Source organism: Tympanuchus pallidicinctus, unplaced genomic scaffold, assembly GCF_026119805.1.
Source record: "Tympanuchus pallidicinctus isolate F22 unplaced genomic scaffold, pur_lepc_1.0 scaffold8, whole genome shotgun sequence".
In the NCBI taxonomy this organism is placed as follows: Eukaryota; Metazoa; Chordata; class Aves; order Galliformes; family Phasianidae; genus Tympanuchus; species Tympanuchus pallidicinctus.
Window position 1 is genome coordinate 30,584,227 of NW_026294802.1, and position 249,744 is coordinate 30,833,970.

Here is a 249,744-nt window from a genome sequence, read left to right on the forward strand (position 1 = left end):
CATTTGCTTTACAAGAAGCTCTGAAATAATGGGAAAATGCTGCTCTGTCAAAATAAAGATCTTGCAGGTGTGACACATCTGCTTTTGCCATCTCATCCTCCTGCCGTTCATTGGTTTTCATAGAAAATATTCCTTGCATGCTTTCAAGTGCTGGAGTTAGATGAGAACCTGCTTGGACTGCCTTGCCAACATAAGATGGGACACTGCAGTGCTCATCTTGTTCTTCAGGTGTAAGTTGACCATTGGATTAGATGTTTTTGAAAGTCTTTTCCAAGCTCAATATTTATATGATTCTGAGACACCCCCAAGCTCTCTGCTAGATGTGACCAAACAAATGTTTTGTAAAAAGCCAGAATATTTTGGAGGACAAACCAGCGCCCTGCATTTCCGTACAGGTTACCTTTCTCAGACTGGATACAGGATTTCCTAGAATCATAGATTGGCTTGTGTTGGAAAAGACTTTAAAGATGACCCATTCCACCTCCCTGCCATGGGCAGGGTCATCTCCCTCCAGCTCAGGCTGCCCATGAGTTCCAACCTGGCCATGACTGCCCTCAGTGATGGGGCACCCACAGTTTCTCTGCGCAGCCTGTGCCAGCACCTCACCATGCTGAGCATGAAAAAATTCTTCCTAATGTTTAATATAAATCTGCCCTCTTTCACTTCAAACCCATTACCCTTTGTCCTGTCACTACACGCCCTAGCAAAAAGTATCTTCATCTTTCTTATGCTTACGTATTCATAGGCTGCAAGGAGGTCTCCCTGGAGTTTTTCTGCTCTCTCCTCTCCAGGCTAAACAACAGATTTTGGTGCTGGAGCCCCAGAAGAGAAACAAAACCCCAAAAGTGCTCTCATGCCACGGGTTCACCCTCCTCCTCTGCCCTGCATAGGAAGTGAATTCCAGCAGTTCAGAGGCTGCAGTTCAGCTGCAAAAGTAGTGGAGGAGCAGCACTATGGCTGGTCCAGCAGCATCCACACCGATGGGGCCACAGGTGGGAATGAGAATGGAAAAGAGTTTAGAATTAACTACGTATGATTTGCCAGTCCCTGATCAGCTGTGTTTTGGTTCTTTACTTTTGTCTTGTGTATAAATTGATTTTGTTCAGGATAAATGGGATTTAACCACAAAATTAGCCCTTGAGGTAAGTGAAATTTAGAAGAGAGGTTCCGATGATAGATTTGAAATTAATTTTGGACATGCTCTTATAGTAGCACTGAGGAAAAAAAACATCTGAAGATATGAGAAAATTGTGCTGAAATTCTACTGGATGTGAGAGTAGTGGTGGCAGCTGCAAGGTGCACTTTGCTGGCTGCCAGCCATGGAGCTGATGTGTGATCACAACAGGCTGCTCTGCAAACACTGCAGTCAGAACGAAAAACAATTAAGAACCAATCTGATGTGTTGAACTGGTTGGTGAACGGCCCCACAGTTCTCAGCATTCCTTGGTCAAGGAATCCTTGTGAAGGATTTTAGATTCCACCTGTAGCACACTTGAAACATACACTCCGTGACTGACAACAACTTCTTTAGTAATATTCTTCCATTGCAATCAAAAAGCCATTGTTAGAAAAATGACTGCTTCAATGACCATTTTATTTCCCTTCAGGGCAGCGCTTGTCTCTGTGATCTGGCTGACCTGAAAAGTAATGCATTTAAATAAATGCATAGCACTTTTTAACGTTGTTTGGTCAGTGTTTACAGATGCCAGTGTGCACTACAGAACACACACACAGCAGGTATGAAGTGGGGCACCAGGCATGGGATGCTGCAGGGCATGGGTCCATGTCAGCTCTGGGTGCAGCAGCTGCCTGCCTGCTGTGATCTGTGCACGTGTACTCCTGCTCTGGTAACCTGGGCAAAATGAAAGTTGCTTTAATTTCATAGAAAAAGTGTCATTCTTAACATAAGAACAGTACTTTCCTGCATCAATTACTGATTGATGCTTGGTCTTGGTTTCAGTTGATCCCCACTGATCAACACCATGTGGACCAAAGAAAGGCTCATTCCTCTGAGCAGTGGCTCTCCCACACAGGGTCTCAAGGCAACAAGCTCCACACCGTGCCAAGGACACCAGGAACACTGCAACAAGTTTGCAGCAGCTCCTGAGCCCCCGGGGCTGAGCAGAGGTTTATGTCCTCAGGACAGCTGTGCCTGGAGCTCCCTGCAACTCCAAACTGCTGTTTTCAGAGGTGCCCAGAGAGCTGAAAGTACCACCTCCACCACTGCTCATTTTCTGCCCTGCTAACTGGCTTTTCTCAGATCAGCAACCCCCACTGCTTTGCAAAGTGCTGTAGGGTCAGCAGACCCCTTCCTCCTCCAAACCTCTGGGCTGCGCAGTGAAGGCAAGGGCTGCTCTCGCCGCATGGCCTGTGAGCAAAGAGCAACGCGGCACCGGGGCTTCAGTATCAAGTTAAAGAAGAAAAGGGTTCTCCTCAATTCGTCATTTCCCTTTTGTTTTAAAATAGGTTGAAAGCTGCCACAGAAGCCTCTCTGTGCGGCAGCTGACTGCAGGAATTAGGTTACACTTCCTCTGGGCTACGCAGGGCCCCGAGTGAGGGATGACCTGTGCCAGCCCTTCCTGCAGCCCTGAGCCGGCTTTTGTGCGGCAGAGGACAAGAAGAAATACCTGAAGTAAGTCACTGGGTGCTGGAACGCAGAGCCTGGCACTGCAGGCTGACGGATGGGCCCACCAAGAATGCTGCTGTGGGTTTGCAGGACCTGAATGGAAAGTGGCGCCGAGGGCAGCGGCACAAGTCCAAGAAGCCCACAGCCCAGGATGGCTCCCACAGCTCTGGATGGCTCCCCTCACTCACTTGGGTTTAAGCAAGCATTCAAAACGCTTGTTTCGAAATGGCTTTTCTCCTCCTTCAAACCACTGTAAGTTGGAGGGACTTTGGTGAGCGTATGGGGATGGTGCTCGTGAATTAGGAAGCAACCTGTCTGGGAACAAGCACTGCTTCAGGCCAGGATGGCGACCTGATGCAGGGTGGGGGTGGGTGGCGAGGGAATGCTGGTTATTCTCTCATGGGGAAGCTAAGGAGAAGTGAGAAATCCACACCAGACAGCACGGAGGTTGACCCGTCAAAACTACACACACAGACAGAACTATCTTCTTTATTATAAAGATACACTATGAGGAACAAACCTGAATGTATACTGAAGCTTGTAATGGTACATGCCAAAATGTACAGTACTATACATAAAAGTGCATTGTCACAACAGATTAACAGTGCATTTCTCTTCCAGAACCGTGAAGTGTCCATGTTTTTGTTTGTTCTTCGAGAATGGAAGGAATGTAATGGGAATGCAGCCATACACGAACAGGAAGGATGCAATGGAAATGCAACAGTACAAGAGCAAGGCTAAAGCTCCTCTAAAATTTAAAGGCACTTTCACATGTACATACTACAGATGTACATTGACACAAGTAGGTAACAGTCAACAAGCAGGAAGCTACCAGTACTGCAATTCATCAAACTTGACAGTAAAGGACAATACTGACTCGATTAGGTGTGCAGGAGTTACCCTTTAGTACGTCTGTAGTTGTAGCAGTCTTTCCTGTTACATATCCACTTACTATACTTTTAAGTATCTATAATTACCATCGAACTACACATTTAACTGTGTGAATGCACTAAGTGGATGCATTCACTAAATGCACTGTTTCTAATATTTTCTTTTGCTAAACAATTTCTAATATAAGCATTATGGAGTTCAGTACAGTTATTTAAACATACAAAATTCCCTATGCAATTTAAAGATACAGGAATCCATCTCAATTATGCCAGGTAGGTTATTTTAAGAACGCTAGACTACAACTGCATGTCAATGACAGCTGGAATTCCAGTTTGTTTCACTGTTTCTAGTAAACTGAGGAACCACTGGCACTTATCTCCTGGTCCCAAACGAGTGTGCAGACCCCAGAGAGCAGCACTAACTGGGCAGGGGAGCCACTGCCAGCGCTGTGCTCTGGGAATCCAGACTTTGCTTCTCAATGGGACAGAGGACAGCCTGCAGTGGGGCTGATGATGGGTTTGCACATAGTGGGAGAGGTGGAGGAGCCCCATGGGTGGGCTATCCAACGCATTTAATGGGATGCTTTTCTTTGGAGCTTGGTGTTATCTCTCTACAAAGTGTAAATCACAGCAGAAGTAAGTTGCTCCTAAATTCCACCACCTCAGTAACTGTCTGTATCAAAAGCTGTCACCACTCTTTCTCTCCCAGACTGAATTATGTGTAGTGAATGGGGCAACTTACAGCTCTCCACTGGTGAGGTCCTAAACAACGTATGGAAAGAGAGATCTCAAAGCCTGTTCTACTCCCATAGCTGGACTACTATGGATTTTTTTCCCCCCATCCTCTTCACTAAAACTTACTGTATGGGTTGGATGTTGGAAATCTTGCAGAAAGCATCTGATGGCTTACTGCTGCAATGTGCTGAGCAGCCGTACATTTAGTTCACGTGGAGCAGAGCTCAACAACAGAGTGCTAAGCAAAGCCGACAGTCTTCACTCACACATAGGCGTAAGAAAGGTACTGATTTCTGCCGTAAAGAAAAAAAAACAAGAGGGGAAAAAGTGGTTATGGAAAACCTGAGTCAGGTTGAATCCAGGTGTAGAACAGCTGCCTGTTCTGTGGGTGAGCCCAGCCCTGTGTGGGGCAGCCCGCCTGCAGAGCGCCCGTGGGGCTGCAGTCAGCACAGTGCTGAGAGACAAGCAGCAGCACTGGGGCAGCTCAAACTCTGACTGCTGCAGCTCAGATCACATTTTCAGTCTGCCACTGAGCAATAAAGTCAATGGGATACTTTGCTGAATGACTGCGTAGCTGATCCTTTCAACTGCCTACCAGCCTGCCAAACAGACTGACAGCCTCACGCTTCCCAGCGCCTGGCTTGCCCAGCTAGCAACTTTAAATGAAGTTAGCTTCTGTGAAAAATGCAGTGTCAGGGAATCAAGGTCTAGGTGGGTGGCGAGAGGAGTTTCTTGATACTATCCTGGAGATGCGTTAGCTGTGACCTGGGATGCTGCTTTTTATCAGTGAGAGCAGAGCAGTGTGATCTCCAGGTCTATTTAGCACCTGTTCCAAAGTGAGACCGACAACAAGCAAGCTAAAAACTGGTGCCAATTGTGAGAGCTGTGGTGGCTTTTTTTCTTTCTATGTGTCTTAAATAGGAACTGTGGCCTGAGATGACTTAGACATTCCACACTGACACTTAACCCTCACATGCTGTATTTCAGCTCTTCCTAACTTGCTTCAGAATTGTTTTGGTGACCCAGAGATGAGAGGTTCCACCTCTCTGACACCCCCCTCCCTGCCCCTTACTTTTGTGCAGGATCTGTTATTACACAGTTACAGTAAGACTGTGAAATACGGTACAACGTGGCAAGCTGTTTGTGATCCGTGTTGATTTTATTACAAACGGTGCAGCATCAAGTTTTCAAGTAAGTGTATGTTTGTTTTCTTTTAAAATGATGCACAATCGTCCAGTTCTTCTTTTAATTGAAACCATACAAAATACAAATGCCCATGTTAATGTAGCTACTTTCAGACAATACATTCAAAAACACTGAAAAACAAAGCCTCTCCAGTTATAAACATGAACAAATGATGTCATGGAGCCCTGACTTCTATCGTTAATCCATCTCTTTCCCTAGCATACTCCAGCCGGGCACCGTGGGTGGCTGAGCTTCTACATTGTGCAAGATTTGTCTGCCGGACCCTGGGAAGGAGGGGAAGGCCCTATGCTAGGGTTTGTTTTTGGAAGAACAATAGGTTTTGGCCTAAGAGCGGGAGGTTTCAGCTGCACTCCCATTCTAGGGGCCACCATGGGCTTGAAAGTACTCATGGTGTCACTGGAAGAACTGGTGCTATGGCGAATCTGAGGCTCGGAGCTCCGTAAAACCACGCTGTGGAGAGGGCTCAGCGACTCCGTGGAGGTGGCGGGAGTGGGGCTGTTCTTCATCTGCTCCAAGGTGTCCAGCACGACGTCGGGCGCGTGCTTGGCGGAGCTCTGCCGCTCCAGCTCCCGGAGCTCGTTCAGCGCCGTGTTCATCGTCTCCTCAATGTCCTGGGTCAGAGCACAGAGACAGCGGCACGTCACTGGAGCTGCTGCTGAACGCACAGAGCAGCAGGAGCAGGGAGGGGTGCAAAATGCAAGGATTAACTTGCCGGCGCTCCTCTCTTTGATGAATATCAGAGTGCTAAAGCCAGCCTGCGCCAGATTTATGTGAAAGACGTTACAACTGACAAGCCTGCGGTCTGGCTGAACGCTGCAAAATTTAACCTGCTTACGTGACATTCATCAAAATCCATCTCAACTGTTAAAAAAATCCATTAAGCCCAAACCTGGAAATAATTTTATTAGGCGACAGGGCAATGAATATTTGCTTCATGGCATTTTTATTTAACTGAGAAGATTTCCTGTATCTTTGGGGTAATGCCAGCTCTTTAGATTTTGTCCCATTTGCTGGCTCTTAGTTGGCTGCAACCCTCACCACTCAGGTGTTCAGCATGGGTACTGCCTACAGGGGTTACGAACCGCGTTTTCTAAGGAAGTCGGGCCTGCATGTCTGCCAGCTCTTCTCTCCTGTTTCTCTAAGTTAAATTTTAAGCAGAAAAACTGCAAGATATCGTTGTTCCATGAGCTTATCTTAGAAACTGATTGTTTTCTATTAGGCTTTCCAGCACAAAAATATTGAAAGAAAGCCCCAGCACTGGTTTATTTATTCTTAGTGGTATTGAGATAGATCTGAGGTTAAGTATCTAATGTTCTTTGCTTACTCACAAGAACCTTCACATAGGTTAAGCAAAGTTCAGGTTCTTTCACAGCCAAATTATCACCAGCTTAGGCATGAAGAATGACAGCTTGAGCCAAACAGCACTACGTGTGGCTCAAGAAAAGTAAATAAACAACTTAGAGTAAAACAAAACAGTAACAACATTTAGATTTTCTAACTCTCTAGTATTGGTTCAGCTTTCTGAGCCAACCATGACAGTCCCCTGTGTCCCTTGTTGGAAGCTGAGTTCGAAAGCAAGCGTTGTCAGTACATGAAATTTTAAAACATGAATGCCAGTGTTATTGGAAAATACTTCTGCAATCATATTGTACCCTCAGGGTGCCCCCAGTAATCATGTTATACTATCCAGACAAAACCTGAGTTTTGAAGACAGAAGTATTAATTTGTTCAAGAGCTCCCTATTACCAGTTTTGCACAGTCATAGAATCATGCAATGGTTTGTGTTGGAAGGGACCTTTGAGATCACATAGTTCCAACCCCCTGCTATAGGCAGGGGCATCTCCCTCTATACCAGGTTGTTCAAAGCCCCATCCAGCCTAGCCCTGAATGCTTCCGAGGGGAGGCATCCACAATCTTGCTGGGCTACCAGTCTCTCAGCATCCTCACCACAAAGCATTTCTTCCTGCTTCCACAATGACCGATGTGATGATCAGGTGCTCCCTTCCACCCTTCTTATCATTTCACTGATAGGAATGACACTGTTGAAGGGCTCTCATGGGGACCATATGGATTTACAACAGGGCAACTTCTTGCTTTTTACGTTCTAAGGAACAACTACAAGCACCAAATAATTGTACTGCAGAACCACGTATGATCTATATGAAAGCTAAACATGATCTACACTTCACACGACTCCAGAACGTAAATCTGTGCTTTGAATGGCAAAGGCAGCTACTAGTCAGTCAAAGCACTTTGCTGCGTACCATAACACTCAGAAATAATTGAACACTAATTACATGCATGTTAGATTAGGCTTGCCTTCTTCAGAGCACAGAGACTTACGTAACCATTGCAGTCATTTATTATCCTAGCAGAGTGTGTGGCAGAGGCAATTTTGTTATGGTGTAACAGGAAATTATCTCTTTTTATTGCTTGTGCAACATCTATTCCCCTTGTGCTTCTCCATCAGGATCTCTTAATGCGTTTTCCTTCACATGCACTGTTTAGAAAGCTAAGTAGGATATTCTCCTGCACACTCATATTAGTGTACACCCCCCCCCCTCCACCCACGCTATGCTGTTCACTGAGATTTGCCCCTATTAAAAGTAGAGTGAGTGGGGAAAAAAAGGTACAAACCTGAGCTATTGACTCTGGGTCCAGTGGCTTATGATCATTGAAACCTGTATACTGACCAGACGACGTAGATCTTCTGATTGGAGGGCTATCAATCTTCTTCAGGGAATCATGCCTACTGATGTTGGTGAGACTGCCATGCCCAGGCCTACGTCTCCGCTCAGGGCTGTCTGCACTGAGGTTGCGGTTCTGAAGGAGGGCTCTGGGACTGCAGTGAGTGGCCAGGTTGGGGGATCCCAGCTCCACGGATGAATTGGAGAGAGGGTGGGGGGGGTGTACTGGGCAGTGACCATCACTGCTTCTGCCGGGGCGCCTTAGAGGAGGTGGAGGTTCTGATCTCTTTCTTTGCCTGTGTGAATGAATAAGCAGTCACAGTACGAGTTGTAGTGATCCACCACAAACACGTCCAGAATTGGTGTATTATCTGGGCTGCGAGCAGTGCCAGTAAAAACCCGTTATGCTCAAACTTACCTTCCTAAATATACGTCAGAATGACGATCTGTGGGAGAATTCATGTCCTTTGATGATGACTTGTCCTCAGTTATAGGTCCACTGCTGGCCTCACTGTCTGCTTTCTGGCTCAGTGTATCAGAAAAAGTATCATCCCTGAGCAGAACACACATAGTGAGATTAGAGGTCAGAGAATCAGGTGTGACAGAGAGCATCTTGGCACTCCCAGGTGTTAATCCCCTTTAAGAAATTCCAAGCATGTTATAATGCACTGCAGCCTCTCTGAGTCTCCAAAAATCACTTATAATCCTTCTGATTACTGAGCTCTTTCTGTCTGCATGCAACCTTTCCATAAACAACAACCTTGTCATCCTTGGCGATGCACGTGCTTAATACTGTAAAACAAGAGCTCAGGGCTGCTCTTCTCCACCCCCTGCTATCCTGAAGTTAACTATTAGCAACTGCTAGAAAGAGATAGGCAGATTAAAACAGGTGCAGCAGCACCTATCTCTTAATGAACTGTGAATTGAGGTAATAGAGACAGAGGAATGCTGCTTAGAAGGCAAATGTTTAACCTATCCGAGCCTTCAAAGCACTATCTCATTTGGAAATGACTTGTTAATTGCTTCAGTATGCCTTTACACCCCACCAAGAGTCCTGTTGTAGGAGACACTGCTTACATATCTTGCACCACTATGTACTGGTGAGGGACAAGGCCATCGATCCCATTGTGCCTTCCTTCCCACCAGTCTTCAGATGCTCGATGATAAAGGAGAAGGGAAGCTCCTTTTTTGAAAGAGAGTTCTCGTGCAGATCTTCCAATGTAGTCAAACTTGGCTATAGCTTCTATGGGCTCGCACTCTGGGTAGGGAGGGAAAAAGAGTGGTTATCAGATTCCACAGAGTGCACTTCGGCTTCATCAAACCCACTTACTGCATTTTCTTCGTGCTCACTCTTACTGAGCAGAGCTGACAAGAGCTCAGTTGAGCTAAGGCAGACTTCAAGCAGTCACTGTAACGTGTCCTTTACGATGAAACACCATCTGTGCCCAAAGCATGAAACATTTGGGTACATAACAGCAGACTCCAGTGGCACAACAGCTGTTGGTGGCAGAGAGGGCTCAACCTACAGAGCAAGGGCTCTTTCATGGCTGGGTGTGGGATGGAGGCAAGGCAATGAGGACCTCTGAATGTAAGATGAACAAACTGAATAACTGGAGATCTGAGGAAGCAGTGTGATAAAGACAATGAGAATGCCTGAAGACAATTCTGCCAAATACCATCTTAAAAATTAATACGCTGTTGGTTTGAATAACTCAAAGTAGGACCTCTGAAATAACCATTTTTTTTAATACAACCAGAATGAAATTTAGGTAGAAATTAACATCTGGGCTAATGACTAGCATAGCAACTTTCTGTCTGGTGAAAATTGAAATCGCTGAGGCAGTAATTCCCCAAAGGGCCGGGGTGTAATAAAAGCCACTGTCTCTTTATGACAACATTTTGTACATTTTAAAATTAACTTCATCCTGCAGTAAGCAGACAAAATGACTGTACCTTTATTGAGGCCACAGTTTGCAGCTATTTGTTTTAATGACTTGCCCAGCCCACAGAAGGCTGTCTGGTGCCCTGCTGTTTGCGTGGCCGCACTGTAGCAAACTGCAGGGTGCACAGAGTGGACATAGGAAAGTGGACATAGTGTGGTCAGAGCTGTAACACCAGGAGCTTTCCTGAGGTAGCACACAGGGGCACGGGGAAATAACTTCTACAACACAAAAGTAATGCGCGCTAGAAGAAATCAATTACATAAATGCAACTAAGAACTTGGCAATAACAGGGTTAATTCTTCAAAACACCCCACTGCTGGATGGCTCACTGGCAGGCATTCCCCAGGGGTGGTGAGAGGTTTCTTTTTTTTTTCTGTCTTTAAGCAAAGTGAGAGTAAAGGGGGCATAAATGGAAACAATCTGGGAAATCTGGAAAAATTTAATGCTGGTGTGTACATTAGTAATGCATTCTAACATAAAATCTTGTTTGTGTTTCTAGATATTCTACCTATTCTATCTTTAACATGAAGTACAGCTGTGACAGAGCTGGTACAGGCATAGAAAGACACTACTACCATGGGAAGAGAAAGCAAATTAAATGTTCCTGTTTATTTTGCATCGTGTTCTAAGAAAGCAATATTAAACTGAATTGCAATAACCTAACACTGATAGAAGGAAACACTGTTTTTACATGTCATGCATATTTCTTGTACAACTCATTACACAAAGGTATTACTGAACTGAGGTAGAACTCAAAAGGACAAGACTGTATGGATACGACTAAGCCAACAAGCAAGCTAATGGGCTATGGAATAACGATGGGTCAAGAACTCAGAAGCAGAAGCGCCCAGGTTTCAGAGAGTGACTTGCTTACTAATGGTTAATAATTGGAAATGCTAAAAAAACAACAAAAAAATTACAAAAAAGAAACCCAACACCCCATCAAAACAAACAAACAAAACAAACCAAAAAAACCCACCAATTTTTCCAGCGAATAAGAAGATCCCAAGTTGCCCAGACATAATTTTCTCTGACATTCTGTGAACTGATAAGGGTCACAGATACTGGACTGACTGATAAACTCCTAAGTTGACTCATGATGGGATTTCCTGCTTCTCTGCTAATTTCAACAGATATCATATAGTATCCCACACTAGAGTGTGCAGGTCTAAATGTCTTCTTATTTACAATTAATGGACTGAACCAGAATTAAGTATATCTCCCTCAGTGGAATTACGCTAATGCAAGCATAGCACACAATGGAAATCCGTATCTCTATTGCCTGCACCTCACTACAGATTGACATACTTTCATACAATCTTTTGAGTTGGAAAAAAAAACCTCATCGCAACTCCCTGCAATGAACAGGGACAGCTACAGCTCCATCAGGCTGCTCAGAGCCTCCCCAGCCTGACCTTGAATGTCTGCAAGGATGGGGCAGCCACCAACTCTATGGGCAACCTGTGCCAGTGCCTTAGCAGAATCATGTCAGAGGTGCATGAACTGGTAATGTACAGATAACAGATGTGACTTTTGAGATGTCTGACAGACTTCAGAAACAAATCCTGCTTCTTCATGGAGGAAATGCCAGTAAATCTCACAGTTTTATTAATGGAACTGAAAATACATTCAGACAGGTGTGAATGTTTTGAAAGGGGAGTTTTCCTTGCTTGAATATTCCTGTTATAAGAATAGAACTTTCCTGTAGCAAACCGCACTCAGGTTTTATTTTTTAAACAGCAATTAATGTTAGCAATTCATATAGGTCAAACTCTGATCTTCAAAACCAAAGTACCATCACAGTTAGTCTTAGAAATAAATGCATGTTGAGAAGCTAAGCCATTTAATACCAAGGTTACCGACTGGCAGACAAATATTTTTCAAAGAAAGCAAAGGCAATGAAAGCTGAATTTGGGATCTGTATTTCAAACTCTGCGTGGTACAGAACTGCAGTGTCTAACAGCAAAATTGACAGCTTGGAGGGAAATGTAATTGCACTGCTCTGTCAATACCTGGGGGCATCTGCCTACAGCAGCAAGGAGCATTTGGTGACACATATGATCTCACCAGCAATCATCTCCAGTGATTCAGTCAAAGATAAGGCAGTGAAAAATTAGGACAAACCTAAGTACTGTGGGAGAAGCTTTAGGGATTTGATTACAGTCAGCTTTGTTCTCATTTCTTTATGATCCCGAGTTCTGTTGTGACTACTACCATTACGTTGTGGTGTGCTCAGAAGTGAAGGTCAGATGGACACTAAGCAGAGCTGTCCAAACCCAGAAGTTCTCCAGGGGAAAGCAGAATGGGCACAGGAAACATAAGTGCTAATTTTAACTCTGCAATCTCAGTTCCAGATGTACCTCCCTGCAGTGGTGACAGCGTTAGGGTGGCATCAGACTGCTCTCTGCACCTCGGGCCATGAGGAGCTAAGGCTGAGAGGGACAATGACTCCCTGCACTTTTCAGGAGGGTCGCCGTTGCTGTACACATCCTCAGTTACCCCGGGGGTACCTGCCTGTGGGGAATACACTGTGTCCTGACATCCTCTGGGAAGAAGCTATCTCCTATCTCCTGATCTCTTCTGCCTCTTCTTCACCTCACCACAGAAAAGTAGCTTTGCTATTGCAAAGTCTTGTCCTCAGGACAGCAGTGCTCTGACTGGGGAGCAATAAAAGCAAAGAAATGTTGGTAGGACAGGTTTTAGCAGAATGAACTACTGAAAAATAATACAAACATTACATGGTGGGGACACAGCAATAACTCAGAGCCTTCCACGTCCCTTTAATTTTTGTCTCCTGCAGAACTACTGTCTCAATTCTTATCCTATGTTTATGAGATATCTATGAACAGCATGACATTAATTGTATGCATGTTTTCCCAGGAGAAATGACCCATCTGTTTGATTTCCTCAGGAAATTCTCATTTACTTCCTTTGAAAACAAACCTAGTTATGCCTTTACATACATCCCAACAGGAACTAAAAAATCCAGCAGGTAAAAAATGTATTCTAAAGACTGCTTGAGCAAAACATAAACAACATCCTTCATTGTTTGAATCTTCACTGTAGAGGCACTTCCAGGAAAATGTTCTGTTGCAAAATTACAGATAGATTTTTCAGTGTTTACGTGTGAGTACAAGTGTTCCAAACTTCACAAATTAGACTTCATTTCCAGATTTAGGAGGAAAAAGAAAGGTATGTGTTTTCCTTAATAGGGTTACTTTACCCATATTCACAAAAACCCAGAAACACCACAGTAAAATGCAGCACAGAATCATACAATCATAGAATGGTTTGGGTTGGAAGGGACCCCAAGGATCATCTGGTTCCATTTCCCCTGCCACAAGCAGGACCACCAACCTCCAGATCTGGTTTAGTATCATGCACTGTAATGCATCATGAAATGTAATGCATAATTTTCTCCTTTTCTTTTCCCTTTCCAGTGATCAACAGAAATAAACAAACATGAACGGCCTCAGAAAAATGACTACTTATATGCTTAAAACTGAGCAGTTATGAAGTATTTATATGCTCAATTACAAGTTGCAGCCATCTTTTCTCCAAGCCTCCAGATGTTACCTCTGTAGACATATTAAATCTTTTAATTTTTAAAGTCTGGTTGTTCTGTAAATTGTAATTAAATACTCCTAGTGCTGCTGAACTAGCAAATACAGATGGGTTTGTTCTCCTAAGAGCAGAGACATTCACATGCAGTTCAAGTTTATATAGCAAGCAATTCTTAAAGCAACAATAACAGAAAAATAAATCCTTTAGCTTTTGATCACAGCCTCTGGATTATGTTTCAATAACCCTGTAATTCCTATGAGGTTAGCTCCTTGGTCTTGGGTACACACAGAACATTTCAGCACAAACCTCATCAGATTTTCAGCGTTAATTGAAATTTACAGAATTTGCTTCTTTCATCTCCCAGCAGGGTGTGTGCCACGTGTCTGATCAATACAACAACCCCATATCTCCCCTTGTCCATATACCAGTGGCAGAGACAAATCCAGTCTATGATCAATGAATCAGTCACCCTCGATTCGCCCAAATACTCCAGGCTTTTTAGGTCCTCCACAGGTTGATCAGTGGCCCTCATGAGATTCGACATGCAAACTGCACAATTCTCATCTATTCTCACATTTGGTACGAAGAACATTTAATAAAAAGATCAGTCTAAAGAAATATGTAAATATGCACGTTGGAATAAATGTGAGATGGTAAATGCACTTAATTTAGTGCTTGTAGCCTACATTAGAAAAAGGAGCTATTATAACTGAAAGCTCCCATCTATGGAAATGAAAAAAGTTCAAGCTTGCAGGCTGAGTGAGAACTGAAGGCCAACAGGGCTTTGTGTGCAACCCAGAGGCTTGCTAATCTTTGTCTTTGCAACAGTATTTTGCTAGATTAGAAATATATTTGTGCTAACAATTATTTTGCTGTAAGCACAAATGTCTGCTTCCTTTCAATACTGAATGGATTAAAAAGGTGTGATGGGACAACTAATTGCTGGCCCATCTGGTGAACAAAAAACCACACACATCCAGCAGCTCGATTTCTCTGTTCTGTTGACAGCTCTTTTCTTCAGGGTTTGTTTCCATCAAGGACACAGTTGTAATACAAATAGCAACAGAACAGTAATGTAAAACTGCTTCTATGACAAATGGTGGGGTAGAGCCCACAATTACTGAGCCCCAGCTGACACACTACATATTTTCATAGCCTGAATAGGGACGTTCTTACTCCTCTGATGTTTTCATCTTTCCTAAGCTTGGTTTTGAGGTAACCACTTCCATCTGCAGATGAAAAACTGCACTTTTCTTCCCTGCCCATTTAATACTATCTGTCATTTTGGCCGTGGGCCCCCACAGTTGGCCCTTACATACTGCTGCATTTCACTGCTTACTTCATTTATGCTCTAAATGAGAGGCAGATGGAATTCTTCAGCTTCTGATCTGGCTTGAACTTCCAATAGAAGGAAGTATCCCAAAGTACAGCTATGCGGCCTTGGAAAGATAAGGTGTATTTATGAGTTTGTTCACATCATTTAATGGTGCTGTACTGTATAAAGAAAGTGCTTTTAGCTCTACATAGGTTAAGATGATCACATGCACAGGCTCACTCATAAACAGTATGTGTAGGCATGGGCATAAACCCAGGCAGAAAAATAACACGAGACTTTTATTCTCCTTTCATTTTTTTTATCCCTATATGATGCTTATCCACTCACCTGTGCTTCCTCTCCAAACAGGTGCATTGGTAAGACTCTGCCTGCTTCTCCTCACCCCAGCAAAGGGGAAGAGACAGGCAGTCTGTCACACGCAGCCTGTCTCCATGACAAAGCAGACAGACACAGCTACACTTAAACAACTGCCTGCATGTTTCGTGTGCATTAGCACCAATGTAGTTAAGTTTCCTACAGGAAACTCTTACTGTTTCCCTCCTCTATGGCAGTTTTCCCAGCTCCTATCTAATGTCCCTCATATACTACTTTATAAAAAAAGAAATAATTTCCTTTCTTGCTGTAGCTTCCTTCCTCCTCTCCCTCTCCCCTCTCTACCCCTTCCCTCCTTCCATGCATCCTCTAATATGGTGAAGAGGTACCTTTTGTTTGCACTGGCTATAAGTGCAGGTGTCCTTGTTGCTCTCTGAGTTGCCCGCTGGACACATCTGCAGTGAATTCACACTGCAGCTCTTCTCTACAGTAAGCAATATTTTATTCCTTCTCCTCCAACTGGCTACTTAACAATTTTGACACCTCCTTTCATCCATTACAATTGCTTGTAAACCAGGCAGAAGTTTATGAGAGGGATGGTTCAACTGAAGTATGTCACAGTCAAACAGATCTTTATTATTTATGGAATCTAGTTAAAAAGAATTCATACAACAAAGATGCATCAAATTTTTCATGGATATCAGTGATATCTGAAACTTTCATAGTGCCTATGATCAGTATTGTGAATAACTTGTTCAGAAGTTTTACTTGGAGTGAATATATGTTTTTCAGTAGTTAAAAGTCTCCTAGATGGCAGCAGCTTTTACACCTATATCAAAATAGAGCATTTTGAATGACAAAAAGGTAAAATATAGATAAAATTATTAGTTTATCTAATAATTATATTATCTAATATAAAAATATTAGATAAAATATTTGAAGACGTACTTTTGCTAAGTTTGACTTTTGCAGACAAAAGACAATCACAAAAAATGTTACATTATATCAGAAATGGTATAATAGTATTTGCTGACTGAAATAGTTTCTCTCTTGCCCTTCCTGTGACTGCAGGGCAAACCAGAAGAGAACAAGGAAACAGCTGGCCAAACACAGATCAGAGTGAAAAATAACACAAAGACTAAAAATGCTGGCTTTGCTACAGCACACCAGGACTGAAAATCTCTTCTTTCAAATGAGACACAATTAGGAAGGGAAGAAGGCTGCCTGCATGAAACACCTGTAAAACTTATTTTTATCAAAGAAACAATAACAAAATGGGCATACCGTCTTCACTGGTATGGGGCTCTGTGCTAGCATCCTGGTCCACTTCCTCTAATGTACCATGTTCACTGTATGGGCTGTCACTGAAAGGAAACAAAAGGTCAAGCAGAGAGAGAAACCAGACCATGAAAAGGATGCTTCAGTGAGCATTCAACTCCAGCCCCTCTCCCCTGTAGTCCACCAGAGGTAACTGACATCTTCCACACATATCAGCGATATGCCACTCCCATGCAATTACTGAAAAGTGTTCTTACAATGTTATAAAGTAATGTGCAACACAAACTGCATGACATGCTATGAATATACAATTACAGAAGAAGTCTACGTACCTCTCATTCAGACAACATCTTCAGTTATTGAGAATCTGTTAATCCTTTCATTTATGAAAAGTGTGTGACAGGAGGGGCAATGCATCATAAAAGAAAATTCGTTGGAAGTGTTTCACCTCCCTTCTGAACTAGTGGTTCTCAGCCAGTCAGCTATTATCCTATCTGGCAGTGAACTCTGATCAGTACACTGTGAATTCTGGTATCATCTGGCTGAGTACAGGGCTAGCATCTTCCATAAAATGTAGTGAGCCTCATCATAACTGTCTTTGCTTCACGTGTTTTACAGCTAAAACTTTCCCATATGAACCTAAATTACATTCTCATTAATCTCCATACCTCTTTGAAAGTGATTCTTTATCACAGGAGTTACCCAGACAACCAGAATAATGATTTTATTAAGGAGATAGAAGGATAGTGTTCTGACTTACCAGTAGTCATCTCCAGCCATGCATTTTTCATACACTGGGCCATCAAGTTCCTTAGCATCTGGAAAAATAGCCTCATGATGGATGATGATCGTTTTGATTATCTCATTCACATGTGCCTGACAGGACACCTGATCTTGTATGTCTGGAACAGGCATCAGGGTTGGCCCAAAACAAATGGCCAGATTGTACGGATCCATCATGTTTTCATCACTATACTGTGAAAGGCTGTAATAAAAGAAAAATCAAGAAAAAATGACCTTTGCACTGCAACTAACCTTATTTAGGAAACTGGAGAAACTTAATTTTCTGTCTCCATGCAGAGATTTCCTGCTCTCTGACACAGTTCTATTTAACACAACAGAACAGAAGAGTGAATTTCTTCACCAGTTTACATACATTACAGAATGAGCACGTAGCACATACACGTACATTTATGCACATGCTCATCAACTGTTATATACAGTACACACTGACCTAATGGGCTAATGTAAAATGCACTGACTGCTGCTGCATCCATCTCATCGGTGTTTATCCCTGGAAGCCCAAGTGGACTGCATCCTAAATGGGTATTACAGGCATATCATTTCTCATCTGACCTCAGTGCACATCTCCCATCCACCTGCTATGTAACTTAAGCATACTGAATTGTCTTCTTAAGGTAACTGAGTCCTGTGATCTTGCAAAGACTCTTCTGACTTCTAGTTTCTGTTTTTACTATGCAACACTTGTGTTGTGCACAGAAGCTCTCACAGAAGTTTCATTTTGGAAGCAACTAAAGGAAAGGTTTTGATTAATCTTATTAATCAATTTTTGCTAGCTCTTCTTTTCTATAGAAAATTAAACATGACTAGTTTTCAATATAATTTTTTTGAATGACAAGTTGCTCTTTATCCATGTATTCAAAAGCACCAAAATTTCTAGTGGACATTCTAGCTTTTGAGTGGTTTGGTGCAGGATCAGTTGAAAAGAATTGGAAGTGCTGAGACGTTCATTACCTTAGTGCTGTTCTGTACTCTGAAGCAGCATATGCATTAGTATGTCTGGTCGTATTTAAATACAGGAGTATATTCCCTTTAGAAAAGGAATTTTATGACTGTTTGCCATGTACAAACAATACAAACTGATGAGGCTTAAAATGACTGCCTTCATAACTACTTTGTAAAATTAACCATGGTCTCCATATTTATGCCATGATGTTTTCATATCTTGTGAACTGAATGAAGTAGAATGTTCTACTGACATGTAAGCTGATTAAGACTTCGTGAGTGTACAAGATGCTTGCGTAAAAAACACATAAAACAAATATGGCAAGTTCTACTGGTGACTGGTATCACCCCATACTCTTCTGGATTCATTACTGGGGCTGATACTGTTCAACGTCTCCATGAATGACGCGGGCAATGGGATGGAGTGCACACTCCACCAACTTGCAGATGATGCCACTCTGTGGGGAGCAGGAGATACACTGAAGGGTACGGTTGCTATTTAGAAGGACCTTGACAAAACGGAGAGATGCATTAACATGGACTTTATCAAGTTAAAGCAAGGATGAATGCAAGGTCCTGCTTCTGTCTTGGAATGCACTATTATAGTCTGGAGCTAATTGCTGTGTAGCAGCTCTCTGTGGAAAACACCACGGTCTTGCTGGACAAGAAGTTGGTTGTGATTCAGCAGTGTGTTCTCTGGTGATGATGATTGTAGCTGCACACACAGCTGTATTAGGACACGCAAAATCAGCAGGTCAAGGGAATTCATTATTCTACTCCATTTAGCACTCATGATGCTACACTGGGCATGAGGTATTAAGTCTAGTTTTGAGAGACTGATGCAAGTCCAATGAGATGGTTAGAGAGCTTGAGCATAAGGGGTTCAAAGCAACATTGGGAGAACTGGATTTGTTTAGCATTAAGAAGAGAAGACTAAAAGGAAACACAGCTGCATTCTTGTACCTTCAAAATCACAAGCATGAGAGAGAGAAACTCTTTTTGGAAGTACACATCAAAGGGATAAGAGGCAACAGATACAAGACACAGCAAGAGACGCCCCAGCTGAGAGCAGGAAGAAAACTGTTCACTGTGAGACTGACCAAACACTGGGTCAGATTACCCAGAGAGGCTGTGTGTTCCCTGTCCTTTGAAATACCTGGCTGGTTACCTTGGGCAACTTGATCTACCTTTAGAAGCTTTGAGCAGGATGCGAGACCAGGTGACCTCTAGTCATGAAATCTGAGGAGTTCTTGGCCATATGAACATATGCAAAAAGCAGAACTGGACTGCAGAAAGTCAAACTATGGGAATGTTTTTTTCTGTAGCTGCAACAAGAGCAGTTTGGAGCAGTAAGAGATTTAGCCTTCCTTCTGAATTGCATTGCTGTGTAGGGAGCATAGATTTAGGTAACATGACCACGTACCAAAAACCTTGTATAACTCTGGTCAGTCTATATGTCTATTCAGAGGAGAAGCTGCAACATAAGCATTTGAGATATTTACACCATGTCACTACTGAGTGATGAATTCATGTCTTCAATGAATAGCTGCTTTCACAAAACTTTGGATCTCTGCCCCTCTTTTAAATATTACCTGAAAGAGGTTCATGAATTACTAGAAGAAAGGAAACATGAACAGCTGTTAATACAAGCAGGCATACAACCTGTCTGAAAAGAGCCTGCTTCTATAAGAACAAACAGAAAGGATTAAATGGGGAAGGCAGCAAAGACAGAATGAATCAGCAGAGGGCAAATGTAGAAGAAAAAGAGGAAAAAGGTAATACAAAAACAGATATAACAGGAAATAGATAATATGACAGCAGAAGGAAGAAAGAATCAGGTCAAAGTGCTCAACAAGAAAAGTTTGCAGTGAAAATATTGGACTCACCAAAACTAGAGAGGGCTATGAAGAACTGGAGGGAGACCAATTGCCCAAACTATCTTTATTTTTCCTTCAAGAATGAAGTAGCTTTTCAAATATAATAAAGAACTTTCCCCCTTTCTCATGCAACCTTCCTTCCAGCAGCTGCCTGTGTTTTGTTAGGTTTCAAACAGTTTATATCAAAGCGTACATGGATGATACATGTTTTATGTACTGGTAGCCCCATTAACAGAAAACAGAAGAGGCAATACACATCTCATTCTGGTACTGCCTAGCATTACATAGGTAGCTTGCAATGCCTGCGTTGTTTGAATACACTGTTTACTTTTTCCATCAGGAGATCAAAATCAGATTGAGGGGAAAAAAATTCTATATTATGTAAATTATTTTAAATGTAACTAAAGTTTGCATTAGTTATTTTTCTTGCATTACTGCTGTAGACTGCACTCTCCATTTTGGACATTACTTTAATCTGTCTTATTACAACGTTGCTCACTGTAGGACAAATGCAATATTAATTGAAACAGAAACTGGCGCTTTCCTCCTATTTTTGTTGTCAATTAGAAGATCATCTTTTGCATTAAATGCAACTTAAATGTAAACTGTACATTGAATATGAGTAAAGAATACTGATACCAGTAGAGCAAAGCAGATAAAGACATGGTATCCCCAAGAAGTATAAAACACTTACTGATTGAGGAAGGCAAAGAGGTATCTCATCACTATAAGGACCGACCTGGGCAAAGTGAGGAGGAGTTTGCGGATGTGAAGAGCCCTCTCATAGAGATTGTCTATTCCTGTAAACAGAAGAAAGTACTCCAAATCACATTTCTTATCAGTCTACTTAATTTGACCCTTTCCTACCACATGCCCGTGGATAATATCTTCTTATATTACGCTATTAGAAAAGTAAGACCTGAAAGCCTTCTTTTCTCTCATTAAAATCACACAGTTTAAAAATAGCATCTTTAAATATAGAACCTGATAAATCTGCCCAAGTCAAACCTTGGGTCATTTGCTCAGCTAGGCAGTCCATGAAACCAAAGTAACAGAACATAAATAACGTGAGGGAATCAAGGAGACATGTTTGCCACCAGTTTCAAAAACAGACTCATTCTCTCTATGTAAGTATACATACCAGCAATAACTTTCCAACCAGTGGGCTTGTCTAATCAGTTTTCTTAATGAACACCTATAATTCTATTAAAGCCAAAGTAGAACAAAGGTCTTAAGTTGTTTGATATGTAAACAGCAAACACAAAGATCCCATGTACTTTCCTGGTTGATTTTATAGCAGTTCACCACCAGCAACAGTAGAAATTTAAAATAATTGCTTTCATAACAATGTTAACTGTAAGCAGATTTCCATGTGTTTATTTGTTCTTTGGTATGGCCAATTCTATCAATAAGAATTTATTTGCTGAAGCAAAATGTGCAGTGACTTCTGTTTCTGAGAAGAATAAGTGCTGTTTAATAATCAGTATTTTGGTACCAAAATCTAAGCGTAAGAAGAGAATCGGCAGAGAGACATCCGCTGCATATCATTAGAATTACCCAGTGTAGTGAACTGAAAGGCAAAAACTGTTCCTACATCTGCACTCATGGGAGATCCCACTGGCTCCACACCACTAATGTGCTTGGAAACAGAAGATTCTGGGATGTGTCACTGGTTAAGAACAGGGGTCCTCTGCAGGGGCCTTGGAGATGTTTGCACACCTGAGATCTGCAGAACAATTGCAGTTCTCTCCCTTTCCAGCACATACTGTATCTTGGACATGCTAATGCTACGCACCTTCACTTCTGCACCGGAGTGCCACGCTGCTCTTCTGCTACTGCTCATGTACACTGCTTTTAGCCCAAGGCCTTTCTCCACCTGTCTAAACTTGGTGGAAGGAGGCTGACTACTCTTTCCAACAAATGCTGCTGCTATTACTGCTAGTGGTGCCTTGTAATCTCTACCTCACCTTACCTCCCTGCCAAACCTATCTGTGAGTCTTCTAAGGAATGAGGTTTGGGGAGGAAGGTCCTGAAGTGCTTCAGTTAGTTCCTAGAATACTCCTGTCTCAGCAGCATGTCTGCATGGTGCTGTGACACAGCTTCTACAGAGCTTTCCCACCCTGCGTACTGGATATGGGAAGCTACAGGGAAGCTGTAACATAGCCAGGATCTCTTTTCTGCATCAAAGACTTTACTTGGTAAGGCTTTGTGCTGCGGTTCTGCCTCTTCCAAACAGTTCTGGAAACTCGCCCTGAAATAGATTCAATTATCACTGAATTCAAATCAGCACTGAACTGAGAAATGCACTGGCCTGACTCACAGGTGGGTCCAGTGGCTCCTTCCAGCTGTGTGCTGCCAACGTGGATGCAATAGCTTTGTTAAATCTAGGAAACTAAAACCAAGATGGAGCACGGTCCTGAATGTTGGCATGCAGGTACTGCATAGAAACCTCCTGGTCTCTGTCAACTGCAACTCTTCCGAGCTCTTTCCAGACATAGTTTAGAGGATGTATGGGCCAGGAACTAGTCTCTACAGTCAGCACAGACAAGGCAGAGAAGGCACAGAGAATTTGGATGTGTGGTCATGTGCTGAGCTACCTCAGTTGCCCTGGTAGGGGCATTACTGGTACCAGGAGGTCTCCTTTGCAATGAAGCTGTTAAAAACTATCCACACAAGGCTGAAATGTGAGTATTTCTAATTCCTTCCTGGTAACCCAGCCCCAGCTTCCATGAAAGCCTCTTTATTGAAAATCCAAACCTCTGCCAAGTGGTAAGTTTGCTTGCTTTCCATGTGATTTCAAAGGGTTGGTTTGTCCTTCTGAGCACTGATTTGGTATAAATGAGGTATCAAGTAACATCATGTATTTGCGTGCTGCTTTAGAGTGAGGAACCGAATTTTAGAGCTGCCCCTGTATCAAAGTGCATGAGTGTTTGGACATGTCAGAAAGAAGGACTGAATACAGAGCTCCTTCTGCATCTAGGAAAAAAGAATTTGCAGCTCTGCTGCAGAGGAAAAAGGAAGCATTGCCTTATCACCTCTGGCCGCACTGCTAAAGAGAACCTGAGGACCAAATGGTCATCCAGGCCACAAGCTGGCAGCTGCAAGGAACCACTGGCAGTGCCAATACCAAAGCATATTAACACCATTTTTCCAATACCAAAGCGTATATGCCACCGTGCTTTCTCTCCCATGGTGCTTCTGTTGGAGGCCTTCTTCATTGGTCTGATTTTGAAGATCTGTAATTATCCTTATTTCAGCACTCAGTGACCGACTGCCCATTTTTTAACTAAGAAAACTGAAATACTGATACTACACAACTTGTTCAAATACTGCAATTAGTTGCATTAATGGAAAATGGAATCAGAATGTGAAAACTGATTTGTTACTCTAATTACATGGTAAGACTCTAATTTCCAAAGACAGAGAATGGAATAAGCTTCTGGCAAGGACAAACATACTGAGAACCAACAAGATTTGTCTAACTATGGCAGGAAAGAAATCTGTGTGAAGAACACACAAATATCAACATCATATCAAGATTACCACTAGGTAAAAACAAAAAAATACAGATGGTTACTTATTTACTAGTTCCTGTGCTTCAGAGCAGAACAAAACTTGTGGAGCTCTTGACTGACTGACACGCCTGCCTCCTAGACCTGTCTAAGCTATGAGGATCAAACCCACAGCCAGGAGAACAAATCCAGCATACCAACGTCACTGCAGAAATGAAAGAGATTATCAGCCAGCTGCCTCTTTGTCAGCCACAAGCAAAGGAGCACTTCTCGATAGCATTAGATAGGCAAAAATCCTAGCAATCCCAGACTTACATAAAAGGTGTGATTTTTGACCTCCACGACAGATAAAACACTGGTGTCTGTTTTGGAGAGGTGGTGCCACTTTTGCTTATTGCAGAGACAGTGAAGGCACACTTTTCTCTTTTTTAAGAAATAACACATTTTAACCATCTGGCATCTCACAATGAATTTTTCGCAAAGGCAGACATCAAAGTGAAACAGGCCAGAAGTGAATTATCAGCCTCAGAAGAGAGTAAGAAGCATAAGAGAGGAGAAAACACAATTACTAACAGAAGCCCCCCAAATGCAAGCAAAATAATAATAACTTAAAAATGAAGACAAGGATACATTCATCTTAAGTAACATTAAGAAAATGTAAGGCAAACTGAAGTTTAATTAAGCAATAATCCTGAAGTAGAGGAACATGTAAAAGGCAATAAGTATTTGAATATATAAATTCAGTGCTTTGGTGACAGAAAATGAAAGGCTTTTGCAAGACAGCAACTGCTGGTGTTTCCCAAATCCTCTGGGCCATTTGGCCACATGCCTTTATTGTCCCAGTTTAGTTAAAGATGCTACAAAAGCACCACTCATTTCCTGGTCATGATCTTAATATAACCTCTCCTTCACTAGTGGTGAAATGCTCTATGGAGAGAACTTCAAGCCTTGGGAACAGTCAGAGCTCAGAAACCAAAACTATGATTCTGATTTGTGCTATTCTATCACCCCCTGTTGATATACTTCTTGGACTAACCTCAGTAGTAACAAAAGAAATGCAAACATTTTGCAAAAGGAAGATATTGATTAGAACATATGGGAGGCAAATACTAGTGTTAGCAATGAATGAATTGTGCTAACCTAATTGCCACTGCTGTGCAAGCTAAGCATATTTCACAGGCAAGGTCACCACAAAGGGAGAAGAAAGCCATAAGTGGTAACATAAGACATCTCTCACCTTTAGGACCGCTGGTTTGAAGGACAAAATTCACTGCAGTAGCTCTGTGAGGGGGTCTCCCACCACTTAGAGTGGCACCTACTATTAACAGAATGAATGCTGATGCTTATTTTACACTTCCACTGAACATCAAATGGGACTGAGTTACACTTGCAGATGTAGTTTTTATGGTCAATTTGCAGCTGACAAGTAGTCTACATGAATATGCATTAGTGCTGAACTTCACAATTTGTGTGCCTTTCCACTTCAGTAGATGAGTCCAATCCAACTCAAAGATATGTATTTGACATTAACTCAGCAATGCCATTTACAGCTCTTTCAAATCTCTTTCAGAAGTCATTATAGGAAAACAAACACAATGGCATCCACTGTCACTTGGTTAAGAAAACAGCTATTGTCATTTGGTTGAATATTTTTCAGGAAAAGCTGACAATTCATAGTTTTTTATTTTTTAAGTGATACTCTGGAAAAGCAGTGAATAATATGCATACATAACGATCACATCTGGAGCTAAATGCACCTTGCTGGCTGCAAAGGATCAAAATGATACACACTAGAAGGAAAAAGTTTTCACCATCCTGGCATGGTAGTGTATCAAATTTAGGACACAGGAGATGAAATCCATAACTATAACGAGCTGAGCAGAAGCTGCACTGTCTGGACAGCTGAGATGAGCCTGCCGCCACATTGCACAGTTATGTATGTAGATGTCAACCATAATTCACATGTATAAAGATTCACTCCAGCAGAGGAACTGTAGTCCTTAAGTAGTGAACTATGGCCAGCCTTCCGCACAGCTTCAAACACCCTCTGCCTATGCATGACTCCTCTTACAAATCCTTTGTTTGTTTGGCCCAATCTATTTTCAGAAAAGGGCAGAAGAGAAGGACAGCACAACTCTTCTCTTTCCCCCACCACTGTATTTTACCTGCTGGATTGTTGAGTGCTGCTCTGAGTAACAGCAGTCACTCCATTTGCTAAGAATGCAGCATTACGGCCCATCATGAAAAGGAATCATTATGTTCTATCCTACCTTTCCTGCTTGCTTTGGAGAAGTTAGAGTTTGGATGCAATTTTACTTAAATGATCCATAAGCCCAAACAGAAAAACACCACTCTCATGAGCCTAATTAATACAAATTGCCCTAAAAGTCAGTCATTTTGCTCCACTTTCAACGTATTTCCAAAAGGGAAAGCATTAAATCACAATGCTCTATTTCATTTGAACATGTATGCATAGATGCAACGGAATTCCTCAGTGGCTGTACTGAGGAAAGGTTCATTTTGCAGCTGTAACCTCAATTATGCTTGACATCCATAAGTAAGTACCTCAGATTCAAGGGTTTTTTCACTGGCAACATCACATTTCCATATAGAATGCGTGACATTCTGCCCTTCTAAAATTTTACACGAACATTAACTTCATTGATTTGTTTTTCTCCCTCCCAACTCTTACAACAAATTCTGCCACTAATTAACAAAAACACATTGGCATTTGCTTCGAAAAATTATTTGAAAACAAGTTAATGTTTAATCCTTTTCTCACTGTTCATCAGAAAGCAAATGCAATAAGTACTAAGAGCACCTACTTCTTAAATAAAAACGTGAAAGCTTTCTGGACTTCACATACAGAACTGTGATTTAAAGAAGTTACATAAACGTCTGCTCTCATGGAAGAAACAGAGTCTGGCCCTGCTCCCACCAACATGAAGGACAAGACACTGAGTATGTTATAGAACTGTCGGGTTTACTGGGCTACAAGGGTACAGAAAAAGAAACTAATGCAACTATGACAGGTTCCAAGTCTGAAGTGGGAGAAAAATCTTGCCTAGACTGTCTTCCTTATTGCAAGACATATGAAGTATCAGTGCTGAAAGACAGCAATAGAAAGAGTCTTAGAGACAGACAGTTTCTAATATGATGTGCTACATAGGTTCCATGTAAGCTAAATAGTGACAGGTTAACGTATCCTGAAATGTTTTTTTTTTTTCCCAAATAAAAAGCATCTCACTCCCTCAAAGTAGTGCACCACCTAACAAGGCACTAGGTACACAGCTGTAAAAACTCTCCACCCTGGGCTTCTCTCAGATAATCAGAAGATGCAGACACACAGCTCGCTATTCCCAGTGTGTGACCCTGCGCTGGCTGTGGATACAAGGCACAAGAGCTGTTTTTTTTCTCTCATCACATTCAAGACTCCCACTGTGACAACACAAATAAAACCACCCCACCATGTTCAAAAACAAAATCCCTTTCTTTCAGCCAAATTCCAAACTTAAGTCTTTTCCCTTCACTGAAGGGAGGCAATGGCGTGTTATTTCAGAGTGCCCCTAAAGATAACCCTGAGGAAACAACAACAAAATCAAACAACAAAATTTTGCTTTTGTAGATATCTGTCTTCCTTCAAAAGCTGCCAAGAACACTTGGCAAACATTATCATAAAGAAAATTCCTATTTTCTGCAAGAGCAATAGTACAAGTCAAATCCAGCAGAACTATTCAGTCAGTGTCCTGGTTTCAGCTGATACAGTTTTTTGGTTTTTTTTTTTTCTTCATGGGATCCAATAGAATATTGCATTTTAGCTTTGGGAGAAAAACAGTGTCGGTAACACAGCAACATTTTAGTTTTTGCTGAATAGAACCAAGGACTTTTCAACTTCATGTACTTCTTGTACTACTCTGCCAGCGAGGGGGGCTGAACAGGCACAGGGAGCTGGAAAGAGACAGCAGCAGGACAGCTGAGCCAACTGGCTACAGGGATGTTCCATACCACGCAACTTTTGTGAAAAAAAAAAACTTCAAGAACTGTAGGGAGTTGGCTGGGGTCAGACACTGCTCAGGGACTGGCTGGGTTAAACCACAACATCACTATACCTTGTTTTGATAAGATGCCGTGGAGGTGATAATCCAGATTTAGGACAGCCTCAGAGAACAGGCTAAGCCAGGATCAGATGGTAACATCTCATCTCCAGTAATGATCCCACTAATGGGAAAAGCAGTGAGTTTGTTCAAAATTAACCAAAACTAAGGTCTGCTGGATGATTATTACTAGTTAAATAAAAAAGTTGTTAACTCTTGGTTGAAAACAATCCAATTCTTAAACACGCAATAGTTTGACCTCCTTCAAGGAAACCAAGGCCTAACGCTAAAGTCTGTATTCACTGCTACTTTTCTCAAAATTCTTGATAACAGAAGATCCCTTTAAGATAACTGAACTTGATCACTCTCAGAATTGGCTAAGAGGTCGGTGAATCACCTCCAACTGCAAAGATGCCATGTACACATGCTCAGTCTGCTGAACTTCTGATCTCCTTCTACATATCCTATCTTGTCTTCAGAAACATCAATGGTGAATGGAATTTCTCTGAAGCCATCTAGGTTTCTCTTCTTATAATTAATTTAAACAACTGATTCTGGCAGATATGTTTTCCATCTTCTAAATACTTCCCTTCTGTAATCTTTGCAAGCTGAACAATACTTGGAATTTTAAGTTTCTATTAAAAGCTCTTCAACACAGTGGAGTGCAATTCCACTTACTTTACTCCATATAATAATGCATACAGTATCTCCACATATAAGAACTGCCATCCCTATTTTTCTTACTGTTTAGTAAAAATGATGAAGCCATAAGGAGATCCAATGGACAGAATCTGAAAGCAGAAATTTTGAAAAGGAGATCTTGTGCAAATGTTAGACGATGAAAGTGATTAACAATCTGAACAGCTTATCCACTAATGTGGTACATTTTCAGTCAACTGAAGCTATTAAACCAATACATTTTTTCCAGCAGACATGCTTTAATTCATCCAGAAGTTATGGAAATCTGCACAGAATTAGTAGGTGAAGTTCCATCATCCCTCTCATGCAGAAAATCACTCAGTCAAAATGATCCCACTTTAAATTTCAATCTCTATGACTTGTGAACATTTTCTGGCCTGTAACACTGCAGTCAGATAAAGCTAAGCTCAGGCAGGACAAAGATTATGCTTTCTAAAGAGATGGTGGCTCTCTCAGCATCCTCCTTAGGGGGGAATCAGACTGTTAAACTGCTGAAAATTGTGCAGGTCTGTTGGACAAGAAACAAAACATTGCACACAGACCTGATCCCAGCAATCTATATATTTCATAACCTCCAGGCTGAATAACTGCAATCCTCTCTAAGTGGGAAGGAAACTGCACATGTAGGGTTCCCTCTGGCACAGAGCAGAACAGCCCATCTGCTGGCCAGTCCAAGACACTGTGCACACATCAGTGCTGTCCTTACTGCTGACTGTCTCTTTTGCCAAAATAACACAGTTCAGAGAGCCTGTCCTAATTAATATCCTCAAAGAACTAGCCCTCATTACCTGTGAAAGTGTCCATTGGCTCCATTTGGCTGAAGCATGCAGTTTACAAAGGAAGGGTTCAGAGAAGGAAGTTCCCCACACAGTGTGGACTGCTCTGACTACTTCTAATGGACCCACAGGGAACAGTAAGCCTACTAATGGTTGGCTGGGCCTCACACCTCCTGAATATCTGCAGGGATCTGTGAACTGGAAAAGGCTCTGTGCATGCCAAAGCAAATCAGCCATCCACTAATTCCTAAATTACTACAAGCTCTCAGCATCCAGCTATGAACACCAGCAGCACGCAGGCTAACACGCTCCTCTTCTTGGGCATCCCATTACAGCTTGACAACTCTGCGAGTTGGAAGGCAGACTGGGCTCTTCTGCAGACAACATTCAGCTGCTTCCTCCTGTTCTTGCATTGAATGGTTTTCCAGATAGTTGGATCTGGGCTTGTAAGCTGAGCACAACAAAGGTCCAGAACCACACAATGCTGAGCAGTTTGTTACTTATTCACCAGCACCGACCCCAGGCTGCAGGGCATAAAAACCTCTGTGAAAAGTAACTGTTTGCACAGTCATGACTTCACCCCCTTCCATCTGCCTCAGTGCACAGAAGAAAATAATAATGCTTATAAATTTAACTATCTCCTGTACACCAGAAGATTTTCTTCCCTCCCTATTAAACAAAGAGTTGTACTGTACATGAATCCCCCTGGAAATATGGAACAACCACAGCTGCAAGTATGACTAATAGCTGACCCAGACTGCTACAGACGGCAAACAAACTGAGAAAAAAACTGTGAAGTTAGGTCTTCTTTCATTGTATGTATGAAAACAAAATTATATTGAGAAATAAATAGATTTCTACTTACTGATACAAGAAATAAGATCATTAAATCTTTCCTTAGGAAAGACAGGATTTTCCAGCCCTCGGAAATAGAGCTTCAGTACTCCAGCAACTGAGTTAATGTCATGGTTACTTTGGTCATCTGCCAAAGGATTTTCACCTTAAAAAGTAAATAAAGTGAATTAAAACATGCATAAAAAGGAGCATTTTTTCATGAAGCATTTTAATAAATGAATGACATTTTTTCTTGTTGTTTTTACTACGTAGGAAGTGGCAATGCAAGCATGCAAGATAATAAACACTGGCTATCCAATAAAAACTAGGCTATGATTAAACTGAAAATGTCAGCTTAAATAAAACTTCATTTACAGTACAGAACCCAGCAATCTCTTAGGTCCTGAGCTTCCTAACAGGCATTTGTGGACATGTTATTATTTACAATTAGTAAATTAAAAACGCTGTATGTACTTAATTGAATAAGGTTTCTCAGACTATTTTTTGAGAGCTTACATTAAAAAATGGAATTAGATAATTCTCTGAATTGCAAATTTGTCTTAATTCTGAAAAATTAAAATGTTCAGAAATTTATGGAACCATTTGGTGAAAGCACTGCATGGAAACTGAAACTCTAAGGCCCATGACTGAACTATGTTTAATTCTGAAAATTTGGACTTCATTTTGAAACGCTGCAGAACGTTTGCACCTTCCAGAATAACACTACCTAGGAGAAGCAGTGAAAAATAGGGCATATGCAGGAGTTGGCAAACAGGAGAATGTGCCTCTACTTCACAGATAAAAACAGCTCATTTGTGTATTTTTTCAAGGATCAGATCAAGTGTAACAAGATATGCAACTAACAACAGGGAGAAAAATATTGTATTCTTTCATGCTTCCAATCTAAAGATTGACTGCCCCAAGGGCTTTCTTAGTAGCACATGATCTGTAAAAGGTTCTTCTGGAAAATGAAAAAAAAAATAAGCAGCTTCCAAAACCCAAGAAAAGAGAATATAAGACTAAAAAGAGATGAAATTGTAACTAGTGTTAACACAATTAGGGGATTGTTGGACTCTATCTCCTATGAATCCTAAGCTTGCTGCTGCAAGCCATCCATGTGCAAAAACCTACTTTTCCTTCCTGTTGTATTTTCCATAATTCTTCCTCTGGGGCTGAAGATTCCTTCAGGAACAAAAACTGAAAATGGAATGACTCATTCACAGCCTGCATTTGCACTGACCTGTATGTCCCTTGATAGTGATACCACTTTGGCACAGGGGGTAGAAAGTTAAGCACTTATATTCCAGAAAATCAAGTAGCATCATTCTCAAATTGCTTTAAGCAGTCTCTTGAATCTAATTAAAAACATAATATTTCCTTTTTAAGAACCTTTAAAATAAAGACTAAGTATTCCTTGCTTTTTAGCCTAACAAAACCTACCTCAAGCTCCTGGGACAGCTGGGGGAAAATCACGTTCATGTCATCATTACACTTCACCTTTAAGCACGTGATGGTGCAAAGTTTTAGGTGTAGTACACAAAGTGCATACGAACTGCTTAAGTAGTCAGGAAAGTAATTAGAATTTAAAAGGCCTTTATATATCAGACATTAGAGTGCTTGAATAAACAAAAATGCAATTACCTCTCTCAAATGAATTTTTAATATCATTCACCTCCACCTGGGAACCAGACACTCTAAAAATTCCCTGATGCTGAAGACCTGCAGCAAAGACAGGAGACAGCGCTGAGAAATGAATCTACTTTCTAAACAGTTTTCATCCCTATTTTTAAAACAAATTAAATGCTTTATGGGAAAGATACAAAGGCTCAATAAGTCAAGTACATAACGCGTTTCAGTGCTTACCATATAAGTTGATAAATCTGATACAGCTTTCCACGATGAGAGGAATGACTTGTCCTGAATCCTGGTAAAAATAAGAGCAGAAAAAGTACACTGCACATTTGAAAAAGGAAAATTCCCTTCTCTGGACTAAATACAAGAAAAAGATTTCTTTTTTTCCCTCAATCCAGATGGACATACAGTGCTGCCAAAAAAACACATAAAAAATATCATTCAGGGTGGGACGGAAAGGAGCAGGTGAAAAGAAAGGATTATGGTTCTTAATGAAAATCACTGAATCAGGAAAATCATAGACTTCATTCTCTGCCTCTGCCATTTTATCTGGCTAACACTATAGTGACATCTAAGCTCACGCATCTGGTTTAGATTTTTGAAGCAAAATGAGCTAAAGCAGTGAATTTGCCTTTTTAGATGTTTGTTATTAACAAGAATACTTCATGATGAAGATTATGCACTCATTTAACCTATCTTTTTTTTATCTGATGGAGAAAGTCTTACATGGGTCTAATGACACAGGGCCTAATTCCTGGAGGTGCTTTCTCTTTGGCTAAAAGTTACGACTGAGAACAGTTGACAAAGCCTTTTCTGGACCTGTTAAGACTATTAGAAAAGTTCTCAAAGAGTCACCAAATGACTCTGCATGGGGTAGTGGCTGTCTCCCTCCTGACTCACTCCCGATCCATGTACCCTAAAACACAGTGGATGATCTGCACGTTATTTCAGGCTACACAAAGCACAGGGTGGTGAACTGAGGCCACTTCCAGCCAAGCACAGTGCCCAGCTGCCTCTTCAGCACGACTGGGGAATGGGGAAGGGAGGTCATGGCCTACATCTCACCACCTTCAGCTGGCAGAGCTCATGGATCAGAGCTCTTTGGTCTCAGAAATCACAGAACAGCCAGTTTATATGCACATTTTCAATTTAACAGAGGTGATTTAAAAAAATGCTTGTGGTGGTAGGGGGAGAAGACCACCACTATACACCAGCTTTCAGTGAACTGTATTTTTCCTTTAAACTGCCTGTTTTCCAAAAGAACTGTCATAGTCCTTTAGTTGTGTATTTTGGCACCTTAAAACATGGATGTCTTACCCAATGCACTTTAATGACTACAAGTCACCAGATATCTATTAGAGTCATGAATCATATGATTAAAAATTATTTAGAAAAGTTAGTGCTTATGCTGGAAAAATTATTATTTCATAAATAATAAGTACCTTCAAAATTCTTGTCTTAAAAGCTATAATTTTTCTTTCCAAATGAACTTCAAATATGCAAGCACTCAGGGAATTGACTAATTCATTTATAAGTCTAGCATAAATGCAGTTTGTATTATAAAACCATGAATTCAAAACCTGAAACTCAGAATACACATTTCCTCTTACAAACTAGTTCTTCACATTTTCATACTAAATTACACTAAAGGGAAATTTATGAATTGAGCTCATGTAGACAAAAAGTCAAGTGCTAGAAAAAAATGACTGAAAAATAACACACTGAAGCAACAAAATAAGTACTTCCTGAGACAACCTAACTCTTGGTTTTCTGTGTCCTACATATTGTTTTAGTGGGCCTCAACAAAGAGAGTAACAGTAATTTCACTATTTCAGTTGTGGCTTGTTTGTCTTTTAAATCAAAGCCTAGCAAAACTGGCTAGCCAAGAACCAATAATGTCTGGATGATCATTTTCTTTTTGAGAGGTCTCATGACTCAGTAAGAGTTGAATAAAAAGACATGGAACAAGTCAATTGCTAAACCAGAAATACTGTAATCTTCACAAACATCGAGCACTCTAGTCCTCCAAAAAAGCAGAGTATTAGAAAACATGCACAACATGCACCTGTATCTCCTGTTAGTACACTGGTTCATGCAATGAATGTAAAGCCTCTGAAAAGATAATGTTTGCAGTAAGAAATTACAAACAAAAAATTACTTTCATACTCGTTTGTGGAGAATCTGGTAGAGAACCACACACAACTTTGTAGTGAAGGAATTCCTTTAAGCATCAAACCAAAAGCTTACGGTTTTGGATCCAATGACAGCGAAAAGATATGTAGTAGCAATCTGAGTTGGTGAAAAGTCAAGAACAGTGTGACCCTCCTGCTGCAGCCAGTTTGATCTGATGTGTGCAGTCAGCGAATGTAAGTTTGAGAGTAATTATCCTATCTTATGATACAAAAAATAATAAAAAACAACTGGGCTAACTCCCACACTGTCAAATGAGGCTACGTACTTTTTGAAAGACTGCAGAACTCTCTCCACTTGCAAGTAAGCCCTGTCACCCACACTGCACGTAGCGTAACCCTCTGCAGCACGAGGGAAAATGACAGGACAGCATCTCTCCTAACTTCCTCTGTTCTTCTCTAATCCAGTTGCTTTCTGCTGTGGGAGTTTCTGTTTCTTTGCTTACTTTCTTGAGCAAAAAACAGTTCTGTTGCACCATGTGATGATTTCCTGAAAGTCTCTGCCACCACTCATATAACAATAACAGTTTTTCCACATAGTTGCACTGGGACTGGCTGCTAAACAGTTACAACGCTACCAGCACAGAATTAGTTCTGCAAAATACTCTGCTAACTGCGTTGCAGAGGAAGAAAAAAAAAATAATCATGTAACATTCTAACTCAGTTCACAGGGCTTGCAGTCAGGAATTCTTTTCACTGTGTATCAATGTATTGCTACATTTTTTTTTTTTAAGCTGGCTTTCTTTTTGCTATGTCAGCTATTGTCCAAAACCACAAACTAACTGGGAGGGGTAGCAGCTTGTTAATGAAGAGGGAATATCCTCATCTAAGGCTACAATCATTCCGTTAAGCCATGGTTCAGTTTTGCCTGCTGTACTTTAATAACATTTCTTAATGCAAACTTTTCCCTTCAGTTTAGTGAAAGAACTAATTTTGAGCCAAGGGTGAATGAAGCCCAACAGTGAGGCAGGGATGGTTCTCTTTTCACCAGAACTATACCTGATGTCTTGCGTGAGAGTTCCTTCGGCCTCGGCTAGAAGCATTATTAGAAATAAAAGTATGAAAAAGAAGAAGATAGTAATTACAGCAAAGGTACAAGATCCAGAATAGTGGTGATCATAATTTCACACAATATAATAAATTCCTAAAGTCACAGGAAATCAAAAGCTGGATATGAAACCCAGGCTAATACTGCTTCTTCGCAGACTTTAAATACTGAATCTAACTAAAATGGCAAGCTAGAAACTGTGCTAAGTGTGAGTTACACCACTATACTCTATCTTCTACATGATGCTATGTTTCCTCATAAAACCAAGCTATCAGTACTATCCCTACTTGATTAACAAAATCGTAGGAAGACTAAGGTTGAGTAATGAATCCTCCTCTTTCCCTCTGACTTCAGGAAGTATTATATTGATCAACTGGGAAAGACAAGAACCCCAGGACAGACTTACACATAATGATCTGCCTCAGCTCACATGAGGCTGTGACCATTATAGTAAGAAGTGTTGAGATCAGCCACTCCAGTGGCTGGTGCCAGTACCTTAATGAATGACTCCAAATCACCATTAAACAACTTAGCACTATACTGTGATCGGGGTCTGGACCTCCTGTGTTTCTGGGGCTTAGGGGGAAGATTTGGAGGCCTAAGGGAAGGGAATATGATTACTGTGAAAGGTAGAATTAAGTCAAACAATAAAACGAAATGTCTGTAAACTCAGCAAAACAACAGAGTATTTTGAAGGGAAAAATAAACAAAGTAATTATCAGGTACAGATTTTCCAACAAATTTAACTGTAACATGTGAAGAACACATCCATTAACAATGCATTGCTTATGCATAAATAATGCCATTCTTTATCAATCCCCACTTTGAAGTTGCACCACATACATTTATTCCAAACACTGTGCAAGTGGAACAGCCATTTCTTGTTGCTGTCATCTAAGACATCTACAGCACATCTAAGACATCTACTGGAATTCATCCTGCCAGCCACGGCAGAACAGAAGGTACTCTAAGCACCTCAAGCTGGAAAGTTGCTTCATTGCTGGAGAAGCTTCACATTCAAGCTGCTGAGCACAATCCTATGACTCTTCAAGACCAAACTGTCTGCATCTTCAGCTACAGTCAGTAAGATTAAACAGTTTTAGCCTTTGACATTCAACCACCAATATCTTTGGAGAGTGCTCCAATTTGTCACTGCTTTTCAACTGGAGCCATCTATAGAAGAAAGGTGAATCCAGCTGATGGAGCTGTAACGGCCACAGATCAGTGGGAAGAAAGGAGCTCTGAAGTCTGCTGAGATGTCTCCAGGAATACTGGGGACCAGGCAGAAGAAATTATATAAAACCAAATGGTCTAGGCAAATACAGAGCTAGAGCTGCATCCAAACTTTTTAGCATAGAGGACAAAACTTTTGTTGTTGGTGGTGTTTTTTTTTTTTAAATTCAAGATAAGGGGCAGTGGCAATGCCTCTCCTATTTGGGAAGCAAAAACAGAAAGAGGAGGCACTGACCAGGGATGGAATAACTGAGAAAGGTGAGGAAGAATAAGATCAGATAGGCTGGGCTGGAAGTTCCTGCTCTCACAGGGTTGGGAAAGGTGGTGCCTGCAGCAGTGATACAGGCAAGTGGCAGCTGCAAACCCTAACAGTTGCCATTGCCCCCCACAGCCTGGTAGCCCTGGGGGCTGTAACGTGCCTGTCTGTGTTTATGTCTGGAGGCAGCCTCACAGGTGTGGCATTACACAATGGAAAAAGTATGTGCTGCACAAAGAAGGGAGACCTAACATGGCCTCTCTTCTCTTCTGGGAATAAACAGGCCCTCTTAAGCATCACATACATGGATACTGAGGTAATCAGGTACTCCTGTGCAGAGGTAAGTTACCAAAGATGTGGCCTATCCCCTAAATTCATGTCTGTATTAGTTTCTTCTGAGATGAGCATCTTAATCAACAGTTTTTCCTAGCACCAAATATTCCCCTCCAACTCACAAATTTAACGTGTTTCCCAATACACGATTATTTTCAGTGATTTCCCTGCCTCTTCCACCCTTGACAATGGCCTCAGCAGCTCACAAGAATAGGGAAGATGAACAGGCAGTCCTTAATCCATCAGCATGTGGGAACAGAAAACGCTGCATGCTTAAACACACAGTTTAGGTAACATACAGTTTAGGTAACAATAACAATAATGCTATACAGCAGTAGGAAATTGCTCTAAAATTTGTCATTTCTTTTTTGTTTTACATTTGTAGCTCTGTAAATCCAGTTAAATAAAAATGTCTTACCTTGTTGTCATATATTCAGCCCTGTGACCTACAGAAGTTCAATAAGCAGGAAACAATTATTTGCATGTTTTAGGTAGGTTTTTAGCTTTTTGCACCTAAATTATGCTTGACAAATAGCTTTCAACCCCAACTTTCATATTAACAGCTAAAGATAAACAATTATACAATTAACAGACAATGCAATTATCTACCATCTCCAGAGTTACATTTAGAATACAAACACAACCCACGTTACCAACAACTAAGAAGCCTGCCCACAGATTAAAGGATCATTTCATACTGTAAATAATTTGAAGCAAAACTCCAAACAACACATGTTGCTTATGCTCATGTGCTTTTGTGACTAAATCAGAATGGAGATAGAGCCGTGCCAATATTAGATTATACCTCCTGCTGTGCTTTGTGTCTAAACCTGTTCGGTGTTGAAAATAGAGAGCTCTGTTTATCAGTGGCTTGCTGCTGAAAGCCTTTACTCTCTTTCATTTGTACACTCCAGGAAAAAAATACAGTGCTATCACCAGGACATGCAATATAGACATAAGAACTGTGACAATTGCACAGAATAGTACAAAAACAAATACTGTACTCCAGAAAGGTTTAACCTTTGTAGAACAACAGATCAGTAAGTTAGGAATGTGCTCCATGCAAATGTAAGATAATAGCAAGCAAAATAATCAAACAGAAGGAAGGTCATGATAAGGTATGTTCCACCAGTCTAGTGTTCTAGAGACTGTGCTCTATTAATTTACTAGAATTCTTTACACATCAGTTTAATACCAGACAAAGGAGAATCACTGGAATTAATTTATTTATAAGTTCTCTAATCAATTTCTTCAGGAGAAACTACTGAAGTAACTATGCAACCATGGATTGAAAGCCAAAATAAAATGGCTCATCAAGAAAGTAGTGAATAAAAAGGAAATGGGATTGAATTAAACGGTCTGTTTTTATCATGTCAGAAGACTAACTTCTGAGTCATTCACTCAAGCCTTCCCATCACGGCCACTTATGGAACACACTTACTAATGTCTCAGAGAAATCACAGCAGCTAAGGAGGCAAAAGATTGTGCAGGTAACTAAAATACTTTTCTATCACGTCCTGACCAAACTGTGAAGTTCTTTAGAGGGGTTTAATCATGAAGAAGACATACAATGGCAGATTAAAGTCAGTACTGACAAGTTCAAATAACAGATACCAGAGAAGAAAGAATTAAACACTTATGGAGCCAGTACAACTACATATAACTATGCTGACTCAGAAAATCACTCTGAGAATCTCTTGGACTATAGGTCCAAGGTCACTGCTCAGTTTGAAAGTGACACCAAAAAAACTCCCTAGACTGCACAAACAATGAAAATTGGCGATACACAAAAATAATATTGCTATGTGGCAACGTCCTGTGCAACTCACTTATTGTGTGGTACAATTTTCTAGCACATTCTGCAATAACAGAAGGTTGGGGATCCACTGGAAGTGCCACAAAGAATAAGCTCTGGGGAAAAAAATCTCCAGCATTAACAGGATGTGTAAAGATTACTGGCCATTATTTTACAGAGGTGTAGAAGAGGCATAAAGAAGAGTATGGTTGATAATAGATGATGTGGAAAAGGTAAGCCAGGAACTACTCCTTTCCATGTCACGTAACCACAGGAAATTAATCTCAATATCTAAATTATTAGTAAAACAAAAGATGTTAAAAATCCTACGATTGGAGGATTTAAAAAATATCTCTAATGTTTAACAAACTATGACAAAAACTATGGGACACAGAGTCAATTTCTTTTACAATTGCTTATTCCCTTTCTTGCCTTTTTCTTTGCTTTGCTCAACAGACAAGCTTGAAGTATGAATGAATGTGGGTAAGAATGCTTCCTATGTTTAGTACTAACATTGCTTGAATATTTCTCATTTATTCTTCCAAATTTGCAGTTGCACACTTGGCACAGAGTACTTCACCTATCTTCCTTGTGCAGATCATGAATATGCACCTAGGAAGCCCATGAAGAGCAATGGATGTAACAGCTATGTGACTGGTTGGAATAGAATCCAAATGCTGTCAGTGCTGTGGATCACATGCTTACCTGGATTTATTCTGCCTACGTCATTACATTGTACAGGTTTGAACAAAAGCTAGAAAAACTTCCAGTTCAGACCATCCACTTCCCCTCCTCTTTTATCCTTCTTCCCTCCTCTTCCTCTCCCTCTTATTTTTTCCTGCACTGTGTAGTTTGGCACTGTGTTATCTGTCAGCTGTCTTGCTGACATGGAAGTTTCCAGAAAAGGCAGAAAGGCAGTTTAAGTAGAGAAGGAGAGCTCACTTCCTAAAAAAAACATTTCTATAGTAGCTACACTAATCATGTTCTTAACTTCACAGTAATTCTACTTTTTCAATCTCCTCACTCCAGGCACACGCAGAATACAGGTTTTCCTTCCCAGACACGTACACTGACATGTCTCAAAAAACAGGGAAATGAAGTTTTTTTACCTACAAGAACAAGGGCTTTTGCTCCAAATACCAGCTTTGAATGAGCGTGTCCACATTTCAGATACTACTTGTATGTGCTACAGCATGATGACAGAAAAATAACTAAGTGGAAAAACACTGTGGGCAACAAAGATAAACAATTTGGGGTTACAGCTGTTGGGTCAAAGGGAACTCTTCAAACCGAATGGTCCAAGCACGTCTGAGAGAGGCTAAACATCCCGGAGTCTGACGGCAATGTATCACTTAAGTCATGTTGCCAAGCAACTTTCCTTTGATACAGTTCTGCCCTCATACCTCTCCAGCACGCATTAGGCAAGAGGTTCTACCGTCTTTTATCATTCTCCCTTCTTCATGTATTCTGCTGGGCTTCTAAATAACAAATATTCACTTCATTTTTCCAAATACATTTTCTGTGAGCATTTGAAGGTAAATATTTCTAATTTTTGATCAACATAGATGCATAGTGTTTTGTGGGAATAAACTGCTTAACACATGCAACTAAAGCCTACTAAGTGAAAACTTTCATGAAAAAATATAGTTAGTTGCCTGAAAACAACTACTATCTTCTACAGTCCAGGCTTACAAGAAAATGTTACCTATTTCATGCTCAGTCACCCCTGAACCTGGGCTTAAATTTGAGTCACAGCCATAGAAATGCTAAAAGCTCTTTAGGAACCTTCAGAACTGGATTTGTGGAGCTGGAGTTTTATATTATAGGCACAACGAGATCTGATTAACAACACATTTTTGGCAGTAAAAAGAAAATAAATTGACACATCCTGTTGCTCTTCAGAGAACAAGCTTCCTTTCTTGTGCCTGGTCTTTGAATTATATAGTCTTTAACCTTCAGGAGAAGGTTTTTATTCTTTCTGGTGTAATAGACTTCTTCCCAAGTATGTAAAGCCCTGTGTGGCTAGTCCTCAAGGCATGTGGGACAATTCTCCTTTTCCCTTTTGGTCCATGAGACAGTGCCTGCTGGGAGGGCTGGTAACAGGTGGGCTCAAACTACGCACAGTGCCCAGTTCACTACTGTCCTAATTCAGCTCGTTTGATCATGAGCATCTGCTGATTTGGTTTATATTTTAAGAGGATGTATTTTTAATAATTGTGGAGTAAGTTTAGGAGAATGGATAATTCTCTGCCATCACAATTTGTAAAAATTCAAATAATTTTATGTGCAATACTGACAATTATAGGTATTTCTAAATGCATTGCTATGTCTATAGGTATAGTGCTATTCATTAAGTTTTCGCTCACTTCACTTCACAATGAGAAAATATTATGTAGAATCCTACACTAATTATGTCTACAGGAGTATGTCTAGTGGCAGTAGATGAGGAGCTACAGCATAGCAGGAATGACAGCGAGGTCTGGATGTCACCTACTGCCTTTCATAAATGCTCCACTGAGTTATAAGGCTGCAAGAAGGACATTCGTGCCCATGTGTCAGACATGTTGCACTACTGAATCCACTGTAAATTATGCATGCTGGGTAATTTTGCATGCTAATTTTTCACTTTCCTCTGACTCTTAAAATAACCAAAAACTTGACACAAATCACTGAGACACAGAAACAGTGCATTTGTTACAGCTCTTAAATCACCCTGCATTGATTGTATCAGCTCTCCTTTCAAACATGAGATTTTTCATTCAACTGTTCCATCTTCACATATAGTCACTTGTCTAAATATTTGTGCAGTGGAAATAAATACCTGTTGAAGAAATAAAATTGATTTATTCTCTGTATTCTTACCACTGTATCAAAACTATGACTGGTTAAAAATCTATGCTTAGTTGACAATTAATCTTTAAGTTTCTTCATTTTCTCCTAAATATCTCCTGCGTTTCAGTGGGTTCACAGTCTAGAAACACATGTACATAAATTATATAATATTTACCTTCTCCAAGTGCCCTTTGCAGCAAGTCATGTTTTGCTTGAAGTTTTGTGATTAGATTACTACCTTCCAGATATTCTCTGAATTTCTGTAAAGGTGAAGATCAATCTATTACTATGCAAGTGACACAAATTCCATGAATTTCTGCACAACGTTTACTTTAGGTGTTTGATCTGTTATCACACGAATGAGGAAGCACCCAACATACCATGAAATAGAATTGCTCAGTTTCCTGCTGGTTAGCCCTTCTTTTTGCAATGCTAGGCTTACTTAAGTATGTCTCAGAGACTGTTGACTTCACAGATTCTGTTGAACGACTATGCTGAAAACATTCGGACACATCATAATCTTCAATGGTGACCATATCTTGTATTGTCTGCAAAGTAGCCTCTGTTGTTTTCTTAACCTGGTATTAAAAAGCACAACTTACCGAATGGGAAGATAAATGCATACCAGAACAGCTTATAATGGAAGTTCATTATTCATACTAATTCTCTGGCACACTCCTCTGGCACACTCTCCCAAACAAACTGTGTCATGTGAATGTGAAAAATAAGATGTTCTATAACAGATATCTACCTAACAGAAGAATGACATAATTAGATTTCACATCTAGCTCCCTGCTTTACCACAGTATAATCCACAAACATTGATGTACTCTTCTGATGACTGCACAGCATTCTCAAACATTTGTTTCCTGAAATTAGAAATGTGGAGTGATTTGATTATGATCCCTAATTTGGGACAACAAATAAACAATGTGATAGGCTGTTCTGAAGGGTCAACTCTCCAGCATACGGCTAATCTGCTAGGCTGAATATGTACATTATCTGGTTGGCAGAACATGTTCCTCTATGACAAAAATCTGTGGCACTGTTATGTAGAGTGCTGTGGTGTGAAGCATAATGATGTTTGCACTGCATAAATACAAAACACAGCTGGAAAGAAGGCTGGAGAAAAAAAAAAACAAAACTTAGAACTGGCAAGATTGACAAGGATGTCATTTACCTCTCAGTTCTGCTTCACTCTCTAGCAGAGATAAAAGAATCATGCACACTTATTATGTAGGAAAATATCTTTGTACCTGACAACATGATTTCTCCCTCTATGCCCTTGCACTCACTGGTGAAAAAAATTATTTCCTTTTGTCTTTACTGCCTTGAGACACTTGGTGAATTCTAGTTTATTTTTTAAGACCACCGCACAGGTCTCACAGACCTCAATATTTTGTTCTAGGCATTCAAGATGTAACATAGAATGAGAAAAACCTGAATCTCGAAAGTTTATCAAAAAATTACACCAAAAAATTAAATAGCCTCTATGATTTAATTCAGGTGCAGATATCCATTTAAACTGAAGGCCTTTAACAGTGCCTTAAATTGGATAAAAATTCAATTTCTACTCACAGTGGGGCCTCTTTCTACTGCTAGACCAGACGAAAGAGAACAGTACCGTTTTTTTGCACTTGACCAAAACAGCTTTTTATTTTACTAGGTGAGCTATTCCCATGACAATCATTCAGTATTCCTGTTTATAAATAGCTGCAGCTGAAAGCATAGCAGACTTTGACTAAGCTACCACAAATGACAGTCTAAATTCCTTTGACCTTCAGAAGTAGCAATCTGGGGAATGGACAGAGGGTGGTCACAGACGACAGACACCAGGTGTGATCAGTAGCTTTCTGCCACAAAGATGCAAAAATAAAATATGTCCTACAAGTTTTCACTGACGCATAAAACTCACTACTGTGACTGCATGGACAGGAAAAAGGCGAAGTTCACAAATACCTGTAAAGCAGGCAAGGATCTAGCTATCCTTAAATGATACAAAAAAAAATTCTGTAGCACTCTGAGTAAATGAAGTGCTCACACACATACCTTTACATAGTTAGATACATCAGGAGTCTTGTTAGAGTTTTAAATGTATCATACAGGTACCAAATGAACAAGAAAGACTTCCAGAAATGCAGACCTTGGTGACATTTAATGACACTTCCTATATAGTGCTCTCTTAATACCTCTGGAAATGCCCCCAAATTCAACACATTCGAACATTTTGTAGCAGACATGAAAAGTGGTAGTTTTGTATCTGAATGCATATTTAATCTCCAAAGAGTTGAACAACTGAAAAAGCTTAGTGCAGATTTTGTGGTTTTCCATGCCTATCACATCCACAAGAGTGGCTACAAAAGGAGGTTCTACACAGCATTCTGCCAGTGATCTTCAAAATTAAGTTCTATACTAGGATATCTGGGTTTCAGGAAGTAAACCAGAATGAAAGGCATGTAAATGTAGGAAAAAATCAGCATGTTTTAACTCTTTCCAGTTCAGCAGTTCCCTAAAATTGGACAGAGAAGTTATCAGGGAAACAGTGATATCAGTAATTCAAAAGCGTGCTAACAGAGTAACAGTAAGTAAGAGTAACAGTAATACAAAAGAGTGTGTACAACCAAATATTTGGTAAAAATAAAAACAAAAAAAGCCCAAAACGCACCAGGTAGAATACAAGAGTTTCCTTAAGGAGTAGAATTATGTAGAATTACTCTCTGAAATATCAGGGTGAAGTAAATACAAGTGTTAGAAAAAAACAACTACTTATTTCTGCTGAAAGACATTACACAGTTTATGAAGTTCATTCTCATATTTTCATACAATTCTTCACATTTATGAATTGCTAAATATAAACATGAAAGCAGAATAAAATTACAAAATTATGGAATGGTGCCTGATGCACAGCCCATGCACACACAGACCTTACCTCCTCATTTTCAATTTTGAGAGTGGCCAATCGTGACTGCAGTTGCTGATATCTAAGCATAAGCTCTGCTTGCACAGGCTGCTGGGCAGTGACTTGACAAACCTAACAAGCAATCAGAAAGAGCTGTGAGATGTAAGCAAGAAAAATGAAATCAATTCTTCAGTTGCTCTCCTCATAGCTATGGAATTCCCACCAAAGCCACTAAAATGTAATAAAGCAGACAATGAAGTATATTCATCTAAATTTAAAGTATTCATGTGCTACAGAGTATGGAACTATATACGTCTTAGGAATACCAAACATTTGCATGACTGCCTTGTGCTGTTGACTCTCTGTCACATAGAAATGCAAACCCTGGAGCTGCCTTCCCCTAAAGATGTATGTTCTGCATCCTGCTTTTCTACCAGCCTTTGAAACAACAGGACAGAGTGCAGCTGGGGAGCACTGTGTTCTTGAAATAATCAGATGACAAAATGAGAGAGGAAGAAGGGGAAAGCACTACATTTCAGTGAGCACAACTTGGAGATCTGCAGTTGCCCTCGAACTCGAGCAATCACAAGTGCCATTATAGGAAAAGTAGGTAGTGAAGTAAAAGTCACTTTGTACGTCAGTGTTGGGCTGAGCACAGGCTGTCCAGAAAATGTCCTGGTATGTCATAATGGGTAATACTGAATATTGTAACACACAACAGCGTTTCCTTTAGAACTCTGAAGAACTCCAGAACAGTGCTGCAAGTTTTGCAAAAGCTTACTGCTGACCATTTGCTTCTGGATAGTAACAGCAGCTCTTACCGAGCTGTGACTTTGTAAAAGGTGATAAAATCTCTGTCTTTTTCTACAGGAACAAAAATAATCTCTGGGGGGATATTTGTCACTATACAGACCTCATCACCCATATGAGACTGGAACTCAAATTTCATTGGTGGACAAAAAGCAGTGGGGAACATTTCCATGAATCTCTGCTTGTCACTTCGAGGCTCCAAGCTGTCAACTGCATTTTCTATGATGTCAAGGCCCTCATGCCTGGAAGTTTCAAGGTTATACTCTGCAGAAAGATACGTTCTTAGGGCTCTGTTCAGACTTGCGTGGTATCCAAGATCACAACACTAATAACATAGTAAAGGGAGAAGAAAACAAATTAAAAAGCAGGAACACTATAGTCAGGACTGCAATATCAGAAACACAATAAAGAGAGAGAAAAACCAGTTAAAAAGCAGGAACACTGTTCCAGTACCCCAGATCACAAATTATCACTAAAATTTTCTGTCTGGGAGCTTTTCTGTCTTCAAAATACTTTATGAAATACCTTGTAATTTTAGTATTAGGGTTAAGACAGTAAGTATTTTGCATTCTCATCCTACTGCAAAGACTAAAGGACTGTTTTAGAAAAGAGATCAAGTGTACAAGTATGACAATTTGTCTTCTGGATTCAGATAAGCTATGATCACATTCACAGAGAAAAAGTTTGGGACTTCACAAAGAAGTGGGCTTTTCAGTATAACTGTCAGGTCATCTATTCAAACAGATTTAATATTCTCTACCATCTAAGTCAAAGATAGCACCTAACTGAACATTAACCATTTCCTGCTCATAATGGCTATGCCCAACCAAAAAGCCCCATATCTGTCTCCCACATTAGTGACCCATTTAAGATGTTTTTTGATGCAGTGACAATGACTTAACATCCCTTCCCTTGGCAGTACAGGCATATTTACCTTATGCTCAGACAGAGGCAGCAGTGCACATCATTACTAAATACAGAAAGTTATAATTTATGCCTTTTTTTTCTAGGAGTGAGAATAACACTGGAATGTAATTGAAATCTAATTGGTAAAGTTCTGTTTGTTCGTTAAATTTAAGTATGCTAGGTTTGCATTATTCATGATTGCTTAATATTTTAGAGGAACAGCTCAATATATTTTTAAAATGTCACAGCAGGGGTATATCAAGTAGCTGTTTTCTTAACTCCCCCACACATTACACAGTAAACAATATCTTTAGCTTCTACTCAGTGAGCTTCCAGGTAATGGCACAAGTAATGCAAACCTTCGTGTCACATCTATACTCGAACATCAATCTGCTAACAGTTGCATACAAAGCAGTGTTAATCTGAAATGTGTCTTTAGGCTTGGCTCAGTACAGAGTGAAACTGACCAAACATCTGTTGGTACACAGTCAGCAGCAGACAAAAATATCCAACATTTCCCATCTCATAGAGTGTATGCAGGAAATCACTGCAGTTTTAAGAGAGATCTGTCCCAGTCAGAGGACAATGCCTCCCTGGTGCAGACAAACAGCATGCTGCCTCCACTCCCCTCTTCTTTCCCAGGTGATCCCCCACAGCTTAAAATCATCCTTCCCTGCAAGTTGCATTTGGGTAAAGAAGCAATTTGAATTCGGTCCACTGTCTACATGCAGCCCCCCTTCCCAGCTATTACAAACTCCTAGGCCTCATTGAATCCTTTCCCTTTTCCTTTTACAAAATAAACAAACCACTCACACCTTGCCTCACATACACTCATTATGAGTGATTAAACTGCTCTGAAATCTGTCAAGGCTGTCTGTTGAACTCAATATGAATGCCAAAACTTCCAGACAAACTTTTGGGCTTAGCAAGTATTCTGGGTAGTTAGTGGCAATGAGACACTGTTCTACCCATAAACTAGCTCTTGAACTATTTACAGAAAAAAAAGAACATGTCATGTTCAATCAAATGCACGCAGCTTATCCTCTTTCTTTTGCACTTATACAACAGAAGAGCCACTCAGCTTTCATACTAAAGGCCATCCATATTTCAAAGACATCCATTCTATAAAATACTGTTTCTAAAAGGAAAAAAATCTCCTGGTGTTTTTCTCTTGTTCTGCGTCAACTCAGATCTCATATTTAATTCACTACCTTGGATGAAAAAGACAGACTAAAAGTGATGATAAGAAAGTGGATGAGGGCAGCTGTTTTATTTCATGTGCATTAGTTTCAGAGAGACCTCATGGAAGATTTAACTGAGAGGAAATAAGGGCAATGCTAGCTTTAGTATGGCCAACTACCCATGTGTTATAAAACTACAGCCATCTCGAGCCTGAATTTTGGAGGATTAACAGAAAGCTCACTGATTTACAATCATAGATGTGTGGGTTTCTGAAGCAGCTGTTTCACAAGTTGAAATATAAGCTTGCAGCCTTGCAGCTTTATGCAAAACCTTCTCCATTTAACCCTTAATCTACTCAGTAACTATCGCCTCCTCATGAATGAAAGCCACAGTTATTTTTGAAAGCAATGACAGCTGTACAGAGTAACAAATACGGCTTCTCAGCCAAGAACATGGATTCTTCAAGTGAAGCAATCTAAGGTATTATAGCAGACTAAGGTATTTTCCTGCAAAACTAATGCCAGTGGAGCAAACAGTAACAAAATCTAGAACCTGAACTAATGCCTCATCACCAACGGCTCTTTGAATCAAACTTAAAATGCTGAGATTTGGATTCTGACTTCAAAAAATTAAGTGAAAGTTGAATTTGTCTGAGTAGCATTATATTTTTAAAAGCAAAATGAACACTCATAAAACATGGCAAGTCTTACTTCTGCCAGAACGTAGTTCATTTTCTCTAAATTAGGGAGATATTCTTAACCTGAGAACAGCTCTGTAACAGTATCAACTCACAGCTATTGAGAGACAAGAGGTTTAACCAGCTAGTACTAGCGATGGTTTAGAAATAGAGGAGGCTACAATGGAGAAAGAGCTTGATACATATGCTCATTATTGAGAATAATGATGTAAGTCACTGCTAATAAACTGTTATCCCCACAGCACTGGAAAAAAAAGCCAACAACAAAATCCCAGTCCTTCAGGTGCTGCAAAAAAAGTATGCATGCACACATATGTATGCAAATATACACACACTCATGCATTAATACATGATTTTCAGGAAAAAAACATAGATCCAAAAGACTTTTAAAGCTTAAAGAAGCAACCACACTGTTAATCAAAAGATCAGCACAGCAAGCTGACAGCCTGGATGGCTAATAAGACCTGCTATCAATCTACAGCCTAGAGAGAGATGGTGTCTGCTGATGCAGTAAGAAATGAAGATGAGAAATGAGAGAATGAAGTCACAGACTATGAATTTTATTGCATTTCAGGATTCATAAAGACTTTTGGTGAGGCAAAGTTGGGGGAGATGAGTGATGCATTTGGGATATGTGTGAAAAATTAATTTTGTTATTTGCATTTTACACTTATTTGGAATTAAATCTGAAGCAGTCTCAAGAGCATTTACTGTCTTTATTGCACCCCAGAGTATGTTTAGGCTTGAACAAAACAGACTGCAGTGCTTAGCACAGAGCTGCAACCAAGTATCCAAGATGATCTTCATTTCATTTCAGTAACAATAATAGAATACTAATGCCATGGGTAGAGAAATTCATAAAAATGTCTTAACCTCTGAGTAAGTCACATTCTAATCATTTGTCTTACATAGACATCAACGCTCAAATCAAACAGATCTGACTGCACATGTCCTATTTATGAGAATTTTTAATACAGACTGAGCTGCACAAACTCTAGCCTAGTTTTAAAATTGCTTCCATCGATGATTAACAAAGAATCTTTACCCAGTAAAGTTTGTGACAGCGAAATATTCTCTAGCTTCCTAACATCATAATCAGGCATCAACAGTCAGTATGGTGTGTACACTATTGCTCATCAAAAATCCAGAATTTAAAAAAAATTCTATGTGTTAAATAAAGCTTATTCGAGGTAAAAAGCACTGTGCTGTTTTCCGCATGATTCACATGAAGAATAAAATTAATCCTATTCCTCACTTGAACTAGAATCGACTAGATATCCAACAGAGAAGAAATATTCAACAGAAAAAACAAATTCCTCTAAAACAATATGGACAGGGCAGAAATGTACTGTGCACATCAAATCCTTCTCATCCTTCCATTTCTCTGCAAATAATGGTCACAACCCTCAGCTTACTAACATTAAAACACCTGGCTAAGACTCCAGCAATATATATATATATATTTTTAAATCACAAGGGCTGAAGATGAAAGCATCATTTTAAATCAGAAGCCTCGAGTTTTGTTAATGAAGTGAATGAGTTGAACAGTTCACACCGAGCTCAGCCATGGAGCTGCAATTTAGGATTTTCCACGAGCCTCAGAAATCAAGCTATAGAGGAACACCAATGAAAGAAAATTAAAGAAAAAATAAACCCCACAATCCTCCCCAGTCTTGTTGCAAACAGTGTATTGAATACTTCACTGAGTTTCTCCATGTCTTTATCTAATTTTCATCAGATGTACTTATCAGTAAAGTTGGAAAGCATTCAATATCATTTATGGGCAATGCCAACAGCTCAGAGTGATCTGTATCCTTTCCACGTTAGCAGGAATTCAGACACAGAGGGTATGTAATCCCCTCCTACACAGACAAAGTTCATGGAAGCACAGAAGAAAGGCAGATAGACAAAGTAGAAAAGGTAAAAAAAAACACAACAACCCACCACTGCTCTGAAAACTCAGAACTGTTCAATTACACTAATAGATTTACAGAACGAGATAGTTTGGACTGTTGCAACATATGGTGAGTGGGAAGCATGTCTCACATTCCAATGATATAACACAAAAATCCTGCCAAGACTCTTTCATTTACAGAAAGTGTTTCCTTTGTGAAGTAGTAAACATTCTGTCTAGATACCAGTGCTTTCACAGAATATTCTGATGAAATACAAATGCCTGCAAGACACTTCATTTAAACAATATCACAATCAGATTAAGTTGGCTCAGAATGAAATTCTAGTTACACATTTATTAGCCAAGTATTACAAAACAGTAATGGAAAGGGCAGTGTGGGCTTACAGCCCAGAAAGCCAACTGTATCCTGGGCTGCAAAAAGCAGCGTGACCAGCAGGTCAAGGGAACTGACTGTCCTCCTCTACTCTGCTCTTGTAAGAACCCATCTGGAGCTCCAGGGCCTCCAGCACAAGAGAGACATGGACCTGTTAGAGCACGTCCAGAAGAAGGCCGCGTAAATGCCCAGAGCGTTGGAGTACTTCTGCTACAAAGAAAAGCTGAGAGCCTAAACAAGAGAAAACTCCACAGAGACCTTATTACACCCTTTCAGTGCTTAAAGGGGCCTAAAAGAAAGATGAAGAGAGAATTTACTTGTGTGTGTAGTGACAGGACAAGGCGTAGTGGCTTTAAATGGAAAGATGGTAGATTGAGATTAGTTACAAGAAAGAAATTCTTCACTACAACAGTGGTGAATCACTGGAACTGGCTGCCCAGAGATGCTGTGGATGCCCCATCCCTGGAGGTGTTGAAGGCCAGCTTGGACAGGACTTTGAGCACCCTGACCTACTGAAAGATGCCTCTAACCATGGTAGGGGATTGAACTAGATAACCTTTAAAGGTATTTTACAATCCAGATCACTTTATGATTCTATGAAGAGTTTTCCTTCCTTCCAGCAACCTGAAAGCAGCAATAAAGTTCACAGTTATCAGACATGCTGTAACTTCAAGCTAAAAATTCATCATTCTTTAAGCAATTATCAGGAAAATTATCCATTATGTAAGGATAACTTCTCACTTGGGTGGCACCCTAGCAGGTATGCCATTCGCCCTTAGTTTTCTGCCTTCATTAACTATTTGTTGGCATCTTGTTAAATATTTTCATTTCCTGGGCAGGACAGGTGGGTTGAGCAAGATGTACAGATGTAAGGCTGTAGATTATAGAAAGACATGTGGCAAAATAAAATAGAAGAAATCAGAGGAGGCAAAACAGGACAAAACTGTGAACAGGAAAAAAGAAAAACACTCAAAATGCAAAAAAAGACACATCATCACTCCCTATAAGAAAGAAGAAAAAAAGCCAAAATCACTGGGAGGGAACAAAGTTGGAAGGGAAAAGGATATATTTACAACAAAATTGACAGGTTTTTAATGAATGTAGTCATTCCAGAAGTAATGCCTATTTGTTTCCATGGAAACTGAAACAGATACAAAGAGCACATAACACTATTTGATAGAGCAAATTCTCAACTGCAAGCACTATTTCCAACATAGTCAGCACCATTAGCTATGCATTTTTGCCATGTTAGTGCCTGCATGCTGCGCTTGTGAAAATCAGCACCAGTGGAGGTGACCCGTGGTTTCACAGCTGCTATGATGGCGCTGTTACTAGGAAAACATTACCCACACAGTCAGAAGGCATCAAATCCAGACTGTACGGTGAGTGTGGTGAGACAGTGCAGCCAAGACTGGCCATGTGCTCCACAGTCTTTAAACTGGCATGGAGCCTTATTGTGTTACAAGAGAAAGGTTGTCTTCTTTTCTGGCCTGACTCTGGATGTTGTCAATGTCACAATGCAGCAGTCAGAATTGATGGTTTGTCCTCATTCCAGGAAATCCAGATGGATCACTCCTTTCGTATCCCAAAAGACAGTGCATATCACTTTACCCTCTGAGGGCTGTGTCTTGAACTTTTTTCTTTGATGGGGGGAGGTTGGTGGCCCTGCATGTGGTAGGGGGGTTGGAGCTTCACGATCCTTGAGGTCCCTTCCAACCCTGGCCATTCTGTGATTCTGTGAATTCACAGGCCACCACTCTACGGACTTCCATTTTGACTCTGGCTTGTAGTGGCGACATCACATCCTGTTATTGGTAATGATGCAGTTCAGGAAACTGCCACCTTCAGCCTCACAGTGGCTCAACAGGTCCTGACAAACTTGCCTACAGTGTTCTTCCTGTTCCTGTGTGAGCATTCTTGTGTCCCACACGGCATAAAATCTGATAATGCAACACTGTCACCATTGTTTCCAATGTGTTGAAGCCGATATTCAGCTCCACGCACAGTTTGCTGATTGCAATCCGCTGATTCCTGTGGATGAACTGATGGAGATGCTCTTCATTTCTTGGTGTGACAGCTGGGTGTGGCCATCTGGATCATGGCAGGTCTTTCACATGACTTGCAACTGTTGAAACACACTACCTACCACCTCACTGCGCTCGCACCCATTGTTTGGTCTCTATAAACGTTCAATAAGCACTGATGAATGTCAATGGGTGCCATTTTTTCCACATGGAGAAATTCAGTGACGCACCTCTATTTCATAAGTACTTCCATGTCAGATGTAATTTTGTCAGACTACCCTTCTGCTGCCATCTGTCACATGGCAACAAAATATTATGGAATACTGGCAGGAAGGTTCAACTTAGTACTGCCATGTCACCAACATCTGCCTCTGGCATTGTGGGCAACATAGTAAAATAGGAGGCACTGCTTTTGGAGCAGCCCTCACGTTACTAAAGAAAGCAAATGACAAAGAAAATTGACTCTCAGTATTTAAAAGCTACAGAACTGTACATATATACACATATTCATACACAAAAATCTAAATATACGTACAAATATTTTAAAAATATACAAAACAATAGAATCACAAAATCATTGAAGTTGGAAAGGACCTCCAAGATCACCTAGTCCAACCATCCACCATACCACCACTAAACCACATTCCTTAGTGTACCACATCTACACATTTCTTGAACACATTTAAGGATGGAGACTCAATCACCTCAGGCAGCCCATTCCAGAGCCTAACAACTCTTCTGGAGAAGAAATTTTTCCTGAAATCCAACCTGAACCTCCTCTGGTACAACTTCAGGCCATTCCCTTTTGTCTTATCACTGTTATCTGGGAGAAGAGGCCAATTCCCACCTAGCCACAACCTTCCTTCAGGTAGTTGTAGAGGGAAATAAGGTCTCCTCTGAGCCTCCTCTTCTCCACGATAAATAATCCCAGTTCCCTCAGCCGTTCCTCTTAAGACCTGTGCTCCAGTCCTCTCATAAACACAATAAAATGCAAGCAACTATTTTAATCCATTCATCTCAAGAAGGTATCTTCCCCTTTCTCTATTAAGCTTTGCAACTGCAGACAGTAGAAATAAAAAAAATTCTTGTAAAATGCTAAATTAATTTATACTGCACAATAAACCAGAACCTGTATGGCTTATCACTGCACTGGACCTCCCACCAGAAATGACAGTGGGTGAATACTATTTACTCTTACGAGTAACAAATGTCACTGTTACAGGAGAAAGCACATTTAAGTATCAGTGGTAAAGCCACTGACTCATTTAACAGAGTCATAGAATCACAGAATGGCTAGGGTTGGAAGGGACCTCAAGGATCACAAATCTCCAACCTGCTTGCCACATGCAGGGCCACCAACCTCCCCATTTAATACCAGACCAGGCTGCCCAGGGCACCATCCAATCCGGCCTTGAACACCTCCGGGGACGGGGCATCCACAACCTCTCTGGGCAGCCTGCTCCAGTTAACACAGTGCTGTTAACACTGTGTTGCTTCCTGAGGTTATATGCGCTGTAACCAAATTTTCTTTAAAAATATATGATTGGTTTACAAAGAGGGTGAGACACGACAGAGCACAGGTTCTGCCCTCTGCCCTCATCTAGAATGTCACTAATACATGTTCTGCAGGCAAAACGCTGGTATAGATCAGCATCATTGTATAACCTCATACTCCTAGGATGTTCTCATGGCCTACTGGAAATCAGTAACAAGATCTCTTGAAAATATAGAGAACTGATTCTGCATGTTCTGCAAAATACATGAAAAAAACTAGCATGTAGTCAATTAAATTACTAAGTGAATGAATCTAAATGATTTTGAAGACACAAAAGAAGTTATTCTTATTGAGTTGAATGCCATCATTACATGCCCACTTAAGATGTTTCTCTCCTAAGAAATGTTTATACTCCAGAAATACCTCTGTAGTACAAAATGGAATATTCAGCTTTTTTTGTGTGTTATTCCTGTCATATTTGTTCTTGCCACATGGGGAAGAAACATAATGTTCTAACTTTAGAGGAAGGTTTAGCATCTTATTGGTTCTTTATTTTGTGAAATGTTAAGCTAACAGGAAAATCTGAAACTTATACTATAAATGATGAACATATTGGAGGCAATCCATAAGATCTATTCCCTTTGAAAATAAAAATAGAGGATATTAAAAACAAATGTGCAAATACTTACATCAATTAAATCTGAAAGGTCATGAATATAGTACTTGAAAACAGAAGCATTGGTTGCTTCAAGGGTGAGCAGGTATTCATTACGGGCCTTAATAGATTTCAGCTTGTTTTCAGAATATTTTGCTTGACGCTAGGAAAGAGATTGTACATTAGTGTCTTTGAATGACTTAATTGGTGGTATCCAGCAAAAGCAGTAACAACTCAAGTGCACATTCCTATTAACAAAAACGAACCTTAACTGTCAGATTATTATACATATAAAGAATGTAATATATAGTAAGAATTGTACTGGGAATAAAGTATACCTCCCTCTGAACTGCAATTAAATTGTCTATAACCCACTTCTAGCTTATTCGGTGTACCTTGCTTAATTTTATTTCCCAGTTGGATTTCCCTAATGTTGTGCTACAGAACATCAGAAATGCACTGAATTTATTTCAAATGAAGCAAAATAAAAGGACTACTTACTTTTTCCTTCATTTTTTCAATCTTTTTCACAGAGCTCCGTCTTTGGTGCCTGTCTTCTAGTCGTATATGAAAAACAGGGTCTCCTGACCTCCCAATCTGTTTTTCTTCTTGCTTCTCTGCTTCCTTCAGTTTGCTTTCTGCACTGATGCTCTCGGCATGATACATGTGGTATGTTTTCATGACCTGCAAAAGACAGAATGAAAAGGGAGTTAGGAGAAAGTAAAAACGTACATATAGAAAAATGACAGGGGCCATTATGTAAAATGTTCTCCTACAAAGATGGAGCTTGAGTAATTTTCTTGGTCAACAGAATTGCCACTATTTACTTTAAAGTAATAATAAGTATATATAAAACTCTAAATGTTCAGAGTGCTTCAACAGGCACAGTGAATAAAGAGGAAGATGATGGAGAACTAGTCACCATGTAAGTGTCTGAGACTGTCTTGTGTTCTGCCTTGCTTCTGCTGAGAAAGGCGCTGTACCTCAGAAATATTTTAGTAGGTGATTAAGCAGAAAGCTATGAAATATTTCAGTCAGTAATTGTATAAAATATTTTCTAGGATTTTTTTCTTATTTTTCTATCAGGAAAGAACCAAACCCTTGTTATTATACTTCAGGACTTCTATCTTTGTAAAAAATCAGAAATTATGAGCAATAAAACTAAATATCAGAGCCAAATCTATCTCACCCGCTCAGTACTTTGTTAATGATGGCCCAGATGGGGACATCAAATGTTTGAGACTGGGAGGTCCATCTAGCTCTGAGGACAGGACAGGGAATCAGAAGCAATGGGAAGCTTCAGCCTGGGGATACATCCCTAATCAGATGGATTGGTATTGAAGGCCCGGAAAGAAATTGTGTTCAACCATGCAGCCAGTGGATTAGGCATGACATAGAACTGGCCAGCTCTCTAGACATGATCTGGAGAAAGAGCAGTTTGATAGATAAGCCTTAAAGACAGTCCCTCATAGCCCCAAGTTAATAGCGGCATCCCTCCCACATGCACGCTTGTTAGGAACAAGGTGGGGAGGCACCCCCAGGAGGACAATGTCTTCCTCTCTTCTTCACAGCATGCTGGAGCTCTCTCTCCAGCAGATGTCACTTTTGGGATCAGGCCACGCAAACACTTGCCTCTCCTGCAAAGGATGCAGCCATGGAGGAGTAAAAGGGGCCGTTACACCTTCAACAGGGTTTTGCATGGCTGCTGAAGAGACAGACTAGTTTGGGAAACTGCCTTGAAAATGAGACAAGTAACTTTTCTAACTGAGAAATTAGGGCAGCCCGTAGAGAATCCACAGACTGACAACACTAAAGGGTGTAAATTAACCTTTATCAATCTTCAAGCCATCCTGCATGTGGCTTAACATGGATCAACACAAACCAGTAGAACTCCACATCAGGTGAGTGGTGAAGACATCCATAGTTGAAGTCCTATGCAATAGGACTTTACACATATTCACACTTCTCTGCCAGAAGGGTGCACAAACGGAAAAGCTGGTGAACTCAATCTAAATGGATGGGGCATAAGCAGCTGGGCTGGGAAGAGGATGCAAGCCTGCAGAGCTGAGATCTGCCCTATTTTCAGGTTAACTACATACCATGCTTGGCTTCCTATATCCGCACTGATATACCTCCACTGATATCTATCCCCAGGGACTTTAACTCATATAGACATAAGGAAATAATTACTGAAAAGGAATGCACTTCTTAAAGAAATTATGTATGAAATAAATAATAAAAGGCACAGAAAGAGATATGGCCCTATTAAAAACAATAGGAAAAGGCAATCAAGTACAATGATTTCACCCTTCTGTTTTGGTCTTTGTATTCAGTTCTTAAGTGCTTATTTACAGAATTCTACAGGTATTTCTTTTTATTTTTTTGTTCAGTGTCAGATCTGGGAACTTCTCAGTTGGTAGGAGACGAAACTAATTTATTTGTCTTATCATCTAGAAAAGTTATTTTGTTTTATACTCTCCTTTTTTTTTTTTTTGTTTGCTTGTTTGTTTGTTCGCCATCAAAAAGAAAACAATAATAATATCTCTGAGGTTCCTAACAGCACATCTCAAAGCACTTGACTTTAGAACAAATCCTTGCTCTGTCACTTCTTGATAAAGGCAGCAGTGAATGCTGAAGTTTGTGAAGTGTTTTTTTTGAGTGCTACATAGCTCAGCATACTAGGACATACTACATAAGTGACTTTCTGAAGTGGCTATGACATTTCAGCCTGCCTCACTGTTAAGTGAAGGAGCATAAATACATCACTACCAGCTCTCACCAAGAAGTTTCAGAAGTCTCTGCACTGACTCCACTAACCCTGCATCGCTGAAGATCACTTCTTCCACTCACTGCATGCTCATAGCACAGACAACCAAACCCAGTATCACCATACACCCTGACTGAAAGCCAAGTTTTGTGTAAGAGCCACAGAATCATTAAGGTTGGAAAAGACCACTAAGATCATCTAATCCAACCATCGATCCATCACCATCATTAGCTTAGAATTTGCATGCTTAGTTACATATATATTAATCTTCCCTTAACATCACACCACCTTTTCTCTCAGAAGTATTTAAAAGATTGTTAAATTATGTAAAAGACAGTAACAGGCTTGTCTAATTCTTGAAAACAGACTTACTGAAAGAAGAGTTCTGAGATCCACAGATCCCAGAGCTGTAAATATGTAACAAATCCATAGATCTGCTATTCAAATGACAAATCAACTAATGAAATAAGTGATATAGCTTTTCAAATGCCCACCAAGCTCTTGAACTGATAGACTATCCTATGGGAGTATCCATCACTGAACCGACTTTTATTAGTCTCCAAAGTGCTTATTGATCAGCTATCAGGTACACACTGAAAAGAGAACAAGGTTGTAATTTTGCAGATGCTGAACTGCCATCAAGACACACAAACTGCACTTTCTGCTGCACTCAGCAAGCATTGTTAAATGTATGCTAGTCCCTTTCTAAAATCAAATGGTGAGTTTATCACTGACTAATTTAGCAAGTCTGTTACTGCAGATGGAAAATGTAAAATACAGATTTCTGATAGGTAACTGAGTCAGACTGCAAGTAAATAAAAAAGATGATGTTATACAAACTATGTACCCTCCTACTTGCAGGTGACACACTTTATGCTTAGTGACATAAACTTTCATCATTCCTACGAAAGGGCAGCACACAGCACTTAGAACGGTGAAAGGAACATTAGAGTCAGCACTTAGAAAATCAGTTTATTTAAACTCAGAATAATTACTGGGACAAGTGAAGCAACAGGACAGCAATTAGTGCCTTACTTTCATGGGCTACAAGAGGAATGTTCCTATAGCAAGGCTGTGGCCTTCATTTTATACATGAAAGCTTCTTTTCTAGAAAATTTTTTAACCTAACTACTGGCTGAATGTTTCTAAGTCAAAACACATTGTATTTATCATGAGTAGTCAAAGTAACATGCTTTATTTGTGCAATAAAATGGCATAATTAATAGCTTTTTCATAGCGTTTCTCAGGAAATAAGCATTTAACAGAGCAGAAGTTCATCTCTGTTGGAATTACTGAGTCTGAATACTTCCAAAATTGACTCTGGTAAGCAGTGAATTCTATTAGAAAGTGCAGTTGCAAGGAATTCATCATATCAGATCAGCTAGCGCTTTCCCCAGGAAGTAAAATCTTATGCCAATTCCACTACATCATTGGCCTCTAGCAGTTAAGCAGGCTTAATATTTAAACGTTTTCAGCATTCTTATCACTTCCAAGACAGCCTCTGATGTGGCTGCAGGAACAACCACTGATTTATTACTATCAATGCAGAATTACCAATTTCACCAGCTCTCAGATGTTTGATGTACTACAATAAATTGTATGTAATTTTTTTTACAAAGAATCCAGATTCCATGTTAATGAGTAAAGAAAAAAAGAAAACCTGGCAGCAACGACTCTCAAAAACTAAACAGCCAAAATTTTAATGAGTGAGATAAAACAATGCAAAATGCAAGTGGGACTGCTGCCTTAGTCTTATTTAATATTAAATTGTTTCTTTTGGATTGTACCTCGGACATTTTCGTTTTTCTGCAAGCCCTATATTTGTACTCCTGTATTTCTGAAAGTGTGATGCTGGGAAGTATAATTTGGAAAACCAAGTAGAAGACATGAAGATATTACAAGATACTGTAATTTTCAAGAGAAATGGAAGAAGAGTTTGGGAAGCTTTCTCTGCAGCAGTGATATGAAGTGTAAAATGAGTGATTTATTTCCTCTTCCATTCAACATGTAACAAGATTTCTAATCTCTCAGTTCACAAAATACACCAACCCAAACCCTTATACTCTTCTGTTTGACAATCCTTTTTTTCTTTCTTCTGGAATTGCTAGGAACAAAAATTCATTCTTTGACCACCTAGAAGTAGGCTCCTCTTTTCTCATTCCTGCTTGCTCCTTATGTAAAATATAGGACTAATAACACTGGCTGAAAAAGTAATAGAGAAGAATAAGAGATGAATGCAGTTGCTAGGATGTTGCAGACCTGAAAATACCAGTTGTCTGGCACAGCCAGAGAAAAGCCATGCATAATTAAAAGTACTTGCCACTTATAGTTTACTGAACTTGCAAGGATACAGACTGAAGCTTAGCTATTCAATTATTTTTAGTGTAATGTTTTGAGTAATAACATCAGGAGCAGAGCATAAAATACTGAGACCTAAAAATGAAATAATCTTCAAACCTATTTTCACTAGCAATGCGAGTAACCAAGAAAACATACAAATATTTAATGTAACATTTAAGTAAATCTTTTCTATGGAAGAGAGGTGGAAATTAGAAAGGAAAGTTTGCCTTATAAAAAATTCTGATTACTCCAATAAAATAAACCTACTTCACTCACAGGTTCTTAGAACACATTCTGCAGCCCTGGATCATCTTTTTCTATTTATATTTTTTTAATCAATCCTGTATGTGATGCATAATTTTAATTAAGATGACACAAGACATTGAATACTCCAAGGGAACAAATACAAGACCTATCACACATATCTCCTACTTTCAAGATAATTTCTAGTGATGCGAATGGGAAAAGAGGAATTACTAACTGTAAGCATGGAGAAAGATCTCCTAATGGAGTGCACTTCTAAAGAACAGTTACTTAACGTTCTAAAATGTCTGGGTTTTGGACTCAGATGTCTGTTTTGCTTTGGACATCTGACTGCAGTTCTGAGCTTTCCACACTCAGTAAAAAGCCAAATCACTCCGCAATTTCTTGAAAGACAGACTGAAATTTTCACTTATCTCTGAACAGAAAGAAGTTTTTTAATTGGAAATCACTGTGCATTCTCAGTGGGAGGTGGTAAGTCCTTTCAACTTCTCAGTGCTTTATCTTTTAATTCCCTTGGAACAGTTAATTCTTTGCAAAATCTATAGCAGGACTTACTGACTTAAGGAACTTGATCATTGATGCCGATGGACAGAACTCCTTAACTACAGCAGTATTCAGATATGACCCATAAAGATGTTAATAATTATGAGGAACTTTGGAGGCATAAATGTAGTCTATAATTTCAGAGAAGGGTCATGAAATCATCTTTTATATCTGGCATCTTCTGTGATACAGATGACTATCATACTTGATAAGTATCATTGTGAATAAAGTTTATTATTCTGATCATTAGTAGGTTGTGCTTGAATTCAACCATTAAAAATACCACTGACAAACTGATATTTGTCCCCTCAAGCAGCTGCTTCAGGGCATTTAAACTTCAGTAAGGCTTTACATTTTAACAGTTATACTTCATGAAAGCACCATTCCTTTAAAAAAACAAACAAAAAAAACCCCCAAAATATATTGTACAGAGAGACTTCAATATTACTGTGCTTTTTACTGACTTGAAATTCTTTTGATTTCTTTTGGACAGAAAGATTTGTGTCACAACGACAAGACTAATTTTGCTTTTTTAATACTTCTCAGAGTTTAAAACTGTTGATATTTGTTTAGGTAAGGTCACTATCACTTCATTCTCTAAACAGTAAATGTTACACAGAATTAAAATCCTATGTATGAGTGTTTCCATTTGTCTAGGTATCTTTCTAACTTCATGTACAGAAAATTACACAGATAAGCTGATGATCACCCTAATGCTGCAAACAGTGGAACAGATGCTACTCAGCACCATCCTGCCACTTTACTATGCAAAGCTTGCATCTGGCTAAATATAGGCACCTACAGCTGATCAAGTCCTTTCCAATCAGTAAGAAGCTGGACAACAGAGCTAACAGCGTAGTAAATTTCATCTGAAGCACACACTTGCACCTGATCAGATGAAGGGTTCTGATCTCCACATATTACATTTTACTGACTGTAACTGGAAAACAGATGGCAAGATATTTGCACCTATGCTGCAGTTATGTAAAAATTAGATGTAGTTAATTTCATAAAAAAAATCAATAATTCAAATGGCACACATACTCTGTATTTTATCTATTTCAAAGAAACTATCTAGTTAACAAAAATCTTAAAGTCTAAGAAAGGAGCTGGTGTTCACTGAAAGACATAACATGGAAATTAGTATCTGAATCAATTTTTGCAGCTCTCAGTGGGAAGACATAGCATGAACATGAGTGAGACTTCTAAAACATAGTCCTACAGATTTTCACTGGTAATTCAGCCAAGGATTTCAGAACATGCATCAGTGTTTCCCTATCCTGGGAGCACATGCACTAATCCCATGCCTTGCCAGGCACTGGAGTTATGTAACTGTTTAATTGGAACAAGCCTGTATCTTCAGGACTTAACTCACCACTGAGGTCCTGCTTGTGCAATGGCTCCTACAGTTGCTGATTCCCTACAGCTGTGTGAATTGTCTGAGGCTACCTCTACTTTACAGAAGCTGATTCTAGCATGTTTAACAGACTACAAACAGGCCTGAGGAAACAAGGCTTTACAATATCATACCCTACAGAATCAGTCGCTATTTTAAGAACAAAAAGCCTTAAAGAAAAACCCTCTAAAAAAATGAAGTTTTAGGTATATTTTAGAAATTTCCACCCCGAACCACAGTCTGAAAGAATCTAACGCAGTGGTACAGATCCACATTCATTTGGGTCTTTTTTTTTTGCCACCTAAGTTGTTCAAATGTTTGTCAACCCATCTACAAGTAGTGCACAATTTTTCCTAGATCAAATGAAAAGGAAATCAGAAGCACTCAATGTTTGACTGATCACTGCCTCAGAAGGGCTGGTCTCTGATGTTTTCCTAAACATCATTAAAATCCCAAATTGTTTCTTAATATAAATAACACGTTTGTTGTTGTTGTTGTTTTGCTTTGGGATTTTTGCTTTTTTTTTTTATTATATCTCTCAAATATCATGGATAGGGAAGGGAGCAATCTAGAGACTGTTATGTAAGGTACTGGAGCATACAAGTTTCAGCTCTTTCAGGCTGAAGATATATACAGACATACCATTTCCCTGACAAGCAGGAATCAACAGACTTTTGTAAGAGGTGGATATTACCATTTTTTCTTCACTGTATATCCATATTTAAAAAAAAAAATAAATCCTTGCTTTGCTCTTTCTTAAAATATGTTGTTGGTACCTACACCCAAAATATTTTGGGAAACAGTTTTCAGACTTCACCCTGTACTGAGCTGTGTAGGTGAGTTTCAAAACTCTTCCTCAGATTTCCCACCAGCAGCAGTTTGCCAAAAGGCAGAAAAGAGAGAAGCCTTGCTCTGGTAAGCTCTGAGTACAAATGTTTCATTAATAACCAATGAAACTTATAATAAACTGGCTTAGCGTAGTCTGGGAGGAGAACAGGCTGAAAATAAAAATTAATCCTGAGAGCATTAGCATATGTGTTCTAAACAAGTTAGTGGTCTTTCTGCAAGAGATAATTCAGACTTGTGTAAGAAGCACCTCCACTGGGGGTAACCTGCTAGATAAAAGAATACTTAGCACTTACAGAAGAAGTTCAATACACAATTTGAATAAGATAAAGTAGGTAAGATACTGTACTCACTGTGTAAAGCTCGTTAAGAACTTTCATTAAGTCTTCATGAAGCTGGAATGCAATCTCTTTGCTCTGTAATTAAAAAAAAATCATTAGAAAAAAGAATGCAAAAACTGCAACATAAGCTTATCTCTTATTGTTAGCACTCATCGTTCATGCTAGTGAATGTAAAGGAGCTCACAAAGACATCATTCTGACAGTTACAGTGCACTAAAAGATTCAGGGGTAGACAGACAACATCTAGACAGAAAACTTCTGGAGGGAAACCCAGAAGTAATTTAAGAGATATTCTCATGAAGCATTAGGAGACTAGGTGCCAACAGAAAGGGTAAAGTTTGGGATTAATGTTATAAGCCTTTTTAATGGAACAAATTGTGTACTGTTTTACAACTGCTATACATAAACTAAACCACATGGAATGCGATACTCTAGAGGGACGTCCCTCCCAGTTCTAGATCTAGAATAGTTTTTGTTTCTCAGCACATGCAATTATCTAAATATTTATGCAAGAAATAATTGTGGCTCCTCTTTGAAACAGATACTCAACTCCACAATATTTCACAGAGTGGGCTGCTGAAACAGCTTTGTTTAGCTTTCCTGGACTCTGGCTTTACTTTCATTCTGACCCAGAAAAAAGAAACGCTTGGCAGCAGTTATTAACAAAATCAAATATGTCAAAATAAGAGCATTTAATTAGAGTCTCATTCAAATATATTCCTTTGTCAGTTGTGCACAGCAGTTCAATCAGATGCAAGATTGAAGATTTGAAGGCATTTGTACCACAGCCTTTGGAAAACAACTATAGAACAGAACTACGGCTTGTTAAACAGCCTAGCTACATTTTTTCTGCACACTGTATAATTGTAACATACATGCTTTTTCCACGCACCCCCTCCTCAGTGAATGTACTGATGATTAGCCCAACTTCTAAAAACTCCAACTTCGTAATAAATAACGACATTAGCTATGAGAAGTACTTTGTATTTGGATAGAAGCCAAAGGAAAATCTTCTGGGGCAGCTAATCTCCAAAACTGCTATCACATACTTTGCCATCACTAAAACACCTGCAGGAATAACAATTTCCAAATGATGATTTCCAGTGTAACACCTCATAAGAAAAGAAGCCACAGCACACATCCCATCCACTACGTCTTCGAAAAGAACAACCAACACACACAGTAGCTGGAACAGACCACTCACCAGATTTTTCTCCTATTTGCGGTTGGACTAGATGACCTTAGAGGTCTTTTCCAACCTTGATGATTCTATGATTCCAATCCTACTGTCATACCCAACTCCAGGTAGTATGTTAAGGAATCTGCCTTTCCACTTATCGATATTCATACCAACTTACATGCAACATGATTTTTAACTGACAAGAAACTACAAATACAACCATGGAATTGCAGAATCATAGAATGATTTGTGCTAGAAGGGACATTAAACACCAACCAGTTCCAACCCCCTTCCAGGTACAGGGACACTTCCCACCACATCAGGTTGCCCAAAGCCCCATCCAAAATAGCCCTGAACACCTCCAAGGATGGGGCATCCCACAGCTTCTCTGGGCAGCCTGCATCCGTGCCACCACCCTCACAGAGAAGAATTTCCTCCTAACATCTAAATCTACCTTCTTTCAGTTTAAAACCATTACTCCTTTTCCTATCGCTATACCCCCTGATAAAGAATCCCTTCTCAGCTTTCCTGTAGGCTCTATTTAGGCACCAGAAGGCTGCAAGGATGTCTCCCCAGAGCCTTCTCTTCTGCAGGCTCAATAACCCCAACTGTCTCAGCCTGTCTTCACAGGAGAAGCACTCCAGCCCTTTGACTGTCCCCATGGCCCTACTCTCGGCTCATTCCAACAGATCCGTACCCTTCTTTTGATGGGGGGTCCAGGAGCTGAACACAGCGCTATAAGTGAGACCTCACAAGGGCAGAGAAGAGAGGGACAATCACCTCCCTCAACATGCAGGCCATCCCTCTTTTGATGCAGCTTCACAGTAGACAGATATAATTGTACCAGTGTCAATACCTTTAAGGTAATTGTAGTACAGAGATTTACATCAAAACTGATGATTGTGTTTGGACTTTGAGTACTGTTCTACCTTAATCTGACTGAGGGGATTTGTGAATCCGGTTACCCCTCCCGCTCTTGATGGGTGGGACGTGACAGCAGCCCAGGATACAATTGGCTTTCTGGGCTGCAAATGCACATCGTTGGCTCATGTTGAGAATTAACTTCTGAGAGATTCTTCCTCAAATTCTTCAACTGCATCAGCTGTAGTAACCAAGGTCCAGTAAGATAAATGCTCTGAAATTGAGTTATGCAGGTCTGCTGTGAAATTCCACCTATTATTTATACTTGTAAAAGTTTGGTATTTTTCAAGATGTATGTTTTTCTATTGCAGTAACTTGAAAATTAAAAAAAAAAAAAGAAAAAAAGCTTATTACTTAAATTTCTTTGCAAACATCAGGTTATTTCTATCAAATATTAAGGACAAAAATTCATATGCATAACAGTGCCTAGACTGCACGTGGAGAGGATTGGAGGAAAGGATTGGAGAAAGACTGCAGATTCACAAGCTGCTGTGGGGAAACACAGTCAAAGCTTTAACAAAAATTCTGAATCATTTTTCATTGCTTTACATTGGCACCCTGCTTTCAAAAGTCAGCAGTGCAACTCTGACACAGCTTACACATCTCCTCAAAGATCCAAGAAATGGAGACCAGCAGTTTCTTCTTGGAAAGCTGTTCCTATAGCATTGAATATGAGCAGCCTATTTTTAAAATTGCTTTAGGAGAAAGAAGAACAAAACCTACAAGATAATGGACATTAAGACTGTTAGATGAAAACATATTCACAAGGGAAAAAAAACAGTAGGGATGAACTCCAGCTCCAAGCAATTTATCCCTTTCAACTGTTGGTGAGCCGCCACCTCTTCAAAGCTGCTGACAGCTCAAGCCCTAAATACAGCGAGGTTGATTTTAAGTATTCTTCATGATTTAACTGGGCAGTGCAAAAGCTTTTTTTTGAAAGTGAGACAGAAGAGCAGATTTTCTTTGGTGTTTTTTTTTTTCTTTTTTTTTTTTTTTCCAGACTATTGTAAAAACAGAAAACAAACAAAAAAACAAACAAAAAAAACCGCAACCAACCAACCAAAAACCAACCAAACAGAAAACCCAGTAAAAATCAGGGAGACACAGAAATGCCACATGATCACAAATGAGTCATCCTTCCATCAGTTCAACTGGGGACTCAGCCTTCAGTACTCGTGTATATTATGTCAGCTTCTGTCTTTTTCTGATGAAAGATTTTGGTGGAATTGTCCAATAAAAATCAGGAAATTTGGTTAGCATTGGCAGCATGAACAGGATTAATTTTCAAGAACCAACACATTTTACATTAACATTTATAATCAAGAAATACTGACTCAAGTGCAAGCAATATGGCTTTTAGTGTGTGATATGCAGAGCGTTAGAGCACCAGATAAGAAGAGCATTTATTTTCAGTGGTTAATGGCTCTCCTATTTCTCCTTCATGCTGCCTATTCCCCACAGTAGTTCAGCATGCCTAGGAGCTTCTCCTCAGGGCAGCCAGACAGAACGTAAGATGCAACATGCATTTTTCTGGAGTTAAGCTGATAGCTCTAATCAGGCCATTAAAACCTGAGGAACAATCACTGAGATGCTTCTTTATTCACTGTGTCCTAGGAAATGTATTAGCATCTATTAACCGAAAGAACATAGACGGTAATAAAAATGCTAGAGCCCATGCAAATTGCTGTTAAAAATATATTGGCTACCAATCTGGTTCAAAGCATGAAGAGACATTCTGAAGAAACTGCCATAGTGTGAAAGTTCTGGGGTTTCTTTTGTTGGTTTTTGTTGTTGTTTTTTCAAATATCTAAACTACTGGTAGGATAGATCATGTCTGTGCAACAGACACAAGTGAGTGTACTTAAACCAGCCTTTCAGCGTATGCTCAATTTTCACGCTATTAGCAGTCCTTCTGATGTTCTCAAGATCAGTGTTTATTGAATAACAACTGATAAGCTTAGGATTTTAGTCCACATTAATACCCTTTCTCTGGAGACTGTAAGGAATTTCTGTCCATTCTGTCCATTGGGAACCCAATCTTTACTCATCTGTTTTTTTTACTGAAACTTTAGGCAGTGGAATTGTTCCTGGAACTCTATATTGTCTGTATTTAGCACACACAGTACTACTATCAGTTACATCACTTCGGGAAAATATTCTGTGACTATTCCTTTTAACTGAGTCTGCTGCTGGTCCCTGGGGGAAGTGATACGCAAACCCTTGCTTAAAAGAAGCTTCTGTAAGCTGCTGTGACACTGACACAGCTATTGTGTCACAGTAACATTCTGTCCCAGATTTGCCAGTTTATAGCAACAAATAGCTTTGCTATCCTTTTAAACCTTTAAACGTTTAAGAAAGTGATGTGAGAAGACTCTATGTACACCACAATTCCACAATTTTCATAACTTCCAAACAGATTTGGCAGGTAGTCATATTCCCTGCTAATAGTCAGATTATGGAACTAAAATATTTATTGTACTTGGCTTCTCCAGCTTTTTTCACTGTAAACACTGGAAGATATGTTCATCTTGCCTTGTTATGGTTTCTGTCCAAAGAAAATACATTTTTATAAATTATAAATATACAAATCTGCTTAAGGATTTTGTGGCTGTGTGTTTATACAGTTGATTATTAATGCTGGGGCAACCAGAATCGCTGCATGAAATGTTCTGCATAATACTTTTCCCTTCTGCTTGACATTTTTCCTTATTGCTTTATTCTTTAATTGTCCCCATGAGGCCATCTACCCCATCTGCCTGAAGAGATGTGCAAGCATGCAAGATCTGAACTCTGCTACTTTATGTTTGCAATTTTATGTGCAACAAGAAGGCAGGAATGAACAGCAATCTGCACTGCTTTTATATGCCAGCATCTGAAAAATAGAAGAGCTTAAGTGCCTTCCTGGTAGTAAGAAGCCTGACATAACATCATCAGGTAGATGCCTTAGTATCTTGAACTAGATCCTATCTTTGTCCTACATTTAGTAGATTTAAACAGAAACTGGTTCCCGATCTCTGTAAAACAGAATGACAAATTGCTCCCAGGAGAACAAAAATAGCAAGTGTCCTAACATTAAGTGGAAAGCCATGTACAATCAGGTGCAGGAAAACAATTTATTTTGGGCCCATTGGAATATGCACGTTAGAGGGGTCTTTTCACCAGATCAGTTAAAATATTAAAAACAATGAGAATGAGAAGCAATAATGTACAGATCAGGAAGAACAGAGAGTGAGCTAAGGGCAAGGCATTAAGTCCAAGGGGCAGAGACACCACCCATGACTACATTTCATGTAGAACAACAGTGGATACCATACACATCTTCATAAGGACTATAGCAAGGGGTTGCTACACATACCAGACATGAGTAAAAAATAAAAAAAAAAATACTTCTAGGCACAGCCAGGGAATGAAGATATTGTTTGATATTTTCACTACATAATTTTAATGAGAAAAAGTGATGGATGTCACATTTCTCATTCTAAGTGCATCTTCTATTTGCTCCTGCAACCTCTGCCTGCCAGGTGAACATGTGCATTTTGCACCTTATCTCTCTCTGGTTTCTGGTGGATGTCAACTAAGCAGTCCTGAGATGCCAAGCACTTTAAGTCACACAGATCATTACCATCAGACAGAAATTATGGTTGAAGCTGCCCATTTGAGCTAAACCTAAGTGTAGAAAGCTTATGTTCTTCATGAATAAAACAAGACAATTTGCTAATAGCTCCACTTCCTGTACTGGTCTTGTTTTTCTCTCTGTTCAACATGGTTCACCTCATTTCGTACTTGCTTTCACTTTTACTCAGAACTGGAACTTCACCATCATCAGAATTTTAATCAGTTCTGTACCTGGGAACTAAAGGCAAATTAATCACCTCACTAGCACTCTGCAGCAAGCACTACAGCCCGACCTGTCTACACAAGCACTCAGAGGAAAAACCAATTTCTCCAACAAGTACTAACTCCTGACAGACTAAAGTCCTAAACATAAGTGCTCAAAATTAATACTGGTGAACAATCATTGCCACACTGAAGATGCATGCTTGTAAAACTCATTTACATCATGCCGAGGTGCTATGTGTCTTCCTGCCCACCATTTCCCTCACATCACAGAGCCTTGCTCACATTCCTTCATGCATCCCTTGGGGAGCTCGCCGTGCCTGTGCTCCAAAATATCTAATAGCTTTTTGATGTAACAGTATCACTCTGTGTTTTAACTAGAAAATCCTGCTGAAAGGTAGGATAGGGTCAGTTAGGATATGAGCTCCACTAACCTGAAGGGTATGCGTATTCAGTTTTTCTTTCCCCTGCAGAAGATTCATGTTATGAATAAAAATGAAAGAAAAGCTCCAAGAAGCTATGCTACAATAAGATCTGAAGTGTTACGTGTTCAACACATCTGGAGAGTAGGAAAGTAAAAGCAAAATTTCTAGTGCTAGAGACCCTCAACTATGGGCTAACCTAGTAACACACATATAACAAAACATATTTCTGAGCAACACAAGCGACTGAAAAGCCATTCATTCCAAACTCATTACTGAAAAGTTTCTACTGTTTCAAGCAAGTCTGAGACACCTGCACACAGATTGTACTGGAACATTTCCACATCACTTTTCCATCATCTTTTCAACTTCCACAATGATTTATTAGTAAACTTACTGGTTTGTGAACTATAGCTTTACACAGACACAAGTTAAACAAACCACTAGAGATCGAAGAACTAGAAATTTTGATCCTATTACTGTTACATGTTTTAATTCACCCCAATAAAATTGAGTCATGTTTTTAGATCTTTTAGATCAACTACAACCTATGCATTCTCTAAATCATTCTTCCCACTCTATTGTTATCTGTCTAGATTACAGTAGGGTATATGTGAAAAGAGTCTCCTGTTTTGAATGTATTAACCTACTACCTGTTAACCTGTCTCAAGCCTTTGAATCGGTAGATAACAGCAGGACAAGGGGAAATGGTTTTAAGCGGAAGGAGGGAAGATTAGGTTGGACGTCAGGGCGTTCTTTACTCTGAGAGTGGTGAGGTGCTGGCACAGGCTGCCCAGAGAGGTTGTGGATGCCCCGTCCCTGGAGGTGTTCAAGGCCAGGTTGGATGGGGCCCTAGGCAGCCTGGTCTAGTGTTAAATGTGGAGGTTGGTGGCCCTGCCTGTGGCGGGGGGGTTGGAGTTTTATCATCCTGGATGTCTCTTCCAACCTAAGCCATTCTATGATTCTGTGATGATTACTCCCTGCTAGACATACTATTGTTTAGTCACATACTTTATATTCTGTAAAATTATTGGAACTCTTTCTTGTACTGACTATGACCTTTGCCAACAAACATCACAACTGTAGCTGATGGATATGCATTTATATTCTATTTTTATTTCAGAACCTAGTAACAATGACTGCAAACACATTATATAGATCTCAAGCTAAGACACCTTAGAGTGCTTACCCAAAGGGAGATATACATGTAGGTCACTCCAAAAGTAATGTCTCTTATTTATTTCCATGGAAACTACAGCAGATACAAAGAACACTACACTACTTGATAAAGCAAATTCTCAGCTGCAAAACACTGTTTTTTGACATAGTCACCACTATTAGCTGTGCATTTTCACCAGTGATGAACAAGAGTCTGCACATTTGTAAAAAGCTGCACCAGAAGAGGTGATCCACTGTGACTGATGCCACTGCTGGAATGCACCACCCACTGCAACCCTGTGTTCATATCCACTGTTTGGTCTCCACAAATGTTCAGCAAGCCTTGTTGAATGTCAGCAGGTGCCATTTTTTCCACATGAAAGAAATGTAGAAAGCCCTTTGCTTTATGTACACTTCCATGTCAGATGCCATTTTGCCAGACTGCCCTTCTAGTACCATCTGTTGCATGGCAACAACATGTAATGGGATTTTGGTGGGAAGGTTCAACCCCCATTGCTGTACCACAACCACCTGCCTTTTACACCACAGGCCAACTTAGTAAAATAAGAGGCACTACTTTTGGAGCAGCTCTCATACACTCTATGGCTATGAGAAACATGCAAAGGCCATGTACAATGACAAACGCCTGAAGTAGTTATGTTATCAGAAGTGCATGTTCATACCTAACATTGGGAAAAAAAAGAAAGTCCTTCAGGAGAGTCACTGTATACGCTAAATATTTATGCCAATGCAGAGCTGCAAGGCACACTCTCAATTTGGCTTGAATCACAGTTTCTCTGATGACAGGCTTATAATAAAATACAGTTTTTACAAATAATTCATTAATTCAGCGTGGCTATTTTGGGAATCCTAAGTGAAAACTATTTCCTTTCTGCATGGGTAGACAAACATGTTTTTGAAAGAAGAACAGGCTTTTTTCCTTGCCTCTTAGATATTTGCAATTCAGTTCTTAAGGTCAGCAGCTTATACAGCAGGTTTCCAAGCATTTCAGCGCTAAGGACTTGCTCCATGAGAACTGTCATGAAGGATTTATGTGTGCTACACCAGACTTCATGCTACATGTGCTGAACCTTCTCTTCAGATGCTATTGATTGAGACACGTTTGCCTTCCTCATGCATGTGAGGGTCCCCAATGCAGAACAGGCTTTACCTTCTTGAACATTCTGGTGGAGTCTTCGCTTATCTGCATGAAGCGCATGATGACGTTGTTTAGGTAGATATCGCTCAACGTTGCATGGTCTTTGCTTTCTCTTCTCACTTGGTTCAGGAGTAAATACCAGCAATTCACTGGTGATAAGAGGTTCTGATCTTTCCTAAGGAGGAGAGATACATATGTGTTATGTACAGAGATGGAAAAGTTGCTTAATTATCACAATCACCCCCCTGACATTTACACTCATAACTTGTTATGTAAAAATGACTACTTTTGAAAACTCAGCCTATCCATTCTTGGAGTAACTCAGACCAGGCAAGCTTCAGATGATTCTTTTAAGACAAATTTCACAAATCCCATGAGGCATGGATACAAAAATACCAAAAAAGTGCAAGAATTTAGAACACTGCAAGACAGCCAACAGTTTAAAAATCCTGCCACAAAGCTTCAGCTGCTTACAGACCGCGTACATGTAAATATGCAAAATTAATAAAGGCTGCTGCTGAGAATAACATCAATTATTTTTTTTACATTAGAAATAAGTAAGGACTGTAGGTGCATTCCAAATCCTTCATGAGAAAATTGTAGCTATTTCACAGTAACGGATTTGTATGGAATCATAAGCAAAAACAAGGAAATGTCACAAGCTTGTATATATGCATATATATTCTGTGATCAGCATTCATAAATCCACAGCATTTATGAACGCACTGCTTCTGCCAGTCAAAGACTACAACTACAGGGCCAAGAGAAGTACAGACATTTTCCCCAATGATCCAGTTCTGAACTTCCTTTACAGATTTTGTTCTGTAGGCCCAAGTGATTAGTGTTGCAGATAGTGAAATCACAAACAGCTTCTCATTTCTTAAACACAAATAGAAATGTACGTAATTCAACAACTGTCTCACAGACGATAAAAACCTATTTGTGAAATTTGCCTTATCATTTTACTTAATCTTTAAGTTTGCTTTCATCCATGTGGCCTAGAAGATCGCTGCTCTTTCTTTTTTCTTGTGTAGGGATTCTCATATAGTAATAAAAGATCAAGCACGTGGAGATAACATAGTCAGGGGTGGCAATAAATTGAGCTCTTGGTAAATTATTCTAATAATTAACTATTGCCACTGTTAACAATGTGTCTTTAATCCCTCATCTGATTGTCCAGCTTTAGCTTTTACCCCCAGAATGAAAGCAACAATGAATGACTAACAGACAAAAGCCTTTTCTTAATCATTCAGTTGTGAATCAGAAGCATGTTCAGGAAACTTCTCCATTTGTCTGAGAGGTACATTTTAACACAGGTACTCACAGCATCAAGATTCAGGGTCTTCTCACTTAGCTCAGCCAGCTAAGCATCCCCTAAGGGCCATGCTGACATTACTTGGTCTGCACTGCTTCTGCGTGTCCTAAAGGTAATCCCACAGGATCCCAACTTCCCATAGGAAGGTACTTCCACCTTCCAGCCTGTTCTGGGAGGGAATGGTGGGAACAGCAAGGAGACCACCTGCTTTTGCTACAATCACTTCTCAAAACAACCAGACAGTTGCACAGTGAAGACAGGACTTTAGTCATGATACCCATGCACACTGGCTATTCTGGATTTAGACATGTTTAAGAATGAAAAAATGTATCTATATGCACAAAGCAGAAGGATCTTGACACAAGCTGTGTAACAGCCTGGGCTCCCTCTGAAGCAGTGACATGCATAGCTTGGTTACTTCATAGAACTACTGAGTCACTTAACAGAACTCTTAGAAATACACAGCACTATTCTTTGAATCGTGTGCTATATTGAGATTCATCTCTTCTATGTTCAATGCGTTTGGAGAAGATTTTTGTCCCCAGACAAAAATGTCTGTGTCTGCAGCACAGTACTAGCTGGATAGTGGAAAAAAATCCAAACACAAAATTTTGGGTTGTATCCCCAAGCAAAAGAGAGCCAGGCAGATGCATTCATTAATCAGCTCAACTCAGGAAAATAAACAGATGACACCATGCTAGCAAATAATGCATATGAAACACTTTCTAAAATACTCTGTAAACTCTTTTTGACAAATACTGCCTGCCCACTTCTGTTTTGTCCCAAGTTACTATGCCATCAAAGGGATATATTAAATTGGAAGCAAGATGTAACAGTCACATCCTAGTCCAGGAATGAGAGTGGCAAAGAGGCACTAGAAGTTCACACGCAACAGCAAATCAAAATAGCTTTCTCTCTCAATGCCTTTTTGCCAATATTTGTGGCCTTTTTTTTTTGTTGTTGTTGCTGTTGTTGCTTTTATAATATTGATTGACCTATTTAGACACTTTTAAAATCTGTCAATCACACTGCAACAGATCAGTACACAACTTTTAAGCACTTTTGAGGCTCTGCTTCTCTTTCAGATACAACTGCATTTTGGATGGTTTAAATTCAGTGTGGTAAGTGAGGAATATTTCTGCAATATACCTTTTAAGAAACTGAAAAATATTCTATGAAATTTACATGAGTAACTGCAGCGGTCCAAGTCAACACAACAGTATTCAGGTGACCAGCTACCTTCAGCTGAAATGAGAACTGTATGCTGCTAAGCAGGGATGAGAATTTTTAATATGCCTTTGACCTGGCTCCTACCAAACAGTACTCAAAACCAGCAGAGGCAAGGAGTAGGGTAGCTCTCCAATAACCCCCCAGAGGCTGACGTGGAGATGAGGAGGAAGAAATATCTTACTTGTACTGCTGATGGTCTTTCGTACTTCTTGTTTTTGCCATGAACCTCTCTGCCAATTTTTCCAGGTTTCGGGAATACTCCATCTCTATTTCTGACTTCTTGCGGAAGAAGTCCTGCAGATCCTGAAGAAGCTGCACTCTCATTTCAGTCTGCTGCTCCAGGCATTTCTGCTGCTCTATGAGTTGAGCTCGGATCTCTAATAAAAGAAGCACATATCACTCAAGTCAGTGAAAGTAAATGAGAACTGAGCGTTACCAATCAAAATTACAAACACTCTGGACAACTTCAGCCTCTGCAGCTACATCAGCTGGACCTGAATGTCAGGTCTTGTGGGATGTAGCCAAGGTAGCTCTCATTTCTGCCATGACACATGTATCACAGTGTCCTCCCACCCACTGTCAGTCTGCTGGGCTGCTATGAGCAGATCTGCCTCCCATTTCCTCTCCCAGCCTCTGGCATTAGGAAGACATCTGGCTCAGAGCTATCTGCTTGTGGGGGGGTGGTGTTCAACTGTTTGAGCAGCAGCTCCTGCTATCCCCAGAAATGTCAGGCTAAGCGTGCACCCTTTGGGCTGCAATCAGCTTACTGGCAGGTGGACCGTGCCAGCTCATATCACAAAACACAGCATGGAAATAACTCTGCAATAAATTCTGGAGGCATTATCCACCATAACTGTGCACAGATGACCTTCCACAGCTGCCCATCTACACTGGAGGGAGAACTGGTGTATTATTCACCAATATGCTACAGTGAGCTTAGAGCAAGAAGTGCAGTCCTATTTAGAAACAGCTATTTGAAAATAAAAAGTTTCAGTGTAAGAAGTTTCAGGCATTGTGGTATATTTATTAATATAAAACAAAATTAGTCCATTTAGAAGAGAATGTATGTTTATAGAGTATATGGAGTAACAGGGAAAAGCCTCCAGATTTCTTACCACTGTATTTTGTATTGTTTGCCATATGTACAGTTACTATGAGTTTTTATTTAGGTCTTTTTTTTTTTTTTTTTTTTAAACACTTCTATTTCTTCAGTGCTAAGTTGATAACCACATTCTGGAAAATCGCAGTCTAAAAAAATCCTTCTACCTATTTTGAAAGGCTGGTTCATTAGAGGCTTAGAATTTGCCCATATGCACTGGAATCCAACACTGTGGAGTAAACACTTTGCAGCCATTATTTATATACATACAGTTTAGCATTATATGTTGATAACAAAACAATATGTCAGAAGTGATGCTCATGAAGTTGTGGATGTTTATTTCGTCACACAATCACTGAGGTTGGAAAAGACCATTAAGATCATCAAATCCAACCATCCCTAACACTACTGAATTCCACCACCAAACCACATCCCTTAGTGCTACATCTGCACATCTCTTGAATACCTCCAGGGATGGTAGACTCTACCACTTTCCTGGGCAGCTTTTTCCAATGCGTAAGCAGCCCTTCACATAGAAATTCTTTCTAACATCCAGCTTAAATTTACCCTGAATCAATCTGAGGCTGTTTCCTCACGTCCTTAGGCTGCCTCCTCATGTTCTACTGATTGAACCATGCTGTGGGTGAAACGACATCAGAAATCTTAGATGCCTCATTGGACTGAAGTAGAAAAATCTTTCTGAAAGCCACCACTAGCATCACAGGGAACAGCAAACCAGTAGCAACAATAACATTGCAAAAGCTTATCTGAGGCAACTAGGAACTAATGCATCTTCACTCATTTTAAAGCAGGTCTAACAGCAGAGATCAAGTCTGCTGGGATTCAAATGTGTATACTGAAATAAGGTAGGATGAGCACAGAAAGCTGTTAAGTCAATATATTTATTGGAAGAGACAGATACTGCAGTGTTTTCTTCCAAACCTCCTTTGAGCTACCATCTGCTGTGTTAATCATTAATGAGACCATCCATTTTTATACCCTGGTAGGTGAATCAAAGAATTCATGTTTTGGTTTTCATTTCATTTGCAATCAGCTCATCAGGGAAGGACCAAGCCTCCAGCAAGGCTGAGCCACTGTAATACAACACCCTATCAATGACATTCATGTACGCAGAGGAGAAAAGCACACTGAAGCTGGAAGGTTATTAACAGAAATAACTTTAAAAAAAGCTTTTTTTCTTGAATGCCTGCTACTTCGTGAATTTTATCATCACAGAAAATTCCTTCTTAAAGGAAATTGGTTGTACAGATTCACTGATCAGAGGCAGGAGTTTTGCATCAGTCCAAATCCATGTACATTATCCCTGTACCCTGGTCATGTCCCATTTCCATCAGAGATTTTCCACTAGTGACTTCAAAACCAGAGCTCTGCATGGAGCAGCTACCTTCTCATTATTTTGTAGGTCGGTGGATCTTGCTGTTGTAATTCTTCCTTTTTAGGCAAGCTTTTACCATAGCAACAAGAAGAAGAAAGAGTGTAGAAAAAGGAATATATGAACAGAGATGCAAGAAACAATGAACATGGGATGACAGATTCCATGGGAGAAAACTACTTGACAGTGGCCTCCTTCAAGCTTGTATGTTCAAAGTCAAAACTGAAGCATGACCACTGTATGTGGATGGTGGCTGGGCTCCAAGCTCTATGCAAGGCAGAAAGCTAGTGATGGGGGCAGCAGCTTCACGAAGGATGTCTCACAACTCCTGGCTGGTTGGATCTCAGCAAGGAAGAAGACTGTCAGTCTCATAGCTATGATTCTCATCTGCAGCAAGGAGAGAAGGGGGAGATGCACATTCTGTTTGAGCCAGCAGACCAAGATCTGTTCAGAAGAGACTGTGGCACAGCAATTCTCCTTCCAGCCCTTCATGTCCTTCTGCTCCTGCTCCTTTGAATTCTACTTTTAGTAATAATGTGTGTGATGTCACGCTGCTAGACTGGGGAGATGGCAATGAATAAGAAATCAAATCAGCAAATGTTGTGATTTTCACTTTCTGATAAGAGACAACTGTGGATTAAAAAAAAAAAAAAAAAAAAAAAAGGAAAGAAAACCTAACAAACACTGGCACAACAGCCAGCCAGCCTGAGTGGCTGCACATCACAAAATCCCGAGTAACTGGCACAGTACCACTAAGGAACACAGTCTGTCCATCTCCTCCTGTTACGGAAAAATTTACCAAGGCAACGCTATTGTCCTTAACAAACCCACATGTGTGACTTCCCTAGAGCTGCAAAGAGCTGCGTGGAATACTGTTGCACTATATTCAAAGAAATAACTATCCAATAGGCTGAGATGGTGCCAAGTAAAAACCAGTAAGCCCAACCTCTTTAGAGGCACAGACAGGTGCAGCAGGCAACAGAAGACTGCCTGTTCCTGCTCAGTATTGCAGGCGCATTTAAATTAAAAGTCGAACTGACACCAGCTGTAAGGGACAAGGACATTGTCCTGCTCTGCTCTGTGGAGTAGTTGATGTGAAATGATTGTCAGAGCGTTCTGTGCCAGGAATGCACACGTTCGAACTGTGGACAAATTAACACTTTCGCCTTCTCCGCACAGCAATTTTCAGTCGTAACCACTGCTTTTCTGGCCAACCAAAGGGACTCCCATCCATTTACAATGCAGCTTCAACAGACTGAACTCCTATCAAGTGGAAAAAACCCACTTGACTTGAACACATGACCAAAACCTGGAAATGGTTAATGAAACTGTAATTAAATCAATAACCTCTGAGTAAACCTTTGTTCTGAAGATTTTCATATTAAAATCCATTTCAAATTTATGCTCCACTCAATAGTGTTTCCTAGAATTAAAGCTTTAAGAAAAAAATGATTGTGGTTGTCGTAGCCTTTAAGATACTGCTTTAACCTTTAGCATATCTTCTTCTGACAAGACATTAAAGCAGTGCACTACAGAAAACAAAAGCAGACAAGATTAGAACTGTTTTGAGAGGTGTAAGGAGTAGATGAAACTGAACTACTGACAACATCCAAATCATAATCAGAAATACACTCATCAAAGTCGCCTCTTGTACACAGTGCAGCATTACAATGACTTATACAGCACCACAGTAAGATGCATCCAGTGACTCATCCGAAGGCACCTGCAGTGAAACACGATGATGCGACACACAGTGATCATGCTGGCCACACACCAGCAGGGAACACAACTCATTGCTTTTACCTCCATGAACACCCCACCACCATGCTCCATCAAGCATCCTGGAAAGCTGTGGATATCCCTCGCCTGACCTCAGAAAGCAAGAAGCTGGACATCTCATAGATACACAGCATTCTCTGACTCTACAATTTAACATGAATTCTAAAACAAAACAGTGTTATTTTAGCACTTCCTATGAGGACTACCCAACTGCCTCACAACCCACTGGAATATCCATGTTCCTCGCAGGTGATGCTGCACTGCCCACATCGTCAGGCAAGCTCCAGCCACACCACTCTCAGAGACCTTCCAGACCACTGCGAACCCTCACTACCAAACCCTCAACCCAAATGACTCTAATGAACCTTTCACAGCACTGTTACATGGCTGCTTTTCACTAGAACTCCCTATAAGCTGCTGCAGCCTGCCATCCTCAACTCCCTTCTAACTCTACCTAGATGGAAATAACTTCTGTGCTTGTGGAACAGCACTGGCATGGTTCTTGCTGTTTGCTCAAAACCCCGTAAAATGCTGCATGAACTGGACCCTGGTTTGCTCCTTGAGTCTGCAAGCCTCCCACCTGCTGTCTTGGCACACTGAAGTTGTGATTACAAAATACAAATACATCCATCCAGCAGTATCACTGGATAATGGTGCAAAGAGTCCATCCTGCTAATGGCGATAAAAGCAAGAAGCTTATCAAAATTATTGAAGTGCACAAATATGTTCTCACAAGGCATGTTTGTGTGCAGGTTTGCAGCCACTTGGTAACTTCAAAGAAAGCTGTATCACCTACCCACCTTTTTCAAGTATCACCCTCACAAAAAAATTACATTTTATATTAGCTTTAAGGTACTGAGTGTCTCATCAAAAGCACTAAAGTGCTTTTTGATAGTGTTTTAGACTTTCTCTTTCCAATCCACTACAACTCATCCATTTCTTTACACCAGTGAGCTACTGACACACATATTTCTCACTCTTACGTTTATGCAGTCCAGACCGTATTTCACAGGAAAAGATTCAGAACTTAAATTCATTCTAGATATTATCTAATGACTGGCATGTGTTTGTAATTAAGAAGATACTGGTGCCTTATTCATTTTGTAGTTCCTCCTTACAGACACAATCTTACATGATTCTCACTATGCCTTGGTTACTTCATAAAAGACCGGCTCATGTCTAAGTTTGTTAGTTGAAGCTGGGACACTACAAAGAATCACAGGCTTGCGTTGGAAGGGACCTCAAAGGTCATAAAACTCCAACAACCCCCTGCCAAAGGCGGGGTTGCCAGCCACTACATCAGGTAGTAGATCCGACTGCCCAGGGCCCCACCAAACCTGACTTTGAACACCTCCAGGGATGGGGCATCCACAACGTCTCTGGGCTGTCTGTGCCAGCACCTCACCACTCTCTCTGTGAAAAACTTCTCTGACAACTAATTTAAATCCCTCCTCCTTCAGTTTAAAACCATTCCCCTTTGTCTTATCACTATCTACCTGTGTAAAAAGTTTATTTCCTTCTTCAAGGGATCAACCTCCCCAGTTCATTATCATTTTCTGTCTTTGCGAGGATCTGCCTTTGGCTTCTCCATCGAGATGAGCAGAGCTTTAGTTTAGCTGAACACAGCTGGCCAACAGCTGCATCAGTGCAGACATTCCTTATCCCTGTGAAAGCACAGATAACTTGGTTTACAGAGCCAGTTTTTCCCATGTTTAGATATTCTCAGGAAAGTACTTAGCTCCAGCTGGTCAGGTACAGTGTCAGCAGAGAAAGAGCAGCAGCAACCATCAAAAGGCCCAAGGAAACTCCTCCGTGCACAGTTAGGATTAAGTCACCCCTACGATCAGCACTCCCAAGCCTGCTTGGGATGTTACACTGCTTCTCAGCAGACAAGAAGATAAACACTGTAAGAGGTATGAGCCCTATGGTGACTCTTCTGGCCCAGCTGCTGATACTTCTCCAGAAGATAAGAAGCCTAAAGGTACTAGTGCTGGACAAGCTTTTATTTCTCAGAGCCGTAACTAGAAAGCTGTCAAAGTGTTTCTATGATAAATCATGGGAGAAGCAGTGCAGTCAGCAGGGAGCTTGGCTCATGCTCTGTTCCAGCTCCATTTTCTAGGACCAGAAGCACTTCCAAAGCCAGGAAATCCCAACTGTCTGACAGCTGATGAGAGGTGCTGGAGTCAGGCTCTCTTAGGCTGCTGCAGAAATGCCTTTAAAGAGATCCTAAGTCTATTCCACAACCTTAACTTTCTCCAACAAATGAGTGATAATCACTTCCCTGTCTTCTACATGCACATAAGAAATGTGGCTGCATAGATGGTCACAACCTGGAGCTTCTGAAGGCAGAATTTTTGGGGACTTTCTTCTACTCCCTAGCTGATTTCACTTAGGACATTCAGCATTTGCCTTATGCATGCTTGCACTTAAAATGAAACCTCTCCAACGCAAACCCCAATTATAAATTTATTATTTGGCTGCGTGTCATTTCCCAGAAAAATCCATTTCAGGTTTTTTGTTTGCTTGGGGATTTTGGGGATGCAGCTGAGGTTGCTTCCTAGCACACATGTTTCCAAGCTTTAGGAGCCTAGGGAGCTGGAATGGGAGTGAGAACCGTGACTGGCATCTGGGGGGCTGCATGAAGGGTCAGGGATCTGAAGGCCCTGTTGACATCTGTACAACTAACTCATTTGAGCACCTCAGCCTTAAAGATCAGTCTTTGTTCATTAGCAGAAATGCTGCTCTAGAAAACATTTCCACCATGCAGACAAGTGCTTACAGCTCTGTTTGACCATCACAGCAGAAACAAAGAGCAGAGAAATAACAGATCCTCTCCTTGCTGTAACTGAAAATTTCAAGCAATGTGTTCAAGCAAATACTGCCCTAGTCCTGCTTACCGCAGCCACAGATAGAGCAGCAACATGCTCTCAGCCAGAACTGGGGAATCCCAGTGGATGGGGTTGAAAAGGGATGGCTATATCCAGGCACCTGGCACCTTCCACCTTCCAGTTACCTTCAGACACGTCTCTGGAAGAGCCGCAAAAACCTCCAGACATAGCTGAAGAAGATTTTCATCATGTTGTTCTTGGAATAACGCCCTCCTGCTATTCACAGCCACAGCTGTTGGTCACTTGGCTGCCTGCAGTCCAAGCCTGAATGGAGGGCGGTTTGCCAGCTCACAACTTGGCTGGGCATGCTTCTGCCATGGTGCTGCTGCCAAGTGGCCATGGGTTTGGGCAGGCAGGCTGCCTGCACCATCTCTCAAGTGCTGCTGTTTCTGCACTGTCTGCTCCCATGCATCATGGCAAGACATCGGCCATGCACGCTACCTACACCTGAGGACAGCATAGGTCAACTTTCTCATCCTTGTTTTGCCAGAGCTGGGACTAAGGAAAACCTGTGACTCCACTCAGAGGAGAGGGGACTTTCTTTTGCTCAACAGTAAAAGCCCAGCTCATCCCAGAACATTGCCAATCAGAAAAAACACCAAAGCACAGGACACCGCCTGGGCCTGGAAGATCTGCAGCAGGGCCCTGCAGCAGCCTCTCTGCACAGTGATGCAGGCAGTGGGTGCCCTCCGCCTCCAGACAAATCCATCCGCTCTGCAAACCCTGGGCACACAAAAGGAGAGGGAAGAACCCACATCAAGCAAGCCACAAAACACATTTCAGAAGAACTGAACAAACCAGACATTGCCCCAACCAGGGCATTCATGACAAAAGCCTACAGCCTCATAAAGGAAAGAAAAAAAAAAAAAGTGAGTGAGGGACAGACAAGAAGTCTGTGGGCATCTCTGTCTGCCAAGCAGACAGAATATCATGCAGTAGGTGTCCAAAAACCCATTTAGGGCATCTAAACTGTCATGGTCTGTGTGGCAGCTCATTTTGATCCTTCCAAAGGGTTTCCACTGTTCAGGCTTTTTAATGCTTGTTACAGATACTATCAGCCTTTCCCTGCAGATCTAAACTCTAGGCACAGAAGAATATTAAAAAACACACTCAATACGCCCAAATCTTTCTTTTCTTACCAATGAGGTATCTGTCAGCGGAACAGAAAAATCATTCATGACTCTCCTTTGAATAATTCTTTGCAGTAATGTCTGGAATGCTGGGTTGACAAGAGCACTCTATTAGAGAAAAAAAACCACCACCATACCTCTTCCTGGCCACAGATTTCTATAGGTGTACTATTTAATTTATTTATTGTAGGCTGCTATGATTGCTCTAATCATAGCAGATGAAATGTATCCTTCCTTCTGCTTATTTCTTCTGTACAGAAAATTCTCTCCTTACAGAACACAGTGTTTTTCATCTATTCAAACAGAATTCACTCATCATACACATTATGCTATATTCTTGTTACATGCTTCTTCAGTGTTTAGATTGTAAATTAGATTGTAAATTCTACATTTTAACTAGCACCTGGAGAAATGTTATTTCAGCTTTACCACTTCATAAAGCAGACAAAAGAACCCCTCTATTCCTAGACCTTAAAGCAGTTTTAGCATTGACCAATGGTGAAATTCATATCTCCCAGAAAATTAATGTCAGCATACGATCGAGACTTTTAAAATACATTTTTATCTCCCTGAAATCAGTAGAGATTTGCCGCTAACTTTACGCATGCTGGGATTACTACCTAACTCACTGCTTGAACTCAAGGCTGAAGCTCAGACTCACTAACATTCATACTGCTGTCAAAGGAGGCAGTACCTTTTCCCCCCTTACATCCTGGCTACACAAACCTTCCAGGTCATCGTGCTTCAGTACTGCCCCTGCAGACAGAACAAATAAGCCATGGGGAGAAATGAAAGATTTTCTCAGCTGTTCTCCAAAGATACTGTCAGACCAAGGAAAAAGTAGGAAGGTGCAGCTCAGACTACTTACGTCATTGCCACTACAGGTCAGCCTCTCTATTTCAAAACAATACCAAAAGTGGGTAGCTACAGCAAAGTTTAGTTCCCAGCAGAAGTTTACATTGAAGAATGAATACCAAGTTCCCCACCAGGCTCAGCAGGAGCAGACTGGAACTTTTTGGAAAGTCTGATCTGAATTTTGCAGGAGTTAACCAAACTGATTCCTACATTAAACCTGTCACAGACAATGGGAAACTCTATCCATAGCAACTAACAATTCGTAACAGTCACCAGAACATCATCTTGGCACATCAACATCAATTCGACGGGACTGGGACTTGGAGATAAAACTCATCCTTACAGGTGAATGACTCTGCTTCAGAGATTGGCAGAAAACACTTCTGAACAAAAATACCATTCTGTGCAGATCTTACTGCTCTTAAATCACTGCGTGTGGTTCACAAACTACAAGACAAATATTTTCTGGATGGCAATCAATTCCCCTGCTCTTTACAGACAAAATGCTGGTGGCTTTTACCTTTCTGTATGCGTACCACGTATCTCTATGCATGTATTTCAGCTCACCTGGATCTTTCAAAAAAAGACCTCCTTGCTTTTGTGGATTCTCAGCTTATCAAATCACTCTCTGACTACTTTAATGAAGAATGCATAGGATTTACTTTTTTAAAACTACTGTAAGAATTTCTCCTTGGTAGTGTTTTGCCACTTACTTTTAAAGCCAAAACGATCTTGAGAACATAATTAAGAAGTTTCACAATGCACATGATACTGTTCACAGAGCTAACTACCTGCATAATGAAACAACAAATATAACAACCTATTACTGATCCTCTGCCAGGGTAAAATGACCTCGGGAGTAAAAAGAAGTCAAGAAATTAACAAGTTTCCAAACTAGTCTCATTTCACTTAAATTTCTAGGCTTGGCATCCCACCTCTGCAGGTGTTTCCAAGCCCACAGCCCTATCATTGACTAAATGGCCATGAAGGCTCTTGACACTGTGCTGGGGGCTGCCGACATCTGAAGGGCACCTCCGAGGTAAGCGATATACTGGTCAGGCAAGAGCCACAAATGGCAAGAAAGGAAGAACAAAAGAAGCAGTAGTCTTAAAATTGATGGTACAACACAAAATCAAATGCTGCTTGTATGCAGATTTTACATACCTTGGGATCACCATCATCAACTTCTCACTAAAATGCAGGCAAGCACTTCTGTTAGACAGTCTCATTCTTGCCCTGGAAGACTTCTGTAACATCTTTTCTTTCCCATGCGAGGAAATTGTAAGGCAGACAGAAGACACTGTGGTCTCTCTTTTTTTTTTTTAATTTGCACTTTAGAGACAGCACTGTGAGCAGGCAGGAGCTGACAAAGCGCTGGGGAACCCTTGCATCCTGTCTGACGCTGGTTTATTATCTCAACTTGACAGATTTAGGTCCTCTTTTTCCCTTTTTCCACCCCTCTCCAGAGCTCAGAAGTCATTTTATTGCTTCAGTTCACTAATTCTCTAATTAGATTTAGATGGGAAAATAATATGCAAAACTGATTAAAGTCATAATTACTATGACTTTTCACAATAATATCCAATTGCAGAAGAAAAAATGAGATTTGTTGTGAAAGCAAGTTCTCAGTTACCCTGGAAATAACTCAAGACAACTCTGCTTCAACACGCAGTGCATGTATGCTCTTGCTGTGGAGTCTATACCATAAACACAAAAGATACTCGGTACATGCATTAGCATCTCCTTTAGAAGGTTCTCCTAAAATTTTCAGGATGCAGAATATAATATGCAGGCAAATATGAAAAGAAAAAGATCTGTAGTGGATTTTCAAGAGCAGAACGGTAATGAAAACCTGTATGACCTTTATCAGGTAGGTGGTGAAAGCTCTGTCTTGGCTTCTGCACGGCTGCAGACAGGCCTGCATCACCACAGCACCGCGCCATCCGTCACCGACAGCTCCTGCAGAGGCACCAGGCTTGGAGCTGACATGTCCTTCATCTGCAGGGAGGACAGAAACCTCCCCACTGCACAGACCACCATTTTGTTCTGCTAAACTCCACAGCAATTGAGACCCTCCTTCTTAGTATCTCAGGTGGGTAGCCGACAAAAAAAAGCGTCTGATGGCATTTTGTATAAATTAAATGTTGAGAGATGTGTCGTTTTTGAACAACAACAAAAAAATTATCCTCAGCCTCTGGCAGGTGACATAGCTCTTAAAATGAGAGTCACGCTGGTAGCAGCAGAGGCAGGAATTCCTGAGCAGCAAATGACCAGGAAAACCACGAAACCCAACGTTGCTATCTGCATATCCATCAGCGCGCTGTGCATGGCCTCTCCTGTGCTTTGATTACTATCACTGTGATAAGGCTTAGGAATTAATAACTACAGAAAATGCCCTCTCTGCATCCTCTGGAAATGATTTCTCATGCGTGGCACATCTTTGAGAGGTCAGTAAAACATTTTTAGTATGACATATGCCCCACTGCATGGTGTAAATCAGACCACACATTTGACCCAGCCATGACTTTCAGGGCAGCTTTCTAAGTCCCAAGGTGAAGTCGCCGTCCAGTTAAGGACAAGAGGAAAATTGCAACTCGTATTTTGTGTGCAAAGTTGCTACCCCACCCCTTTTCAGTTCAACCTAACACATAGCAAAATTCTTTCACCACTGCTCCTTTATCTTTTACACATTAAACTCCTAAAAATTGTAAATTTAAAACCGAGCACTTTTTACCTAAAACAGTAATTTTGTGCTTTTTTGCTACAACATGTCCATGATGTTCCCTTTCTTCACCGAGACAGCTATGCTGCTGTGATGCCTTCAGTGCTAATTTTAAAACATTCTGCCCAAATCCAATGCTAATAATAGGCTCAAGTACATCCTCCTCACTGCATGAGGCCTTATCTACTCCAGTGAACCAAATGGGACAGAGACCCAGCCATGAGCAGCATGCCAGAGCTGCACAGCCTGCCGTCACTGCTGCACTGGCCCCTGCCCATGAGCCCCCTCCTTCAGACGCTGCCTGGGCAGGGGCAATATGGCCCAGGGACCATCCACAACACCCCGCATGGGTGTGGGGTCTTCATGGCACTTGGAGCTCCAACCTCACCATGCAACACTGTGAGGGGGCTGGCATCTACCACCCAAGAAATCTTGGAGCTAAACCATATTCTCAAGATTCATATCCCTTCTGGGAATATATCTGTACAAACGCAAGCCCTGCTGGGTGGCATGTCCTTCAGGCAGGCAGATGGGCCTTGATCTGCATCCTTTTGTAATGGAGACACGGTCTGAATGTCTGAGAGAGACAGTTCCCAGTCTGCAAATACTGCCCCTCTGAGCATGACTATATTACCTGAAAATACATAACAGTGCCTTGGCTCACTTTCACATAACAGTACTGAATTTGAATGAACGGGTGATACAAGAAACAGGACAACACATTCTGGGAATTAACAGAAAGTTTCATATGCCAAACTTTGAGTAGAAAATGTTAAAATTTTTACAATTTAAACAAAATAATAATCCCTATCATAAACAGAAGAACAACAACTGTCTTTTGGAATCTGACAAAACCATTAAATGATAATTGCAGTATTGGCTCAGTAGAACTACTAAACAAACAGTGGTAGCAGTCAAGTATTTTTATGTGTTACTGAACTAATAAGATGATATAAATTCTACCAAGCTTCAAGTACATTGTTTATGTACTGCTCCGATCTGGTAAAAGACATAATTTCTAAGTGAGAAAATAAAATGTCTACCTCAAAGGAATGTTTTCTGACAAGTTTAAACTCAATTACTCAGAGCCCCAACTTCCACTCACTACCAGCAGTGAGAAAAAACCAAATCCTTTAGTGTCACAAAGCAGATTCTTTGTTCTGTCTTTCTGCTATGGGGAAGTATAAATTGGATTGTGGACCACATTTAATTAAATTTAGCTTGAGTCGTTATAGCTGGAGGAGAAGAAAGCCCCCCCAAGGTTCATGCTAATGGGGATAGAAAAAATACATCTACTGCTGAGACTGTAGGTAACTTCTGCACACACACACTCAACACTAAGATGAGGAACAGTATCTGCTAGTAAGGGATCTCTGGGCTAGAAGCATTTGCATATTATCAGATCCTCTGGAAACAATTTTTAATCTGTTAGAAATTTAAAAAATAACTTTTCTGTTTTTAAAATGAGATTAAGTATTAGAACCAGTAAAATAAAAACTTGATGATTTGCAGAACTCAGTACCTGCATTGTCTTTCTGCAACACTTCTCTAATCTACATCCATCATGAAAATTGTCTCTTTCCAAGAGACATATGGATGGTTATGGCTTCCAGGGGGCTCTGATCACTGCACTACAGAAGCAAAGGCATTGAGAACAGCTGTAGGAAACAGATGTGCCACTTTGGGCACTTTCAATGGAAGGCCAAGGGAGGAATCCTTCATGTGCTACTTAGTGCAGGATCCCCTCATAAAAAGACCATTAAAAACCAATGATTGCCTCTATTTTTAGGCTGTCGCAACTTGGAAGCAGATATTCTGATAGTAAAGTCCTTGCTGGAGCAAATAAAGGAGAAGAGTTGCTGCAATAGGCAGAGCAGGAGCAGTATCTACCAAGTCCTTCCCCTGGAAAACTGAAACTCAATCCGAGCCACTGAACTTTCAGAGATACAAAATGCCAGCTATAAGAAGCACGTCAACGGTCGTAGCAGTAGTACAGTTCGTTAACTCACAGAAAGCAGAAAGACAAATGAAGAAATCAAAGATGCAATACCTACATCGAAGAAAAGCTTGTCCTGTAAAAACCTATCCTCCAAACCTGGGTTAAAAAAATAGGGGAAATTTTCTTAAGAACAAATGCAGTAAACCCAGATACCAACTGGGTCAAAAAGCAAACGCTCTCCAAAGGACGAACCAGGTATGCCAGCAAGAAATGAGAGAAGCAAAGGACCCCTCATAGCTGGCTACACCCTCCTCAGGTCAACCATCAGTAACCCAGCTTCTACTTCCAGCTTACTGAATGCCCCCATCGTGCTGAGCGCAGTGCCGAGCCTGGATGTGACTGCAGACAGTAACACAACACCCATTAAATACTTGTGGTGAAGCCATGGCAGTCATTAGTAGACACACCATTTATAGGCAGCACCATCTGTTTGTGCATGCAGGAACTAGCACTATTCAAAAACTGTATGGTCCTAATCTTTCACAGTGGCACTTCTAAATACGATGGTACAACAAAGATCCGAACATCTTAAGGCCAAATGCAAGCAGCAAATTCTAAACCATAAAACTGTAGAAAAAGTAGTATCACTAAAAATTTTTTAAGATACATTTTTTCTTGTTTTTCACACTGATTTTCATGTTCTAAGTAATCAGCCTAAAATAGCTGGTAGATGCAATGAAGGGCTTTGAATATAATTTGCCTTTATCTACTTTGAAGGAACAAAGTGCTAATAGGAGAAAATTATCTTTGTTTTTTTCCACAATGGAAAGCAATGACACAAAAAGCTCCAATGGTATTTGAGTTCTGCAAGTCAAGCCTTTCTGATGTGCTAAACAGCTCTGTCCTTGTCTGTAAAACACAGTTTCATTCCTGATTAGTATTAGTTTCGACCTATCAGAAAACAGATGAGCCTGGTACAGGAAGAAAGGGTGCTCAGACAACTCGATGGGACTTCAACATCCAGACACTGCTGTGAATGGGCCCAGCAACCCTCACCAAGAAGATCCCGCAAATCTAACTAAAATTTACTGAGAAGTTGCCATTACTTTCTTCTTTTCCCCCTAAGGCTGGATTTAGAAAATTGCTGCAAGGCCTGATACAGTGTGAGAGATGGTGGTGAGTGGTACCAGCCAGACAGCTCAGCCCAATCTTATCCACAGAACCAGCACTGTTCTTTCCAGAACTAGTCCTAATGATGCAAGTGCATGGCACTACCCGACTAACTTGGCCATTCTCAGCCTCTCCAGCTGAAGCTCTTTCCTTCTGTATAAATCATGGAACATGCATTATTACAAGGCCCAAAACTGTGCTGCCTTTTGCCAAACAAGCATTGCAGTTACTGTGCTGGAAAGCTGGACATTGTCACTGGTCCAACTGGTCTTAGAAAGTGAGTGCTTTAACATCTTTCAAATCTGTACTCAAAACTATAACAAGGCTGGTGCCCAAATATGCCTGGTTTTTGAACCCCTTTGAAGTTCCATTCATAAAAATTCCTTATATGACTTGCTCCCTTTTCAACTTCTTTACACACTGGAGATAAGCAAATTTCAGATCAGAAAAGCCAGTAGCTTAAACAGAAAAGAGATGGCTGTAAGCCAGCTCGCTAGAAAAAAGTTTTCTAGCAAACCTACAAGCACTTCACACTCCAGCCAAACAAGCTGCTGAGCTCCTCAGAGTGGGTGGAAAAGCCACCCAGAGTTAGTGTAGCCTGAGCAACATGAGGAAATGACTGGAGGCAAATCTCCTGTCCTCTGAGAGAGAAGCACATCTGCAACAGTTTAATTTTGTGAATAATTGCTTCTTGCATCATCCTTAAGGCTAGACATAAAATGGATTTCGATAGAAATGTATCAGATTTCATTTTTATTGTCGGTCACTTACAGTTTTGTGAAGTGATTCTTTCATCCAAAAAACCTCCCATCTGCCCTGCAGTGAGGAACGCTGCTCAACTCAGCTCACTCTCATCCCAGGACTCTGCTGGGACAACCATGTCCAGCCAAGCCCCCTCACAATGCCTGGAGGTTGACACCCCCCCCCCCCCCCCCGGCAGGTTCTGCGGCCAGGCTCATGCTCTGAGCAGTGCAGGGATCATCTGAGGTGTGCAGGCATGTAAGAAAGATGCATTTAGAGCCTATTGCAGCCCAAAAGGCAGCAAGGACAGGATGTGTAGAGGTCGTCTAAAAAAAAAAAAAAAAAAAAAAAAAAATGACCACAAAACTCAATAAATCAGAATAGCCCTCAAGCATTTTAATTCAAGAAACCCAAGTCAGTTCTAAGAACTTAATGATTTTAATTAAAACTTCCCTCCTCCGCAAAGTTTTGGTCTTTTAATTTATTGAAAGAGTCTAATTAAGATGTAAACAAAAGTTCAAACATTCTCACTTCCAGCAGAAGGGAAACATTGTGGATTTTTTTCCTAAAATGACATTAACCAGCATGATTTAGGAAGAATGTTTAGAATTTAAATCTTCCAATAAAAAGAATGAAGCAACTGCTGCCAAAGAAAATTCAAGAGAAGACATAAAAGCTTTGGGCACCATCACCACCATCAGTGCAGGAGAAGCAGCAGCTCTGCAGAGGCTGTACCTGATGGAGGGATGCCTGACAAATGTGTCTGCTTGGGGGCAAAAGGAAGCTTCTTCATTATCTTTCCACTCATGCACTATGGAGAAACGTAAAGCACTGATTTGCAAGATGCTCATCCCTATTTACCAATATGTTTTACTCAGCACACATATGCTCCCTCTGTATTCCCATATGTTTGAGGGGTTTTAAAAATAAATTTGGAGGAATGGAGTCATTTGCTTTATTGTAGGCAGCTTATATGAGGGGCATTCAGAAAAGCAGAACAGAACACAGAATTCTACCTGATGGATTCATGAGAAGATATTTAATCTTGCAATACAAAAACTCTTTGTTAAAAATACAGAATAAGGTTCTGAAAGATTAAGGGCATTCCTTATTAATGTCTACAGACATAAACATCTGAATATAATGTACTATTTGAGTAAAAAATACAGTAAAGGGCAGGTCACCTCAAAAAGCTTCTTCCACACAAAGGCTGAATGCTGCACCCCCTTCAACATGAGACTGATCTAGCCAAGGAAGCCATTTCCAGCTCACAGCAGCAGCTGTGCTGATCAAATGCATTCACACCCAGCTGTGCTTACTCTTGTCTGTTACGTACCAGAGACCTTTCCGTCAGCCACGTACACAGAAATCTCAAACCATCATTTGACAAATGCTGCCCACGCAGGAACAATGAGGTTTTCGTGCTGCATTTAGAGTCCATGCCTGAACACAAGCAGGCTAGACAGAAGCTGGTGACACGATGGGCAAAACAGGGTATGGACACAACAACTGGGAAACAGAGGTTCTATGCTTTTTTGAAGAACTTTTTGTACTCACTAATTTAGAGGATAAAGTTGTTGGGTGTTGCAGCAGCTGCAGCAGCTGGGGAGTTGCAGCAGCTGCAGGGATGCCATGCTTGGCACTGTAGCACCTTGGAGGGGGATGAAAAGAGCAGCATCACATCAGGGCAGCAGCATAAGAATAAAAATATTCTTCAGATGCGTGGTCATGTGTTAAGAAAAAAAAGGGGCGAGAAAAGCTCTTTATGCCCTGCATGACATGCCGTCATCTGATCACAGGCTCCATTATTTCCTGCAGTGACTGGCAGAGGCGCTGTCTTGTCTGTCAATTCTGCATCAGACACCCCAGTGAAGTACTTGCAAGGATACAGTTCCCAAAAAACAACATTCTGATGCCTTGGCAAGAGCAATGGCACTACTGCCGAGGGCTCGCTGCCTTCCAGTCTAAATCCTCCAGCACGGGGTCGATTTTTATTACTGTCAGCCACAAAGTACAACAGATATTGTCAAGCACTTGAGTAAAAATGCACGTGCAAAGCATTAACAAGAAGGACGGTATAGCTTTCTCCCTGATAAACGGCTCTGCTGCCTAAAGCCTGCAGCACATACAACCACATATTTTACCTTGTTTCCTGTGGAAGAATTTCCTTTTAGTTTTACAGACCAAACCATCATTTAACACGTCTATACCACTAATGGATGTTCAGTGGAAACCATGTCTCAAGTGAAGGCACCTATGTTAGCTAAGACATACCATGGTATCTACGTTCAGGAACCTAATTCCTCATTCAGCTGACTATGAGTGGAGTCCTCCTGCACGGTGGGTATGACGCCCCAAGGCTGCTTCACCATCAGCCCCATGAGGGCTAACCATGTTGAGGGCCAGACACCTGTGCTGGGGACAGACCCACCAGGGCACCAAAGGCACAGGAACACAAAGCAACTGAATCACAGAGGAAGCTAGGGAGGAAGTGGTATTTCATGTAATTGCTTCTTCATGTGTGCGTTAAGCCTGAGGCATGGAGGTGTCAGGATGTTACTCAACCGTGAGGAAACGGAAGTATCTTATTCTGTAGGTTATTTTTATTTTTATTTTTTTTACTGTTACTTTTTTTGTTTTGTGGAGGAAGAAAAGACATCCATGACAGGAGCTGGCACTCCAAAACCATCTGAACCAGACACACCAAACTATGACACTGTACAGGACTCTCCCTTTTGCAAAGTGCTGGATGCCACACCAGCCATGGATGAAAGGGACAGATCTGCCAAGCAAGAGCTTGACCAAGTCACCAGCTGGCTAATACAGATATGCTAGATAGCGGACATGTGCTGACCTTTTTGAAGGAGTAGAAACACGCCTTCTTGCTTTGTGAACAGCAAGCTGACTCCTTCAACACTGGAATGTCTTCTATAAGTACAGCAGCATTTTCCTTCTTGCCACCTCTCCTTCCAACTCTATGCTTTCTGGGTTAGGAAGACAGGATGCAATATATTTGATGGCGGTTGCTGACATGAGAGCTCTATGGGAGAAGATATTGGGTATATGTTATGGACCAGGGGCACTTACTAAGGACATCCAAGTCCAGATGTTGGAATGCTAACAGAAAAGAAGCTATGAGCTCTTACAACCATACTAGTCAGGAAAGAGTGTAGTTATGGGAATTAAATACGGAGAAAAAACAAATGCTTCCTTGTTCTAAGGGACTTAAAAGTCTGAAGAAAATACATGAGGGAGGAAATGCTATGGCAAAAAGCCATTCACAAGAACAGAACAAGGATCTGTCTCAGGAGGAAGGAACTGTAACTATTATAAATGCCACATCAAATGCAACAGATAAGTTCCACAAACAAATATATTTGAAGGAATTCTACAAGGAACTCAATCTTGTGTTAATTATTTCCAGGTGTAAGATGATAGCTAGAAAACCACAGTAATGACCAGCCCTTAACGATGGCAGAAAAAGAAGCTCTAACTAGAAGGTAAATTTTCCCAGAATGGCCTCTGCAGAGTTCAGCAGGCCCCTCCAGCTTTCCCTTATCATATGTAATAAAGGCATGCCACTAACTCAGCTAACCTCTAGGCTATTGGTAGGAGTCACAAGGCTGGGATCTGTCATTTTAACCTTATGATTATTTTTTTTTCCCTGACACATTAAAAACATTTCACTCAAATCCCAAACGAAAATCAAAAAGCTCCTGGAGAATCAATTTTACAGGAAAAAGGAGAAAAACTAAAGTGCAAGATGCACAGGTCTCTGAAACACAGAATGGCTTGCGTTGGAGAGACCTTAAAGATCATCCAACTCCAATTCCCTGCCATGGGCAAGGTTGCCATCCACTAGAACAGGCTGTCCAGGTTCCCATCCAGCCTGGCCTTGGACACCTGTGGGGATAAAAAACCATTTCCCTCCAGCCCCCTGAACTAAACACATCCCTCAAGGAGTCACCACTGCCACTCTTGGGTGTTTGCCTCGCCTCTGCCCAGCTGCTAGCACTTGAAGCTCATGTACATCAGGGGCTTCATCTCCAAGCAGCCCAATCCCACATAGATCCCACATGCTGTTGCACTGCTCTTCCCACCTCCTCCTATCCCCAGTCTATGCCTCAAGGACACAGATGTCTTTCTTTCCCAAACCCTCGTTTTCAGATCCTTATGCTTCCTTCTTTTCCTTCATTTCTTCCTACTTGACTACTCAAGCTACTCAGGGACAGAGAGACAGTAGAAGATTTAAACATCTTATATTTGCCTGTCTTTAAGCTGCCAGGGAGCAAAAAGAAGGGGTTCTACAGGCTCTCTTCTGCTGCCATCACATGCCGAGGAGGGGACAGTGTTTCCACCACTCTACATCCACTGCAATAGGAAAGACTGAGGTCAGACTATCCTCATTCCCTCTCCTAACCTCAAAGTTGAGCACAGGGGACCAAAGAGCTACAGTGACTGTTGTACATCTCATTCTCAGACCTGGCAATCCATGCTCTTTTCTTGGCTTCTCTCCCCACCACAGTTCTATTCTAGTCATGAGCTTCCAGGTGACGGATGCTTGTCTGCTACAACTCACATAGGCAGCCCTTATTAAAACAATACACAATTAGAACAGCATTGAGTTTCTCTACTGCCTTTATCAGTCATTGCATAAAGTGAGATAGTTATCACCATACCTGTGCGACAGCTGAACGCTAAGACAAGAGCAGAAGGAGGTGTCTGACGTCCCACAGCAGGACACAAAAGCACAGCTCTAGGGAAATGGTTGAGCAGCAGGGAAGGGGTGACAGCAGGTTCCTGACACCCAGATCACCGCCAGCTGTAGGTTGGCCCCTCCATAGATGCACACCCACAAACACAAGCGTGTCACTGATGGTAAAGGAAATCCAGGAGAATAACAATTCTGGTACAGAGTGCACGCGATGCATTTATGCCCATACTAGCATTTCTGAAATAGCTCATTTGAGAGTTCTGTTGAGGGTCTGCATACTAATAACTTCCTCCTGCTTCCTAAGGAAAACATTTTGTTCTAGGTGTCAAGAAGCCCTTTTTGAGCATTCAAATACACAGACATCTGTAGCTAGGATGAAGAGAGGAAACTGTGCAATGCTGCCTTCAGCCTGTAAAACTAACATCTGCGAGGTCACAAGGAGTTAATTGTCCAAGCGTAAAGCAGGAGAGCACAGCAGCTGTCCCCATCTACTCCCAGCAGTTGCAGGGAGAAGAGGAAGTAAATGCTAGCTCTGAGAAGAGTGTAAGGGGTTCCAGTACAGAAGGCGAAATGCTTAAAAACAAGTAAAGGGGAATGATGCAGCTAGGATGTAGTCTTGTAAAACATCTGAAGTATGAAAAGGTGCTGTACATTTTCTGTCAATATTTCAACCAATCTACAGTTTATGGAAGGATGTTACTCACCTTCGAATGCTCCAAAATGAAGCTTTATCTAATCTGTATAATCTTAACTGCCAGTCTAGGATTCTAATTGAAGCAATTTAAGAAGTGCTTTTGAAGAGTAAAAGGCTGCTTTATAACTTTTTGCTTCCTATCTGGAAAACACTTCCTCATCCTGAAAGTAGTGTACTTGTGCATTAGTAAGATAAAAAAACAGCAGTTAAACCTGATGTTGATATACAAATAAGATTTACTACCCAACTACCCTGCAAGTTTTCAGTTTGCTTGAAGAAACTCAGCATAATGACTGCATTTTGAAGTGTGGTGGAAATACTGTGGAAAATCCCTAAGCTAGATTTCAAATCCTCAGACTTGGAAGAAAATGAGCCTCGTGAATCTCAAACTAAGAAGAACCTCTAAAATGTAGGGCGATGCTCTCAGTGCATCCAAAACAGGAAAAATGTATTTGCTTCAAAAGTAAAAGGCTTTTCTTCTGGTTACAAGTTTGCTGGTGACTTGCATGTCAGCACAAGTTGGCAGTAGAGCAGCAGAGTCAGTGCTTGGGTCACCGTACCTCTTAACAGTGCCTTTGGACAAATAAACTTCCTGTCTGCCATTCTCAAGCACACTGCATCCCAAAAACTTATCTGCATGTTTCAAGCTAGCAGACTAATAAGATGTATCACCACACAAACACACCCCCATTTTAGAAGCCATTATTTTTCAGGAGATCCCCAGCTGGAGGCTACTCACAGCTCAGCCACAGTGTCTGCACAACAGACAGAAGCCAAGAAGATTGAATAGCCCTTGAACTACATCTCCTCCTCGAAAATCTTAACCTCACAAAACAAAACACAGGTGCAGGCTGCCTCAGTTGGAGCTTTTAGAAAGATATTATCAAAATTCCACGCTCTGATTTTCAGTCTTACAAATTTTATGGCAAATTCTGACCAACTGTGTAAGGACCTTGTTCAATACATTGCAAAGTAGAACTGCCTGACCTTCCTGCAGCGTGGATAATCCTTTCTACAGATGTTGGCGTGACAGACACAAGTGAAAAACATTCAGGATTCTGGACTCCTCTGCAATAGAAATAGGATCAGGCTTAAATCTCAATTTTTAGAGGCATAAAGCTGAAAAAATTCAGTATCTTTTGGTGCTCCATCATCTGTAGCCACGTATGTGACATCCAAATCTATCAAGCTAGTATATCATTATGGGCATACTTGCCTCAACCCGTAGTTATGCAGAGCAGCGCTGCTCTAAATTCTGAAAATCTCAGAAGGAGAAATGTCATATCCGTTCCAAATTCTCTTAAGGGAAGGTGTCCTGGATTTCCAAAAAGAGAATTAATCAGATAAATACCGGTCACCATATACAGCTTAAACACAAGGACAAGGAGATTTACCTATGCATTTCCTCCACCAAAACTAATATTATTGCTCATCATTTGACTCATTTGATCATTTAAAGATGCTTCCTGCCCTCTTCCCTTATCCCTCCATGGAAAAGGTAGAAACTATCCCACATTTTTATTCTATACATAAATATCGTGAACAGTCTGTAAATTCTCTATGTTGAAGCCTATGATATGGTGACAAATGTCTTCAGGAAAGAGAAATCCAGAAAATACAATCATCTGTTCAGAAGCACAGTAGTTTCAGGGGCTTTCAGTGTGTACAAACCAGATGCTTAAACAAGCCTAGCTAACATACTATATGTATGTAACACATTGTGTGATGAACATGGTAGTGGCTGAAGTGAGACTGCTAACGTGGAATAGGGATTCTGATTTAGCTAATTACCAGCAGGAAGCCCTTCCCAGAAGGCTGTCTAGGGAAACATATCTAATGAAGAGGCTGGAGAACACCTACTTAGCTATCAGTCAGCTGGCAAGAGTTAACAGTCAACCCTAACAAAAAAGAGGAGATAACAGACTGTAAAGTGCTTCACAGATACACTTGAGAGTAGAAAGCTGTCCTTAAGCTCCAATAGGGCTCCTCACATATGACGGGCTTGGCTATAAATCTAAAAATGCAAAACAGTTCATTCCTTCCGTGACACCTTTTTCTTTGGTTTTTCAATACTCAATTCACACTGATGAAGTTCCAGCAGCTTTTCTCTTCTGTAACATGAGTTTTAAGCATTTAAAGCATGTCATGTCCTGACTTCTTTAACCACAACAGAAATTTTGGAGCAGCATGGCCAACCAGCGCTGAGTGGTACGGTTCTGCACGCCCAGTGACCCACACACAGTATGGCTGCAAGGAAATGCTGCAGGTCAGGCACCAGCGGAACACACAGGTTTTAGATATCTTTCCGGGAAGTAAACACTATGGGAGGCAGCACTGAGAAATGGAGCCAGGATATTAATTAAAAACCTTTGGGCCTTCCATCCCAAAAGAGTCCAAACTCCACTTATCAGCATTTTGCTAATGGTGAGCCTGTTGAAGGGTGAGCTGATCTCGTTGATGGAACAGAGCAATTAACCTGTGCTTAAAAACATAAAACTTACTTTTCAGACCAAGAAAAGCAGGAAGCAATAAAAGCTGAAAGCCGCCCATCTGGAGTGTGATATTTGTTGGAGTATAACTTATATTTTACAATAATACAGTTACAGAAATTGAAACCTATTTTTATGCCACTATGCTTGCAGAGAGACTAACTCCTTTGGCAGCCCAGGACTGAGCACAGGGAAGGACCAGCCTTTCAATGAACCAAAGCTACAGCCAAAACTAAAACGCTGCATTTCCTAGCAACTGCTAAATACTCGTATGTGTTGCTAATATATGGCACCTGAAAGCCACAATCATAGTCTCAATCTAAAGTAGAATTGCATTTTTTCCAGTCAAGTGAAAATAATGTACAGTTACTGCTACGATAACAGGTCTAATCGTTTCCTTAGGCTGTCTCCATTCTCCATATGTTGGCTGTGCATAATTCATAGGTTGTGCCATATGTTGTCTGAAAGAAGTGTCCCTATAAGTGTTCATGGTTCTGCTCACAGGCATGTCTTCATAAATTACACTGTGATATATTTGACATTTAAAAAAAAAAACAAACAGGGAAAACAATTCAGTGAAACATAATCTGCCTAAAGTTTGCCACTTAGCCATTTGTTGAATGTTCGGGTGATTAACTCACCGGAGTACATTGGGTTTTCAGTGCGCGCAGGCTGCTGCTGGCATGAATTTCAAAGGCAAGAAACAATTCAGCTGGCTCTCAAAATAAGGATTCAATCCAGCTCCTTACACACAAGGAGAGACTCTGCCGGCTTCCCAGAGCCTGAGCACACCGATGAGGATCATTCACTGAGCAGAGGAAGGCAGGATCAGGCTTTACAGCGAGAGCAGCCCTGCAGCAAGCAAACATCCCCCCAAAAAACTCCAGTTTCCTGTTTCCTGACAGACCTTTCAGTCTTGATGCCTTTTGTTCTGTGCCTCCCAGCTGGCCTCCCGACAGCATCTCTAACAACTTCTAGGCAAGCAAGGTTAAGAAGATAAGCAGCTGCAGAGCAAAGACGAGAGCAGTGGTCAAAATAACAGGATGACGAACAGCAGGCCCTCCCCAGAGAGCAGCATTGTTCAGAGAGGGGAAGCGAACGGGAAAAAGTAGAGACAAGGACAGAGGAAAGGAAAAAATAAGAGCGGAAGTGATGAAACCTGTTTGCTTCTGTCTCCTGCCTTCAGAGGCTTCTGACAGCTAATGAAAGATGAGCTAATTAACACAGCCTTTAGCTGGAAAAGCCATGACACCTCTCGCCTACAGAAGAGCTCCGCAGATTTTACAGACTGAGAGGAGCACCCTGCCTTGCCGACTGCTGACACTCTGACCCATCTGGCCCAAAACCTGCCTGGGGACTCGGAAAGTACCAGAGAGGAGAGCAGTGATGATGGGCAGGAGCTTGCAGTGATGGTTCCTTAGAAAAATGGGTTACAAGTCTGAAGGGTAGAGAAAAACAAACAAGCACATTCCTCTTGCTCCAACAGAAAGCAAATTGTCTTCTGAGGCTTTTAATAGGGAAGTGGGAGCTGGATGGAAAAGAGAGGTAAACAAGAATGGAAACAAACGTGTCTATTTATGAACTCAACATTTTAAGACAGCTTCTCAAAATACCAACTGTGTTAGTAAGGTCCCAATGTGTAGAGGAAGTCAGAAAAGCAAACATGAAATTAAAATCTGAAGAGATGCACATTTTCTAAATCACAATTTATTTCTTATGCTCATAGTAGCATTAATCACCAAACCTCCAGGCAGTTACCACACCAACAAGTTTCATACATAAAAATGTCTTACTCTGCCACAACCCCATGAAGGCACACATTTCCAACATCAGTAATGCAAGCAATTTCATCTGAACCTGCAGGACAACCGACACTTACAGATGAACACAAGCTCACGCCTGTGACTCGGATAAGGCTGACACTCAGCAGCCTTCCACAGTACATGATGGTTGCTTTCATCGTAACAGTTAATCCAATCTGCTCCTGCCTTTACTCTGAGAAAGCAGATAGATTATACCATGGTGACGTGAAGTTGGTACGGGTCTTGTGTTACACAGTGCCACGCTCCAGTCTGGTATCTCGCTGATTAAATTACGCACAAAGAGAAATGAGTTGCCTTGGTGCAAATCAGCAAGAGATTTTTGTAGAGGATGTTCACCAAAAGCCTGATTTCACTGGAAGCACCTAGAAGACTTCTACTATTTTGTTATTGGACAGAGGTTTATTGCTTAGTTCTGTCAACTGAAAAAACTGATAGCTCACCTGAATTATCAGTGCCCCCTCTAAAGAACGTCTCTGATGGGAAAACTTGAGGAGTTCACTGATACTGACAGCACGCTGACACTATTTTTCTTTTAAATGAGATTTCTGAGGATCTCTTAATAATCTAACTCTTGCTACATCAGAGGAGTGTTCTTTCAAAGCAGCTTTTGAGTGTGAAGAATTTGATGGGATATTTCTGTTCAAGGTTAATATTCATCAGTTTCAAGTGCATATTTAAATGAGTAAGAAAGCTAAGTGTATTATTTCCACAGCACAAAAAATAAGTTTGCTGTCATCTTCATTTTTCTGAACTTGTGCATGGCGTAATAATTGAGGTAGATAAAATTAGTCTATTCCTTAAGCAGAAAAGCTTCCAGAAAACTCAGCTAAGAAGGAACCCCGCTGTGCTAAATCATGTGTAAATACAGAGTAACAGACAGTGTTCTCCCACAGTTTACCATCAGGAGGATGAAAAAAAGCACCATCCCTGCTTTACACTGTGGAAGCAGACCTAAAGGAAACGAAGAGACTGTCACAAACCAAGCAGGAAAGCTAAAAAGCAATCCAGATCTGCAGAGATCTTAGGCAAGGGACTTAGCCACAACACCACGTCTTCCTCCAGAAGGACCTAACTTGGGGGGGGGGGGGAAGGAAGGTATCATTCTACCTCACTCAATTTTTGTCTTTCTGGAGTCACCAATAGTTCACTCAAAGTTACCATTAATATATAATACATTTCATTGGGATTTTGCCATGCTCTGTTCCAGCTGCAAGTGCTTAATATTCTGTTCTGAGTGGCTTACTTTAGTGGTTACTGATGTCCTCTTCACTGGACCTGATGGAAGCAGTCTACCCATAGAGGTAGGTAGGGCATTAGAAAATGCACAGAGATCACTACCGTCTTTTTTGAAGATAAAAGTACCACCTATTTTGCAAAGTTAAAGCACACTGTGTTTATTTAACTGCTCTATCACGCTTGTTAGCAATGCTATGATAGAATGATATTCTGCCTCTGGAGTAATGCATCCATCTATCAGCCATAACTCAGAAGATGGACAGCGTAAGCTGTGAAAGAAGCAGTAATACAAAATCTAACAGTAAATAAAATGAAAGCTGCTATGAAAAAAAATATATTCATAACACTGCAAGCATAAGCAAGTTGTTGACACTCCATTGCGTATCACTGTCTAACAGACCAACTATTGTATGTCTTAATGACAAAACTCAACAGGGTTGTGTGAGGCGCACACATGGAAGTAACAGAGTGAGTACCCAGATAAGAATGTGAAAGTATACACCTTAAATACAACGGGGCAAGCTGTTTAGCATCAAGAAACTTATTTCCTTTCTCTGCAGTTAGGTGCAGATCTCACTTTGCAGGAGCCAGCACGACCAGAACACTAACTTTCAAGAAAGACTGAACAGCACCTTTGCTGCAAAGGCAGGATAAGCTACCATGGGCTCCCAAAAGTCAGCACAAGGCAGCTGGAGAGAAGGACCTCAGCTTATTCAATGCTGGATAAGCACTCTGTAAACTCTAAATGCATTTAAACCATTCTGTTTTTTAAAGCTAACACTTATTTTTGCATGGATTTTGTTCCAAATCCAGAGAGTCACTTCAAAAAGTATAAAATTACACAGTCTAGGGAATAAATTAGGCCTGGTGAGTAAACCACAATCTATATTTGGAGGACTGAAACTCAGGGCACCGCCTAAGAGTGGGGGAGCTGCAAGCAGTCTCACAGAGACAGAACTGCTCAAGGCCTGTAGTTGGGACAGTGCGCAACTGGAGGTCCCAGCAGCGCCCAGATGCCTGACCACCACGGCACAGGCTACGGCAAGGCTTTCAGGGATGCTCATTTTGTGGCTGTCACCACATCCTAAAGTATCATCCAAGGCAAGTAACATCAGCACAAACCTGAAGTCTGTTATACACGTGTGTGGATGTGAACTGACTGTAAGCTCAGTGTAGGCCCACATGAAGAAAAGCACCTGAGGCACAGTATGTAAGTTCCAACAAAAGCAATCTTCCAAATTCAGTACCATCCCTGATGTCATCAGAATTTGGAGCACAGAAACTGTCTATATAACAAATTAATTTATAATGTTTACAAATGACTCAGTAAGGTGACAATGCCAGTCCACTCCTTTTTAAACTGTTTTCCCTACTAAGAAAGAAGGCAGTAAAGAAACAAATGCTTAAAAGGTGAAGTTAACAAACCAACCCAATTTCTTCTATCTTAAAACTCTCCGAATCCTATAACCTGGCAAACTGATGTCTTACAAGGGTATTAGTGCAATGAAAGATTTATTTTCCTATGTTCTATGAGAAAGTTTTTGTCTCCGAGAACATAATTTCACTGCCACGATTAGAAAAATAAAAATGTCTCTTAAAGTCACAGGCATTTCCTTCTATTCTGTGCAAACAACATATTCTTATGCAATTCTGCATGCTTTTTATGAGCATTTTGTTATGAAGCTAAAATATGAAATGGTACAGGATGTATTCCCCAGCATATGCAAGGTGATATTTATTTGCTTAGAATGGGTAGAGATACCATTAAATAAAGACATACTATACCTATTTATGGACGCCGCATAAAAAGATATTTCCTACTCTTGTGTTTTGCAGCTCTACTATGAATACCCAACCCAAGCCAAACCAAACAAACAATCTCATCCATACAAACTCCAAAGCTCTGCAAATCGCATTAAGTTTGAAAATACAGTGGTTCTTTTTAACGTAAATAAATTAAGTTCAAATCATGTTCTCCTTTTGTGCAGCATGGAAGTTCAGTATTAAAATAACTTCTATTCCCAGATCCAAATCAATTCCTTCTCCAGAAACTTTCCAAACTTATATTAAGCTTGATTTAATGTGAAAAGTTTCAGTGTAACAGCAGACATATTCTAACCTGAAACTAAGATTAGCACACAGGCAGGTAAGTTTGCCATGTAACCGAACGAGCACAGTGCTAGCAGCACCTTAAAACAAATTAATTATGAGTTTTAAGGGAAAATTTAAAATATTAGAGATAGCTCACAAAGTCAGAATGAAGACAAACCCTGTAAACAATGACATCTCTGAACTATCTCAAATTTTCTGTATACTAACAACGATGAAAGGCGCAGTGGAACATGCCATAAAGACACCATCCTTTAGTATTTTCCTTGTACACGCTGCTGGTCATTGCTCTTGAATAGGTACTTTTCTCCTTTCTAGTGTTACACCTAATACTGACACTAGGCAAATGATACACCTGATCCAGGTCACTTTCTAAGGCCTTCTTTTGTTGTTTTACTCTCATGAACAAATGCTATTCCAAGCTCCACCCCTGCAGGAGCACAGTGTGGGCAGTTACCTGCTCCTGCTTAAGCCTTCCTCCATGCATCATGTGCCAGCTCTTCTGGGCATAGAAGGGGTACTGGAAAGGCAGTGATGGGCATCACTCAGTATTCAAGCAGCATAGCCTACAACCTCACAACTTGCCTGCTAACAGCCAGACGCAATCAGAGAATCATAGAATGGCTTGGGTTGGAGGAGACTTGAAAGATCATCTAGCTCCAAACCACTGCCTTGGGCAGGAACATGTCCCACCAGCCCATGTTTCCCTGGGCCCCATGGAGCCTGGCCCTGAGCACCTCCAGGGATGGGCCATCCACAGCTTCTCTGGGCAGCCTGTGCCAGCGCCTCACCATTCTCACAGTGAAGAATTTTTTCCTAGTATCCCAATTCTTCCACTGTAAAACCACTATCCCTTGTCCTGTCGCTACACACCCTAGTAAATGAAGTCTCTCCCTGTCATTTTTACAATCCTCCTTTAGGTACTGGAAGGCCACAAGTGATGTTCCTCTGCAGCCTTCTCTTTTCCAGGCTGAACTAGACTAGCTCCCCCTCCTGTGGACCTGCCCCAACAGCTCCACATCTTCCTTCCGCTGGGGGCCCCAGTCTGTGACACAGTCCTCCAGATGGGGCCTCACAAGGGCAGTGCAGATTGGGTCCATATTCTCCCTTTCCCTTCTGGCCACCCCTCTTCTGATGCAACACAGGTTGGCCCTCTAGGCTGCAAGCACACTCTGCCAGTTCACATTGAGCTTCTCATCAACCAACACCCGCAAGTCCTTCTCCTCAGGGCTGCTCTCAACAAACAGGTCACCTTGAAGACACTTAAAAATAGCAGTCACTGTAGTACCATCTGATTTATTGCAGAATTTAATGAGCTCCTTGCCCCAGAACAAACCCCAACAACCTCTGCCTGCCTGTATTACACAGTGTTCACCAGCACCAGACCAGTGAAGCCAGCTACAACACACCGCTGTGCCTTTCCCAGTGGCTGGTTCCATCAATACCAGCCCGACCTACTCATCAAGGCCACAGCCCCAAGAGCACTCTTTGCAAATGTTACATAAGAAAGAGCTGCTGGCTGTACTGCTGCCTTTTTGTTTAGCCACGCAAATTAAAAAGTGTGGTCATGCATAAGGTAATCAATAGCAGAAAACAGCTATCCCTACTTCTTATCCCACATGGCCTATTTATTGCTCTCCATTTAAAAAGCAACGATAAAAAGGCCACAAACCAGATGTCAGATAACTGGAGAACAGCAACCGGTGTGAGAGGAAGCCAGATTGTGACTGCCGTCATATTTCTAATAACCCAAAAATAAAATTGGCAAAAGTTACGGATGCATCTCAAGCCAACAACATACATTAAGACCTATTGTAACGCCACAGAACGAAGTCCTGAGCACAGCAAAATAAACTTGGAAGAAAGGAGACGACCAAAACATATGAAGAAGCAGATGCAAAGTCACTCTATTTCAAGAAAGCACTGTAAGAAAATAAAAACTACAGGAAAATCTCCATAACTACATACGTCATATCCACAATTTGAGTGTTTCTAGGAGAAACAGGACATTTGCATCCAGCTGTCAGACTTTGGCAAACGATGGAAGAATTATCCCAGAATTTGCCAACTAGACATTCTGAATTTCCAGCACCCCTTTCACTTAATATTAGTAGGAGTATTGTGAAATACTTCCTCCCAGTTTACAAGCTAAGAATAAAACAACCACAACACATCCTCAGCATAACATCAAGCTTTGCATCTAACAACTATGGTTCATGGTACCCAGAGCAGAAATTTGTCAAGATGCAGATGTTACCTAAAAAAAAAAAGTCAGCACCTGCATGAGGCGACCTTTTATACATTAAAAAAAAGGAAGAAGCTGCAAGGTGTTAGACTGTGGATTGATAGCTATGATGCAGCATGTATCCATCACAAACATTTCTTACAGCCATTTAGTATCCAGACAGCACGTTCTGAGGTTCGATATCATTATAATACCAGCCTCATTCTAGCCTTATGTAATACTGTGTTTAACTTTTTTGCACAATAAAGAATTAATTTAGTCTGAATTAATTCCTTCTTCCTTGCTCTCCATACAGTTCTTCAAAGCTGCACAGTGTACCTCAGCCACTTTAGCCATTAAAAAGTTGAAATGCAGGGGGAAAGGAACTGTAACTGTAACTGTGTCCAAAAACCTGTTAATCGAAATGGAACGTCCCTTGGTGCTCTCATCTGACCTTGGGATTTTTCAGGATTTCACTGGTCTCCCTGGTGATAGTTGCTATGAGCACTTTCAGTGTGTCTCATGAGAAACACTGAAAAAGACATTTTCAGTGCCCTCACAGAGTCCTTCCAATCAGAGCTGTATTAACTTTTATCAGCGTTGTAACCTCCATAAAACAAGCTGCAAAATTCTTATAACTCATTTTAATGCCCTTGGGAATCCAAGTCTGAGCAATGGACAAGGGCTTGTCTTTGCCAGTCACCTTCCAAAGACAAAAAGACTTTCCCAACACTTGCCCTCCAAGGAATGAGCTTAAGAAGCAGCTGGTGCTCCAACTGACTCCAGGTGAAGGTCTTTTTAGAAAGCTCAACAGGTGTGATGCCAACTACATTAAAGTTACCAGGTTATCTATGCTCATCAACTTCTAAAATCAGGCCCTAAGAATTTTACTGCTTTACACACTTGAACAAATTGAGTTTCCCTGTATAAGAAGTAACAAACACTAAGCCTTCATATTTGATTCTCTTCCCTTTCTGCTGATTTTAAAATACCAATGCTTGGTTTTAAATCTTATAAACCTCGTAGCCAAAATGCTTCTTAATAAATCTTAGCAGGTACAATCATCTCATTTAAGGCGTGTTCCATATCATCAACGCAGTAACTGCTTGGGTCACAGTACTGCAGAATGTCTGCTTATGCATGGTATGTTTCGAGCAGTTAAAACCATCAAAATGGACATCAGAGCCAAACGCCACAGTAAAATATAGCAACTACTCCTGTCTTTTTCTTTTGTTCTGTTTTCTGGCTATTCCAAGGGAAATTCAAATATCTGGAAGAGCAAAAAGTAAAATCAGCTTTTAACTTTGCACTAATTGCAAATGTCTGGTAGGAAAGAAAAATTTGTTACTAAAACAAGGAAACAATTCCAACCAAATCAAACTGGGGTCCTTGCTGACTTTTTCTTTTCTGAGAGGGTCCTATCGGGAGCTTTAGTGATTTAAATAAACTAAGTGAAATCAGCTACTGCTGAATGCAGTAAACATAGAGCTCTGAAAATGTCTAAGAACCAACTGATGGAGATCATTAGGTACTCAATGAGAAAACAGTACAGAATACTGACATAATTTGTTAGGATAAAATGAGGAAAAAACATTGAGTTTATTTTACATCTTGATCATATCCTGCAACACCAGAAATTGCCACAACTTCAAATATAACAAATATGAATTTTCAGAAGGTTTGGGAAACACAGTTGAGGCCACCATTTTCAGAAGACACTCAAATACAATTCCTCTGGCAGCAGCAAAAATGCATCCAGATGTACTAAATATGTTAAACATCTGCTCAAAGGCTTTCCGACAAAATTAAGTCAAAACCAAATTTTATATCAAAAGGCAAAGCTCAGAATTTTCCTACAAGATTTCTTTACACACATGATTTTCATATTTTGTTGGAAGAAAGCCTGAAAGAACAAATCAAGTTGAATGTATCTGGATTCAAAATGGAATGCTCAGAGAGATGTAATGCAAGTGTTCTTTCTATGGTTTTCATTACTATTTAATAGACAAGTTCAGCTGCACTACACTCCCTTAAAGAGGAAGGGAAAAACTCCTATAATTAGAAAATTCAGCTGATAGATGAGCTCTGAGGCAAAAGACATTTATATTACAATTCCCACATGAAAATAAAACAGCAACTTGATTTTTTTTTCCCCACTTTTAATGACTGTCTAAAATACAAAGGGAGATATCAGTGCTCTGCTCAACCCAGTGAGAAGGAATACAGAAGACTGATGACTCTGCTCCCAGAGGTGCATTGTGACAAAATGAGAGGTAGTAGAAACAAACGGCAATACAGGAAGTTCTGAGAAGCTGTAAGGAAAAACTCTTCCCTGTGATGGTGGTCAAACCCAAGAATAGGTTGCCTGGGAAGACTGTAACTATCTTTATTTGATGTGCGTTAGGCTAGATTAAAAGCCCTGCAAAACATTTTTAATATGACAAGGTCAGCAGTCACTCAGTTGTGCTGCTATACCCGTGATACCGCTCCCAAGCTAGAGACCACCTTTCATACAGAACGCTTTCAGGAAAGGCTAATCATTGGTCTAATCCCTTCCTAATCCTATACATACTTTGTCCTCACTATTTTAAGGAAAAACACACCCCAGTGCTTTACCACTTCAGTCACTCCCAGTCATCTTCTCCATATTATTTTGCTGACTTACAGCTGCATACAAGTTCCCCTTTCCCTCTTCAGTGATTTCTTTCCAGACTATCTGGAATCATTTTTGCACATAAGTGCCTGCATGCTTCTAATAATCTTCTATATTTCTTTAATTATACTTCTTTATTTCTGAGATAAAGTGACTGCCACGCCTGCAGCATTCAAGATGTTATGCATGGTGGATTTACACAGCAGGCTCTTTGACATGTACCATATTATTAACTTTGAACACTTACAGACACCACATTAAACCACAGCCATGGTTTAATGGTTTGATCCATAGCTTAATCCATAGTTTATTACGTATTTTACCCTTTGAGCTGCTCCTTTTAATATGCCTTTGATTGTTTCCTCATTTTTATCTACTTCCTTTCTGAAATGTTAAATGGGAAGTGTTTTTTTGGAGGCTTTTTCATTTTTAATGAGAAAATTGAATTCAAATACATTACATTGACTATTAGAACTCTTCAGTGGATAAACTGCGAACAAAGACTTGGGACAAAATCAGATTTTCTCTTGCGGGTTCTCCAAGAAAGTAATTTGTATTTGACCACTAATTCCACATCATACATTTTGTGAGTTCTTTGTGTTGCAAAAGCAAAGAGTCTCTGGTCATCACTGTTCTCTACCTGGCAGCAATCCTCATTTATTTTTACATCATTAGAATTACTGTGCAAAACTGACAGTGTATTTACAGAATAGCAGAACCACAGGGGTTGGAAGGAACCTCTGAAGATCACTGAGTTCAGTGCCATGCTAAAGCAGGTTCCCTATGGTAGGTTGCACAAGTTTTGAATATCTCCAGAGAAGAAGACTCCATAACCTCTCTGGGCAGCCTGTTTCAGTGCTCTGCCCCCCTCGCAGTAAGGTCTCACTCGTGTTCATACTGAACTTGCCATGTTGCAGTTTGTGCCCGTTGCCCCTTATCCTGCTGCTGGCTACCTCCAAAAGGCCTGGCCCCATCCTCTTAACATCAACCCACTAAATATTTTTAAGTGTTGGTGAGATTCCCACTAAGTTTTCTTCCCCCAGGATAATTTCTATGCATACACTGAATTTCTGTCAGTAATTTCTGTCATAATCGCTTGTTGATAAATTTGGATTATTAGTGCAAAACAGTGTCACTTTCCTCAAAGAACAAAGCTATTCTCCTAATAGCATAACCTACTCTTATTTTGCAATACAGATTAATACTTCACACTGAAATATCCTAATTAATTGTTACTTTAATTACTATTCTAATAACTTTTAATTAATTACGATATTTCAGTGTGAAATATTAGCCTGTATTGCACACCAATATATCTGTATTAGCTAGCATTTGATATTCGTATAGAAACACAGATTTGGTCTTGGTTTGATTATCTATTTTTACGTGCTCTGTTTAAAGGAGATAGTTGAAAGTTATTTGTCATTACTGTATACCCAAATTAGGGTCTCTTTCACATATATCTAGTCTTTTAACATGATGCCAATTATCACCCAATGGTAGAACCTTGGCATTTTGTTGGCAGAAGTCTCTTGGGACAGAAGGAACTCCACTGAGATCCATGATGACTAGTTGTGGCTTGCAGCTCACTCTCTGCCTGATCCAAAAGAGAAGGTGAAAAATGCTTGCTGTGGACTCTGGAAACTATTTTGGTAAACTGAACGTTCCTAATTAAGAGTGTTTCTAGAAGAAAATTTAGCATCTCTTTTTAATAAGCAAACTACTGGAAGATAAAATTCTCACTGAATACATATGATAACTTTACTTTCTTTCAGGAGCCCATACATACTTTGCGACTCCAGCCTGCCAAAGAAGTTTTGGCATCTGACAAGCATCAACTCTCTGAAGAGGCACAGGGAACACTACTCTTCTTGTCATGGCTGAAGAATAATGTAACCCATCTGACCAGACTGCCAAATCTAGAAACATCTGTGACCAGATGCACCTGCTGCTTGTTATTTATCAAAGCACATGGGGGAGAAAGATCCTACACTTTCTAAGGCAGAATTTGCTGGGGGATCTAATGGCAAAATTGGAAATTGGTAAAAGGAAATGAACAAGGTCCACCTAAACAAACCGAAAGTAGTGACTGCAGAGGTAGAGCAGCTTTTTTTTGTTCTTACTGTTGCTGAGAGCAGCAATAAAGAGTCAGCAGACACGCAAAGAAAAAGCAAGTATTAATCCAGCGAAGTCCCAAAACCTTTTCCAAGCGCTTCTGTATAATCAATGGATATCAAGAGGTTACAATCACAATATAATCAAGAGAGTTAGGCAAAGCGGACAATGATAACAAAAGAGAATAAATGGAAAGCTTACCCTTATGCTGGGCTCACCACAAAACACCAACAGAGGCAATCTCCAGAAGAGATCCTTCCCCACTGGTAGCAGCTCTTCAATAGGTCTAGGAGGGCTGGAGCCTGGCTCCACCCCTTCCTGCAGCACAGGTGAATTGCCTTCAGCTGTGCTCCTCTGGCTGACTCATGGCTCACCTCAGGTGATCAGTCAGAGGTTCAGGCCGTGACTCAGCAGTTCCCATACAGCTTCCAAATCAACAATTCCTTGTTTGTTGGTATAGTTTTTCCTATTTGGATGTGTTCAACACAGAGATGATGGTGCATGCAAAAAAAGACTCCCTTTTCCTCAATTCATCTATTAACTCTAAAAATAAAAATAAAAAAAAATCCTTTTTAATTCCGGCACCATGTCTTTATTAGTACCTGTAAGCTAGTCCAGGGATATTCTCTTATCTTAGCAGACCAGTTGATGACTGTTGATGAATCTATTTGTTTACAGGCAGCATGAAACAATCATTGCTCCTACAAAGTAAAAGCAATGATTTTATATTTTCCAACTAAAAAGGCTCAAAATTAAATTTAAAATATTTACTGTCTTCTTCCCACTGTGTCTGTATTATTGATAAGCAATTACTTCCCTTGCAAATAATTGTGCTATCTCAGAGATGGGCAAGAGTGATTAACTGCTTAGCAGCAAGTGGAACAGTCACTGACAGATTGGCTTCTTGGGCTCCCACTGAAATTTGTTCCCCAGCAGGTGAGGGAAAAACAAAAATACAAAGAAAGGTATGCTGGAATTGCTATCACTATCTCTCCTTCAGTGTCTTTGCAGCAGGCATTAAACATCACTGCTCTGTAGCACTGTGATATCCCAAGGACATCCCATCTTCCCCTTCACACCCTGCAGGCACGCAGCCTTCAGAACACACTCACACCAAGGGCATTGAGAAGGGGCTGATACAGCAAGGTCAGAATATGGCTCTCAAGTGCAGTATACTTTTTTAAACTGTTTTTCACTCTTACCACAAACTTAGCAAGCCATATGCATTTAAAATGCTATTTTCATCCTATATGCGTAAGTATGCATGCATTTAAATTAGGTATCAAAAGGAAGCGTGGTCAGTATCTCTGAGCAATCAAAATGCCACACAGGAAGGCCATCACGTTAATATATAATCCACTGCTTCATTCATAGCCCACAGATGCAAAACTGTTCTTCACAACTCATTCATTCAGCAGTACTGAAAGAATGGCCCACAAGCAGAGTAGTGAGCAGTGATGTTTTACACAAATTTAGTGCATGTGGTAGGAAATATATTGCAGAAATTGCCTCTAAGCCAACAGGGCACACACATGCTTGTACACTCTGCAGTTCTGGATAACTTCTTTTATCTTCTCTTGTACCTTATCTGATTGTTGGTAACGGCAAATTGTACTTCCTTAAAGACATGCACTGAGCATAATTACTACATTATCTTGGTACATAGCTGTAAAACTTCACTAAAGTCAAATTATCATACAGATAAGAGCATGCCAAGCAGTGTCTCCTGTTGCTTGTAGAATTGTGCAGGAATTGTCAAGTAGAAGACCAGAAGCTATAAATTTAAAAGAGGGCTACGTGACCTCTTTCTACAGCTAAGCTTCCGTTCAATGTGAATGTTCCAAAGATGTGCTATAAATGCTATAGGTATTTTCCTACCTTCCTACAGACTAAGCAAAACATGTTACTAGAACTCATCTGTGTTATAATACAAATCAAAAGTAAAACAGATTTAGAGTGAGATATGCAGCAACTGCAGATATATATACTGAATATATATGCAGATATATATACTGGAATTTAGTTTTGGTTGTGCTGTGTAAATCCATAAATATTGCTCAGAAGAGGAAATTACTTTAATAAACATTAATGTGAGACATCAGGGGCCCAAAGAAACAGGGAGCTTGGAAATCATGCCAAAACTAGCGAGACCCTCGGAAGATTTGAGAAAACTTTATTTTTCTCACTTAAATACTTGTAAGATGTACCACGAATTGCCAAACAGTTCCTGTTGGACCAATGGTGCCCACAGTCTTACTGAGATCTAGCAGTCAGCGCTACTACCACCATACAGAGCGTAACATGCAGTAAGATAGCAAAATCATGGGAGAGCAGTGCTTCCTTTTTGGTAAAAGGACAAAATACCACCTCAATTTTCAAACACACTGCAGGATATACTATATTTTTAAGTTGTTAAGACTTTAAAAACCTGCGACACATTGAGTTCTAAGTAATGTGCGTATTTGTTAAAGCTGTGCTACTTATTCCCTGACACAACTCAAAATGTTTTATAATGCAAGATTAAAATATAAATCAATCAATCAAAATCTGTCTTAAACGATCAAATTCCAGTAACAGGCAAAATTTTGGCTAAAACATTTATTCATAGAAGGAACTGAGGAAAGAGAGAAAACAAACCTATGTATTGTTCAGAAGTGCCTTTGAGTTTTTCCTTACTTACTAGATGATCCAACTGAGTGCAAATGTTCTGATGTACAAGTTCTATTTGCTTCTGCAAACAGCTTACATACCCATCTGTGCCTAGCGGCTCCAGGGTACTGTTCAGCTCTTTCATGATAAATATACAACCGAAATATATGTAAAGTGGCACAGGAGGAAGTCCTCATGTAAAGCCTAGACACAAATTCCTTAATAGGTTTTCCCTTACGATTTTTCTTTGAGATTAAAATATTTAATTGATTAAATCAGTGAGATGTACAAGATCCAAGCCTGCCCTCAGTAACTTACAACTGGAAATCCTGACTTAAGTACAAACTGAATTGCAGACATAACGTAGGAACAGCTGATGTGCTAGGCTGGCATGCATAGCATGAAAACACGTCAAGTGGGACTGTGTTAAAAAGCAGATGGAGCCTATCCATAGAGGCCTTTAGAATATATTATTTATTAGCTTCCCTGACAATAAAGGACTGCAGGACCAGGCTATGAATACTTTGGAAAAAAATGAAGTATAGACACCCTACCAAGTAGAAGCACTTCAGGTATGCCATGAGATGACTTATTTCTCTTTGAAAAAAAAAAAACTCTTAGAACAGACATCTCAGAATTACTAGAGAAGTGAAAGCAGTCCAGGTGTAACAAAATTTTTACTTCTTAGACCAAAACCAATTTCACCATCCAAATCAAATCCAGATGGCATGGAAGTAATAAAGATCACATCGTTTGAATAGAAGTGAAAAATATACAGGAACAAATCTCTCTCCATGTGAATGCCATGCCTGGGAAGAAGACCTGTGCGGAGTTTGGCAGCCGACCAGAGAGAGTAAGCACACTTTTACCCGCATTCCAGGATGACATCCGACTACAATTTGAACTAAGGAAGAATAAAAATATGTTGACTTAAAAGCACTGAGTCCAAGTCAAGTAGTACTACATGGGCTGTGGAATTTTAAGATCATCTTGACCACCATGACAGAATAGTCAGGAGTCCATTTTGTCAGCATGGTCTAGGGCAAAAATAAAGCTGCATGTTCCCGGTACATAACATAGCTCATGCAGAACATCTGCCATCAGACTGGGGGAAAAAGGCTGGAGAGCAGACTTGTGAAAAGGGATCTATGGGTCCTAGCTGACTGCAAGACAAATATGAATAATCAGTGTGCTCTGGCAGCCTGCTCTCTTCTCTCTGTGACAGCAACAGGACTCAAGGGAACGGCACGGAGCTGTGTCAGGGGAGGTGTGGTGGGGGCTAGGGAAAGGGTCTGCACCAGAGGGCAGTGGGCATGGAACAGGCTGTCCAGGGCAGTGGGCACAGCCTAAGTGACAGACCTCAAGGAGCATTTGGACAATGCTCTCAGACACAGTGTTTGATTTTTGGTGCCACTGTGTGGAGTCAGAAGTTGAACTTGGTAATCCCTGTATGTCCCTTCCAACTCAGTATATCCTATCTTAAATGGCAGGACTTGAGGAAAAGGCACATACTGTTAGCCCATGCTCTGAAGATATACTGCAAATTTCGTGATTATCTTTTAAATAAGAAGAAAAATACGTGCACTTTATCCTATTAAAATCAGCTGCGTAGCCCCAAACTGCATAACTGTTATGGCAGGAAACTCTGGTTGCACTAGTCAAACCCTGGGAAACATGACCAGGAAGACAGTGTTCCAAATCAACAGCAGAGGGGGGAAAAAAAGAGAAGTTTACTTGGCCAACATATTAAAAAATGAAGTTTAATTTAAGGAAAAAGAAGTATTTTAAATCCTCTACAGTTTCAGCAGTGTTGAGTCAAAATTCAAGAGTGCTGTCTTTTTCCACACACTTCATCAATTGCCTATTTCATTCTGATTAGAGAAAAAAAGTGTAATACCAAAAACAATGAAGACTAATGCAATGTTTGTATTACTTTTCTTTATTACTGCGATAAGATAGAATTTCTAGTTACTGTAACATATTTACCCTCAGACTTTGCGAGTTCTCCCCTGTACAACTATTCTCTTACGAGGGTTTAAAAATGTGATTAGGGACATGTAGGCTTTATTGTACTAAAGGGAAACAATTGTGTCTCGCAGTCCTCTTGGCATCACAGTATATCCATTAGCAATTGCTGATTTAAGCTTTTAACAGGGACTACAGCGATATCAATTCACGACGCTGACCTCTATTTTTCTGAATGAATTAAGAGGAAGAGAAAAACGTGGCTTCCACTAAGCTCCCATTCCAGCACAGGAAATCCTGTGTGGTTAGATACAGTATGTGGCGTGCTCAGAGGTTTCATTCTGCTCCCCTTTAAAAGCCAACATTAGCAGCATGTCACAGGAAATTCTTCCTTATTTTCAGTAGTTGATAGGACAAGGCTTCTTTGGAAACAAGGTCAGCATGAATAGAGCATTGCTTTCTTATCGCTGCTAAGCAGCTGTGTTGAGGATGCAAGACACAACACTGCACCCTGTCCCTGAATCCCTCTTTTCATAAACTTAAGCATATTCAGCTCCAGCAGTTAGAAGTTCCTTTGTGCATTTCTGCTCTGAGACCTTAATAACACACGCTTTCCAAAAATATTTATTTTAAAATGCACTGAGTTACCTTTAAGGTTAAACTCCCCTGAAACAAAAAAGTAAAAATCAACCTTAAGCTAGTTTGAAGACAGCCAGCCAGCACCACACAGCAAGGTGGAGAAAGAAATGAGGCCCTTCTGGAGTCAAGGCGATGAAAGACAAACTTACAAGCACAGAGGTTTGGCCATCACTCCAGGAAGCTGGGGCCCAATTCCAGCCCCACTGTAAAGTATCGCTTTCAAGGTATTAGTAGAAGGCTCATGCTCTTAGCTACGCCTCAGTTTCATGTAAAGTTCTGATTGTAATTAGTGTTGAATTTCAAATGCAATTTATGAAGGAATTGTACAGTTGCAAAATAAAAGTAAACTTCAGTTCTTCTTCATACAGAACCTCAGAAACTGTGAAATTGATTTTCTGCGTTCTCTGTACTAGCATGCAAAGCACCCAAATGACAGCAACAGTCCAACCTGGTGAGAATACTCTCAAGGACTCTGATGAATGAGGTGTTGCTAATTTCTTTTAGAATGCCTTTAAAAAGTTTGCATTTATAACAACCACAGTACCTGAAATACTTCCATTTCTTTTTCCGGTATTTCTGAAAGGCAGTGAAGCAAGGAGAAGTAAGCTTTAAAAGCAGAAGCAGTTTGCTACTCGCAACTATCCAACTGGTGACACATACCAAACACCCCCAAAACACAGGAAGGCCTTTAAAACTAATATGCTTAACGCCCCTCCCTCCACTGCCACCAGACACAGGCAGCAGGCAAGGCTCAGCAACACCGCAGAAAGACAAACAGAGCAGTTCATGCTCTTGGCAGGGAAAGATGCAGAGGCAGCACAGTTGGTCTCGCAATGCAGACTATCTGATTAAGAATTTAGGTGGAAGAGCTCCGAGGTGAAGATCTGCCAGCATTCCTCAGGCAAGAGGATAGCAACAGCTATCTTTGAGAGACAGGATTCAAAGCGAGTGAACATAAAAGAATGGAAACATCACAGAGTGGTGAAAAATGGTCTCAGTAGTTAAAATAAATAGCAGGCTGAGACACACAGCACCCTGACTGCACTGCATTTCAATTCTGTGAGCTGAGCAATTCTGCAAACATTTTCCAGAAGAGGTACAACAGCAAATGTGAGCCCACTGTCAACAGGTTTGCTTGCCCAGTTTTCTGGCTTCATACCCTCTTAGTAGCTTTTCACAAAGTCCCAGGAGCCCTCAGAAAGCTCTCATCTAGTGACAGCCCCAAGCTGATGAATTCCAGGATCCTCCATTCCTGATGCCAAGTTGGAATGCCAAAGCATCCCTCAGGCTCCTAGATAACATAGAAATGGTCTGGGCAAACATAATTATCTTGGGCAGAATCTCTCCTTTGCTTCCAAAGAAAAGCCATAATGCAGGATAGGTCGCTAGAAGTAAGTGTGTTGAAGGAAATTATGATGGCCATACAGAAAGGCTGTCAGATGCATAGATCGTGGTATCTCTCTAAAGACTAGGGATGCTTTCAACTACTATCCCATATCATTCTGCTTTTGGTAAATATTCAGAAATCATTTTACAATCAACAAAAAGTTTACCCATGTATTGAATTGCAAACTAAGTTTTAAAAGCACATTCTAAAAATGGAGTTGCATAGTCAGTAACACTTAGATAAGTAACATTTTAAAGCACTAAAATAATTAAGGATGTGCATATAGAATCACATTAGATATCTAAGTAGCTAAGCATTCCTATGAAACTGGGGCAAATGAAAATGAGGTTCATTCTGCAGCATAAACAGCAACAAATTGACTTTATCCTAACATGGGGAGAGCAGCTTTTCAGCTCATGTCCTTCCTTGCAAAGTAGGAAGGTTTCTCTTCAAGCATCCAAATCTTCAGCCAGTTTGTTTTTTCAGAAGGCTGCTGTTACCTTAAGCCTCAATATAATTTATGAAGTAAGCACATTTTTATTAAATGCTATATTTCCTGTGGAAATCTATTTGGATAGACTTCTTTATTTGTAATGTAAAGCTGAAAAACAGAAGGAAACAACAACACAAGCTACACTCAGCCCCTTAAATCTTTTAACAGCATTTTGAGTTTGTTGTTACATCTGACTGTAGCCATATCTGAAACCATTCAGAAAGTATCACCACTATCTAAGTGTTCTACAGGCCTAAGTGCACCAGGAACTATCCCCCAGCAGAGCTACCATATTCCAGAATCAGCTCCTTCAGTTATCCTTAGATATGTGCAAAGCAAGTCACAAAATAGCACCTTGCAATGAAACTTGGTAAGCACTTACGGTACTCATGGACACATGTGTAAGATCCTTTCCCTCATTTCAATGCATTTGGCAGAGAGAGACCTCAACTCCTTCCCAGCTGTGAGGCTGAACACTTCTGTTCAATGAGTGACTATGAAAAATCCAAAGCTATTCTCTTTCAGCATTACCTAGACTAGAAATTAAACATGACCCGAGCCTGAACAGTTCACTGATGGCCTAACTTCCAGTCCCAGGATGCTGAAATGAGTCAGAACAGTCCATCCATACACAACGTCTGACAGGTCTGAGTGCTGCAGATAAGCGATGTGACCCACAGCAGGACTGCCTGCAACAAGGGCTGCTGAAGCAGCTATGGCTATTCCCAATACTTACAAAAGCTGATTCCATTTCTCAGTGTGGCAGCAAGGTCTCAATTCAAGTCACTTGAGCATCAGACCCAGCTCCCTGCTTTCAGGCCTCACTGCTCTGCAGTCCACAGCCTACAGAGGCCAATTATTTCTGTGCTGGATTTTAAATTTGTGAAATATGTATTTCTTGGCTCAAGAACATTTACTGCTTAGTCTAGCAGCACCTGTTATAAAAGAAACAATAGGGAAAAGCTCCTGCCTGAGTCATATACAGCATAAAGTACACTGACATCATGCTAAATGCTGACCAGCTATGAGAAAGGAAACTACCAGTCTAGAAGCTGCCCTCAGCCCACACCTGATCAGGACACAGCTTCCAGGAAGTCACTACTGACAAATTTAAATGATTTACATCGTTTGCCTGGGGATCATTTGCATGCAGTACACTGTAAGAAAGGAGAAAAATAACACTCACTAGAGCACAGCCCTCACAAGGCAGCAGAAAGCAATGACAAATGAAGCAAGGGGACATTGACTGAAGTCATTAAGAATGACTGGTTGCTTAAGTGACTCTGCTTCAGGTCAGTGTCAAATTCCTTTTGGTTCTTTCAGAATCACAAAAATCATTAATATCCATCTCTCTCCTGGCAAGAAGTCTCATTCTTTAGATTCTCCTGTTAACTGAATAATCCAAGCAGAAGAAAGTTGGAAGTTTCTTTCTGGCACAGCCAGACCCACCCTTGTGCAAATGATTTTCATCTTATGGGAAAAATACTTCTCCTTTGCCGTTCCATCTTTGGCACAGGAATATTTAATTCTAGTAACTGCAAGCCAAAGTACATTACCAGGTTCAATACCTCTCACATACAGAAATATACTCTTTGTAACTTAAACCTGCCTGGCTGAGACATTTCATGTAACAGCAGACTCCCGGGCCAGATGAAAGGACAAAACGAACAAACAAACATTCATGTACTCAGAGAGCTATGAAATTCCTGGGGCAACAGGCCATTCAGAAGTCATAGAGGGCCTCCGGGGGCTGAAAAATTCCACTACAGCACATGAGACTGACCAATGGACAGCTTCTGGTAGGTTAAGAACGACAACAACAACAAAAAAAACAACACACAGCCCACCCTACTCTCACATCCTAATATTAAAGTACAAATTCTAAACATTGGGGGGTGAATCACTGATTTAGTCTCCACAGAGGTCTGATATTTCCTGTCCAGAAACAGGCAGCCATTTCACCACAGTGGTCACTTGAATTTTAAGGGTTCCCTTGCCAGCGGTAAACTGATCTGTCACAGGCCACAAAGGATCCTACACAAGAGAAATCAGCTTTATTGCTTTTCATTGTTCTTTCAGGCAAGAACTATTTTAATCTTACCAGAACCTTCACAGGCTGCCAACAAACACAGACTGTTTGTATGGAGGCTTTCAGCTCATCATACTAGAAAAAGAGGAAGATGGTAGTTAATGCTTTGAAGAAGCAGTTCTGTTTAAGGACAAAACAAAATGCACATTCACATCATCAGTAAGAATGGCTTGGAAGATTCACTAGGTCTAACTCTGCAAATGTTTAAGCATGAAGTGTAAGGCCTGTGGTACCTGGTCAGTCACATTAGATAACTCAGCGAGACAACTAGCTGAGCTCCTTCAATTTATGTAAAGACACCTTAACATTTGAGGATTAAACATAGAAACTGAGCAATTAATGCCCCTGGTGTTTTTAACAGTGTACAGTCAAAGAGATTTTCCTCTAATGGAATTATAGAACAGAAGCATGCCTTGTTTAGCACGTTAACAAGCTTGCATTTACTGCTGTCAGTGTTAGGCCTCCCAGTACTGCCATCATCCACATAATCAATGAAAATAGTTTGCAAATGCCACTCTGGTATTAGTCAGACAGCATTATTCACCCAAGGAAAGATCTCTAAGTATAGGAATAAGAGTAGCATTTTTTAGCATGGAAACTGGTTTGTCAACAGCTATTCTTCTCCTGCACAAAACCTTCAATAATGCCAGCTTGGAGCAACAGTAGACTCATTTATTGGCGGGAAAAAAAGGCATCCCTTTGTACCACCAGTTTTGTGCCCTTTCAATAGCAGCTCCGGTGGTAGACTGGTGTGGACAATTGCAGTGACCATCTGTGACCATGAGATAGTTCGATAGCTGCAGGACTAACTTAGGTTCAACATCACCACATCTTACCCCACTGAGTCTTTCATACTGCTTTGAAAAACTTAATAAAAATGGATACATTCAGAGCTGAATAAAAAGAGGTCTCAGCAGGCTTGACCCTAGATCTAAACAATGGAACTGTAATGCCGGCACCATTGTAACAACATGACAGATGTAGGTCGTGCTAGCTTTCATCTGTAGCTGTGACTGATAGCTTGCTATTTGCTGACAAGACGTGTAAAGTTTCCAATTTCATTGGGTTTGTAGGCATGAATTTCTAGGGCTCAGTTAACATGGAAGATGCACAGATTATTATTTTTTAGATTTTCTTGTTGCTCCCAGAGAAAATTCTTGCAAAGATAATAGTGCACGTCATTGGGATGCTCTTGTCTTAAATCCACCTTGCAGAACTTATTCCAGAATTATTCAGTACAAGATCAGTTTAAAAAGCTTACAGAGAAATATCACTGCTCAGCTAAAGAGGTTCATTAACAAATTTTTTTTCAATAGCTATGTACTAGTACTTACTTGATTGCTTCAATATTTAATCTAAGTTGAATTATATTTAGTTAATTTGCTCTATATATCCATCCATCCTAAGCACATGTTCTCTGCTGGTATATCGGCATCACATATTCTGTTCTGTTTGGATCAAGGAGAGAAACTGATTTTAAATTGGAAATCTAGGGAAAACCAAACCAACCAAATCTCCTAATCTAGACAGATGACTTGAAGAACAGTCACTGGGAGTTTTATAAGCAACATTAATCTTTCTCAGGTCTTTCCAGAAAGATACAACAGCAGCACAGCCAGCTTGTGTTTAAGCTGCCCAGGTTTGACAAAATGCTTCCAGAAGAGCAACAAACACTCACCAATACATGCCAGCCATCAGTTCTAAGAATGTAATCCTGGTGTTTGGATTGGTGAGCAGGGGAAAAATTGGCAGACCATGAATCACTGGATACAAAAGGACATCAGCAGAGCTTCCTCAGTCTTCCATGTTCTCCAGTAGGGAGAGTAAGTGGTGCCTCTTTGTACAAAAACATTCCCCAGGTTGAAGGTAAGCTTCAAGACAGATGGTAAAAGACTTGGGCAACCTGTAACCAGTTAAGATTGTGGAAATACATTTGCACTTCCTAAGAAGGAAAAAAAACACCAGCAAACAAAGAGGTTCCTAAAAATGCTTCTTCCCTGTGTGGATGACTGAAAAACGTAACGTTGCCCAGACAGGTTTAAAGACTTCAAAAATGAGATGACTGGCTTGGCAGATGAAAGAACAGTGAACGTTACCTTGATTTCAGTAATGCTTTCAGTACTGCCTCCTACAATATCCTCATGGAAAAACTGATAAAAGTCTGGGTTAGATGACTGGGCAGTGAAGTGAACTGAAAACTGGTTGAATTATTGATCTCAAAGGCTTGTGATCACCAGGATGAAGTCCTGCTGAAGGCCAGTCATGCAACCCAAGGAGTAATTTTGTAGCCAGTACTGTTTAATATCTCAGTAGCCTGGATATTTAATCGGAATGCTCCCTCAGCAAGTCTGCAGATGACACAAAACTGGGAAGAACATCTGATACACCATGATTGTACTGTTATTCTGAGGGACTTTCAAAGGCTGGAGAAATTGATAGGAACTCCACAAAGTATTATGAAGACAAATGCAAAGTCCTACACCAGGGAAGGAATAACCCCAGGCACCAGTACACATATCAGATAGAATGAAGCTTAGAGAAAAAACATCTTGAGGGTTTTGGTGAACACTACGCTGACCATAAGCCCACAACATGCCCTTTTGGAAAAAAAAGTCAACAGCCTCTCAAGCCTGCACTAGGAATTAATGCTATGCCAGCAGGTAGCACAAGGTGATCCTTCATCTCTACCAAGCAATGCTAAATCACATCTGGAGTGCTGCGTCCAGTTCTGAGCTCCTCAGTACAACCAGCATACTAGAGCAAGAGTCTCCAGCAAAGGGGACACAAGAGTACAGGAACATCTGACATAACAGGGAGGCTGACAGAGATGGAATGTTCATCCTGTGCAAGAGAAGGCTCAAACGTATCCGAATGATGTCTATAAAACATCTGATGGAGGCTGGGGAGGGGCAGCACAGATGACTGATTCAGACTCTACTCATTAATGCCCACGGAAAGGACAAGAGGCAATGGCCATGAACTGATATTCAGAAAAAAAAAAAAAAAGAAAAAAGACACTCTAGACTTGCCCTCTCAAGTTACTAGCATCAACCTCACAGAGGTTACGTTACCCAGCCTCCTTTTGACAAACAAGTCATGGTCAAGCCAGGCAACAGCAAGAACAATTTAGCTGCACATTCTATGAATGCAACAAAATGTCCCTGCCTCTTTTTAGAGGTAAAGGCTCCCATGTGCCAGCTGAGGTCGTTCCAAGGGGAAGAAGGACAACAGCCTTATTCTGCTAATGAATTACTTGTATAAGATCCAGCAAAAGGAAAGCAAGATGTGGGTCAGAGCATTCAATTTTTGAAAGTTCTCAGTTCACTGTTATATATCCTTTGCATCTCCATGAGCAAGATGCACTGCATTCCGCACTTGAAGCAGAATTTTCTGTTTATTCCATAAAACTGGAATGCTAATATTTTTAAAATAACACAGAATAAGTTTTGACTAATGAAGTTCACATCAATTACTTAATACAAAAGGCTATGCCTTTCCCCTGCAGAAACCCAGCCAAAAGTCCACTGAAATCAGTGCCAGCTTTCTCCTGAATTTACTGTGTTTTTATTAGGTCCTCCACAGAAACACTATGGATTTTGCTCTGGAAAGCACTGTCTAGATAGAAATGAGCATGAGGCTGTACAATACTGGAGAGATGGGTAATTAGGAAAATGGAGCATTTTAACCCATGTCGGAGAGTTCTTTTGCCCAAACAAGGAGCAGAATCAACAGAAAACTATCCCAGAAAACAGCTGTCTTTTGTCACTGCTGGATTTGGCACCCAAACTGCAGAGGGCAGGCATAGCACAGAAGGCCAAAGCTTCATCACAGCCATCTTTTTAAGGTGCTCCTTTAAAAAATTCTTTTAAGACAGGAAATTAATGCACTGTCTAATTGCACGCAATAAGCCAATAAATAAGACATAAAAGCAAAAGCAAAACTATTTCAAATCTGCCATGCAGGCTTTCTCTCACCAGTGACTGAAATTAAGAGGAGACTACAGTTTGTATTTTTGCAAAGGGTCATTTCAGTGACAAGTTAAGAATCCTTTGAACCTACTGAATATTATTCCTTCAGTGCCAGTCTCAAAATTTATTGCACACTCAATTTGCTGAGACTGTGTAAACAGTCTCCAAGATCTCTGCAACAAAGAGCAATGCAGACCCCTGAAAAGGCCAGAAAAGATTTACTATCATACTTCAATGTTTAGAAAAAAAAAAAAACAAAAAAAAACAACTGCATTGTATTTTGACCATATAAACTATTCACAGAGATGAATAAGAAAGAACACAATTACAATGCATGCACCAATCTGAAAAAAAAAAAAAAAAGCATAAACAGACCGCTATGAATTTTACATTGCAATAAATGTATTTCATGTATGAAAAACTCCAAACCTGATCACTGAAAAAGCTGAAAAATATTTTCTTAAAATATCTTTTCTTACTCAGGAATGTGGAGAAGGAGAATCCTATTTCAAGAATTTCCAGAGTAAAAATTACTGGTTTATTGTCAACTTGGCACTTAACTTTGTAAACAGATGTGCTTCTTCCAAATTTCCTCCACCCTATCCATTGTTTTATTTATTTATCTTATTTAATGCAAGTTTCACTTACACAAAGCAAAAAAATGCCATTGAAACTCCTATCCAAATCAAGGTTTCTTTGTTCTATTGTGAACCTTACTTCACTGCACAATACCATTACCCAGAACAATACACATTTAATGCCCACAAGGGAGAGAGCCCGTTTGGAGCTTTGAAGTGGATAAAGCAAACTGGCCTGGGGATAAAATATTGTTAAAAATGTGTTAATCTACACTTTCTTCTTGAATCTAAATGCTCTCCACACATCCTGCACACATTTATCTTTACTTTTCCAATGCTTTGTATACTTACATTTGCATGCAGCTGCCTCTGGTACCAGCTCATGAGGTTGTGGTAAGGGTAGCAGTAGAAACCAAAAGAAGTATTTATTCAGAAATAGGCGTAGTGAAAAGTACACAACACAGCTGCATTACACAATGCTGTTGTAAACAGAAGGGTCTTCCACCAACAGCTTTATTTCTCAGAAACTTTAATAGAGATACTCAGAGACAGGAGGACAAGACACATAGGACAGCAGCTTTTAGACTGGCTATCGTATGTAGAACTGACATTTGCATGCAAGGTAAAAATGACCAGAAACCCCAACTCATTCACAATAAAATCATGAGCGCCTTTTCCAGCTCAGCCTTCCATAAGCCTGTAGCTAACCAAGCTATTTATCCTGCAGAATGGCAAAGAAGCTCAGAATCAGTGACATTTATAAATTCCATAGGCTCTGGAGCCATTGACTGCAAGTGTCAGGCCTCCACATACCTGCTTGTTAGAAGTGTGAAGATACCTACAGAACTCGGGGTGCTCCAGAAGGAAACACCTTACAGCTCCTTGTGCATCTCCTGACCAAGCATATCACCTTTCCACACATTGCAAGCATGGTCGGAACACAAACAAGTGTGCAAGCAGTAACAGGATGGCACAAGCAAGCAGAGTCTGGCTGTACAACACTATCTGGTCACAACAAGGAATTGCATTGGACTGTGATGAAGAGGGGCAAAAGGCAGAAAGGAAGATCTTAGTCACTGAAAAAAAATAATAATCATTAGAAGAACAATTTGGCTCACAGCTTGCCCCAGATCCTACACAAACCAGCTCTCCAGACAGAGGCAATTCTCATAAACTCTTTCTGTTCTATGGTTCCCAAGCTCAAATAAACGTGGCCTGACTCTTTACCACATGTTGGCTTGGCCATTCCCAGTTATGACCAAAAAATGAAACTCACAACGGCGTTGTGGTTTAACCCAGTAGGCAGAGTCTGTTCAAGGCTACAGAGCATCTTGCCTACAGATTCAGTGACTTGTGTTAAAAATAAAAAAATTATCACTTCCCAGTTAGTGATTTTTGTTTTACACAATATTCAGCAACACCATCCCATCACCAGAGTGCTTTCCCTGTGAAAATATTTAGGGAAATAGCATGCAACATCTGTACAGCAATTCAGCAACCTTCTTTCAAATACGATCACAAAGCTTTTAAATATTTACACCTCTATTGTTCACAATGCAAATATCATTCAGCTCATTCACTCTTCTACAGAACCTTTATTCCATCAATATTGCAATTTCGCAGCTAAACATATTAATATGGTCATAAATATTCATATTATGTAATAAAGGCAGTGGAAGCAGCCAATAAAATGCTGTTAACGTTCATTTACAGCAGCTGGGAAGGCCCTGCCAAATGTTGTTTTACATAACAGGTCGTGATGCTCTGGCTACACTAAGCCTTCTGATCACTCTTCCTTTATCTGCTATGATTTTGAACACAATATGAAGCAGCACAGAGTATCCAAAGGATTTAGAAGTCCTTTCAAGCACACCAACATTTCAAAGGTTTAAGAGATTAAAATATCAAAAAGTACCTTGTAGTTACCACATTTGTGCTTTTGCATTTTACAGCACGGGAACAAAAGCAACATTCACATCACTCTTCTGCATTAGCTCAACAATTCATTGCCTGCAATAAGTTTTAAAAGTGACCTTATTATACAGTACTTGGTTAAGCTAAAGGTACAAAAAGGAGAACAACATTCTGCAAATTTAAGAAATCCCCGTTGCAGTTTTCAAAAGGCATCCTGAATGCTGTAGAAAAAATTCTGTAGCACGTGTATAATCCTTGCAGCAGCCTAAATTAATTCTGTCCTGTGAGCTTTGCTTCAGTATACTGTTATGCTGTTATGCTTCCTTTGTTGCAGTTCACTCTTACTCCCATGAAACCAGGATTCCCAAAGCACGGACAGAGCACACCAGCTCTCATGCAAGCACCAGGCTGGCACATGGATGTGGGACTAGGTCAGAACATTTGGCTGTATGAAGTGATGACTCACAGATTGATTCATTCATTTTGCATATTTCCATGCCAAAATTAAGCTCAATCCTGTAGACATTTATGGAGATTAGTGGCCCTGGGAAGGTTAAGAGCCCTGGTGAGGTCAACAAATTCATGTACGTAAAGTAAACAAGGCTGTGCATAACAGGACACACACAGCAGCTACTATACTGCTTAGAAAAGCAATACTGCTTCATTCACTCCTCTAGCCCTGCGTTTGTTAGCAACTATTCACAGCACTGAATGAACTACAAAGCCTAATGCTTTAATGCTGACTGAAATTCTACAGCAGCAGGTCTCAAGCTTATCTCATAACCAAGGCTCATTACAGGGAGTTGAGATGTCTATACATATCTATGCTCCCCATCAGTTGGGGCACAGCTCCAGCAGTGCCCAGGCCACCAGCTCAAAAACCCCAAGCTCAAATAAACATGGCCTGACTCCTTACCAGATGTTGGCCATTACTGCCACTTCCAACTATGACTGGAAAGTAAAACTCATGAAGGTGTTGTGATTTATCCCAGTAGGTAGTTAAGCATCACTCACACGGTCCCCACCAGTGGGATGGGGGAAGAGAGTTGGAAAAACAAAGTACAACTCATAGGTTGAAATAAAACCATTACTAAGATAATAGTAATGATAATGGTACACACACACACACACACACACACACAGGAAACAAGTGATGGACAAACAACTGTACATCACCCACCAACCAATGCCCAGATACTCCCCTATCAGTGGTTGCTACCCCAGCTGACTCCTCACCATTTTCAAGTTTTTTTGCATGATGTCATATGGTACAGAATATCCTTCTGACCAGTTTGGGTCAGCTGTCCTGGTTCTGCTTCCTCCTTGTGCTCCCCGCTGCCCTCTCAATGGCAGGATACCATGAGATGCTAAGAAACTGAAAGGTCCTTGGCTCTTTGCAGCACTGCTCAGCAACTAAAACATCAGCACGTCAGCAACACTGTTTTTCTCCTAAACCAAAACATAGCATCATACCAGATGAAGGTAATTTCCATTATGAAGGAAAAATCAATTCTGTCCCAGCTGAAACCAGGACTAAAGGAAAACATGAGTTTCACCAATACTCATTTAGCTCTGTTAAGTCTGCATCAAAATCCAAGACTACCTTCAGCCACCTTCTAAACTCCTGCAGACTTAGCGACTCTCGTCAGTGCATTCTGTCACCTGAAACAAAGATCCCTCTTCTCTTCAAATTAAATGCACTTGACCAAGTTAAAGAATAGTTTTGTCACAATCTTGGGGAAGGAAAGACTCAGAGTGCTTTTTCCACTGCCAGGTCTATTTGCACAAGAATACAAAAGGTACTTCTACCCAAAATCTCAGACTCTTGAGATGAAGTTCAAAAGGATAATTCCAATGTTATAAATACTGCAATATGAATAATGACTCTTACGGCCCCAGTAATTGATCTGAATCCCCAGCACACTATAAAAGGTGCAAGTTGCAACTTATAAAAAAAGCATCTCCTTCAAAGCATCTCACAGATAGGCATATACACAAGGCTAAGGCTCCCCTGAAGAAGTTAATCTCATGGTCTCATGTGCTACCGATATCTTACTGGGGAAAAGGTAATTTCACAGATGGTATCTAAAAAAATAGCAGTTGCAGTTAATTTTGTTTTCAAATCCCCTAACGCAAGCAATGCTAAGAAAGAAAAAAAGCCACATAACTGTAACAAGTACGTCTGCTTCAAGTCTATTGTTACAACTCAAGAGATCAACGTATTATACGAAGTTCAGGAAATCAATTTCCTAGTAGGTATTCACATACATTTATCTTCTATTTACAGTATTTCTAATATGCTTGTAAGCAAAATTCTTATCCAGTAGGAACCATTACAGATTCAGGATGCATTACCTCTTCATTTAATACAACATTCAATTACAATTGGAGGAAAAAAAAGAAGTAATCAAATGAATAACTCCATAAATTAATTGGAAATTTGGTGGCACGCAGGACAGAGCTAAATACAAATCATTCTTTCCAACACAATACACGCCAGTGCACAAATTCAAAAATATACCCGAAGGGTCTTAAACTCCCTTTCAAAATTAAGTAGAGAAGAACGTGGACATTTCCCACCTCCTCCACTGATTCGGAGCTACAATGCTTTGCACGCAGCTGTTCAAACAACCTGACTTCATCACAGGCAGCTGAAGTAGTACAGGTAAAGAACAGGTATTTCAATATACCCATGTAAAGCCCAACATCTTTAGGTGCTCTGGCTGGCTGAGGTGCTGCCTGCTGTCCTATAAAACAGTTCTGCAATGGAAACAATCTGATCAACCATCATGACCAATAAAGAGGTGCTCAGTTTTCTTCTTCTTACAACTGTATTAATGGCTCTATAGCCATTCAGCTTGTCAATAACCCCAACATCTTCACTGTTGTTTGATTAACAACTGCAGATTTGCCTCAGCAATATCTGCAAACCTACTTCCCTTCTTTCCTCCTTAAACATTAGTTAACTTTTTAATCCTCAAAACAAAACAAGCCAACAAAAAATCACCAATAAAAAAAAGCACTACTCTTTACAGATATAAAATAAGTCAGGAATATTTCTGGGATAAGTTCTGGTGGCTGCAATGAAAGCTGACTGCAAATCTGCAACTCAAACAACCAGAAAGTAGAATCACCATGTGATGGATCATCAAATGCGCTGCATTAATCGAGTACTGCAGAAAGAATAACCTGAGCAAAGGTTCATGCAAACAAACATTCATTCATGCACTTTTTCAGCAGCTCTGAATAAACACTTGTTCATAGAGGTAATCTTCCAGAGATTGCCTTATACACCTGTAAGACATTAAAATAAAAATCCACACAAAGGAAAGGCTTGGACTTTTTTTTTTTTTGTATACTATATGATCGTGTGCAATGAAAGCACAAGGTATTCTCTGACTACTTCCCCTTCCAGATAAATGAGTATTCTCACTTCAGAAAGGCAATCCTTTCACCTTTTTCATTTGTTAAAAAATTAGAAGAGAAATGCACACTTGCTGGAATACACAGTGAAACCCATCTCTTCAGTGAGTGCTTTAACCACCAGGCAATGGATTCATGTTCACCCTGTAAATAATTAAATATTCATTAAGTCTGGGGAAAAGCAGAACACTTCACCAACCAAGAAAAGAGGGGGAGATTTGTCCCTAAATACTCCATTACCTCATTCTTGGAGCAGTCACTTGCAATATGGGAGATCTGGGACTCGGGGCTCAACACTGACTAAGATAACAGCAGTGAGATATGAAGACAGACTCCTTATGTGAATGCTCTGATCACCAGGAAGGATGCAATGCTCAGGCTCCTAACGTCACAGTATCGTATGGATTTCCACATGGCCCAGCAAAAGAAACTTTAACACTTCAGGTCATCGCTGGTGGCAACTCGGGTTACGTCAGGATGGGGCCAGCATTATCTCTTCCCTCTGCCAGCTGGAGGCAAAGCAGCTTCAAGTCTATAAATAAAAGGAACTACCCTAAAGAGGCTCTGCGCCTCAAATTATAACAGTGTGCAGAACAAACATGTAGGCCTGTATGCACAGTCACATAAACACACCCACAAGCACCTCTGTAGTGAGACAGCAGCTAAAAGGGAAACTGACCTTGGCATCTGAACAGCAAACACCAATCTATAATTCTTTTATGGATTTAATTCCACAGGATACTTTCCATCCCATGCCTCTCGAAGCCCATATGGAAGAGTGTGAAAACTGCTGTGGTCCCCTGAAGTCTGCTCCCTCCAACCTGAGCCAAGACTTCCCTGGTTACACAGCAGCCATCCTGCAGCAGTCAGGAAGCAGCACAGAGCTCCACTGAGTGACCGGCTGCCTGCCAGCATCTCCTTGACCTGTCCCATTGCCTTCTTTTCTTCTCAGTAATCTGCTGCATTGCCAGGCAAGGTGGGACAGGCTGAGGAATTACCCTTTGGTTCTGCTGTCTGTCCAGAAAGGTTTCCCAGGGACGCTCTGAGATAAAAGCAAAAGCCAACAGGCAAATGTTACACGTTAGCTACTTGTTCTTCGCTGGCCAGTTACCCACATTCCTTCATTAGCCTTGAAGTGTTTCATGCCTCACTGCAGCCCACTGTGATATGCATAAACTGGACCAGATTTTTTAAAAACACTTTTTAGTCTCATAACTAAAACACAGTTCAGTTTTCTGTAACTGTGTACAACCAGGCAGAGCTACACAAAATTCAGTATTCAGTTCCCTGTGTTCTGCTCTGTTCACAGGTAGATGAAGCACTGCAGCTTGACACAAATACAGACTTCCTCCTTATCTCCAGTTCTGTCATTAACTTTTTTATATTTTTCTTCACTTGCAGTACTAGAGATGTCTCTGCAAACGCATGCTTTGTGCCTCACAAAGATGTCTTTATTCAGAATGATTAACATGATAATGCCTTGGCAGAAGACATCTGAAGCAGTGAGGAGACTCAAAGGAGGGCTGGAGCAAAACCAGTAAACTCCCCAGCTCTAAGATCTCCTAACTTCCCAGGCCCAATAGAAACCTGATAAGGTAACATTTTCATAGTCACATTTTATCAGTCCTGAGGGACCTCAAGTAACCCTCCAGTATTTAAAGAAGACCTGCAATAAATCTAGAGAGGGACTTTTTGTTAGAGAGTAAAGTGATAGGACAAGGGGTAATGGCTTTAAACAGAGAGCGAGTTTAGATCAGATAAAAGGAAGAAATTCTTTACTCAGAGGATGGTGAGGCACCAGCAGAGGCTGCCCAGAGAAGCTTTGGAAGCTCCATCCCTGCAGGACATCAAGGCCAGGGTTGGCAGGGCTTTGGGCAACCTGGCAAAGCAGGAGGAGTCCCTCCTTGTCCATGACAGAGGGCTGGCAATGGGTGAGCTTTAAGATTTCTTCCAATCCAAATCATTTTGTGATGCACAGGTTTTGGTTTTAACAGCAGTTTGTTGATAGACAGCTGACCATTTGGATTTCACTTAAACGGCCACTCAGTATCTTCAGTCAGGTATATGGAACAGGGTAGTTCAAGGCACTCTTGGCTGTTTCTTAAGCCATCTGATCAAGTCTGCATGGGGACTCCATCCTCATCCAGGTAAGGTTAAAGACAGCAATAGTAGCATTGTACAAGCAGCACAGTTATGACCCATACCTCAACATCATGGCACCAGAAGTGGCTGGCAATTAAAGGATTACAACAGAGTCACTGTAATCCGATGAGCTGAGCTGCTGATGCGCACGGACTGCTCTCAGCAGGCTGCCAGGGGAAGAACCGAGGCAGGGCTGCACAGACTGCTCACAGCAGGCTGAACCAAGGCAGGGCTGCATGGACTGCTCACAGCAGCCTGCCCAGGGAGGAACCGAGGCAGGGTGCGTGGTGGCTGAAGGCTCCTCATAGCAGCTCTGGGGGAGCAGCCCTGAACAGGTGGCTCGCCATCCACACTGGGCTCCCCATAGATTTGCACAGTGCATCTGCTCACATTTCACATGAGCTTTGAGGAGAGAGAATCTGAGATCAACGCTTTTGTTCTATTTTCTGTCATGCTATTACAAATGTCACTAATTTTATGCACTGTTCTTTGGCAGTTAGGAATGCACCAATATACAACGGCAGCCTTAAGAAGGCACGTAATGCATACAATCCTATTATGCTGGTTCTTAACCTCAAGTAGTCTGTTGGGAAGCAATGCCATCACAGGTTAGGAAACAAAATAAACTTCTTAAACATGCCACTACCTCCTTGGAACACAGAGCAAAGAAGCTAGCTTTCTGTGATATAGCTGGGTCTCCATGAAACTGGTGCCATTTATGCCAACAACACAGAGACACCAATTTGCCAAACGCACAAAACACCTATTAACAAGAGTTTCTGCATTTTCATTTCTACTAACCAACAAATCAGGGATTTCCAAGAGAAAAAGCATGCCATGCCATCAAAACACAAACAGCAATGCTACAATTTCAATGTGTCAAGTACCCTGTGTTAAGGTACAAACTTTTTTGTCTTTAGTATACATTTTAAATGTCTCCATAAATACTGTCGAAGGATGAAGAGTTATTTTCTGCCTGTCAACTTAATCACAACATGTTTTGGTATAGAGGTTTATACTGCAGTGCATCTAGAAAGCAAGGACAACAATGACTGGATGCACCTTTAGGTAACACAGGTAGTTAAAGTTAACAATGGAAATCTAAAGGTGTTTGGAATCTGGAAGAAAACAATGATAAGTCTTTTTCTTCCATAATAATAATAATAATAATAAATAGAATATAACTGAAGTCTTTTCATTTACTCTACCACTTTCCAAACAGTAATTTAATTGCTGAGTTAGTTTCGGTTCAGACTTCTGCTTATCTTAGTACTGAATGAACACTTTTTTTTTCCTTTTAAATCTTGTATCTGACCTAGCACTTAAGATTGTTTATCCTCTTTACACTTAAAAAGAAGCAGAGGGGAAAAGCTGAGAGCAGCAAGGCTTGAAAGAAGACAGGTTGTTGAAAGTACAGAGCCATGCAAGAGGTATCACTGAATGTTATTAGACTTCTGTTGTACTCTGTAAACATGAGCAGACTCCTCTGCTTTTCAGGAAGCAGATACTTCAGAACTGGCTAGCACACAAGAGACTGAGCTTTTACCATATGAAAGTACAGACAGTGGAAAGTGAAAGGGGATCAGCACCTCTCCTTATTTAGTTTAACACATGGATAGAGCAAAGCAAAAAGCGTGTGCTAATCTACTTGCAATGAGTCCAAGCAGCACCTTGAAGACTTCTGACAGAACACAGAACCAGCGAACTGCTGGTAGATCCTACACATGGAGCAACTCAGATGAATAAGCCCTGAGTCAGTTAAGCAGTCTGGACAGTCCGTTTACATGAATGTGCAGGAGTCATTTTTGCTTTCCACAGCAGCCAATTATGTGAAGGGTTGCAGTCATTACTTCCTGGAAGTCATCGTTCAGTAAGTCAGCTGTTCTTGCTTCTTATTTTCAGTATGGTTAACAAGAAATGGTACACCATAAATGTAGTTCCTCTATAACTTTTGCTGTATTTATTATATAATTTTGTATTTTTGTATAATTTTTGTAATTTTTTTCTATTTTACAATCTAAAAACCCCTTCACTTTGCACCATAATAAGGTGGCTCAGGAGACTCCATTTGAAATTCAAACAGGTTTTACCACTCAATAATAAGTAACACAGCAAGGATAACAGGGGTAGTGTAATTGATGAATGCATGACTGTAGTTCTAAGCAAGTTCTACTGGAACTTTTCCTAAAAAAAAAAAAAAAAAAAAATGACAGGCAAGAAAAAAATTTGTTCCCTTTTCAGCACTCAGATTTAAAAGCAACCTTCAGACCCATCTAACCATGAACACCATGATCAAGAGAAACACACATCCATACACCTACACAGAGTCTTCATTAAAATCAGGTCAGCTGCACCGTCCTGTGCTATACAGAGTCAGAAACTAATGACACAGGTCATCCAGAACCATTTCACAGGCATGACTATTACAGTCAGGTCATAAGGCACACGTTTCCTCCAAAGCACCTTCTGAGAGAATTTTCTGCTTTGCTAATGCTTATTTTTCCTTGAGATCTGTCTGACCTAGGAGGCTGGGTCCTATCCCTGCCCAAATGTTTCAAGTGAAAGACCACAAAGGGCCCTTTCTTCTCCCACCTGCAATACCTGTGTCATGAACGCGCATCTAGAGCTGGGATGATGAACTAAACCAAGTGGTTTTTTATTTCCTTCCATAGAAGACAGCAACATGAAGCCAAAGCCAGGTCTGTACACAAAACAGTATCAGATTTGGTTGGGGTTACCTGCACAACATTCTCATGCTTTCCACATAAAGATGGCACTGCAATCTCAAGATTTATTGGACACCTAATTCTTTTAATAAGGTAAAAATCAAGGCTTTCAGTGGGTTGTATGATGCGAGATTGAATACTGCACCCTGAAATTCATACAGCGTACGCTTGAGAAAAAGTCACATGAACAGAGAGAGGAGAGGGAAGCGAGTACTGAAGAGATTTTCCTTTTTTGGTTACTGAACTGTAGGCAACAGCAAACAGCTCTGGGGTACGAGCATTTTGCTCTGGACAAAATGAATCACTGGGCATATCACATAGGTAAAACATAACAGATCACCTTTAGCCTGCATGGTGGCCACAACTGGACTGTGACATACTTGCATGTCTACCAGAAGATAATTTCCACAGGCAGCAGAGCACAGCAGATTCCTGAGGAAGCGGTATCTCAGGATTACCGTTTCCATTACAACAGATCAAAGTGAACTGTTTGTCTTGGAGTACTCCCACAGGAGCAAACCATCATACAAACTGCTACAACAGCCTACAGTTGTTTAAATTCTGGAAACAAAGGAAATAGAGCAGTGATAACCAACTCCTCTTGTTTTGGTCTCCAACATAGCCTTAGTAATGTAAAAGACACACAGCAAGCAGCTATCCTGTGCAGACAGCTCTGCCTCTTGCCCAGAACACAGCCCCATACTCCCCACAGTCTTACTCACTGCTACACCCTGCACAGCCTTGCCTACTAACACACAGTAGTTCTGTTAGCCCTTGTGCCTCCAACCACTGCCTCTGGTATTGGCATTTCTCCTCCTCCTGATGCACCCGCAGCCCCACCACCTCTCTCCCTCCAGGGTACCTGAGAGACAGGCAGTGGGACAGCAAAGGGTGTGAAAGAACGCCGGGCCACAGCCCACTTGCAGCTCATGGACTGCATAGCAAGGAGCCAGGCCTGGTGGCCTTGCCTGGTCCCAGAGGTCCCTGAAAAGCCTCAGAAAGGTCATCAGCTCAGTAGCTGGCAGAGCAGGAGAAGCAAGTCACAGGGCAAATGCTGCCACAAAAATGAAATCTCCACAAAGCAGAGGGGGCAGCACATGGAGAGCAAAGAGCAATACTAATTGCCCATGAATGAAAGCAACCCCAAAGGCAACTCCTTTTTCACCCTGTGAAAGCCAAGCAGTAAGAGCAGATTAGACTTTAATAAGGATTAATACAAGCTAAGGTAGCACTGATTTCCACTACAAAGATCAGAAAGATCACGTGTGGAGTACTGCACCAACAAGATGTCACAGCAGCTTGAAGAAGATCTGAGAAGTGCCATCACAGGAGCACCTACTGACAACTCATCCAGATCCATCTATGCTCTTCCTGATGTCCAGCCCTATCCAAAGCAGAGATCAGACACGACATGCTGCCAAGCCATGGTCAGCGATTTCCAATAGGCTGTATAATGGTTAGAAGGGGACTTCTGGAGCCTCAGCAGCACTGACCTGCTTCCTTCCAATGCTACCATCCATCACTCTGACTGACAGGGAAAACAATTTTAATAAAAGGCAAAAGCCAGCCCAAGAGAAGTTTGAGGCAAAGAATAAGATGAAATCTGGACCCCACCGCATCTTACCACAGCCATTTCAAAGCTATAAGTTTAATTTTATTATCAACCGGTACTTCAGTTCATAAAAAAGTGACCAATAAAAGATAATGGCAGGAAATTAAATGAACCTTAGTGTGATTTAGAGCCTTATTCTGCAATAGTGCAACTGCACAGAAAGCAGATTCGAAAAGGAAAACAGCCCTAAAGAAGTAATCATAAATACATCCAAACTGCAGCAGATGCAGAAACAAATTAAACCTTTCTTAGAGAGAATAATGGAAAAGAAGTGCAGGTACAGACAAATCTTACACATTAAGTATACATTATGATCAACATTTTTCCAGAAAGAAATACTGGTCAGACAACCCACTCACTGCTTGTCCTTTCATGTGTGCTATAGCAATTAGGATTTCATTCACCTTTAAATTCAATTGAAATACTAAATGCAGTTTCACTGCAGGACTGGGGAACAGCAGCTGCAGTGTGTAGTCAAACCAGGAAAAAAGAAAGATCTTCATAATTCTTGGTCATGTTTTCAAAAAAGGTACCAAAAAATGAATTTGTTCCTTAATTACAAGAAAGACAAAGAGATCTAAACATCTGAAATCATTCCCTCATGACTTTCTGGAAGGGGGTTCTATTCAGGTTTATCCACCACACAAACAATTTGCTGCACAGTACTGAACTAAAACAAGTTCCTTGGATTGTATTCCAAAACAACTATTAGAAAGCCAAAAGTATGAAATATAAAGATAATAAGGTCTGTTCATACTCTGACTGAACTTCTTAAATCTGCAGATACCTCTTCCAGATGCATATCCAACTACAGCCACTGATGTTTACCCAGAGAACTCAAGATTACTGTCCTATAGAGAATAAGAGACCAGTAGAATGTAGAGGGGGGAAAAAATAAAAAGAAATCTAAGGACTTATCCTTCTCTATTTTCTCTCTCAAAAACGTATAACTCCAATTCATAAGCAACATGGAAACCAATATCCATTCCAAACAAGACAGCAGTTATTGGGGCCAAGTTTCTTGACCAGAAAAATTTCTACCAATCAAATGATACCCGACAAGTCTAAATTGTGGAAACTGGAACTTTCAAATAAAACTCAGGAACCATCTACAGCATTATCTATACCTTTTTTTTTTTCCCCATCACATTTTTCAAAGTAGTGATTAGACAACTTTACTAAAATCTCAACCCAACTTCAATTTTACAACTCAGCCTTCTTCCAAAAGATATCTAATGCTGTTTTAGTTCTAGATTGCTTTAATCCAGAACAAACTGAAATTCACTTTCATAAGCCTTAATTCCTGTTTTCCTTAGAAATGAATTGGCTATTTAATACAGAGTTGCAACTAATTGGTTTTGGTGGAAAATAGGCGTTTTGTTCAGGAGAGATCCTGATGTACATGTATCTTAGGGAAGTATTTCTTTTCACAACATTGCTTTAGGATCTACCTTCTGAAATCAGCATGTTTCCACTTGATCACTTCCAACTGTAAAAAGAAGGTCGGACAAAGGAAACGTCCAAGTAGCTGTTCTCTTAGTCCTTTTCAGTTGAAGATATGGTTGGGTAGGAAGGACAAAAAATTCATTGTCTTCAGCGGTTCAAACAACAAGAGGACCTTCACCTAATAGACAGGCCCAAAGGCATGATGCTTACCTACTAGAAGCACATTTCTCTTGTAGCCAGTTCTAAGTCTTAAAAAAGTAAACATGCCAATTTAGCATGTGAATCACCTATAAGCTACTGAGGAGCACCCCCAATCCTCTACTATTACTATATATTTCTTCTCTGGGGGAATGTATTTCTTAGTGAACCAGGTATTCAAGATCTCACTTAGCTCACTACTCTTCATACCTGAGATACTCACAAAGACCTCAGAAGATGCTCTTGTTCACTGCCATGGATTGCTCATTAAGTTTACTAACAGACAGTATTTGACATTTGCCATACCAGGTTAGACTACAGAATACAGAAGATAGGATAATATAGTATAACAAGGCAGTCAATTGAGTCAAGGAGTAGCTTTTAACTAAGATACGCTGTGTTTAAATCTATGCTGTGTATCAGAAGGGTAATACTCCAAACTATACCACCAGTCTGCTGCTTATTTAAGTAGGACTCTTTCCTTCCTAGCTCCAGGCCTACCACCAACTCCCTACCTCCATTCAGCTTCATGGCTGGAAAGAAATACACCTCTAACAACTTCAGAAGCCGTATAAAATTACCGCTTTCCTTAGAAAAAATCACATGCAATTGACAGTCTGAATGATCAGAGATATCATAAGAAGCTATTTTACTCAGTAATCCAATACAGCCTGCACATTGCCCAAGCCACTTTAGAAATAATTTAAGTCATTCCTCCAAACTGTCAAAATATTCTTGAATGAAGAAGCTCTTGATGCTTCTTCTAAAGCTTTTGCTTGAAAAAGTGGAACACCGCTGAGAAGTAGGTGCTTCAGCAAGATTATGAAGCAACAAGGTCATACTGAAAGAGAAGCATCTCAAGACAGCTCACTTTCACATAGTAAGGAGTTTCAGAACCAAGCAGTATTTCCCATCTGCCTCTATGTCTTTACAGATTAAGATACCCACATTGTCATAATTACCCTGATATCCTCCAAAACAATGGCTATAGGTATCCATCTATACAGATCCAGCTTTAGTATTTTGACATCCTAAAGAAATATCCTTCTGCCTTCTACACAACATGCAAGGAAGGGAACACAATTCCTTTATTTCTAGTGTTGGTCTAGTTCTTAACAGAAGGTAGCCAAAGAAAAAAAGAAAAAAGAAAAAAGAAAAAAGAAAAAAGAAAAAAGAAAAAAGAAAAAAGAAAAAAGAAAAAAGAAAAAAGAAAAAAGAAAAAAGAAAAAAGAAAAAAGAAAAAAGAAAAAAGAGCAGTAAAATATTCAGCCCACAAGTCAGAAGCATCTTGTCTATTCATGCTTGACACACAGCTATACAGCTCCTGTGCAACCTCCATTAAAGCAACAGCCAACCTACTGGTACTGCTGTAAGAGTACCCAAGAAACCCAAGGAGGCCAGTTTTCAGCACCCAGAGATTAGACAGAACAGTTAACATCTGTTACTCCTTCTCATTTGAGGAGTTAAGAGCAAATAAGCTAGGTGAAGAATGGCACTGTTAAATCCTTATTTCCAAATCCAGCACCACATGCATGCTCCACTACCCATGTACAAAAGAGGCCTATTTTCCTTCAGCATCAATACTCAGACCCCTCAGAACAAGATTTACAAGAGCACACATAGGGGATGTGGTGCACTGAGCCACCAACAGAGGTGCACCGTTTGCTGAGCCGTGTGCAAACTGGTGAAGCGTTAAGGGATGTATTGGTGCTGTGCTCCCTCACACACACTTGTCTAAAGGACACCAAATGGCCAGCTAGCCACCAAATCGCCGTGTCCCTAAGGCAACCAGACGTGCCAGCAGCAAGCGAACCACCAGCCAAGGTGAATCCCAGAAACCACAAGCAGCAAAAGCCTTCTGGCCACACCCTTTCTCCTATCCTCATGCATGAAAGCCTGGCAGGATGCAGGGACCTGGGTATCCTGCATTTACAGTCTCTTCAGGTTACCTAGCTGCCTAATGAGGACTGATTCCTTAGCCCCTGGCTTCCCAATATCAAAAGATTCTCAAGGTATCACATAAAGGCATCACAACTTTGATGTGTTATCACTGTGCTGACATCAAGCAGAATTATCCCTTAATACAAAGGGTTCTTCTGACATGAAAGAGCATTGTAGTGATACTGCTTGAAGACAGAGTAGCTCTGGCTACAATTTCCAGCCCAGCACGTCTTACCAAACAGCTGTTCACCAAAAACCTAAGTGGGATGGGCAGGACCAGACTGTACAGACCCCCACAGAGGAGCAAAGAAAGTCAGAATTCCTACCAAGCTATGTTTACAAATGCCACTTCCCCTTGCAGTTACAATGGGGGACCATGACACTGAAGGAGGGAATGGTTATCAGAGGTGCTTGCTGCCCAAGTCTTTGTTGTCCATGAAATGAGCCAATGCACATTGCTGAAGGGCAGAGTATTTCTTTATTTGTAAGAAAAGAATGGCTTACAGAGCAACTAGCTGTAATAATAAACATCGTGAGCCTGTGACAGTCATGTTAGAAGGAGGCAAAGAGCAGCCCGCACACTCTGCAGAGGGGTTTGGATCATGAGCATTTTTCCTGCTCAGTGAGCAGGACAAGCCCAATCCATCTCCAGAGGCTCATCTGCCTCAGCCCTTCCCAGCAGGCATCCAAGCCACGGCTCGCCAGCCAGCTCACAAACCCCTCGCTGCCCACCACCCCTCTGCCTGGCATCTCTCCTGTTTATTTTAAGCCTAAATCTAACCCCGGACCCAAGAAGCCTTTATAGCTGACAGGTACTCACACGTACACACACAAAAGTTACGCTTGGAAAGAAGAATGAAAAAACTACCACTTCAGGTAAAACAACAAAACCGCAGGAATCATTTGATCCCGCAAGATCGGTTCTTCGAGATAAGGGGATAAAAGTGACCGCGGGGTTACAGCAAACCCACACACCTCCGAGCAGAGGAGGGGCCGGGCTCCTCCCGCCCAATGAAGGCCCGTAGCCCCGGGCGCTGCGTGGGGCGCGCTCCGTGCCCGCACACCGCACACCAGGAGCAGTCGGAGCGGGGCCCACCCCGGCTACGGGGAGCGCACCCGCATGGCTGTATGACCGGAGCCCAGGTGGAATGCAGCCTTTTGGGTGCCGCGTCTCAGGTTCACACCCATCCCCGAAGTACGAATTTATTGCTGTTCGTGCCTTATGTAAGCCATCCACCGACAGTACCGGGAAGAAAACCCCCGAGGAGCTGCCACCCGCCACTTTCTCGTTCCTTGCTCCACGGAGGGCTCCGCAGCGGGGAAACGCCGCGCAGAGAAAAGGAGACCCGGGGCTCAGCCGGCACTACTCCGGCACGACGCCTGGATGCGGCGCAGCCCGGCGGTGCGAGGCTGAAACACTTCCTGGGATGGCTTGGAAAGGCTCATTCAATACCCGGCGCTCACTCTTTCGGAGCCACCCGGCGCAGAACCGCAATCCCCAGGGCTGGGTGGGGGCAGCCTGGGGAAGGGGCACTGCTCACCATTGTCTCTCGCCTCGATATCACCGCCGGAGGCGTTCTGCGTTTCCCCCGACGGTACCGGCGGAAGGTGTCCGCCGCCGGGCCCCCGCCGCGCCGCCGCCCCACCAAGTTCGGGCAACGAGCACAGGGCTGGGCCAACCTCCGCAGGCCGAGCCCCGAGGCCGGGAGCCGCGCCGCTTACCTTTCACTTGACTTTCATACTCCGCTATAATCTCTTTGTCCTTTTTGAATCTGCTCGGGGTTGACATTATCCACTCGCTTCTTCCGCTTCTCCCTCTTCTCCTCTGCTTTGATTATTATTAATTATTAATTGTTATTATTTTCCGGACGGGCTCGCCAGCTGCCCCGGCTCGACTCGAGCCCGAGCGAGCGCGGCGGAGGGCGCTGCCCCGCGGGAGCGCCGCCGGCGGAGCGGCAGCGAGGCGGGAGGCGGCGCTCAGACCAAGCCCGGCGCGGGCACCATCGCCTCCGGCAGCGCCGCCGGCAGCAGCAAGGCGCTCCGCGGCCCGGGACCGCCGCAGGGCGGGGCGGCGGCGGAGGGGCTGCCGGGGGGCACCGCTTCCACTAGGCGAGGGCGGGGGCCCGGCGGCTGCGCCCCACCATTGTTATCTCTCCTCGCGCACCCAGGAAAAAGGAAGGGAAGCAGAGCGCGAACGGTGGGAGGGAAGGAGCGGGGAGGAGAGCTGGCTAGCGGCCGCGTTCGGCCCGTACGCCAGAGGCACTGCTTACTGCCGCCGCGCTCGCTTGGGTGGGGACTCGGGGCCGGCGCTCGCCCCGCCGCCGCTATCCCCGCGCAGCGGCGCCCAGCTCGTGGCCCAGCCCCGGCGCGGGGCGGCACCCAGCCGCGCCCCGGAGAGGTGTCTCCGAGAATAAACTTCTCCCCGCCCCCCCCGCCGCTCTCTCCTCCCTTCCCGCCTCCTCGGTCGCTCGCCCTGTTCCCGGTGGCGCCCGCTCAGTCTCCCCCCTGCCGGCGGCTGGGCCCGCGGGCTCCGCCGTGCCCCGCTGCCCCGAGGCGGGAGGCCCAGCGGGCGGAGGAAGGGAAGGGAGGGGGCCGCCACCCGCCCTGGCGAGCAGATGGCGGCCGTGTGCCGCCTGGGGAGCGGCGTGCGAGGGGGCCGCGAGGTGACGGAGAGGCCTCAAGCCGCCGGGGAAAGTTAAAGCTTCTCACTGCCGCCTCCGCAGAGCTGCGTGGGGCGGGAGGGGCCGGGAGGAGAGGCGACCGCTGGGGACCCCGCGTTCCCCTTGCGGGCAGTGCACGGCTTCGCCGCCGCTTTTCTGTGCGGGCCGCAGCTACCCGGTGCCCGCGCACACTGATGGGGCGTGGCGGCATTGTGGACAAGCTGCGGCTCCGTCCCGAGGGCTGTCATCGGCCGTCGTTGCAGTTCTCGTGGGGAGGAAAAAAGTGGGGTGGGAGGCCGCCCGAAATCTTTCTCCCTTGAAGTGCTGTGCGTGGTACACGGCGAGCGAGGCCCTGCTAGGAGAATGCTGCCAGTGAGCAGTGGTGTACGGCTCTGCCTGCAAGCCTCGTGAGCCGAGCGCTGCAGTGAGCAGGAGTCTGTCCAGAAGGGCAGAAAGAGTTGCAGGAGGGAGTGCAGCCCCAAGCCCTCGCTCTGGGGTGACTCCAGCAGTGTGGGATCAGACTCCATCTCTGTCTGCAGAGCTGGCACCACGCTCGGCCCTGTGGGGTTGTGGAGGATGAGTGAGTTGCCAGTGCTGCAGGCTGAGATGATGGTGTGTGTGCCAGGAGCTGAGCACAGCAGTTAGCAGAGCCAGTAGCCATGCTGTTTATAGGTCCCATACTCCAGTCTTGGTGTCACCCACTGAAGGAGTCGGACGTGGCTCAGGTTGTAAAACCCTCTTCCCTGTCCCCTGGCTGCCCCAAAATTCAGCCTTTGAGAAGAGTTGGGGGGGAAAGAAAAAGCAAAGTATGATGGGCATTGCTACCATTTGATGGGCAAGGAGTGTGGCTGTCATTCTTGGAGTCAAAGTGAAATGTGAAATTCCAAGGTTACAGATGCAGACTTTGTGCTGCAGGGAAGTCAGCCTTGAGGAGTTTAAAAGCAGGCAGTGGAGTTACGGAGACATGGAGTGCTTTGCTGACTTCATGTATGTCCAGAAGCATTTAGGCAAAGTTTTCAAAGGTGGCTCCTGTGTGGTGGTAATATACAGTGAAATAAAATACCTGTAGATGTCATGGATAGGCAGTCCTGACGCGGCCAGGCCTGACCCTTTAGGGCAAACTGGAGTGAGCAGTGGGATCGTTTGCTCTGGAGTGGCATAAGCCAGCTACACAGTAATTTTGCTTGATTTGAGCTCTAGTGCTATGTGGATCTGGCTGTCAGAGGGAAGTGGCACACTTATTGGGTTAATGCTGACATTCTTGCTTGTGTTCGTATTTAAATCTTAATAAAGCATTGCCTAAGCATTGCAGCTAATCACTTCCAAACCTCTACCATGTCTTCAACATGCTAGTAGTAAGTGTTCACTTACTAACCTGTGCAACTCATCTTTCAGATCATGAAGCACCATTCTCTCCCCTGCTACTGGACCAAGGGCAGCAGGATCCTTCTTCTCCTTACTATTTCTTTCAAGTGTTGTTCTATATAATTTTATTATGTCTCTTCCTCTTGCCCTGCCAGTACAGCCTCTCCTAGTGCTGATCCAAATCACCTGAAAAAGGAAAAAAATAATCTGAAAGCCAATTTAACTCCAAGCTGGATGGTTAAATTACAAACTTTGAATAAGATGTCCTGACACAGAAGAACAGTCATCTTTGTAATCTCTCCTACCTCTGATTTCCATCTCAGCTTTTGATGCTTACATCTTTCTTTCTGGCTGTTCTGGTCCATCTGTTAGCCTGGGGACTGGCTGATCTTCAAGACAGTGGGCCACTTTCCCGTGGGACATGGGATACTAGCAGAAAATCAGCTGTGCACCTCACCTAGTTGTGCAGAGCACAGTATTTCTGCAGTTGGTGAGGGTGGAGAGTGTGGTCAAGTTCTCTCGTGCCCCAAGTGAGGCTTTGCAGGTTAGTGTCTCAGATCAGGCCAGTCCCCATCTCTCTGGTCTGGGAGCTGGGCGTGCAAATCATGCCCGAAATGTGGCACGGATTAAGAGCGTGAAGTTATTTGCTTTCTCCTCTATGGAGACTCAAGGATGAAGACCTCTCTTGCCACCAAGCCTAGGGTGGGAAATACTGCCCGGATTTTTCTGACTGGAATGGTGCAGGGGACTGGATTTCCATGTTTATACCATCCTTTTTCTTCTGTGCTAGATGCTGCAGTCAGAGAATGTGCCTATCTGTGGAGCAGCAGGTAGGGAATTCCTGTTTCTCTGCAATTGCCTGTGAAGGTACAGAAACCATGGTTTGCCTCTGGAGACTGCTTTCTTTTGTTTGGTGTTGTTTTGTTTGTTTGGCCTGCTCAGTTCAGGGCTGCCTGTCTATGGCAGGATCACTGGCTAGGGATGGACTTGTGTTCCCAGCTGACTTGAGCATGGCTGACTCAGAGCATGGCTGCGCATACTCTGGATCCCTGAGTTAGGGTTGGCCTCTAGGACAACCAGGATTGAGCTGGTTGAGAAATCTGATTTCCACCCTCCCACACCCCCTGCTCTTCTTTAGGGATTGCCAAAGGATTGTGCATTATTACATGGTTGTAATCTTCTTTGAAGATGTTCGTGGCAGCTCAAGTCTCTGGACTCAATTCCGCACTGATTTATACAGCTTGCAATCCCATGGCAAGGAGGGTGATTGCACAGGAATAGACCCTGCCTGGCTCTGCGACACCACATTTGAGGTGACTTACAGGACAGAGGAGATTATTACAGAAATTCCTGTCTTTTTTCCTGAAAGGGTTTCTGCAGGCTTCTTAGAGCAGCAAGAACTGGAGGTGTGGAGTAGTCTTGTTGTATGTGTATCCATAGATGGTGGTTCAGAAGGCTTGGTTATCCATGATGTAATCCTGTGAACTCTAAATTGGTGCATGTAAAGCATATTCAGGTCTTGTCAGGGGAGACACTACAGACGTTTAAATGTATTAGAATAAAGCTGACTGGGAACACATATGTTGTTGGAAGAGGCAGAGTTGTATAAAAAATGCAACGCAATGCAGTTGGGTACTGCGGCTGTACAATATGGGAGCAGAGTTTGTGAACCAGACCTCAATGTACAGTTAGATAATCGACTCCATCAGGGAACTGGAAATCCTGAATTATGTATGATAAAGCAGAGATGTGTTTTTACAGAGAGCAGTTCCTGCAATACTCGATGCGCTCAGTGCAAAAAAAGGAATAACATGAGCAAGCTGGATTCAGCTTGCTTGAGGACTTCGTTATTGCATTTCATTTACACAGCCCGATGAGCTGTGCAGTATTTCATTTCTTGTGCTGCTAATAAAAATAGACCGTATGTAACTGATGGCTGGAATATCACCGAGCTCTGTGAGCACATAATGAAATGCAGCCTTAAACAACAAAAACCCAGGCTGATTTTCTTTAGGCTGAAAAGAAGACAGAAATAATTCATCATGCTTTACAATTGCAGTCAATCAGTCATTTAACTGTTGGGCAGTAAGTCTCTAAATGAAAGACCAAGCATTAATTGAAACAATGAAACATTTGATTGTTACTGGAAAAAACAATAAGAAGCTGCATTCAATGGGCTTGTTCAAATGTTTGTCACTGATAAGATGCACATTTCTATAGAATCAAATCTATTTGCTCGGGAATGAGATTATTTTAGTAAATATAGTTGCTTATCTAAGGTATAAAACCACTGAAGCTTTTTTCTCCCTCCCGATCAGTGCAGCACTTAATGCTGCTCTGTGCTCATAAACTCCTGAGACGTGGAGACAAAATCTGGGATAATGGGGTTTGTCACTGGCTGTAGAAGAGCTGGGAATTCACCCTGTCTGACCTGAAAGTGAGTGGCTTTAAAGCATTCAGCTGAATCTCTACAGCTATGAAATGAGGCTCTGCGTGCTGTCTGAACTTCAGTGGTTCAGGAAAGGCATTTCCCTCACCTAAGCTACGTGAGGCAAAGCTGTCACTAACCTTCCATTTCAAGGCACGGTACTCTGACCACTGGCACAGGAGCATTGCTTGTGAGGTCCTGTGCACCTCTTCTGGAACAGAAGTCCTAGGAGTTTAATGTGTACCTCTTTGGATTACTGTTTTTGTCTGTTGACAAATTGCTGGGTTTCAGCACAATGATCCATGTGCCCATTTTGTTAGCTTTACACACCTAAATTTAGGCAACTAAAGGCACATGCCTATTCTAAACATGTCATTTAACCTCCCTCAGAAGTCAGCCAGGAGATGTGGGCATGTCCTTGGTGGTGATTACTGCACTTCACTTATTTTAGATGCTTATTTTAGGATGGGTTTTGTTCCATTTTTCCTTACTGTCCCAGCCAGGAATCATACCAGACAGGAGGGACATCCTCTTTTGAAAACCTGAATGTAACATGCTGAATGTTAACAACAGTCTATTAGAAATATGGGTATTAATTTTAATGCCTTGCTCCCAATTAAAATGCACAGATAAGCATCTGCAGATTGTTTGTTCATTTACTATTTGTGGTCATGTTGGAAAGGAATCCTCTTGGCCTGCTGTTTGAAGGAGGGTTCAGGAAAAATACAATTAGGTAACTTTCTATATATGTGTTGTATACAGTCAAAACTGGCTGTGTTCAAATGCATGTGACAGCTTTGTCAGCACAGAATACATAGATCTTCTGAATCCAGTGGGGAATTGTTGATATCACAGAAAAAATATCTTCCAGGTAAAGTCACTGGCTTGAAATGAAAGAGAGCCCTCTGTCTGAATAAGGTAAGGTAAGATTCCAGCCCCGGAGGACTGGTAGTGTCTGGTATGTGAAAAATCGTTTTATTTCTTGTAAAACAAAAGGAAAAGTACCAAAGCCAAACCTCCTGACATTAGTTTAGTTGCTGCTTTGTTTGAAGAAATTCATGAGACTTAAAGCAGTAATGGGTATGTCAATATTTAGTCCTCTGGCTTTAGCATCATGAAATGCAGTTGAATGTTTCCTTGTTAATTTCTTCATTTTGAGTGGTGCTAAATAGGACTAATGACATAACTGATATATGGAAAGCTATGAGGCTAATTTGTGCCTTTTACTGTTATTGGGAACATTATCCTTTTCCCCATGGTGCTGCTATTCACTTTCCAACTAGCAATTATGAAGAGGAATGAATTTGGGGTAGTAACTTTCTCACTTAATGAGAAGAGACTGAGGCAGCTTTGCTGGTTTGAAGGAGACACATCCGAGCAATTACATTCCCAGTACAGGCACTGCATTATCTGTAGGGCTACTTTCAGCCTGTTGGTGGCCTTTGAAGCCCCCATATTCCAGTTCTTCTCAGAATAATGATCTGAATGTCCAATGTGTAAGCATCACACACCTGAATTTAGGCAGCTGCACGTGCCTTACACCTGCCAGCTTACAAACACCAGCATAATTCTGGATGTTTTTCTTACTTCTTAAACGTAACAGCTGCATTGTGCAGAATAGCGTCAGGAACTTTTATGGTTTAGCTTTTCTTTCCAAGCCTGGTGAGAGAACACCGGTGTGTTTGAGAGAGCTCTTCCAAGTGAGCCTGAGGGGCCAATTCAAGTCTCTGATGAGCAGATAATTGCAACTCTGATAATTAGCTTTTGGTTTTAAATTTTCCGTTTCCATTGTTTATGTTTGTGCAATCAGTTCTCAGCTAAAAATGAAGTACTTCTGCCACTTCATTACTCCTGACCTTCTCATGTTAATGACTCTGAATGGAGAACATTAAAAGTTGGAGTAAATTTAAAAGAAGAAACTGTGCTTGAAGGAACAGCAGAGAATTGAGAACACTGTATTTTAAAACATTAGTCCTATATACTTCATCACGCTGTTGCTGTCTGACTTTAATGAGAATGCTTACATGAATAAGGCTGCTGGATTGCACCCCCAGCATTTAATAGGGGGTACATAACTCCTAGTCTTGCTATCCTTATATGGCCTAAATAGGCCAGCTAGATCTTTTAGAATCTCAGCTTTTGGGGCTGCTTCTGTCTGTGCCAGTAGCTTAAAGGTTGTGAACTGCCCTTATTTGACTCAAAAGGGCATTAATTTTGAAAGCCAGCAATGACACTTCAAATGTCAGCCCTCTTCATTTTGGCAAAAACATCCGTCTAGTGTGCATATTTATTAGTTGTGGGCCAGAAGGGTGGGAACAGCTGCAGCCTATCAGGCTAAAAAAGTGCACTGCTATTAATGGTCTACCCAGGATGCTGCTGTTGCCCTGATTCAGGCCCTTGGCCCACCCTCTGGCTGTGCCCTTCTCCAAGAGCAAGGCACATGTGAAGAGGAACAAGAGTGGAAAAAGAAAGGCTATTTCTGTAATATTGTCTGTAATTATGAGTAGTAGCAGTGTGCTCCATTTATTTTTTCCCCCAGGTACATTCTGGTAGCTTTTCTGTTGCAAAAACATGAACCAGGATCATGGAGGAGGGTGTCAGATGGACAGATCTCCAGACAAGTGGAGGTAGAAAGGGATACAGGCCCTGACATGCATTTGAGACCTTGTGTTTGTACATTTTGCACCCAGCTGCTAGTGTGAGCTGGGCGGTGGCAGCTGGAAAGGCTTCAGGCTGCAGAATGAACTGAATCGAGACCTCCTACTTCTTGGGCAGCTGCTCACTGAATTAAAAGGCAACGTGATGTCATTCTCCTAACATTGTGTTTTAAAAGACACGGGTAATCCAAGAACTCTTCCTTCAAACACCTTGTACTTGTGTGATCCTCAACAGGGAAGATGGTCCTTGCTGCAGTCTGCCCCTCAAAATATGGAACACAGAGCCCTGGGCTACGAGGAGACTTCAGACATTTCTCTGTCCTTAGATTTTCTTATTGCTGGCTGTAAGAGGATCTCTTCATGTAACATGCAAAGTTTGGCATGAATTTAGAGTTGCTTGTGTTTTCCTAAGGCCGTGCCTGTTTCCCTGCAGCAGAAGCATGGATGCACCAGGACCTGGGCACGCAGGAAGTGCTGTGGGATGCACATCCCTTATTGGACCTGATATCATGTCATATCCTCAGGTTGCAGCTGACCTTCTCTGCACGTTTGGGTCACCAGTTCTCATCAGCTGGAGACACACAGAAGTTTGAAGGTAAGATATGATGACCTCAGCTTCACAACTGTGGCTTCAGAGTAAAGCTTTCAAGTTTTCATCCAGTTGCCCAGGAAGACATCCTCTATTAAAGAGAATTGGCAGGAAATTGAGGGAGTTTGAGTTTTTTTTTTTCTTTTTTTGTGAGGGGTGCATTTCTTTGCACATTTCTTAGTTTTAGTTTCTTTTTGTGTTCAGTAGCACAATGTCACAATAACAGGGTGCACAAATAGTACAAAATGCATTTTTTTCTAAGAGAGTAATATATAAATATATTACATACACATATGCAACAGAGTATTTAGATGTTACTGCTTGTCATGTTTCTCACATGCACACATATAACCAAAAGCTTTATGTTGACAATAACTGCTTCAAAAATTATTTTTACTGAAGACAATCTCTGTTTAACATAATCCCCAGTTTTCAGAAGCACAGAAGGCAAAGATGTATAGAATACATTTCCTGAGGGCCTCCAGTGCAGTTTCCAATTTCGAATTTTAAAATATTTCAGATGTCAGAGCTCCCTCAAGTGGAAGGACGAGGAAAGCAAACTGATGCGAGGTGGAGGTTTTCTACAGACCAACCACAGCTTCTAAAACTCAAAAAGAAAACATTTATAGCAGACATTTGTTCACGTTGAGTTGGGCAGCATGGATTATACAACTACGATGAAGATTTGTTATATTAACATCCTATCAATGTCATTCTCTGAGATTGAATAGCTGCAGCAAATATAACACAAAATACAAGCTGTTTGTTTAAATGTATGTGAACAGGAGCAGGTTTGCTGTTGTAACACAGATTAGCATCATTGCTGTATACCTCCAGGAGCTGCTGCCTCCTTTTACAGGCTTTCAAGTGTGACGGTGAATGAAGACGTCCACACAGGTAACAAGGTCTAACCCAGGCTAAGTAACACATTCACAATTACTCAGCATAATTATTCATGAGGTTTCCAGTATTTCTAATTCTGGTTGTAATTCTTTCAGTGGTTTTCATATCCCAGCAGTCTTTGTTGTTTCTGGGGCAGTGATACGCTATGCATTTTATAAATATCTTCAATTATTTTTCCTGAATGTGGTTACAGCTGTCATGTGTGTTAATAATCATTGACCGACAAGTTAATATTATTACACTGATAAATTCATACAAGAACAAAATTACTTAATGGAATTTAATGTTCCTTTCTAACCAACTTATGTTCACATACTTGAGAATATTAAGTAGCGATTCAAGTCGTGGATTTAAAAATGTGCTGGCAGCAGATGAATAGTGCTGGTAAACCAAGAAGAGTCAGCATGATGGCTGTAGTTTGATGGCAGCTCAGCCTGTGAGAATCTGCATCAGAGGCAATGGTATCAGATGCAACAGCAGCACAACATAAATCATGTGCATTGTTATACATTCTCAAGGTACGTAAGATGTTGCCTGGCAACTGTGTTTGTCCTTGCTCTGCAAAGTAAGTGATTTTAATTATTTCTCTGATACTGCATGATCGTGGAGTTTAAAAAACTGGCTCTGCATGATCACTTTTAAAATGGTATTAATTAAAAAATAAAGTTCCTTTCCCCAGTCATCCATGTGCCTTGTCTTAATCAAGCATCTTGTGCTTCTGATGTTCCTAAGCATACATTACAGTATTGCAGTTCAATTATAATTATACAGGAGCAGTTTTCTTTCCCTCGAGTTTTCAGGATTCATAGGATTTATAAAACATCTTTCACAGAATAAAAGGATGCTTTTTTTCTCTGTCAGTTTGTTCATTCATCTGTGCCCACAGAGACAAGAAATTGAGGCATTTTCTTTTCCTGTTTCTTGGACCTCCACTGTGCATAAGGGAAGCTACAAATACTCAGGCTGCCTTGTCTCGTGTCAGTCATTTACAACATGTTTCATCTGGATTCAATAACTAAATACACTCTAAAAATTAGATCCAGTATGCACTACATTGCCAGGTTTCTGCTAAGAATAGGATGTTAGTAAAACACTTCAAAATCACAGACCTGATGCACACTCCAGTCTGTAGTCTTCAGTATGCTGGCCTCTGTGGAGAACACACTCAGAGAAGGAATTGCAAATCTCATGAATCTTTACAGGTCCAGCTTCAGCAGGAAAGGGTGCATTGTCACCAATTCCCTGTACCACGCTGGCAGGACACCCAGCAGTATGGGAGCCACCTTGCTCTTCCTGTTCACTTTGATGGGGTGAATTAGAAGTAGCTCTCCTATTTTGGGAGTGAATTCTTTAACCAGAAGGTGGGTGATAGAAAAGCTGTTATGATTTCACCACATATGTTTTGTGGCCTTCTGCCTCTTTGAGCATCTTAAACTCTTGGACTGGACCTCTTAAGAGACTTAGGTATTGACTTCTTTTCTCTCTGGATTCTGATTAGTTTTAGGCAAAAGATGATACTGATTGCTCAAAGGTAAGAACTCCTAGATAGATGTGGTAATTCAGCTATGTCAAACAAATATTTTCAAGTTGCATGGGCGAGTTTCTAGTGAGGCAGGGGGCCTCCAATGTTACTAGCCAGTTTTCCTTGAGTTGAAACCATGGAAGAAGGTATTCAATGCAGTTCTACCTTATTTCTATATTTATCAAAAACCTAGTTGTTGTGAGGCAGGTAGAGGGAAAGGGCAGGTGTGGGCCCAAGTCCAGCCATTGTGCTCTTTTGGTGTCTTTACAGCTAATTGCCCATTAGAGAAGTCTCAGGAAATAACTGAGTGCTACATTGCTCCTTTTAAGAAAATAGCTCTGGAAGATGATCTAAGAGAGGACAGCATTAGTAGAATCCCTTCACATCATAATCAGCTCACTACGGCTTTTTTTTTCCCCTGCATGATTACATGAGAACAAAAGCCAGATTCTCTGGGACACAATTCCTTAATACTCAGAATGAACACTAAATTTTTGTCACATTTTTTTCTACTGCGTTTGGATTTTGTTAAACTTACCATGCGTATATGTTATTAAAGATACAGCGAGGTGAACTTTATTAAAACACACAGCTAGTGGGTCTGTCCCTTCTCCCTGACCCAAACCTTCTTACCTAACTTGAAAGTACCTACAGGGACAAATAAAGAAAAAATTGTAAAACCATGGCAGTAGGACATGACTCAGCAGTTGGAAAGTTCAGTCTTTGGAGTAGAGCAAAGAGCCAGATCCTTCAGCCTTGTGGTTAACTCCTAAGCAGCAGTCGGGAGGTGGGGGGTCCGGCAGCTGATGCCTTCCATCTGAGCAGTCAGGGCAAAGCAGGACAGAGCAAACCTGGCACAAGTTTTTTTGTTGTAGTTGAACGATTTCATGCTTTGGTGCAAAACTGTGTTAAACTTGTATCTGTTATCATAAAAAGAGTCGTGAAAGATTGATTCAGGATTTTCAGTGAAGAGTGCACTTCAGAGAATGTCTTTTAGGTACATCATATTGGCCCAGCTTAAGATTTTCGTCCCAGTAGATAAACACGACAATGCCTAATGCCAAATGCAGTCTTAGCTATTTGCTTGTCTTTTTCAGAGTGTGTGGAGAAGCAACAGACCAGAAAATCCTGTGTGCTGACCAGAAGCTGCCTCGTGCAGGCCACAAGACTTGGGTGTGGGCAGGTAAGCTTGGGATCCTTCTTCAGCTTTCTGACACGGAATTGGGTGTCCTGGCCATACGGGGCAGATAGCTCCTGGTGCCTTCACTTACCCTTTTAGAGAACAGACCATAGCTGAACCTTTCCATTGTGTAAATCCTGCTGGTAGAGAGAACTCTACCAGAAAGCATACCTGCCATAGCCAGAGGGATTCACCCTTGTATCTCACTGCCCAAGAAAGTGTCCAGCCCACTAGACTGAAGGCAGTGCTGGCTGGTGAAGCAGTCTCTGCTCTGCTCACTGAACTGTGTGGCTGGGCAGAGAAGTTGATAAGATTCACTGAAAGACAGACAGACAAGATTACAAGAGAAAGAAGGTAAGTGCAAGTCTCACTCCATAGTAGTAGGAAGTGAGGTTCCATCTGCTCCATGTTGATCAGAGGATAATGTGGAAATGAAATGAAGAGATTCTTTGATTAAAAAGTGTTGAGGATGGCTTGTTTAACATTGAAAGAATGCAGCCTGCTTTATACCTGTAACCTTTTTTGCAGTAGCTAAAGGGAAAATGGAAGTTACAGACAAGCTCTTCATTATTTTACAAAAGCAGAAGTGCAGGCTCTCATTAGCTAATCCTGACTGCACTGCTCAGTTCCTGAAAATAGGTCATGGAGAGAATCTGTGCTAATTAGAAAAAGTTGGTAAAGACAATCATTGCCAGTTAAAAATGAGTGCCAGGTTCATTCTACTTGCATAGCTGATCTGGAGGTGATGTAATGAACACTTTTTGTACCCAAACTGCACATGCTGATCAGAATGACTCAGCTCTGGGAGCTGCAGGGAGCAAGTCAGATCAGGTTCTCTCTGCAGGGCTGCAGCTTTGGCTGACTCCTCAAGAGCACCAGCAGCTGTACCTCCTCAAAACGCCCCACAGCATATTGACATTTATCCATGCGATCAAACTTTTTCATCTCATATCCAATTTTCTCTTTAATGGATTTAAGCTGCTACTTCCTTTGGCTAAGCCCAACAGAGGACTCCAGTGCCCGTGAGTCAGATGATGTAATGGCCTTTAGGGATTTGGCATGCAAAACAGAGTCTCAGAGCTTGCGTCAGGCATCTCCCAAGTTGATACAATGTCAGGTTTGAGGCTATGCAGCCCCTGGGGAGAAATAATAATATCAGAATGGAGAGCTACAAAACTGATATGCATGCAGGCCAATGTGGCCAACAGTATAGGAGTTAGCAGGAGATAGGGAGGGTGGGTGAGCTGCTACCATGAGAATTTTGGCAGGAATGTCACTTGGTTTGGGATGCAAGATGAAATCCCCTCTTATTCCTACATCCTTTGTTCCCAAAGCAGGTTATGGCTGATCACTGAGTTTTAGTTATGGTAAAATCCACAAGGAGCAATGGAAGCTGAACGCATGGCTCGTTGTCAACCCCTGGCTGAGCTCCCAGCAGTGGCTGGGTCCTGCCTGGAAGGTGGCACTTTGGTGCCAAGAGGATCAGCTTTTCACAGGCACTTCTGTGTTCAGCTTCTCCTGCCGACTCACAGAGTGACAGCTGAGACTTCATTCTGGGGCCCAGGCAACAAAAACTAAGCTCTGCCATGCTTAAGCTGGAGTTAATTGTATAAATTTAGACGTTAAACCCTTTCTTTCCTTTTCTTCTCTTTTTGGCTAAGCAGTCTTTGTTTAATATAATGCCAGAGTGGCTGTGTGGCTGCTCCAATGTGTCTGATCCTCTGCATGCCCGAAAATGGGAACTGAAGGGACTGCTAGGACAAGCAGACTAGTGTGTACAGAGCGAGATAGGTGTCTGGCCAACCTCTTAGTGATGTTTATATTACACTATAGAGACAAGCATCTGTTGTCTGCTTGGATCCTCTTGTAAGAACAGCATTGTGCCCAGGCTGTTGTTTAGGGCAAGATTTTTTCCCAATTTACATTACTTTGCTGTTGAAACACAAGAATTATTCTTCTGACATCTGTGTTAAGTATTTTGCCTACCTTCTTCTAGAAAAACACCTTGGATAAATCACCACTCAAAGCAGGCAATAATGTGGAAGGGAATTTTGAATTGATCTCCAAGTACATATTCCAAAGCTTCTGAAGTCATTCAGCACTTTTTGCTGGCTTGAGGAAGAAATAAATCTCTGTACCTTTGTGAGTATCTGGATAATGTGAGAAGCTGCATTTCTTTTATTAACTTCCAGCATTATTTCATTACATGAATCATTCCAGTATGCAAACCTGTCATGAAAATTTACAAGCCCAGGCACACAGTCCTACTTGTCCTATATTTTCTATAATGAAAAGAACTAATGATACCTTACTCACACATCAAAAAATTTGTTTGCCTTGGGCTAGCAGAATTTCAAACTTAAACACTTTGTCTTCCATTAGCTCTTCAAAAAAGATAATGAGAAAGCCCTCTGTCACTTTTTCTTATGTTCTTATGTTAGTTTCTGATTAGTCAATCCACAAACACTCTGAAAGAGTGACTAAAACTTATTCAAGTGGGAAGAAAGGGAAGGTATTCTGACTTGATGTCCCTTTCTGGAAAGGAATTCAATAAATCCATATGCAGTGTTTAGAAAGCGTTTTGCCTGAAGTATTCCTCTCACTGCCAGAAACCTCAATTTTATTAACCATTGTTAGTAATGCAACTAAAATTTTTATGTGATTGTGGAATTATTATTCTGGAAATGAAAAGTTCATACGTTGCGCAGCTCAAGCTGTAGGTGTTTGTTTTGGGTAACTTTGCCAAGGGAAAATGAAGAAAATGTCTTTTACAGAAAACAGACTCAGAGGTGAGAAGAAAATTGCATTCTGATGAAAACAGTCCTCTGCTTGTCAATATTCTGTATTCTCTTTGCTGGGAAAAACACATTTTTACCTCTCACCTCTGTTGTCAGTAGCTTGTTCAGTAAGATATCAAACCAGACATTAAATGGTAACCATAACGTCCCAGCTGAACTTTACTGTCAGACCAGAACGTGGGAACTGCAGCACTCGTGTGAGCTGATTCTGTTGCATCAGGGCTCTGGTTTCACCTAGCTTCATAGTTACCTGATACCTCATCTCATTCTCCTTTGCTGTGCCCTGCCACAACAGTACAATTTTCATGTTGCTCTTTGGAGTTGTTCAGATATTTTCAAAGTCTGACTCTTATGCATGAGCCAAAGGGTATCTTCATCACACTAAGTTGTTTTCCATTTTAAATCTTGTCTTTCAAGATGGATTCCTGGTGGGTGAGTAGAGAGCAGACGAGAAGTGAGACACAAGATCCTATCTGTCTAGCACTACACTTCCTTGTTGCTGTATGGAGGTAAAACTGTGTAGGTCCCTTGGCATCATGAAGGAGAAGACATAAGAAAGCTCTCTCTCCTCTTTCCTCCTGACACCAGCCAGCTGAGAAGCAGAGCCTTTGTGTGGGATTTGCAGCACTGTTGGCAGTGGCACTCTATTCCATAGACGGAGTCCTGCTTCCCTTAGACCTTCCTTTGACACTGCCCCCAAAAAAGTCCCCATCACTGAGCCAGAGTGGATCTTGCTGTGCCGCTGGATTCCTGCCTTCCAGACTTGCCTTTCGGACTTGCTGTATCTGCAGACCCCTGTTTCTTCCAGCTCAGAGAGCCTGGGGTAGCAGTCATGGTGATCCTGTGACCGTGAGCCAGGGACAGGGCTCCTCTGTGTCTGGGAGGAATGCAGGGCTGAGTTCCAAACTGGATTCCAGTTGGGGATATCAGGAGTTTTCTGAGGAGGATAAGGAAGGGGGATGATGATGATGAGGTTCGACATGTCCGGGTCAAAATACCTCCCTGCATGCTCTCTAGAAAGCAAGAAAAGCAGCTAGATGATTAAAACTGAAGTCTCATTACTGAAAGCAATAAGAAAAAGTTAAAATTATCAGAACCTGTAATTCTGTGGGGGTTTTTTATCCCTCAAAAGGAAGAAACTAGAAATGACTTTGGGAAGAAAGCAAAGAAGAAGTAGATAGTTATGATGTTCCAGATCACAACAGAACCCAGAGAAGTAAAGCATATTAAGTGAGGCAAGGTCACATTTTTAAAAATCCTTTTTGCATAATACATGTCAAGAAAAGAAATGTGATTCAGCACAGTTGCTAACTTTAATGAAGAAGACAACACATATGCTTTAAATAAGGAACTCCTCAAGGTATTAAGGTAATTACAAAGAGGCAGCTTTACCTATACTTCTATGACAATGCTGTTAAGGATTATTGCATATCATATTTAGTCCACTGTACCCTGTAGTTTTCTCAAAATGAAGAGTTATTTAAAGCTGTCTGATGATAAAATCATAAAGTAGAGGAGGAATGTATTTTGAATTAAAATGTGGAGAAAGAGAACAGCCATGGACTGTTTCTGAGTGGGTGATATTCTAAAATTTGTGTACAGAAACACAACAAAGTCTCCAATACCTTTCTGCAAAAACCCACTGAAAGTCTCCATGCACAAAAATTAACCTTTTGAAATGAGTGTTTAATATTTTCTGTGCTTCTCTGTGGTCCTTGGGGAGCTTGTAATGAAGGAACACGGAGAGGAGAAAGGTGACTTTATTCTCTGCTGCTGCAAGACCTTCATAAACAGCCTCAAAGCAATTCAAAAAGACTTTGTGCTAAGCTGTTGATAAGTCTAGTTCCACTGTGTTCAAAAGGATCCTTCTGCAAGTTAAGCTTTTGCTCACAGGAGGGGCAAAAGTCTCATTTTATGTGTGTATCATTAATTATTGCAAATGCATGCAATAAGCTCCTTTTTCTTAACTCGTACTGTGGGGACAAATAAGATAATTTTTCTCACAGTATCAGGTAGAGATTGCTGTGACTTAGCTAAAAGTTCATTAGGATATTAGTGCGGATTTCCCAGCTGAGCACACAGCGATATCCTTTATCCCAGCATCTTCTCATATTTTAGTAACTTCCCGCTGTAGTCGCCTGAGAGAAGATAAAAAATACCCTTTGAGTTGAGTCTCATGAGTTAGATGAAGAAGTTCCTCTTTGTCACAAGAGCAGGTTACACTTTTCTCCTGCCCACTGTGTATTTTCCATTCTAATAGGTGACTGCACCTCCGTGGGCACACATCTGATGTTCTTACTCTCCAGATCTGTTTATTCCAGGTGTGGGAATTCTATTCTTCTGACCATTCCTGGACCAAACTCTGTCTGGCCCACCACACATCTCTCTTGCTTGGGGTCACAAAGGACTGTGGGGGGAGGAGAGGAGGAGTCATGTTAGTGGTACATGAGCTCTCCAGCTGCTTGCACTGGGAGTTGCATCTATCATAGCAGCGGCCACCATTCTTGTTTTCCAGGTACAGGAATGTTGAGCAGAGCAATGTCTGTGTTGCTTTACTCGTCCAGCTTGTTTGGTGCACAGAAGCTGAAGTGTACAAACCTTCAGAAGCTGCTGCATCCATACTATTAGGAGTGTTGAACATGTGTGAACCAGTCCCATCCTCTTCTGGGCTATGTGAGTTTTATGGAGGGTAAAAGCAGTTGGCTCTTTTCAGAACAGGGCACAAAAGTGAGGCATAGCACAGTGTGAAGCATCAGGGAGCTCTGGCTGACTAATGCTGGTGCTCTGAGCTAACATGACAATGCAGATGTGCCCAAAGCATCCCCAAAGGTCTGGCTAAAGTCACAGACCTTTGGATGCAGCAGCACAGGTTTTCCTCATATGATCTGTGGCCTTTTGTTCTGTCTGCAGGATGTCAGGATACACACAGCCCTGATACACACAGGTATTTGCTGAGAGACAGTGGCACAAAGCAGGCAACTGAAGCAAACTCCACATTTGAGGAATAGTCCAGTGTAAGCTTTCAACTGCTTAAGTATCTGCAGTACTTACATGGTCCATTCATGAAGAGCTTATAGACAGGCCTGTATCAAAGTTGCTGTATGCTTGTGGGTGAAAAGTAGCAGTCTCCACATGTGCAGACTAACCTGTACTTCAACTTAAAAACAGCATACCTTGTGTCTGCATATAGCAGTTTATAGCCAGCTTTCTGGAAGTTCAGCTTCTGGCAAGATAATTGAAACCTTGCTCCTGGTGAACATCCTGCACTGTGCTGTTGGGGTGTAAATGCAAGTGCTGAGCAGGAGCATCTCCTGACCATGTAGTGTCCTTGTAAAAGCCAGGGCTGGAAGCCAGGACTTGGTAAACAATAGATTCCACCTCTTCTCCTTCTTGTAAATGACCCGGACTCCCTACCTTGTTTTCAGTGCAGTGGTTTTACAGAGCTCTGCTAATTCAGCCTACATCTATTGCCACCTGCTATCCTCTGGTTTCTGTTCTCCAAAGGGGAACATAAGCATGTAGGGGTTATCCTCTTCCAAATCTTATTAATGTGGATGGATTTGTAAATTTTCTGACAATAAACAACAACTCAGCATTAATTTTCTCTAAACAAGACCGTTGAGGAAGAACAGAGAAGATCAGAGAGGGTTGCTGCCCTTCTAAATCTCTCAGAGCAGTGTGCTGACCAATGGTCTCACCTTGTGCATCATCCTGCAGTATAAACACAGTCTAACAGGAATAGGAAGGAAGGAGATCTTTTATGTAGTCTTCTGAACCAATTGTTTGAAGCAGTTAAGAAAGGCAGCTCAGCATTCAAGCTGTGGGTGATCTTTTCCTTTCTTCTTGGCAGGGCTTGTTTTGATCACCTACCCTTAGCAAAGAACTGCGTGCGTTAATTAGGAACAAAATGTCATCTCACTGGAACAAAATGTCATCTCACTAGAAAACCACCTGCCATGTGGAAAGTTGTGCCGTGAAACAACGTCTACGGTGAGAATGCAAATTTAGCTGTCTTGAAAATAGAAGCAGAGGGAGAGCTGGCGCAGTCAAATCACTTCAGCACGTCAGCCCAGGCATGGTGTAGCAGTGCCACCACATTCACTGTGTCCACTGTGTTCCAGCCTTTCTCATGCTTCTGAACAGCTGCTGGACTCCTGCTTACTTGAACCGTGTGCTCATGAAATGAGGTATGAAGACATCTCTAAAGCGTAAGCTCCTTCTGCAGACACCGCTAAGGCTGGAGCTTCGCCTTGCACGGCTGTGCTGCGGTTATGGACCTGCCAGCCCTGCGCTGCGGGGGAGCCGGGGGCACGGCCTGGGGTGCTGCCATCCGTGGGCCTGGGCTGCAGGGCAAATGCACCAGGTGTGTTTGGTGAGATGGCACATTATATCCTGTCATGGCTTAAAGAGGAGCGTTAAGCTTTGAAGAGGACTCGAGATGAAGAATATTCCTCAGGTGAGGAAATTTAACAGTTCATCTCTTCAAGTCAGGCTCATCAGCTGAGGCCCATAGCCACCAATTACAGAAGATGGTTTAAAATAAAAACACAAATAAAAGCATTGTCAAATATACTGCCACTGGGACTCAAGAAAAGCTTCTGAGCATTGTTTCTGTCAGAAAAGATGAAACCCTTTTTCTTCCACTTCAGTGTGAATTTACTCTCCTTCCCACAAATGTCCTTTCAGAAGCCCTGCTGAGCACAAATCAAAATTCTGAATGCACTTCAGTCCTACCTTAAATCTCCCTTCCTTTTTACTCTTTTATCAACATACTCCTGGTTATTCCAAAGTGGCTTAACTCTGGTGTTTTGCAGAAATCTTTGCTTTCCTTCTTTTTCCTGTGACGGGATTAAAATAAGAATGCCTGAGGACGTACAGTTGATGAGAAATCTAGGATAGGGTATTTTTAGAAGAGTCAAGGCACTGTTTGCTATGGTGAATAGACTGAGGGATGCACCAAGCAGTGTAATTGTTGTTTTTCTTTTTTTAAGAAAGGTTCAAAAGTTCCATGCAAACAAAGACCATTTGGCATTTTGATTAACTCATCTGATAGATATGATCCATGTTTTGCCTGCAAAATAAACACATTTACTCTGCTAACCTTTCAAGTTCCTTTTGATATTTCCTGTGCAACAGTGAATCTCACATACTACTGATTTCATGATGTTGTGTAAAATCTGGGAATCTCAGTGCCAAACCAGAACGAAAACTTGTTTGTCCTCACAATGCTGAACCTACCTAAAAGAAACCTAATTTTTTTCTTTTTTTTCTTTTTCTAGGGGAAAAATGTGATTTCCAACATTTCATTTTAGTGCAATTAATATTATTATTGTCGTAACCATCATTATTAGTAATAACTACCTCTTATTATTCACTGTGGTAGCAGAATACATAGTTTCTAAACATTCTCATGAGGAGTGGCTGAGGGAACTGGAAATATGCAGTCTGGAGAGCTGGAGGCTCGAGGGAGACATATAGCTCTCTGCAGCTGCCTGAAGGGAGGTTGTGGTGAGGCAGGAGTCGGCCTCTTCTCCTGCGTAACAATGATAGGATGAAAGGAAATTGCCTCAAGTTGCACCGGGGGAGGTTCAGATTGAATTTTAGGAAAAATTTCTTCTCTGAAAGAGTGGTCAGGCACTGAGACCGGAGACTCAGGGGGGTGGCTGGGTCACTGTCCCTGGAGGTGTTTAAGAAACATGTAGATGATGTACTAAGGGACATGGTTTAGTGGGGAAATATTGGTGGTGGGTGAATGGTTGGACTAGATGATCTTAAAGGTCTTTTCCAACCTTAATGATTCTATGATTTAGTTGCACCTCTGCAGGCCTGATGCTCTGTCTTGACCAGGAGCAGGAAAGTGAAGCTGGTAAAGGAAAACAAAAATCAGATGACAAAGGAGCTCAGGTTCTAGAGCCACTCAACACCATGCCAGCTCCTCCACTGCTTTCATGAATATCCTGACTTCTGGTCCCCGGGGCATATGTGTTGGTGGAGTGTTGGCTTTCTGGGCAGTAATTCCCTTTTTAAAACTTCGTTATGTGAGAACAGTTCTCATATTCACCATTACATTCTACATTATCTAGATGCTAGGATATCTGTCTAAGTAATATATAGCATATATAGGAAAATGTAAACGGAGTGCTTCCTATTGAAGATAAAATTTTATAAAGAGACATTACAACTCATTTATTTTTAAAGACTAGCTTACAGTTTTTACACTGAGAATACCAAGAGCTTGGGTATCTGGCATCAGCAGTAAATTATGCCCCTAGCCTATATTAATGCTTGTACTTATTAAGGCTAGAAAAAGCCACTATCATCTCCTAGGCTGGTCTCCTGTATTGTGCAGAGCATAAGATTTCAGGAACTAATGGCTGCTTTGGGTCCTTACACAGAAAGGAGTATTTTCTTTCAGAACAAAAGTCCAGTCTTGATTTAGGTGTTTCCAATACTAAACCATATTCCTCCCCGCCCTTAAAGAATACCAAGAACAAAAGTGAAAACCTTGACTGAGTTGTTTCTGTGGGTAATTACCAAATCTGCAGCACTGAGGCTGAGGTTCTGCTGAGTGGCAAGCACTGAAACATGATCAGCATAATGTAAACAGTGATGGCTTCTTTTGTCACACAGTTCATTCTTCTCTCCTTCAATATATTTTTTTCCAAGGCTAGAAAGCCCCAATATTGGATGCAGTATTATGCTAGCTAGCACAGCATCATCTGTAATAATAGTTTCAAGAGCATTTCATTCTGGCTTTATGAGTCCCCTTCTTAAATCACTCATATTGAGATTCCTTACAGTAATGCTATTCTTTTTTGCCTGCGGATGTTACAGACAGCTGTTTATGTGCTGGTTGTTGTGTTTACCAAAGTGATATGATACTCACTGGCAAATATCAACTCGTGAGTCTCTGTCTGTACAGAGCACTCATCCATATGTAACCATGGCAATCTATTTTCAAGCTGTTAGTGACTCAGAAAGCTGGTGATATGTTTGACACAGAGACCTACCCTATTTTCCTTTTTGCTGTCTCTGTATTTCTTAAGCAGGCCATAAGCTGTTGCTTTAATAGCCTCATTGACAGAATCACCAAGCAAGGCAGAATTTATGCTCTTAAAGGAACCTTGTACCTTCTCCTGCTGATCACACAGCACAGACAATCAGTTCCTTTCTTTTCTTCATATTCCTTGATATATGGACCAGACCTGGGAATTGCTAACAGGCTTGGTCAAGATAGAGTATGTGACAGACCTCAGAGCTCACGTGGTGAGTTGTACAGCCTGTGCTCAGCTTCAGTGTTGTTAAGTTTAATCTAACTCCTTAATTGACAGTTACAAAGATTAATCTTGGGCATTACTGAGCCACCCAGTAGGTCTGCTCCATTTAGTCTCATCGGGTTACCCCACTGTATATACAAGTTGTTATCTGTGAGAGCTTTCAGCAATAAGCAGCTTGAATTGATTGTGTAAATAGGCATTAGATAAATGAGGATTGCATCAAAATATGTACTGAAAGAGGATTTCCATAGAAAGGGGGGGAAAAAAGCACTGTTTGGAAAAAAAAAAAAAATGTGCTTTATGAAAACTGGCCTGGCTACACTCCCACTCCATTCTTTTAACTAATCATTGTGGAAATACCCTATTTGCAGATTTTGGTGGAAAAAGAAACCCAAACCATCTGCACTTTGTAGCAATTCCTAATTGCTATCAGCCTGTAACTGCTGAAAAATCTCTCTTCTTTCTTTTCATACCAATTGGAAAAACCTGTAAACCAATGCCCTAGTAGTTGGAGGGACTCCCCCCAGAAAAGGATCGTACAACACTGTGAGCACTTTCATAAAGAACAAAAAACAAAAAACATATAAATATATATATATAAAATTATCATTATAAATCCTATTCATAAAACAGTTCTGAAAATACCCTTCATGTACTAGTGTGGTTCAGCAGCAGGCCCCTTATCTGAGCTAAGAATTAATGGGGCCAACTTTCATTTGCTTTCTTTAGAACCATGAAGGCAAAGAACAGCTCTCCCAACATTTTGCAGAGGGCTCTTAATACTGTGGGCCTGTGCCTTGTTAGCTTCTTGGTGGTTAAATATCAGTAAATGCAACTATCAGAGGGAAATTACTGGACTAAACTTGAGTAAGTGGTTCCAGCCACCTGCTGCTTTGAGGAAGGCATTGTACTCATCAATAAGTAAGGTGCAAATTCAGTCCTTTTTTAAGTGTCTGCACGATCTTACTGGAGCATGGTACGGCTAGTCATAGCTGCTCAAAGCAGTCCAGGGGAAATCTAAAAGACAAAACAGGATACAAGTGCTCTGTGCATGTCCCTTACCACTGCTGTCTACAGACAAGTTACTGTCAGTGTAAGATAGCAGATATGGGAGAGAGAATAAATGTATTACCAGTATGGAGATAGAGGATATGTTGCTAGATAGAAGCTCACGCTTCGCTGGGTAACCTGAGGAGCTGCAGAGAGCTGACTAAAGGAAAGTTTGAGAAGTAACTATGCAGATCAGTAGTTCCAAACTGCCAGATACTACATGCAGTGCTCTTCTCAGTGCTGCAGTTCGTCGCTTGGCAATGAAGCGGCTGAAACTGTGAACGAACTCTGGGAGATTTACACTTCCCACACTGAGGTGAGATCTATGGAAGCGATGTGCATTCATTCTGAGACTCTGAATCAAAGTTGTTTCCTTCAGCATCACTACCCCTGTGAATACTGAAAGGTTTCATGCTGGGATGATTCAAAATGAAGGCAGGCCAACTCCACACCGACACCTCCGGCATTTATTCTTCTGGGAGCTAGAACACACAGGTTCAAGTTCTCACAAGTGAAGAAGGGAACCAAGCCCAATTCTCACATGTGCTAGGGAAGTGCTCTCCCCCCACATGGCATGAAACAACAGGCACAATCCACTCCTGCTTACACACTGCTCTCTGAACAGAACAGTTTGCCTTTTCTTTTTGATGGGTCCAGCCTAAGAGTGCGCATCAGGCATGCTGCAGGCATGTAATGGGCCCTGAGGGAAAAACACAGCAGAGCACATCGTCTGAGAAGAGGTGTTTGGCTGGAGATAAGCTTGAAGTCATTCATCTCTGACCTGACCAGGGATTCTATCAGAGCTGGAGGAGCAGAGCGGGAGGCATTTCCTCTGATGGAAGCGTGGGTGCTGTGGAACATATAGCAAGCTTTTGGCTGAGGGAGCATACACTCAGTGGGGGAATGGGGAAGAGACTGTCCTCCATCTCACCTCACAGAACGCTTTGATGATGGAGAAAACAGCACTAAAATACTCATCACATCAAAAACATTATCTAAACCCCTCTGTATTTCGTGTTTGTAAATGCTTTATTGAAAATCAACAGCAAAGTGGTCTTTTTTCCACCATAAATACTGGCAGCAGTGGGAACTGCATGTGGGGAGCGTGTGTGGCTGCTGAGGGCCAAAACAAGGAATCATTTAATGAACCTTTGTGGTGTTTCTCAGCTCACCAGATGGCAGAGCATCACAGGCTGCATCAAAGTAGTTCAAAGGATCGATCCTTTCAACCAATCTAAGCTGTGTTCAACTGCCCAAAGTCTTACACTGGATGTGAAAATCCTCTGGTGGATTTGGTCCCAGGCAGTTTATGTTGTGAGGAGTGGAAGTCAGACCTCAAAAGTCATGAGCCAATGCCAAAGGCGGTGTCAAACACCATAAACTGTGCAGGTATGTGTAGCTGGATGTGAAGTTTCTCTCAGAACAAAGAGCATTTCCTGCTCTAAAATGGAAAGCAAAGAGACATTTGAAATTCATCTCTCTCTTCTGCTCCTGCAAGTGCAATCCTTTTCGCTCTTTACAGTGACAGTCAAAAATCTTGAACAAAATACTATAAAGGTTTAAGACACAGGCATTCAAATGAAGTAATATCCTACAGAGAGGTATTTGGGCAGCACACTGTGTGACAGTGAGAGCTTTGCTGAGGCAGAAATTCAGTAAAAGCCTAATTAAGTCTATGCTGGGATTGGGTGCCTGCAAGAGAACCTCCACAGGGCCAAGAAAATGTTATTTCTACTAAATAGAAGGCAGTTTGCTATAATCTTAAAATAACAGCAGGGAAAGAGGGTCATCTGGGTAAAATCAGTTCAGCTCGTTTTAGAGGGCACAGAGAACGAAAAGAGACGTACGTGAAGAAACAATCAGTGTCTGATTAGACAGTGAAAGGAAAGAAAATTGGTACAACTTGGTGTAATTTGCAAATTCCTGTGTGTACGTTCCCCAGCTGGTTTGCTGCCTTCAGTTGTAGCATGAGTCAGGCTGCTCGAGTTTTATGGTAAAACAACCACGATGCACTGTGCAATCATCAGCAAAGCAAGTCTATTGCAATTGATAAATTGCTATTAAATGAATAAAGTGAGCCCTCCAGCAACAGGAATATACAATTAAAGGCTGCATACCAGAGAGGACATGTCACCGGCTGTCTTAAATCTCTGCTGGCACTTGAAAGAAGAGCAAAGCACTATTTAAATCCCTACAGAAATTAATCAGTACGTTTTCACCTCTCTTAGGGGAAACACAGCTGTCCTTGATTCTCTCTTTCCCCCCACAGGATTAAAAACAGCGAATCCATGAGCAGAAAACCACTGGAGTGTGGGGAAATTAAGAGGAAATTACAAAAGGCACCTTTTGCAACGAATGTATGCTTTCACATTTCTTGATGAACAGAAGACACACTCTTCTGAATAACAGTGTGGCTTCTCCTGTAAAATCCCTCCATCAAACCAAGGTCCTTACATAGCTGCTACATTCCACCATTGCTATCAATTCACATTTTCACACTGTGTTCGGATAATTTAACTGATCCCAACACAGCGTGGCTTAGAAGAAATGCCATTTGACAGAAAGTGGAGAGAAAGAGAAAACAAAAATGAATGAGAGGAGAAAAATGATCTCTTTTGTTGCTAAAGTCCCACCCAGGTTATCTGAACTCTTTGGGATTTTTGAGTTTCGTGAGCAGAGTTGGTTGATTCTTTTTTTCTACGGCATAGAAATCTTTTTTGTGTCTCATACAAAATTTCAAGATCTGTATCTTATTCCCATCTCTCCACGACAACAAAGGATACCTGCATCATATCATCACGTCACAGAATCATATCATAGAATAGCTTACATTGGAGGGGACCTTAAAGACCACCAAATTCCAGGCCATTCTGTGGGCAGGATTGCCACCCACCAAACAGGCTGCCCAGAGCCCCACCCCGTTTATGCCAGTGCCTCTAAGTAAAGAATTTCCACCTCACATCTAACATAAATCTCTCTTCTTTTAGTTTAAAGCCATTTCCATTTGTCCTGTCATTATTAGACCATGTAAAAAAAAGCCGGTCTGCCTCCTGCTTGTAAGCTTCCTTCAAGTACTGGAAGGTTGCAGTGTTGTCTCTCCAGAGCCTTCTCTTCTCCAAGGCCATTTTGCTCGACCTTTCTTCATAGGAGAGGTGCTCCAGCCCTCTGATCATCTTTGTGGCCCTCTTCTGGACCCACGCCAACAGCTCCACATTCTTCTTACACTGGGGACCCTGGACCTGGATGCAGTACTCGAGCTGAGACCTCATAAGGGCAGTGCAGATGGGGACAATCCCTTCCCTGGCGCTGCTGGCCACCCCTCTTTTGATGCAGCCCAGGACACAGCTGGCCTTCCAGGCTGTAAGCACACACTGCTGACTCACGTCCAGCTCTTTGCTCCTCAGGACCCCCAAGTCCTTCTCAGCAGGGCTGCTCTCAAGGAGTTCTTCTTCCAGTCTGTTTTCATATCTGGGATTGCCTTGGCCCAAGTCCAGCATCTTGTACTTGGCTTTGTTAAAATTCTCATGTGTCCACTTTTCAAGCCTGTCCAGGTTTCTTTGGATCGCATTCCTTTCTGTTGTGCCAACTGCACCACTCAGCTTGGTGTCGTCACAAACTTGCTGAGGGTGCACTTCATCCCATCCTCTACACCACTGATAAAGATGCTGAAGAGCACTGGTCCCAGGATGGACTCCTGGAGGACACCACTCATGACTGGCCTCCACCTAGACACTCAGCCATCGACAATAACCACCTGGCTATGACCATCCAAACAATTCTTTACCCACCAAATAGTCTACCCTTCCAATCCATCTCTCCAATTTAGAGATAAGGATGTGGTGCAAGACCGTGTCAAAGGTCTTGTGCTAGTCCAAGTACATGACATCAGTTGCTGTGAACAGCATCCCTGTTTTGCCCAGCCCAGACCCAAGGCTTGAACCTGGGCTCCTCACCTCTAAGAGTATTTTGTGCCTTAGCACTGCAGCAGCCTAACTGCTGATGAGGGTTGTCAGGTGCCATGATCACACAAATACTTGAATGTTCTAAATGGAACTCGGTATGTCAGGATGATGGTTGGACTTGATGGTCTTGAAGGTCTTTTCCAACCTAGATGATTTGATTCTAAATAAGCAGCCATGGAGGAAAACATTTTAGTCTCCCAGCAAAAATATCAGCTGAGATGGATCTCCTGTCAGTCATGGCCAGCAACAGCTGTTATTCTTCACATTAAAAAAAAACAAACAAACTGCTACAGAAAGGAGGAAAAAGATTTCACTAATGCACAAACTTTGCATTTGGGGCCCTGAACAAGACTCCTTATATATAGCAAACTTCCAAATACAATATTCAACAGCTCTGTACTGTTTGAGTAACTTCATTTGGAAGAATTGGGCTAATTTCAGCCATTCAGAGACTTGTTTTCCTTTATATGTGGCCACCTGCGCAACTTAACTTTTTTGTATGGGCCGTGTCCTCACCTGGATCTTAGTGAATGACTCGTTTCTCTTTGAAGCACTTATTTTGCATCTTATCTTTTGAAAACACACATTTCATGGAAGCTGTGTAATACTTCTGTTTGTTTTCAGAAAGCAGCCCAAGCTAAAAATAACAAATTGCTGAAGATTAAAAAAAAAAAGAAGATCATAGGAATGTCAGCTAAGGAAAAACAGGAATTATGGATTGTCAGACTGAACTGTGGAAAATATCAAACAGGAGCCATTTTAAACGTACTCTTCTGCCATTAGGCTGGTAAGAGGCTGGCTGAAAGAATCTCTGCCCAACCACTTTGTCGATATGTCATTCCAGTGCTCAGATGCATTTTCTTTTGCAGTTTGAATGAAATACATCAGAAACGCATGTAGGTTCATTCACCTACTGCTGATGAGCATTTCTTTCAGCCCTTGGATTGCATCTTTACCGCCTTTTTCAGCTTTTAAGTTCTTCAGAACTAGAGTCACATTTTTAACATTCAAGTGTTCTTCGGATCTGTAGGAAAGATGTGGAATTTAAGACCTTTATATTGGCAAGATGAAAGTATAGGTCATTTTACTGGTTTTTATTGTTTGAGAGGCCCTGAAGAAATCCCAAAATTTTATCCACTCAAAGAATTTAAGTATCAAAGATAATCAGTAGCATGACCTCTTGCAACCTGTTTCCTTATCAGGATTAGCCTGATTGTTAGTCATGGTTTATGGGCAGGTGATTAAGAAGAAATCTATTCAATTCTCTGTGACTGCTTAAGTTTCTGGATGGAGAAGAAAGAACAAGAGTGTGGAACTACTGTTACTTTTGCTGCACAGCATGGTTTTTATAGCATCACTTTTGGACTGATCCCAGGATGGCTCACTGCACAAACAAACAATTTAACTTTGTGGACTCAGAAAGCAAAACCAACACAAAGTTCCTGGGATCCAGTGTCAACTGCGTGTCATCCCTTCAGGCACATTTTCATCAGATCAGCTTTATTTCTCTGGCTGATTCATCAAATCCTTTGTGTAGGATTCACATCATTACATAAACATTGGATTCCTTCTTAGCTATTGGAAAACACCAGTCCCAACATGCTTTATGGTAGCAGTTTTCATGGAAACAAGTTCTGCAGTGCACAGTTGGATTTGGATTTGAAGTAGATTAGTTTCTCCCATCACTAGTCTTCACAAACATGCCAAAATCAGTATAATCTTCTTCTGTTGTCTTTCATTTCCCATCGCAGTAGGAAGAATATCTGGAAATACTTTAGGTCTCTGTAGAATGGAAGCTGCTGCCACAGCTGCTGAGTTTGCTCAGCTCTGGAGGTTTTACTAACTTAGAAAGTTTGCTAGGAAGAAACAGGATTTGATTTCTGTGGTTTTGCATGTGTATTGGTAAGAGAAAAAGTGGTGATACCAGCACATTCATGTTTAGTAACTCCTATGGCGAAGCCTTCTATAAAACTTCTAGTTGCAGCACTCATATAATTTTCAGTCATTGAAAGACAGTATCTAAAAATACAGAAATACCTAAATACTGAAACACATGCAACTTTAACGTCCAATACTGGCCAATAATCAGGAGCCTGACTCTTTGCAAGCCACTGCCTTATCTGCAGCATTATCAACAGCTACAAGGACTGGTAACATTTTTTTGGAAACACATTGCTCTGGAGCTGACCTTTTAAACAGCTTACAGTGTACATTCACAGCTATTCCTGATGGGTTCAGAATTATGTAAGAGAGACAGAAGTACAGTAAATCGTGAGAAGCTAGCTGTTTCCTCTTATAGCAAGGCAATCCAGCTTAATTTGTAAAGTCTTCTTCAGTAGGGAATATCTCTGATAATGAAAATGCTAGAGCTACCAGTATTCAGTGCACAAATCAACACATATGCAAATTACTGCCAACTTGGTCATCCATACAGTATGTGATGTTACAGTCAGCATCCTTGATTTAAGAAAGGCTCGAGAGTGCTCCACACTCACTTTCTGATAGCAGTGGGACATTTGGTTGTGCCCTGCAAAGCCTTACTTCACCATCACAATCTCAAACCAGAGGGCTAACTCCTAAAACAGAACATGCACCTCTCTCATAAGTTTGGCAGTGTAAGAAGTCTCTCTTGGCTTGACCAGGGTTTGCTCTCTTTGCTTCATTAACGAAAGAAATAAAATGAAAAAACTTCTAGCATTAATTTCTTTTGGACAGAAGAAGGTGAATATGAATCACAGAATGGCTTGGGCTGGAAGGGTCCTCAAAGAACCATTCCCTCTAAGAACCATTTCCTCAAAGAACCATTCCAATCACCATCTATCCTTGCAAAAAAAGAAAAAGAAAAAAAAAAAAAAAAGAGACTTCCCTCACATTTATAAACTCCCTTTAAATACTGGAAGGCTGCCATGAGGTCCTTGCAGCCTTCTCTTTTCCAGGCTGAGCAAGCCCAGGTCCTTCGTTCTGCCTTCATAGCAGAGGTGCTGCAGCCCTCTGATCATGTTTGTGGCCCTCCTCTGGACCCTCTCCAACATCTTTCCCGAGCTGGGAGCCCCAGACCTGGACGCTGTACTCCAGATGGGGCCTCACAAATGCAGAGTAGAGGGGAACACTTACTTTCCTGTCCCTGCTGGCCACCCTTCTTCTCATGGAATTCAGAATACCATAGGCTTTCCAGGCTGCAAGCACACACTGCTGCCTCACGTTCAGTTTTTCATCAACCAGAACCCCTGAGTCCTTCTCAGCAGGGCTACTCTCAAGCAAGTTCTTTAAGACTTGGCTAAACATAGATGAAGTGAAAATTACTCCACTTTGAGCTTCAAGAACACGCAAGTGAGATGCAGAATTCAACTCTGATGCACCTACTGCCCTCCCTTAAGGTGTAATTGCCACGAGTTCAGAAATAAGCTTGCATATTTACTTAGAAACATGTGAACAACACTACAGGTGATCACATACTGAACTATTTTTCAAACCTCAACTTGCACACCACTGACATCTTCTAGGAGTTACCTACCAACCTTAGATATGAATCTAGGCTGACTCTCTCTGTTTTTGGTAGTCTATTGAAATTGTCCACCAGTGCCTAGGGAACTGCTGATTACAGTTTGAAAAATGCTGCTATGGATCACTACTCCCCAGTACTACGGCTTGTAGGGAAAGGTTCTAGTAGAGGGAAACTACAGCTATGACACTTCACTACTGCAGTGAGCACCATTCTCTGGCCTTCTTACTGCTGCATATTACGGTGCAGATGGCCATCTCAGATCCTCAGGATGGAAATGTACTGGAAATTTCATCCCGCTCCTCCTCTCAGCAGGGTTCATCAACTCTGTGCTGAATGGTGATAGCTGTATTTATTTCCAGTCTCAGCTGAAAGGATTACATATGCATTGTACTGCAATTGCACAGTGCTTCAGACAGAACAGGAGGGTGACAGTCACAGGAAAACTATCTTAGACATACAGCTCAGATCATCTGGATTTAGTTTACTTGTCTTCTGAGAACATCTGTTTCTCTATTAACTGCACTTGGAATGCAAGCTCCCCAAAATCCAGGTGGTCTGAAACATGCATAATTGCAGATCTAGAACAGCCACTGTGAGTATCACCCACTGTCAGTGAAGCCAATGATTTTATGTGGTTTTCTTCTTTAAACAGAAAGCATGCAGGAAAACCTGAAAAGAAGCACAGAAATGCTCTCATATGACACGCTCCAGAACTAAATAGTATCATTACACTAATGAATATTATTCACCAGTACAGGCTTTTAAACTGCGGAGAACGAACTGATATGGCATACCAACACTCAAAGACACAAAACTACACCACCCTACATCTGTCAGTGCTGTGATGCAGAAAAACAGCGCAGCCAAACACACAGAAGATAACAGCAAATACTCATTTCTCATGCACGAGAACAATAACAGATCCCTTTTGCTACATTTAATGAAATCTGTTTGTTGTGTCTGTAGTGTCACAAACATGCACTGCTTGTATTCCTGCCACTGTCTGGAGCTGACAAGTTGCAGCAGATTTTTAGTAATCAGATAAATGACATGCAGGTTCATGTTTAAGGCCAAACATTCAGGATATGCAGCTGTAACTGCAGGGAACAAATGCCCTATTAGCAGAGCTTCAGAAAGGTTCATCCTAAAGCTAAAGAGAAATGAAAGACATTTTGAAAATTAAAGACATATCTGAAATTAAACAGGAAATAGATTGCGACGAAATAGTTCTCCACTTTCACCTGGAAATACACGTTTTTATTCCACAGTGTTTAATCAGCTTTATGACCACTTCCATGGAAATGAAACACATCAATCAGGTAAGCAGTTCACACTGTCAAAGTCAGTACTTACCAGGAGATCCATTACTGACTGCTAAACCTGGCAATTTTGCTACAGCCATACTTTTTTTTTTAGGTCTCATAACACATTCTGAACAATACAGCTTTCCCTTCCTCTTCTTCAGAAACAACTGCTGTTCTCATGCTGGATTTTAGCAAGCTCACATGCTCAAAGATGGTTTCCTTAAAAAAAATTACCACGTCACACATCAACATAGAACTTACAAAACAGCCATAAAATTGTTGTTATCCTTACAGACTATCATCCCTCTAAATCAACATCCTCTCTGAAAATTGTCACTGATGCCAAACATAGCTCTTGGTTAAGCTAGCCCAAATCTGTTGACTTCAAACAGAATGCACCCACCTTTTGGGATTTTTTTTTTTTGTATAAAAGCTTCCTCAGAAGGTTAATGAAATTAAGCTTTCAATCTATTCTAGATTTTCAACATGGAACATTTATCCTTTATCGCTGGGCAGAAATGAATTTTCCAAAGTATTAATGAATTTCTGTCTCATCCACGCTTTGAAGTTTTGATACCATTCTATAAGTTTTTTTCTTCTTTGAATTTTTTCTTGTAAGCTCATTTTTTTTTCTTTCTCTAAAACAGCAGGAAGCTCTTTCCAGTTTTTAATAAAGATAAACGGAGCCCCCATGGTTTTTAATAACTGTAATGGAGCACTGTGGTACATTGATGAATTTCTGCAATCACCAAGTGTCATTACATCTTCTATAACAGGCACAGATCCATATGAACAAGCTTCATAAATTCTGTAACATTCTGTATTTATTCCCACTGGGCACAACGTCAGATCACTCTGCAGCAAGGCATCTTGATAGTTTTTGAAACTTGCATTTGTTTCCTGAGGCTGCCACCTAGGAACGTAAAGAGGTTGAAGATTAACAACTTCCCCACATGCATTACAATGAGAAGCAGAGATATGCTTTAATATCAATTGCTTAGAGAATTGAAAATGTGGATGTAAAAAAAAAGCTTTTAATCTTAACTATACTTAAGCTTTATTGATAATACCACTGTTAAAACCAGATTACAACACTTTTTAGATACAGTCCTTTTAGTAGCATACAGAAGTATGAGGGGCTAATTCAAACTCCCTGTTCAATGTTTTGCACGACTCAGATGATGCATGTGTCTACTTATTCCACATCTGAGTTCAGAAAGAGACTTCCCAATGAATTTTTTTTCACCTGAAATCCTACAAATTAGTGAAGGCTTACTCTTTACATCCCTCTGCTCTAGAATGTACAGCAATCCAGTGACCCTGTTAGTATGCCTGCAGTGTCTCAGAATGTCTGTGGGATAAGAGTTATGCCACAGACAGTGCTCACCTCCTGAGGCTCTTCATCAGGATAGCAGAGGTCTTGCTAAGCACTGCTCTGCCTACTATCAATCATTTCACTATTGTTCAGATTAAACCCACCCCTGTATGGAAGACAATAAAATACTGCTGCCTTTTTCTTCTGGAAAGATTAAGACACACAAGATTGAAGACAAGTATTTCTTCTTCCATTATAATCAAATGTACATAAGAAAAAAAAAAAAATATGATGCCTCTACATGCAGGATACATACATTTCTAACTGAAATATTATTAAACCTTACACAAAGAATTCTAGCAATGTTCTCTTTAATCATGACTTTTACCTTTATTTGTTCTATTTTTTAACATTCAAGAAAGGACTGGTATTAATAAAGCAGGCAAAAATTCAGGGTATTTTCAAGAAGCGAATCAGTGTCTTACTGTTCTCTGGCTGCAATCCAGCAAAGCTTATCAAGCCCATCCTGCTTCAGAATTTCCATCAGGGTTTCTCTAGAAGAATTCTTGTAAACTGTTCCTAAAAAATTACAGAGATACGACCTTGGATCGTGTAGCATTGACCAGCTGGGCTCTACAACTGGAAAATTTCTGTAGCTGTAAAGAGAATGTACACATTACACAATGATATGCTTTATGCTGAAAGAAAATACATTTTGCACCATGTTCAATGTAGCATATTCTAAGATTTAAACCATTTTTCTTTTTCAAACCAATCAACATCTGTAGCTATAAGCAAACCAGTACAAGTTTTCTCCTAAAAGTTGGTCTTTATTCCCTTTGTCCTGACCACTTCCTTCTGGAATGTCTCCACAGACTTCTGTCCTGTTTTGACACCACAGAAAGTATGCATGCACGCTACAATTATCCCTTAGAAACACACATTTCCAAAAGCAGCTGTTCTCTATTTTACTTCGCAATGATTTAATTCTCATTAATACATCGGTTGTCCAAAAATAATGCCTCCTCGTACTCCAATGGAAACTATAACAACGAGCAAAATAGATAGTTTGATAGAACAAATTCTCAGCCAGGAAACAGTATTTTTCAATATAGGCATCATCATTAGCTGTACATTTTCACCAGCGATGAACAAAAGCCTGCCTGCCACCACATAAATATCTGCATGGCCATCCATAAAGTGACTTGTCTTTCACACCAGTGTTGCCACTGCTGAAATGCAGCACCCACTGCCTCAGCATGCTCACATCCACTGGTCGGTCTCCAGAAACATTCAAGAAGCATCAGTGAATGTCAGTGGGTGCTGTTGTTTCCACATGGAGAAATTCAAGGCCATACCTTTGCTCTATATGCACTGCCACGTCAGAGTGCCCCTCTGCTGCCATCTGTCATACAGCAACAACATGGAACAGGATATTGGTGGGAAGGTTCAGCCTCTACTGCTGTACCAACATCCACCTCTGACAGCATGGGCCAACAATAAAACAGGAGACATAACTTTCAGAGCAGCCCTCATAATTTGGAATATCTGCGCTCACCTTCCCAGATTTGGATGAAGCAGCCCTTTCCAAGTTCTTCTCCAACCTGATGAACATTAATTCATCTACTCTCACAAAACCAATTTTTTCCCCATGCCAAATATTTTTACAGCATTCTATTTATCTTTCTTTTCCTTCTTCCCTTGCAAAATCTGGACTGTTTACATGCCTTTAACAACAAGTTTTCTAACTGGCTGCAAAGCTCCATCCTGACACCTGATCTCTCTTTCTACATTCAGCTTCACAGCACACGTTACTACTCTGTTGTTTCTTTCTGTTCTGTCACCTTAATCTTGACATCTCAAAACTCAACTTCTTTTTGCTCATGAACTCCCAATATCATCAATTCTCTGACGCTATCAAGAATCCAATACTTCAGTGGCACCATGAATAAAGCTACATATAATCTGCACACTGACTCCATACAGGATGCTAAATTCAAGTGCAACACAAGCTATGAAAATAACCCTGAATTCTTCTGTTCTTGTATTATCATGATACATAGCTAAAACACTATGAACTTTGTTAATAAGGATTAAGGTAGAAAGCAAATACATTTAACTGAACCAAACACATACCTATTTCACATAAACAGCCTGAGCACTATGCAGAACAAAAAGGTCTTGTGAGTAAGCAGTTAAGCCAGCTTGTTCTAAAGTGGTGCTGGAATATACTAAATTCCAAAGGAGAGGCGTATAATTCATTTTTAAGAGCCAAAATAGGGGTTAAAAAAAAAAAAAGTATCAGCAATAGTACCCCATTCCTGTCCTGAACAGACCGTAGTTGGAACCTCATTACATTAATACCTTTTAAACCCTCGTGTACATATTACATCAGCAGTTATGATAAATTTCAAGAGAAAACCTACTGAAGAAAAATAAACAGAAAACTACACTAAGCACAAACTGATTTTTTTTAGAAGCTAAACCCTGTACTTTTTTTCTGTTATTATTTTAATTGCTAGATGTAATTTTGAAGACTCCAATGCATCACGTAGAAAATCATTAACAGGACCGTGTTCTACTGTACTCATTTCGGATATCAGCAGCAATATTCCAATTCTATTTCCAGCCCTCATATAGAACAATTAGGTTTCAAATGTAAGTCTGTGTCTACAGCACTTACGTGGCTACTCCTAAAGGCCACTGGAAAATATCTTCTTCATTTACCAATGCGTAGTCGTACGTCACAAAGAGCAGATTTACAAATCCTCCGTGCCTTTTCAGGTATGGCTGAATCCATTCGTTGTTGCACTGCTCATTCCCAAGCAGCACAACTGCTACACGCTGTATCTTGCGAGTCTGAAGCAACGTTTGTGCATAATGCAACCACTGAGTGGCGTAAGCGATCTTTGCTTTTTCTCTTCCATTCAGAACTAGCACCACATTCTCAGCTGCAACTGAGAAGTAGCCAGGAACTACAGATGGACCAGTGATGAAGCTGTGAAAACCAAAATACAGAGAGTAAACACCCTTAAGGCAAATTATTGACCTTGATCTTCTAAGCATCCTCACTGCAAGCCAGAGGCATTTTTCTTCAGTAAAGTAAATGCATACACCTATGTGAGTGCAACCACTTGTGCTGTTAATATCTATAGTTATAACAAGGAATATAACCACTTTCAGCTGTATTTTGGAGAAAAATAAAAAAAGATTTAGACTTAAATGGAAATACAGTATTTTGCCAATAAACCAGAAGTGCCATTGTGTTTGAATACAGATTATAGATTATATCAATACCTCATCAGATCGATATGTGGAGTTTGCATTTTGGACTCAATAAACAACTCACTTCCAATGAAGTCTCTGTTTTTCCTTACTAGTCTGAAAACTTCTACAAAAAGACAGTATTTTAGATTTGGTTTTCCAGACCCAGTTGCAAAGGTAACAGCTGCTCTGTAGCAGCAGTATAATTAGGTTAAATATTTTAACAGAGGAAAAGATGCCAAATAGGTCCATGATTGGTGAAGGCTTTTAAATATATAAAGAACAAATATATGAAAAAACCCATAATAAAGGGAAGTACAGAACTAGTGGGATCACTTAATGGCAACGGTTTGAAAAACGTAATCAGAGGTAACAAAGCCACAGCAGAGAACATTTCCATATCTACCTCATTCTCTGAAGAGGAAATGGAAATCAAAACACATCAAGCATGATATCAAGTGAAGAAATTGGAGCTGGATGGCTTTCACTTGCGAGTTCTGAAGGAACTCAAACATGAAAACTGCAGAACTGCTGGCAAAGGTCTGTGCAGCTGTCATTATGAAGAGGTACTGTGCTTAATGAAAAGCTCATCTGCCAGCATCAGTCCCTTCTACAAAAACAACTTGAGGGGACTCTCAGAGCTACAGAACAGGCAGCACGACTTCCCTCTCTGGAAGAACCTACAATGAAGAGTAACATCACCGGCTCTGGTAAGGTCACACAGGTGGATAAACTCTGCTGCAAACATGGCTCCTACAAATAAGTGCTGTCTCACCAATGCGACCTGCACCTATGAGAGTGTTAGTAAGAATACAGATAAAAGGGATCCCATAGTAACAGTGTATCCAGCTTTTCAAAAAGCTTCACCAAAGGCTATTAAGGAAACTACATTGCCATAAGTGATCCCTTGCAAAATCATCTGTCAGGAAAAGAAATCTTTGCTTGCTAATTTTGTTGAATGTGCTTTCATTCAGCTATCTGCAATGAATCAAGAAAGATGTCTGCAGTTTGCACAGAGGGCAGAAGAACGGACAGAAGAAAACTGTAGAACAACAGGGATTATCAGGGACTGAGACTGTGGGAAAGCATCTCTGAATGTTAAAACAGACAGTGAAACTCTCCGTGGAACAGAAATTTAGGAATGCTTCTATGATTGCAAGTTTGACGTTCCCTTCTCTACAACATCCTTCTGAAAGACAAGAAGATGTGAACTGCTTCTGGCCAAGACAGCTGATGCACTCTGTTCTCCTACTTTAGAAGTGCCAACACATAACTTGGCAGCTCCTTCTCCTACTGTTTTTAAGAAAATGTTCCTGAATTTCAGGTAGAATTCAATACTTCTAGCATCCTTTAAGCAAACTCTTGACTAGAAACTCAAAGCCATTAAAATCTGCACCAAAAATGAATATTCTCCATCATAAAGATACACATTGAGTGTAGTTATGCAAGTGTGTTCAAGTAATAATTTGGCATTTCTTTCTTCAGATTTGATACTCCTCAAAAATGTGCAGGTGAACATCTAGCTCCCTCACCCAGTAATTAAATGGAAATAATTTACCTCAGCCAAGCAATAAACAAGTCAATAATTCCAGAAAATATTTTCACCAGTGACCAGCCAAGATCATACACTACTTCTTCCTCACAAAAAGCTACAAAATAACATTTTCAATTTGACCAAGAAGTATAACCTCACTTACCTCATTTCAGAATCCCAATCATTAACATGAGTTATATTTTTTCTATAATTTTCACCAAAAGTTCTTACCAGTTTGCTAAATTTTAACCTCTACTATACTGGTACCTGAATTAAACTTCACATTTTCATAGGATCTGATGCTCAAGTGGAAGACTCTACTACTCCCAACTCCTCTAAACATAATAAGACATTAAAATGCTAATATAGAAGTCTTTCTTTGAAAGATGCACACAAGCAGAGGAACCACGTGAGGTTATTATTCATCTGAAACAGGTAGACCAGACAGAAAATTTGCTTAATCATCCAATCAATGGACTCAGTTACATGCAGCGAATTATTCCATATAGACAAGAAAAGCACTGTCTTATAAAATAGCCTCACGTCCATACAAAGAAGACTGGCTGTGAGGCACTGGCACAGCTGCTCAGAGGAGCTGTGGTGCCCCATCCCTGAAGGTGTTCGAGGCCAGGCTGGGAGGGACCCTGGGCAGCCTCAGCTGGTGGTGGCAGTCCTGCTCATTGCAGGGCACTGGAAGTCATGATCTTTAAGGTCCTTTCCAACCCAAGTCAGTCTAGGATTCTATGATTCTTTTACTGCACGTTAACTGAAAGCCTTCAAAAATTGTATTAAAAAGTGAATGATGCAAAACTTTAAGGTGCTAAATGATATAAAATATGCTTGACTACAGTCTTAAAATGTGCACGGTCACAGATCAAAATTCATTTTCAAAACAAGCAGTGCTTCAAGTGTCAAATTCCTTTATAAATAAATTTTTGCTTTGCTTATCAAGTGGTTAACCAAAATGCCGAGTCTGGCAGGTTGTTTTTGTTATAAATAGAAAGAAATTATGGTTTTGGTACAATCCTGTTAATGAATGAGCAGATGAAGTCCATTTTCCCTAAATACAACAGAAATAAAATGGCACAAGACATTTTCTTGCCTCATATCTCTTTCAATCAACTCCCAAACTCAAGCCTCAGTTTTAACACATTTCCCAGGGCTGGTTCCCTCGACTGGTGAGGTCTCTTTGCTGCCATCTTTCTCAGCACTGGGAGTCTTTTCATACTTTACAAAACAGTTGATGGAATTGCTCCATAGCTTTTGAATTTTTTTATGGTGATGTGTTTAGGCTGTTCTTATGTTTATGTTTTATTAAGTGTTTTTAGCTGTTTTTATTAAGTATGTTTTTCCAAATGTGACTGTTTCTTGTGATCAAAAGAGTATCAAAAGAGATATTGTGTGCATATTCCTCAGTTATCATACACCACAAAATTAAAGCCCTTCCAACTTGTATTAAAATAATTCCAACTTTGATGGACAAAATTATGTACCTCTGAATCTTACCATGCTCTTTAACAAACTCTGCACTGGAAAGCAAAAATCAGTGAGCAGGAGGCTTGTTAATTTAGGCAGCTAGTACCTGAAATGTGTTTTTCCTGCTTTTTGGCTTCCTTCCCTCCACTGCGCAGTTACATCAGCTGGCTCAAGATGCCCTCCAAAAATATGCTGCCATAGGTAAAGGCCTACATAAAAGATGAAGATATGATGCAAATTCGAATGCATATTTCTACATTACCAGCAAGAAAAAAAGAAGGAAAAAAATAATGTAGTTTTAGAAAATAAAAAAGAGTAAGTACCTACTCAGAAAAGAAATACGAAATTTTCTATGGACACTGCACCCCCAAATTCTCTAAGACTTGCAATTAATTAATATAACTTTTTTACACATCAGACATTTGAAAAGATTCTTCTGCTTACTAAATGAAAATATACCACATTAGCACTTCTGTTAACATCTCTTTCTGGCACCCCTAACACTTAAAAAACACGTATTAATCAGTACTCCAAGCACAAGCATATTTCTCTTAAGCTTCTGTGAAATACCCAAATTTTATGACAGAATGTATCACCATGTAATACACTGTGTGTCCTGTGCTAAGTAAAAGTTTTAACTAAAGCTGGAAACTCTACATTTCTAAAGAAACTTTAAAAATAACAGAGGGCTACAAAATGATCCAAGGGATGGCACACGTCCTATAGGGACAGGCTGAGAGAGCTGGGGCTGTTCAGCCTGAATAAGAGAAGCCTTTGAGGTGACCTGATAGCAGCTTTTCAGTATCTAAAGGGGAGCTATAGGAAAGAAGGGGACATACTCTTCAGTAGCGTCTGTGGTAACAGGACAATGGGAAATGGTTTCAAACTTAAAGAGGGGAGATTTAGGTTGGATATAAGGAAAAAGTATTTTACAGTGAGGGTGGTGAGGCATTGGAATGGGCTGTCCAGGGAGATGGTAGATGCCTCTTCCCTAGAGACATTCAAGGTCAGGCTGGATAGGGTTCTGAGCAACCTGATCTAGCTGTGGGTGTTCACTGCAGGGAAGTTGGTCTAGATTGCCTTCAAAGGTCCCTTCCAATTCTGAGGATTCTATAAGAAAAATGAAATGCCTTCAACAGTAGCCGAAGTCCAATTACAGAGAGGCAACTCAATGTTGCCTCTGAACGTTCTTCACCAGAACAATTTCCCAATTCATCAATGGTAGCAGCAGTACACAAAATGGTCTGTTTCTCACTGCACAATACTTTGGTTCATTAAGGGTAAACATGACAAAAATCCAGTTTTAATCAAATAAGACACCTATCTTCTGTTGCACTATAAGTTTTGTGGGATTCACAGTGTGATTCTGTTTCTTGGTCATTTGTGCAGCTCTTCTTTGACAGATGTGAAAAGCAACCCTGAATAGAACTGATACAAGTAACTAGTTTTATATTGGTATTAATATAACACTGAATAACTACCACTTCCTTAACGCTTCTCATTTACAGATATACACACATTTCAATATTTCAATCATATGTACAATATTTGTACATATATAACATTCATTTATTGAACAGCAGAGGAAAGTGTTCTACCAGAGAAGTTGTGATGAATAATTTTTCATTATATCTGCTCACCAATCGCTGCTTTTCCCCAGATCTGTACTCTGAGCCTGGTTTGTTCTAGCTGAGACCTTGCATTTTGTACCAGCTTAAGAATATTTTCGTATCTCTGCTGAGCCGCAACCTGTTCACTTCTCTCATCAGCTTCCCACGGGTTCCACTCTTCATTTCCCAAAGGAACGTGATCGATACCTGGGATACCCAAACACACAACTTACTCAAAACCCCCTCCTTAGACGTTTACGAAGCGTACCCGTTTCGCGGTCGGTACCCCAAGCCCGCATCTCGTCACGCCCCGCCCCGGCCACAACGGCGGCGGGAAGATGGCGGCCGCCAGCGCGGGCGGGCGGGCAGCGGTGGGGTGTGGGCACGGGGGGCTCCTCGGCCCCGCTCTCCCCTCAGGGACCACCCTCGCGCCCCTGCTCGTCATCCCGCAACGGGGACGCTGCGGGGCGGGCACTGCCGCTCGCCCGCGACGAGGCCTCTCCGGCGCGGGCCGCCTTTCCCCGGCGCGGTCTGCCGCCGCTCTCACCTCGCGGGCCGCGGCGGTCCCTGTGCGGCGGGCGGGAGGCGGCCGGGCGGCGGGGTCGGAGAAAGACGGTGTAGGCCGCGTACAGGGAGAAGAGGCCGTAAGCGACGAGCAGGGCGGAACAGAACCGCTTGCGAGCGCCCCGCATGCCGCCCGGCGGGAAGAGCGCCGTGAGGCGGCGGCGGGAGGGGCTGCAGCCGCGGCCCGGCGCTGCGCTCGTCCCCGCGTACCGGGGTTAATGGCGGCGCTGGGCGCGACAAAGGGCAGCCGTGAGGGTTTTATCTCATAGAAAGCTGTAGGCTGACTCAGTTGAATCGTTTTACATTGGAAGTTGAGCCATCAGTCTTTACTAAAGCTAGATGTTACAATTCCTGGGAAGCAACCGGCAGCCTGTTTTCTAATGCCATGACCCTAACAACAGTTGAAGTCCAGTGACCTTCATCCACCCTGAGCACAGAGAGGGTTTGCAACAGTACGGATCGTAACATGACACACAACCTCGCAACCTGTTCTGGCTCTTTTTGATTGATTCCTTTTAGAAATATATATATAACAATAATTAAAATAAAATAAAATAAAAATACCCTTTCGAGCACTAAAATTTGCTCTTACACAGACTGAAAATTTTTAGAAGAGGTCTCTGCTTGCTCCAAATCAAATGGTACCTGGTTGCCTTAGCAGGCTTTGGGAGATGCCAAATCTCAGATCTAACTTAGTGATCTACATATGTTCTCAGAACTGGAAACGTATCCTGGTGGCCAACAGTGATAGCGGTGATACCTTTATTCTGGGTAACCTTTCTGGTGGTCTACATTAGCTTGACTTATCATTTTTTTCCAGCCCAGTTCCTAATCCTGAATGTAGCTGTGGTTTTTATCCCAGCCAATTCAAACCTTCCTAATACACTTATCAGTGCTAACAGAACTCTGTTGCAGAAGTGAAGTTCCTTTTGGGAGTCATGGCCACTTCATCTTGGCTACAGTGATTTATAGTTTAATGGGAGAAGTGTGCCAGATAAAAGCTTTCAGAATGATGACTGGGTTTTATTCTTGGTTTTTTGGCTTATTGCTGTGTGAATGCACAGTGAAGTGCTATAGTCTCAAACTTTGAAAAGAACGGAGATGTGATATCTATAGAGATTGATATCATACCATTTTCAGCTCTAACTGTAGCAAGTTTTTTAGACTGTATCGGTAACTATGTTCACATACTGAGCTGCAAAAAAAATATAGGAAATCGACTTGCAAAGAGTTTACTATTTAATTTAAAACAATGCAGTAATATAAACTGTAAAAAGTAATTAGAACATTCTCTCTTCTTCCCACACAGATTCAGCTAACTTCCTATGCAGGGGAGAGGCTTTAAAAAAAAGTCAAGAAGGACTAAATCTAAGAAACAAGTGTGACTTAAAAACATATGTAATATTAAGAATACATGAAGAGAGGGATATAATTAACAGAATGTCTAATAAGTAAGGATCTTAGAGTAGGAGCTTTGTCTAGGGACTATATGGTAAGACTAACAGGAAGGTAAAACTGGAAAAAGTCATCTTAACCATGGGGATTCCTCAAAATCATGAGAAACCATGCAGTAAATACCAAAGTCAGGGAATGCCTGTACTTCCTACGCAGTGTCTGTGGCAGCCTACAAAGGCCTACTAACTTTCTACTACTCTGTAACAAACTAGATGTGTTGTTGAAGACCTAAAGCCCACCAAATGTCGAGAAAAGAGGAGTAGAGCACCACTAACATCCTAGACCTTTGCACAAAGCAAATATTTGAATCTACTAGGTGATGCTAAGAAGTAGGCTCACCTCTTCTACACAGCAGGACGTAAGGCATGAGACATGGAAGAATCCTAACCTAACAACAACAAAAAAAATTGCGTTTTTAGAAGAAATGTAAAGTGCATTCAATAAATGCTCTTTCTATTCAAGAATTCATTTCAACAAGTCAAAGTTAGCCTGGAGTTTTAAAATTATTATTATGAATGTGGCTGGAAGTCAAAACATTCTGGTAAGCAGCTGTAGAAGCAAGCTTTTTGTTTCTGTGAAAAATATATTTTTTTCTATGTGGAAAAAAATAAAAGATTCTTTCTGCTATTTGCTTTTTAATGCTCATGACTCCTACAATAAATTATTCTCTAGTCTCCTTTATACCCTCCACCCTTGATATCAATGAGAAGTTGTAGAAAACTGTGTTGGTCAATATGTAATGTAGACAGAACTGAGCAAGGTTCTGAGAATGACAGAAAGGGTCCAACTGACTTCATCAGAACAGAGAATCAGAATGGCTTGGGTTGGAAGGGACCCCAAGGATCAACAAGTCCTTCCCCCTGCCACCAGCAGGACCACCAACCTCCAGATCTGGTACTAGACCAGGCTGCCCAGGGCCCCATCCCAACTGCTCTTGAACACCTCCAGGGACAGAGCATCCACAACCTCTCTGTGCAGCCTGTGCCAGCACCTCATCACTCTCTCTGTGAAGATATCCAAACTAAACCTTCCCTCTTTGAGCTTGAAACCTTTCTCCCTTGTTCTATCACTATCTACCCGAGTAATATGAAATGAGTAATATGGAACAAATACATTTGTTGTCACTAACTTTCTACAAAGCTTTTCTGGGTATAATTACTGCTCTATTAGTCTTGTTTTCATCAATTAAGAAGCCTGTAGGTGTCTTAGTGCCATCTGCAGAATGTAGGAGGCAGCTGCTATTGCAAGTTCTTTTCTGCAAAAAATCAAATCTGCTAAGCTGCTTTGTACAGGTCTGAAAGGAAGGGAAAAGTCTGCAGGAGGCAATTAAAGAAACATAGATGGAAAGAGGCCTTCATTCTAGCTGGAGATCACAGCACCTGTTCCGAGGCTTTTCACAGATTCTCCTCTGGACAGAACTCTTGTGGAGAGAGAATTGAGAGGCCCTGTTGCTCATTAATGGAAACAGTGCTGTCTGTGCTTCATGTGAGAGCACCCTAATATCATCCTTCAGGCAGAAGCAGATTGGGGTCTTTTTTACCTGGCTGAACTTTTCCTTTGATGGGGTGATTCCATCTGGCAGAGAGGTGGTGGTAAGTAACTGTCGATAATGGTGAGGAATTAATGGCAGTGACTTTTTTTTTTTTAATTACAGCTAGGTCAATAGGAGGGAGTCCATCTGTGGCCTTGAAGCCTCTTAGTTAAAATGAGAGCAGCTCCCTCTTGAGAAACTGATGTGCTGCAGGTACGTCAAAAGAGGTTGGGTTTTTTTTTCTTCATTCTAATAAAAAGCCGAATCTGTCAATCTACATTTCTCTCAGGTACAAAACATAAATAACTGGAGATGTTTTTAGGTATTATCTGGTTTGTCCTCCTGCATTTCATGCACTATTTGGAACATCTCCAGGCTGTTGTCTGTATGGAATATCAAAGTACAAATCCGTCTGAAGCATTGCCTATCAGTAACACAAAGAAAGAGCTGATGGCTGTTGCTTCCAAGTCTTACATATTTTCAACGGCCACATCAGGACCAGGGTAGACCTTTCCAACAATACCGATGGGTCTGGCAATGGAAGCCTGCTTTCAAGTGCGGTCTGCCTTGTTCTGCAACTCTTGCACTGCCATAGTTTTGATATACGTAACAAAAACAAGCAGTAAAGTCAATTTCCTGCTCCTTTAAAATTTATTTCATGTTTGCAATGAGATTTATTCCCAATTTGCTGTCACAACAATCCAAATAAAGTCTTCCAAAAAACATGGTTTGTACAGTCTTTTGCTATTTTAAGTACAAATCTAAGACATAAATATTTTGAAAATATTTATAAAAGTATCACTAACACATTTTCCACTTGCATTAATCTCTACATTTTTTCAATAGTATAAATTACTGCTTTGTGGATAGAAGGGATTATAAACCTCATAATCTTGTTTTAATAACATCAAGAAACATATTTGGATATCACATCCATCTAACAGATTTCTAGTGAAGAATTTATTCTTGCAGAAAGAAGTGTAGAAGATTATATACTCACAGGAATTTTGACCACATTTTAAAATAAAACCGTAGGGGCATCTCAAACTGTGGAGTCATGCTGATTTTTTCCATCACATCATCTATATAGGAATGAAGGAATCATGTAAAGTCTTCAGTGTTAATTGAGGGAGTTGTGGTGCCATTTAAAATTCACTTGAAACTGCAGTTTCTTTGAAAATGATTTTTGGAGAGCAAGCATTGTAATCTTTCATGAAGGAATTCTAGTGCTTTGCTTAGTGCTTACCTCTGGCGCACTAACAGTTGTGCTTTTGGCATTTGATTTGAGTATATCCTGTGGTATTCATGTATGTGCCTCAATTACATGATAGTTACATGGGTGATAAGGGTAAGAAGACAGAGTGCTTGGCAAAGGGCGGCAGTGTGTGTGCTGTCTGAACTCTTCAGCTGAGCTGCAGTCTACTCAGGAGACCACAGGTACGTGTGAAGGCTGTTCTAGCCCAAAGGATTACAGGATGGGTGTCACAGATCTGTAGTAGGCTTCTTTCAGTTTAGCTTTGGAAACTTCAGTTAGCTCTGAATTGAGAAAAAAATCTGTCAAATTTTGTGAAACTGCATTCATGTCATGTCTTGTTTTGTGGATTTGAGGGATCTAATCTTTCTTTGTCCGGTGACTTCAGTACTAAAGAATTTAGCTTAAGGATTTTTTTGTTTTGTTTTGTTTTTTAATTTTCTTTTAATATAAATATTTGAAGCAATGAATTGCTTACAAGCTGGAGGAGAGTTCAAATGTTAAGCAGTGGAGTCAAGATTTTGGGCTTCAGGAGAGCAGACCTCTTTTCTGAAGGATAAAAAAGCCAGCTGGATGACCGGGCCCAGAAAGCAATAGTGAATGGGATTAAATCTAGCTGGTGACAAGTCACTGATAATGTTCCTCAGGGGTTGGTATTGGGGCTGTCCCTGTTTAATATCTTTATTGACAATCTGGACAAGGGGAATCAGTGTACCTTCAGTAAGCATGCAGATGACATCAAGCTGGGAGGAAGTGTCCATCTGCTTAAAGGCTAGGAAGGTCCTACAGAGGGCTCTGGACAGGCAAGATTGATGGGCTGAGGCCAACTGTATGAATTTTAACAAGACCAGGTGCTGAGTCCTGCACTCGGGTCACAAAAACCCTACACATTGTGACAGACTTAAAGCAGAGTGGTTGGAAAGTTGCATGGAGAAAAAGGATCTGGGAGTGTTAGTTGTACGTGAGCCAGCAGTGTTCCCCGGGTGGCTGAGAAAGCCAATGGCATCCTGGCTTGCATCAGAAACGGTGTATCCAGAAAGACTAGGGAGGTGATTGTCTGCCAGTACTCATCTCCTGTGACACCAAACCTTGAATGCTGTGTTCAGTTTGAGTCCCTCACTACAACACTCTGAGCCCTTGGAGCATGTCTAAAGAGAGGCAACAAAACTGTTGAAGCACCTAGAGCACAAGTCTTATAAGTAATGGCTACAGGAACTGGAGTTGTTTGGTCTGGAGAAGAGGAGGTCCAGGGGAGACCTTATCACACTCCATGGCTATCTGAAAGGAAATTGTAGCAAATTGGCCTCCGTTCACAGGTAATTGCTAGGATGAGAGGCCTAAGACGTGTCAGGGGAGGTTAAAGTTGGATATTAGGGAAATCATTCTCAGAAAGGGTAGTGAGGAATTGGAACAAGCTGACCAGGGAGGTGGTAGAACCACCATAACTGAAGGTTTTCAAGAAACGCATAGATGTTGCACTGCAGGACATGGTTTAGTGGTACGGTGGTGATGGGTTGATGGTTGGACTAAATGATCTTAGTGGTCTTTCCAACCCTAATGATTCTATGATTCTATGTAGCTTGAAAGAATCACCAGGGAAACTGCCTTAATATAGAGATGTCTCACTATTTAATTTTTAAGTAAAACATACTGAAAACTTAGAAACAAACTGTCCTATTGTGCTGGAAGACTGGAAAGCAGTAATTTAGAGACTATTCAGAGAAGCTGAGTGTATTCACATCCATGAGACTGCTTAGGATTCACCCAAGATGCTACAAGAGTGGTTGATATGATTGAGAGATCAGTACTTACCATTCTGGCAAATAGGTGGGCCTGGGCCCTGACAACTCGAAAAAAACTGACATTACATCCATCTATAAGAAGAAATGATGTGTTGGGACCTGCTTGAATCTTCAGTTTTCAGCTTAAACTATAGAAAAATGATGAAATGGAATCTCTTGAAATTCATTTCCTAAGATGTGAGGGACAAGATGATGACAAATAGCCTGAAGATTTTTCTTATCAGATCGTATCTGCCAACTTGTTTGCCATTTATGATGAAATGGCTGGCTATGTGGATGATGAGAAAAGCAATGGATTTACTAAACCGTGACTGTTGCAAGTCTTTTGATCTGCCTCCACATTCTAAGTGAAAGAAATATGAGCTGGACAAGTGGATTTAGTTCAAGATTCAATGTATCAAACAGCAATATCAATGATTCTGTGCCCAACTTGTGTCTGGTAATGAGCAAAAATAATTTGGGGATCCATACCTAGGCATATAGTGTTCAGTATCTTCATTAAAGGCCTGAATGATGAGATAGTGAATTTGCAGCTGCTGCTAATCAGGGGAGGAACGTGAGTGGAACACCAAGCTTCCTGTCCGGAGAGATCTTGAGAAAACTCAGAACTGGACCAACAGAAATGCTGTGAACTTTATCAAAGATAAGTGCAAAGTTCCACCCTTGTGGTGTAAGAGCACCCATGTTTCAGAACAAGGTGAGGGTCAGCAATTCTGCTAGAAGAACCTTGGTATTACAGTAGATGCCAAATAGACTTTCACTCAACAAAATGTTCTACTTATAAATAAGGCGAACTGTGAATTGAGCAGCTTGAGGGGTATTATAACCAGCAGATGTAGGGATCTAGATCTACGCATTTTCTTGATATTGATAAGGCACGGATGTAATGCTGTACCTGGGTTTGAGACCCTCAGTTCAAGAAGGATGCTCAGAAACTGTATAAAGTCCAATTGAGGTTTACAATATGAACTCACTAAGAATGAGGAGAGGTAAGGGACCTGGGATTGCTCAGTTTGGCTAAAAGGGGACTAAAGAGAAGTCTCAGTTGAGCAAAACCCTGACCGATCTTGTCTTGGCAGTAGTCGTGCTGTAACCTGGAGACAAGGCTAGAGAACACTAGGGGTGCTTTCCTACCAACATTTCTGTTAGTCTTACCTGTGTTCTCATTATTTTAAGGTGAAGTTTGTAAATAATTGGAATGCCCAAGAATCAGCATTCATTATGGTATAATGCATTACATAGAGGACACATTTGGAGGAGGGCTCTGAGAGAGCTCTGAATGTCGTGATTGAAGACTTAAATACGTCTTAAACTTTAGATAGTATCCCTTAGGCACTGTAGTAGCTGGTTTCTTTTTCTGCAATGACACGTGCAACAGCAAGGACTGCTATCATGCTGCTATGGTTTGAGGGGTGAGGTACTTAGGTCACTCCAAAAGTAATGCCTATTTGTTTCCATGGAAACCACTGAATACACACAGAGCATAATAACACTATTGGATAGAGCAAATTCTCAGCTACAAAACTATTTTTCAAGTCGTCACCATAACTATGCATTTTCACCAGCGATGAACAAGAGCCTGCCACACTCATTAAAATCTGCACCACGCAGGCAACCTGCTGCTTCACAGCTGCTATAACACATTGTTCATCAGCCTGATGAAACAGAAATCAGAAGGTTCCAAACCTGTTTATATGGTGGACATGGTGGGACAGTCCAATCAAGATTAGCAGTGTGCTCCATAGTCTTCAAACTGGTATAGTGCCTGGCATTATCATGCTGCAAGAGAAAAGTTGTCTTCTTCTCTGGCCTGACTCTGGAAGTTCAAGCCTTCAGCTTACCCAGCTAGTGCAATTCCTGAAATAAGGCCCTTCTACTTTTTGGGCGAAAGCAGTTGTAATCTTATTTTTAAAATGTTTTATTAATGATGATATATTTATTGATAAGTGAATTCCGTGACAAGTAGAAAGGAATCTTTACAGGGAGGACAATCCCAAAGAAAATAATATAACAATCAGTTAGAAATGTAATAGAAGACAACCAAACCATAAGATCAGAATACAGAAGTTTACAGATATGTAAGACTTCCATAGATGAATGAACAAGGGTTAGTAAGGAGCCGAAACTCAAAAAAGGATAGATCTAGATACTGTAATTCAAAAGGATAAAACTTCACCTAATACAATTTGTCAAAAGGCTCACTAAATATATTGCCTGTGATCACAGATCTCCTGCTGTTCCCTTTTATGCCAGCACTGGTTCATGATCTCTCTCTTTTCAAGGCACAAAGGCTCATGCTCCTTTTTAAACCCTAGGAGGCTGTTCTCACTTGTGAATCTCTCTTCAGTCCCTGACATCTTTCTCAGAATGCTGAATCTGGGAAGAAAACAAGAACCACATTCCTTTCCAGCCCATAGCCCTTTTTGCAGAGCTGCTTTCCTGTTTGTCATGTCTGAACGGTTCCACACAATGGCTGCTTATCAACTTTCATCCCCACTTTCACTTTTGCTGCTTACCATGGCACTAATTACTGTTTCACACTGTCTGCTCAAGCCCTCTTTCATGCTTTTTGAGGAGTCAAGATGTTACACACGGATGATCTTTTGCTCAAATATTTTATTAGTCAAGAACCATATGTTTGTCTTAAAACTGTTCACGAAGCTGAGTCAATGCCTGCCTACCAGTACTTGAACAGTTTTTTTAAAAGATAAAATACTATGAATGTTTTGATATGTTTTAAATGAAAAGTTTGATTTTATAATTTTAAAATAACATGCAAATAAAGTAAACTACCATTGGGAATGATATCACTTCATTCTGGGCTCAATAAGAAAATCATTTTGAAAAGAAGCTATAGAAGGTTGTTTTTTTTTACATAATAAAACAGAGGAGAATGTTTGAGATAACCCAAAGCAAATCCTTCCTCTTCCAAGCTGAGAAGCAGCCGTTTTCAAGAGAGAAAAGATCAATTTTGGAAACACTAATGCATCATGTGATTGTGAGCATTGCTCTCAGTAATTTATTCTAGAATTACCTAAGGAATTGCAGCTGTGTTCTTCTTTATGCATGCAGCTAAACTCAAATCTTTTGTGTCTATTTTATCTTCCTATTATTTTTTTTTTAAATACTTTTTTTCCTGCTGGATATGAAAACAGTGGAAGCCCTAGGCTTTCTGAACAAATCCCAGAAGGGAGTAAATAGAACTAAAAAAGCAGCTAACTATGAAGGCTGTCACAAACAATGATTTTATATGAGGGCTGCTCCAAAAATAATGCCTCCTATTTTATTACATTGGCCCACAACATCAAAGGCAGATGGTGGTTTTATGGCCAAAGAGGCTGAACCTTCCCACCAGTATCCTGATACATGTTGTTGCCGTGCAACAGATGGCAACAGAGAGGCAGTCTGACACTATGTTGTCTGACATGGAAGTGTGCCCAAAGCTAAGGCGCATTACTGAATTCTTCCAGATGGAAAAGCTTGTGTGCGTTGACATTCATCAATGCATGTTGAACGTTTCTGGAGAAAAAACAGTGGATATGAGCACAGTGATTGGGTGGTGCATTTCAGCAGTGGCAACAGTGGGGCACCTAGTCTGGTGCAGATTTTGTCAAATGCAGCACCCAGGTTCTTGTTCATCACTGGTGAAAACACATAATTAATGAGGGGTGACTATGTTGAAAAATGATGTTTTTTAGCTCAGAATTTGCTCTATGAAACAGTGTTATTATGCTCTTCAAAGCAGTTGTCGTTTCCTTGGAAATAAACAGGAGGCATTACTTTTGAAGCAACATACATAGATGCCACTTTATTTTTGAACATCTATTTTTTTCCTTCTCAACTCTTTCTTACCATTGAAAGATTTTAATTACATGATGAACTCTTTCAGAGTCCTTGGAGAGATAGCAAAAAGAAGACTATTAATGCTACTATTTAACTTCAGAACATCTACTTTTCTGAAACTTTAAATATTAATCTGTAATGAAATTCATTTACTACAGTTTTCAGAGATTCATGTGATACTCTGACTGTCCATTCATTTGGCTTGTCATTTACTGTCACTTCTAAAGAGTCTTGGCCTTAAGGCATCTGTGTGCCGAGCTGAGAAATAGCATGAACAGTACTTTCAAAGTCTGCTTTTGGCAAGATGATTTACTGTTTGTTAGGATGGAATTTCAAGATATGCTATCTCTGCTTATCATCCTTTCAGATACACTCTGTCCAAAGGGGACAAATCAAAGCAATTCCAATGTTTATATTCTGAGTGGCATCTATTTGTGTAATCTCACAGTGCCCTAATGATTAAGTTATGGGGGAAGTTAAGCTATTTAGATCAGAACAGAATGTTTCTCTTTTAACATGGCAGATAAAAAAAAGAGCTTTTGAAGGGGCATTAAAAGTCAGTGATACAGCAGGACCAATTAAGTGAATGCAAGTGGAGTGAGGCTTTTCCTGTCCATCAGGTGGGGCACGCTCCAGCAGAAGGCTGGATCTATCCTCTTGTTGAAGCTGCTTTGGTAACCTATCACAATGAAGGCACTGATTTTATTATTAGTATTTTTTTAATACTACATATTTCGTATCACGCAGAGGTAATGGCATATCTAGCAGTTTAAGGAGAAATTTTCACTACACCAGGTCCCCAGGAAAGTGAATGACATTCAAATACAGAATTCAGAAGAGCAAAAAACGCATAACATAGTCAATATCTTTATCCCCAGTTGTTCTGCTCACAAAGAAGCAAAATTGTTTCCGACACGTTCTTGGGGATACCAGGCAAAGTACTCACAGGTAGGCCAATAGTCATATAGAGAAAAAAATAATAATAATAAAATTCGCCCAGCCGGTTAGGAGCTCTCTAGGTACACAGCATGCCTTTCCAAGAAGCAGCATTTCTATGGCTGGCCTTTATACGAGGCCAAGGTGGCTCCATGCTGGGCCTACCTCTTCTGGTCACCTACAGAGCACAGGTGCAAACAATGTGCCTGTGCGCCCTGGGTGCCACATCCCTTCAGCAGGTGCTCAGTCACCACTTCAATCTGTGACCCAGCAGTTCCCCTACACTGTGACTGCAAGTCTGATCTACTAGGGCCCAAGGTCAGGGATTAATTAGCAATTAAGCATTGCTGCAAGAATTGACTTTTACTTAGAATATCCTAGAAGATAGCATCTGGTACGTTTTGCTTTGTTTCTCTGTTTATTTTGCATGATAGCTGAAAGTCATTTGGTGCGTATTGATTTACGGCGTAGTCCATAATCAGAAATTTCAGCCTGAATATGACAGAAAAGTAAAAGCATAGGTTCAGCTGACAGTGTCCTTCAGTCACTGCCGTCATTGCTTTAAATGCTTTTTCCCTTATTTTCCAGTTAAGTTGAAAAAAACTTCTGTTTTCAGGACAGCAATTCTTCACAAAAACTTGTGCAACCAATAAAATAATGTTCTGAACGTTCCCATTATGATTAGCACTATTTATCTTAGTCTTGAGTAAGACACAGCTTTCTGGGAACTCTATTGAAAATTATTAGTAAATATAGTATAGAATGAATGCTATTTATACTTGTTCTAACTATAAAATGAGTAGAGGAGACTCTATTTTTAATTTTATTTTTATATAAAGTAATTGAATAAATATAGCACATGTGAAAGCTTTGGTAATGGTGAATACAACTTAACAAGGTTCTTGGATATCAGATGCTCCTCTGGACAACTCTGTAAAGGAGAAATTCACAAGTTAATAAGAGAGAGATTTTTCCTTTGGATTTCACCATGTTTCAGTTCAGTCCTTTGAGAGGCTGTAATGTGAACTGGGATTGAAATGTCATAGCTTCGGCTCTGCTGTGTTTTACTTATTGTTTGTATGATGAAATTTGATAGTACTCGTTTATTTGCTGTGTCTGTTGCAATACGCCTCATTTAAGATAGAGAAGACTTCATCTGAATAACTGCACAGCAATATGGCAGCTGCATTTCAGTGCCAATGAGTGCAGGTAATGTTTTTTATTTGAAAAAGACAGAATTTCCGTAAGGCTGCATAGTGATTATCTGAATAATTTATTATGATTCAAGGAAAAAAGATTTGGAGTTACCATGGCTAGTACTCAAAAAAAAAAAAAAAGTCAATGTAATGATCTGAAAAGATCAGAAAGGCCTCACATCAGATTTTTAGGGAAGAGAGAGAAAACAAAACAAAACCATCATTGTGCCACTGAATAAATAAATTATACATTCATAGGAATAGTCGGTGCAGTTCAATCATTAATGATAAAAAATCTGGCACTAGGAGTCTACCATGATTCCTCTCTGGGTATCTCCTCACCTTTATAGTTGCACCATTTTCAAATGCTCATTTAGAAACACTCACCTGGCACAACAGCAGGAACTACTAATATGACCAGCAGAGTCAACGTGCATTTGGAGTGCTATATGAACCTCCACTGTTTTGCAAAAGAAAAATGGATAGAAGCAGAATGCAAATTGGCTACCTTTGCTGCAGGAGCCTGGCTGTCTGATTTCAGACCAGCAGGTCATTTGGTTTGGCTACTGCCATGTAACTTCAGAAGGAGACTACTAGTCTATACATTGCATTGACTTTAATCTTGTAGTTCTCATAGGTAGTCAAATTAGGGTGCTGTAATGGGAGTAAACATTTTTACTCTTTTTTTTTTTCATTCTTTCACTCAGTTGTTCTTTCAGCCTCTATGTAGAAATCAAAGATCTCTTGATAGTAAACCGAGAGATGTATTCAAACAGCCATTAACTGGCAACTGAAATACAAGTTTCTAGAAATATTGAATATGTAAGGAGTTAAATGGCATCTTAATTAGATAGAAAAGATCACAGAAATGTTTCTGGATTGGAGTACCTAACCTTATACTTCATGGCACAGACATGCAGTACTGTCAGGAAAGTAACCTGAAGAACTGCACTCAGAATGACCAATAGTTTGCACTACAGCAAATCCCTACACATCTCTGCACCATGGCCATGCTTCTCTGGGTCACTGTTGACCTGGGCTGCAGTACTGGCAACAGATATCTTAGATTTTAGCATGTTTATCTTTAAGCCTTTTCTTTGTTTTCATTGTAAAGAAAAAGCATAAATGCATCCTTAGTCACATGCTCCCTGTTTCTCTATTAGATCTTTTTTTTTTTTTTAACTTTTAAAAGACTTAAGATGCCTGTAAATTGATACCATCTGGTAATCTTTCCATTATTCATCTTCTCTGCTTTCTCTTAGAAGTTAATTTTTTTATTATTTTTTTTTTTTTAAGAGTGTGCATTGTTATAATATTCCAGTATTCAGGGTGTATGAGGGGATTTTTATATATGGTGGAAAGACGAAGTTACTGTGGTTGGGAAAAGTGAAGTGGGTGCATGCAAACTGTATATGGTACCACACTGTGTACAGGAGGAAGAGAAGCAGTCTCAGAGGGATAGTACAAACAGCAGGTCTTTGGGACCAAGGCTGCTGCAATATTTGTTTATGATTCTGTTTTACACCTTATGCTGGATTTTGCCCTGTTCAAAGGCATTTTCTAATTCTTAACTGGCAGCTTGTGTAGGCTTTGTCTTATCTTGATTTATGCATGTGTTTTATCCAATATGTAATTTCTGTGTTGCATGGTCTGCCACCCATTAATTACTAGGAAATGAAATACTACATCTTACCAAAAGATTTCATCATAAAACACAAAATAATTCATCAAACTAAATCATATGGGTCCCCAAGAGTCAAAACTTAGAAATCCTGAGATTTATAGCTAAATTGATAGAAGGCAAAGATAAAGCCTTTTGTCAATAGGGACCCATAAAATTAGGCAGGGCAGAGTATACTCCCTGCACTTTAGGGAAAGTCTCTTCCTCCCAGGCACCACGACTCTGTTGAAATATTACACTATGAACAAAACAGCTAAGTTAAGAGAACGTATCTGGTGGGTCAGGCTATGGTGACAGAGCTGCCTGGTGTCCCCAGCCCTGTCACAGTGCTGCCAATCAGTCTGGCAGCCACATCCTCAGGGCTGTGGAGGAATGAATTTGAGTGTGTAAAGTGATCAGAAATGCAAAGTATTTTGAGAGTTCAGGTACAGGCCTTTCAAACTGCATCCAGTCAACAGAAACTTCCAAACTTTATCTTGTTTTTATGCTCCTTCTCTAATTTGCCAGTAATCCCGTCCCTGGACGCATTCAAGGCCAGGCTGGATGTGGCTCTGGGCAGCCTGGTCTGGTGGTTGGTGACCCTGCACATAGCAGAGGGATTGAAACTCGGTGATCATTGTAGTGCTTTTCAACCCAGGTCATTTTATGATTCTATGATTCTATGATCTCCAATTGGCCTGTAGTACAGATTAATGTCACTGCAGAACATTGACAACATGGTAAAAGAAGTTCCATGGAAAAAAAAGAGGAATATTTTTGTAATTGTATGAGGTTTTAAGCAATGTACAGTAAATAAGACTTAGGTCCCCCACTCTGCAATGAAATGGAGTGACAAAATCATAGGTCCTAAGTGCAGAGAAGAGAGTTTACTCTGACCTCCAGTGCAGCAAGTGCTGATTCTTCCCTAAAGTAGTTTTTAACCAGAGCACCTCTTCTAAAAACATGGAAAATCTCAGTTTAAATATTTGCAATTTGGACAAGCAATTATTATTTTTGTGAAATTATTGAAATGGTTCATTTTCATCATACTAATGTATATTCTTTCTATTTCTGAATGTCTCTACTTTCAACTTGTAAACGCTTTGTCTTGTTATGTTTTGTGCTTTTCAGGCTGAAGAGCCCACAGTTACCGAATTTCTATTTCCCCTAAAGGCGATTAGAAATTGTGATGAAGGCACACTTTAGCCTTTTTATGAAGGTAAACAGACTGAACTTCACTTTTCCACTAAGACATGCTTTCTTGTCCTTTTTAATCTTTCTCCTGGTTCATCTCTGAACCAAGAGATCTAATTTATTCTTCCTTGAGCTGTGGGCTAGGGCTGCACTTAACGTCTCATTTGAAAACTTAGCAAGTTACATTACCTTTCTAACCCTTTTCAATGTTATTTTGCTCATTTGTCCCAGGATCGAATTTTTATTTTGCTGTTTTTTTCCTTTATCTCCTGTACAAGGAATTTGTCTCCAGCTGACTGACATGATGGCCCAATAATTTCAGTTACTGTTCCCAAAATAGAATCTCCTTAAATGCATAATTCCTACTTTTTTTAATTACAGTTATCCTATTGATTCACATATCATTTACTTGCAGCTGCTTATAAATTCATTTGTTTCAGTGCACCCTTTTTGTTTGTTCCAGTTAACTTTAATCTATAAGGATTCACTGATTTCTTCCAGGTCATTAATCAAAATATAAAGGCCAAAAACTGACCTGAATGTGGCTTTTATGAGTGCATGCCCTTAATGAGGCCTCACTGTTTACACAGTTATTCTGAGACCTGTCAACACCTTTTTAAAATTCGTTTTCTGTGTACCACATTGCTTTCGTTTTAATTACCAGAATGTTGGATAGGGCCAAGTTTAAAAGATTCTGACTGTTCTGTGTAATCCTTGTTCCCTGTCTCAGTCACTGAACGAGTGCCCATTAATCGTGCATGGGGTGAAGGATGTAGCTCTTGGGAAAAAAGGAAAAGGTGCTTTAATTAAAGGTTATATCACATGCATATATGCAAGATGGGCAAATTAAAGATGCTCAAGCTGTCATGATCCCTGCATATCTAAATTTTTGGGTGCAGGATAATATAAGGGAATTATTTATGTCTGTGTGCATGTGAGTACATATGTTGCTGTACTCAAAAACCATGGGGAGTCATCTCACTAGCTCAAAATATTTACAGCTGAGCTACCCATGAAGCCTGCAACTTTGCCTGTTTGATGAAAATAAGCATTTCTGGGATATTGCTCATTCATTTGAATGTAAATGTATAAAGTAGGCTGCATATACTGCATTCCCTAAAGGCATATTTCTTGCTACTTGCTAGAGAGAGACTGCACCACAAACTCATGTTGTGAGACAGCCACAGTAAGATGAGATGAATCCCAAAGAAAGCTCATGGACTTCCATTCTTATTTTTGGTTTTTCCATTTTGATAAGTCTAGAAAATAAATTCAGTTTTATGGAAACTAAAAAAGAATTCTGATTGTTTTGCTTTACTGAACAGCACTTTATTTGTTGATCCACCAGTTCTTTAACAACTCAGTTAGCTAATTAATCATGATAAAATTTAGCCACAAAATAAGTTTGTTTCTGTTAACCTTGGCATAGGTCACATGGGGAGCAGTATGGGATAACTCCATTTGATCATTCAATTCAAGAAATACTGGCCAAAGAAAAGAATGATCAGGTTAAAAGAAATCTTAGGAACTAATTCCAAAGGCCATATGATGTCTTATAAAAATAACTCATTATGATAGGTCATAAAAATTCTTTGTTGAAATTTTTTTTAAAAAAAAAAGAGAGAGAAAGGAATTTGAAAATATCTCCTTCTGTCTTATTGGGGTGGATGATTTCCTTTTTCAAAGCAGGGTTCCTGTTTTCAGTAGCTTGATTAAGGAACAATATCTCATTTCATAAAGTGATCCAAATTACAATATTTGCATATGAATGCTGGATAATATGTCATAGAAACTGATTAAGCCTCATTTCTCTCACATGTCTGAAGACTAATGCTAACAGAAGTTAATACATTAAGATTTGGAAGAGAAAATGTTGAAAAGAACTTTTAGAACTTCAAAACTTTTTTTTTTTTTTTTTTTTTTCTCTCAGTTCAAATATAGCAGACGGTTCTTCATCTCAACTGCTACTTTACAAGTGTTTAAAGCTAATAGTTTTCTAATCAGTCTATAATTGATGTGAAGAAGATAATAAAGCTTTTGGTGGAAAGGTCTGAACAGATCTCAGACTTTTCCATTCCTTTGTTTAGGTAAGGCAGTCAGTAGGAGTAAGGGTACTTGTTTTCTACAAGATTTAAATACAAGAGAAAACAAGTTATAATTTTCAAGCTTTGACAAGGAATGTTGAGGAATTACATTAAATGTTTGATAAAACCATCATCTGATTCTAATTTAAACTCAATGTTTTGCTTATGCTAGAATCGTTGCAGCAGCTTACCAAAAGATGTGCACAGTGCTAAGTGCTATGTACCATTAGAATACCCCCCGAGCTTGCTGCTTGGAAATTCTCTCACAGGCCTCAGAAGAAAGAGCTAACATCATGAATAAGGTCAAAATAGAAACACCTTTATCTCTGCATGATCCCTGTCGATGACAACATGCCTTCACTGAAACGAGTAACTTCTCCGTGACCTTTGGACTCTTCTAATGCCTGATCTGGTAAAAAAGATCTGGCAGCCAGGGGTGAAATGAACTTGGACTGAGGTCAAAAAGTGAATCTCATCACTCCTGAATACTCAAGCAGCAAAGGTAGATACCTTGGCATCTGTGCTTTTCTCTGGAGGAACTGAGATCTTGCATGCAAATATCTAATGTGTAGGAAATTTGGATGCAGACAAAATGGAGCTCATTAATTCTGAAATGTTCTCATGTTGTACTGCAGATTGTCTTTTGATTACCACATGAGGCTACCATGTGTAATACTTTAGTGCAAAGATGCATTAATCTCATCAGTATTCTCCTAAAGAAGTTAATAGGCCTGTGGGGAAAGTTTATTTACATTTTAACTAATCCTTGTCTAGCCACTGTTGATACAGTGAAGAAGAAAGTGCCTCAAATATCTTCAAGAAAAACAGTAGTTGTTTTGTGAAATGGAAAGTGCTAACGATGTTGATAGCTGCAACAGGGTTATTTTGAGCATTACAGTGTACGTTATTTATGTTTTTATTCAGCTTCTGCAAATTGCAAGTGCCATGATGGTGTTGGAGTTTTCAGTCTTATTTACTTTTGAAGAATTTAGGTGCTTTTCAGTCTATTAAACCTGGGCTAGTCTTTTAAATAAAACAGTGCGCTATTTTAATCTAATAGGAATTTATGTGGTACCCAGAACTATGTAACAAATATCTTTTCTAATACCTTAAAAGCTAGGATAGAAATACATGTATTTTATGAACATTCCTTTCATCTTGAAGCATTGCTCAACCAAGACAATTGATAACATAAGTGAGGATTTGATCTTGTGTGTCACCAGGTGTCAAAAAGTAGGAAGTTCTTACCTCAAATACAATGTTATAAAAGGACATTGCTCATCCAAATATTCATCTCTTCTTTTGAAAATCTCCAGATGCTCTTTTGGCCATGAACAAATCTGCAGATATTCCACTAAAGTTGGGTAACCAACTCAAGACTACTGTTTCTACACAGCAGTCTTTCTGTGAGTTGGTTTTCTATGGCCTATGAGCTGCAGAGATGAATAGAGCAAAGCTCTGTTGTACTGCATCAGCTACTTTGTTCTACAAGATAGCACTAACACTTCTACCATCATGGTGTAGCTGTGCTTGCAGATGACAGAAACAAGCACTCTGTGCAGACTTCCATTCCTTTCTCAGTCCTGTGAGCAGAAAGGCAGGGGAGCAGAAAATGCAGATGAAGCTATTAATGTATGTCTAAAATTAGGCGTTTTGAAAATGCAGCTGATGTGCTGCTATTTGCCACATGACAGAACAAGCTCTGTATCTGCATTTCCTGTTTCCAGCTTGGTTCTGACTATGCCATCTCCTTTGCACTGCTACAACAACATATTTTTAGCTCATTTTGTAATCTGAAAATGGAGCTGGATTAAACATTATGAAGTCAGTATGAGAAAGTCCTACAGTAGAAATATTTTATAGTAATTTTCCATCATAGGAAGATGTAGGTAACAGTGATGCCCTATCTACTTTAGAAATCCCCCTGAACAAAAAACAGTTAACAAATTAAATAAAACTGATAATCTCCCTTTGGATGAAGTTGCAATCAAGCAAAGGGAGACATAGAAAACATTCCATAAAATCTACCAAAGCAATATTCAGTTTGAGATTCATACCCCTCAGCGTAGAAAGTGCCACAGGTCCCAGTCTGCGGTCAGCAGCTGGTAGTCAGCCAGTCCACGAAGAAGCCACTGGTGTCCTCTCATGGGCATTTAGTGTCCCCAGCAAGGCATGAGTGTGCCTGGCTGTCCACCAACAGCACTCTTGGCATCATAATCTTGCATCGATTGGGCCTTAGGCTTGCTAGGCCTGGATGTGTCTCAGCCCCTTACAATGGGCATCTCAAAGAAACACAAAGGTATCTTTTTCTTGACGGCAGAGTCAGGCCTCAGGGCTGGTGATCACCCTCTGGCTGCTGCTACTGCCTTCAGGAGAATACAGGCTGTTTAGACAACTGGAAGTTTACATTTACTTGTGTATGCCATAATCAGAGGCAAATCATACCTCTGAGTTCCCACAATGTGATCGAAATAAATAAGAAGAAACCTCAGTGAAGACAGTTTCAAAACAGTCCACATTTTCTCCTCTACTTAAATCGCTCTACTAAAATTTAAGCTCAAATTTGAGGGATCTGCCAGTCGTTATTAAGTTATTATTCATTATCATAATTATTCTGCTGGAAAATATGCCTGGGAGTGACAAGACTGTCCCCCATTTCTCCGAAATACTGCCTTGTATTGTAACTATGGCTGGAGAATAACGTACAGATCTGTGCTGGGAGCAGTGAGTGTACACGCATTGCAATGGCTGGATCATGATCCCACTGAAGTCAGCAGGAGTTAATCTAGGGATTTAAACTGAACTAAATGGAAGAGCATGAATTCAGACCTACCTTGTAGGCCTAAAATGACTGACAGCAATGGTGCAGTGTATTTCTCTGAAGTCTGAGAAGCAGTCTGAGAGCGTCCAGAAGTATACTGTGTTTAACAAAATGTAGCATTTTCTACGTGCTCCTGAAAATCTGAGGTTAGAGGTAGACTAGTAGTGAGTACCAAGAGATCATGCTCATTCCGTGTATGCTTTTTTTTAACTCCTCTTCTACACTTTTCTATAACTCCTCTAACTGCAGCTTTAATGAAATGAGAATATTTTGCTGAGGCTTCTGAAATTAGCATATATGCATAGAAAAAAATGGAAAAAACAGTTTCTCGTGGATAGATAGCAAATAAATTAGGAGGTTGCACAATGGAAATAGGCATGTATTTCTGTGTGCTATCTTTCCATGACCCTTCTTTCTCTTTATCCACTTTCTTCTCTCCTCACCTCACTTTTAAGGAAAGTAGTTTGAACAAGCAATAGCAGGGATTTGCAGCCTGTCATAGCTAATGAAGGAACTTGGAGTAAGTTTGTCCAGTTTTTTCCAACTACATCAGCTGGTTGTGAAAGAAATATAATGTTGCTCCCTGCAAAACCTGCTTAAATGATGAGAAACAATTAAAAAAAAAAAAACAAACAAAAAAACAACTTAGTATACTGTATGAATAAAAAATACACTGTGGTAAGGATGGAACTCAATTATTTCTGTGTTTGCTATGCTCTGCCTTTCATCAAAGCTATTGTGGCATTTAGGGGATGCCACGCTACCTCATAAAAATCCTTGCCGTGTCTCCACTGTCTTCTGCCTTTCCTCCTTTTCTCCCAAAATTACCTGAGACAAAATTACAAAATTACCTGAGCAAAGCAATGGAAGCTCTGGGAAGATTCAAGAATGGCACAGGAGCGGGAAAAGATATAACAATTTGCTGATTGTTTTATTTGCAACTTTACACCTGAACAAATCTGGTTATCCTACACCGAGCAGAATTACGCTTCATTCTGGGATGATCATTTATTTCTTTGCTGGAAGGGCTATGAGAGCATACCTTCCTAGCTAAGATCTCTGTGTGAGTCAGCATCCATCAGTTTCAAACAACATGTAAATTTTGGTGGGATAATGAAACAGCCAAATTGTCTGTATTTAAAGCAGTAAGTTTTAGAGCTCATTACTAAAATAGTAATGTACAGCTTATTTTAACTGCATTATAGCCGAAGTTAGCTGTGTGAAATAAATGCTTGCTCACCACCATTGAAATGAGACTGTGGCACCCTTGTGCCCTGTGCTTCCTGGCTGCTCTGAGAGGTGGAGGGGCCTGCAAACAGCTGCTCCATAATGATAATGAAGGAAGATTTTCTGCATGAGACTTGCCACTGAGTTCTGCATATCACCATGTTAGATGTGCAATTAGTTTCTTGTAGATGATTGGACTGTTACATTAGCCAGGACAAAACGCAAACAGGATGTGACGTGCACAGTATTTTCCCCTTCCTTCTCTGAGTGACACTGCCTTTGAGAAGGGGAACAAAAGTATAGAGTTTAGTCCTAACCTTCTTATTTACAAAACCTGACACTTTGGGGATTCTGCCTGGGAAAGCAGCCTTGAAATGCTCAAAGGCTTCTACTACCACAAGCTGCTATCTGCATCCTGGTATCAGGCTCTCTCAGCTGGAGAGATAGATAATGCAGACATGAATGACATATTGTCCCTTTCAATAAAAAAATAATCATACCTGTCTCCAGGAAACAAATACTGATCCTTATGGTATAGCCCAGAGGTCAGAGAATAATACACAGTAATGTTGGTCTGGGACACAGTGGAAATGTAGTGATTCATGGATGCAGCTTTCCTTAAGAACAAACCAGAACACTGTATAGATTTTCTCATCTTTTTTAAATAGTTCTGTTGAGCTTCATTATTCCTAGGGCAGTAGAAAATGTGCATTCTGAAATTCAATAGTAAATAAAAACAGGAAAGTTGAGGCTACAATTCTCTGTTCTAGTTGCACTTTGGCATCTCATTATGCAGTTCAAAACTGCTCAAAGAAAAACGATGCATACAAAATTGTGTACCAAAAAAAAAAAAAAAGAAGATGGAAAAGAAAGTAAACAAAGAAACAAACATCCTGAAAGAAACAGTGTAGAACCTTATGTAGAATACAGAAGTATTAAGTATCATACACAGCTGCCATCACTTCACAATTCATCTTTATGTGAATCATGAGTTTAATTAGGGATTGAAGTGGGAAAGCTCCTGTCATGCAACACGTTTGCTTCTTGCTTGAAGCATGGACCACCTGCTCTCCTACAATACAGAATTCAGTCTCTGCTTGGCAGCAATTCTCTTTTTCCTCATCATGTATGGTGCTGCATAGTTCATAATACTGGATTCACTTTGATACTCTTAACAGTTGTAGTTCACAAGGAACCTTAACCAAAAATTGGCGCTGAATTCCCTAATATTTTAATGATCATAGATCTGGTCTTGGCTAACATTCATAAGGAAAGGACTGCTGGTAAAGGCTGACTCTATTTGCTTTACCAGTCGCATTGTCTGTGCAGGGCATAGCTGGCCTGGATAGTGGGCAAGGGCACAGCTGGCCTGCAGTGCAGTGCCCTGTTCCCTCGCCCTCAGCCATATGCTCACTGAAGCTAGCCCTGATGTAATTTCCAGAAAGACATGAGGAAACAGAGCCTTGGGCAACATTTAAAGGTCTAAGTTAGAGGAGCACAGTAGTTGTCTGCAATATACTAAGGGTAATATGTGAAAGCTGCGTAGGGGATGAAGTTAATTTTGCTATTGTAAAGGTGGGAAGGTTCAGTTCCCATGGCTCATTTGCCATTTTAAATGCAGGCAAATCTATGACTAGTCAGATTTCAATAAAATTCTTGTGTCCATTTGTCTTTATGTCTAAGTTTTTCGTCTTTATGTCTAAGCTATCCTAACACAGTGATGGTTTCATTAAAATAATACTTTTTCAGATATTGGTGATGTGAAATAGCATTTGTAACTTGGGCTGTGTGTAAGTGCTATTCTCCAAAAAGAGAGAAAAATTAAAAGCTACAATATGGTGGCTCATTCCAATGCTTTTTTAATGCCTCAGTGGGAATGATGCAGAAGAAAACACTATGTAGTCTGTTCAGAGCACCAGAGTCTGGTCCAAAGGGTTTGTTGAATATTTGTTAATGGTGCCTTTGCTACATTGCAGAATGTCTGAAATCCAGACGTATTGAATCGCAACAACATTCCTCAACACATAGTAACAACACTGGGCAGAGCAACATCTTGCATTATAGATGCAGGAACATTTGAAATCTCGTTGTCATGTAGCTCATTTGCATTGAAATTGCCTTTCAGTATCACACCATCAGTTACGTTCATGTCATCCATTGACATACAAAGTACTATTTGGGGAAAATAGATGCCTGGCAGCGTAGTACAAACAGTACCTCACAATAGAAAATTAATTTTTTCTTGCATCCACGGCAGTATGAAAAATGTGTGATGTTCAATAAGACTGTGAGAAGGAGAATGCAAAATGAAATTTGCATCAGGTGTTTTTAAGTCCTATGTAGCTTCCTCCCCATTCTTTGAAAATGTCAGATCCATGTGGAACATGTTCTATTGTGAAGATCAGTCATTGTTCTTTTTGGTAGTGGTATTTCTAAAGAGATGGAACTAGATGCATAGTTGCTGAAAAGCAGAAAATTTTCATTGACTTCAGAGAGAGTGGGAAGATAAGGAGAGGCCACTTAGAATGTTGTCTAGGAAGAACTGAAAGCTGTGTGAATGACAGATGAAAAGAAAGAAGGCGAGACTGCAAGGTTTGTGATATAGGGATCTGGTGTTTGTTTGGCATGCTTTGCCTTTTGGACTGATGAACGAATGTTATCTGTAAATAAAGACCGTGATGAGCACTGACTTTTCTCAGTGCCCCCCTCTGATATTGCACTGTCAGTCATCATTAATAATACACAACCTGAAATAAAAAATCTTTTTCATCAATTATTAAAAATAATAGGCAGGAATTTTACATTGAGTGATCTCCTTGAAGATTATTTTTTTCTTATATACCGGGTTGTCTTATTCATTTCACTCAAATGCTACATTTTCTCCACTGAGTGCTTCTGCAGACCGCTTCAAGGTTTGCCCTTCATTCTGACATTTGGATATGTTTTATGGATCTGTAAAACTGCTTTTGAACTAGCACTGGGGACTAAAGCTGTATTTTGCTCAGCCTTTGTACAGAGGCAAGTCCCTGTGCTTCAGGTCTATGAACTGAATATGTTGATTTAATGTGCCTCTAAGTAGCACACAGGTGATAAACGCATGAAAAGATTATCCCATTCTTTTCATTTGATTAAGATAAATCTTCAAGGAGAGTGCATTTCAAAATTGTTTGACAAGTGAATGCTAGTAAGGACACTGGGCATGCTGAAGGCCAGTATTTCTAGCACATCTGGGCAGAACTGGGAGTACCATCTAGATGGAGCCCATGGGAAGATGATGGAGATCTGGAAAGTTGCATGGCCTCAAGGAGCCATTCCATTCCTTACCACTGGGTGAGAGTGATGTGCCCATCAACCATGTCCTGTCAATATATTCCTCTTTGGGGTATATTGACATGTTTTACTCTCATTATGTTCTTTGAGGATGCTAGAGCTGAAATAAAATCAACTAGGCATATTGTATTCAGTGCAGAGGGAGTCAGGGATCTACAACAATTAGTCAAAGTCTACAGCCGATGAGCAGTCCCTTCCAGTCTTGACACACAGCATCACTGTCAACAGGAATAAACCATGTAGTCAAAGATTTTCATTTAATTTTAAAGAAGCAAAACTAAGGATACAAAAGGCAGTGACATACATTATAATGAAGGTTTGACAGTGTTTACACTGTCAGAAAGACAGAGTAACATGTTTTGTTGGTTTTTTTTGTTTGTTTTTTGTTTTTTAACCCAGTGATCTGGTATCTCTCCAGGATATCAATAATATCCTCATTTCCTACACTCTTAGAAGATAAGCAATTTCCTTTTGCTGTAAATATCTTCCAAAAGCCAGGAGATGGAGCCATGCAGCCAAAGGCAATGATCAGTTTCACTTTTTACATCAAAAGAAGTGGTGCTTTGCATTTGAGAAAAACACCTATAGGTTCTGCTTCCACAGAATGAGATTTTATCTACGCTGTCTTTCATCGAACTGTGACTGCTCAGTGAGGAACAGGATTGATGGGTGGGCTCTCAGGTGAGGGTGGCACATCCCCTTTCAGTTTTACACAGGTGGCTCCTGACAGCTCTAATAAATGCTATGTGTAAGGTTAATGGGGCTGATGGAGCTGCGTGTCTGAGAGGTGGTGGGAGAAGGGAGCAGAGTAGTGCTGGGGTCCAGGGAATGTGGACGAGCACAAAGGCTGCAGCTGGGGGGTCTCCTTGTCTCCCTCCCCATGCCTTGGTCTCTGGACCGAGGCTACTTAAGCTGCTGCTGCTCACACAGTATTTATATTTAGCCACACATTGACAGTTTAATCCATTAGAGGACAACAGAGCTGGGGAAAACCTGGCAGCAAGCACACTGCCCAGCCTAAAAGCTCTTTGTGTACTCAGCACCTGCTTTACCCAGCATGTCAAAGTCTGCCGAAATGTGATGCTTCTCCCTTTGCATTACCGGTCAGTTATTAACAAGGACAGTGCTTAGCAACTTAATTGAGCAGCTGGGGCTGAGATGGTCCTGCACCAGAGAGTGCAGGAGAACCCCTCATTTCTGTGTTGCTTGATTTCAGCGGTCGTTACATGGATGCACTCCTTGGTGGCAGCCTGCTGTCTTGGCAGCGGCGTATTTCTGTGTATATATACACACACACAGTGGATCCAGGAGAACTGTTAACTGCACAGAATATGTATAAGAAAAAAAAAAAAACAAAAACAGTTTTTGTTTGTTTTGAACAAATAATCCCCACAACCTCAGGAAAACTGCTTGCTCCATTTATAAATAAAAAACATTTCTTTTCTCAACATGAAGAGCTGGGTGCTGGCTGGCTCTCATGTCGGTTTAGACAGTCTCAGGGCTGCCAGGGCAGCACAGAGCAGCACTGCTGTGATGGTGGCATCAGCTGAACATGTAGCATGAGCTCAAGGCAGAGGAGGAAAAGGACAGATCCCATCTCAGACCTGGCAGGTTCCATCAAGAGATTTGTTCTGTTTGGGTAACTCTACAAGGGTGCAGATGTACACTTTGACAGTTATACTGCCTTTGGTGTTAAATTAATCTGTCCCTCAATCACACTAATTCCCTGCATGGCAGCTTCCACTGTGATATGGATAGAAAAGTAAACAAAAAAAGGGAAGCTTGCTTTACAGTGCTGTCAGACAGATTTGCAAGACACACAAAGTGTGACCTCCTGAGCATGATGGCAATATGCACTTTCCGAAGCCTTTTCAACACAACAAATGCACATCACTGTCCTAATTGCATGAAGGTTTCCAGCTCCTGTGACACCCATCTCAGTGTATCATTCACCATTATTAATTAATGTGTCCATTTCTTCTCAGGCACGTCGATCCCAGTCAAAAACGTTTTGGAAATGTATTGTTGCCCCTTCTGTGGCAGAGGAAGACTTTAATAGTTTCAGTCTGATGATTTTGCTTAACTTTACAGCCTGTGAAGTGCACTTCCTCTGCAAAATTACTTCCAATAACTTGCTCTTAAGTTTTGATGTAACCCTAAGGAAGAAAATGCCTTCTAAAAATAGATATATAGTGCATGAAATATCTAATATATAATAATACAAACACAAACATGTTTGAAATATCACACACATTAGTAGTCCAGCATCTTTGAAGAAAATAGACTCGGGGCATATTTCATGGGAGTGTTAGAAGCGAGGAGATATTTCCCCATTGGTTTGCTGGATCTGTGTCAGATGATTTAAAGCAGGCTTGTGAAATGTGAGGTATTGCAATTAGAAAGGCTTGGTCCACATTCGCAGTTTCACTGAATACAAATTTCTTTGGAGAATGTCAGGAGAAATTTAGTAAAAATGTCTGTTTTGTGACTGAATAATTAAAGCTTGTGCTTAGGAAAGGATGATGTTGTCATTGCCCAAGAAACCAAACGAGTGTTTCAGCTGGTTGACGCCATGATCAAATGCTTTTCTGCTGCTATTTATAAAGTGCCTTTAACCTTCGTTGTTTGTTATTAGGGAGGATAAAAAGAAAACCTGCCAATTCCCTTGCAATCCCGACAACTCGGAAACAAAAAAAAAACCTCTAGCATGTGCCTACCTTCCAGTAAGCAAATATTAAATTTAAATGAACGGCTTTGGGCTGAAACTTGTGGATTTAATGTAGTCAGCTGCAATGAACTCTTTTCAAATGAAGCATTCAGTTAATGATACGAAGCCATAAGGTGTTCTGGATTACCCTAGATTTACTGAGAGAAACCTTTCCTCATACAAGGTGGTCCCTGGACATCAATTAACAGCTCTTCTCTAGAGTGAGCTGAGAGGAGTTCTTTGCCATCTTTATTTCAAATTCATAAAAACCAATCCCCAAAATGATTTTTTACTCATTATCATGCTGAAAACAGGCACATTTTATGATATAGAGGGTACATTTCCGGTACTGGGCAGTAAATGTTCTCATCGTTTTGCACTTCATTGGCTAGATTCCTGCATGCCTTGTTCTGAGTTACTAATGCCTTTATTTACATCCATTATTGAATGTAAAACCTGAGATAAGTTCTTTTACATAATATTTCTGGATCTTGCTAGGAAACAGAAAGCAAGCCAATGAAAATAGTACATGATGCTAACATCAAAGCTCCATGAATTTTCAGAGCATTTTGCCAACTTGAGCTCAGGCCCCCAGCTGAGTTTGAGGTGAGAGAAGGTAATATTGAAGGGTGTGAGATTTTCAGCTAGGGGGTTCAGCATTATTACGCTTCTTTTTCTTTTCTTCTTTTTCTTTTTTTTTTTTGAGAGAAGTAGGAAGAAATACTCTTGTCAATATTAATTCAGCACCACATAATTGATTAAACAAGGGCAGACATTGCTGGGATTTGAAGGAAGGTGAGAGGGAGAAGAAAAGTAGGATGAAGAAGGTATGGTCATACAGTCCTGGGTAACCATACATTATCCCAATATGAAAGGACAAAAGCATTTGCTTGATGCTTTGTGGAAGAATTATCTAAGGCTGATGGCAATCGGTAATGTTTATTTTTAAAAGTCTCTTTTATTATTCCATTCAAAGCAAGGGTCTGTGTAATGTTTTTCTCATTACAAATTTGAGCAGTAGACATTTACCAAAAAAAAAAAAAAAAAAGATTTTTTTAATTTTCTCTTTTTTTTTTGCTTTGCTTCCTGTCCTCCCAACCCGACCTCATTCCTGGGTGCCTCTGCCTGGAGCTGCTGCTGCTTGTCTCAGGGGTGGCTGAGGGGCTCATCCTAGGGATGATTCTCTGTGCTGAGAAGTTGCAGCTGAGACTCTATTAGATGGGCTGCCTGGACTTCTCTGAGAAAAGCTATCAGGGCAGTCAGTTCCCTTACAGCTTGTGTGGTTTAGTGCTACTGTTCTCTCACTGACTTCTCCTGCCAACATATCTCTGCTTGTGCGTGTGTGTGCTAAAGCTCTGAGTGCACATCTTCCAGAGTTTTATTCCCTCACGTTCCGTATTAATGCCCTATTACTCTTCCTTGTTTTGACTCTATTCTTTGAGATACTGTTTTTTACTGCGTGGGGTAGAAAGGACTGTTGGAGAGCAACCAAGATGAAAGTTGATCCTTCCATCTGGCAGGTATCTCAGGCTGGAGAACATAGAACTGACAACTCAAGGGCATGAATATTTGGTGTTCTGATACTGTGTGAAGGATGGGACATTCTGCAACTCTAGCTGAGGTGTGCAGGTTGGAGAATAATGCACATTGTTTTGGAATACTTCTAACTCAGTGTAAATGTTCTTTTCTGTTTTTCTTTTTGCTTTCTATTTTTTTCTAATTGTAAGAATAAAATAACGATTCATTTACTGTGCTTTAGATGCTGTGGTTTGGAACAGTGTTTTTTGATGATAACCAATGTGGTATATCTGGTGTCATTGTTATCAGTAATTGTGTTGATATATTGGCTGTACTTAAGTTGATTTCCCTACTTTCATTTGATTTCTGAACATTGCTCAGGCACCAATTGTGTTATGAAGAGAAATGTGCAAAGTGGTGATATGTGCTTAGGACTGAAAATCTAGCAAAGTTTTCGTTAAAAATAGCGGGGAAAAAAATCTCTCCTCTTCCATTGCTTGTCATGTGCTGTAATGCTCACCTTCTGGGTTTGAGAGAAACATAAATAACAAACTGCCAGTTGTGCCTTCAAAAGCCAGCGAAGAATTATAGACACAATATCATATGTAGAGATTATGGTAATTTATCACCTTTTGAATACATTTTATTTTCCCCACGTTTTATTGAGTTCAGTACCTATTAGATCTGAGATCTCATATATGGAATTATTTCCTCCAGTTCCTCTTGGATATTTTGTTGAGATATTTTTTCTTACAATGATATATTTCTCTATGTATTCTATAAATATTTTTATTCTATTAATGTGACACCTAGGTCTCATTGACTATTAGGATGACACTGAGTTGTTTACATGCATTTATTTCAAAAGATCACATTGTCATTCAGCAAGTATAAGTATTATGGGACAAAAAAAATCCAACAGGAGCATGTGCAACGGTTGAAATAACTTTGTTGTGTTTAGAAAATAAATAACGTAAGACTAACAGCTTGAGGCTGAAAGAGTCTGATCATATTATTGCCCAATAAAATATGCTAATAGTATCTTTCACAAATTAAAATTATGTTTCTCATTTCCATTTGCCTGCCCTATTTCATCTTCTTAGGTTTGGATTTGGATTCCTCTTTGTATCATCTTATGATCAGTGAGGCTATGTGAGAAGAAGTATTACAGTAGGACAGCATGTGAAAATGTAAATATAACATTTCAAAGTACATTTTTATTGGTTTCCACCATTCTTCCCATCAGGTGTCATGGATTAGTGAGACACTAGACAGTGTGGACTAGAGGTGTATTCTTCATAGAGAAGGGACTACATATACATATTTCATTGTTATCCCATACCATGCAGAAACAAATTACATTCCATACATCTGAAGATGTACCTGAGTAGCGAAACATGAAGTCTGTTTCTTCAACTTTATACATTTTTCTGTAACTCTTATAGAAAGATAGTAACAAACATTTTGCAGGGACAAACTGCAGAAACCAAGTGCTTATTAATCTTTCCAGGTTTATATATGGTGTAATATAGGTTTATTTGGACACTAAATCTCTGTCCCATGTTACAGTGTATTTTAAAAATGGCCTCTCCTAAAGAGAACATATAACATGTTTGGATTCACTCATAAGTTACACTTTTCTTCAGAGCTAAGACTGGCAAAATGTTGTTAAGGAAACAGAATGGCTCTGAGGAACCACTGGTTAGCACTTATTCTACAGGTCAATGATACAAATAATTTGACTTTAAAGTAGTGAAAGTCTCATGCTGAGTGGTCTGGAAAATAACAGTGACGAATGTCCTGAACACATAAAGTAGGATGATATAACTTTTGTACATCCCATGATTAAATGCAGTAAAATCCAAAGTAACTGTAGTAGTGGCACTGTGCTGTGAGCTGACTTTCCCAGGACATTCAAAATGGCATTTAAGGTGCAGTTAGTATAAATAATTCCTTTTGTTTACTAAACTTGCTCCGTTTTTTTGTAAACCTGGAGTACATTTCCAGTCTGTAGCTGAGAACCAGAGAGGCTCCCTGGTAACTGGATAACAGAGAATAGAAAGGAGAAGAGAAATGAAAATGCAGCATTTTGGGTTGCCAGGGATGTGGCCTCCAAGGAAAAGATCTGATAAGAAAGGTGAAAAAACATCTGTGATCAAATGGGTGTGTAGGGGTTGGGCAACACTGGAAATTTCCCCATCTTCAGTGCTTCAGTCAAATCAAGAAGCTGAAATAGCTCTAGATGCTTTGTTTAATGCAGAACAAAATACACTGTATTACTAGGTTCTGTATTACTAGGTTCAAAAGACACAAATAAAGAACCATGTTCTAGTACAAATATAATCTATCTCCTTGGTGATGGATTGAGACTAATACTTTGAGGTGTAGAGTAGCAAAAAAAGGATGGATTTATTTCATTTCCTCGGGTTTCTGAGAAAATAGGGTACAACGTAGTAATATTTGCAAATTATCTTGTTCAAATAATGTGGTCTTCAGAAGGTAAAATTGGTATTATACTCATATAGCAGTAGTATAGTAGCATAGTAATTTTCTCAAAGTCTTTTAGCAGCTGAGGCTTTATGAAGATTATGTGGACTTATTGAATGAGTAAAGATGCCACTTTACAGCAACAAGTCCTTAGAAATAAAAATTAAAACCCAGGTTTTTTGCTTTGTTCTTTGCACATTTTGTACTAGGAATAAAATCCTGTAAGTATAGGGTAGCTGCCTGCCCACTGTAGTTTTTCTTCTCACATAATGGTGAGAAGAAAACTTGATAATAGTGATTAAAAGTTCAATGTATTATGAAATTACATTTGCTCTTTTGCTGCAAAAATCTGATAAGTAGTATTTGGTCTGCTCTGGTACAAGATTAGGATTCTAAGCAGTTCATAAAGACTTTCAAAAGGACTCACACATCTATCAGTTTACTTTGAAAATCCTGGCTGTGAAGAATACAGTGTCTTCAAAATATTGATGGGAAAACCAGGAAATAAGCAAACCAGAACTGTGTGGACTTCTTTTGAAGTGAAAAAGAAGTACATGTTTGCCACCTGAAATGATTAAGGCTGCTAGGAAAAGCTAGAATAATTCACATTTTAAAAGAGAAATTAGGGAAAATGGAGATGGGACAAAACATATATACGCATTTGGCAACACAGATTGACAAGAATGTTTCTTGACTCAAACTGTATACTTGTTGTAGCTAGTAAAAGTAAAATTTCACATAAGCAGTTAAATAACTGCAATTTTAAGAGAGTATCATGAACTAGTGTTATTTACTGCCACTTCAAAAGCACTGAACTTCAAAATAATAGATCTTCTATCCTCCATTCTGGCATCCTATTTCTCCACTATTTTCTTCTGTTTGCTTGTTTTGCTTTTTAAATGAAAAACAATTTAAAAGAAAGAGGAACATAGAAAAAAAATGTCTTCAGAACATTACTGTTTGGATTAATTTGAAGGTTTTTCACAGCTCAAATGTAGTGTCTAAATACAATACTTTGCATTTTTTAATGCACTACTTTGTAGCTCTTTGAAATCAGCCCAGTCTGGTTAGTAGGGTTAGTAATGAAGTATGAAAACATAACGTTGAGACAGCATTTCTTCCTTGATGAGTGTGTAAACTACTCTTGCTACATACTAGAAATTCATACATAACTTTTCCTTCACACATTGCTCTCTTTACAGCAGATGAAATAGGATGCAGATTCAGATAGGTATACTGTCAATTGTGCCAGCACAAGATGGGGATAAGATAGGAAAATAGAAGCAGACAGTACCAGAAAGCAGAAATTTCCACGGCCGAAGATGAGTTTCTTCAGATAGTTAATACAGGTGTGAAATCCAGGATGTCTGCTCAGTCCTTGCTTCCAAGGACAAATGGAAAATACTGTGCTACTTACTTCCCTAGGTCTTATACAGTAGTTTTGTATACATTACATTTGTACTACAGTACCAAGGAACAAAGGAAACTCAGACTAGAGAGACACATGAAAAGGCAGTACCCAGGTGTTTCCAATGCCTTAAAAATGCTGCTGTGTCTGAAGGTCTTCATCATGACAGAGCACTGGGGTTTCATCCTAATACAACTCAAAGGATGTTACAGCAACGCAACTATCTGAATATTACAGGAGTTACCTAAGGCCTGGGGGGAACTGATGATTTCTGAATGAGAAAAAAAACAAACAAACAAGATAAATAAGATGCAACAGAAATTAGTGTTTGAGGTACTTTTTTAGCTGAGATGGCTATAACGGAGGAGTGTATTTTAGTGAATAAGAAAGATTATCATTGTGTTTTATGCTAAGGTCCGCAGGGTCACTAATTGAGATATTTCAGCCTATTGGCAGTTTGTGACAAAAAAATTGAGATATTTCAGCCTATTGGTAATCACTGTAAGTGAGCCTTCGGCTCCTGCCTCCACTGTGCCGTGACTGCACACTTCAACAATTTCTGCATCTACAAATATTTTCCGAAGAAAATGCCAAACATTTTAACTAACATTTTGATTGAGTTCAAGATTTTGTCTATGCTCAAATTCTGAAGCTGAAGAGCATTCTTGGAAAGCTGTCCCCATAGTCCTCTCTTTTATTCCTTTCTGTGAGGTGCTTATGTTGGCAAAGCCTGTGACAGTTTTGGCTGATAAAAGCTTTAGACAAGGAAGGAAAAGCTTTGCATCTCCATGCTTGATGGAGGGAGGTGTTCCACGTGTTCAGCTGCTCTAGATGCTTTCTACACAGGCTTCCTTTCTCCAGCAAATCTGGCAAAGGCCTCTTTTTGATGAGCAAGGATGCGACCAGTTGGTTTGGTGTCTACCTACCAAATAGCTCTGGGACAGGCAGCTCTGTTTTTCTAAGAGAAAAGCTAAGAAGCAGAGAATTGGTAAAGTCAAGCTTGAGGCCAGGTGCTACGGCCACATCTTACCAGATGAATGATAAACACCTGGGTGGCAGTTGAAGGGAATCTTGAGGCTCTGCAAGCCCCTGCCTGTGATGCAGAATAGAACTATGGTCATGTCCCATGCTCCTGCTGCCAACTGCATCATGGCCATTACTAGAAGCAAATGGAAGTCAAATGGTACTGCTAGCAGTAATTCTGGAAATCTCAGCAAAAGCCACAAAATCTGCAAAATCATCTAATGGCTCATTTGCTTTTGGGGCTTTACAACTTGCTCCATAGCCCCTCACTAGCTGCAGAAAACTAAGGATGTATGGAATGAATTGTATCTGAACATTCAAAAAAAGGCTTCTTAGTTTACATAACAAATCGGTTTAGTGCTTCTGTAAGGCTCTATAAGTGGGCTGTATTGAGGGATTTAGAAAAACTTCCAATTAAAATCACAAAATGAATGCTAATACCTTACTGCCATCATGAGAAGCAATGTGGTGCTCATGTGATGCTTCTGGAGAGAAATATAGGGTGGAGGCTGATGAGAGAAGCTTAGGGCACATTGATGCAGAATTTCTTAAGCTGTGCGCTATGAGAACAAACACCTTTCTACTAAATATTTTCATTGTTGCCTCCATCTGGGGAAGGCTCTGGATGTCTCTGCCTGGGGCATAGAATCATAAAATCATAGAATTGTTCAGGCTGGAAAAGACCTTAAAGACCATCAAATCTAACCACAACCTAACCAGATTAGCCTAACTCCAACAACCCTCCGCTAGACCATGTCCCTGAGCACCTTTTCTTCAGAGGAGCACTCCTGGGCTGCCTTACTGATTTCATTCAGTCTCCCCACCTACAAGAAAGGTCATTAATCTTGGACTATGTAATGGAAAATTATGTTTTTAGGTAGGGTCATAGATGTTAAGGCGTGACTTTCATGCAGTCATAGGAGACTTCCAAAATTTGTAATGATTTGTTCGTTTTTACATGAGGAACTATGATGTATGCAGAAACATTCTTAGAAACATTCACAGGAATGGACAGCCTTAGGTTTGTGAGGACTCCCATGAAGGCTCAGAGGTCTATTGGAGCTCCTCAGCTATTTACCTCTGAGAGATATAATTCACTCTGACATTCGTAATGGAAAGGTCAAGTTGGCTGTCCTGTGAGCGCAGTCCCACTGGATACAAAATTAAGAATATGAATTGCAATTTGATTTGATCTAAACTTGGGAGCAAGTGAGTCAGAGTATTGATGAGAAGTGACAGTATGTCATTTGGTTATTTGCTGCATTTATTTTTGACATTCAGAGGGTGACAGCTTAACTTCCCACAAGGACCTACTAATAGGTTAAATCAATATGAGAAGGGAAAGTGCCAACCTCATTATTTGTATTTACTGTAAAAATGGCTCAGCCCAGTCTAAGAAACCCATCAGTTAGGTATACACTATCAATTTCCTGAACATTAATATTTACAATTTCTAAATACTCTGTGAGATATGGTACGGTTTCTTTCTATAATTAGATAAGAGAATGAGCATAGAGGCAGACATACCGGTGTAGGTAGCAATAAATATGTCATGGTTTCACAGCTCAAACTGTGACAAGGTACTATGCTTTAACATCTTCTGTAATGATCAGGATGATGGGGTAGAGTGCACCCTCAGTAAATTCACAGATGATACAGAACTGGGGAAAGTAGTTGAGTCACCAGAAGACCCTGCTGCCATTCAGAGGGACCTTGACAGGCTGGAGAGGTGGACTGACAAGAATCTCATGAAGTTCAACATGAAGAGTGGAGCCCTGTGCATGGGGAGGAACAACCCCAGGAATCAATACACACTGGGGGCCACTCAGATACAGACTATTCACAAATAGTGTCTTCAAAAATGCTTTGTCATCTAAGTAACTAGACTGTATGGGATTAATTTATTAGTGATTATAAAAAGCACTGAGGTTTAAGTGTAGATTTATCTCATGGAATAACTATGTGCAGTCAGTATTTGGTGGCTTATATAGTTGCTGAGAAACTATGCAGTTGCAACTAGCGGAGAAATGAAGTCAAGTTCTGAAGGGTTAAGAAGTTACATACATTGTTGTGATTGTTTTTAGACAAATCAATGAGAGAAAAGAAAATGTTAGTATTATTAGTACTACTTAATGCCATTCTTAAAATAGAAGGTGATATATTAACAGAGTGTCTGTGTGTTGTCTTTAGTACTACACAGCTTTTGGTAATTAATGGCATAGGCAGCAGGCACTTTGGGCCTATGGAAACTTAGAAAACTTTCCCTCCACTAAGTAAGTATGAATTTACAGAGGATCATTTAAACTACATTATGTCTTATGCATCCTGTCATACAGAAATGAAATAGCTATGTTCTATTTCCAAAATAAAAAGCAAATTAATTCTGTTCACCTTATTTCCCAGTAAAAGCACTGCCTCTCAAGAGGATTTGGTACAGTTTAATCAGCCCATGCTCAAATTCAGATCAGTTTTCTGGAATATGTCTATGTGAAACAGCCCCTTCATCTTAATGAATAGCTACATAAGACTGCAAGAATATATAAAATAAATTGAATTCAGTAATTAAATCTATATAATTAATTAAAAACAAGAAGTCTTTATTCAGAATAATATTGGATACGGGAATACGTGAGTTGTTAAGTGTTGGAACAGTTCAGTGACTAACCTCCACAGGGTTTTAACCACCACTGTCCTAATGAGTGAATGCCCAAGAATCTTGGTTTACAAACAAAATCTATAATGCAGTCATGACACTAAGAATCTCAGTGCACTGTCCACAACTCTGTGCAATGAAACTGATTTTTCCTTTGCTCCCTGAGAGGAGCAGGATATTTGGGCCATGGTAAGAGTGTCCACTCTCTGTCTGGTAAAGAGCAAACAGGGTGATCTGTGTCCAGATAGAAAAAAAAAGAAAAAAAAAAAAAAGAGAGAGAGAAAAAAGAAAGAAAAAACAAAGAGAAGCTTCCAGTGAGAAGATGAAAACGAAATTACCTGTCAATAAGTCAATTCACTGTTGATCTGTTCAGGGAAGCTCTCTTCACAGAAGCAAGAATAGTTTTCTCTTTTTTAAATTTCTTCTGTGATTTCTTTAAGTATCTTCTGAAGTTGCTTTGTATGTCGCTGTGTCTGTGACAGTTCCTTGCGATAACTTCGCGAGCTCAATCTACTTTTGGCTTGCATGGCCTCAACAGGATGGCAAGGCTTTTGGCTATGGAGGTGTTGTTCTGTGGGTCAGTGAGCCCAAGAAGCTGTGCAATTCTCCTGTGTCTCATTGATGAAAGTATTTGCTTTAGCTCTCTGCAGGTATTCTAGGATTGACAAAAAAAACCCAATTGTTTAATATCACTTTTTTTTGCTGTTTTCCATGAACTACTTATCCAAGTTAATTCAGATGAAATCCCTGTAGTCATCGTGCTCAGTGTTCAACTGATGACTCACAGCCTGATTGATATTTTGCCCTATGAACTTACTTGTAAAGACAAATTAGTACTGCATATCATTTGGGCCACAGTAAAATAATCTATCACCTGCTTTAAAGAATAACTGTGTTTAGCTTGAGTCCTGCTGGTTTTGTTCTTGCTACTAGAGCTTCTCCTCTGGGTGCAATATTTCCAAACTAAACACAGTAACCTTTTCTTGGTTTTAACAGAATTTGAAAATAAAGGAAAATGACTTATACCTAGGAGTTCACAACTATTTTCGTTCTAGAGCTAGAGCTGAGTTCATTGTAGTTATAAACTTCAAGATTATAAGCATTATACTCAAGATATTGGTTTTCTAAATGATCTATCTAATCTTTCTAAAGAATCTAATGAAGAAGATAACTCCTCTATTATAGTTATGGATACTACTGCAAAGTCCACTGATCAAATTAAAAATTTCAACCTCAGACTTAGAAATTATTTTTTGTATTTTAACCAGGAAAGGTATTGGGAGAAATATTTGTATGCTAATATTTTACCTGATTTTGGATTTCAAAAAATTTGGGCCAAGACGTAGATGTCTCGTATCACTTTACGCTGTGGTATAGAAGCCTTCCAGAGATGCATGCCCCAGTTTTTAATCCTTCAAATCACACATATTTTAATGGTCATTGGAGGCATGACCATGTCAACCACTTAGCCTTACACATATTCAGTAATAGAGATAACATTTATGTTAACAAAGAATGGTCCAACACATTTTATTTCAGCAGAAGACTGAGGAGAAACAGTTTAAGGAATTTCTGTCATCAGGCTTTTCTTGTCAACTTGTTTTGGACAGGTGGGGTAGCAGCAACTCGCAGCAGCAGTTTGGGCTCAGTTTGTAGTGGTGTGGCTCAGGGATGTGCTTGAACACCATGTCTCAGCTCAGCAAACACGCCTTGGTTCAACAACAAATGATCTCCATTGTTCACTTTTGTTACCAAAATATAAGCTGTGGCTCTGCAGCATAGAAGCCTGGTAAGACCGAGTAAACAACTGGAGTTTAATTTTTCAGACAATTTTCCCAAATGTTTTTGCTCTTGTTGGGACCACGCATTGCCAGGCACTATGTAGCCCTGTTGTGCTGCCCTGCACAACACCTTATAGGTAATTACTCTTGACAGAATGGAAATAGTTGATCTTTGTACCACTTGACTGAGCTGAGATGTCACTAAAGCAAACCACGTGAGAAAGAATGCAAGGGAAGGTCTTCGTGCTGGCTAGGGAACAAACTGTCACAGCTGCAGCATAGTTTGGGTTCCTACCCTCTTCCCAGAGCAGCATGACCTACATGAACTTCTCCACTGAGTTTCATTGCAAGAGTTTCCACCAAAACTGCTCCTATTTTTTTTTATTGGTGGATGGTAACCTTACTCCATAAAGCTCTGCACCAGTGCCATCAGCACTTGTCCCTGGCTTGCAGCTTTGCTGGGTGGTGGGCTCTGGTCCCCACAATGCAGGGGCCAGGTGATCCCTGTGGGAGCTGAATGCAGCACCACATATATGGCACTGGTGCTGCACACTTGTGTGCAGCCTCAGACATGAAGCTAATCTACCAGCTGTGACCCCTGGCAGATTCAGAAAGGTTCTATCCAGTACAAAATATAATTTGCTTGGCTGCTGCTGAGCTCTCCAAGTTCTTCTCTGTTATTTTTTTTCCTCCTCATTGGCAGAAGGTTAATAGCTGTTCCTCATTGATCCTGTCCAAACTCAAGAGCAATCAGAATGTAATAATCAGATTTATTGATCACTCAGCAATGCCGAATTTGATGGACAAAAAAAGGTTATGACAATCCCTACCCTATTTTTCTTTAACAACTTCTGGATGAACAAACTTTAATGACTTGTTTAAAAGTAATCAGTGTTTCATTCCACTGGTATCACACTGTGGCACAATTGATCCGAATGATTGTTCCAAAAACTTTTTTGGAACAATTTGATATTTTTCTATTTAGTGTGTTTTAATGCAAAAAGTTTTTGCAGGAAACATCAGAAGGTTTATTTGTGCATGTCTGTGAAGCATAACAGTGCATGACATTTTGTAGGAGACTGAGCCAGAGGTACAAGTTAGTTATGAGACTGGTGATTGGGTGAATTGAAGGTACTCTGATGGAAATCATGTCGTGAAAGTAGGCTAATGATACAGAAATTAAGAAGGGGACATGGAAAGTTTTATGGCTTTGGTATTAATTATAGGAACTTCCCACAAATCTTCCACTTCGGCAAAACAAACCAGTCATCTGAATTTGAAACAGATGCTTATTTATTACAAATTTATTACAAACAGACCAGACATGAATATTTTACATGAGACAGCTCACGTTAAACACTGGAAGTCTTTCCTACCATTACTTTAATGAAATATAGAGCAGAATGACAAATATTGATATTTAGACACAGCAAATCTGTATTTGAAGTCTGAATGAAACAGAATTGAGTGAAATGTCAAATGTCTGTTGCTATAAAGAGCCATAGACCTTAAAGTTATCTCTGGCAAAATATCTTCACTCTTCTTTAGAAGTGCTTTGAACTTTTTAATTGGAGGTATAATATTTAGTAGTATTTTGTTGCAGAGATAGCGCAATACAACAACTTTCTGGAACCTCACAGAGCACAGTAACTCTGCACTTCCACCAGCAATGAGCAGAAGCCTGCATGCCATTGCCATGCGACTGTTGCTGATGACAGTGCTGAAATGCACACATAGGTACTGCCTCACTGTGCTCCCATCCATTGGTTGGTCTCCAAAACCATACAGCAAGCAGCAATGAATGCCAATAGGTGCCACTTTTTTTCCACATGGAGGAATTCAGTGACACACCTTTGTTTCCTACACAGTTCCATGTCAGATATCATTGTGTCAGAATGGCCCTCTGCTGCTGTCTGGTGCACAGCCATGACATGTAACAGGATGTTGGTGGGAGGCTTCAACCTCTACTGCCGTACCATCGACATCCATCGTTGTAGACAGACATAATAAAATAGGAGGCATTACTTTTCAGAGCTGCCCTTGTAAAATGTATACTATAGTTATATACATACATAACGAAACATTTTCATTTTTAATATTTTTATTAAAACAAAAAAAGAGAGCAACAAAACCATAAAGGTAGTGGGATATTTGATCTTGTTTTTGGGATACTAAGGCATCAGGCTGGTTCAATAGCAGTGGCTGCAACTCTTAGTGAAGTCTCAAGGTGATTTTTGATGAAATTTCATTTTTCCTATGCTTCATCCTTGAAAAACAGTTGCTCACAAACATACATATTGCCAAAAGGCAATGACATGAATAAAGCATAACTGTGAAATGGAGGATGTTTCTCTCTGTTAATACAGAGCTTATGAAAGTGTAGTAGAGAGGCACCCTGAGTTGCCCACCAGAGGTGCTGGTGAAGCAGGACAGAGGCTAACTAGAAGAGCTGGTTTTGCAGCATGGTTTTCTTTCATACTGGTTGAACTGTCTGGGTGGCTGCCACAACCCAATAATATCAGCATTTCTCTCCCCGTTTCCACCACCCTGAGGAATCTCTGGTTATGGGCAGGAAGGATGGAAGACCTGTAGACCTGCCTGTCAGCAACAGCCTGGATTGAGACAGCTTCTCACAGTTCCCATGGCGTTTCCAATGTAATTTGTTGCTATTGGTTATTACTTTTCAGATTCACATTTAAATATACATTTAAATAACAGGGAAAAAAAGCTCTTTTTAGTGCAATTATTTGTTCCTCCGGCACTCCCTATATATTTTCACAACATATAATGCATTAGCCAAATCAGTCTCCCATATTATGATTAATAAAATCACCTGTCAAAATGAATGAAGGGAATATATTTTAGCATATTGCACTTGGTTTTGTGCTTTTCCCCCTCTCTCCACCCCCATCTTTTCTCCATTGATTGCAAGATTTAGTAAATTATAGTGGGCCTTCTAGTCCGTTCTGTTAACTACACTGAGATTTTAACTACACTATTTTCCATTGGGAAGCTTCTTCAGGTGGGTGGTCAACTTAGTCTTACATGATATTTTTGTGTATGAAAGCAGAGGCAGTCACAAAAAGCCTTGAATGAATAATCCAATGAGAACTGTACTGACTGCTGAACTGTTGTTTCGACTGTAGAAGGAACTATTTTGTTACAAAACAGAGTTATAAAATTTAATTTTGAAAATAACATCTGCTTTTCAGCTGTGCCTTTGCACAGAGATTCCAGCAAGCACATCTGACTTCTGCAGCAGCAGTAAGCTGGGGCTAGGGATGTGAAATTCAGTACAGGGTCCTCATCGGATGGATGGGTTCTCCACAGAGTGTCTAGACATGAGGCATGTTAGCTGTATTTCAAAGAGAAGAGAAAGCATTCATCTGCAATACCCAGCAGCTTAGGGATGATAATATTTTGTATAAGTGTCTGAAGTTAACGTTCGTATAGAAGAAGTCTCCATTCTGCCACATTGAGTAATATGTTAAAGAATAGGCCTAAATTTAAGCACTTTCATAATACCACTTAAGTCCAAACAACTAAGAACCTGTTTATGACTCCTGCACCAAAATCTTTGTTACTGTTCCACCTTAATGTTTTTCTGCACTTTTTTAATGCCACCTACAGTTTCTCAAAATCTTCACGTATCTGTGCCTCTTACAAACACAGAACTGTCTGTGGAACTGCTTCTACGTTTATTGCACATATAAACAAAAGGGTTTATTTCAGTTCTAACTACAGATCAGTTTGGAACAACTATAGCATAGCAGTCAGCAGACAGGTGGGCTTGCATACGTACATTTGCAAAACTAGAAGCTGTAGAGCAGAGTAAGAAACTGAATAGCCACACTTCCTAGTGTCAGCTGGAATAGAGTTGATTTTCTTCATAGTAGATGCTATGGTGCTTTGTTTTGGATTTAGCATGAAAGTAATGTTGATAACTCTGATGTTTTTGTTGTTACTGAGCTGCACGCTTTGACTTTTTGGCTTCTCGTGCTATCTTGCCAGTGGGGAGCTGGGGATGAACTAGGAGCTGGGAGGGGACAGAACCAAGACAGCTAAACCAAACTGGCCAGAGAGATATCCCATAGCATCATGCGGAACAACGAATGTGGGGGAGATGGCCAGGGATGCAGCCATGCTCAGGGGTTGGCTGGGCATTGGTTGGCTGGTACTGAGCAATTGCCTTGTGTGGCACTTGCTTTTCTTTAGTATTCTTTTCTTACAATTTTATTTGTGTTTTTTTTTTTCCCCCTTTCTTTTTGAACTGTCCTTATCTCAACCCACATTCACTGTGCTTTTACCTTTTTTTGATCCTCTCCACCACCCCATTGAGAGGGGAGCGAGTGAGCAGCTGTGTGGTGCTGAGCAACCTGCCGGGTTAAACTGCAACACTGCTGTATAGCAAAGTATGCAAATGCATAGTTGGATATAAGAAAGAATCTTATGCTTTACTGAACTGGAATACTTGCTAGATCTATCCCTTTTGCTGTGATTGTCTGTCTAGACAACATAAAGACAGACTGATCCTCATGTTATCTCCTTGCTGACATGGTAATGCCACTTTCTTTTCCAGATTAAATAAGCTCCTCTTTATTCACCGTCTTTGGCAGAACAGATCTCACCTCTCCCTTCTCATCCGAAAGGGCTGGGGATTTTCATTCATAGAAAAACCTCCAGACCTAGCCTCAAACAAGATACAATCATTGTACTATTGCAATTTACAGGTTAGTCTACTGCTGAAAATTATGCTTTGAGCATCTTAAGCAAGCTTAATTCCTAATGAATGGTGGCATAAAACTCAAGGAATTATTTTCTGAATGATGTACATCTGTCTCCCAGGTGGTGACCACACCTAGCTCTCACACAGCTTCTCAATCAAATGACTCCATTAACTTTTTTATGGGGAGATCCTGCACGTTTGTTTTTCTTTTTTTGATTTTCAGTGGAACATTATTCCAATAAAAGTGTTACGGAAAAACACTGTTGTTATTTGTAACCAGAACAGTTTGTTCATAGTTGAAGACCACTTTTGTAACCAAATTCTACTCTCCTTACACAAATAGTCCCATTCAATAGATGGACAGTCCTGTTTTCAGCATAATAGCAACTACACGGTTGATATTACCAGCATTGCTCTTGAGAAATGGGCTCTAAATTATCTTTTGGCACTTCAGAACATTATATGCAAAACTGTATACAGAATCCATAGAACTTATTTTTTCAATATGTATCTGACCAGGTCACTACACCATATCAAGGACAAATGTGGAAGATCCTGAAGTGGTATATTCTATTAATATACTCTTAGATGTGGCAATATCTTGAAATGAAAAAGCGACTTCATTTCTTCCTCAGTGGATTAATTTAATCTGTTTTTGTGATTATTGTAGTTATTAAAAGCAAAATAGAACCATAGAATCATAGAATCACAAGGTTGGAAACGGCCTGTAAGATCATCCAGTCCAGCCGTCTCCTCATCACCATTGCCACCACAAGCACTAAATCACATCACGCAGCACGTCGTCCAGATGCCTCTTGAGCACTGCCAGGGATGGCGACTCCACCACCTCCCTGGGCAGCCATTCCAGTGCCTGACCACTCTCTGAGAGAAGGAGTTCTTCCTTATTTCCAACCTAAACCTCCTCTGATACAACTTGTGGCCATTTCCCCGTGTCCTGCTCATTGCCTGGGAGAAGAGGCCAAATCCCTCTTCACCACAACCTCCCTTGAGGAAGTTGTAGAGTGCAATGAGGTCTCCCCTGAGCCTCCTCTTCTCCAGACTGAACAATCCCAGCTCCCTCAGCTGCTCCTCATAAGCCCTGTGCTCCAGACCCCTCACCAGTTTCGCTGCCCTTCTCTGCACACATTCCAGGGCCTCAACATCTTTCCTGTAGTGAGGAGCCCAAAACTGAACACAGTACTGGAAGTGTGCCCTCACCAGCACTGAGTACAGGGGGATGATCACCTCCTGCTCCTGCTGGCCACACTATTCCTAATGCAGGCCAGGATGCCGTTGGCCCTGTTGGCCACCTGGGCACACTGTTGGCTCATGTTCTGCTGAGCATCAACCAACACCCCCAGGTCCTTCTCTTTTTCACAGTCATTCAGCCACTCATCCCCAAGCCTGTAACGCTGCATGGGGTTGTTGTGTCTGAAGTGCAGGACCCGGCACTTTGCCTTGTTGAACCTCATCCCATTCACCTCAGCCCAGCTCTCCAGCCTGTCTAAATCCCTCTGAAGGGCCGCCCTACCCTCAGGCAGATCAACACCATCTCCCAGCTTGGTGTCATCTGCAAACTTGCTGAGAGTTAACTCAATCCCCTCATCTAGGTCATCAATAAAGATATTAAACAAGATGGGCCCCAGTACTGACCCCTGGGGGACACCACTTGAAACAGGTCGCCAGCTGGACTTAACTCCATTCACCCTAGGCACGGCCCTGTAGCCAGTTCCTTACCCAAAGAAGTGCATACCTGTTCAGACTACGGGCAGCCAGTTTCCCCAGAAGATGCCTGTGAGGGACCGTGAAAGGCTTTGATAAAGTCTAGGTAGACTACATCAACAGCCCTTCCCTCATCCACCAGTCTGGTCACCCAGTCGAAGAAAGAGATGAGGTTGGTAAAGCACGACCTGCCTTTCATGAACCTGTGCTGGCTGGGCCTGATCCCCTGGGCACCACACACATGCCATGCAATCTCATCCAATATGTTTTGCTCCATAACTTTCCCTGGTACTGAGGTCAGGCTAACAGGTCTATAGTTCCCCAGATCCTCCTTATGGCCCTTCTTGAAGATGGGAGTCACATCAGCAAGCCTCCAATCCTCTGGGACCTCACCAGTTAACAAGGATAGATGGCCAAGAGGGGCTCAGCATTCACCCCCGCCAGCTCCCTCAGCACCCGAGGGTGCAGCCCATCCGGTCCCATGGACAGTGACAGTCCAGACGGAGGAGAAGCTCTCTGACTGTCTCCACCAGAATCTCTGGGGGCATATTCTCAGCAGCATCCCAGACTTCCACATCAGGGCATAAAAAGACCAGAGGATAACTGGTCTGGCTATTAAGGGCAGATGTAAAGAAGGCATTGAGGACCTCAGCCCTCTCCTTGTCCTCAGTGAGGGACACACATTCTGCACACACCTGCTGCATCAAGTATAGGATGAGAATTATCTTTGGTTCTTTTGCCGTTGATATACTTATAGAAGGATTTTTTATTGTCTTTTACTGCAGAGGCCAACCTGAGCTCAAGTCTGGCTTTCGCCTTCCTAACTTCCTCCCTGCATACCTTAGCTACTTCTTTGCAATCTCCCCAAGTAGCCTGTCCCTTCTTCCAGAGGAAGTAGAATCTCTTTTTTTCCCTGAGTCTCAACAGTAGTTCCTGGCTCATCCACACCAGTCATCTTCCACTATGGCTCTCAGGGGCAGCCTGTTCTTGTGCCTTTAAGATTTCCGTCTTGAGAACCATCCAGGCTTCCTGAGCTCCTTTACCCAAGTGACTCCCAAGGGACCTGTGCTACAAGTGCCCTGAACAGATCAAAGTCTGCCCTCTGAAAGTTCAAGAAGGTAGTTTTTCTGGTCACTCTTTTGACATCCCCAAGAATGGAGAATCCTACAATTCTGTGGTCACTCTGCCCAACACAGTTCCCAGCCTTCACTTCTCACACCAGTCCTTCTCTGTTAGAGAAGACCAGGCCCAGCAGGGCACCACCCCTGATAGGCTCTCCTACCAGTTGCACAAGGAAGCAATCTTCCACACAGTATAGAAACCTCCTGGACTGCTTCCTCTGCGCTATATTATATTTCCAACATAAATATCAGCGAATTCCATTGTGGCCACCATCATACAGACCATTGCAAATCCTGGATTAGGCTAGTTCTTGAATGTAACACTTTTATGAGTGATGGCTACCTAATTCCCCTGGGGAAAAACTGAGTTCTTCTGAGGTTGGATGAACTAACTCTGTTGTATTACCTGCCTGTGAACCAAATGGCTGTTGAAATAATGAAAACCAGAGCTTCTTGCTTCTGCCACTCAACAATAATTAGTCCAAATAACAATTTTTTTCTATGAGTTGTTACAGAGAGGTGATCTTGCAATCTGTTGATCCTACTGCACACTTAATGGAAGCCTTCACCCCAAATTCACACGTAATTATTATCATCATCCATTGGATCCCTCTTAGATTCACTGCATTTTATTCCATGGGATCTTCGATCAACAGCACGGATGTTCTTTTAGGATAGTGCCAATTATCCCAATCTGTTTTTATAGAAATATAGAATCTTATAGAATCAGGTCCTCAGAGTTCTCACAGTGTCATGGAAAACTTTATACACCTAATGCACTGAAAATATATTTAAAAGAATAATAAGGTTGCAATGTAATGGCTATTCCCCAAGGCTCAGAACAGTTTTCAGCCCAGTTAAAAATGTGCTTTATTAAAAGCAAAAGACTCATCCTGAGCAATTTCCTGAAATGTTTGTATTCAGGACTCAACCAAGCCTTAGTAAGAAGTAATTTGCAACTCTTTCACTTTCTATGTAAGGCGTGTAGGTCAGGTCATCCTGTCCAGGTTGAAATAGTTTGGAATGGAGTTTGGCTGAGTCAGGGGTTGGACTTGATGATTCTTGCAAATCATCTTGTGGATCTTCTAACTCAGGATATTCTATGATTCTATGATCCTTTATAAACACATTCCTGGGGGAAAGGACAACATTCCTGCAGGCTGATGAAAACGTCACCATCAGAAAAAAGATTGAGCTCTTCTCCTTGACTTACTCCAGTCAATGGGATCCACAGGGAGGCAGATGCAGCCCTGTCCTCCTGAACCAACAGACCCTGGTGATTTCTGAGCCCAGATGTACACTCTTTCCCTCTTGGTATGTACCAGAGATGGGCCTCTGCTCTGACTCTGAGTAGATTTATTGCCGCCTGACACCTCTCCCGGACTTGCACTAAGGAAAAGACATTCTTCTGTATACATGCCACACGTACCACACCAAATTCAGAGAAATGAGATTGGTGCAGTAGGTAGGATGTCATCCTGAAAAGGCCTTATTTCCCCCAGTGCATTTTTCTAACAGTCATTTTTATGTGTTGCTTTATATGACTGGAATGATGTGAGATCATGATGGGAAAGAGAAATGTTTGTACATCAGGTTAATAAAAATGTTCTGACACAAAGCAGCTCTGGCTTGCTTCTGGCATGTCTGGTATATCTTATGTATATTATTTATTTGTATATAGCTCGGGCTGAAGAATTTTCTAGGTTTCTTTCTTTGAATGTGAAGCAAGAATAACAAGATCGTGAAAGTGCCTTTTGTGTTTTTATTACCTTCTCTTAATGTAATCGTGAACAATAGTGTAAAAAATGCTTCACACTGCCTACCTGGGATGTAACAGGGGTCTGCTGCTCTGCACTGGTTTTGTAGGCATCATGATTTTATAGGCACTGTCAATTTCTAAAGATTTTTTTCTGAATTTCATTATTGCTATTGGTCATGATTAAAGAAAATGCTTCAGATGAGCATGACTATTTTATATGAAGCTTTCAGGGCTGTATTTTACACAGCCCAAATATGATTTTAAATGAAATAAGTGGAACATTTCTAAAATGACAGATAAAAGAAATCTTCACCAAAAAGCAAAGGGCTGCACATTTACTCACTGAAAAAAAAAAAAAAATTACTGAAAAATTACTGAATTTTTTATCTGTTATTCAATTGCTAAATGTGATACTACTTCTGCTAGTCAGAATGCAGCAATAAAAGGGTGAGATGAAGCTGGGAAAACTATATGGAAGAGTAGAAGCTCGTAAAAGAACTAAATGTTCTCCAGACACAGTGGTGAGATTTCTGTGCTGATACTGATAGCAGACAGTGGAGTTCAGAATTTTAAAGAATACCTAGGAGAAACCTTCACTGACTTTACTAAGTACAATGGCCTGGTCAGTTTTTTATCAAATCTGTTACTTCCATTTTAACTTGACATTAAAGCTTAACTTGAAACAATGGTAGAAGCAAATAGAAACTTTGATAAAATAACACTTGCAAAGATACAAAGAGGCAAAACCGTGGTCTAGAGGCTTAAGTCAGTCTATGACAGGAGAGACATCACTGTATAGATTACTGTATTTTTTTTATAAGCATCTTTGATTGTGAATGAACAGATATTAAGCTTTGCTTTAAAAATCTCAATTTAAATTTCTCTAAATGCTCGGTGTTGTTCTATTTTTATTCCTGCTGCTGCTGAGTTGTGTCACAGAACGACACAACGTCCTTGCTTTTAACAGACCAGCCCCAAAGAGATCTTTGCAAAGTCCTGCTCTACTCGCTAACTTTCATGATAGTTTATGACCCACTAAGTTATGATTCTGCTTTGAAAGAAGAAGTGTAAGCTGGTGGCTGGTGGGTTTAGCTTTTCCAAAGGCTATCTGATTCAGCTTTGTGATCCATCTGTCTAGTGTGAACTTAAGCAAACCACAGCCTCTACATTGCATGCACATCAGGCAATAGGATCATGTTCACCTGAGCTAGCAAGTCCCTGGTGCTCATAAAGTACTGGCTTTAAGCTGACATGCTGTGCTTCTTGTCTGTCTTACTCACGTGAGCACAGAGATGCTGAGAACCACCCCTGGACATGGCATTCCAGTATAGTGCTCCTGACACATTATATCACCTTCCTCTGTCCCAGCCAAGTAGCTATGCTTGTTGATGGGGACTTCGTGCACTGAGTGCAGAACACTGTATCCCCAGGCTGATGCAGGGTGGTGTTTGAGTGATAGATGCAGTGTCAAAGCCCTGTTCTCACCAAACTTGGCCTGCACATTTGTCCAAAGAAAAGCAACATATTTTGGCAATGTCAAATGTCATTTTAACAGAATTCGATAAGCTCTTTGTGAATACACTAAATTTGTCAGAAGTACTTGCTGGCTCTGACTGGAATAGTAATGGTTGGGATACTCACAGGGGAAGATTGGATCATTAAGTAAACTCTTGTGCTTGTATCCATCAGTTGTCAGAAGAAGGATTTAATGAGCATCTCTGCCTTGGAATGAATGATGACAAAAAATGAAAACAGATTAAATTTGACTAGCAATTCAGTAAGTTAATCGATTGCTGCCTCGATGGCAGGAGAACAGGCTATTATTCAAGAATAGTAAAGCAAAGGAATAGCTGTGCCTGTTTCCCATGTGCAGAAAAGTTAGGAGAGAATGAGCATATTTTTCTGCTGTTAAAACGGCTGTTTTTTTCCATAGTGGGGGGTTACTTACTCGTTCTCAAAATGTCAGGCACAATACTTATATGGTGACACAGAAGGGACTGACATTCTTTGGATTACTATCTTTTATGTTTTTAAAAGAACATTTTACAAGAGTAAAATTGGATGTGATATTTTGACTGATAAAACACATTTATTTTTCCTGTTTTGCTTTCAAAAAAGCTAGGAAATTCTTATTATATCCTGGCCAATGGCAGAGATCAGTGAATTGGAGGACTTCCTGGGATGATGCTGAAGGGACAGCCTCAGATGGTAGGAGTGAAACTTGTTCAGATTTACCCTCAAACACCATGTTTCCCCGTCAGAGGCTGCCTGGTTAACCCCAAATTTGAGAGAATCTGGGTAGAGTGGATGATTGGGGGGATCATAGAGACATAGAATGGCCTGGGTTGAAAAGGACCACAATGATCATCTAGTTTCAAACCTCCTGCTATGTGCAGGGTTGCCAACCACCAGACCAGGCTGCCCAGAGCCACATCCAGCCTGGTCTTGAATGCCTCCAGGCATGGGGCATCCACAACTTTCTTGGGCATTGAATCAGCAATGAGAATGGGAACTGAATTAAAGCTGTGATCTATCAAGGCTAGCGTTGCATGTAATGAAAATGAGAAGGTGTTACATGAAAAGTAGCAATTGTCTGCATGAAGCAATGTTCTGAGTCTGACAACATTCGTTCCTTGTGTAAGAAGGTCTAGGGTATTTCTGGGGCAAGAATCTGTGATTCAGATTCATGTTCACAAACTGTGGAGATGTAGTATCCAGGGGTATGGTTTTGTAGGTAATATTGATGGCAGGTAGACAGTTGAACTAGATGACCTGAGAGGTCTTTTCCAATCTTAATGATTCTACGATTCTAGATACATGTCCCAAAGGGGTACAGAGAGTAACTTGCCAGGTATTTTCTATATGCTTAAATCTATTTAAAATATTCTCACTCTTTAAATCAGAAATTCTGTCATTGTTAAGACAGAAATTTGAATCTTCACCATAACTTCAGAGAGATATTTTTTTCTGCAGTCCCTGTACTTCAGTGCCAGTTCTGCCGGTCAAAAGATTTTTTATTTGCTTTAGGCAAGAACGGTGTTTACTCTGCATATGCCAATATGATTTGAGTATCTAGGATCTAAACCACAAAGACAGGTTATCTCTCTATTTTCAGTGCATAACAACAGAGGAGGTAGTCTTGTATACAGAGCCCAAAATACCCTGAGAGGCTTTTTCCTGAACATTAACTATCACTCAAGGGTCTTCTTACTGCACTTTGCAGAAAGTCAGAAAACTACAGCTCCTGTTTTATTTGGCTGCATGTAACCCTGTTATACTCGCTTTTCTTTATTTGCCAAACATACTGGCAAGAATCCCTGTGTCAACATTTATTAATAAAATTGGCTCGTGCTGAGAGCAGATTCTCCCTCTTTAGGCATCTGAGCCATCCATGCTGCTATTTAAGGGGACTTAAACTACTTCTCGCTGTTTGATTTTGTGAAATAAATAAGCGAATGCATGCATTAAAAATCCTGTGAAAGCCTTCCTTTACTTTTCTGTAATGCGAGACTGCCAAGCATTGTCTATTTTCTGTTTTTAAATCAAGAAAGGAGAGGTCTTTGAGGTAGTAATTTGCTTTGCTTTCCTATTACTGGTTTGAGTATTACTGCACAATATCCACGTTTTTATGGAATTTTCCGAAAGCATTCTCTCCCTTATCTGTGCAAATTGTCAGCTCTCCCTTATCCCTATGGTAGTGTCATCCTATGAGACTTCTTTGTTTGTTGTATGCCTAAACTCTCAACTACTCTCTTCAGATTGGCTCTTTCATGGGAAGTCTTGACATTTTCTCCTGGCCGTTTTGAAATTTCTGCAGATATTTTAATTGGCCTAAGAAGTTACTGAGTGTACCTAACTAACCTGTCAGCTCCCAGCGGAACAGTGTCAGATACAGTGATGGAAAGTTACATCAGCTCATTCTCTTGAACATTAAATTACTCGTAAAAGTGTTGAAGATATGGGGTATATCAGCCACAGAATATTTGTCATGTAGCTGTATTGTGGCAAATGCAGTGCCTGTGTTCAAAACCCTTCATCCTCTGTACACCAGTCAGACTGTGTCCTAACAAGCTGCTGGTTATCAAAATCCACCTTTATGGCCCCACTGACAATTTCTTCCTTTTCCTTCTCTTTTTCCAATACTTACGGTGGATAAAAATATTTAAAGCATAGTATGTGGGTAAGGATGAATATAGAGGTTATTCTTAACATTTCTTTCATAGTACCTTCGATATAAATATGTAAGTTGCTCCAAAAGTAATACCTGCTGTTTATTTACATGGAAACAACTCCATCTGATAGAGTGAATTTTCATCTACAAAACACTGTTTTTCAACACAGTCACCACCATTAGATTTGCCTTTTCCCCAGCAATCAACAAGAGCCTGTGTGCCACGCTCATCAAAATCTGCACCAGTGAAGAGAACCCACTGTCCCTGTTGTCACTGCTGAAATGCAGCACTCACCGCCTCACTGTGCTCACATCCACTGTTTGATCTCCAGAAACGTTCAGCAGGCATCCGTGAATGTCAGTGGGTACAATTTTTTCTGCATGGAGGAATTCAGTGCCACACCTTTGCTTTGTGCACACTTCCACATCAGACACCATTGTGTCAGGGTGCCCCTCTGCTGCCATCTGCCACGTGTCATCAAAATGGAATGGAATACTGGTGGGAAGATTCAATCTCTACTGCCATATCACCAACATCCATCTCTGATGTTGTGGGGCAATATAATAATAATGTATAATAAAAGTCAGTACTTTTGAAGCAGCACTCATAGATCTTTCATTATTTTAAAGTTTGTTTTCTACGAATGACAAGTACAAATGACAGAATAATAGAAATGTTGCCTCTCTCCTACTAACAGTCCTAAGGAGCACAGCATAATAAGGACTGTTCCTGTGGTTTAAGGTATTTTCCATCATTGGGCAAATCAGTTTATAGTAATGGGTTGCTGCTATATTTATCTTTGCTTTTATTTATGATACTATTACTTTAAAATCGTCTTACTTTCTGACAAGATTCCTTGGCCCTTTAACATTTATAGAAATAAATGCATGTTGACTGACTCACTGCATTGGTGTTTACCAAGCTTTCTGCTTTCTGGACGTACTTTGTTCCTGTTAGCCAGCAAGGATTAGTTATATGTTGGTCAATACAAGAAATTATCAACACGCAAGACAGTTTGGGGTCTGTTGGGAGTGCTGATATTGCTCTTTGGCCCCCATTAATACATGGAAAAGTGTGGGTCAGCCCACATTTTTTGTGTGGAAGCTTTTCATACAGTGGAGTTAACTTGGGAGAACTTGTCTGAAATGCAGCAGAGATTAATTTTTCAAGTCCTTTGCTTAAAGCCATAATTCAAATCTCCTTAATGATTAGCGCAACAGGGCAAGATAATTACAGATTTTTCTGAAATAATGTTTTGTATTGTTAATTAATGCAGTGTTGGTAGATGCAGAAACAAAGGAATCAGTGAAGGGGAGCAATAAAAAAGTAGATAAATGCAATCGTTACATTTCAAACTATTTGAATTATATGTAACTCTATCATGGTCAGCTGTAGGGTGCGGAGATAGACAAGGTCTCTTATTTGCCTTCCCTTTAGACACATTATTTCACAAAAAATTTGAAACTTTTGGAGCTGTTTTTGGAATTTCTGAAGTGCTTTGTGAAACTCAGCAAAATCTCTGACTGTTCTCACTGAGACAATGTGGCACTGAAACATTTTTCTTTATCATCCAAACATGAAGGAGCATCAAAACTTTGGTATTCAGTGGTAAAGCCCTAGGTATGGAGCTAACACTGAAGAATCTTGCGGCTAGAAGGATGATGCAGCACTTAGCCTAGCATCCTCCAGCCTCCAAGTGATGCAGGAAGAATTATGGATGGGTTTAGCTACTGGAAGGAGTCTTTAGAGCAGGTCACTTTGGAGGTTGAGAGGAAATGAAATGCGTTTGTTCACCATGACACTGAGAACTGCCTGAACTGCTAGGGGTCGAGACAATGCATATATCAGCTCTATTTGGCAGATTGGCTTCCACTAGATCTTGATTTGTTTTTTTGTTTTGCTTTATTTATTGTCAACATCGTTGTTGGTCAAGATCAGAAGAGATCAGAAGATTCTCTTGATATGCAAATGGTTGATTTAGCAGTGATGCTGCAGGATTTCTAATTTCCTTTTGATGAGCGTGTTATCTTCAGATTCTCCACCATAGTCTGCAAATGAGCTCAAGAGAACATTCTCCTGCACTTGTTTGTAGTATATCCCTCCTGAATGGATTGCTTCTCATAGAATCTCAGCTATCTATCACTCAGTCTGCTTTAAATACCTAGATACCTATTTATAGGAAGTGAAGGACCAAGTTGTATCCTTGAGGTCCTACTCCTCTGCCAAACTTGCTGTAATGGACCCACTAATTCATCTGGGAGATAAACAGGTACAAGCACCATGATCTTCTACCCCTCATTTCCTTAACAATCAGAGCTAAAGAGAGCAGCTTTGACAAGGAATGTACCATCTTATCTAGACAAGACATAATCTTTATGAGCTTTTACATAACTGGAATCTGGGACATCTTTTTCCCCCCCTAGCCAGGTAGCACTGGAAGACATCCTTGCTACAGGAGCTGCAAGCCCACTTGGGGTGCGTGACCACTGGACTGGGAGCTGGTGTGTAGTGGAATGTCTTCTCCCAGATCAGACAAAAGGAACTGACATCCTCTATATGAAAACTACTCTCCTGAACCACACACAGGCCTCCTTGAAACAATCAACGGGCTCCCATTAATGTTCACCAATCAGAGTATCCCAGGCAAAACAACAGAATTTGTCTCTTCTGGGTTTTAGAGTCCCCTAGAGCCTTCATAGAATTCAGTGTGACAACACTCAGCTTTCTGAGCACCTTCTGTCTTTAGATTCATACAATCATAGAAGCATAGAATCACCAAGGTTGGATAAGACCTCCACGATCATCTAGACCACATACCACCAATATTCCTTCACTAATCCATGTCCCTTATTACAATGTCTACATGTTTCTTGGACACCTTCAGAGATGGTGACTCAATCACTTCCCTGGGCAGCCCATTCCAGTGCCTGACACCTCTTTTGGAGGAGAAATTTTTCCTAATATCAATCCTGGTGCAACTTGAGGCCTTTAGTCTATTATCTTCCTTGATAAAATGGAAGCTCAGTCTCTTATTAATAATTCCAAAAGAATTTCATTAACATGACAGTCATTTCCTATTTTTCATCTTTAACTTTGATAACAGCCTCAGTACTCACTGCAGGCACTCTCTGACTCAGAAGGCACAGGCTTTTTTAGCAGCCTCCCTGTGTGTCTCTCAAATCAGGTTAAAACTGATGTGTGATGGAGACCAAAGGCTCTAACTAGGTTCAGCACTGATACAGAAAGATGCACCACCTCATACACCCTATTTTTCCCATTTTGAAAGCTGCTCTTTGTGTGGGAGATTACAGCTTTTTGTCATATACTGGAAATCACTTTTCCATAAAAGCAAGAAGCAAAAAGGATCCCTCAGGGATAGCTGCATTTCTTCACAGCTGAGCTATGAGTAGGCAAAAGAGAAGAAAAAGCAGTGAATGAAAAGACCCAGACAGAAAGCAGAGCATCTAAGTAAGCAGAAATAGTACAATAAGGATATTTGAGGTTTGTGGCAGGAATGTTAGTCAGAGCTCAAAGGAGCACTTGCTTCTCTGAAATGAGCAAATGGGAATATCTCCTAGATTGTGCAGTGACTGCTATAAGAACAGCTTGTCATTTTACAACCAGCATCTCTCTGGCCCTCACTATTTGGCAAAGTATTTAGAGACCAAAGATGTGGAGGCAAGTCAGGAGAAAGGGAAATTTAAGAACACTACTGTACAAGCTTCACATTCAAAAAGACTCTGAATTTTATGATGGAAAATTCTGGAGAATGAGGCCTGATGAGTTCAATCTCTATAGCCCAGAATTGTCCAAAACTACTGCTACAGCTGTAGAATGAGCAATGCAGCGTACGCACTGCAGAACTTCATCATCTTAACTGATCCAGCTCGTTTTTTTGTGAGACGCTAACTCTTTCCAATAGGACAGTTATGATGACTTTAGTGTATAATTAAAATGCTCCTGATTGATGATACTTCTGGAATCTTTTCATGAACATATATGGGTCTTCATAATATGACTTAACAATTTAAGAGGATTCAAGCTGCAATCCCGTTTTTGAGTTTAGAAGTAGTTGTGAAATAATTTGAGGTTAAAAAGCACTGCACATTCTTATTTTCATATAGCAGATAGCACAAAAGTTCCTTAATCTCTGATTTATTATCGTTCAATATCAGGTAGAGAACTGATACTTAAAATCTTAACAAGGGCTGAATAATAACTTTGAATTATATGCACTGGAGCCAACTGCATTACCAGTTTTTACTGCTGCAAATCAAAACAAGACAGATAATCATACTGAGCTCATAGGCAGTCTTTAAGAGCAAACTTGTTTCCAGGCTCCTCCAGGTGATCTCAAGAAGATTTAGGAATACCTGTTCCCTGAGTTTCACTTCTGATTGAAGTTCTCTGAGGAAGAGTTATTATTTCTTCTCTGAAGGAAGCAAAAGTTGCTTGGAAACCACAAGAAGAAATGCAGGGACAAGAGATCCTGGAGTCTCAAAGATGCTTTTTCAGTCGTCTTAGCCACAAGCTTTCAATTTAAATTAATTGGCAGGTTTGGGATATGGGCAGAGATTTTCCCTGAGGTTAGGCAAGTAGGCATCGGTGTATGGTTCTGTCCTGTAAAATCTATCCTGGTTTGTTCTCCATTATTATCTGGGAATATCTTGCTTGTCATAGCACACATGAATGCGTTTTAATAGGCCAAGAACCTTCTTAATCTTCTTTCTCCTCTTATTTGCTTACTTGGGAATTCGTGGAGTAGTCTTGCACAGGAAAATACTTTTATTTCAGTTTAAGAGTTTTTAATGCTATCTCTAAAGTCGAAACCACCATTACATCCCAACATCAAACACCATGCAATGCTTTAAGCAATGAGGGAAAATTCTGTCAGACAGAAAAGAACAATGTTTCCTACAGTCAGTCATCTAACAGTGCGTTATCTCTACTCCAGGCGCTTCAGTGTTAATGTTGCTCTGACCTGTCCCATGTTTCTGAAATCAGAAGGCTTTGGGAAAACTGGGAGTTTATAGTGATTCCCTCTCACAAAATATATTTCCCTAGAATATTTTGCTGAACCCCTGATATGAACTTGAAATCGTAAGTGTTCAGTTACCTAACTCCAGAGAAACCATGTGCTGGGAAGAATTGGTTTGCAAAATCATTTTGCTGAAAATGTAAATAATCAGCTCAATCAAATTGGTTTTAAGTTAGTGTGAAGATTGCACGAGAGTGATACATAACTATAAAATAACTATAAACGCGAAAGAGTTCTGCATTATGATTTTCAACACAAAAGTGTTAAAGGAGAACCATCAGATATTGAAAATAAATCACATCCAAACTTCAGGTGACAAGTTCAAAGAAGAAAAGGTTTTGCTGCATAAGCAGGCGAAGACCTGAGCACAGACAACTGAGTACAGACAGGAGTTCAACATCAGTGCGGAGACCTTCTGTTCAAATTTGATTATGAATGATAATTTAATTACTAGAAGGTAAAATGTGTAACATTTAACATATCTTCCTGCTCTGAACAGACTAGAACTTACCTTTAGCCCAACTTTCTGTACCTAAACCTGTGTGATCTTTTGAGATCATGTCTAGATATTGAGGTGAAAGGTTCATGGCTTTTACTGCCTGTCATCCATAATCATTTTTCTGAAGTTATCGTTCTTTCACATTTTTTTGTGCTCAGGTTACCCCAAAAATTCTAATTTATTAAGAGAAATTACTACACGTCTCTTAATGGGATTTGGGAATAAGATTCAATTCTTTGTAAATTGTAGTAACATCAATTTAACCCAGCTAGCATTCTTTGTATACACTTTCTCATTGATGCCTAGGCAAAGAGCAGTCTTTTATCCCTTTAAAGCAGTCAGCATGTTGAATACATAGGGTATGGCTGGAGTTTCCTGCAGAACCCCGAAGAGCCGACAGTATGGGCCCTGATGCTTGCTCTAGGCATCATTCTCTTTAATTCTCCCTTTGATGTTTAGTTTTCATGATTTACTGCTTTTCTACTGAATTATGGTTTCTGGAAATGTATTCTTTTGTATATAAATGCACAGATGCACTGAACCAACTGTTCCTGCCTGTCCAGGGGTTAGGAAATGATACAAAGTCTTCTGCTGGCTTCCAAAACTTGAATCAGTTGGATGGACACAACTTGATCTTCTTCAGAGGAGGAGGTTCATTCTTCAGTATTTTGCTAACAAAACAAAAATTGGAACAGTGGAGCCATCAGTGCAGTTAGAATTGCCTTCTCTGAGGAGCAAGTCTTACTCCTGGCAACACTGAGAGGAGTGTCTCCTATCTGCTTTGCTCAGGCTTCTCCCTTGACTGCTTCAGATAGAAATTCTTATTAGCTGTTCTACCCAAGAAATCTTACCAACTTTTCAAGCCTGCTGCTGAGCCTCTGTGCTAGTACAAGGTGTGCTGCCACAGTATTGGTGCTAAAAGGTTTGCATATCTCACTACTCTCTAGATACTAGTTATCCATGACATGAACTGTTCATGACTGACACCCACCGAAAGATGGACCAGTCTGTTTGACTGTCTCTCCCTGAGGCACAGCCATCTCCCCCTAAAAAAATGTGGGCACTGCTGTCATCAGAGGCCTGAAAGATGACCTTCAGTGGCCACTGTGGAAGATCTGCATTTGACAACACTGCTAGGACTGTAGAGCTGTTTTTGACTACTGTGGGTTCCTAATTGAGGATGGATATCTGCATGCCACATTGAACCAGCTCTAGGAGTAGTGCTCATACTACACAATAGCAAAGAATATGTGTGATTTGGATGTATCACGTACATCTTGAGGGCACATGGAGCATGCGAACATGCAGAGTCCCTTGGGAAAGTTTTGGAGGTCTGCATTTCATGGAAGAAGCCAAACTGCTATTATTTTCACTGTTCAAAGATACCAGTTCCTGATAGATCCCTAAATTTCATGTTTCTGACAGCTAATTGGTTTGCTCTGATGGGACTCAGGAGCAACTAGTGGAAACAACTCACCTTCAGATCCAAAGTCTGCTCTCTGGTGATGACCATGCTGTAACATCACACCCTGATGTGGATTCCATCTTTTTTTCAGCTGACAGATCTCAGGTTGCAGCCATTACTCCCTTGGGATGCCTGAGTGAATGCAACACTTCTACTATGCTTCTAAAGTATTGACTGGCAAAACCAACTCAGATATAGTATTGTTTACTAGTGGGTGAGATTGCTGCTTTGCTAGACCAAATATCAGTCACGTTCAATAGGCTTATGAATTGTGGTTTCACTTTATGAGACAAAGCTTCCTCTTGCCTGCCCTAATATTAACAAAAATTGCAGCATTTAATGTCTTGTCTCTATGCCTTTTGTTATTTATTATTAGCTGTCTCCATGTTAATGAACATCACATGCAAACATTTACATAAATGTAGCCCCAGACCAGTCTTTAAAAAGAAGTTGATTACCAAATCAACCCTTCTGGGTGTAATTTGATTGCCATTTGCAAAATGCCTCTCATATTTTTCTTCTGAGGATCATGACATTAAACTAATGATTGAACACTGTCAACACAATTAACATGAGAAGCCTGATTTTTAACATTTTCCTATTTAGTAGGGTCTCTTGTTAGCAGATAAAAAGCTCTAGTTGTATAATCTACATTAGCTTTTCTTACTGTTAGCATAGCCAGCATATGATAGGAAACAGATCGAGGTCCTCCTGCCCTAATTCTTATGGTATTGCCTCTTCAAAAAGTCAGTGGCAGCTCCAAGTAACTACAAGCAGCTTGAAGATTATCAGGGACCAAGAATCACACATTCTTAATGCACAGGAAAAGCATTCAAGCCATTACACAACTGAAGAGGATGACTGGATTAGGTGGACCACAGCATCCCTCAGGAGCTTGCTTAAGGAATTGCCCTCACACTGCTGTCTCTGCTCTGCCACTTTTTCTGTTTAGATGGATTAGGTGGACCACAGAGTCCCTCAGGAACTTCTTTCTCATGGAATTGCCTTCACGCTGCTGTCTCTACTCTGTAACTCCATCTGGTTAGCCAGCATGCAACCCTTAAAATCATCCCCCATCTTCACTAAAAAAACATGGAAGACAGGGTGACTTCACGTGTATACTTGTGTTAGTCTGATTTGACTTCCTCAGTCTCTGATGACTAAAATCACACTTTCTGGAGAAAATAGTTATAGGACTCTGGTCGTAAATGCAACATAGGAAGCTTAAATCAAAATGGCTGTTTGTCTGGGTTTTGCCTCAGAGGGAGTTAATATGATGCTCACAGTAAAGGCTGGGCCCAAACCTGGATAAAGCTACCAGCAGATGGTGGAGATGGGAACACTGGATGAGAGACCAGCAGTGTGCTGGCATGGCATAATTGGGTATCCCTGAGTTGAGCCAGCAGGCTGCTCCTGGGGGAAAGTGAACATGCTGATCATTTCACTTCATGTCTGCAGGGGATTTGCCGGGTGACTTCTGCTTTACAGTGATGTTCCTTGGGGAGTCATTTGTTCACACTGGAGAGCAGGTAAGGTCAACTTTCCAGGATCTGTCCTGTTTTTTCTTGAGCACATTGCTGAGGCAAATAGACAGAAACTGACTTCTCCTACTCAGAAGTGTATTCGTGGACTTTTATAGTGCCCTGTTAAGCAGAATGGCAGACAAAGGAATAAAGACATTGCAGTAATGTTTTCATTTTGGGCACAACTAATAAATAATCTCACCACTGTTCCTCTGCTGCTGCTGTCTAGCATATAGATTAAATAATGTTAATGGCCATCTACCTGTCTTAGTTTCAGCTGGAACAAGGAAATAAAAATGACCCCAGGAACCCATCTGGGCATGATGTCACCATGGCTTTTTTTTTCTTGTCTGTCTTGTGCTTGGAGCTACTGCAGGATCTGTTGCAGGAATTGGAGCTGCCACAGAGTCTATCACAAAATCTGGAGGGTCTGCTGCATTGTCATCACTTCTGGAAGTACTCTCTTCCCTTTGAGGATGCTGAGTAGTGTTGAACAGAGCTTGGTAGGCATAGGCTAGGACGCAGCAATACACAGAGCAATAGGAGCACACTGGTTTTAATGTACCACAGATACTCAAAATTCTCAAAAGCTATGATAACTAACTGTCGAGCTGTAGGGGAAGAAGAAAAGGTGAAGGGGAAGATGAGGAACTGCAGGTAAGTGTCTTTGCCTGTCTTCTCCCCAGCCAGGCTTCCTGAAGAGAGAAAACAGACTGTAATTACTAATAGTATCAACAATATGGCTCCCAGAGCCCAAAGATGACTGCAGTGCTAAATACACACAAAACATTCATTTCTCAGCTGCCAATTTTATCATGATATAAGCCAAGGCCACACAGCGGAGGAAAATAAAAACCTTAATCCCACTCTCAGAGATGACAAAAACTACAGCAGGGAAAATAAACAGCAAGCAAGGTGCTACACAGTGCAGTTCCATGATAAGTCACTCAAAGTGCTCCATAAAGATGGAAAAAATCAATATAGTAACCAGCAATTATCAAACCAGCACAACAAGCTTTGTTAACACACTCTGGTCAAGTCTGCTATTGTCTCAGCACTTTGTGCCCCACGCTGAGTGACAAAATGTCTGTTGTGGTTTAACCTGGTATTTGACTGAGCAACACACAGTCTTCCCAGTGGGATGGGGGAGAGAATCAGGAAAAAAAGCAACACAGAACTTGTAGGTTGAGATAAAACTATTTACTAAGATAACGGAAAACTGTTTTGACTGCATATGTATGCATGTATGTATGTATGTATATATACAACAAGTGATGCACAAACAAATGCTCACCACTCCCCGACCAATGCCCAGCTAGGCTCCCAAGCAGTACAAGAGAGCGAGATGAACTCCTGCTCCATTCGAAACTCCGTCCTCTTGATGCCATATGGTATGGAATATACCACTGGCCAGTCAGCTCTCCTAATTCTGTTCCCTCTCAACTCCTTGGGCCCTTTGCTGAGAAACGACAGAGGATCTGTAGAGCTCTGCTGAGCAGCAACTGTAAACAGTAGTGTGCTATCAACGCTGATTTTCTCCTAGGACCAAAACACAGCATCACACCAGGCACTTTGAAGAAAGCAATTTTGTCCAGCTAAAATTAAGACATTACCTCAAATCAGATGTACTGTGATCAAAGTCAGCTTCTGCTCAGGATGTATAGGCGATGTCACTGTAAAGGAGTACATTGTGGGTGCCCTCAACTGCATCTTTAAAAGTGCTGTTCAAACTTTCCCTCTGCAGATAAATTGCATCCTTTCAGAACAACAGAAAATGTCAATGCTTTAAATTGTTTGAAATGTTTGGAAAACTAATGGGTTAAAAATGAAAGATCACAGTTCTTTCAAAACATTTTAAAATTCTGACAACATTCAATACGATGAAACATCCGTGCAGTGTAAAAGCAATAAGAGTTATCCCTAAGCCTTGATCTTAGGCCAACAAGTTTTTTCCCTACTATAACTTGCTGCTTGCAACAATTGGTCTGGTTATATGTGACTTCTCCATCAACTTGCAAAGCTTGTTTTTAATGTATTTCAATCACAAGGTATGTACTCAAAATATATTTATAAATTAATTTCAAGACAAAGTGCCAAGCTGCCTACAATAATGTACAGAAAGCTACTAAATCCAATATGCCAGCAGTGCTGGGATTCATCTCCATAAATACGACTTTGTTAGAGAGGTCTACTGAGGCACATTGTACGGTTCAATGCACAAAATTCAAAACAATTTAAAATTCTCTTCTGTGTGAACCGAAACAAAATATGTTAAAATAATTTACTCCTCTTCCCACAGCATGCATATTTTATGCTGTCCTAATTGGTTTCCTAATGGAAAAATCACATTGTTTTAATTACATTTAAGGAACCATCTCTTTTTTTCAAGAAGGCAAGGTTCAACATAACCATTTTTTGATCTGGAATTTCTGGTTTTCCACAGAGCCTTCACTTTTCATTGCTGTGAAGTGAACTCTTGTAGCATTTCTGTTGTCAGCATCATCTTGTAGGCTCTTTTGTATTTTTCTTGCCTACCACTTCCTTCTGCATAGTTATAACCACTGACTGACTGTGTTGTGTATTCATTTTGTGGTGCTAACCTGCATGTTGTGCAGGCCAGCTCGGCAGGAGGTCTCTGATTTGAACTCTGTCCAACTGTCTGACACAAATGTCCTCCCGCTGGGCTAGAGCATCTGGCTGCTGTGTGCTGGAGGCTGCTGGGGTGAGCAGGATGAACACTGGTTAGCTGAAGGACTCCACGCTGATGATGGCTGCTGCTCTTACATGTGCTCCCACAGGAAAGTTTTGGACATGGACAGCAATACTGATGCCATCAGATGTAAATGGTGTAACTCACAGTTCTTCCACTGAAGAACATTCCAGCTACGATTCACTGTATTTTCAAAGTTGTTCTGAAGCTGCAGTAAGCCAGTTCTTGATACCAGAGGAATCACCACTGTTCTGTGAAAAGCTGCTACAATTGTACCAATACATTCTTCTAGAGCTAGAGAATGTTTCAATGACTGCAGCTGCAGGATGAAAACAGTACAGAAATGACTGATTTATGGTGGCACATGAGAGGGATGTATTCTCAAAAATACTATCATTTTGGAGACAAGTTTTATCTGTACAAATTTTATTTATAGCTATTACTGCGTCCCACTCAGTCCCAAGCACTGAATAACACCTGACATCACAGACAGCAGTTTTTTTATCATGGTCATTATGCATTCGACTGTATTTACCAGGTTTTGTTATAGTTGATCTGCTAGTAACAGGAATACAAGCTAAGCCCATGAAAGGTATGACTCACGCACATCTCAGTTGTGCTCAAATGGATATTGCAATCATTCCCTTTGTTGCACACACCATTTTACAAGTGCTCAGCTGCATGTAAGTGAGGAAATTATTTTAGCTTGTATGTCTTGTAGCTTGCAGGAGAAACAGCTCTACTGCTATTAAATTCTTGTTCTACTTCAGTGCACAGTAAAGTCGAGTAGTGAACAAATAAAAGATTTCTTAGTCCTTCACATCTGTAAATTTTCTGTTTAACTGTAATATGTTATGTAATGTTTTTAACAAGAACAGGTGAATTGCTGGTTCTTGCAAATGAATATCGGCTATGTACGAAAAGCTGAGGTATTTTTCTTCATAGTGTTTGGTAAGATGCTGTGATGTAGGAGAAAAACAGTGTTGATAACACACCAGTGTTTTAGTAGTCACTGAGCAGTGCTGCACGGAGCCAAGGACATTTCAGCTCCCCACACCGCCCTGGCAGTGAAGAGCTGGGGAGCACAAGGAGCTGGGAGGGGACAGAACCAGGGCAGCTGGCCCAGGCTGACCAAAGGGATGTCCTCAACCACATGGTGTCACGCTGAACAACAAAACCAGGGGAGCTGTCTGGAGGAGTTGCCACTGCTAAGGAACTGGCTGGGCATCAATCTGTTGTAAGCAATTGCATTGCTCAGCACTTGTGTTGTTCATATATTGTGTTGTTCCTTTTCTGTCCTATTAAACTGTCTATATCTCAACCCAGAAGTATTACCTTTTTCCAATCCCCAGTCCCTTTAGAGGAGGGGTAAGCAAACAGCTGTGTGGTGCTGAGCTGCCCTCTGGGTTAAGCCACAGCAATTGCTTAATAAGACCGTTGCCATGCAGACCTTTGCAGACAGCATTTTTGTGTTAAAAGTTATGATCATAGCTTCTTTAGTTGAAAATACTGGAATTACTGGACCTTGAAATACTCACGCATATTTTATTTAAGAAATGTACCCATTGTCAATAGAAATGTGTGGGTATGAGGAAGGTGGATTTTTGAGCGTGAATTCTAATGGAGTGAAAAGAGGAAGAAATTCATTTTTTCAAAGATTTTTAGATGAGATAAGCCCAAACCATGGTATCATTAGAATAGCTCTGAACAGATGTATATCAGATAGCTCATGGAGATATCAGATAGCTCATGGAGGACTGCTAAGGTTGGCTTGCATATCTGAATTTGGCCATTTCTCATTGAATGTATAGCTGTCTAGGTGACCATTTCTACTTTTCCTCTCCCTGTCCCACTGTCCTCCTACCCCACTCTGTTCTCTGCTAAGGAGATGATGTACCCCAGGTGCCAGTCTGGACCTCCTTCGGCTTTCCCTCATCTCCATGCTTGCCTGGTTGTCTGAAAGCCCTTTTGCACCCTTCTGTCAAGAGAGGATGATTTGCAATTGTGTGGAGAACATCATTCTTGTCACTTTTGTTTTGAAATGAATCACTTCCAAACGAGATGAGACACCATGCCAACCATGTGGACCTTACTTGTGTACAGTCAGGATTCTGTCTGACAGAGGTGCTGTTGCATTTAAATGGGGATGCTGGGCTTAGATGGGATTGCTGGGTGAGCCCCATCATGAGAAACTCTCAAGTCTGTGTTTCCAGACATGACAGAGAACAAAGTTCAGAAAGTGTGTGAATGTCTGATCAGAGGCTGCCATTTATAGTGGCAGTGCTGAGCCTTGTGATGAGAATGAGTAGAGATGTGCAACATGTCCATGTGTTTTGCCCACAGCTTTTGTATCTCAGGAGTGCTATCCCTTTTCTGAGGCATTTCCTTGATTCTCCTCTCTCTTGCCACAAAAATCTCCTGTTCTTCCTTACACCCAGAGAGCATATATGAGCAAGTAATATAGAAAGAAAGTGGCCCACTCTGCCTAAGCAAATAACAAAATAGACCACTAAGAGACTCAGTCAGAACACTTTCAAACTGCAGACAACCTGAACCTTCCCCCCTAAGAATGGAAATTTAATGGCTCTCATTGAAAGTAGAAAAACGTTTTTTAATATGGCAGAAAGATTACTAGCAGGCAGCTTAAATATTTCTGAAAACCAACGGAACTTGAATATCTACACCAGTAGAAAATAATACACTTTAATACCTTAATTGTAACTAATTACCCACAACTTATCTGTGTTTCTCAAACCAATCTGCTCTTTACAAGTCCATATAAGACACTGAGAATTATATGGTTGAAGTGGCTGTGCCTTGAAAGCTGGGAGAAGTGGTGTAGAAAGGCATTGTTCACTGTTAATGCCATGGCAGATAAAAAAATCTTCCTTGCGGTTGCATTTGAGACAGAGCTTTTTTATGCTGTGTGATTCTCTGCAAAATTCACTAAAACGCATAAATGTTGCTTCTTTCCATTTCCCCACCACAGCTGATGATCCAATATATCCTTGCTGATGCTGTTTTATCTTAATCTTTAATTACAAAGATAACAACATCACAAATCTGCTGTAATGAGGAATGGGGCATGAAGATAGAGGAAAAGAAGGGAAGGGTTTCTTCCTTGTTCTTCTATAAACTGAGTATACTGTGGCATCCTGAAGCATGCCAGTGCTGTGCAGGACAAATGATGTCTGTACATTCAGTACAAAGTTGTAACAATTTCACTTGCCATGTAGAAAAGATTTTTAAAATCCCATCTGAGTTCATAACAGAGAGTCCCATAGAGATGAGAGACTGGTTTTACCTGCTAACCGAAATGAAGCTTTTTTGACTTTAATATGGTTTGTGATTTAATAAAGGACTCTGATTCAGTATTAATATATTCCACGATGCTAAAAGATAGATTTGTGTCTCCATAGTCTGACATCTGACAATGCCTAGACAAACTTTATGTCCTTGTTAGCTTTTTTTCATGCAGTGACTGGAATTCGATGCTCGTACTGAATTGATTTCAAACTAATCATGGCCTTCATAGCTTAACTTGTGTTTGTTTACTTGGTATCTTCCTATAAGATAAATGGTATAATTTTTAATTGATTGTAATAAAACCTTTGTTTTTCAAATTTTATGGTTCTGCAAAATGTTTTTTGCAGAAAAAACATTGTTGAGGAGAACACAGGACCAGCTCTTCACCATGTGTGGTGTAACAGGATGATGACTGGTGCAGTGCAGTTGTTGCAGGACAGTAAAGGATGGGGAAAGTGTGAGCAGAGGCAGGTAAACAGTCTGTGTTGCTTCCTTTGAGACTTCATCAGCATTTCAGATTTCAGTACTCTTCAAGGGACTTCTGTGAGAATGGAGCACTCGTGGCTCTGGGCTATAGTGACCATGCAATAATGGAGCTCACACTCTTGAGCGATACAGGACAAGCAAAAGTAAAATCAGGAATCTTAATTTTAGGAAAGCCAATTTCCAGCTCTTCAGAGAGTTAGTTGACAATACCCCCTGGAATCTGTCCTCAAGAACAAAAGAGAGGAGCAGAGCTGGCAGATCTTTAAGGAAGCTTTCCCTAGGGCACAAAAGCTCTCCATATCCAGGTGTAGGAAGACAGGAAAGGAAGGCAGGTGTGACAAGAGGTGTCCTTCACGGGTCAGTACTGAGACTGATGCTCTTTAGCATCTTCATCAATGACATCAAAAGTGGAATCAAGTGCACCCTCAGCAAGTTTGCAAACTACACCAAGCTGTGCTGTGGTTAACGCACATAAAGGATGAGTTGCCATTCAGAGAGACCAAGATAAGCTCAACTAGTGGGCCCAGGTGAACCTCATGAGGTTCAACAAATCCCAGCGCAATGTCTTGCACCTGAGTCCTGGCAATCCCTACTGTAAGTACACCAAGGTGGGGGATGTAAGAACAGAGCACAACTCTGCTGAAAAGGATCTGAGGGTACTGATGAGGGATAAGCTGGACATGTGTTAGCAATGTGCTCACACAGCTCAGAAATCCAACCATATCCTGGGCTGCATCAAAAGAAGCATGGCCAGCAGGTTGAGGGATGTGATTCTGCCCTTCCATTCTGAGCTGATGAGACCTCATCTGGAGTGCTGTATCCAGGTGTGGAGTCCTCGGTATGGAAGAGACATAGACTTGTTGGAGCATGTCCATATGAGGGCCACAAAAATGATCCAAGGGATGGAAAACTTCCCCATTTGAGGACTGGCTGAGAGGGCTGAGGCTGTTCAGTTTGGAGAAGAGAAGGCTCTGGAGAGATGGGAGTAGCCTTTCAGTATTTAAAGAGGAGCTGAAAGAAGGAAGAGGACGGACACTTTATCAGGGTCTGGTGTGATAGGACAAGGGGAAACAGTTCTAAACTAAAAGAGAGAGATTTAGATTGGATATAAGGGAAATATTTTTTACAGTGAGGATGGTGAGGCAGTTGATTAGGTTGCCCAGAGAGGTGGTGGATGCCCCACCATTCAAGTTCTGGCTGGACAGGGCTCTGGGTACCTGATCTATCTGTGGGTGTCCCTGTTCACTGCAGGGGAGTTGGACTAAATGGTCTTTCAGGGTTCCTTCCAACTCAAA

The 249,744-nt window shown here is 40.8% G+C and overlaps 2 protein-coding genes across 3 annotated transcripts; both read right to left on the reverse strand.

The window, feature by feature from the left end:
* Positions 1-3,099: 3,099 nt before the first annotated feature.
* Positions 3,100-141,395, reverse strand: SRGAP1 (SLIT-ROBO Rho GTPase activating protein 1). Of its 2 annotated transcripts, none has more exons than XM_052669113.1 (22): positions 140,774-141,395; positions 74,290-74,485; positions 71,576-71,738; positions 62,899-62,961; positions 54,891-55,073; positions 54,424-54,552; positions 45,246-45,467; positions 44,363-44,464; positions 41,814-42,011; positions 41,609-41,693; positions 37,225-37,252; positions 35,480-35,582; positions 31,979-32,039; positions 31,757-31,834; positions 30,147-30,281; positions 20,895-21,000; positions 17,338-17,562; positions 16,584-16,663; positions 9,222-9,402; positions 8,563-8,697; positions 8,095-8,440; positions 3,100-6,068 (listed from the first exon to the last, which is right to left on the reverse strand). In XM_052669113.1, exons 1-22 carry the CDS (start codon positions 140,838-140,840, stop codon positions 5,691-5,693), a joined length of 3,264 nt encoding a protein of 1,087 aa, XP_052525073.1. In that variant the 5' UTR covers positions 140,841-141,395; the 3' UTR covers positions 3,100-5,690. The 2 variants fall into 2 exon arrangements, with proteins under 2 accessions (XP_052525073.1, XP_052525074.1); XM_052669114.1 differs by lacking the exon at positions 35,480-35,582 and adding an exon at positions 34,936-34,969 and having other exon boundaries at positions 140,774-141,394.
* A 27,530-nt stretch (positions 141,396-168,925) lies between these two features.
* On the reverse strand, positions 168,926-182,186 carry RXYLT1 (ribitol xylosyltransferase 1). The gene is made up of 6 exons (XM_052669125.1): positions 181,998-182,186; positions 181,481-181,657; positions 179,947-180,049; positions 176,250-176,564; positions 174,052-174,222; positions 168,926-173,164 (listed from the first exon to the last, which is right to left on the reverse strand). The coding sequence occupies exons 1-6, from the start codon at positions 182,140-182,142 to the stop codon at positions 172,747-172,749; spliced, it is 1,329 nt and encodes a 442-aa protein (XP_052525085.1). The 5' UTR covers positions 182,143-182,186; the 3' UTR covers positions 168,926-172,746.
* Positions 182,187-249,744: the final 67,558 nt, after the last annotated feature.

Coding starts and splice junctions, on each gene's coding strand:
- SRGAP1 (XM_052669113.1), bottom strand. CDS start 140,840: ATGTCAACCCCGAGCAGATTCAAAAAGGACAAAGAGATTATAGCGGAG. Junction 31,835..31,978: donor CAGATTTATCAACTTATATG/GTAAGCACTGAA, acceptor TCTTTGCTGCAG/GTCTTCAGCATCAGGGAATT. Junction 8,698..9,221: donor TACATAGTGGTGCAAGATAT/GTAAGCAGTGTC, acceptor TGTTCTGCTCAG/GGATGATACTTTTTCTGATA.
- RXYLT1 (XM_052669125.1), bottom strand. CDS start 182,142: ATGCGGGGCGCTCGCAAGCGGTTCTGTTCCGCCCTGCTCGTCGCTTAC. Junction 181,658..181,997: donor GGACCGCCGCGGCCCGCGAG/GTGAGAGCGGCG, acceptor TGGGTATCCCAG/GTATCGATCACGTTCCTTTG. Junction 174,223..176,249: donor TGGCCTTTAGGAGTAGCCAC/GTAAGTGCTGTA, acceptor TTCTCTTTACAG/CTACAGAAATTTTCCAGTTG.